General features: G+C 42.5%; 1 protein-coding gene across 2 annotated transcripts; it reads left to right on the top strand.

The window, feature by feature from the left end:
- Positions 1–129,174: 129,174 nt before the first annotated feature.
- Positions 129,175–281,529, top strand: BACH2 (BTB domain and CNC homolog 2; the record flags this gene model as incomplete). 2 transcript variants are annotated; one of them, XM_082669125.1, is made up of 5 exons in its annotated part: positions 129,175–129,238; positions 199,082–199,336; positions 262,343–263,935; positions 275,685–275,891; positions 281,047–281,529. In XM_082669125.1, the coding sequence occupies exons 2-5, from the start codon at positions 199,094–199,096 to the stop codon at positions 281,527–281,529; spliced, it is 2,526 nt and encodes an 841-aa protein (XP_082525251.1). In that variant the 5' UTR covers positions 129,175–129,238; positions 199,082–199,093. The 2 variants fall into 2 exon arrangements, with proteins under 2 accessions (XP_082525251.1, XP_082525250.1); XM_082669124.1 differs by lacking the exon at positions 129,175–129,238 and having other exon boundaries at positions 199,079–199,336.
- Between the last annotated feature and the right edge of the window lie 274 nt (positions 281,530–281,803).

The following is a 281,803-nucleotide window of genomic DNA, read 5'->3' as shown; positions in this document are numbered from 1 at the left end:
TGCATTTATTTAGTGTCCTACTATGCAGCTGTTTTTTGAACCTCCCCAGAATGTAGGTCAACATCACCACGGTTCCTCATATATGTTGGTATTTTGAGAGTTGAGATATCTTGCCATTTTCTTCCCCAGACGTAGGTCTCCTCAGGTTACATGTATGGTTTTAGTAATCGTGGAACTGAGCTCATGAATTCTTTCTGTTAGCACTCACCCCGGAATTATGACGGTAAGCGCGCAGATCACACCTTTACCTGGAATAAACAGAGCGCTCGTGACGGTGCTGGTCATATGGTCTAAAACTGAAGCTGCCCCACTGTTTTCTAGGCAGCCCTGATGATCTGACTGCGTAGTTACAAGGCAGTTTTCATTTATTTTACTCGAAGAGAGAACTGGTAAGTTTTTGTGGTGGTGAATTGTACACATTTTGACTGCGTGATATCCACATTATCGTAATGAGGTTAAGAGTTGTCATTATTTTAAACCTACACACATCCTTGAGTGTTCCTTCTACAACAGAATTTCTCAGTTTCAGCACTGTTGACATTTTAGAGCAGATAATTCTTATTGTGGGGGCCGTTTTGTGCCTGGTGGGATATTTAGCAACATCCCTGGCCTCTACCCACTAGATGCCGGTAGCACCCTCCTCCAGTCGTGACAACCAAAAATGTCTCCATGCACTGCAGGTGTCCCCTGGTGGGTAGAATCACCCCGACTCAGAACCACCTGTCTGTTCGTATTTTGGTTTGGAGGTTCACCCTCTGCCTCCTAGTCTAGGTGCTCAGTTACGTCTGAGATGGACTTAAAGGGTATAAAATAACATTTTTCCTCCTGCCATTTATTCTAAAAGTGGGAACCCCAAGTTAGGTAAAGTTTTCGAAGGCTCAAGCAAGGGTATTTTAGGGAAGAAATTTTCCCACAGGACAACCTGGCGTTTTGTTGCACAGGACAGCCTCTCTCTTGGGCTTCTGGCCTTAGCAGGTGGAACCCTTCAAGGCTGCGCTTTCCCAGGGCTATTCAAGAGCAGATGACTCCACTGGCTGCGCCTGGGGGTGTTGACCTGCGGAGAAGGGGGACTTCTCTTCCTGGACCGAGCAGAGCCCCAGGCCACCAGTTCAGTGGCTCTCGCCAGGCTTACTTCCTTCCTCTCCAGCCCCAGAAAGAGGGGAAGAGGCAGGACCACAGTTCTTTCTTTGGAGCAAAGCAGACATCCTCCCCAATCCCAGTGGCTGTGGTCTCCGAAGCTGGAACTCTCGTTAAGCAAGGAATGTGGAGCTCTCCACAGGCTAAGGCAGCCATAAATTTCCTCTGTTTGTTTTGTGAGGACTAGTGTCGACTGCCGTAATGAGATCAGAGGATCCCCTGGGGACCAGGCCTCCAGGTCAGCGGCTGGAGCCGTTTTCTGTGGCTGTTCTCTTGGCTGCTGTGGGAGGATGAGGCCCCTCTCCAGACCACGGGTGTGATGTGGGGATGTGGTTGCATCCTAGTCTTACTTCTCATCCTCTTTGCCTCTCTCGTGCTACCAAAACGTCAGTGTGAGGTCATCCAGCTCTAGATCGTTGAAGAGTTGACGTCAGGCACATTCCTTTCCTCAGAACCCAGGACAGACTTAGCTAGCTGGGTACAGAGAGTGCAGGGCGGTGACGGCTTCCTTGGGGTAACTTCCTGCGCAGCTGATGCTGGCTGAGGGCACATCTCTCAATGCCTGGCCTGACCCTTAAGCGCTTCTTCACCCAGCATCACTCTGCTAGGAGGAAAAGTCAGGGTGTGAGTCACGACAATACGGCGTATGCTACAAAGAACATATTTCTAGCTCTTGCCTGAATTACAGCCAAATGGCCACAGAGGGGACGGCTGGATATGCCAGAATTGCGTTTAGGGAACCCCCAAACTGGAATTTGTGACAGAACAGTATCCTGAGCTGGTGCAGCCTGGCCCCCGTCCAACCCCCAGCCCCACTCCACCCACCCCCAAAATCCTTAGGTATGTTGGATGAAATAGAAAATAATAAGTGCATCGTGAGCTCGAAGGCAGGAAAGGGAGATAGCAGGTGCCAGAAGACGCTGATGCCACAGACCGGGCCATAGGTTCTAGGGGCTGTGGTGTTTATACTCCCACAGGAGCTGTTGGCCCACAGCAGCAAGATGAATTCCCTGCAGAGTCTCTCTGTGGGGTTCTGAGTGTGAGTGTTTGGGGCACAGGGCTGGGGAGATGGGCATCCGGTGTTCCGTTGTTTGAATGGCTGTGGGCTCCCTAGTTACACTACCTGCAAGGTGTGGGAACTTCAGTTATTTTGACGCTAAACTCATTTGAGAGCACTGAGAGCCCCAGCGCCCTGGCAGAAGCAAACTTTAGGACACAGGGTGCCCTCACAAAGAACAAGCCACACTGTGGAGAAGCTGGTGTTGGAAAGGACGAATGTGAGCCTCAGGGAAGCAGAGGTCAACAGAGAATCCCTGAGATTGCTTTCGACAGGGGCCCATTGTGGCAAATTGAGCTGGAGAATCAATGAATGTTTCTTCCCAGAGGAACAAGGCATCACACCCAGTCTGACTTGCTAAACACATGAGTTTCGCTGTAAGCACTCTGCTCCCAATAAGGCGATTGCCTCTCACTATGACCTATCTATCCTCAAGGTATTATTGAGAATATTTAAATTCCTTAATTAGAAACCTTTTATTGGAGAGATAGCTGGTCCTCTTGAGCTTCTGGAAAGAGATAGCTTCCTAGTGATTTCCATCGTCTTCCTTTTCAGTGGGTCATTCTGAAGTCCCCCGCTGACTAGGCTGTCTGTTGAGTTATTTTAGCTTCTCACCAAATCACAGGAAATGTGTTTGCCTGAATTGTTCAGCAAACCCCCCAAGGGAGAAGGAAGCTGAGATTGTTTGAAGGTCTCTGGGATTCTTTCAGCATAACATCAAAGAAACCTGGGCAAGTCAGTCATGGTTAGTAAACCTTTGTCCTAGAGGAATACAAGTCAGCCGTCTCAATCCAAAGTGGACAAATGGACTGGGGATTTGCCTCCACCTGTGGCCAGACACCAGGTACACTGCTGGCAGTGACATGCACTGTTGGCAAACGTGAGTTGAGGATGCTAAAATTAAGGCATGATTCTTTATTTATTAGTAGGGTGATGAAATTGCTTACGTTTAATTTTTTTCTTCTGAAGCATGCAAAGAGTGCCCAAATAGTACCCTGTTGACCTAAAAGTGATGCCACACTTCTTAAGAGAAAACTCCTCAGTATTTTATTCTTAATTTGAACCTGTTTTTTCATTTAGTCTCAAAATATTCTGGCCAAGTGAGGAGTAGATATAGATATTGTCATTAAAGCATCAGAAGAACATAAAATGAGAAGAAAAGGCTCAGTTGGTGCCCGATTTAAGGAAGATCTTCCTAAATGTTTGTCACCAGCAATTTAGCCTGCTATAACAGAATACCATAGACTGGGAAGCTAAACAGCAGTTTATTTCTCACAGTTCTGGAGGCTGGTAAGTCCAAGATCAAGGTGCCAGCCCATTTGGTTCCTAGTGAGGGCTCTCTTCCAGACAGCTGACTTCCTAATATATCCTCACATGGCGAAGAGAGGGAGAAAGAGAGAGAGAGAGAGAGAGAGAGAATGCATGCACACACGTGAGCTCGCTGGCATCTCTTCTTATAATGGCACTAATCCCATAATGGGGGCTCCATCCTCGTGACCTCATCCAAACCTAATTACCTCCCAGAGGCCCTGCCTCTAAATATCATCACACTGGGAATTAGGCAACATATGAATTTTGGGGGGACACAAACATTCAGTCCATAACAACATTATAATTAAATTTTGCATATATTGAGTGCCTACTGCATGTAAGGCAGTGGGATAAGTGCTGGTTATTTGGGCATAAAACAGACAAAATCTCTTCCCTTGAAATACTTATAATCCAGTAGGGTAATTGAGAGGTGAACACCTACGTACAATTACAAGCAGAATGAGGTGGTGCTGAATGGTGATGGGAAACAGGAAGAGGAGAAGAGCCTCATCTTTTTTAACATCATGCATACAGTACTTTCTTCATGTTTTCATTTAATCCTCAAAATAATCTTAGGAGGTATAAAGAATTTCCCCAGATTTTACAGATGAAGGAATAGAGACTCGGAGAAGGTTAGTGCCAAGAGGCAGCGTTGACATTCACACTGGTGTGGTTCCAGGGAAGCCACAGCAGTACAACCCTAGAGGGTCAGGAGACAGGCTGGGAGCCACCAGCCCTGGAGATTTAAAGGGACAGAGAATCCCCCGACCGACATGAAAGGTGTACAAATAACAGATACAACCTGACCGACCAAATCCAACCCGTACGGGATTTCCAAAGTATTAACCTCAATTGCCAACATTGAAAAAGCATGTGATTTTACGTAATCTCTCAATATTTTTGTCTTTCTTGAATGTCAGCTCTGGGGCCGCGTACCTTGTTCTTACCTTCTTGGAGCTACACCTGAGTGGCAGACTCTCCAGTCTCCCTACCCCGCATTGTCTTCTCTGGCCTATTCCCTCATGTCATTCTTTCTTGACCCCTTAGGCATCTGAATTTGTGTCCTCTGGTTTAAATTGCCACCCAGGCAAGAGAAGTAGGCTGAACCAGGCCCCCTCTTGGGAGCTCTTCTGTACTGTGCCTTTAATTAAGATACTCCTAAATCACTGAAATTGATCTTTCATAGCGTGATAGCGCTAAACTTAGATATCCTGACTTAGGATTTGACTACGTACGGGGAACCCCCAGCATACATGCCAGAAGCGGTCATCTGAACGCAGCTGACACTCTACCCCTTGGCACTGTGCTGCTAGCACTCTGCTACTCCCCTTCTGGCTCTCAAGGCAATTTTTGTGTGTTAACCAGGAGTGTCTCTCTCCTTTGTAATCCTTTCATTTCCTCTTCCTTATCACAGTTTCCTGTTGAAATATAGCTCATAGGCTAGTTAGTATTTCAGAATATTAATTTTCAAATTGCCAGGAAGAAGACTTCTGATGATGCTCGGTGGCCAGATGCTCTCACCCTTCTGGCTAGGGTCATGTGTTTTCTGTGACACGCCGTGAAGACAGGGTGGCCAGCGTTGTCCTGTCTCTTGGGGCAGAACCATGGTATGGCATGTTTGCTGCCTAAAGCTGGGGGTGACAAGGGCACAGAGGTCCTGAAGAACCAGAGCCACGTGTCTGCTGGAACCCTGAGGATGGAGAAGGACTTCAAGAAGTTCCTCAGAGAGCATTGCTCTGGTCCCTCTGCTCCTTATTCAGGAAGAGTGGAAGGAGACAGCCACTTGGGATGTGTGTGCACATTCAGGGTAGGGGACAGGGGTCTGTTTGCTATTTCACCTTTGGATCCTTTAATCCCCGCACCACACCCCTTATTGTGGAAGGGAGGGATTGGACTGTCTGTAATTAAATGGTCTTACATTTTCCAGTTTTGCACGAGGAGATTCCACTTGAAGGTGGTCAGGACTTGGCTTCAGAGACGTGTGAACTACTGCAGCCCATGAAATTTACTCCCCCGAGGTGGAAGGTATTAGGGCTCTTCCTCTCATCTGTTCATGCGGTTTCCCAAGCTCCTAAGTCCTAGATTTTGAGAATTTCTTCTAGACTCTTATCATCTTGCCTGCTCTCCCTTTCTTTCCAAAATCTGTTCATCTTTTTATTCCCTTATTCCTTCCCCACAAGCTCTTGGGTCCTCATGCTGCAGCCCTAAGTTTAGGATGCTGGATTCAGTGGTGGGAGGGAAGGGACTGGAGGCCATTCCACAGGCTGACCTCAGGGTGTGTTATATGTAAAAGCCAGAAGGAACTTGGACACTGTGAGGTATAAACGGCTGGTTCCTGTTGATGTGTTCCCATAGAAGTGCCTGAGCTACCCGGCTTTGAGTTGTATCACAAAAGGCTTCTAGAATGAGCATCTTGGTAGGGGGTGCGGGTGTTGGAGTGGGGAAAAAAGCCCAGTTCATCATATTCCATTGATGGGTAGTAAGTATTAGTTGTATTTTCAAGGGCCAAGAAATAGCGCAGTACACACACACACACACACACACACACACACACAGCCCTTTGACATGTTTAAGCTTCTCTTTAGAGTAAGGAGAAGAGAATAAAGTTGGCTTATGCTGTTCTCACCATATACCTCTCTACTCCATTATCAGTGATCCAGGCGACATACGCTTTTCTCTGTGGTAGGTGGAGACTGGTGGTAAATAAATAGTGGTGAAACAGGTAGGCCCAGGCTTAACTTTACTCCAACTCCCACTTGCTGACACTCGGGCCCTGAGAGTGTATAATCTCAGAGAAGCCATAGGATGCGGCATTGTCATCAGAAGCCTGAGTCTCTGGGTCCCTTCCGCAGTGAGGACCAGCTGGCGAGGGGCACTCGGCCACATCGCTGAATCTGTCTCCAGGGCTCTGTTGGTTCGCCTGCCCTTTGCTTTTCTCCTTTCTTTGTAGCCTTCACCTTTTCTTTTCATTCTCTCTTTGCTCTCTTCTTCTTACACGTCCCCAGTCACCACCTCCCTGCTTACCCACACTTCTTTACCCGCCTGGAAAGACGAATTGCATTTCATTAACCTTTTAGATGCCTCAGCTTGACCTTGGGCTTTATTGAACCAACCCTGTTAGGAGCAACTGAGTGGAAGAAGTCACGCCTTGGTCTCTGGGATGGGCTTTCTCCAGCCACCCTTGAAAGGCATCTGTGCTTTCCTTTCGCTTAGTATCAGGAGAATCCAGCTTCATGAACCATTAAAAAAAAAAACACTGAGGGCTTCCCTGGTGGCGCAGTGGTTGAGAGTCCGCCTGCCGATGCAGGGGACGCGGGTTTGTGCCCCGGTCCGGGAGGATCCCACATGCCGCGGAGCGGCTGGGCCCGTGAGCCATGGCCGCTGAGCCTGCGCGTCCAGAGCCTGTGCTCCGCAACGGGAGAGGCCACAACGGTGAGGGGCCCGCGTACCGCAAAAAAAAAAAAAAAAAAAGAAAAGAAAAAAACACCGAAAAATAGAATAAAGAAGAAAACTCCCTTGATTCCACTATGGTAACTCTGGTATCTTTTCCTCCAAGGCTTTATACTTAAGAGGCAGCCTCATTGTTTAAGCTGTGGATTTTTCTAAGCTTCTTCATAAGCTGAATTGGCTATAAAACAACGAGGTTCTCTGTGTTTCAAAGGAGATCAAAAGAACTTCATGGAATAAGGTCGGTCTTCTCTGTTGCTGTCCAGAAGCAAACTGACCCAATTTCTAATTCTGTCGTCCATTTGCTGAGGTGTTTTGTGTTAATGGTGGTCTTTGAGTGTGTGTATGTGTGTTTTATTGGGGGAGGTTTTTTTTTTGCGGTACGCGGGCCTCTCACTGCTGTGGTCTCTCCCGTTACGGAGCACAGGCTCCGGCCGCGCAGGCTCAGCGGCCATGGCTCACGGGCCCAGCCGCTCCGCGGCATGTGGGATCTTCCCGGACCGGGGCACAAACCCGCGTCCCCTGCATTGGCAGGCGGATTCTCAACCACTGCGCCACCAGGGAAGCCCTGGGGGAGGTTTTTTATTGGTGGTCTTTGAACATATTTTAATTCTGTAGTATCTTTAAGGGAAGTCACTTCCAGCCCAGGGTCTACTGCCTACTATAGCATGACTAAGAAGAATTCTTTTTCCTCTCTGCATCTGGTGTCCTAATTAGGAAAACTACCACTCAGATTGATCTCAGTACTAAATAAGAGTATTAATATAAAAGTGCATTGTACAGTTTCGTGCGCTGCATAGCTGTATTCAGTTTTTTTTTAAGATTTATGATCCTGGACATGAAAAGATTTTCCTCTTTTAAGAAAACCCTGAAGTCAATTTGCAACAATTATCAACATTGTTTTTAAGGTCCTGCATTAAGAGTCATGACATCATCCTAGGCTTTATGAGTGAGAGCAAAGAAAAAAAATCTATTCATAATATTTATTAAGAACTTTCTAGGTGACTAATATTTCCTTTGAAGAGTTTTTATTCTGACTTTGTTATAGAACCAACATACATGAAAATGAGACAGGAACACTTGGTGAGGGTGGGGAACATGAGAGGATCCAAAGTTAGTTGACTGCAAACGATATATAAGCAAGTTCTGAGGGAGTGGGGATGGTGGAATGATTGGAGCTGGGTGGGATTCCCTTGGGGAAATTATGTTCAAGAATCCTTGTCTGTTTGTTATTATTTCCTTGTGCCCACCTTTCCTGTGTTGATACCGCTGTGTCCATTTGAATGGAATTGTGACATCAGGCATCTCTGCCAGGCTTTTGGACAAACTTCCCAGTTAAGTGTTGGGCTGTAGTTTTTAAACAGATCAGATACATATGTCAAAAAAAGGAATTAACATGTATAGAATTCTACTTTAAAACCCAGAAATTCACTAGCATCTGTTTCTGGAAATTCGAAGGTAAAAGTTACATGGAGAATTTTCTTTCAGTCGCTTTAAGGTTGGTTAGAATTAGATGTTGGATTTTCTTGGCTTTGAAACAGTGATTACTCAGGCCTCATGTACAGATGAGGGGGTTTGGATGTAGTTTAGGCTACAGAGTCAGAATTCCAGGGTCTCTCCATGTGGTACATCATTGTTAAAATACGTCATTGCTATGACTGAATGTGGTATTTTCTTTGGAATCTCTGTGTCTCAAATAGCCAGGGAGTGATCTTCCGTTTCCTCTCCCTATCTTCTGATTTATAATAATAGTGTATTCAAAGAATAGTAATGTGTGCGAAGTAGGAGTTTATCTTTCGAAAATGTATATTGCAAAATCACTTTCTTAATGGTGCAAGTTGTTAATATGGAGAATACAGCCTTGGACTTCTGTGCCCTCGACTCAGTTAGCAGACATGCGTCTTGTTCTCTGACAGACCAAGGCTGGCTGCTAAGAGCCAGAGGTGATGGTAGGCTAGTGGGATTCTGAGTACTTCTTCCTTTTTCTATTGAACATTTTCTAGATTGTTAATATAGTTAAAAATAATATATTTTTTAAAGCACTGCGGTTCCGCTTAAACCTCAAATTCCAGTCTTTATGGAAAGGTTCAGATATATAAATCCTTCCTAGATGCAACCTGAAAAAAATAATACAGAAATAAGGTGATTATAAGGCACCTTACATGTTTTGTTCTCCTCTCAAATCCACCCAGAAACATCTTTCAAAGGAAAAGGCTACAAATCCAATTATGTGGTTGAAGATATTTTCTTTCTGTATTTTTTCGTAATATCTGACAAATTAGGAATCCTGGAAGTGAACAATGACTGTTCAATTCTAAAATGTAATTCAAATGAATCAAAAAACCTACCTAAACAACCAATAGTGTGGATAAAAACGTGGACCCTTATTTCCTTAAGGGTCCTTTCCTTATTGAGGAGACGTTGGGTCATCTGCTTCATTAGGCCCACAGTACAGAACTCCTGAATTCTTTTATGGTACACTTCCTCCCAAAAAGCTCTGTGAAAGCTTCTAGCTAGTAAGCCCGGACAGTGGTACAATCAGGCTCTAGCAAATGCTGGTCTGTTCCTTTTTTTTTTGGCCATGCCATGAGGCATGCAAGGTCTTAGGTCCCTGACCAGGGATCGAACCCGTGCCCCCTGCAGTGGAAGCATGGAGACCTAACCATTGGACCACCAGGGAAGTCCCAGCTGGTCTGTTCCTTTATTCTTGTGGGCAGCATGGAAGGCATTTAGGTTTGGCATACATGCTACTCACATGCTAGATCCTTTCCCTTCCTCAGGAGGCCAAAGCCTGCACTAGAAACCCTTACATAACTGACCTCTCTGGCTTACTGGTCACTATATCCTCAGTACTCAGCACCTAGTAAGTACTCAAAAAATAGTTATCGAATGAATGAGTGTTCTTGTCCCTGTGTATCTGTAGTCACTCTGAGCATATAATATCCAGCTTTTCCTCGGACACTGGCGTGCCCAGTATCTGTGGCCTCAAGACTCTTGATTGGACTCTTCTAGACCTGCACTGTCCAGTACAGTAGCCACTAACCGTTACATGTGGCTATTTACATTGAACTTTAATTAAAATTACATAAAATTTAAAATTCAGCCCTCAGTTGCACTAGCCACATTGCAAGCGCTCAGTAGCCACATGTGGCTAGTGGCTGCCATATTGAATAACACAGCCGTGGAGCCTTGCTATCGTGGCAGAAAGTTCCACTGGACATGGGACTGCTCTGGGCCTTCCTGAACGCCGGCTGATGGATATCCTCTTTGTCTTTGCAGTGCAGCTGTCTGCTGCAGGAAGTGAGGTCTGTGGGACCAAGGTGAATCTTTAAGAGCTGCCTTGCATTGTGACATGTCTGATCCCTTGCTGCAGTCCCTACAGCATGAACAAGGTAAGAGGTACTTTGGAGGCTCATCCTTTGTGTCTTTATGGTACCATGATTTATTACCCTGGGTATGGGATAACTTTCTGTGGCGTGAGGAGGTTGCATGTCCTGCCAGAAGCATTCCAGAGGTTGGCAAGCAGTGTTGACAGGCAGGGTCACAGGGACTGGTGGTGGTGTAGTCTTCCAAAGGTGTCAGCTGTGTTTATCAGAGGCCTCTGAGCAGCTGAAATATTGGTTGTTAGTGTAATGGCCCTGGCATGAATATTGGAAGATTGAGGCTCTGGAGCCAAACTACCTGGGTTTAAATATCAGCTCTTACAGATACTAGCTTTGAGGACCTTGGGAAAGTGGCTTAAGTGTTCTGTGCCTCAGTTTCCCCATCTGTAAAATGTTGATGATAATGGTACCCACCTCACAGGGTTGTTATAAGGATGAAGTGAATTAATATGTGTACCAGTGTTTAATATAGTCCATGTCTACATTATGAGCATTTGATCAATGTTTGCTGTTGTTCTTTTTGGTGTTGGGGACACTCTTGTCCCTTAGACATTGTTGCCAGAGAGTCCTGGGTGCATCTGCAACATTTCCACTTTATTCCCCGATTGATTCAGCATGCAGCAGTTGATTACCAGATGGGCACTCTGGGGATAAACGATGAATGGGGCTTAGGTCTTACCTTCAGCAGGTGACAGACGATTTGGGGGCACTGTGGCTAGTGTGAGGCATGTACCAGAAGCTGTGGAAGCACAGAAGGGACACCCAGCTTTGGGGGATCTGGATAGGAGAGTATAGAGGAGGTGACATCTTGAGTTGGATTCTGTACCATACATGATCATTTCTTGGACACAGAAGTAAGGCAGGGCATTCCAGGTAAAGGAAACAACCTATGTAGAGGCACAAAAGCATATGAGAAAGTCTGACGTGTGTAGAGAAGTCCTGGAGCAGGATTTCTCAATCTTGACACTGTTGACGTTTGGACCAAGTGATCCTTTGTAGTGAGAGGCTGTCTTCTGTATTGGAAGTGTTTAGTAGCATCCCTCTCCCCCAACCTCAGTTGTGACAACCAAAAATGTCCCCACACATTGGCCAGTGTCCCTTGAGGGGATGAACATGCCCTGGTTGAGAACACCTGCACTGGGAGAAGATGCCAGATGTGAGCCCAGAGAAGGAGGGAAGGGTTGCATTCTGAGAGCCACTGAAGGATTTAAAACAGGGGAGAGACATTTCCAGAGACTGCAGGAAGAGGTAACCGCAGGTTGTGATGGAGTTGGACAGCGCTTTTAGATGATTTGGTCTTAAAAACGGATTATGGAATTCCTAGCCTTTAGAAAGCCCATGTAACTTGAGATTGTTTTACTAACATCCCCTTTCCGGGGGTAATTTTTCTCATGGCCCTTTGTTTGGCCTTCTCACGGGCACGGCTGCATCAGAAGAAACCAGAAGAAAGTAAGCAATTGTTTTTTGAGAGATTTTCATTTGGCTGAGACAAACCACAGAAGAGGAAAACTTTGCTGACCTTTTCCCCCCTCTGGCTTCAATACTTACCCTCTTTTAAAAATCTATCTATCTCTCTATATTTTTATTGAAGTATAGTTGCTAGACAATATTATGTAAGTTACAGGTGTACGATATAGTAATTCACAACTTTTAAAGGTTATACTCCATTTATAGTTATTATAAAATATTGGCTGTATTCCCCATCTTGTACAATATATCCTTGTAGCTTATTTTATACCTAATAGTTTGTACCTCTTACTCCCCTCCCCCTCCCCCCTTCCTTCTCCCCACTGGTAACTACTAGTTTGTTCTCTATATTTGTGAGTCTGCTTCTTTTTTTGTTATATTTATTAGTTGTATTTTTTAGATTCCACATGTAAGTGAAATCATACAGTATTTGTCTTTCTCTGACTTATTTCACTTAGCATAATGCCCTCCAACAGTCTTTGAGGAGTGAGCTTTTGGAATCCTAGTTGGGCAGGTATTGTTCCCCAAAGTCACAATTGGAGAGCAAGGAGGAGAGGAGATCTATCACGGCAGTTACTGCAAATCTTGGCTTCTATCACTGACAGTTTGGTGTAGTGAAAAGCTAAGACAGCTCTTGGGAAATCTCAGATTGGCAGGCTCAGTATGCTGTTTCAGCCCTGCCCTAAGTTTCTCCGGGGCAACGCAAGACCTGATGTCATGGTTTGGCTCTTGACACACAGCTGGGAACCAGACTCCTTAGAAATTTCAAGTGTGTCTCAGTAGGTGTGTCTGTTGCTTGGGAGGTTATGTTCTGCCCGAGTGACCCAGTGAATGCTCTATTTTATGTTATTTTAATTTAACGTGGTGATTAAGCATGATGTGTAACCTTCATAGCATTTTTCTTATGGTTTTCTTGGCATAAGACAAAAAAAAAAAAAATAGGTCAACCTCTGGGGAGGAAACAGATCTCAGCACAAATAAAACTAGATAGTCATCTCATCAATTAGGATATGTAAGTCAGAACGTTGGAAATATTTTTGTGGGTGTGATTGATTTTCTAAGTAGAAGTGTTCCCAGAAAGCTGGAGACATTTGAATTGTACACTTTCCACTTCCTTGGACATACACGGTAATCACGCTCTTTCCTTCCCAAACTCCACCTAGTTATGGGACACTTTAACCAGGGAGGTGTCCAGATGGGGAGGGGGCTGGAGCATCCTGGGGTCCAGTGTTGTTCCTCTGATGCACCAGGGCAATTCTGACCACAGTTAGGCATTGACAGCTCTCTTTTGGGTCAGTTGGAGACGATACCCTCTAGAAAACACGGGAATGGCCACAGGGCACCAGGAATTGGCAGTTTGTCTACCTATTTTAATGGGATAACCTGTCAGTGAACTGCTGGCAGCCAGGTAGAGCCTTCATTCCTCACATTCTGGAACTTCAGTCTGTGCCTGGATCTGGGAACACACCAAGAAGGGGTGCAGTTCCAGTCCTCAGACAGCCAGCACGCTGTCTGTCTGAGCACAATGCTCATCGTGAACCTGGGGCCCTTTCTGGAGGCTGGTGTACATGGGATATGTCAGGTTGATACCCAACCTGTAGGTTTATACAGAGTGGATACCCTCACGTCTATTCACCTTTTGAATATTGTAAACAGACTTTAGTGGTTGTACATTCTGGGCTTTATGCGCTAGCCTTACACGTTAAAGAAATTGTGGGTGCACAGATTTCCCCAGGGTGCTGTTTCTGCCCGGCTCTATGCAGACTTGAAGACCATCTTTCCAACTTTCACACTCTCCTTGGATCTTTTTCCAAGAGCTGATTTTCCAATCTTTAATATTGATCAAAAACTTTAAAATTAGAATTTAACTTTGAATTTTGTCCAAATTCTTTACCCTTTCTACTTTCTTGGTTATTCTCTTGTTAATAGGTACAAATATTTATTATATATGATATAAATTTTGTTAACAAGAAGGATTGGTGTTTCGTATGTATGTGTGTTATCTATATGTTAACATGCTGTAAAGAGAGGGTTTTAGTGTGTTACTTGGAAAATCATAGCCAAATGGGAGGCAAGTTAAACAGGATGGGATTTGGGGGAGGCAAATTGGGCAGAATGGCGTACGTTCAGTACATGCCACTATATACACAAAAGCACACTTACAGGAACAACATTCTGCTCTTGAAAGCAACCTTGGAATTACAATCCTAAACTCTTTCCCTCATGGCCATCGTTCTCATGAAGGCACATCGCATGCTGTTCTCTGCCTTGAATTTGTGAGAACACTCCATCTGATTGAAAAATAATTGATTTTTCCGTTGTTGCACAGAACGCTCTCCACCCTGCCCCCACAGTGAAAGTGAATCTTCTTGAGAACTGTTTCTTCCTTGTCATGTTCAAATAAAGCCAAATCTGATTGTTACTGCTTTGGACACACGCCATAGCAGCAAATGAAGGAGGGTAGTGTCTTTTATCTCTCTTGGTGGGTGGATGCCACTGTTTTGCTTACTATATGCCCGACAGAATTTTTTCGCTGAATGTTTTCCAGTCTTCAACACCATATCTTACTGTGCCAGGTTTGAGGCAGTTTTACCTTTACACTCAGATCAAAATCTCTACAGTCGACAGAAGAGTAACACTGAAATTTAGTTTCTGCCTTCATTTAGAGTTTTTCTTCCTTTGCAGCTCTTTAATATGAAGCAGGGAAGTCCAGAACTCACCACCGTTGGTTCTCCCACCTAACACCCAGCAGACACATAACTCAACACTAGGTCCTTCAACACATTTGTCATGTACCCACTGCGTACCATGCACCATGCTTGCAATTCACCGGTGAACAAAACAAAGGTCTTTGCCGTCCAAAGCTTCTGTTCTGGCCAAGACGAGGAGTCGTCTCATCCCAGAGTTTAATATTTAAACATACACCTAATGTTAAAACTTTCTCCATTTGAAACTTTTTCTATTTGAAGAGCAAGTTAACAGAGTTACTGGACACAGGATAGGATTTGGTAGATAGTAAACATGTAAGATCTCTCTCTTCCCCTTTCTAGGACACTCTGGGTGGTTTCACCCAATGACCAATCTATATTTAACGAGTCTCCCCATTTTTTTTTCTGAAGGCAAATGGCCAAGTTCCCCTCCTGGCAGATTTCGGAGAAATACCACACCCTTCGAAAACCAGTGACAGGGAAGAAAATACAGATAAAACTTAAATGATCTCGGAATAAGGAGAGCCTTATTAATTTCTAGTGGCAGAAGTGATAAAGGAAGAAAATGTATTTGTTTAAAACCTAAAGATTTCTTTCCATCAGAAGACATTCTGAACTATCCTGAAAGACAAGAGACTAGCCAGGCAATATTTATAACATATATGACAGAGAGTTAACTTAGCTGATGTATGTAAAATTCTTGAAAATTAGTAAGATAAGAGTGATTCCTCTAATAAAAATGAGCAAAGAACAGAAAGATAAAACCAATAAAGGAAGAAATATGATCAGCAAATAACATATAAGAAAATATCCAATCTCAACAGTTATCAAAGAAAGACAAATTAAAATGATGAGATGGCATTTTCTACAGTTGATGAAGATTCATAAAAGTTACTCATCAAAGGTACGAATAGGACTGGCAGGCTCTCTCATTGACGGTTAATGAAAGAACACGTTTCTCAAAGGGACCTAATGTGTATCAAAGCCTCAAATAGACACACACCTATTGACTCAGAAACTCCTATTTCTAGAACTCAGTAAGAATTAACATAGATGTGTATAAAAATGTAGCTGATATTCATCACATATTGTTATAATAGTAATTTTTAAAAAATAATAACCATGGTACATCCATATAATAAAAATGACAGGGAGGGATGGAGTAATATTTGATAATATAGAAAGGTGTTCTCAGTAAATTGTGAAGAAGGCAAGTTACATGATAATATGTACAGTTTGATCATTATTTTGTTTTTTAAAAAAGATACATGGCTACCCACAGGAAAAAGATTGCAGGTACACATCAAAGTATTAAGAGCATTATCTTCTTTTTGCTTGTATGTTCTAAATTTTCTTTAGCAATATGCATTCTTTCATACTAAAAATAGTGTTTTGAAATAAGACGTGAAATTATCTTTAAGATATGAACGTCACTGTATTTTTAAAATATACATGATAAAACAGACTGTGAGATATTGCCCAGAATTCTGGCAATGGTTTTCTCAGAGGACAGGTACATGGTATTCATGTTTCTTATTTAAGAAAATATTTTTCTGTGAGAAGAGACACCTGAGAGCTCTTTCCATTCCCCCACCCATCTGGAGAACACACTGAGGAAAGGCCGGATGAGGACAGAGTGAGAAGGTGACCAAGAAGAGAGCTGTCACCAGGAACCAACCCTACTGGACCTTGATCAGGGACTTCCAGCATCCATAACTGTAGAAAATAAATGTCTGTTGTTTAACAAATTTTTCTGTATATTTTCAACTTTCTTATAGTAAGTGTTTGTGTATATGACTGACAGTCAGAAAAAAGCAAGCATTTTAAAATAAATACTATTTTAGCTGTTTCGCATTTGAGGTACAACTGGGTGGAGATATTTAGTGAGTGGATAAAAAAGAGACAGAGCCATTGGTCAAACAGAGATTTGAATTTGGGAGTCATTCTCTTTGACATATTGCCAGGAAAGAGCATTTTAATGTACTGATGTTTTGGAAGCAGTAGTAAGTAGAGAAATGCTCTAGAAAAAGACATTGCCCTTTAATTCAATGGCTCAAATTTTTTTAAATGGCTGTTACATCCTCTTACTCATTACATCCTCTTATTCAAGATATTGCTGATGTGCCCAAGTTTAGACCAATGGTTTTCAAACTGTGGTTTGGGGACCCCTGGGGGGGTCCGTTCATGGGCCACCTGCAAGATCAAAACTATTTTCATAATAATACTGAGACGTTTTTTGCCCTTTCCACTCTCTCTCAAGTATACAATACAGTTTAGGAGGCTACATGCTATGACGTCATGCTATGATGTCATCCCTCTGACGGCTGTTGGAATGTGTGGTTGTGTCTTCATGTTCCAAAAATGTCTCAGCTTTAATTTTTAATACGGTGAAACATCAATAGAAATAACTGACGTGAACAAAAGCTCTTTAGGGTCTGCAGTAATTTTTAAGCATATCCTCAGATAGGAGTCTAGACTGTGTCTGTGTCCTGTGTTCAGCAGTCGAAGCAGCTGGGCCCTGGGTCCTGAGAAGGAGTGCCCTGGACATTGTAGCACATCTGTGCTGACCTCCCACATCGTTAAGGAAACATTACCCTTATTCCTTATTTTTAAAACTTTATTTTTATAGAATTTGTGTGACTAAATGAAACATGGTTGGCACAAGGCTGGTGTAGCACCTGGGTTACATGTAAGTCAAATTCTGCTGAATGTGGGGTGTTTGGAAATGAGAAAATTAGACCTCCAGTCTCTTCCTTGTGCATCTCACTGGGCAAGTCAGTGAATTTTTAGGATAAAAACGGGAATGCAGTTCCCTTCTAAGAGGTAAGGGAGGGCAAGATTAAGATAATCGTAACCTAGAGGATGGTCAGTTTGGCATGAAATAAGGAGAAGACAAACTTAAAAGAATTAACTGAGTATGTTTATGCTCATTTGTCTTTGAAACGTGTGCATGTATAGAACCTGTGTGTGTAAATGTATGTAAAACACATACCTGCTATTTGAGAATTGCTTCCTGAGTTAACATAGAATTCGTCCTTTATACAGTAGTTACTACTGCAGGAGCGACATCAGTGCTTCTGTTTCATTCCTTCTGCTTTACCAGGAACGCATTTCAGTGGGTCCTCGAGCGTGGGACTTACCTCTGCATCGCAGAACAGCACACAGTGGGGCAGTGGTCAGTGCCTGCCTCTCTGAGAAGGCATCTTCACGGCCTGGGGTGTAAGTTGAGAATCTGAACCCTTCTGTACAGAGAATTTGGCTTTAGAGGAACGATTCTGGGGAGCCAGGAGACCGGGGGCCCCGCTGCAGGATTCACATGGGCATGGCAGTGCCTTGACGTGAGGGGCAGGACTCCGTAGCCTCACTTACCAGCTCCGCATCATGTCGGAAAAGATGAAGGAGAATCCAAACAGGTGGGGGGGGGGGGGAAATTCAGGCTTCTAAACAGAAAGGCTGGACTTTTGGTTTAAGACCATCATGGCCCAGAGCAGGAGAAGGAATATGTTTGACATGACTGTAATCTAATTTCAAGTCTGAGAGGCCGAGCTGTGAATCATGATAAGCTCTTTGAAATATGGCCGCAGCTACTGACCGTAAAACAGTTTTCACGTGGCAGAAAGAGGATGCTCGGTCCCACTTGGTTGTTTTTAGTGGCACTTCACACACATTGTGATTGTCAGTGTGGGAATCTTGGTTATCCTTATTTCTTGAGGGTTTAAAGAGGCGTGCCTAGGATTTTCTTGATTAAAACAAGTTTTCCTTTTTAAATTTTTTTTAATTTTTAACTGACAAACTGCCCTACCAGCCTTCATGTTGAGCTGTAATTAAATGCTGACGGAACTGGCACGGTCTCGTTCTGCAGCACCATGTTGAACTAAGCCCACACCAGCTCACAGCATCATTAGACAGGTCCTTTGGACACATGATGTGGGCGGTGACCTCTTTCTTTGATGCTGGTAGTGGCTGGGTCCCCTTGTAACAAAGAGGCCAGTGGATCCTGGCCTTGTGCATCAGGCAGAGGAATGCGCTGACAGCCTTCTTAAGTCCTCAGCTGTGCCCCTTTCCTCTCAATTAGTCAGTCTTCATGGAGACAATTAAGTTACATCCTATTGAGTTAATCGGTGATTGGAAACATGACTAGTTGCTCAGTTAATCTGTGGCTTGTCCATCTTTAGAATATTAACAGTCCACTCAATTTGCCTGATTTTGTGAACATATCACCTCCACTGGTGCAGTTGCTGTGTATGAGGGGAAATTCATAATAGAGAGATGGCTATCAGTCCCAGCTTATTAATTTGAGTACCTAATGCTTTGAATTGCCTTTTTTCCCTCTCTTTTTGTGATATTGAGGCCTTATAACATGGAGCTGTTTTGCTGGCATTTTTTCCTGCTTCTTGTTATCTTTTATCTCTGTAAAACTAAGCCCAGCATTATTGTTTTCTATAAGATGTTTGCAGAGAATGTTGTGCTTTTGAATATATGTACATCCTTGGCTTTATGTTTTAAAAACCTCCTACTGTTCAATAAAATTAATAAACGTACTAGAGGAGAGATGCCTATTTAGAGCATGTAAAACTACATAATTTGCAGGAATCCCTCAGTAAATGCTCAGAAGACATGTATTTCTCGTCTCTCATAAATGACAATGTTTAGGTTTAAATGAAAACACTGAGATTTGATCAGTCACAGTTTATATGTTCTTCTGGTTTATTTGGTTTTCTTTTTTTTTATGGAATAATTCCATAACGTTTTACCACCCTCAGACTTTAAGAAAGGGATATTATCTTGAGAGGCTAGTCTCAATTAGATATAAATATGAGCAACCATTAAGATAGCCAGCTCTAGCCACAGAGGTAAGGCGTCATAGTGATCAAGGAGCTCCTGTTAATTAGAACAGTAGGAAAACTGCAACAAGTTATCGGGGGAAAAAAACAACAATTAAAACGATGGCTGAAATTAGCAATATCTGCATCTCTTGTTATTTCTTAAATCCAACCCACAAACAATTTGTTGTGACAGCTCTAGGCTGGGATTACGGCATTTTGCAGGAGGTCTGATTATAGCTAAAAATAGACACGTGTGTTGAAGATCCGAAGAAGAATATTAAACAATTGAAATTTTGTGAAAGACTGATGCTGTTTCATTGTAGTAATGTCCCCAAAGGCACATTAGTAATGCTGCTAAATACAGACTTTAATAGACTTTAATAATGTGTACTTCAGAGGCCTGATACACAAAGGAATAATGTATAAAACATTCATTATGGAAAATTGCAACCTTTTTTATTTAATAAGAAATCTGTTGAAACAAAACCGTTGCACTGCCTATGGCATTGTGTTCCTGAGGCTAGCAGGCTGAAGAGTAATTGCTACCTTCTCTTACATTTTTTTCACCTATTCTAATTAAGTTACAATCATATTTACTTATTTGTTGCATGAATGAAAATGAGGATTAGAAAAAGAGGACTTGGCATTGGATGGCCCCTTGTTCACGTGTGGTCCAGCCTCTCACTACCTGTGTAATCTTGGGCAGGTACCTTAATATCAAACTCCACTTCTTCATTTGCAAACTGGGGGTTGTTCTGCTTACCTTACAAGGTCAAGGTAGGAGATGTGAAATGTTGGCAGGGTGAAGGCTCCACGGAATAGGCACTCAATAAATGCTTCCTATCATGATTACTTTCTACATCTGTTTCTCTTTGTATTGCTTATTTCTGTGGGTGACTGGTAGGGGGAGGGGGGAGCAGCTAGGGGGTCGAGAGTAGGAAAAGGCAATAAAAAAGAAGCCTCCGTAAGCAGCTCTGTCGCCAAGCCTTGCATTGGATTTCAATTTGATTTTAATGTGCTGCTGCTGAGAGCCATGTTGCTGAAGAAGAGAGAAGAGTAAGAAGCAGATGCTATTGGAAGAACAGTGGGGCATTTATCTCTTTTAATGAGATAACATCATTAGAGTGACAAAGTGCAGCGAATCGATACAAAATGGACTGGTGCTATCTTCCCAAAGTGCACCGATGGTTACCCTTCACAGCCTTAGAATCTGCTGAATCACGAATTCTGTCTTATCTGTTATTAGAGCCACTGACTTTGATATCACAGAATAGATCCACACCTTCGGGATCTGCCCAGGAGCAGGACAACAGACTAATTGGATAAATGAGAAAAATCCGAGGTGATTTATAGCTGCCCTGTAATCAAGGAACCTCAGAGGAAGGCGGTTGGGCTTTTTTTCCCTTTGACTTCTTTAAATGGCTGCGCCCCCTAGCCTACTCTTCTCGCTCTCATTCTGCTTCTTGGTGTAGTGTCAGGAACACTAATCATGTCAGGCTGTGACACTGACAGCCCTGACATTCACAGCAAAGAGACAAGAAGGAGAGAGAGACCTCGGAGGGGGAAGGTGTGGAAAAGCAACGGGGGAAGGGTTTTTTCTTGCACATAAAATCCATCGCTGCAACATCACCAACGTTCTGGATAGATTATATCCAAGGAAAACTAAGGAAGGAGCAAGATGAATTCTAATGGAGATAAAATTGGTCAGGGGAGATGTTTTGCTACTATTTTTTCCCCTCTTCTTTTAGATTTCAGTATGTAGTCTATATGAGAGTGACTGAGGCTATGATTTCTTCTCACCAAGAAAAAAAAGGCATTGAAAAAATTTCCCTCTTATCAGTTAGGAGTTTGGGATTAACGAATACACACTACCATATATAAAATAGGTAAACAGCAAGGACCTAGTGTGTAGCACAGGGAAGTATACTTAATATCTTGTAATAACCTATAATGGAAAAGAATCTGGAAAAGGAACATATATATGTATATATGTGTGTGTGTGTGTGTGTATAACTGAATCACTTTGCTGTACACTTGAAACTAATACAACATTGTAAATTAACTATACTTCAATACAATTTTTAAAATAAAATTAAAAATACTTTCTCTCTTCCACTATCCCAGTTTTCCTCTTTGAAACAAAGCAAAGTTGAGCACGAATCTCAGCAGGAAATGTGTGCTCTCTAAGATTTTTCATTTTATTGCCAGATTCCCGTCGTTTAATCTGAACAATGACCGCCTCAGGAAAGGAGTCATTGGTGAGGGATGTTTTCTGACCGTGACAGAGCTGACCAGGGGATTCTTTATTCAATGTCATTCTCTGGCCACCTTACCCTTAGCCTCCCCAGCACCTGCCCGCTGAGGAAATGATGGTGCACCTGGCAGTTCGAAGCAGGCTGCCTGTGGCCAGTTCTTCCAAACACCTTTGAGGATTCTCTCTCCCTCGAGCACTTTCTGCATTTGGAATCCTTGTGGCAAGTGGTCTCTGGTCTCCATCTCGGATCAGGCAGGACCTGGAGACCTGCGGCTGCATCTCACACATCTGTCTGGAATCCAGATGCTATGATCTAAATTGAGCTCTGAGCTCAGGCTGAACCATCCTAGCTTTTCTATAAACAGGAGAACCCAGATGCCAGCTCAGCATTTGAGGTATTTTGAATTACAACTCTGTGTCTTAACACAGATATCTGTCCTTTTACTATTTCATCATGCAAGGAAAAAAAGTAAACAAAAAATGGTGTATTGATTCCATGTTAGTTATCCTACCACAAAGGAAGTACATTTTGGGGGTCTATATTTGAGGGCAGAAGGTTTTACATGGTGACATCTCTTCAGATTAATTAAATATAATATGAATTGAGAACTTTGGAAAGAACTGAGACCTCATTTTGCGATATTCTTGTCTTTAGTACCCAAGTAAAATTTTACACACTTGGGCCACTTGGGAGAAATGCTCCTCTGAATTTGCAAAATAATTGTTTTAAGTGAATTGTAGCATAATTTAAACTATGTTTAGCAACATTTACATTGTGGCTTATTTAAAGTTTCTTGAGGAAATTATTGTTCTACTGGCAGAGGAGAGTACATTTGTACCCTGGGGAGGATTTGGGGGAATTACCCCCGAATATCTTCCTGTAAATTCAGATTTTCTTTGAAGTTCCTTTTTATCCTAAACATTTACATGGATGTTACATTGTTCTCTGTGATGTGCCTGTGGGTTTTTTTTTTTTTTAATGTAAAAGAACTTTAAAAATTACTTGCCAGTTCAATTACTTCATTAAGTCTTATATTAGGTCATTTAGCTGTTAATAACAAATAAGCCCTCAATATTCAGTGGTTTGACACAATGAAAGTTGCCTTTCTTGCTGAATTTTGATCCAGTGTAAGTATTTCTGATAGGTGAAGTGCTTTTATTAAGCAGTTATTCAGGAATCCTGCACTCAGCCTCCTGCCGTATTCTGGCCTTACCGTCTGTATTAGGTTTCTAGGCCGCTGTAACAAAGTGCCGCAACCTGGATGCCTTATATAACAGAAAGGCATCTCGCAGTTCTGGAGGCTAGAAATCCAAGATCAAAGTGTCAGCAGTGTTGGTGTCTTCTGAGGCTGTGAGGGAGGGATCTGTGCCAGGGCTCTCTTCTTGGCTTGTCAGTGGCCATCTTCTCCCTGTGACTCTTCACAGCATCTTCCCTCTATTCCTGTCTGTGTCCAAATTTCCCCTTTTTATAAGGACACCAGTCATACTGGGTTCAGGCCCACCCTCTTTCAGTGTGACCTCATCTTAACTAATCACATCTGTAATTATCCTATTTCTAAATAAGGTCATTTTCTGAGAGGCGGGGGGGTTAGGATTTCAACATGTGACTTTCCAGGGGGAGGAGACAGTTCAACCCATAATCCCATCTTTAAGGCTTATGATGATTGCATCTAGCTGGTGGAAGGGGAAGAGAGCATGAAGAAGGAACACTCCTTAATCCCCATAGCCCTGAAAGGAGTCCACATTTTCTCTTCATATTCCAGTGGTAAGAACTAGTTACATGGTTCTTCTGCCTGAGTGTAAGGGACCTAGGAAATGTAGTCCCTGGATGAGTAGTGACTGTGCTAGGTGGCTCCCAGCAGGCATGTGCACAAGAGCTACCCATCTTTCTAGGAAAAAGTGTCACGTGTATGCTGTACTTCCACTGCTCTTGAGAGCGTGCTCGTCAGAGGGCACTGAAAGAGATCCTATCAGAGTTTGAGAATCCCATTCTAGCATGCTTTCCAATGAACACTCCAAGTATTTATATGTAAATGAGGTTGCTTACTATTTTGTTTTCTTAAGAATCTAATATATTCTCAAGGGAATTTTATTTACACTATTAATGGGCACTTTTTCCTCTTACGAAACTAGTGAAATCCCAAATAATGAGGTTTTACTCTTTGCCAGAAGTATAACGTGGTTAGAATGATTTCCTACAGTACAGTAACTTTTTTTTGTTACATGTTCTATTATTACTGAAAAATGATATGCATCCAAGAGGGGAACAGGGTATTGTGAGTGCAGGGGACAATTATATAACCTGCTGTGCTTATCTCAAATGGCTAGACTTTAGTATTTAATTATAAAAGTCTTGTCTCTCCTATCAGGGTAGTCATTATTTCGAAAGTTGAACGTGGGTTTTATAAGTGACTAAGTAATTGCTTTGTATGTTCCTTTGCAATTACGGTAAGAAGTCATGAATTCTCTACATTTAGAACTGCTAAAAATTATTTAGATTTGCCTGTTGAATAGGTTTATCTAAAAAAGGACTTGGGAAGAAATTTCCATTGTGAATTTTTGGCTTCTCAAAGGAATTTGTAAGAAATTTTCCATGAAAAAGGTAGTGATAGTAATTTGAAAAGGATTAAGTAGGTACAGTCTGAGAACTTGGTAGGTAGTGTGGAAACACATGAATACTGAACCATAATATTTAAGATTTTAGTCGTGAAGTCCCATGTCAAGAAACGATTCTCTTTCTGTTTTATTGTTCTGTTATTTTAAAACACGGACGTTATCTAATGATTTAAAACCCATCAGTGCTACTATAGATTTCCCTTTGGTCAAAAAACCTGACAGTGGTATTTCAGGCAAGATAGTCATTTAAACAGTAACCTTTAAATTTTTAGTGGTTTTAGTTTTAATATGTCAAAATAAACTAACACAAATATTTGAATCATTTTAAGAATGAACTAAGTCCTCATTCATTTAGATGTTATGAATTCAGATTTTGGAGTAGGGTCTAGGATGAAGTTTATCCTTTGTAGACATTTGATAAATAATTATTATTTTAACTGTTAAACCAATATTACCTGTCCATATATAGGAGATCCAGTATTTGAATTTGGATTTTATTGATTTCAAAACCCATGCACATTTTCATCCTGTCACATTGCCTGATAGGAGAATATTTGTTGGATTGAATTCAAAATATATTACGTGGATTTGCTAGGCTAAGAGTAAATGCAACATCCCATGATGAATGTTTTAGTTCTTGAAAGAACAAGCCCTTTGCAAATGAACAAACTAATGTAGTGGCTGGAAATTAGTTTCATCTCATCATGAAAGCAAGTCTGTAGAACTTTTACTTGCTAACACTTTAGTAGACTACCACTTCCTAAATAAAGGAGCAGCCTCTGATGCAGAAAATTTCTTAAACATCCATTATGTGACGAACTTAGAGTTCTTTAGAACTCATGTTAGTTTCCTTAAAACTGGTTTCTGATTCAAACTCTCACACTTGCCCCCCTTTTGAATGTGCTTGGGTTATGCAGGCTTTATTGATTGGTTGAGACCAACACAGAAAAGGCAACCTTGAACCATAGGTGGGCCTGGCCTGAGGGCAAGATAAAGAAAACCTGTCTATTTTCTAGTGAAAAGCTCAGCTAGAACCCTAAGATAAAAGAAAGGTGTATTCCTCTAAAAACATTTCACCTTTTCACCTTTTCCAGCAACATGATAAGCCTGACTTCTGTGAAAAGGATGATTTAAGAGTTTTGAGGGGTGATTACATCATTTTCAGTTTTATTCCATTTACTCCATTCGTGGCCTCTGCTATGTGACTGTGGCCAAGTCACATCCTCTGTTTGAAACTTGGGGTCTCCACGTAAAAGATGAAGCCATGGGAGTAGATTAGGAACTGTTAGCCTGGTGTCTTAGCTGAGGTTGGCTTCAGGGGCTGTCTGTAAAATGCTAGGAATTGAGTCCAGTATGTGGTGTGCATATGCATTTTTCTGGAGAGAATGGTCCATAGGTTATGACATCAGATTCTCCAAAGCTTCAGCACACAAAGAAATCAATAGGCCAGATGATCGTAGAAGTCTGTAGAGACTCTAGCTTTCTAGTTTTCTGTAGATTATACTAAGCACAGGCTATCGTGGGCAGGGTAGATGAGAAAATTAATGCATTCTATCTCCTTTCTGCAGTGTGACCTGGAAGGGAAATTTGGAGTGTTTTTATTGTAGACAACTGCTTCTCTCTTCTCTAGGATGAGTGTTCTGTGTGCAGTAAATGTTCAGTAAATGTTTGTGGAGGATGACAAAATTCTGTTATTAGCAGAAGAGCAGAAATAGTCTCTCAGTTTGAAGTGAGTCACTTTTTGGTGATCAATGAACATTTTTTTCAGGCCTGAGAATTTCTTGTAGTTATCTGCAATGGGTGTTCAAAGAATCATTTGAAATAGCACTTAACTTATTTAGACTCTCAGACACTTGGAGAGTTAGTGCCTAAAGGATGTTCAGAGTTAGGAGATCGATTCCCAGCAGTGAGGAAGCAGAGGCCCAGAGGTGCGGTGACGTACAGCAGTGCTCCAGCTTCATTTCTCTGGCTGGTGCACCTACAGTATGGTAAGCATGTTGTCCTGACAGAGAGCCTTCTCGTACATGTCGTGGCTCAGCAGATCAGCCAGCCTGAAGCAAGAGCCCTATTGCTCAGCAGATAAACAGATGAGAGAATCAGGAGAGCACTCTGGCACCTCCCTTCTTTGGGTAAGGAGGAAAAAGAATTAAGCGGCATCCCCTGGCCTGCTGTGCAGTTTGAATCTAATGGAAGTCCGCTCTTGAATATGACTCATGCAGTTCACTGTATTAAAACAACATACTGTTCTCCAGAAAACCCGATTAAAACAAAGTTTGATTAAAACAAACAAACAAAAACACCATCTCTTGACTGCTTGGATATGCCTTTCAAAAAAATCGGGGGTGTTTACTTACGTTATTACTTCTTTCCAAAAATTGTATTTCTTTTTTATCCTGTTGGTGGATTTTAAAAATTGGCTATTGACTCCTTAATATAAATGTCTACATGTGTGTTTTACAACCATTTACTCTCTCAGCTTTTGTTTAAAATGTAAGCATCTTGGCTGTTTTCCTTGGGAACTTTGTAAAAAGAGAATAATCATAGTAGGCCACAGTTATATTATTTGTCTTCAAAGTTGCTATGAACAGTCACTATTAGGATTTACTCTCCAGGTCAAGTCCACAATTCAAAGTCAAGAGCAGGCCAAATGTTCAGAGCTAGACTTTGGAAACTGATTTCATTTTATTTATTTTTTAATGCTAAAGACATACTCAGAGGGCCTCCTTTTGTTGCATTAGTTTTTCATTTTTTAGGACCACCAGTCCTTATTATAGCTATATAACATGAAACTTTCATGATTGTAATCACTTTTCAGAGTTGTTTGAGCTGGATTGGTAGTATGAAGTAACCATACACATTTTTCAGTAGGAACAGAAAAAGTAGTATAAAATATTATTACCTGTATTCTTTGACTTAGTTTCCTAGGATAGGTTTTTATAAATCATCGGTGTCTCTTTTAGTCATGAATGAGTAGACAGTATGGCACGTGGTTTTGTACCATGTATATTTATGTATTTTTGATAGATATAAATAAATTAGCGCCCAGGTACCAAATAATGAACACCCTCAAAATTTGAATTTCAAGGAACAGTGGCAGAAAATATCATCACTTGAAACTGAAACTTTCAGACATCAACAGAAAAATGGCTGAGATTAGCTATGTGTGAAATTCCCAGAAGGTAATCCACACTCAGACAGACCCATGGTTTTTCTACCCATTTTTTGATATCCCATCAACAAAAATCAAAATAAATGTAGATACTTAAACAAGTGAACAAACAGCGTTGCTTGAGGTGGAATAATCTGATATCTGGTGCCTTTTGAGGTGACACAGTATGAAGGACACAACACCTGGAAGGTATTATTGCCAAAAAAGTATAATCAAGCCTCTAGACCTCATTCCAGTTTAAAGGAAGTACAGGGGGATTGAGAAGGAAGTTAAATACCACTGCAGGAAAAGAAGGAAATCAATTTTGTGGAAAATTATAAATGATAACTGTTCTTGACTCCTCCAAAAGTCAATGTCATTTTTTTGGGAAAAAAAAAAGGTGGAACTGGGACTTCCCCTGGTGGTCCAGTGGTTAAGACTCCACGCTTCCACTGCAGGGGCATGGGTTTGATCCCCGGTGGGGGAACTAAGATCCCTCAAGCCACTCGGTTAAGCCAAATACATAAATAAAGGTTCAATTTTAAATTTTAAAAAAAGAAGGTGAAACTATTCTAGATTAAAAGAAACTAAAGAGGGCTTCCCTGGCGGCACAGTGGTTGAGAGTCCGCCTGCCGATGCTGGGGACACGGGTTCGTGCCCCGGTCCGGGAAGATCCCACATGCCGCGGAGCGGCTGGGCCCGTGAGCCATGGCCGCTGAGCCTGCGCGTCCGGAGCCTGTGCTCCACAACGGGAGAGGCCACAACAGTGAGAGGCCCACGTACCGCAAAAAAAAAAAAAAAGAAACTAAAGAACCATAAAGCCAAAAACAGAAAACAAAAAAATGTAGATAATGTTAATTGAGTAATTAACATTAATGTTTAATGTTAATTAAACAACATGTTAGAAATTATAGCGTGTTCACATCCAAAGCAAACAGCCGGCTGCTGGTCCCTGTGTCAGCCACCAATAGGAGTTGGGGAGCTTGAAAATTGTAGAAATGTCCCTGAATATTATAGATCAGTTGGCAGTTATATGTTGCCAGTATATTTCAAGTCCAAAGGCTTAAAAACACCAACCCAGGATGACTTGGGTCTCTTGCCAGCACCTTTTGAACTTAATAATTTCCCAACAGGGAGACCTTTGGCTTCAGCATTGGAGACTGGCCTCTGCTGTCAGCTCTGCTGCTCCATCTGTGTGACCTCAGCTGAGGCCCTTAGCCTCTCCAGGCCACAGCATCCTCAGCTCCAACATGTACACAAAAGATACTTCAGAACATTGTTGTGAGGGTAAAATGAGACCACTCGTGTGAAAGGGCCTAGGACAGAACTTGACCCATGGTAGTAGGTTTTCAGTGAAAGTTGCAATTTAAAAAATAGTAATCATCTGGCAACAGTATTATGCTCTTCTGGGAAATTTATTTCTCAGTGTAAGTCGATAAGTAAAAACTCCAAGTTATCTGTCCATCTAGCTTTTAGGACTTTGGGTGGAACCAGTCATCTCTATGTGAGATACAAACGATTTCTCTTTCGTGCAAAGCTGAGTCCTCAGTGGGCCTGGCCTCCTGGTCACCCATGAGTTGATGGGAGTTAACCACCCCCCCAGAAAAGGCCTCCTCCGCTTCACTCCTGCAAAATGGATGTTAGTCCATGTCAGAGCTTTGTAGATTGGGTTGAAAAGCTAAGTTTTGTTTCTGTTTTTTTAACAGGACCAGAGAGCTAAATACATGCATGTACTGTAGCAAATGATAGAGATGTGAATCCCACTCACAGTATATTTTTTAGATGCTGTTAACTGGGTTTATTTTTACTTTGACAGATACTTCCGTTTAGGGGGTGCTTTCCACAGTCAGAGTCTATTGTGCAATCGAAAATTCGGTAAATTTTGCCTCTAGATTTCCTCCAGATCTCTCAGGTGACCACACCCAAGCCTCAGCATGGCCATGTTTTCAATTAGAGACTTGAGTTATTACTTTAGAAAATGATCTTAGTTTCCCTCAGGAGGTTTTTGCTGGCTGAGTTTGTCATCTTTTTTTATAAGGACATCGTCCTTAATATAGGGGAGGACCAACCATGTATATGCAACAGACTTAAATTAAAAGTGGCGTAACTGTGTCTGTCTATTACTTTAGATCTCACACTTCATTAGCTCCCTAAAGCCAACATGTCCTTAATGGTTACACGTTTGTACCCTGGGTGTCATCCAACCTGGGTTCAAATCCCAGCTCTGCCACAGAAGAGCCTTGAGACCTTGGGCAATCTCCCTAACCTCTTTCTAAACCTATCATCTCTAAAATACTGATGGCAACACCTACCTCCCTGGGCTCCTTTGAGGATTATGTTAGGTCATGCCCATATACACTTAACGCTCATTTGTCTGGTGAGCACTTGGTAAATGTTAGCCCTTGTGATGGCTGTAGGGGAGGGGCAGTGACAGGGTTCTCAAAAGTGACTTCTCTGTTTCAATTTAATAAACTCTTGGGATTTCATATTTGCCTGCCTGTCTACTTCATGATAACCTTGAAAGGAACTGACTTATTTGGGCCAAGTTTGATACACTGTATTTTAAATTTCTAGTACGAATACCAGCTCCAAATACTGCCAGTCATTTGTATCATCTTGCAGCTATTGCACTAAAAAAATAAAAAGCTACTATTTATAGACACCAAGGTACATCTGGAGGGTGACTTCAAATGTTACAGTAACCTTGCTGATATTCAGGGGAATCACTGAGAAGCGCTTTGAGAAGGTCTAGAAAACACTGTGAATGGAAGCTGCTCTCTTGGTTTCAGCTCCAGAGTTATGTGAGTGGTTTGACTTAAGGCTGTTTGGGTTTGGTTTTGTTTCTTAAGTGGAAAAACTCTTTTGTGTCTCTCTTTTATATTAATTCCAGAGGCTGAGTCAGTGGTGAGTCCAGCAGTTGAATTAATATGGAAATCATACTCTAAACTAATCCTTAGGATTACATCCATTATGTAACACTGAAGTGGGCTAGCACAGAGAAAATTATAGTACTGTCTCTCTCTTCACTTGAAATATGGTAGAGGGCCAGTCTTCTCTGTGAAAGTACATGCTGCGTAAAAAAGTGGTTTTTAATAGGGGTTTTAAAAGAGGAGAAAGGATGTATGTTCTTATTCTGTGTCCCTGTCCAGGCATCAGTAACACTGAGGAATTTTCCAAGCTAGCTCCCAGAGTGAACAAGAACCAGGTGCATTTGCATAATCATCATAAAAATTATGTTCTATCTGCATTGTTAACTGAGCCAAACATTACACAGAATTAGACACAGCCTTTGCTCTCCAGGAGTTGAAATGTAAGACGGAAGATACTAATGTGTGTAGATGTTAAGACAAATTTATGTTCACATTTTATAAGCCTCATGGATGCTTCTATTTTGTGCTTTTACAGACTTCCTCAACCCAGGTAACCCATGCACGGGTATCGTGTTATGTTGGTTCATCCATAGGATAATGATTTTCTTAAATTAGAGAACTTGTGTTTTTCTTGACTACAAAACTAATACGGGTTCATTTTAGAAAAATGGGAAAATAAGATACAAAGAAATCAACAAAATAACATGTAATTCCATCACCAGGAGAAAACTATCCAGTGTTATATCATAGTGACATTTTTAATGTATCTTTTGAAATGTATCTATATATTTTACAAAATTGAGATCCAGATATGCAGTTTTGCTTTGTGCTGTTTTCACTTGACATATCTTTGCATGTTTTTGTATTAAGTATTTTTTAAAACTTACTTTTAGTTTTGTTATAAATATTAGGATAATGTAAAAGTTAAGAATCCAGCTTCTGGTCCTCTGAAACAGTCATTTAATGGATAAAAAGTCAAAGGATCATTCTAATTGTTCAACGAGCCCATCCAGACCTGTTTCCGAAACAGAGCTATTGTTCACCTAAAGTGGAAACTCAGCCGGCTCTGCATGTTTCCTCAGGCTGGGTTGCTGTTCCATGTCTATCTTTCCTCACTGACTTATCAGCCTCCATGCACACATGCACATTTGTTTATAGCAGCCTTCCTGATATGCAGCCACGGCGTGGGGTTTGGAAAACTGCCCAGTTACATACCATTCATACCGGCTGACGTTCAGCTTCTGGTAGCAAACTGGGGACTCTGAACTCCTTCCATCCCTGGAGAGCGCAACATAAAGTGCCGCTGACCACAGAGCGAACACAGTCACGAACTCTCTGAGTGTTTATAGTCAGGCACGCCAACGAAAAGAGGCGTCTTGGCCAAAGCATTGTGACAGAATTGGGGTCACTTGTAAAAATCATCAACTCTCTGTGTGCCACCCCCTTAGCTGTACCATAAACAACTGCTTGTATTCATACTCCTTCAAGCTTAAGATGATGTTTCTTGAAGCCCCTTGGAAGCAGGTGGAGTCTGAAGGGGTTTGCAAGGAGTGACAGAAACCAGTCCCCACCTCCTGCAGGATGGATGTGCCCCCTGGAATGGGGCTCACCCCTTGTGTTAGGAAGCATTGCCTCGTCAGCCCTGAAGGCATCCCTTTCTGAAAACTCCCTCTGGTCCTCCCACTTCCCCCCAGGAACCTGCTCTTCTCCATGCCTTGCCTGTTTCTTGTGGAGAATCAGAATAGAAAGCCTCGAGGGGCTAAGTGGTAGGGAGGGAATGCAAAGGGCAGATGAAGGGAAGTTATGCAAAGTGGAAAGATCGCGCTATGTTGGATGAGATTCAGAATCTTTCCATTAGCTCCGCGAACACTTACCTTTTATTTTCTCCAAAAAAGATTTGTTGCTCCTTTACATCAAACAACCTTCCTTATATGCAGGACCCTAAAGAGGAAATATTCACAGTAACAGCATACCAGGAAGGGGGAGCCTTGATAAAGAAAAGATGTTAAAGGGACATTCATTCTATTTACAAATATCTCCAATGAGCATGTTTCAGTGGTTAATCAGAGCTTTCTTGCTTGGCACTTTCTAAAATGATATCATTATCTTGCTTGCTATTTCAGCAGTTCCAGGAATACCTTGCCTGTGGGTCAGGGTACTTGGTTTCCTATAAACAACTCATAAAAGTCTTTTATAATTTCAGAAAGACAGGCAAAAAAAGAAGAAATAGCTACACGAGTTATGCAGACAACAATTAAACTGGCAAGATTTCTCTCTTAACACAGATGCTGAGAGAAGGCATCCTCTGCTACCTCTCAGGGTTAAATGTGGTTTATTTGTTTCCCCTCAAACCTTGCTGAATTTAGTCTCTTAGTAGACTGAGGCACCTTTGGAACTCCCATGGGAGACCAGGAGGTACATGCTTAATTGCTTCATGGATGATGTGAGGTCTTGGAATGAAATCTAGCTGTCACTCATTAACTAGCTTGGCTTATTAAACCTTGACAGCTAACAGAACTCAGCCAAACATTCTTGATTATAGGCAGCTCAAGAGCCCTGGGAGTTGGTCCGGTTGAATTGTACAGCAGAGTGAGTTACCATAGTACATCCGTTTCATCTGTTTGAACTTATCCTTCTGAAATGTCAGGATGACAGAAGACGATTTGCCAAATACTTTCCTGCTTTCACTGATGGCAATAGGAACAAATAAGTGACCATTTTCTCAATTGGGATACTCTTCACTATTATTGACTAGAATTATGAGTTTTTGTTCAAACTTTTTGGCTTGCTTAAATCTATTTATGGTAGACAATAAGGGATACGCATGTTATCAAGTACATTGGAGTTTAACAGATCTTGCTTCTCACAGCAGGGACCTACAGTCGGTCAGCATTTTCAGGCATGGACATGTAAAGAAGACACAAACTCAACAAAGGATGTTCTACCGCAAAATCAGTGTCAACATAAACGTACATCAGGTTGATTGATTTGCTGTTTGCTCCATACCACAGATCAGATAATGTCTCTGAAAGTAAATACGTTCAAAGTGTTATACAACATTAGCCATTCTTATTTCTCTGAATAATCTCACCCTGAGGAGGTAAAGGTAGCTCTGAATTAGTGAAGAGCATTGTATGTGAATACATCCATATGCATACACACACTCCATGCTCTGGGTGTGATTTCACATCTAAAGCCAACATTTGGAAGGGTAGTAGCTTGCCCTGCTGTTGCTGAGTTGGGAAGAGGCAAAAATGAAGCTACACCTGTTTGAGTTGTATCATGTTTCCTGGTAAAGATTTAGTTAGAGATTATTTAAAGCCAAGGAATTCTTAGCCCCGTTTGTAGAAGATGGAATGTTGATTTGCCTGCCTAATGGACCCTATTACTAATTCACCTTGTGAATTCATAAGGTCACAGTCCCATGAAACTGATATTTTGTTGAAGGCCTGTGATGTGCCAAGCAGCACGCTGGCTCCCGGGACAAGGTGAGGGTGAGAAGTGGTACAGAGATAAATAAGGCATCACCATCCCAGGCGTCCCCTGGGACGGTCAGCACCTAAACCCATAGTCAAAGGCAAGGTGAGAACTGCCAGGAGATGCCTGCCCTAAGCGGTGTGGGCATGCAGAGGGTGAAGCAGTTCTGCCCGGAAGAGGTAGGAAAACCTTGATGGAGAAGATGTTGAGCTGCATCTTAAAGAATGCAGAGGAGTCTCCCAGGCAGAGAAAAAGAGGAAGGGGATTCCAGATAGAGGGCGCAGTATGTGACAAGCCTGGAGGAAGGAAGAGAATTGCTTATTTAGAGATTGCCAAGATGTTTCCACTTCTAGTTTACTTGGGGTGGGGGGGAAGGTGTCTTTGATTCAGAGATGAACCGATCAATAAGAATTTCATTGCAGTGGTGATTAAAATTATATGTCTACGAAACAGAGGGCTGCTATCAGCGTCAACCAAAAGGCTGAGCTCTGGCTACACCATCAACCGGGCTGTACTGTTCCAGCCTGAAATGAGAGATTCGAAGGACAATTGGTGGTTTTTATTTTTTTTGTTTTTTTTTGCTTTTTTGCGGTACGTGGTCCTCTCACTGTTGTGGCCTCTCCTGTTGTGGAGCACAGGCTTCGGACACACAGGCTCAGCGGCCATGGCTCACGGGCCCAGCCACTCCGCGGCATGTGGGATCTTCCCGGACCGGGGCACGAACCCGTGTCCCCTGCATCGGCAGGCAGATTCTCAACCACTGCGCCACCAGGGAAGCCCCAATTGGTGGTTTTGAAAAGAGCCCCGGAGGTCCACAAGTAATGGTCTGTAGCCCCATCTTGAAGCTGCCCGTGGCAGTGCTGGTGATCCCCAGCCATGGTGGACCAGAGTAGTCACTCTGCTAGTTATACAGGTCACAAGAGTGGTTCAGAGCCCAGGCCTCATGGCCAGAGAGACTTAGGTACAAGTTTTGTCTCTTCTGCTGTTTACTTACTAGACTTGGGGCAAGTTTCTTTCCTTTCTTTAAAAAAAAAGTTAAGCTTTTATGTATCTGTATAATGCAAGTGATTTTCTATTAGTGCATGAGTGTGATAATAGCACACACACTTTTTTTTTTTTTTTTTTGCGGTATGCGGGCCCCTCACTGCCGTGGCCTCTCCCGTTGCGGAGCACAGGCTCCGGACGCGCAGGCCCAGCGGCCATGGCTCACGGGCCCAGCCGCTCCGCGGCACGCGGGACCCTCCCGGACCGGGGTACGAACCTGCGTCCCCTGCATCGGCAGGCGGACTCTCAACCACTGCGCCACCAGGGAAGCCCGCACACACACTTTTTAGATGACCCCTTTTTTAAAATTTTCCTTTTTGCACCAGATCACTCACTTCCTTATTCCCTCTTCACCACTTTTAACTGCCCAGGTAGTCTTTCCTATTTCTCTGTGTTGATATAATCAGTTACATAAATGCACAATCATACAAACACACACACACACACCAGCACACAAGTGGGAGTGAGGGGTGAGGGTTGTCATTTTGTTTTACAGAAGTAAAAACATATTATATGGAGTATGCTCAAAGAATTAGTACAGCTTTAAGTTAATAACTTCAGGGTTATAATTGCTATACACTTACAAAAGAAACATTTAATTATTTGCATTTATTTTACTTTGTGAATTTTGAATGAAAAATTTTGCTTTTAATTTTTTGTGTGCAGTGGTTTCTGTTACATTGAATTTTAATAAGAAACAGTATTTTAAAATATTAAAAGATGAACCTTTCATGTTGTTTTTGTAAGTATGTAGCATTTATACTTATGAAATTATTAAAGTTTGAAAGTACTACATGACTTTTGGGACTCCTTATTACATTTTTTTACATCCTGCTTTTCTCAAAAAGCCATGTTGAAATCTCTTCTTTCAACTGATAAAGCTCTATTTCACTCTTTTTAGTGGCTGCATATTATGCTATAGTATAATTATAATTTATTCCACCATTACTCTACTGATGGACATTTATCTTGGTCCTGCCCACCCCCCTTTTGGCTGCTATCAACATTGTAGTCATAAACATCTCAGTACATAACCTTGCAAAGAAGTATTGGTATTTCTATGGCATTGGTTCCCAGGAATGGGACTGCAGCCTTGAAGAGTAGTTGTACATCTGACCCTTGAACAACGTGACTTTGAACTGTGTGGGTCCACTTAATACTCAGGTTTTTTTCAGTTGTAAATACTGCAATATTACATAACCTGCAGTTGGTTGAATCCACGGATGGGGAACCACGGATCTGAAGGAACCGCACATACAGAGGACCGACTATAAGTTATTTTTGGGTTTTCAGCTGCATGAAGGGTTGGTACCCCTACCCCCTAAGTTGTTCAAGGGTCCACTGTAATTTTAATTTTAATGGATATTGCTGTGAATGGCTCTAGTAGATTAATGAGAATGCCTTCAGTTTTAGAGTATTTGAAAAGAACATTCATACACATTATCTTTGACCTTCACAGTAACCTTTGAAGTAGGCAAATACTATTATTCCCATTTTACTGATGAGAAAATGGAGGCACAGAGAAGCTAAGTGGTTTCTCATAGTTACCCAGGTGGAAAGTACTTGACTTCAGTCTAGAACCAAGTCTCATCCTCAGGAAGCCCCATACAGTCTTTCCTTACCTACATGTTTGGACTTAATAGATCAGTTAGATGAAAAGCTTCTAAATTGATTGAATTAAGCAAAGGCCACATAACCTTGGGTTACGCCACCAGGAGAGAGCAGTAGTTGAAATACATTTATTTTCCTAAAATTCGCACCGCCAACCTCTTTTTTTTTTTTTAAGAATCAATTTTATTTATTTATTTATTTTTGGCTGTGTTGGGTCTTCATTGCTGCGCGCAGGCTTTCTCTAGTTGCGGTGCATGGCGGCTACTCTTCATCGCGGTGCGCGGGCTTCTCATTGCAGTGGCTTCTCTTGTTGCGGAGCACGGGCTCTAGGCACTGGGCTTCAGTAGTTGTGGCACGTGGGCTCAGTAGTTGTGGCTCGCTGGCTCTAGAACACGGGTTCAGTAGTTGTGGCGCATGGGCTTAGTTGCTCTGCAGCATGTGGGATCCTTCTGGACCAGGGCTCGAACCTGTGTCCCCTTCATTGGCAGGTGGATTCTTAACCACTGTGCCGCCAGGGAAGTCCCCCCAGCCTCTTTTAAGAGCCATATTTTATTTCTTTTGACATTTATAATGTCTTAATTACAGTTAATAAACTTAAAGTTTGGGTTTATTTGTTTGATCATTGAAATCTTTATTAAGGTTTGATGGTTACATTTCATCAATGATCAATTTCCTCTGATATTTAAGAAAAAAAATTAAAAACACACAATAGCGTGTATTCCAAGGGTTGTAAAAGAATGAATATTGTTTCCTTGGTTCCCTGAAAGGACTTCTGTGTTACATATTCTGGGTCTGATTGACTGTTCAAATTCCAGTTTTGCAGATTTACTGACTGTGTGATTTGGGGCAGTTCATGTAGCACTCAAGTTTCCTCACCTGTAAAATGAAGGAGAAAATACCTACTGCCTAAGGCTATTTTAGGGAGTCACAAATGTAGACCATTTAGCACACCATGTAGCTCACAGCAGGGGCTCAGTACACGCACGTGCATGTGTGGTCCCCATGGAGCTAGGCTGACTCTACTTATTAGGAACATGTTACAATCTAGCAATGTCTCCCAGAAATACAAGGGGTGGGATGTATTTTTTAAATAGTTTTCATCTACACCATTGCTGAAATGCCATCAGCTGCTCTGTGTTTTGTGCCCAAAGCAAGTATTCATGCAGCTCCTTAAGTAGAAGTCAAATTATAGGAAGGCTCGGGCTTCCCTGGTAGCGCAGTGGTTGAGAATCTGCCTGCTAATGCAGGGGACACGGGTTCGAGCCCTGGTCTGGGAGGATCCTATGTGCCGCGGAGCAGTTGGGCCCACGAGCCACAACTACTGAGCCTGCGTGACTGGAGCCTGTGCTCCGCAACAAGAGAGGCTGCGACAGTGAGAGGCCCGCGCACCGTGATGAAGAGTGGCCCCCGCTCCCCGCAACTAGAGAAAGCCCTCGCACAGACGAAGACCCAACACAGCCAAAAATAAATAAACAAACAAATGTGGGTTTAAAAAAAAAATTATAGGAAGGCTCATGGCATTTCTAAGTACCATGTTTTTGAGTGACAAGTGTATAAACCACAGTGAATACTTTTGCCCCTGCAAGGGTCTGATTGAGAGGAACAGCAAGAAGAATTTTAGTTTCTCTTCCTCCAAGCGAACATTTTTTTTTTAAGCTGTCTTTTTTGGGAGATGGGAAGGAGTGGTTACTTAAAACCAGTAGTGTGTGTAAATAGGAGTGACAAGTATAGTTAGCATTGACTCGCTACAGCTAATGGACAAGCCCCCATAAACGTGGCTGGGGAGACATCTGTGAACAAACAGATTTTTTTCCCTTCAAAAATGTTAAGAATCTTTCTGTTTCTGGCAGGAACAGCTGTAGAATTCAGCTGTTTGTAACATGATGTCTGAGCGAGGGCTGATGTTTAGATGTGGTATATTAATATCCAAAATGTCATTGTAGATAATAGTAAGGTGGTGAGGTACGTGGAATGAAGCCAGGAAATTCAGTTACAGCTGACATTTCATCCTCTCCGAGGTTTGTGAAAAGGCCACAGCTAACTTTGCATTTCCCCAGGAAGAAGGGTGGAGGTTTGGTTGGTATAACACCCTGCACATTATTTAAACACAATGTTGTTCATTTTCTCCTCTGTGGAGAGTGGTTATAGAAAGTGCATCTGTGGCTGACTTCATGCTGGTGCGCTGCTCCTCTATCTCCAGCCCTTGGGGGAAGGGGGAGGCCAGGTGCCTGCTCTGGGCTGAGAACCACAGTGAACACTTCCCTGACCCTGCCGAAAAGTGGCTTCTGGAATCTTTTCTTCAGAAACAGTTTTTCAGTAAAAGAAGAGCTGTTTCAGGGCCAATAACTGGAAGGACTACCCACATTTTCGATCCACAAGACTTTCTTATCAGCTTTAGAAGAGAGCATGTGATGTGGAATCTGTTAAGTGTGGAATCCTTCCTAGTGAGGAAAGGGAGGCCCAAAGACAGCCTGGGACAGCCCTGAGTCACAGCCGACACGTGGCAGAACCAGAGGTCCTGAGACCTCCTCCATGGCTCTCCATAAACTTCACAGGGCACGAGTTGCGTGAGAGTTCACAGGACGTGTTTTACTTTTGAGTGCATTACATTTCACCAGAGGTGCAAGATGCTGACCTAAGCAATGGAGTTCCAGAGACCCAAGTTCTCATCCGAATTCCACTTACTACCTGGAGGATCCTGGGGGTGTTAATCCCTAGATCTCAGTTTCCTTGTTTGAAAAAAAAAAAAAGGGGGGGCTCATAATAGTTCATTGAGTTGTCATGAGAGTTCAGTGTGATAAATGGGTGAAAAGCTGGTTGCAAGTCCTGGTATACAGTAGATGCTCAATAGATGACAGCTTCTGGGGGGCTAGTGCTGTGCTACACACTGGAGATATAAAGAAAAATGAGATACCATTCCTGCACTCAATAGAGTGCAGTGCAGTTGGGAGGGCAGACAGATTTAAAAAGCAGCACGTGTTCGGTGGATTGATAGCAACGAGGCCCATGAGGAGTGCGAACTGGAGTGCTTTGGGAAGCCTTCAGAATGGAGCTGTTTCACAGATTTTCTGAAGGTTAATAATAATTTTTTTAAATTTTATTGAAGTATAGTTGATTTACAATGTTGTGTTTCATTTCTGCTGTACAGGCTCAGTTATACATATATATTCTTTTTCATATTCTTTTCATAGGATTTATCACAGGATATTGAATATAGTTTCCTGTGCTATACAGTTGGACCTTGTTTATGCATTCTATATGTGATGGTTTGAAGATGAATAATAATTCTGAGACAGGCAAGGATTTTTCAAGAAGCGCGAAGAGCATACAGTATGCTAATGTATGGACCCATGAGATGATATTTTAATATCAGCATGTTAAATGAACATATTACTATTACCATAGAGCTGCAGTTGGTTTACAATGCTGTGATCTGAAGCGTACACACAGAGCAGCCAGAAAGGACAGTAGAAAGGGGGCCGTATTCTGAATGGCTTAGATGCTATTCTGTGTAGGGATGGGTCAATACTGAAAGATTTTAAAGCTGGGAAGTGAGTTGCATGGACGTATATACACTACCAAACGTAAAATAGATAGCTAGTGGGAAGCAGCCGCATAGCACAGGGAGATCAGCTCGGTGCTTTGTGGCCACCTAGAGGGGTGGGATAGGGAGGGGGGAGGGAGAGAGATGCAAGAGGGAAGAGAGATGGGAACTTATGTATATGTAGAACTGATTCACTTTGTTATAAAGCAGAAACTAACATACCATTGTAAAGCAATTATACTCCAATAAAGATGTTTAAAAAAAAAAAGCTGGGAAGTAACATGGTGATGTTTACGTTCTGTAAATATTGCTCTGGGGGCAGGTGGAGGACGAATTGGAGGAGGGGGAAGCATGCAGGCTGTTGGGAGATACTGAGGCTTTGGGTCTGGCTTGGGTGAATGGACCCTGTCAAAACTTAGATATAGAAAAATGAGTTCCTAAATGCCTGTGTTTACCCACTTGAAATAATAGTATAGTACTTTCTTTTCTTTTTTCTTTTTTTTCTTTTTTTTGGCCATGCTGCATGCGGGATTTTAGTTCCCTAACCAGGGATCGAACCCACACCCCCTGCAGTGGAAGCGCGGAGTCTTAACCACCGGACCGCCAGGGAAGTCCCTACGGTACTTTAAAATGCACTTTCTGGGCTTCCCTGGTGGCGCAGTGGTTGAGGGTCCGCCTGCCAATGCAGGGGACACGGGTTTGTGCCCCGGTCCGGGAGGATCCCACACGCTGCCGAGCGGCTGGGCCCGTGAGCCATGGCCGCTGAGCCTGCGCGTCCGGAGCCTGTGCTCCGCAATGGGAGAGGCCACAACAGTGAGAGGCCCGCGTACCGCAAAAAAAGAAAAAGCTCTTTCTGACCAAGTTCACTTGGGTTCACTTACTTCTTTGAATTAGGAAGTATACCACACATATAGAAGGGAATGTATTAGCATGTTGGTACATTTTTAAAGAATAAAATGTAGGAGACATCCACATTTATAACACTTACCTCGAGAATATTATCACTACTGTTGATATCAATATGTACCTTTCTCCTATCACATTCTGCTCTCCCTAGCTACTTTCCTGGATTTGGAGTTAATCACCCTCCTGCTTTTCTTTAGCTTTATCACATATGTATGTATCCCTAAACAATGTACTATATTATTTTAACCTTATGTAAATGAAATCATACAGGTTATTTTGTGACTTGGTCCTGCCAAAACAATATGTTCTGAGATTCATCTGTATTGATGTGTGTAACTTCTTTAGTTCATTCATTTTCATTGCTGTATCGTATTTTATTGTGTTTATTATAAAACAATATTTAGCCATTTCACTGTTGAAGGACCCTACATTTTATCATATATATGGTAACATTATTGGTCTCCTTATTAATAAAAATAATTTATAGATTCTTTAGGTTTTTCTATTTAGATTATTATATCATCTATAAGAAATAATAGCTTTGATTTTTTTCCTTTCTGTTCTATATAATGTTAATTCCCTTTTCTCACTTTATTGAGCTGGCTAGAATCTCCAGAGTTGAACAGAAGTGATAATAAATAGCAGACTTTATCTTTTCATTAACTTTACAGGCAATGATTTAAAGTTTCACCCTTGAGCATGATGTTTGCTAGATGATGCAAGATTATTTTGTGATACCCTTTACCCAACTGAGGAAGTTTCCTTCTGTTCCTTGTTTACTCAGAGTTTTAATCATGAATGGTTTTTATATTTTATTGAATGCTTTTCTGCATCCTTTGAGATGATCATATGTTTTTTTCTTCTTTAATCTGCTAATGTGATAAATAACATTAATTGATATTGAAGTAACTTTGTATTATGGAACTAACTCAAACTTAGGCATGTTTTTTTTTTCTATAAATTACTGTATTTGAACTGCTAATATTTTGTTCAAGATTTTTGCATTTATGTTCACAAATAAAATTGTCCTATGGTCAGTTTTTCCTTGAGGTTATGTAAATTTTGTTTGTATACATTTTGAAGATGTCGTTAGGCATATGTCTTTCTGATGGGTTAAATGTTTCTATTACTATGTCATAACCCTTTTCATCTCTTTGCCTAATATTAATTTTGTATGGGTTTAATTCAGTTAAACCAGATTTCTGGGTATTTGTGTGCAAATACCTTTCTCCAACTTCCTTTTTTTCAAGGACGCAAAAGGTTTTAGACTTGTCTTTTGTAGATCACATAACTAGATTTTGTCTTTCTTATTAGCTGTATTAAGGTATAATTTATATACAATAAAACACAAACATTTTAAGTGTACAGTTTGATGAATTTTGACAAGCGTATAAGGCATGTAACCAACACCACAATAAAGATAGATCATTTCCATCACACCAGAAAGTTCCTCATGCCCTTTTGCTGTCAGTTTCTTTCCTTCACCTCTAGCCCCAAGAAACCACTGATCTGCTTTTTTATCACTGTACTGTGGTCTTCTCTAGAATGTCATATAAATGGGATCATACAGTATGTAGGCTTTATAGTGTTTGACTTCTCCCATTTAGCATAATGCTTTTGAGATTCATGTTGCAAAATTTATCAGTATTTCATTCATTTTCACCTTTGAGTATCATGCTGTTGTATGGGTATACCACAATTTATTTAACCATTTATCACTTGATGGACATTTGTATTGTTTCCAGTTTGGGGCTATTATGAATAAAGCTGCTATGAACATTCACATTCAAGTCTTGGGTGGACATGTTTTCTGTTTTGTTTTGTTTTGATCATCTTTATTGGAGTATAATTGCTTTACAGTGGTGTGTTAGTTTCTGCTGTATAACAAAGTGAGTCAGCTATACGTATACATATATCCCCGTATCCCCTCCCTCTTGCATCTCCCTCCCACCTTCCCTATGCCACTCCTCTAGGTGGTCACAAAGCACGGAGCTGATCCCTGTGCTATGCGGCTGCTTCCCACTAGCTATCTATTTTACATTTGGTAGTGTATATAGGTCCATTCCACTCTCTCACTTCATCCAAGCTTACCTTTCCCCCTCCCCGTGTCCTTAAGTCCATTCTCTACATCTTCGTCTTTATTCCTGTCCGGCCCCTACGTTCTTCAGAACGGTTTTCTTTTATTTTAGATTCCATATATATGTGTTAGCATACGGTATTTGTTTTTCTCTTTATGACTTAACTTCACTCTGTACGACAGACTCTAGGTCCATCCACCTCACTACAAATAACTCAGTTTCATTTCTTTTTATGGCTGAGTAATATTCCATTGTATATATGTGCCACATCTTCTTTATCCATTCATCTGTCAATGGACACTTAGGTTGCTTCCATATCCTGACTATTGTAAATAGTGCTGCAATTAACATTGTGGTACATGAATTTTTTTTTTAACATCTTTATTGGAGTATAATTGCTTTACAATGGTGTGTTAGTTTCTGCTGTATAACAAAGTGAATCAGCTATACACATACATACATCCCCATATCTCCTCCCTCTTGTGACATGACTCTTTTTGAATTATGGTGTTCTCAGGGTGCATGCCCAGTAGTGGGATTGCTGGGTCATATGGTAGCTCTATTTTTAGTTTTTTAAGGAACCTCCATACTGTTCTCCATAGTGGCTGTACCCATTTACATTCCCACCAACAGTGCAAGAGGGTGCCCTTTTCTCCACACCCTCTCCAGCATTTATTGTTTGTAGAGTTTTTGATGATGGCCATTCTGACTGGTGTGATGTGATACCTCATTGTAGTTCTGATTTGCATTTCTCTAATGATTAATGATGTTGAGCATTCTTTCATGTGTTTGTTGGCAATCTGTATATCTTCGTTGGAGAAATGTCTATTTAGGTCTTCTGCCCATTTTTGGATTGGGCTGTTTGTTTTTTTTGATATTGAGCTGCATGAGCTGCTTGTATATTTTGCAGATTAATCCTTTGTCAGTTGCTTCATTTGCAAATATTTTCTCCCATTCTGAGGGTTGTCTTTTGGTCTTGTTTATGGTTTCCTTTGCTGTGCAAAAGCTTTTAGGTTTCATTAGGTCCCATTTGTTTATTTTTGTTTTTATTTCCATTTCTCTAGGAGGTGGGTCAAAAAGGATCTTGCTGTGATTTATGTCATAGAGTGTTCTGCCTATGATTTCCTCTAAGAGTTTTATAATGTTTGGCCTTACACTAGATTTTTAATCCATTTTGAGTTTATTTTTGTATACAGTGTTAGGGAGTGTTCTAACTTCATTCTTTTACATGTAGCTGTCCAGTTTTCCCAGCACCACTTATTGAAGAGGCTGTCTTTTCTCCACTGTATATTATTGCCTCCTTTATCAAACATAAGGTGACCATATGTGTGTGGGTTTATCTCTGGGCTTCCTATCCTGTTCCATTGATCTATATTTCTGTTTTTGTGCCAATACTATACTGTCTTGACTACTGTAGCTTTGTAGTATAGTCTGAAGTCAGGGAGCCTGATTCCTCCAGCTCTGTTTTCCTCTCTCAAGATTGCTTTGGCTATTTGGGGTCTTTTGTATTTCATACAAATTGTGAGATTTTTTGTTCTAGTTCTGTGAAAAATGCCATTGGTAGTTTGGTAGGGATTGCATTGAATCTGTAGATTGCTTTGGGTAGTATAGTGATTTTCACAATGTTGATTCTTCCAATCCAAAAAAATGGTATATCTCTCCATCTATTTGTATCATCTTTAATTTCTTTCATCAGTGTCTTATAGTTTTCTGCATACAGGTCTTTTGTCTCCTTAGGTAGTTTTATTCCTAGGTATTCTTTTTGTTGCAGTGGTAAATGGGATTGTTACTTAATTTCTCTTTTAGAATTTTCATCATTAGTGTATAGGAATGCAAGGGATTTCTGTACATTAATTTTTTATCCTGCTACTTTACCAAATTCATTGATTAGCTCTAGTAGTTTTCTGGTAGTGTCTTTAGGATTCTCTATGTATAGTATCATGTCATCTGCAAACAATGACAGTTTTACTTCTTCTTTTCTGATTTGGATCCTTTTATTTCTTTTTCTTCTCTGATTGCTGTGGCTAAAACTTCCAAAACTATGCTGATTTATAGTGGTGAGAGTGGGCAGCCTTGTCTTGTTCCTGATCTTAGTGGAAATGGTTTCAGTTTTTCACCATTGAGGACAATGTTAGCTGTGGGCTTGTCATATATGGCCTTTATTATGTTGAGGTAAGTTCCCACTATGCCTACTTTCTCGAGGGTTTTTATCATAAATGGGTGCTGAATTGTGTCAAAAGCTTTTTCTGCATCTATTGAGATAATCATATGGTTTTTCCCCTTCAGTTTGTTAATATGGTGTATCACATTCATTGATTTGCATATATTGAAGAATCCTTGCATTCCTGGGATCAACCCCACTTGATCATGGTGTATGATCCTTTTAATGTGCTGTTGGATTCTGTTTGCTAGTATTTTGTTGAGGATTTTTACATCTATGTTCTATGTTCATCAGTGATATTGGCCTGAAGTTTTCTTTTTTTGTGACATCTTTGGTTTTGGTATCAGGATGATGATTGCCTCATAGAATGAGTTCGGGAATGTTCCTCCCTCTGCTATATTTTGGAAGAGTTTGAGAAGATAGGTGTTAGCTCTTCTCTAAATGTATGATAGAATTCACTTGTGAAAACATCTGGTCCTGGACTTTTGTTTGTTGGAAGATTTTTAATCGCAGTTTCAATTTCAGTGCTTGTGATTGGTCTGTTTATATTTTCTATTTCTTCCTGGTTCAGTCTTGGCAGGTTGTGCATTTCTAAGAATTTGTCCATTTCTTCCAGGTTGTCCATTTTATTGGCATATAGTTGCTTGTAGTCATCTCTCATGATCCTTTGTATTTCTGCAGTGTCAGTAGTTACTTCTCCTTTTTTATTTCTAATTCTATTGATTTGAGTCTTTTCCCTTTTTTCTTGATGAGTCTGGCTAATGGTTTATCAATTTAGTTTGTCTTCTCAAGGAACTAGCTTTTAGTTTTATTGATCTTTGCTATTGTTTCCTTCATTTCTTTTTCATCTATTTCTGATCTAATCTTTATGATTTCTTTCCTTCTGCTAACTTTGGGGTTTTTTGGTTCTTCTTTCTCTAATTGCTGTAAGAGAAATTGTTCTAATTTCTGTAATAGGTGTAAGGTTCGGTTGTTTATCTGAAATGTTTCTTGTTCCTTGAGGTTGGATTGTATTGCTATAAATTTCCCTCTTAGAACTGCTTTTGCTGCATCCCATAGGTTTTGGGACGTCATGTTTTCATTGTCATTTTTTTCTAGGTATTTTTTTGATTTCCTCTTTGATTTCTTCAGTGTTCTCTTGGTTATTAGTACTGTATTGTTTAGCCTCCATGTGTTTGTATTTTGTACAGTTTTTTTCCTGTAATTGATATCTAGTCTCGTAGCGTTGTGGTCAGAAAAGTTACTTGATACGATTTCAGTTTTCTTAAATTTACCAAGGCTTGATTTGTGACCCAAGATATGATCTATCCTGGAGAATGTTCCATGAGCACTTGAGAAGAAAGTGTATTCTGTTTATTTTGGATGGAATGTCCTATAAATATCAATTAAGTCCATCTTGTTTAATGTATCACTTAAAGCTTGTGTTTCCTTATTTATTTTCATTTTGGATGATCTGTCCATTGGTGAAAGTGGGGTGTTAAAGTCCCCTACTATGAATGTGTTACTGTCGATTTCCCTTTTTATGGCTGTTAGCATTTGCCTTATGTATTGAGGTGCTCCTATGTTGGGTGCATAAATGTTTACAATTGTTATATCTTCTTGGATCTATCCCTTGATCGTTATGTAGTGTCCTTCCTTGTCTCTTGTAATAATCTTTAAAGTCTATTTTGTCTGATATGAGAATTGCTACTCCAGCTTTCTTTTGATTTCCATTTGCACGGAATATCTTTTTCCATCTCTGCACTTTCAGTCTGTATGTGTCGCTAGGTCTGAAGTGGGTCTCTTGTAGACAGCATATATATGGGTCTTGTTTTTGTATCCATTCAGCCAGTCTGTGTCTTTTGGTTGGAGCATTTAATCCATTTACATTTAAGGTAGTTATTGATATGTATGCTCCTATTACCATTTTCTTAATTGTTTTGGGTTTGTTATCGTAGGTCTTTTCCTTCTCTTGTGTTTCCTGCCTAGAGAAGCTCCTTTAGCATTTTTAGTAAAGCTGGTTTGGTGGTGCTGAATTCTGTTAGCTTTTGCTTGTCTGTAATATTTTAATGTCTCCATTGAATCTGAATGAGATCCTGGCCAGGTAGAGCGATGTTGGTTTTAGGTTTTTCCCTTTCATCACTTTAAATATGTCCTGCTACTCCCTTCTGGCTTGCAGAGTTTCTGCTGAAAGATCAGCTGTTAACCTTATGGGGATTCCCTTGTATGTTATTTGTTGTTTTTTCCCTTGCTGCTTTTAATATTTTTTCTTTGTATTTAACTTTTGATAGTTTGATTAATATGTGTCTTGGCATGTTTCCCCTTGGATTTATCTTGTATGGGACTCTCTGCACTTCCTGGACTTGATTGACTATTTCCTTTCCCATATTAGGAAGTTTTCACCTATAATCTCTTCAAATATTTTCTCAGTCCCTTTCCTTTTCTCTTCTTCTTCTGGGACCCTTATAATTCGAATGTTGTTACGTTTAATGTTGTCCTAGAGGTCTCTGAGACTGTCTTCAATTCTTTTCATTCTTTTTTCTTTATTCTGCTCTGCGGTAGTGATTTCCACTATTTTATCTTCCAGGTCACTTATCCGTTCTTCTGCCTCAGTTATTCTGCTATTGATTCCTTCTAGAGAATTTTAAATTTCATTTATTGTGTTGTTCATCTTTGTCTGTTTGCTCTTTAGTTCTCCTAGGTCCTTGTTAAACGTTTCTTGTATTTTCTCCATTCTATTTCCAAGATTTTGGAGCATCTTTACTATCATTACTCTGAATTCTTTTTCAGGTAGACTGCCTATTTCCTCTTCACTTGTTTGGTCGGGTGGGTTTTTACCTTACTCCTTCATCTGCTATGTATTTCTCTGTCTTCTCATTTTGCTTAACTTACTGTGTTTGGGGTCTCCTTTTTGCAGGAGACCCCAAACACAGTAAGTTTTTGGGGTTCGTAGTTCCCGTTGTTTTCGGTGTCTGCCCCCAGTGGCTAGGGTTGGTTCAGTGGGTTGTGTAGGCTTCCTGGTGGAGGGGACTGCTGCCTGTGTTCTGGTGGATGAGGCTGGAACTTGTCTTTCTGGTGGGCAGGACGATGTCTGGTGGTGTGTTTTGGGCTGTCTGTGAACTTATTATGATTTTAGGCAGCCTCTGTGCTAATGGGTGGGGTTGTGTTCCTGTCTTGCTAGTTGTTTGGTATGAGGTGTCCAGCACTGGAGCTTGCTGGTCGTTAAGTGGAGCTGGGTCTTATCATTGAAATGGAGATCTCTGGGAGAGCTCTAGCCAATTGATATTACGAGGGCCCAGGAGGCCTCTGGTGGGCCAATATCCTGAGCTCGGCTCTCCCACCTCAGAGGCTCAAGCCTGTCACCCGGCTGGAGCAGCAAGAGCCCCTCAGCCCCATGGCTCCAGAGAAAAGGGAGAAAAGAAAAGGAAAGAAAAGAAAAGAAAAGAAAAGGGAGAAAGAAAGAAAGAAAAGAAAATAAATAGTTATTATAATTAATTTTTTTAATTATTAAAATAAAAATATAAAAAAGTAATTAAAAAAAGAAAAGAAGAGAGCAACCAAACCAATAAACAAACCCACCAACGATAACAAGCGCTAAAAACTATACTTAAAAAAAAAAAAACGGACAGACAGAACCCTAGGACAAGTGGTAAAAATAAACCTATACAGACAAAATCACACAAAAAATCATACATATACACACTCACAAAAAGAGAAAAAGGAAAATATATATATATATAAAAGGAAGAGAGCAACCAAATCAATAAACAAATCCACCAACAAACAAATCTACCAATGATAGTAAGCTCTAAGTACTAAACTAAGATAAACATAAGACTAGAAACCAATTAGATGCAGAAAGCAAACCCCAAGTCTACAGTTGCTCCCAGAGTCCACTGCCTCAATTTTGGATGGTTTGTTGTCTATTCAGGTATTCCAGAGATGCAGGGTACATCAAGTTGATTGTGGGGATTTAATCTGCTGCTCCTGAGGCTGCTGGGAGAGATTTCCCTTTCTCTTCTTTGTTCGCACAGCTCCCGGGGTTCAGCTTTGGATGTCGCCCCGCCTCTGCATGTAGGTCACCTGAGGGCGTCTGTTCTTCACTCAGACAGGACGGGGTTAAAGGAGCAGCTGATTCGGGGGCTCTGGCTCACACAGGCCGGGCGGAGGGAGGGGTACGGAATGCGGGGCGAGCCTGCAGCAGCAGAGGCCAGCATCACATTGCAACAGCCTGAGGCGCACCGAGCATTCTCCCAGGGAAGTTGTCCCTGGATCCCGGGACCCTGGCAGTGGTGGGCTGCACAGGCTCCCGGGAGGGGTGTGGATAGTGACCTGTGCTCGCACACAGGCTTCTTGGTGGCGGCAGCAGCCTTAGCATCTCATGCCCGTCTCTGGGGTCTGTGCTGACAGTCACGGCTCGCGCCCGTCTCTGGAACTCGTTTAGGCGGTGCTCTGAGTTCCCTCTCCTAACGCACCCCAAAACAGTGGTCTCATGCCTCTTTGACAGGTCCAGACCTTTTCCCAGACTCCTTCCCGGCTAGCTGTGGCGAACTAGCCCCCTTCAGGCTGTGTTCACGCAGCCAACCCCAGTCCTCTCCCTGGCGTCTGACCTCGAAGCCTGAGCCTCAGCTCCCAGCCCCCACTCGACCCGGCGGGTGAGCAGACAAGCCTCTCGGGCTGGTGAGTGCTGGTCGGCACCAATCCTCCATGCGGGAATCTCTCCGCTTTGCCCTCTGCACCCCTGTTGCTGTGCTCTCCTCTGTGGCTCCGAAGCTTACCCCAACTGCCCACGCCCCGTCTCTGCCAGTGAAGGGGCTTCCTAGTGTGTGGAAACTGTTTCTCCTTCACAGCTCCCTCCCAGAGGTGCTGGTCCCGTGCCTATTTTTTTGTCTCTGTTTTTTCCTTTTTATTTTACCCTACCCAGGTACGTGGGGATTTTCTTGCCTTTTGGGAGGTCTGAAGTCTTCTGCCAGCGTTCAATAGGTGTTCTGTAGGAGTTGTTCCACATGTAGATGTATTTCTGATGTATTTGTGGGGAGGAAGGCTATCTCCACGTCTTACTCCTCCACCATCTTGAAGGTCCTCTCTGTTTTCTGTTTTTTAATTCAATCAGACAGTGCATCTTTTAACCAGAATATGTAGTGAATTTCTATTGTTTACTAGATTGCATTGATTACATTTGCATTTTTAGTCAAACAAAAAATAATAATGCGTTTGTATTCATTTCAATTGTCTCATTTTTGCTTTCTATTTCTCCTACATTTTCTGTGCTTAATTTTTTTCATTATTGCCTACGTCTGGGTTGAATGAGTTTTGCTTTGTTTTTATAGTTCCATGTTTTTTCTTCTACTAGTTTGGCAGTTGTACACACTATTCTCTTTCAGTGCTTACCCTAGAGATGTTAGCATTCTGTTTAACTTAATGAAGTCTCACTCTACATAGTGTCTTCCCTCTTCTCCCAAACAGTTCAGGAATCTTAGAATTCTTTAATTCTGATCATACTTTTTCAACCTAGTATGCCATTGTCGCCCAGCTTTCAGTTTTATCTTAGTTTTTTATATTAGACATTAGTACAGTTTGTATATAGTCAGCATTTTTTTTTTTTTTTTTTGCAGTACGCGGGTCTCTCACTGTTGTGGCCCCTCCCGTTGCGGAGTACATGCTCCGGACGCGCAGGCTCAGTGGCCATGGCTCACGGGCCCAGCCGCTCCGCGGCATGTGGGATCCTCCCAGACCAGGGCACAAACCCATGTCCCCTGCATCGGCAGGCGGACTCTCAACCACTGCACCACCAGGGAAGCCCAGCATTTGTTTTATATAGTCTGTGTTTATTTAAATTTAGACATATGTTTACTGTTTCCTTGGCTCACCATTCCCTTTCATCTCAGATCACTTTGCTTTTTTCTGAAGTATGTCCTTTAGAAGTTCTTTTAATAAATGTTTTTGAAAATAAGCTTTCATATTTTTTTGACTGCAAATACCTTTAGTTGCTCTTACTTGTGAAAGGTACTTTTGCTGAGTATACAGTTCCATGTTTAATATTATTTTCTCTCAATGTTTTAAATATATCTTCCCCAGATTTCTCTTCTTCTCTCGAGAAATCAACTATCAATCTAGTTATCACTTACTTGTAGATAATCTGCTTTTTTCCTCAGGCTGTCCTGAAGGTCTTTTTTTTTTGCAGTACGAGGGCCTCTCACTGTTGTGGACTCTCCCGTTGTGGAGCACAGGCTCCGGACAGGCAGGCTCAGCGGCCATGGCTCACGGGCCCAGCCGCTCCGCGGCATGTGTATCCTCCCAGACTGGGGCACGAACCCGTGTCCCGTGCATTGGCAGGCGGACTCTCAACCACTGCGTCACCAGGGAAGCCCTGAAGGTCTTTTTTGATGATGGTGTTCTGCAGTTTTGCCAGGTTTTATCTGGGTGAAGACTTCTATTTAGCATCCTTGGCGTTCGTTTGGCTTTCTGAATTTTATGATTGATAGTTCTGGAAGATCTCAAGTATAATCACTTCGAATGCTGCCTTTCCCTTCGTTCTCTGTGTTTTCCCTTCATTCTCTGTGTTTTCCCTTCATTCTCTGTGTTTTCCTCCACCCTCCGTAACTTTTCATCTTTCTTTCATATTTTAATGTTTTTTTCACATCTCTGTACGAGATTATGTGTAATTTCTTTATATCTAGCAACCAAATCACTAATTCCCTTTTCAACTGTGTCTACTTTGGTATTGGACTCACCCATTGAATCTCTAATTATAGTTATTTTCATTTTTAGAAGTTATTTTTGGCTCTTTATCAAATCTGCCTAGTCATTTTCCATATCTTATTCTTTTTCCAAATTTTAAGATCCTGTTTTCTTTCCTTAAACACATTAAACATGTCTGTTTTATACTCTGTATCTGATATATATATCAGAATCTCCATCCTCTGAGGGTTTGATTCTGCAGTTTGTTTTTTCTCTCTCTTGTCCTTGGAAGCTTCTTTTTGTGCTTTGAGATTTTTGATTGTGAATTCAATTACTTGGAACAATATGTATGAAAACCCTTTGAAACTCAGATTTAAAGTTCATTATTCTAGAGAGGCCTTGAATTTGTTTCTGGTGTATGTTTGGGGGCACTGCCACCCTGGGACTTTTTTTACCCTAAATGTTTGTGTTTGGGAGAGGATATGTAATTTCTGATCCCAAACAGTGCAAGAGTGGGCTTGGAATTTTCTTAAGAAACTTTTTCTTTTATTCCCTCCTCTCCCATCACTATTGATTATCATTTCTTTCTTCTGTTCCTGGGGAGATTTTTTTAAAATTTACCCACCAAGGATTTGACCTTTCAAGGGTATGGGCTTCAACCCTCACACCCTGTGCATGCATTAGGCTTGTCTCCTGTCCCACAAACACCCTGGGATTAGCTTATGTCTCCAGGGTACATGCCAACTCAGGGATTACTTACCTCCCTGGTTTCTGTCTCCTTGTCATTTCCAACCTTTAACAATTGCTGTTACTTTCTTGCAGTTTAGCCATGAATTTTTAAAAGCGTTTTTAATGCTCACCCCAGCATTTTAAGGTGTTCTACATGGATTTGCCAACTTTGACAATCAGAAGTCCTCTTAACTTGAAAGTTGAAATGTTTCCCAGAAGGGGAGCAATACTAAATTAGTTAGATCCTGAAATCTGTGAATTTTACTGAAATCAAAAGTTGACTTTGATTTTTATTTTCAAAAAAGTAATAGTTGGTTTGTATAAACGTTAATGTTCATTTTTTTAAAATTTCCCTCTGAAATGGAATTATAAAAGATTTTAAGAATCTGTCACTCATTCATTTACCTTTCAGCAAATATTTGTCGAGCTCCTACATTTTGCTGGGCTGTTTTCTGTGCTGGGGCTACGTCAATGATTAAAATAGACAAAAAGCATGCCCCCATTGAGCTTACATTCCAATTGGAGGAGACAGACAATTAACAAGATAAATAGGTAAAGTATATACAGTTGACCCCTGAACAACTCAGGTGTTAAGGGCTCCCCCCACCACAGTTGAAAATCTGTGTACTGCTATCTCTGCCTCGAAAACAAAGGAATTGATAAGTAGCTGACTCAAAGGCAGGAAACTGAAACAGTTTGGATAGAATCAGAACTCAAACCCTAGTTCTTTTGATTCCACATACTGTGCTCGCTAATTAAACACAAACTTTTCCCCACACTTAGTTAATTCAAAGATCTATAAAGTGAAAATATGTACTCTATTTATGGGGGAAAATCTGCGTATAAGTGGACCCACGCAGTTGAAACCCGTGTTGTTCAAAGATCAACTGTAGTATGTTACAGTGTGATAAGTGCTGTAGGGAACAATCAGGCAGGTAAAGGAGGACTCGGAAATGTTATTATTCTTCTTCGTTTTTAAAAGAATATATTAAAGATCGTTAAAGAGGGGCCATTTCAATTAAAGTTTATGCAAGAAGTTGCTTGAAACATTCCACTACTGAAGCATTGTTAATTCTAACTTACATTTGTAAATGTTAAGTTGAAAATGATGTATACATTTGTAGATGTTCCCATATTGGAAAAATAAGTTGTTTTTTATAATTCCTTGGGCACTTCTTGAGTAAGAAAGGAAATGATCAGAAAATATTACCCACAAGAAAACTTCAACACCAAAACTTTTTAAATCCTCAGGTTTTAAAAATAGCTTTAAACTGGAAAATGATCATTTCTACCCATTAACCCCTACAAGGGATAAAACAAACAAAATACTCACCAACAACTAAATACCAAAGGAGGCTAAATATCTGTTTTACTTAACTCACTCTGGTTGGTTCTGAAAGCCCCAGTTGGTGAAGTTATAAAAGGCCATTCATTTCTTTAGTGTGAAAACTGACAAACAGGGCAGAAGTAACCAGAAGGGAACAAAGAGAGCAGTGGAGACCTTTGAAGACAGCAGCGGTGGACACCAGGGTGAGAAGCAGCAGGCATTGTTTGAAAAGAGACCAAGAGCAGAGGACCAGTTGTAGCTCAGTTCCCAAGAGGGCATGACCATGCTCTGCTACAAGCACATCAGCTGAGAGACAGAGTCTATTGTCAAACAATTGTAGTGGCTACCCGCAGGAAGTAGGATGAATGTCTGGGTTAGTGTCCTGACACCAGTAACTTCATCCGTCCTATCTGTGCAAGTAATCAAGGAAGGGTTCAAAATAGTAAGAGTTATCGCAGAACATTATTCAGGACTGAGCTTTCTATCATTAGGGCATCATCTGAGACTTTCAGTTTTTTATTTATTGAAGTATAGTTGATTTACAATGTTGTGTTAGTTTCTGGTGTACAACAAAGTGATTCAGTTATATATGTGTTCTTTTTCATATTCTTTTCCATTATAGTTTATCACAGGATATTGAATATCGTTCTTTGTGCAATACAGTAGGACCTGGTTGTTTATTTTATGTATAGTAATGTGTATCTTGTAATCCCAAACTCCTAATTTATCCCTCCCCCGACCCTTTTCCCCTTTGGTAAACAAAAGTTTGTTTTCTATGTCTGTGAGTCTGCTTCTATTTCATAGATGAGTTTGTTTGTGTCGTATTTTATATTCCACATATAAGTGATATCACATGGTATTTGTCTTTTTCTGACTTACTTCACTTCGTATGATAATCTCTGGGTCCATCCATGTTGCTGCAAATGGCATTATTTCATTCTTTTTTATGGCTGAGTAATATTCCATTGTGTATATGTACCACATCTTCTTTATTCATTCATCTGTTGATGGACATTTAGTAAGACTTTAAATTTTTAGTGTTTATGCTCAGTATAAAATTGAGGACAGCAGAATATCTGTCTTCTTTTAAGAACAAAAAACTTTTCACAGCGAGAAAAGAGCCATCTATGAACCAGGAGGAAGTCCTCACCAGACATCTAATTGGCTGGGGCTTTGAACTTGGACTTATCAGCCTTGAGATCAGTGAGAAATCAATGTTTGTTGTTAAAGCTAAAGGAAAAAAAAACTTTTGAAGACATGTAAATCAGTTTAATGGTTTTTCTCATTGTAAAAAGTAACAGATGTTTATTGGGAAGAGAGTCAGAAAATCTTTTTTTTTCTTTAAATCACCCATACCAGAGAGAAAACAACTTTTTTTTTTTTTTGATGTGGACCATTTTTAAAGTCTTTTTTGAATTTGTTGCAGTATTGCTTCTGTTTTATGTTTTGGTTTTTTGGCCGTGAGGCATGTGGGTTCTTAGCTCCCAGATCAGGGATCAAACACACGCCCCCTGCACTGGAAGGTGAAGTCTTAACCACTGGACCGCAAGGGAAGTCCCAGAAAGCAGCTGTTAATACTGTTAAAGATGTGCAGTTCCCAAGCTGTGTGCCAGGGTGCACTGGGACAGCACAGCAAATTCACGAGGGTGCCACAGGATATTTTCCGTCATCAAGGGAAACACATCTGTCCAACACTGTGTTGAAGGTAGTTCACAGTTTCAAAATTAGATTATACTACATTCCTTCTGATGACATCATACCTTTGCAAAAGTAGGTTTTCAGAGATTGCTGAGTTTTTAATGACAAAAAGTGAAAACCAGCATGGAATAGGAAATGAGGATAGTCGTATCCAATCTGATTCCAAGATTTTAAGTTTTGTTTGACCAACAGGTGCATACATTCTATTAATAAGTTATTAGGAAGTTATTTAAGAAAGAAAAAATAGTTCTTTTCATTTATGTGTGTTTTTTCCGAATAGCTACTAAGTCATTAGCGTATAAACACTGAATTGTTTGGATCTAGCTACTGAACAAATAGCACTGCTAGATATCTGTTTGGGCCTGGAGGCATTGTTAAAAAATTACTGAGACTCTTAAGAGCTTCCAGAATCATTTGGGAACCTCTAATATATGTCCTTCCAGACTTTTTCCTATGTATACCATACATATTTTAGAAACCTTTTTTTTTTCACTTAACAATATCTAGTGGAAATCTTTGCATTTCAGTTAATATGGGTCTATATCATTATTTTCAAAATTTAATGGCATAATAGTTTTCCATTGTTTGACTACATTATTTTATTAACCAATCCCCTAAGGTTAGAAGTTAAACAGAACTTTTGTTTTATCATCAGTGGTGTGGTCAACCCCTTTGCACATCTTCTTTGTTTACATATCCAATGATTTCCTTAGGCTAGGTTCCTAGAAAGGAATTTGCTGGGCAAAGAATATGTACTTTCTTATGCTTTTGATATCCAGAGAGAGAGAGAGAAAGCCCAATTGCCCTTTCAACGAGATTGTGCCAGTTTCTTTCTACCAACAGTTTATAAGAATACCTCAGTTTAAAGAAGTGAAGCATTGGAGAGCTCCTAACCATCGGAACTCAGATTTGTGAATCGTTCAAAGGTGTTCCTCTTCCCCAACTGTTAAATAAACTTAGTGCCAGTGAAAAAGCTGGGTAAGTGCTTCTGGTCCAGAGCTCTTGGGAGCCTCTACAAGCTGAAGTTCCAGCTAAAGTCAGAGGTAGCTGATCGCAACATCCAAGCAGATACCCACTTAGAGAACAGAAAAACCATTTGTCCAGAAACTTCTTTAGCTTTAGGTTCACTAAGTAGTTTTTCAAAACGACACTGTGCTCCCCAGAAAGTCATACTGCACTGCATAGCTCTCACCCTACCTCTGGGCGGGGGAGGGAGGCAAAATGGCCAAAAGAGAAGTTGACGTCAGGAATTTTTTTTTTTTGAGAGGATGGATTTCAGAGTATTTTGAGGGTCACATGGGATGCTTCCTGTTCCGTGGATCATAGCACATATATTTTCATCTACAGCCACATGTGTATCACATTTTGAACTACATTCAGTTTAGACAAATGAGCTAGTATTTTCAATTGTAAGTTACCAAGGAAAAACGTGTATTATGTATGTAGGCTCTGATCATGAGGTACAAAAATATGTGGTACATTTTGGAAGTATTTCTCTTTTAAGTAAACCCTGGAGTCCTTCAGCTTTCTGGGAAACTGTGTTGTATAGAAACACTCATTCCGCAAGCACCATGAATGGCTAAGAGTTTTGTAATTTCACATGATGGTCATGTGTATTACTTTTTTAAAAATAAAGACATTGTCCACCTTTGATCTTGATTTATAAAAGTTTTAAACAATTCAATTTGATAATTTTATAAACTCCTATAAAAATAACATTCTAGGGCTTCCCTGGTGGCACAGTGGTTGAGAGTCCACCTGCCGATGCAGGGGACATGGGTTCATGCCCCGGTCCGGGAAGATCCCACATGCCGTATAGCGGCTGGGCCCGTGAGCCATGGCCGCTGAGCCTGCACGTCCGGAGCCTGTGCTCCACAACGGGAGAGGCCACAACAGTGAGAGGCCCGCGTACCTCAAAAAATAAATAAATAAATAAATAAAATAACATTCTAGATTAAAGCTGTTTGAAAGATTAGTGCTTAGATTGCTGATTCTAAAAAGGTGAGTGGATTCTTTTAGGCATTCACACTTTACTCTTTTCAACTTGAAGTAAAAATTAGTGGGACAAGATGTTAAGTAGGATGATCCTACTTAAAGCAGAAATGTTGATAGAGAAAAATTAAATCTGTATTATAAATACTTATCACTTCATTGCCTTTACCTGATGCCTTCACTACATACCAAAAAGAAGCTATTTCCACTCATATCAGAAAAAGTAAAAAGCCCACTGTGGCATGTTTATCAAACAGTTACAACATGGAGGACCTTTCCCTCTTTGTGTAGATGGCAAATATCTGAACTGTTGGAAGCCTTCATGTGACTCCACTGCCACAAGATATTTCCTTTTAAATCCCCACTGGAGAATTCTCCCAAAGTCTGGTGTGTATGTATGTCAGCTTTAGGGAAGTTGATTGTATTGAGAGAGAGGTGAATTTCTGCATTTGTGACTGGTATGGTTAGGAAAAATAAGCAACTAATTGCTGTTCTGCTTCCAGAGCACTGGACGTGTGTACAGACTTAAGAGCCACATGTCAAAGAGTGTACTGTAATTATGTAAACCTCATCTGTCATTCCCAGAGCAGGCTTCCTTCAAGATAAAAGAATGGGCAACACCAGTGATGTGTGGATAGTTCCTTAACACTCCAGGTTTCTAGTACAGAGTATCATGATCATTCTTTGCTTTCTTGTCCATAGGAAATGAAAATCCGTGTTAAGGGACAGATCTCTGGTCTGTGAATTTTTTGAGATAACCAGAAACATTATTTCTTTTAACCCCACACCATTTTTATCAGATCTTTACCAGTTTAATAAATTATCTGATAGATAAGAGCATTAGTAACTTAAATAAATCCAGTCCTTAACACTCATTCATTCATTCAGCAAACATTTATTGAGCTCCACCGATTCTGGGCTCCAGAGGTGAGCAAGATAGATATGGTCACTGCCCTTAAGAAGTTTGTGATTGAATCAGAAGCTTTTGGGAAAGCCAGTGGCTGAATATCAATGAAGAAGTGCTACAGAGATTCAGGAAATCTTTTGGAGTAGAGTCCCTGGCCTCAGAGAAGCTTCCCCCTAAGGAGCTCTTGGTTGGTCTGAATCTTAAAGGGCGAGTAGAAGTCAGAGTACTACTACTGTGAAATCCGAATAGAGTACATTCGTCTGGCCAGATGCTCCACTTTTTCCAATGCACATTTTCAGGCCTATAACTGACACCCAGATGCTAGTTGGTACCACTGCCCTGTAGTCCACTAACCACTATTGGATATTCATCTGTTACACTTAGCAATAGAAAGGTGAGATTTTAAACATTCTGGTTTTTCTTTTTTTTAAGAATATTGCCAACTGATGATACTAGGGCCATGTTACCTACATGTAACCTGATCGGGTTTTGAGTCAGCCCTTGAATGACTTTTTTTTTTTTTTTTTTTTTTTGTGATACGTGGGCCTCTCACTGTTGTGGCCTCTCCCGTTACGGAGCACAGGCTCCGGACGCGCAGGCTCAGCGGCCATAGCTCACGGGCCCAGCCGCTCCGCGGCATGTGGGATCTTCCCGGACCGGGGCACGAACCCGTGTCCCCTGCATCGGCAGGCGGACTCTCAACCCCTGCGCCACCAGGGAAGCCCTTGAATGACTTTTTAATCAGTTGTGTAACTATGCCTAATCATGATACTTTGTTTATTCACATATGTAAATAAGCACATGTGTACTTTATTGTTTATATTTATTGAAATGAATTCAGAAGTTAGTCATCTGTGATTTGGGGCAGATATGAGTGGTGGTATCAGTTCTCCCATTTGTTAGATTTGGTTAACAGTAGCTGTATTTACCTAACAGATTAAATACTTAATGTTTATGGAATGCTTGTGTTTCATTAGAAATATCATGATTATGGTCGATCATACGATTTGCAAATCATTAGTACCAATCATACATGAATACAGCCGCAGAAAAATCACATTTTCAGACAAATCATGACTCAGATGGCTTTAAGTATTTTGAATCCCAAACTTTCATTACAGGGTTTTTGGGTCACAGCCCCTCAAAAATATCTCTTTTAATTCCTCCCAGTTGAGATCATCCCATCGTCAAAGGGCTGTGTGATAATTTGACCGCTTCTGGTGAAAGCCTGAGAGGAGTAATCCTTCTCTAAGGACCAGTAAGTGGTTTGATTCAGGACTCCAACTTAGATGTTTGCTCCATGGGGATCCTTTGTCTCCAGAAATACCAAGTCTGAAGAACTGTACTCTGGCTAAAAGGTGGCTTTTTTGGAATGCTGCACAGAAGTTTCTAGTGAAGAGGGGGTGTTTGTCTTAGGTATACTGACACTATGCTTTTGAAAAGTCTGCAGTACCAAATTTTCATTTGGTTTATTTTTAGCTTGAGTCTACTCTGCTAGTAAAAATAAAGCTATTTTTGTAAGTGCTGCTTGTAGTACTTTCATCCACATTTTAAAAGAATTCACAGAAGACAGTCCAGAACTATGTGCAATGTGCAGATTGTTGCAGAATCGTGCTTTGAATAAATCTTTTTATGATGGCTGCATTTCAGCTGTACCAAAGGGTTCAGCTCACATGATTCCACCCCCACTACACACACACACACACACACAAAGGGCTCATGGCCCCTTACTTAAAGTACTTAACTTATTTCATTTGTGTATTTGTCCAGCGTGTCTGTGCTGACTGTCCTTTATGCATTGTCTGCAGCCTCACGTGCACACAGACAATGAACAAATCTCTATGATGACAGGTCCCCTTAAGAGACAACGGATTGCTCTTTTAGGGAGTTGTGTGTTTCTATGGCAACTCCCTCTCTAAAAGTTTGAATTTTATCCACATATATTTTGCAGATACCAAAAACAAGCTTATGTTTAATTTAGAGACGCTTTGAGTTTTGAAGAAGAGGAAACTATAGCTCATCAGCAGATGTCAAGAGCACGCACACTTTGTTTGAAAGCTTGTTGAAAAAAATTATGATTCTTTTTGTGCTTGACACTTAACCAAAGGCCAACGTTCCATTCGGATAACCTTTTATTGTCAATTTTTCATGCTTCTTAGGGGTAACAATCACAAAGAGATACGAAATTTGATGAAACTAAAATGGAGCCAAGTAGGCGCCGTGTGTGTTTATTGGGTCTGTCCCTGCCTCTCTCCCCTTCCCAGTTTTGTACATTATAATGTACATTGAATTAAATTTGCTTTCATCATCCATTTCCTTTTCTCCGTGTTGCTACGGTATCTATGGGTTCTCAGTCACCGGCTACATCTGATCTAGAGAAAATAGGTTATGTCCCTCTTTTGAGAGGAGGACCGTCTCCATGGTTCAGTGCTTTGTGTTTGTTAGCAGTTGGGATTCTGGAAGAGACGTGGACTGTTTTCCTGAGTGATAAAAACCTATATAACGACCATTTCCTAATTCTGTAGGATAATTCAGACAACGTAATTTGTGAAGTCTGTGAGTTCTGTGTATACGAGCTTTAGTTTGCCTTTAGTTGTCTTACTTCGCTTTCAGGGTGTTTTGTTTCTTTTTTTATACTGTTGTGTGTTTTCACTCTTTTGCCTTTCTTTCTGAAACACAGATTCAGTTTGTTAAAATCAAATCAGCTCTGTGGCTGGTGGTGTTTGGCTTTTCTGCATGTGCTAATTGTTCTGTGGCTTGTTTTGTTTACTGTTTTTGCAGACCTGATTTGCCATTGTCCTTGCCTTTCATTCTGCTAGACCATGTAGTTGATTTCCCAATGGGGAAAAGACTGCCTTTTCACCGGGTAATTAGTTATCTCATTTCAAAAGGACCCAGCTTCTCTGAGATGACTTTGTCACACTTTAAATATCTGCTTGGGAGGATGAGAGCCCATTTAGCTCCATGCTCATCCATGTGGTAGAAGAAACGCAGAGTTAGGCACCGTGGAAATTCTGAAGTATTTGAAGGGCAGAAGATGGTTAATCAGACCATTTGTATTGAGGGATTATGAGTTAGTTTATAGTGATAAGAAACCAACGTAAGAGATAATATTTTTCAGCCCCATGAGGATGTGGTAGCGCTGTTTATTCCTAAAGCGTATTTGCGTATTTTCATTTGCTGAAAGAGGACTCCCTGGCACTTTACCTTGAATAATTTTCTCATCATGTCTTGCTAAGTAAGCAAGCACACCCCTCAAAAGCACAGAGGTAAATTGAATGCCACAGTCTCGCTGTTGTTACCTCCCTAGGATATGGAAAGAGAGTAGACGCTAGACTCTTCGCTGAAGGTGGGGCATGGAGGTGAGATTGCCCCTCAGCGGGGTCCCTCCGTTCACTGTGCTTCTGGGTCTTCCCACATCCCCAGACCAACCACCCATCTCCATGAACCCCTCTTCAGGCCCCTGATCTTATGCAGCCCTGTCTCAAGGCCACCGTCCTTTGCCTATCTTGGCCTGTTTAATTATTTCCTTCCGTTCTCAATGAGTTACTACCATGTGGCTTCACCTTTCAACCCAGGCTCCAGGTCAGCCCAGGCCGTGCCCCCTTACCCGCTACACCCGGCTCTTTTCCTAGGGGCCACTCTAAGCAAAGCGACCAGAAAATATTCACCTGGAAAGGACAGGGAATGGTCATCTAATATTATCAGAGCATCTGTGCACTAAGGCATTTTAGAGCCCTGTTTCGTATCAAACTTGATGTGAACAAAAGGTCTAAGATTTTAAGTTTTAAAAAATGTACGGGGCTTCCCTGGTGGCGCAGTGGTTGAGAGTCCGCCTGCCGATGCAGGGAACACTGGTTCGTACCCCGGTCCGGGAAGATCCCACATGCCGCGGAGCGGCTGGGCCCGTGAGCCATGGCCGCTGAGCCTGTGTGTCCAGAGCCTGTGCTCCGCAATGGGAGAGGCCACAACAGTGAGAGGCCCGCGTACCGCAAAAAAAAAAAAAAAAAAATGTACGTGTTGGGCTTCCCTGGTGGCGCAGTGGTTGAGAGTCCGCCTACCGATGCAGGGGACACGGGTTCGTGCCCCGGTCCAGGAGGATCCCACATGCCGCGGAACGGCTGGGCCTGTGAGCCATGGCCGCTGAGCCTGTGCGTCCAGAGCCTGTGCTCCGCAACGGGAGAGGCTACAACAGTGAGAGGCCTGCGTACCCTCCCCCCCCAAAAAATGTACGTGTTCATATTTTCTTCTATTGCATACAACTCAGATGGTCTGGCTCCTGGGTTACCTCCTCAGCTTCATCTTGCTCCAGGCTCACCCTCCTGGTCTGTTCTCCATCAGGGGACGGTTCTGAATGTGTCATATTCCAGCCTTCCACCTTGTCACTCCATATGTTCCCTCTGTCTGAAAGGTTTCTCCATCCTTTATCCCCAAAGCTCAGCGTCCCTTCTTCAGGGAGGCTTCACCTCCTCCTTTTCTAACCTAGGTCCCCTGTTATGGTATCTAAGTACCATGGACCTTTCCAACAGAGCACTTATTACAGTTGCAACTTTATCTTTATTTACATGGTTATTTCATTAATGTCTGTCTCCGCCATTATCTCTAAGCTCCTCCAGGGTGGCCAGTCCTTGTCTCCATGACAGCACAGGAGTGGACACATGGTAGGCACTCAGTGACTACTGCTGAGTGACCATCTACACATATCTCTGGGGACTCACCCAGTGGCCAGTGGCCCCTTTTTTTGATAGTATAACCCTGAGTTGGGTGAAGTGTTTACTCTGCTTCCAGCTGCTTTAGAAGGCACCTGGCCCCCGCCCCAGCCCCAGTCCCGGATCCAGGGTAAGGGGGAAAATTTGGAGTTAATCTAAGCAAATCAAAATAGAAAGATGGAAAGAACCTAGAACCTTGATGACGTTGGAGAGCTGCTAAATAAACCAGTCCTGGAACAGCTCCACCCTACCCAGGCAACTCTGCGGTGCAGGATCCTTGTATTTGTTTAGGTCAGTAAAGAGTTTTCTGTATCTGAAAATATCCTGATACAGAATGTCATGAGTGAATGAACCCATGAATAATGAACAGCTTCATCTCACGTCCTCACAAGCCCCTTTGTAATGCAGTTTTCTCTCTCTTCGTTTCTATGAAGTGTTAGGCTGCTATAGTGAAGAAGTCGACCAGTACTGAACCCCAACCAACTCCTCTATGTTTAGAAAGCTGTTTCCTTCCACTAAATGCCCCATACCCTGAACTTGAACTCATGTTCTCCTTCACCTTTCACCTTCTGCCTCCACACTTTGTTCATCACTCTTCAGGGCAAGCTCTTCTCTAAGGAGGGAAAGAGTCAGGTTAAGTCATACCCAGCGATTTCCTGTTTGTGAGCCTTGAAGCTCTTGAAGAGTGCGGACAGGTTTGACGGAACCTGTAGATGTTTTCAGACGCTGAGCTGATTCATCCCCTTTGGTAGTTAATTCTTCCCAGCTACTGTACCAGCTCTTCTCTCTGGATACTGCCCAGTTTCTCTTTGTGTGGGGATGAGGCTCTCAAGATCTGCCCATTCTGTACATGCTGTGTCTTTTCTGGGTTTGGGCAAGTTGCATTTTAGCTACCAGCCCCTGCCCTCCCCCGCTCCCGCCCACCGACACACGCACACACTTCTCCATTGTTATGGAACGTTTCTACACAGGAGAGGAATTCTGTCTGTTTCTTAGCATTTTTGTTGGTGGTGGTAAGGCAGAGCTTTAAATGATCCCTGTAAGTCTGCTGCCTTTCTTGTTCGCAGACCTCCGCCGTAACCTAAGAAATGCAGGGTCTTAAATAAATACCACCTGTAGTGCCTCCTTGATCTCCTAGCGCTGTGGCAACGGAGACGAGACAATCATCCACTTTTGTAAAATGCGTTCCTGGTAATAAACCACGAGAAGTGGACAGCTAGGTAACCAATCTTTCAGAGTATTACTTTTGGCCATGCCATGTGAAAAAAATACTGAATTTGTACTTGCTTTCTTTTTTTTAATTGAAGTATAGTTGATTTACAGTGTTGTGTTAGTTTCAGGTGCACAGCAAAACAATTCAGTTATATATATATATATGCACACACACACACACACATACATACATGGCTATTCTTTTCAGGTTCTTTTCCATTATAGGTTATTACAAGATATGGAATATAGTTCCCTGTGCCATACAATAGGTCCTTGTTGTTTATCTATTTTGTATATTGTACTTGCTTTCTTAAACCAAGATAGGAATGATCCACTTTGGCCCACCACCCTGGGCAAGTAACACACTCTCCAAGATTCAGAAAATAAGCGTAACCACTTCAAAAGGCTGTTATGAGTGCAGAGCAAGGTGTACGGTGAGAGCGTTTCTTATGCCTGGGGAGGTACCATACAAAAGTATTCATATTATAAGGCTATAAAGACAAACCCTTGTGAAATATCTTTTCACACTGCCCAGTACCTACCTCAGTTTCCCTCCCTACCCCCAGAGATGTACAGAAGCAGGTCATCATCGTGGCTTCACGTACAAGGGGAGTTAGTCACCCTGGAACCATTAGCCTTAGTCACCTGCTTCTTCTGATAGCAGAATGTCCCTGCTGACCTCTGAATTTGATTTTTTTAACCTCGGTGATTTATACTGAAAATATAAAAAGGGCAACTGAATTGGCTCTTATGAATTGAGTTAAGTGGTACATAAGGTTCCCAATTCAGGAATATTATATAACATCTTGTATTTTATAAGATAATGAAGTGAAAGGAGGATACGGTTAAGAAATTCTGGTTTATAATTCCATCTGACTTTATATAATACCAGCTATTCATCTCCTTTTTTCTGGGTATTTTTGCCTCCTACTTCCTACCACTGCACTTTGCTTAGCCATCATAACTCTCTTCCAGTAATATCTATTGATCTATCATTGTTCCTTTAATGGAATTATGCATTAAAAAGTGAGACCCAAAGCAACAAAAATTTCTCTACACACAAAAAAAAAGAAAAAAAAATCCTCGTAGTTAGTGATGAGGCAACTTCCTTGTTATCTGAGAAAAAGGCTTTATACAATATTGACAGTTCATCCACGTCTTGTTCTGATTCGGTCAGCCGGCATTTTTGCACACCTGCTGTGTGCCACTCATGGATCTAGATGTGAATAAAACAAACATTCCTGCCCTCTTGGAGCTTATATTCTACTGGGGGAAAACAGAAAATAATCAGTAAACAAATAAACAAATTCTAGTATGTTTGGAGATGATAATTGCTATAAAAAAAAAAAAGAAAAAAGTAAGAGCAGTGTAAGAGTATCAGTTTGGGGACAGGGTGAGGTTGCAGTTTTAAATTAGGTAGTCAAAGCAGACCTCCTGTGTTTTTGGTCTTTTGCTGTTGTAGTTTTTACAGAATGTTGTAATGATTTAATATTGCAAATGAATCATCTGCATGAATTACATACTGCCTGAAATGAAAGCCTTTCAGCTGAAGACTAAATCTGGTTGCTAAATGCTTGAGAAAGCATGGGAAGCTGCACTGGCCCTTGTCTGGAATTCTCAGGTTCTCTGAGTTTAGTGTCCTTTGCCAAAAGCAGTATTTATTTTATATCGTCTTCTAGTGGAGCGTATCTCTGACACCTACTGCCATGTGTTTATAGTTAAACATAACTATCCATCTTTCCTGCAAGACCAAAAGGCTCATCCACAATGTTTTCCTTTAAAAGTTCTAAGAAGGCTCCCCTGGTTGGCTTTCCAGCCTGTAACAATGATGGATTTTGCAACCCGCTCCTGGATCAGACATGTAGGAAAAAAAAAAAAAAAAAAACCCCTAATGTGGATAATTCTCCCCTTTAAACATGTGTTTTGTGTTTTGGTGGTGGTGGTTTGGGGCTGTTGTGTCTTAGGCATGGTGCTTATTATATCCACACAAGTTACAGATCACAGACAACCCCGCCCGGAATGGCACTGTATATATGATCTCCTTGCTCAGAGCTGCTTCTCCCCACGTGACCTGCTGTGTGACCTGAAGCGCAGATGAGCCTCCTTCCATTCCGGAGTTTAATGTATGTGCACCCTCTCCCTTGTGTGGCCTCCCCTTGGCTCCATGCTGCCTTCGTTTGCTCCTGGAGGCAGCTGAGCGTTGGGAGGGGCCGGCATGTGGCTCCTCCATCGTCTGAGTCTCTCCAGGGCAGGACCATGTCAGGATAACACTTGTTTTGCCTCCTGTCCAGTACCAACTAGGACAGTGCTCTTCACAAGGTAAACTGGAGCTCGGGCCATCAGAGTGAATGCATTCTGAGCGTTGGCAGATGTGCTTCCATCCCTCGCCTGTCGTTCCCGGTCACTCACCAGATTCAGAGGGGCTGGTGATGCGTGGAAGCAAGGCTGGAACACTAAGAGAGCGCGTCCTCCAGAGGGGCTGGCGGCTACCCTGGCTCATGGCAAGGTCTGAATCTGCCACTCATATTCGGAATTGTGCAGTGCTTTTCTGTCATCTCCTAGGACAGAGTGACCTTGAGAAGGTCGCATACTCTCTCTGAGCCTCAGTTTCCTCATCTGTGAAAGGGGAAGATTCGTTCCCAAATGACTTCAAGATTGCCTCCACTTCTCATGCTCTCAAGGACACTGTTGACTGCCCTTCTCCTGAAAGCTGGCCTTTTTGACATACTCCACTTCTTCACTCTTTATCCTTCTCTAATTCTCCCCATGCATGCATTTTACTCATGATTCACCTGAAATACTATGTTTGCATTGGTGTCTCTGAGTAGGGAGTTGGACTATTGAGAAAAACATGTTGTAGCCCAAAGTCTCTATTTCAAAAGAGACAAGAGAATGGAATTACATGTTCCATGCTCCACAATGGAGGCTGTACAGGCTCCATTGACCACAATCAAAATAGATACACATCCAAGCAATAGAAAGGTAGTAAGTATGAATTCTCTCATAAAGTGAATCCTAACACAAAAGCAGTTACAGCACTTAAACATACATTGCATAGTCTACTCCCTGAGTTTTTCAAAGTTTGTCATATGAACCTTGATGAGGAAAATGTACTCTAGTGGTTAAGAAAGCATTTTTTTCCTCTAAATCCCATACCGTAGAGGGAGCGTGTTTCATTTTCTCAGTGCCTCGTGCCTGGGAATTTTGAAGTGATAGATTCATGGTCTAATAATGAAGCTCCACAGTAAGAATATCGACATGGGGAGAGATTGGCATAAATACATTAAATCACCTGATTTTAAAGATGAATCCTGTGTCAGATTGCTATTCACATAATTACCACACTCTAAAATTTATCTATATTAGTATTTCTTTTCTAACTGTTACCAGTGTGATAAACTTTCTTCTTTATATATATAGTATAATTTAGTATATATATTTATAGTATAGTATAATTTACTTTATAATATAATTATATGTATACTACATGTATATATTCTAATTTACAATAAATGAGGGTGTAGTATTGAAATAACTTTAAATAATAGGAATCAGATATTCCTACTGCTTATTTATTCAGAATAAGTTACCCAACAAGGTCTTATATAATTTATTTTGAAGAATACATACTTAGAAATAGGATTATTCCTATTTAATTAGAAAAGAATCTTTATCTTAGAGGTAAAATGGTCCAAAGCCACATAACATATGAGAGACTAGAACTAGAAGTCACTTCTTTAGTATATGATTCATGTCCTTAAATTTATGTCCTTATGATTCATGTTATAAATTGATACCAGTCATCTTATGTGAAATGCTGATACTCCAGAAAATTATATTATTATAGATATACATTTCATATACCTGCCTCTCAAAGAAGAGTGGAACTAATTCCTCTGTCTTTTATATAGGGGCATACTTAATAATGTATATATTGATGAGAGTCCATCTTATTTTAAAGATTTTATAAGCTCTCTCATTAATCAACTCTACTGTTTAATTAGATCTGATGCCAGAACACTCTTGTCTAACTTAAATCTCTCATGCTGTAGCTTAAGTCTATTTTCTCTCACTCTCCCTAGGATATTAAAAGCAACTAATCACCATTATCCATAATAATATTCATAAAGTCCTCCATATATTTGAAATGTTAGCACTGTAACTGACAGTAAGCATAACTCCCAAGTATCGGTAAATTTTAAAATAGAGAAGAGGGACCAGCTCGTAATAAGTGTAGATGACATAGTATTATTTCATTTTGATGAATGAACAATACTGTTAACTAATGTGACTTAGACTAAATGAAAAGCATTCATCTATTAACTCATTCACTTAAATGTTTTATTAGGCACCTACTTTATGATATTGTGCTATGTTCAGAAGTACCCAAGAAAAGATAAATCATAGAGTTGACATGATTTCAAGGCAAGGGATTTTTTAAAAGTAGAACTTATTAGGTATATTTCTCAGAAATGTGAAGCTAAAATAATCCAGTCTTAAGAGGATAACTCTGTCCTATCTAATGAGCCTGTGATATCTACAGCCATATCTGGAGGCATGGCTGAAAAAAAAATAGATGAGCATTTCTGTTTATTTTTACAGCCAGCCGCTTATTAAAATCTGTAGTAGGCATCAAACTTCTGCTCTCCGTGGTCAGCCCCTTCATTTCAGTATTAATGTGGAAGAGGTCCCTGTGTCTTCCTGTGCATGTTTGGACACATGTGAGCATCCGTCAGTGTAGGACTACAAGAGGTTTATCACTAGACATAAATTGCAGAGCCAGGCAGCATGAAAATGATGTGCCCGGGAATGCAGAACACGGGGTTACCTTCTGCCGTCTTCTTTTATCATAGACAGCAGAAGCACAAAGGAGAAAGAGATTTATTCTGAAGCCATTTGACGCTGACCAAGCAATTTATAACAGATGAAATGCTGATTTATTGCTGCAAAGAAAATAATGGGTGTTCTTGCTCAAATGCCATTAACAGCTTTATTGTTTCAAGTGCAAATTATATTCAGCAATTTGTTAGTCCCCTTTGGAGGCGAAGTTGAAGTAATTCAGTGTAGGCTTTCAGCAGAAAAAGGACAAAGTAATTAGCAAATTGTAAAAGAATTCATTCACCAAGGTTGGCTGATATTTGAATTCTCTGTCTGAACTGTAAAGACATAGAAAACATTGCATTTACGAAATACAGGGTGATGCAAGTATTTGTTTAAGACAGAAAAGCCATAGGAGGGCTCTACGGAGTGAGGAGTACAGCCTTCTGTAGGCGTTACTGTTGGTGCCTACTACATGGTGACATTGTGCTTGTGCTAGTCATCAAAGGGAGCACAAAACTGAAAAAAAAAAATTGTCCCTGCCCTTGGGGACTTACTGACTGGGCAGGAAGAAGATAATTCAGAATTAATTAAAATATATTACGGAAGAGGATCAGTATTTCAAGAAAGATACACGTGAAGTGGTTCCAATAAGGAAAAGATGACATTCAGAAGGTGAAATCTGAGGTCAGTTTTAACAGCTGCCTAAGATTTCTGTAGCGACAGTTCGGGTTATAAAGCAGTCCCAGACTGAAGGAATGCCAGCAAGTGGAAAGACCTGATGAACGTTGCTAGGCTCTTTGCTACCTAAGTTGTTACAGGGTGACCATACATTCCAGTTTGCTTAGGGTGGTCCCTGGGTCCGTCTGTTGCCTAGTGTAATGCTTAATAGTGCCCTCTTTCACTCTTAAGAGTATCCCAGTAAAATGGTAAATTACACAGTGACCGGGGTGGCCATAAGAATGTCCACTCTGCTTTCCTGCTTTAAGGGAGCACAACTGACTAACATCCCTAGCTGTGGCCCCTCTGGACCCACCACACTTTGGTCCCTCGACCATGCTTCCCGGGGACTGCTCCCAGCCAGGACTGCGCAGAGTTGGAGCACTAAGCATGCCCATTCCAGCAAGACAGGGGGGGTCCTCCACCGAGCAGCTTGGCTCAGGACTCCCCATTGGCATGGTTAAACCTTTCTTGGAACGGTGCTGCACTCTAAGACGCCTTCCATGCAGTTCCCCTCCCTTCTCCTCTCCTGCACAGGGGCCACACTGACATCTCAGTCTGCAAGCTTTCTGTACCTACTCCTGTTCCCCTCTCTTGCATGTCTTATCCCATGTTAGTGTCTGCTCCTCAGCAGACCTGAACTCATGCAGCGGCCCTAGTTATTGATAAGAACTAGCTACTGCATGAGGATAAGATGACAAAGAAGAATTAGGACCATGTTGTAGGTAACTTTGAAAAGCGCTTTGACCTGAATTCAGTGGACTGTGAGGCTTAATTATTAAGTATTTGGTGCGGTGAATGAAAAGAAAGATCACTGAAATAAAGAGATCCATTAGGAAAGTCCAGCAATCATCCAACAAGAGCCTAAATAAGAATAGTGCCTGTGATGACAAACACTGGCATGGCTACAAGAGACACTGCAGAGGCAAGGGCTGTGGGTTCGGAGACAGTGGCAGAGAGAGGAATCAGATTATTTAATCACTCTGTACCTCAGTTTCCTGATCTGTGAAATGGGAACAGTACCAAGCCCTACATCACTCATAGAGTCATATTGAGAATGGAAGGAGGGAATTCCCTGGTGGTCCAGTGGTTAGGACTCCGAGCTTTCACTGCCGAGGGCCCAGGTTCAATCCCTGGTCGGGGAACTAAGATCCCACAAGCCGTGCGGCATGGCCAAAAAAAAAAAAAAAAAAAAAAATGAAATGAGTTAATACATTCAAAAAATTTAGAACAGCGCTGGCACTTAGGAGTTCAGTAAGTGTTCCTGTGTTTGCGCATGGCGCTACGGCAGCACTGTCCCGTAGAACTTTCTGCCGTCGTGGAAATGTTTTCGGTCTGTTCTGACCAGTACAATAGCCACTAACCACGTGCAGCTGTTTTGAGCACACGAAATGTGACTAGTGTGACTGAGGAACTGAATTTTTAACTTCATTCAATTTAAATTTGAATAGTCACGTGTGGTGAGTGGCTACCATTTAGAAGTATTACCTACATCTCAAAGTACTAAGTAACTAATAGTAATTGCGAAATGAGAGTTGACTCTTTTATTCACAAATGCCCGTTGTACTGCTATGACTTACTTGTGAGTAAGCTGGTAGGCTTGGCTGCTGATCGCCGTAGTCACGGATAACCACAGAGAGGGCTGTGATCCTAATCAGACCCCGGTGAGGTGATCAGAGCAGTGAGAAAGGAAAGAGGAAGAGACGGAATGTTTACACTAACCTTGCAATGGGAAAAGCACTGTAGGCTTGAAGGAGAGCGATCGTGTCGTGGTTTCTGCAAGTAGCTAATAGGTTGTTAAGACCTCCCATTAAACGGGATCTGGACTGTCAGCTGTCCCTTTCCCAGGCCAAAAGAGAGGAGGTATTGCACTGCCTGCTATTATGCTTGCCTACAAGTAATAGACCGGATAGCGCTGTTACTATATAAGGTCACAGCTGAGGACTCCTGGTAGTTCAAGGACAGCACTAATTGGAACTCTGAGGGTCATATTAGAAGGAAAGGCGGGGCTTCCCTGGTGGCGCAGTGGTTGAGAATCCGCCTGCCGATGCAGGGGACGCGGGTTCGTGCCCCGGTCCGGGAAGATCCCACATGCCGCGGAGCGGCTGGGCCCGTGAGCCATGGCCGCTGAGCCTGCGCGTCCAGAGCCTGTGCTCCGCAACGGGAGAGGCCACAACAGTGAGAGGCCCGCGTACCGCAAAAAAAAAAGAAGGAAAGGCACACAGATTTCTTGCTATTTGTAAGGGCAGGATAAAAAGACATCGGTGTGCCTCTAGATACAGAAAACAGACTTTGGAAATACCACTCTTTCCCTCCTCCACGTCCCCTTGCCCTGCTTGGGGAGAGCCGGCCTTTCCAGTTCCAGGAATACATCACTGGATGGATGGGGAGTTCGTGCCGGGCTCACTGTGGGCTGCGCCAACGTCGTTGGCTCACCAGCTGAGATCTTTGATGCCATCAAAACCCCAGATGCCTCGGTTGGTAAGTAACCTGTATGAATCGAGGTCTTTCTTTCGCTCAGGGGACAAAACGAAGGAGGCAAATATGTAGCGCGGTAGAAGGAGGAAGGACTTGGAGGCCATCCAGAGAGCAGGTCACAGCTCTTGTTCCTCGCTAGACCCGTGACCAATGCTAGTTATTAACCTCAGTGTCCTTATCTGTAAAATGGGAATGCTGGTATTTTCTGAGTTACTTAGAAGATTACGTGAGTTTACATGAGCCTCTTACATGGAGGTGCTGGAAAAATGTTCATTCTGTGCCCCCTGCCATATCTCTAGTCTCCTAATTTTCCGAAGTTCCCGTTCGTTATTGTTCCAAAACCCAACATCACGTGGAACTCTCAACTCTGTTGAACCCCGACTCCCAAATCGTACATACTCATCATTCCCACGCGCTCAGCCTTGAGGGAGCGACCTTTAGCAGCCTCTCCTCCCTCTTGCTGTGACTGCTGTAACTCCTTTCCTGAGTGTTTCTGAAGTCAGAGCCTTCCTGTTCTAAACCCTTTGGGCTCCTCGTCTATCAAATGAAGAGGGTGACTCGGGGAGCTGAAGGCCCCTCAGCCCCAGCATTTGATAGGTTTCTGGACACAAGACCACCACCTGATTTTATTCCTTTTTAAAAACATTTACTTGTTTTTCTCTTTATCAAAAAATACTACATCTTTAAAAAGATATTTTCAAAAAGAAGCAAGTAAGGGAGAAATTAAAGCACTCATGATATTATCATCCCTGGAAACTCCTGTGTGCGTCCTGACTGTATCTTACAGTCCTGAGTGTGTGTGTGTGTGTGTGTGTGTGAGAGAGAGAGAGAGAGACAAAAACCTAATCATTCCCACTTTTTGGTAACATCCTTCCTAAATATCCTAATTTCTTGAATATTTTTTTCCACGTCATTAAATATTCCTCTACAGCATCACTTCAAATGTCTGTCTAGAATGCCCTGTATGAATGTATTCTGATTTATTCCTGGACATTAAGGTTGTTTCTGCTTTTTTCCCCACTATTATAAACAAGGCAGAACGTTATAGAAAGAGCAGCAAATAGCATCCTCATGCATATAACTTTTCACATATCCTTGAAATGGAATTACCAGATCAAAAGGCTTGCACATTTTTGAGGGTTTTGGTACCATACTGTCAAGTTACCCTGCTGAAAGGATGGATCTATTGTCTCCTCCCATTAGGGCTCATGAGGCTTGGACCACTTGGTTCCTGATGGAACCAGTAGTCCTACTTGGGGAAAAAAAATGAGAGGAAGAGAGAAAGAAAAATAATGCTTTTCCCTCCTCAAGTCACCTATGTTTTTAAACTCTCCTTGAATAGGGCGTCTCCCTGGCTCACGTGGGATTCTTATTTATCACCCACTAGCTTCCTCTGGTTCCTCTAAGTTGCCACCTTTAAATCAATGCGCTGTTCCTTTGAAGCACCGACCCTCTGGGAAAAGGCCTTTCTTTCTTCTTCACCTCCGTCTGGTCAAACTGGAGAATCTCATCGGAGTCTCTTTCTTTCATCTCATCTCATTTTGCAACAATATTTTCCCTTTTCTCTGTTATTGGCCTTTTGCTTTACTGCTTTAATTTGACGTGTAGGTTCTTTGCATTACCATTCTGGATAATTCATGCCAGTCTAGGTTGAATATTCTGTAAAAATGTTTCTGAAATATTGTTTTGTGAAACATGTCTTACAGACTCAAAGGATGAACCGAAGAGAAAAAGCTGAGTGCTTGTGGTAACTACACAACTTGAGTCTTGTGATTCCAAGGGCTCAGGAGGAAACTGTCAGTTCTCTTCTCCAACAGCATAAGGATGAGCACAATTTTTATTTTTTTCTTAAAAAAAAAATCATCTTGGGCTTCCCTGGTGGCGCAGTGGTTGAGAGTCCGCCTGCCGATGCAGGGGACACGGGTTCGTGCCCCAGTCCGGGAAGATCCCACATGCCGTGGAGCGGCTGGGCCCGTGAGCCATGGCTGCTGAGCCTGCGCGTTCGGAGCCTGTGCTCTGCAACGGGAGAGGCCACGGCGGTGGGAGGCCCGCGTACCGCAAAAAAAAAAAAAAAAAAAAAAGATCTTTTTCTAAAAAACAAAAAATGTCTCTCTGGGACATAGGTTGTGGCTTAAGTAGGTTGATCATACCACGTTTCAAAATTTTTTAAAGCTGTGAATACGTAGGTTCCTTAGAAGAAGACTCTGCGGGTGAGCCTTGCAGTTAGAGAACGCACCCGCCTCCTGCCCGGGATCCGGGGCACTGGGGAGCAGCTAGAGAGAGAAACAGCGGCTCTCTTAGTGTGATGTTTCAGCAGCTTGTGGGAAAGCTTATGGTGGAGTGATGTGACAAGCTGTGAACAGCAGATCAGAGAAAAACGTGAGATAATTTAATTGAGGAGCTTGGGAAGAGGACAGCTGAAGAGCAGAGAGCAGGGACGTGGCAGAAAAAGGGCATCCGAGGAAGGGATAAATTAGGAAATAGCGTTCTGAACACAGCATGAAAAGAGTGCTTCCTCATTTCTCTGGCAGTTTGGGTCAATTTCCTACCCTCACATACTTTGCAAAAAATGAAATAATTTATTTTTATTACTGCCCCATTCTTGTTGTGGCAATTTTTAATATCACATATAGCAAGCCACCCATTTCTTCTAACGTCCTCATTTTTCTGGGTTTGGTATTTACTATTTCTGCCATATTCTACCCTTTGGGGAAAAATTCTTTTTTGGTCATTTTCTTTTCTTTTTTTTTTTTCAAAGTAGCAGTAGAAATGTGAGACTGAGGGCAAGCTATGGTGTGTTCTCTTTGACTTATATCTTTTGGTGGCTTTTGAAGGTCTTTATTTCTTCTACTGTCATTGGCTCTGAATTCTGAAATCTTCATTCCCAAACCACTTTTTTGAGCTAATTTTATACGTCATTTCTTATTGTTCACTCTCTGATTCACATTATTTAACATGATCCAGTCTTTTAGTAAATCTCAACACTAATGTCCTTCCTGGGTGCTTAAAAAACAACAAACAGAACTCAAAAATGGTTTACCTGGAAATATTAAGGTATTTGATTATTCACATTGAAATAATTCATCTACTAATTTTTTCAGTTTTCCATTTCTTTCTGTGTTGAGACCAGTTGTCTATTTAAGTATGCCTGGCCATCTAGTTTAGAACGAGGTTTTGCACGTGTTGCCCATCAGCTTTGGATCATGGAGCAGTTAAAGCCATTTTAGACACTTCTGTCTTTATATTTTATCTAGCAAATTTTACACCCTGTCAGTGACAGAATCAGTGCCTCAGTATAAAATCAACTTCAGTCCTTGAGGGAAGATAGTGCTGGAAAACAAGGATTATCATACACACACACACACACACACACACACACACACACACACGCTCACAGTCATACACACACACACTCACAGTCATACACACACACACAGTCATACACACACACACTCACAGTCATACACACACACACTCACAGTCATACACACACACACTCACAGTCATATACACACACTCACAGTCATACACACACACATACACAGTCATACACACACACACACACACACTCACAGTCATACACACACACACACAGAGTCATGACCGGGTCAATACACCATGACTTACAGTTAAACACGGTGTTATTGCATCACTTCTGTGTTTCTGTGGAATCTTCTTTGGTCACACATGGTAATATGAGAATATTGCTTTCAGCATAGCAGAATTTAACCCCAAATTCAGTACCCCTAAATGTATCTTTTTAAAAAAATCCTTCATCTTTCAACTTTTTGGAATTCTCCTTCTGTGCACTTAAGTCTATACATAGATTTTTTTTTCAGTTTCTTTTTTTTAATTTTTATTGGAGTATAGTTGATTTAAAATGTGTCAGTTTCTGCTGCACAGCAAAGTGAATCAGTTTTGCATATACATATATCCCCTCTTTTTTAGATTCTTATCCTATATAGGTCATTGCAGAGTATTGAGAAGAGTTCCCTGTGCTGTACAGTAGCTCCTTATTAGTTACCTATTTTATGTATAGTAGTGTGTATATGTCAGTTCCAATCTCCCAATTTATCCCTCCCCCCACCCACCCCTGGTAACCATAAGTTTGTTTTCTACATCTGTGACTCTATTTCTGTTTTGTAAATAAGTTCATTTGTACCATTTTTTTAGATTCCACGTATAAGCGATATCATATGATATACATAGAATTTAATGTAAAAATGTTAAAGCAAATTTTTGTGTGTTTTTTTTTTTTGCTGTACGCGGGCCTCTCACTGCTGTGGCCCCTCCCGTCGCGGAGCGCAGACTCAGCGGCCATGGCTCACGGGTGCAGCCGCTCCGCGGCATGTGGGATCTTCCCGGACCGGGGCACGAATCCGTGTCGCCTGCATCGGCAGGCGGACTCCCAACCACTGCGCCACCAGGGAAGCCCTAAAGCAAAGTTTTAATGTCAAACTCTTATTTAAGTTTCATTTGTTCCTGATTCCATGATTGAAATTCCACAGTTGAAAATTTGTTGGAAGTCAAAGAGAAAAGGTCACAAAATGGCTCAGCCAGTCACTGAAGAACATTGTCAGTTTCCATCCATTTCTCCCCAGCTGCCTTCTACACACACCCTATTTTCTTGCTTAAGCCTAGGTGTTTTCCCTCTATATGCAAATCCATTCATGTCCTTTTGGAAGATTACATTCTTTTTTCTTGGGGTTATCATTCCTTGTAACTTGGTGGGTCCCAGTTAGTCAAAGGGAGACCTAATGATGAATTCATATATTTCAATATGAATTTGATTTCAAGTCCTGGCGCATCAGTCATATTTAGGAGAATGTCACTCCCTGCACTTCTGAGAGGATATACTTGCAGAAGGAGACCCTCTAGGGACCTTCTGGGAACCTTGTCAGGCATTTCCCATCATTCTGAGGGAGCTTGGATTGTATTTTAAGTGTCTTGCACTTAAAAGTTTTCTGTGTGAACCAGTTTTATAAAAAGCTGACAGCATGCTGCTTTTGTAAACCCCTTTTCTCCCTATCCCTCACATCCTCCTAAGTTTATCTCTAAATGCTTCATATCACCCAAGCACTTAAACAAGATTGCAGACATTTTCATCTAAGCTAGTAGCAGTTAATTACTTATCTTTGTCTGCATTTCAGCACTTAATACTATTTTGACAGGGGTTGCATGCGCTCTGTCTTTCTGGAATTTTTTTAAGTGCTCTTATGAGTAATTTGAGAAATTCCAAGTATAGATTAGATGAGCTGTTCTTTCCTTTGTTGGTTTTTTTAAACATTTAAAGAGGACCCACTGTGTGTCAGGCAGCATGGTCTCATCACTTCCACAAACATTATCTAACTTAATTTCTTCTTCCCTTGGATCTGTACCTAGAATCTCCACTGTAAGAGATTTAAGGTACAGATGGGAGGGGCAGTTTGCAGGAGGAAGGAAGAGAGGTCATGATCCCCGGGTGGTACATCCATTTTTATTGGTGATTCGGTGTGCAGGGGGCATTTGCTTCTTCCATCTTTATGTGTCTGGTTGGTAAAAATCCTGGTTGGTTACTGACAGAAGTGCTTTGTAATCAAGGATGATAGCGCTCTGGGAAGTTTCAACGTGAGTTTGTTTCTGCTTCTTTTACAAAATCTGTGTTTGTTCACCTGCACTGTAGGTGAATGGGAGAGTCAACTGGCCAAATGGAGTGTGTCAGGAAGGATTACTGACTTATTTATGGTTGCGTCTCAAATATTTGTAAGAAATTGGTTTTATTGCTCTCCTCAGTGGGGCTTACTCACCCAGTCAGCGTTTAAATATCTCAGGCCTGTCATTCCAGAACAAGGGTGTTCCCAGAGGTGCTTTCCCTAACTCGAGAAGTTAAACCTGCCCAGTTGCAGCAGGCCTAGCTCGATGTCCCTCTCCTGGCCTGACACCACCTTCCAGTCCTTTGGGGGCAGGCCCTGTTTGCTGTGCCTCACTTAACCTCAGGGGTCATGGTCTTATTTCCACTCCTCTCTTGGCACGAAACTTTCATTGTTCTCTCCTTTCTTCTTCCCTTCCTTTCTCCCTCCCTTCCTTCTTCCTTCCATTCCTCCAGTAAACATTTGTTGAGTGCCTACTGAATACCTAGCGCTGTACAAAGTCCCAGAAATCCAGAGCTAAATAGATAGACCTTTCTTTGTATTGTTCACAGGTGACAAACAGGGGCAAACCATAGGTATCAGTTTTCTTAGGTGAAGGGGAAAATATTATCTTTAGCTGAATCAGCTCCGTATTTCTAGGTAGGGTTGCCCACAAAGTAGTTATTGGGGAGTATGGTCTAGCATGTAGATTTTTCAGAACAACATTCATCCATCAAATATTTGTTAAGTGCTAAGTGTGCTGAGTTCTGTGCCAGACACAAGAAATATAATGCTAGGTGAGACGTGATCCCTTTCTCCAAAGACTCATGTTGTAACCGAGGAGAGAGCTCTATAGAGTGTATGTTAGTGGCATAGCGGACCACCAGGGCACGCTGCGGGGTGAGATTAGGAGCATAGAGCCAGGTGGGGACAGAGGTTTCATTCACGGCCATATTCAGAGTGCCTGAGGCAGTGCCTGACAACCAGTAGACTCTTTGTAAGTGTTTGTTGACCAAACAATGGGTGAGGCCTCAGTCAGGGCCTATTACAGGGGGCGACATTTCAGCTGTTCCAGAAAAGATGAGGAAAACATTGTGTAGCAGAAGGAGCACATTCTAGAGAGAGGGTGAGCAAAGGTGGAAGGTGTGGAGGTGCCTGGGGGGGCTCACAGGAGCCGCAGGGTGCCCCGGAGGGTGGAGTTGGAGAGATGATTCCAGAAAGGGTGAGTGGATTTGAAAGCTTTGGCCATTTTCCTTTTGGTCAGCAAGACAGGGAGACTTCGATGGTTTTTGAGCAGTGAAGTTACGTCAGTTCTGGGTTTAGAAACACCCCCCTGGGGCCTCCTGCCCTGCCCAGGATGTTCTCTTAAGTAGGAAGAAACTGGGGAGAGGAAGCCTGTGGGAGGGTTGAGGAGGGGTCCAGCCATGCAGTTGGCATAGAAAAAAGGGAAGCAAACTTGGGAGGAACTGCAGGCACGGTCCATGTCAAAGAGGGGGCAAGGGTGACTGTGGCTTTTAAAGGACCCCATCTCCCCTGCTAACTAGCTGTACAGACTCCCGCAAGTCCCTTTATCCCCCGGTGCCTCAGTGTCTGCATCTGTAAAACGGGCACCGTTGTATGTACCTGGTAACATTGTTGTGAGAATTAACTGAGAGAATGGTGATCTAAGCACTTAGTATGGTCCCAGCCTGCAGTCATAACCAGCATTTACTGAACTCAGACCAAGGCTTTACATGTACTTACTTAGGCCTCACAAAACCTCATGAAGAACAGAGTGTTATCATCCTTATCCCGCAGAGGAGGAAGCTGAGGCGCAGAGAGGGTAAGTAACTTGCCCAAGGTAGCTTGCCTCGTCATGGACAGAGGTAGGATGTGAAGCCGGCAGGCAGGCTCCAGAGGCTGGACGCTTCAATGCAGGCTTTGCTGCCTCTAGATGTTATCAGTTATTAGTAGCCTTTATTTAACCGTCGCAGTCCTATTCCCCAGCTCCCTGGCTGCCGAGATTTTGTGGGGAAGAGAGATGGGGTGTCCGGTGCCTTATCTTTCTAATCATCGCTTTTCGCATGCCACTGACCTGTCCCTATCCTGTCCCTGACTGGCTCCCTCAGGACTCTTGTCCAGGCACGGAAAGGAATCTGATAAATGAATCTGCTATAAATGTTGGTAGGGGGAGAGATTGGATTGTATTTTAAGTTACCTTTCTAGAAAACACATCTACTTTTTAACTAACTTGCAAGTAGCCGAGTGACCAATTTCAATAGGGAATAGCCAATAGGGAATTGTTTTTGAGCTGAGGTCACACTCTTTGGCTGACTTTATCGCCTGCCTCTGCTCATGCCCCAAGTGTTACTTATAAAAATATCTCTTCTGGGACTTCCCTGGAGGTCCAGTGGTTAAGACTGCATGCTTCCACTGCAGGGGGCGCCGGTTCCATCCCTGGTCGGAGATAAGATCCTGCATGCCGCGCGTCGTGGCCAATAAATAAATAAATAAATAAAATGCCTCTTCTTTGCTTCCTTTTTATTCTTAACACTATTTTTCTACTTATGACAGTCATTGTAGTTCATTGAAGAAACTTTAGAAAATAAAGAGAAGCAAACAGAAAGAAGCTTAAATCTCTCAGAATAATCTCCCTACCCAGCAGTAACCACTGAAGACTTTATAGAAACTGTCATTCTCACCTTTTACTCTCTATATGTACATGAGCTGTATCGGAATATAAGGGGTTTTGTTTGGCCAAGTATTATCCTTTATAAAAGTGGGTGTCATCTTATGTTCAAGTTCATACAAAAAGATAATGGGCATTCTCTCTATAATTTTATTTTGAACAACAAAGTACTATTTGGGCAAAGACTTATCCCGAAATCACCTCAGTCAGTGCCAGTCTTAGGTCTTTGTAGAAGTCACCTGATGGAATTGCTCTAAAAGTAAGTGATGAAATTCAACAGAAATTTAGCCATCCTACCTGAAAGCATGACCTCACAGCCTGGGTTGGATGCCATTAAAAACAAGTCTTTTTAAAGAACACTTTTAAGAGCAATACAATAAGTGGTTATGTAGTGGAAATCACCTACAGATGAAATGATAACACCAGCTTTCTTAATAGGATGCAGATGGGTATTTCTCACTCAGGATCAGATTTTCAGAGACAGCATCACCTACTCAGTCAAAGATTCTCTCTCTGACAATGAGAGGTGTTCGATGATTAGAAAGGAATTCTACCAATGATGGAGACATTGAAGATGAGTGTAAAACATTTGGATAACATTTTTGTATAAAATATGATTCCAAAAATATTTACAAACCAATCTATTATTCTGTTTGTAATACGAATATGAAGTATCATAAGAAGATCATTATTTCATCACATTCCTAAAAGTTTATAAACTCAAGTTAGCAAAACTGTTTTGTTTACTGTTTTTGTATTCTCAATGATAAAATGGGAGATCTTTTTTTTTTTTCAATATTTATTTATTTATTTTGGCTGCACTGGGTCTTAGTTGCGGCACGTGGGGTTGCAGACTTCTTAGTTGTGGCATGCATGTGGGATCTAGTTCCCTGACCAGGGATCGAACCTGGGTCCCCTGCATTAGGAGTGCAGAGTCTTACCCACTGGAACTCCAGGGAAGTCCTGCAGATCTTTTATTTGAGGCTACCTTATATTCAGGTATATATGGTAATGTGTGTACTTCCATTTTTAAACAAAAAAATAGGGTCACATGTTTTGTTTCATAATTATTTTTTATGCTTTATATAATTATGACCTTTTTCCATGACTTAATTTTCTTAACCAGCTCATTTGTAATGGTTACATTAGAATAGCTGGATCAGCATTTATTCAACCAATCTCGTCTTGCTAGATATGGAAGGGGTTTTTCCCATTTATTTACTGGTATAAATAATCTTGATGAATATCTGCATAGATAAGTCTCTAAATATCCATGGCTATTTTTCTGAAGTTAAATTTCTAGAAATAGAATTGCTGGGTCAGGGCCTTGCAAATTTTTAAGGTATTTAATATAAATTGCTGAGTTGCACCCACCAGTAATACTTTTGTTATATCTTAGAGAATTATTCAATTATTGTCCCCTTGTGACAGTGCCTTAATTAATTCTTAGTAACTCTTTAGCAAGATCTTTTTTTTTTTTTGCTGTCCAAAATGTTTGTTTTGTCTCCCTCCTTCCATCCTCATGCTTCATGCCACTGGATTAGTATTAAATACAGATTAGAGGATTTCATGTCTATTTCATTGTCCAAAGCTATTGATTGAAAATGTTTGCTACCCCTGGGCTCAGTGAGGTGTCTCAGGCAGCACCGTGTGATATATTACCTCTTTCCCGTGAATGACGTTAAATCATTAAAAAACGTCACTGAGTCTTATGAGATAGAGGACCCATATGATTTTTCTTAAATTCTGTAGAATACTATTACAGTGCTTTACCATAATGGTGCTCTATTTGTTTCCATTTGCATGTGTTGCTAATCTTTATATTATACAGCTTCAGAAAATAAGGAAGCTTGCGAAAAAGCCTTCATTATATCAGAGAGAGACTGCTAGTTGGCCACCAGGGAGTCTTCTTCTCCTTGCTCACCAGTTCACTGATTCCCTTTTGTAGTTGAGCTGCTGGCCAGAAAACCACATTGCTGCTAGCTAAAAGGCATGTTCCCCAGCCTCCCTGACCATGTGGCTAGGTTATGTCCAATGATACATAAGAAGTGTGTGTTTGAGTTTTAGGAAGTCTTAAAGGGGATGGGCCACACCCTTCTTCACTCCTTCCTCCATCTTCTTCCTTGGAACATAAGTGTGATGGCTGGAGCACCGGCACCATTTTGGGCTTAGAGGAGGAGGACCACATCATAGGACTGATGGAAAGGAAAGCTGGAAAGAGCGTGACTCCTGAAGAATGAGGAACCTCCGTACGGTCCTTTCTGCCCCTGGCTTCTTTTCTATGAAAGAGAAATAAACTTCTCTGTTATTTAAACCCCTGTTTGGGGGGGGTCTCTGTTACCTGGAGTCTGGCTTAATCCTGTCTGAAACAATGATCTTATCAATTTGATGGCCTTCTGTCTTCCTATTCTCTTTCCTATGTTCATTTCCTTTTTCTTGTCTCATTAAAAGGGATTCCTTAGCAGACGTAGAGGCCCTTCACCCATGGGGAAGTACAATGGGTATTGTCCACATGGCAAATAAGGGCGGCATCATAACACTGCATTACACGATCATGTTTCCTGTGTTCATTTACATGTGCAGTTTGAGGCTGGCTGGTTTGTTGAATGTCCCCTCCCTTCCTCCCCTTTTCCCCAAGAAAAGAAGGGAGAGAAGTCCATATGCAGAACTCACCAGAACTCTGCTCTATCAGAAAATAGGGGGGGCGGCGGCCACCTGGATTATGAAGCAGCAGTTTGCTGAAACTGACAGCCCCGAGCTGTGAGCCTGTGTCTTCACGGGACGTGTCACTGTGGCTGTGAACCAGCTGCGAGAAGCATTTGTCTACCTCTGCCCTCACCTTTCTTACTAACATCATCTGTGAGTATTTGTTAGGTTTATGCAGCTGTTTCACCCAACAGCTCAGGGCACACAGTGTTTTACACAGAACATAACTATTATAAAGCTGAATCATGAGAATCGTGGCAAGGAATAAATAAAAGAAGATAGAAAGGGTGGAGAAAAGAGAGAAGATCAGAAAAATTCCAGATTTCAGCCACGGACGTACATTAGCACGGTAAACAGACTTTTTTAAATCTGGTGACGTAGCAAGAAAGGCTTTTGATGCCTCTTTTTCAGTGAAGTCACCTTGAAAGCAAGCAAGGAAGCCAAGTAGGCATATCCTGTTTATGCATCTTCTTAATGGTGTGTGCAGGGGAAGCTGACGGAGCCGATGGAGTGTTCCTTCAAAAATGCAAACCCACTGCTGTTCTGGTGCCTCCTCCTCAAAGTCGGCAGGATTAACTTCACCCCACCCGTCTTCCCACCCTTGCTTTCTTATTACTAGATCATGCAGTGGGTGAATTAATACAGGCATTGAAGTGGGTTACGGGCACCATGTTTATGTCCTGCTTCGGTGTGTGTTTCATTTCCTGATAGCACTGTTGAGGGTTATTATTTAGTAGCAAGGGGTTGGTGGAGCTGGACAGGTGAGCCTAGAAAAGGATTCCTTAGATTAAGCTCCTAGGGAGTGTCCTCTGGTGCGTTTAATGAGTTCATCTCAATTATTCATGTTAGCATGTAGTCTCCAAGAGATGGTAGTGATTTTTCAAGGATTTTTCAAGAGAAAGGCTTAAGTAGATCCTTGGTCTCTACCCATTATTATCCTTGCCTGTATGTCCCTGGTGATTTAAACTGACTTTCACTGCCCAGTTCATGTCTGTGTTTCTCCCACTTGTCTCTCCAATTAAATCTAGAACGAGCCTTTGGTTCTGTAGATGTGTGTCCTGGGCTTCATGGCATCTGTACATGGGCAGTTAGAGCAGAAGTCATAACATCATAGACTGTCAGGCTCAGAGAATCTCAGAAGACATCACCACCTCTTACGTTTCGTAGTCACCTCCCGGAGAGGTGGGATCGTTTGTGCCCATGACACGGAGTAGATTTAAGCCTCAAGCCCCTTGTCCTTCCCACCGTCCCACCTGGCTCTGCAAGACAGTAGCCAAAGCTTATTAGAAGTCTGGGCATCAGGTCCTTCCTGGTTTAGAATTGTCTTGGCATATATCATTCTGATGGGAAAGAACACCAGAGAATTATAGAACCCCACAGGCTTCTCCAAGATAATTCACTTTCAACTGTTCTCAGTAAAAGCCGCATAAAAATGTCCAACAAATCATCGAAAAAAATGAGCTCAAGGAGTAGCGTTTAACCACAAACTGGACTAAAACTCTGTAGGTCCAGAGAGAGAACTATGTAGAAGGTATTTTCAAAAGTGTGACAAGTAGTAAAAATGAGAAGAAAGAGATGAGGTGTCCCGTTTGGTTCCCATTGTCTTTCAGGGAAGGAGCCTAGAAATGGTGTGGATCCTGTTCTCCTGGGCCCACACTTATCTTCAGTTTTCTCAGAATTTGTTCCTTTGAAGTTCAAGCTAGTAGATTTATGACATCTTTAGACAGTTGAAAGCCATCCCGTTTCACTCAGACACACATGCTTCGCCTCAGTCCAGCAGGAACATCTGAATGGTCTGCTTGGGCATTTGCAGAGAGAGAGCTGCTTTACCTCTCTGACAGCACCTAAGTGTGGAGAACACGACCCCTGTGTGATTTACTTCACTCTCTTGGCAGCCGAGGAGGAGTTGAATAAAACGTTAGTGTACGTATTCCTTAGGTCATAGTGTGTCTTGGGTTTGGAACGGCATGTGGCAGCCAGACCAGCCTGGTCCTCTGTCTGTCTGTGGCACGTTGCTCTCCTTGTGGCTTCACTCAAGCAGGCATTGTTTGTGTGTCACGGTCTGGGGTCACAAGATGACTTGGCGTACAAGAACTGCCTCATTTTCAGAAGGGGTCCAGTTACTCTGCAAGTTCCTGTTTAAAATGGGAATCTGGTCTAGGTTTCTGCATATGTGTCAGCTCTGTGCATAAGGCCAAGTCTTTCTCACACGCTAGTTTCCTTATATCCTGTTTCTTTGTAGGACGCTTAAAAAAAATAACATGACTTAGGGCTCATTTTGTTGTAGGGCCTGACAACCTCTTTCTTCTGCTTTTTGCTGCTTCTGTAGAACTAATTTAGTTACTTTTCTTTTTAATCTTCTTAATCTTTAGATTTTTATAATAGAACAGTCCTGGTAATATTAAGTGTCGTTTGCAGTTACTCTGTTCATTACTATCAGCTTTTAATTTTGCCAGCCGTGTCTCCTTTCCTTCCTGTTTACTGTGGCCATCTTCTGTTATCACCTGTGTAGGAGGGAGCGAAAGGGGATGGGGGGGTGTCAGTGAAGGAACATTTACTTCTAGGGTGCCTTCTATGTGTAAGGCATTTTATAGATTGAACGCTTGTCAAAAGAAACATATGAGGTAAGAATTGCCATCCCCATTTTGCAGACGTGGCAGTAGAGGCCAGGAAGAGTTAAATGATTTGCCAAAGGCTTTTCATCTCCTACTGCAAATGATCAGGATTTGAAACCAGGTCTCTCTGACTCCAAAGCCAGGCGTTTCCTGCACGGCCACATTCACGTGACAGTTGCCTATCTTAACAGTCCTATTTATCTATAGGAGAACTGATCCTGAAAGTGTCAAAAATAAAAGAAAAAAAAAAGCATGATACATACCTCTGGAGGTGAAGAAACACAGCTTGAGCAACAGCGACAGCAAAATGTAGTGAGACTTACAGCCTGGGACTGTGTCTGCGGGACTGGCTGATTACAGGAAAGGAGGGCCTTCTTTACAGGTGGTGTCTGTGGAAGAGTAACTAGTCTTAAAGGGATGCAGGAAGCTTGGGCGAAGTGATGAGAGAGAAAAGAGAAGGGGCAGATCACTGGAAAGCAAGCAGCAGCTAAGATGAAAAGTAGGGGTGATCAGCTGGCTGTAGCCAAGACAAGAAGCCCCAGAGGAGGGGGCCACAGGCCCACTGGCAGCAGAATAGGTGGGAGCGCATCATGGCGACTCTGCATCATCAGTGCCCCATCGGCCAAGAGACCTGAGTCAGTGTATAGATGTTTGGTGAATGAGGGAACTGACAGGAGGAGGGTTAATGTAAGAGAATACGAGCCTTCTTAGTAATCTTGATCATAGCATTTCACCCTCTATTTTAAAGGTTGTTTGTGACCAGAATTCTCATCAACATCAAACATTCAGTAGAACTTGGAGGAAAATTGTAGCCTGAGGTCATGGGTGCAGAAGCTGCACCATTTTCTGAACTCCTGGTGCAGATTCTCAAGATCTGATGTGAGAGAGAGATGAGGGGATGGGGAGGGAACAGAGCTTCACTGTGTTGATGATGAACAAGCCAGAGATACTGTTTTGGTTGGCTGTGTTGCGTTGGAAGACAATGACAGCAACAATACGGAAACTTTTTGTACAATGAGAAAACTTCTTTGAAGGAAGGCAGGGCTGCTTCCGTAGCCTTCATTCCTTAATTTCAGTCTCATTTTTACAAAAAGGTGGCCACAGCATACTGCCTGAGAGGTGATGGTATTACAAGGGCATCACTCCGCTGGGAGAGGAGACAAATGATTCAGAAGTAAGGGTGCTGTTAAAATTATTGTACAAGTGTCCATCTCAGGACCTATTTATTCCACATTTCATACTATCTGTTCTGTGTCTGCATCTGTCATATATCCCAACAATTGACTGTTAGAAACCCAAGGCCCCAGATCTTCACATAGCCCTCCTAACTAAGTTGATAGGAAGGAACTGACCCAGCTTTTTCCCTCTCCCTCAAAGGCCTTGACCAGTACTTTGCACAAGGCTTCCATTCAGCCAGAGCACACACTTTCAATTTAGACGTAAACACATCTAGCAACCCCCCTGCGCCGCCGCCTTGCCTTTCAGTTAAGCAGATCTGAGCTCTGTAATATCAGAAGCTTCACTTTGGAGGCCACCATTCTGGAGATGGTTGCCACTCAGATTATCCTCCTGTGCACTGCCTGTCCTGCTGCATAATCATTGCTCTCCCAGCGAAACGTGACCTCGGACCCCCGACCACCTGAACTGTGAGCCCAGCTCCACCGTTCATTCCAGGTAAACTCCTGCCTCCTAGAAGCCCATCCACCAGGAAGGACTCCTGCCTGTCCATCCTTTTGTAACAAAAGAACTACCCTTGGGCTTCCCTGGTGGCGCAGTGGTTGAGAGTCTGCCTGCCGATGCAGGGGACACGGGTTCGTGTCCTGGTCCGGGAAGATCCCACATGCCGCGGAGCGGCTGGGCCCGTGAGCCATGGCCACTGAGCCTGCGCGTCCGGAGCCTGTGCTCCACAACGGGAGAGGCCACAACGGTGAGAGGCCTGTGTACCGCAAAAAAAAAAAAAAAAAAAAGAACTACCCTTGTCTCTCTCCATGCCCAGATTGATACTCTCCCCAAACAGGGCAGTGATGCGCATCATCAGAAAAAAGAAAATTGTATAAAAAATGCAAGTGTTTAAAGCGTTTAGGGAAAAATGCATATTTGTAGAGGAATTCTTTTATTTCCTCCCATCCCTCTACCTTACATACTGAATTGTATCTTAACCCGAGTTGTTTCTAGACTTAACATTGGTGAGGGTGTTTGGCAGTGTTGCAGATTTGCTGACAGCAGAAGTACTTAATTCTGGGTTCACTGAATTCTGTTGTGTCATCCGTCCCGAGCGGGCCAGTTACGTCTCTCCTGAGTTTACTCTTGCATTGCATTTAGATTCCCTTCCTGATTTCCCCTAAGGACATAAATAAAGACAAGTCTTTATGTATTGCAGTGGCCACATTGGTCATGAAGGAGGAGAAGGGCCAAGGACGGGGTAGGCAGAGATGATACAAAGAAGTAGAAAATAGAGTCTTCTGGGAGCCATGAGAAATCCAGCTGAAGAGATAAGAAATTAACGGATTTGCATTTGAATAGCAATACAAGCAATAATATTATAAAAGGGGTCATGAGGAGGTATACTGCTTATCACCAAGTGACTGATCAGGGTTGCACTTTTTCCTGGAGTGGCCAGAGCTGTCATCCTGGAGGGAGCGTGCCTGAACTGGGCCTTGGTGGGTAGCCAGGTAGAAGGGGGCATTTGGGTGGGAAAAGGCATGGATGTGAGCAGGGGAGGAGGTTGGTGCAGAGCCAAAGTGAGAAACAAGGTTGGAGGGGCAGGTTGGTTACCAGGTTGTTGAGAGCCACGAATACAAGCTGAGTCTTGAGTTGCCCCTGGAAGGCCATTGCAATGACTTGCTGGTGGTGCCCCTGACACATGGGTGGGGCAGAAGCAAAGCTCAAGACCAGTCAGGAAGTTCTTATGATGGTGTAGCCACGGGTGGAGGAACCAGAGGAGGGGGAAGGACCTTGCACAAAAATGGTGACGGTAGGAGTAGAAAGATGGAGATAAACTCTAGGCACATATCAAAGAGTAATCAGTGGGACTTTGGTGAATACTGGCTACGAATATTGACGAAGTCAGGACGGAACAAGAGAGAGAGAAATCAGAGAAGACCCAGGGGCTCTAAGTCTGGATTCCTGAAAGAATGGTTGGTGAACATAGGCAGGTAAGATGGGTGGCCTGTATATAATGCAGGCTTGTTCTGGTCCTTCCATTAGATTTGTTGAAAAACCGTGTCGGGGCTGTGACCAGCTTTATTGCATTCTATGAGAACAGTATTCTGCCTTAGGAAGGAAGACATGGACACCAAGTCAGGTTAACCTCCGTAACAGTGCACATACCTGTTCGCCCATCGCTTGTAGCTGGAACCCACAGCCACATGGAGAGGAGCGTGCTTTACCCTCTTTGACTGGGTGAGGTGTCTAGGATGTAGATAACTTCCTCCCTTAACCACTGACCCCTCTATCATATCCATTCTTGCCGCTCCGTCGTAGTAGCACGTTTTCACTTACTTTTTAGTAGCCAGCAGTGTGCCTAGCTGTCAGTCAAGCCTGGATGTGACCGTGTCCGTCATCAGCAAGGGTAACATCCCTGTTGACCTCCTGGGGTGACTGTAATGCCCCCAGAAGCAGTCTCTGAAGCTCTGTTTCCATTTAATTTAGGAAAGCAGTCCCTTTCGTTGGCTGGCATCACACTCATGCCAGCTTCATTTTTTAGTTGCTAGTGAAGGCGGCTTGCTCTGCGTGCGTGGACCTCACATTCTCTTTGGCGTGGCAGCTGGCCCACTGACCTCATCATCTGGGTTCCCTGTTCCTGTAGCGGAACCAGCACCACAAAAGTGAAATGCTGTATTTTCCACAGAGTAACCTACGTGGGATTGTTTGTTTACAGTGACATAATGCTTTACACGTTAGTTCATCCCTCCCAAAGTGGCCACAAATGTGGTGGTTTGGAGGGTGAGCTCATGGGTGGAAAAAGTTTGGAGACTCGCCATACTAAAGGGTGAGATGAATCACCACAGACTGTCCTTTTGGAGTTCACCTATCTATTCAGCAGTATTTGCTGAGATTTGGGCCATTAGAAGCAGAAGGTTTAGTACCCTGATGGCTGCCCCTGGGTCTCAGCAGGTTCATGTCTTTGAACTGCTTTGGGAGAAGCTACTGCATTTTGGAATTGTTATAAAATAAGGAGTCGACTGCACAAATGTGACCCTTTCTTTTGAACCCAGTCTGCAGTGTTCAAAGGCGTGAGTGTAATCACCAAGAAGAAAATGACGCCTCAGGGACTTCCCTGGTGGCACAGCAGTTAAGAATCCGCCTGCCAATGCAGGGGACATGGGTTCGAGCCCTGGTCTGGGAAGATCCCACATGCCACGGAGCAACTAAGCCCGTGCGCCACACCTCCTGAACCCGCATGCCCCAAATACTGAAGCCCACGTGCCCTAGAGCCTGAGTGCTACAACTACTGAGCCCACACACCAGAACTACTGAAGCCCGCACACCTAGAGCCCACGCTCCGCAACAGGAGAAGCCACCACAGTGAGAAACCTGTGCACCGCAACAAAGAGTAGCCCCTGCTTGCCACAGCTAGAGAAAGCCTGCTCGCAACAACAAAGACCCAGTGCAGCTAAAAAAAAAAAAAAAGGAAAGAAAGAAAATGATGCCTCATACTCATCTAGTTCAGCAGCTGACACGTGGGTCTCCAAGCAGCCTGTGAATGTGAAAAGGATCACCTACTCTGAATTCATCTAACATTCATGTCTGTCATCCACGTATCACAGAATCCATCTTCATGTGTTGGCTTTCAGGTTCAACTGGTAAATGCAAGTATAATCAGCTGCTTCTACTCCCTTCTGCCCAGTGGTCATCCTGAGAACCTACTCCTGGATTTTCTCAGGTTGGGCTAGTTGGTATCTACGTGAAGGTCAGTCTTCTGCTCGAAGGGACAGCTCTTCCCATCAAAAGACTCTATTAACAGTAATAATAACATCTAGCAGTATGTGTGTCTGAAAACATTTTTCATGTGTATTACCTTATTCAACATTCACAAACAACTCCATGAACCAGGAAGTATCAGATGAACTCTACAGGTGAGAAAACAAAAGTTCAGAGATTTACCCCAGGTCATAAAGCTAGCCAGCTGGAGGGCCAGGATTCTAACCAGATCTGTCTGCATTCAAATTCCGTGTCCTTACACCTTCGCATTCACATGAGAAAAGCCTTTTGTGTCTGGGGTAGGGCCTCTGGATGTTCCATTGTGGTAAATCACGGTGCTGGATGGAGCTGGTTGTTCACAGTAGACGGTTTACACTGGGATGAAACCACTGGAGGCAAGAGAAGGGCACTGGTTCCAGACTCAGTTGCTGTCAATTCCAATTCTGCCATTTTTGTTAGCTGTTGTAGCCTTAAGCAGGTTACCTAACCTCTCTGAGTCTCGGTATCCACCTTGGGAAATGGGAATAACAGAAGCACACGCTCTCAAGGTTGTACAGGCAGACCACAGAGATATTGTGGGTTCAGTTCCAGACCACGACAACAAAGGGAATAGCACACCATAAAGCAAGTCACACAAATTTTTTGGTTTCCCAGTGCCTATAAGTTATGTTTACACTATAATGTAGCCCGTTAAGTGTGCAATAGCATTATGTCTAATAAAACCATGTATGTACTTTAATTAAAAACTACGCTGTTTCTGAAAAATGCTAACCATCATCTGACAACACAGGGTTGCCACAAACCTTCAATTTGTAAAAAAAAAAAAAGCAATATTTGCCAAGTATAAGAAAGTGAAGTGCAGTAAAACAAGGCGTGCCCGTACTGAATGAGACCACGTACGTACAAGCACACAGCACAATGCCCGGCACAGAGGAGATGCTCTGGCAGTGTTAGTGCTGGGCCAGCATCCACTTCATTGGTGGGACCCGTGCTTCTGACACATGGCTTTCATGGTCAGTTTGACCCTCCTGCTGGCTACAGATTTAAACATCTGAATACTGGGCTGGGCTATTCGGGTAAAGCAGACCTGCTTTATACTAGATTTCCAGGCACCCTGCCATCCCTTCTGTACTCAGTGTTTTAAGACTTCTCACTGCATCTCGTCCACCAGCAGGAATTCCACCAACTCAAGGTGCATTCTAAGAAACCTCCCCCCCAAGACTTAGGGGGATGACTGCCTTATTCCACCAGTCATTTGTGTACTAATATGGACTCTCTCCTCGGCCTTCCTCCTGGCACCAAACGAAAGGGGAGTTTGGTGATGACGAAGAATGAGAGGGAGGGAGAAGAATGGGCCAGGGAGGGGGCGAGGAACAAAACCAGAAGAGCTGTCTGGGCACCTGTGGACTGTGGCTGGAGCAGTAGAGATGGGTGAGCTGGGTGAAAAAAGTCCGTGGGGAGTCAGAGGATTTTCCTGGTTCACAGTTTTGATTTGGGTCAGCTCCATACAAACTTTATTTTCAATAGCTACGTAAATGTAGCCTACCTAAAGACAGCTCCTGCACCGCTCAGTTTTGATGTGAATGGCGACTTCTTAACCCGGGAAGCACGGTTACCGTTGTCCCTCGGTATCCGCAGGGGGTTGGTTCCAGGACTCCCTCAGAGTCCCTTAGAGAAAGTGGCATAGTATTTGCATCTAACCTACGCACTGAGTACTTTAAATCGTCTCTAGATTACTTATAATACCTAGTACAATGTCAGTTCTATGTAAGTGGTTGCCAGCGCATGGCAAATTCAAGTTTTGTGTTTTGTGGAAGTTTCTGGAATTTTTTTTCCAAATATATTCAATCCGCGGTTGGTGGACCCTACAGGTGGTGAACCCGCAGACCCAGAGTGCCTATTGTAGTAGCCTTCATTTTCCAAGGCGTGTGACTCCACAGAGAGGACATTCTGCCGGACCAAAAGAATCTTCCAACACAACACCTTGACCACACAGCACGGCACTGAGCCGAGCCAGGGTCTGTGAAACGTCAGGGAGAGAAGGCCACATATTTGCTATCCCACCCGTCTTCATTTTTTACTCTAATAATCTCAAGTGGCTGGAGCTCATTGAATAACACTGCATTCTTTATGACTTTTGAATGTAAATCATCCAGATACCATGAATGGTATCTCCCCAGCCTCCCCAAAGCCCTAGTAAGTAACGGAGTGTGGTTTTAATTGTATGGTTACCAAAGGGGAAGGGGGGTGGATAACTTAGGAATTTGGGATTAGCAGATACACGCTAACTGTATATAAAAGAGATAAACAACAAGGACTTACTGTATAGCACAGGGAACTGTATTCAATATCTTGCAATAACCTATAATGGAAAAGAATCTGAAAAAGAAAAGATATATATGTGTGTGTATAACTGAATCACTTTGCTGTATACCTGAATCTAACACAACATGGTAAATCAATTATTTGTGTCTTGTGAAACCTGAGTAGGTACAGGAACAGCCCTGGCCTGCTTCTCACCCTGGTACCTGAGGCTGGCCCTAAAGGGACGTGCTCTTGAAGGGAAAACAACCACCATGACCAGTTGTAACTGAGGCTGGGTGAGAGGCTCACCACCCCACTTCCCCTCAAAAGCAGGGTCCACCTTCTTCTCACACCTGAGGCCGTCACCCCTAGAACCGTTCATCCTCACCTGCAGAATGGCATTCAGCGTCTCAGACACAGTTCGTGTTTTCTCTTGGAAGCGGCTTTGGTTGTTGTATGGGCTGGAAAAGAGGGAAAGTGTGTTACTTTTTTTATCTAACAACTTAGAGCTGTGTCAACACGTAAGACAGTCTGTCAAAGCTTTCTGCTTGGTGTTGCCTCTGTGAATTAATTTTGAGCGGCACTTGTGAGCAGTAAACACTTTTGCAGCGTGAACAACTCTTTGTGTGGGAGGAGTTGTCAACAGCTCGCTGCCCCCACTGTCAGCGGGGAAGGGAACAGAAGATGCCTCCCCCCTGGCCAGTCAGGTTGGCTGCGGCTGGAGGAGCAGAAATGTGATCCACACCCACCTTGTGATTTTTCTCTCTTTTGACCAGTAGGCTGTTAGCTATTCAGACTGGAGGACAGCCTTGACGTATGAGTTGAGAATCTGCAGAAGGAAGCCTGGTCTAAACGTTCTGTTCCAGGCAGTGCACGACTTCTGACCCCCCCCCCTTTTTTTTTCATTTGGTTCTTAGCAGGGAACCGGTTTTACCCTCAGTGAGGTGGATGCAGCTCTTCTCTTTCCTCAAAAGTGAGCAGCAGGAGAGCAGCGTTCCTTTTCGGACACAAACTTGCAATTTCTCCTAAACCAGGCATCTGGCCACCTGTTACTATTTTAGAATTGGTTCTAGAATGTATGGGCCACATCACTTTCGCCCCTAAATTGTTCAAAAGAAGATACCACCGTTTAAGAGCAGGACATAAAGCACACAGCACATGTGCCAAACACCGAGAGATACTTCTCAGCTTCTACATTGTATTACTGTGAACTTAAGTATTCTAAGGAACCTTATTCACACAGGTCGAACAGCCACTCACTTCACTCAGGTCAGTACATCCACACACACGCACGCACACACACACACACACACACACACGTATATATATTTATGAAATGTTCATTTTTACTCTTTTGTTTCTCTTTGTTTAAAGATCTTCATTCTTTCTGCTCTTCGCATCCCCTATCCAAATAGTCAAGTCTGCGTCGGGCAGCCCCCAGGCCTCCCCTCCTGCTGCCCTGTCTCTCTGACAGGGGCGCTGGGCTCGCTCTGACCCACGTTTTTGAGATGGGTTCCAGAGTTCCCCATCCCTTTAAAACCTGGAAGACTCTGTTGTGCGTAACACTCTCATTCTAGCAGCTACTGAAATCTATTTCAGGTTGCACAGCCCCGGGGGGTTGTGTGCTTCATATGTTTACATAGGACCTGCTGTAGAAGGTCAGGCTTCGTTTTTTTATCCGAAAATGCCTTTCTTCAGGCTTTAGAGTGGGACCCGCTTGCTCTCACATCCTGAACTGTGTTGACCAAGACCTCCATCAGCCCCCGTTCACATTCCTCAGATTGCAGAGTGGGGTCTGGACGCTTGCTCTCCCCTCCGCTTCCCTGCGTTCCTGCCTCCCCAGAGCCCGGCCCGCTGCTCTTGCGATTAGTGGAAAATGCTCAGTAAACGAAGGTGGCTGATTTGTCTCCTTTCATTCCACAAGTGAAGCTGTGGCCAGCAGAGGGTGGTAGGGGCGAATGAGATGGGTTTTCACCCGTTTGGCATCATCAGGTTGAAAGAGATTTCCGGGGGCCCTGTGAGAAGACTCCTGCCATTTGTAGGGCAAGAGGGTCGACGTATAAGGCACAGAGCCCTCGGTGGACACCTCTGTGACAAAGCAGGCCTGAGGTCACCCAGGGAGCGTGAAGGCTGCGTGTGTCCTGCAGGTGAAGCCTGGTCTGTGCGTCCTGCCCACATCCAGCCATTCACCACCTCTGACCCCCATTTTTTTTCACTTGGTGCTGAGCTAGGAACTTGCACCCAGTGATGTGGATACAACTGTTCTCTTTCTTAAAAAATGACCATTTGGGGAGGAGTGTTCTTTTTCAGAGGCAAACACCCTGTTTCTCCTGCCTGTCCAGGGGGAGGGGGGAAGGTTTGCTCTCCATTCCTGACTGTAAGAGAGATATTCGAGAGAAGTCTATATCATGCCAGCCTCCAAAGGGTTAACTAATGATGTTTTTAAAATGGGAATCATCATGAAATGTATGTAACATAAAAGGCAAATGCAAAATACTTAAGTGACAGGTGGCATCGTTTGAAAAGGATGTGGGAGCTGATCCCAGAACTGCCATCATACACAGCTGCATTAATTTGCCTAATCACTGGATGCTGTACCCAGTGTCTATAAATAAACACACAAGCTAATCTTTTGATTATCCTTTTTCATGGCACGTTTTCTGCTCCCTTCCTTCTTTTTTCTCCTCTTCGTGTCTTTTCATTGTGATTAAACCGTATTTCGCAACTCTATAATTCCGCAGATTCTTCTATAACTGCTATTTTAAATAACCAAAATCACTCTGGCCGGTTCGCAAAGGGAGTAATACAGCTGGCCAATAAATGTATGAAAAGATATTCAGCTTTTTTGATAGTTTTTAGAAAAATTCAGGAAAAAATATCCATGAACTGTCATGTTTAAGTATCAGATAGGCAGAGGTCAAAATTATTATGAGAACTCCTGTGTTGCTGGTGTATGCAGCCTGTGGACTGGTGTAGTATTTGGGGGAAGGCATCTGGCATGACGTATCCAAATGAGAAGTGTGCCCATCATTTGACTTATCAAACACACTTCTAGGGATTTGCCCAAAAATAATATTGGCAAGACAGGAAGATGTATTCTCAAGGATTCTTATATCAGTGCTGTTTGCAGTTGTACAAAAAAAAAAAATGTGAAAATAGAACTCATCAAAAGGGGACAGATGAAATAAATTCTGGTACATAAAGGAATACCATGTATCCATTAAGAAAGATCATATAGGTCTGTATTTATTGCTGAGGACAGAGGGTAACACCTTGATGTGTGAAAAAAACAAGTTACAGAACAAGAAACATAGTATGTTTTAGTTATCTGAAACCAGCGCTTCTCAAATACTTATATGCAAATGCAGATTCCGATTCAGAAGGACTGGATTCTGAATTCTGGAATCTGAGTTTCTGAGCCTTTTAACAATTTCCCCACTGTCGCCAGTGCTGCTGGCCTGTGGACCACACTTGGAGTCACAAGGTTAAACTGTACAGATACATCTGTGTGCCACTAAATGCTGGGAATAAATGCGTGGAAGATTCCACAAGGTGGTGAATCTGGGTGATTTTTACTTTCACCTTTGTGCTTCCCTGTATGGCTTAATACTTTATAATGCATCTCTATTGGCTTTACATAAACAATAGGAGTGATTTTTAAAATAAGAACTAGTCTGTTGCTTCCATGTCCTGGCTATTGTAAATAGTGCTGCAGTGAACACTGAGGTACATGTGGTACAGGTAAACCTATTTGCAGGGCAGGAATGGAGATGCAGATGTAGAGAATGGACGTGTGGACACAGTGGGAGAAGGGGAGGGTGGGATGAATTGGGAGATTAGGTTTGACATAAAAACACTACCATGTGTAAAACAGATGGCTAGTGGGAATTTGCTGCATGGCACAGGGAGCTCAGCTTGGTGCTCTGTGATGACCTAGATGGGCGGGATCGGGGTGGGGGGGGTGATGGGAGGGAGGTCCAAGAGGGAGGGGATATATGTATACATAGGGCTGATTCACGTCATTATACAGCAGAAACTAAGCCAACACTGTAAAGCAATTATACTCCAATTAAAAAAAAAAAACTAGCCTGTTAAAGACATGTCTATTTAAAAGAAGTTGACTTCAGATTTACCTCTCAAACATTTAAGGGAGGGGCAGACCATCTAGGCCAGTCATTCTTAAGAAGGCTGGATTATCAGAATCACATGGGAAACTTTTCAGAAACACAGTTTCTCAAACCTGACCCCCAGAAATTCTGAATGAATCATCCTTAAGTGGAGAAATCAACATTTTTTAAAGTTCTCCAGGTGATTCTGACACAGACCAGGTTTGGCCACTGATCCAGCCTTCAGATTCTCTTTTTTATGATTTTTTTCCCTTTTAATTAATTAATTTATTTGTTTTTATTTTTGGCTGTGTTGGGTCTTCGTTGTTGTGCACGGGCTTTCTCTAGTTGAGGCGAGCAGGGGCTACTCTTCGTTGCGGTGCTCGGGCTTCTCATTGTGGTGGCTTCTCTTGTTGCGGAGCATGGGCTCTAGGCGCGTGGGCTCAGTAGTTGTGGCACGTGGGCTTCAGTAGTTGTGGCTCACGGACTCTAGAGCACAGGCTCAGTAGTTGTGGCACACAGGCTTGGTTGCTCTGCAGCATGTGGGATCTTCCCGGGCTGGGGATCGAACCCGTGTCCCCTGCACTGGCAGGCAGATTCTTAACCACTGTGCCACCAGGGAAGCCTCAGCCTTCAGATTCTTAAACATCAGATCTGGGGCTCAAGCATGCATTTAGAGGAGGTTTCCACCCTCGGTCCTGCTTGCTTCTCCCTTCAGAATCGTGCTTGGGGCGTAGGGGGATGATATTGACACATAGACTTCTATTTCAGGAGCTGTTTCTTGAAGTTTTCCCACCAGTCTCCTGATAGGCTATCTTACTAGCCTTCTGTATTACTTTCCTAGGGCTACTGTAACAAACTGTCACAAACTGGGTGGCTTCAAACAATAGAACTGTATTCTCTCACAGTTCTGAATGCCAGGAGCCCGAAATCAAGGTGTCCCACTTTTGTCCCAAGACCTTGGGGAGAATCCTTCCTTTCCTCATCCAGCTTCTGGGGAACCTCTGGAGGCTGCAAGGCAAGTGACTGCATACCTCCAACCTTGGCCTCCATCTTCACATGGCCTTCTCCTCCGTGTCTTCTCTTGTCTCTTATAAGGACGCTTGTCTTGGATTTAGGGCTCACCCAATGAATCTGGAATGATTTCATCTCAAGACCCTCAACTTAATTCTATCGGCAAAGACCCTTTTTCCAAATAAGGTCACATTCGTAGTTCCAGGAGTTAGGACATGGATGTGTCTTCTTGGGGAGGCCCCAGTTCCACCCACTACGTCTTCTGTGCGGATCAACAGCAGTTTTGAAATTAAGCAAAACATTCAAGGTTTACCACTTTATTTTTCTCTGAGGTTGAGTTTTTGGTTTTATTTCCCTTTTTCAGGTATAGCTATAGGAAGTTCTTCCATGAAAACAATTGAACAGTTGCCGTGGTCAGTGTCTACACTAGCGACGCAGCTGCCTATCTAGCTCAGGGTTGTGTCCTGGTGGTTCCCTTTCTTGTCCAGCAGTCCCCCAGCCATCAAAGGGCCTCGGAGAGCCAGACTCATCCACAGTCTCTCTAAGCACATCCACACTGCTTGCCTGCTCTGTGGTGGAGACATGATCCAGCATTCATCCTGGCATGTGGAAGTTAGAGATATGTTTACTGAGGAATAACCGTAAGTCTGTTGGTTGTTGAACTGGACTTTGAACAGGTTCAGGGCCAGTTTTCCCCACCCACAGGGAGAAAGATAAAAGTAAAGGCTAAAACAAGTCTTAGCTGGACATCCCATCTTACTGCTTTCAAGTGGTCGTTTCCTATAAACGTTTTTTTGGTTGTTATCGTTCTGGTAAAGGAGGATGACCTGTGTTTGATACTGAGACTGAGACAAACCTGTCTTTTTTGGTGTTTCACTAACTTGATTTCTTTGTTCAGTACAAGCTACAACTTTCTCATAGTGGATTTCTCAGTTGAGGAGGAGGTTTCTCAAAAATGCTTTGCCAGTGTCTGGTCATGCACGACCCCTGGGCATCCCCAACGAAGTGCTTTGAGTCACAGTCCCTTTAAGGCCCAGACAGAGATGTGCATTTTGCCCATGATGTGCTACTCCTGGACTTGTGTCATTTCCCAAAATATACAGGAGGAGAACCAGATTAGTAAAAGGAAACCTTGTTCACACATGCGAGAGTTCCGCTGCCCCAGAATCAACCTTTACACTGGAAAGGTCCAGCTTTCGTTACTGGGAGGTTCATGTTCATTGAACCCCAATTAAACCAATTTTACAAATAAGTAGGTGTCCTCACACCAGAAATAGAGATGCAAAAGGCAAAATTAAAATTGCTAACTAAATAAACAACACATGAGTGAATATATTTGACCTTCTTTTCTGTTTGCTCCAGGATACCTGAAATTTATATATATAATTTTTCCATTAAAAAATCATATTTTAAATTAAATAAGCAATGAGTGACCATTGATAAATGTCAGACAATAAAAAAAAAAAGAAAGAGAAAGAGCAAAAAGAAGAAACTCCATGTTCCTAGAGATTTCTGGGGATGGTTGTACAGTCATAGCCCTGTTAGCTAACCTGATTGGGACCACAAGTTTTCTAGTTAGTTGAAAAATCAGTTAAAGGGTGAATCATTTAAACGAAGATACTACATAGCCTAAGGAATGTATTTCACTTAAAGCTACACATGAACAGTTATTTGCCAATCTGATGTGAGCCCAAGGCCTTTTCTTGGAGAGTGGCTCTACTGATTGGAATTCTGTGTCATCTCCCATGCATGTTATTGCAAGATTTTCATGTTCAGTCTCTTTAACGTGGAAGAATTTTTAAAGACACTCGTCATGCAATCTGAGCGCAAAATCATTGTAAAGTTTTACTGTTTCTCCAGTCTTCAAGTTGTCTTACTCATATCTAATTCAGGAGCAGGTTTCCTTCAGCAACTTGCTTCTTTCATTTGATTTCACTAAACTTTCAGAAAAATAACTTTATTTTCACACTCATATTTCATTAGCCAACATGATACTTAAACATATATATTACATATAGGTACTATATCTGTACGTATATATTCCATAATTACAATAACAAGTACAGTGGCATTAACAGTTTAAGCCCGAAGTTCTGAGGAGGGAGCTCAATGCTCCAGGGTGCCGGAGGGCAGCTTTCAGCCTTCATTTGACCACACAGCGTCCGTCAGTATATTTTATAGAGGAGATGGAGAAGTCCAATTAATCCATTCAGTCAGTTAAGGGCCATCTGTTAAGAGACTTTCTACTGGATACATTCTGACTCACTCCAGGAAACTCATAGGTAAAAACCTATTTAAAAAGCAAGTAGTCTTAAAATGGTTTGAAGAGTTCTCTGCCAAATATAGGGACCCACTTAGGGATATTAAGATCTGTACCAGGACTTAAGATATTTGAAGAAGGCTCATAGTTATGCAAATATTTGGCTCCTTCTGAAGGGCCAAGAAATGTATCAATGAAGACATTGTGAAGTAGGCAAGCTTTGTTCGAGAACCTTGAACTGAAGAGAATTGGTTTGCCTAATGGTTTATTCTGATAAGGTAGTATTTTTTTCTTTTAATTTCAAATGTGTACACCATAACAAGTGCTCACAGAGTTTGATCCTTACTGAGGTAGAGAAAGCAGGTGTTTCTATTGTGTTCTGTGGACAAAGAAATAGACCCAGAGGCTGTCTGTTCCATGAAAATGGTAATCATCATGGACTTTCTATTGTGATGCCTGGTTTAAATTCCTTGCTGTCTTTGTGGTCCTCCCCATTTTTAGGTTGCTAGTAAATAAGCCTTATTGAGTGAGCTCTCCAAGGGGCATATCTGTCTTGTCCATTGATATCAGCGATATCTGGAGTAGGTGAATGAATGAATGACACAGGTCACACAGTTAGCAAAAGGTCAAATTATGCTTACAGCAGCATCTTCTGACTCTTCACCCTGTCCTGTTACATCGGAATTTCCTAGTGCTGTGCTGGCTTTTCTGGGTTTTTAATGTTCCCACGACCTGAGCAAGACCCATTTCGCTGGACACAGACAGACTGTAACAAATAATACAAAGCAAGATAAGCAACTACCAATTTTGACCGACGCAGTGTTTCAATAACAGGCAAATCATATATGTTTTCACACACATGTCTGGGAGCTTTAAACTGCGGCTTCACGATTATCTAGAAATGTCCAAGTTAGTAGTTTTCTCTTCAAGGCGAATGAGCATCATATTTTAAGAGATTGTTTTTGCCAGTAACTAAAACGACTAAACATTTGTTATTTAAAACATTTTAACCCACTAAGAATCTTCAGTAAATGTTAATGATATCTTTCTAGCAACTTTTGCAGTTATTGGGTAATATCAAATTCTGAATATTTTCAATAAATAATTGGTTTTCCAGCTGCTGGATAATGTTATAGGGTTTCAGAAGGTTGTTTCTGCAGCTGTTGGTCTATTCTGTGTACTCCAATTTGAGGCTTTATTAGTTTAAATTGATAGCTCAGTAAACATCACAAATCAAGTGATAGGTTGACCTATCATTAAGCATTTCTCTATAGTGTGTATAATATTTTAAATAATGAATTTTGGGCATTATATTAATGTATTTAAGTTTATTTTGGGTGTGTGTGAATTAATCATATGTATGCTCTTCATTAAGTCATCACATTTTAGTTGTTGATTGAAACTAACCTAATTAAGTAAGGGCACTAAGGACTGGGCCCACAGGAGACCCTGGAAGGATCATGACTTAATCACCATCACTAGACGTAGCTACGTGTACATGACAGGTAAAAATTCAAACAGTTCCTACAGCATGTAGATAAAATTTACTAAATGTCATATGCACATAGAGGCTTATAAGTATCACAGAAAGCCTTACATGTAAATAACGTTTTTACACGTCACATGTTTGTACAAAGGGTAGTTAGTGTAAGATAAAAGAAAATAGTTAATTTAGGTAAAATGTTCTGAACATTTGCTATGTACCTGGGACTGGGCTCGAATTTTACTTTATATGTATTATCTCCTTTAATCTTCACAAAAACCCTATTTGGTAAGTACTGTCATCCCCAGTTTATAGTATTGGATTTAGAGGAGTTAAGTAACTTTTTCTGGATACCTTATAGGCAGTAAATGGCAAAGCTTGGAACCAAACCCAGGCCTGCTTAGGACCCGGAGCCCACACGCTCAATCACTGTACTATGCTGCTACCTGTTTGGATACCTGCAAAGAAGAACAAATGATCCATTGTTTGTTCCACTTTTATTTTAGATACTTACAGTGACCCTCTTGCCTTAACATTGTCAGCTTTTCTTAAGAGTACATATTGGTCTTTCCGTGACGAATCAATGAAATGCATATCTTTTGAATTAATGAGAATGTATTAACATTAATGGGTTCATTATAGCTCTTGTGTACTGATCATTGATAATGCCTGTACTAACAGAAGTCAAATACAGATACAATGAAATTATTTATCAAAACTCTTATCAGCTCTGTGGCTCAATCCTTGAAAGGAATAAACTCCCCCACTAGGATTAGGGATGTACTTGGATACAATAACATGGGCTCCTAGAAAGCTGTTTTAATCACTGGAGAGTAATTTTTTTCTAACTTGCAATTCAGGTACTTAAAAGAGTAATTTATTCATGGAATATCATGGCCCTTTCGTCTTATCTGTATTCTTCACGGAGCAGAAAAAGCCAGTCAGTAACAAAGAAAAATCAGCTGTGTGAAGGCACTGCCCCTCTTCCCTTTAAATGATAGTTGCTTCTCCTTCAGATTTCTTGGTTAGCATTATACTCCTGGAAAATGTCCATAGAATGTCTTTGAAAATACTTGAAAAGCTATTAGCCTGAATTTTAATTGTTCTAAGGAACTTTGTCTATTAGACTTAACTATGCTTAAACATAGCCATATAATAAATGAAACTGTAAGAATCATAAAAGAAAACTATTATAGTCAATAATAAACACTGCAGAGTACTTTAATGTATAAATGTAGATGCTTGTAAACATGGGATGGACTAGGAGAAAGTGAAGGTGAAAAAGACTTTAGAAGAAAGGGCCTAAACTTAGGTAACGCAAAGAACAATTGTTTGGTAGACCAATCACAAATAATGAAATTGAAACTGTGATTAAAAGTCTTCCAACAAGCAGCCGCACAGCACAGGGAGATCAGCTCGGTGCTTTGTGACCACCTAGAGGGGTGGGATAGGGAGGGTGGGAGGGAGACGCAAGAGGGAGGAGATACGGAGATATATGTATACGTATACTGATTCACTTTGTTATATAGCAGAAACTAACACAACACTGTAAAGCAATTATACTCCAATAAAGATGTTAAAAAAAAAATCTTCCAACAAACAAAAGTCCAGGTCCAGATGGCTTCACAGGTGAATTCTATCAAACATTTAGAGAAGAGCTAACACTCATCCTTCTCAAACTCTTCCAAAAAATGGTGGAGGAGGGAACACTCCCAAACTCATTCTACGAGGCCACCATCACGCTGATGCCAAAACCAGACAAAGATACTACAAAAAAAGAAAATTACAGACCAATATCACTGATGGGTATAGATGCAAGAATCCTCAACAAAATACTAGCAAACAGAATCCAACAGCACATTAAAAGGATCATACACCATGATCAAGTGGGGTTGATCCCAGGGATGCAAGGATTCTTCAATATATGCAAATCAATCAGTGTGATACACCATATTAACAAATTGAAGAAGAAAAACCATATGATCATCTCAATAGATGCAGGAAAAGCTTTTGACAAAATTCAACACCCATTTATGATAAAAACTCTCCAGAAAGTGGGCATAGAGGGAACCTACCTCAACATAATAAAGGCCATATATGACAGACCCACAGCCAACATCGTTCTCAATGGTGAAAAACTGAAAGCGTTTCCTCTAAGATCAGGAACAAGACAAGGATGTCCACTCTTGCCACTATTATTCAACATAGTTTTGGAAGTCCTAGCCATGGCAGTCAGAGAAGAAAAAGAAATAAAAGGAATATAAATTGGAAAAGAAGAAGTAAAACTGTCACTGTTTGCAGATGACGTGACACTATACACAGATAATCCTAAAGATGACACCAGAAAACTACCAAGGCTAATCAATGAATTTGGTAAAGTTGCAGGATACAAAATAAATGCACAGAAATCTCTTGCATTCCTAGACACTAACAATGAAAGGTCAGAAAGAGAAATTAAGGAAACAATCCCATTCACCATTGCAACCAAAAGAATAAAATACCTAGGAATAAACCTACCTAAGGAGGTAAAAGACCTGTACTCAGAGAAGTAAAACACACTGATGAAAGAAATCAAAGATAACACAAACAGATGGAGAGATATACCATGTTCTTGGATTGGAAGAATCAATATTGTGAAAATGACTACACTACCGAAAGCAATCTACAGATTCAATGCAATCCCTATCAAATTACCAGTGGCATTTTTTACAGAACTAGAACAAAAAATCTTAAAATTTGTATGGAAACACAAAAGACCCCGAATAGCCAAAGCAATCCTGAGGGGAAAAAATGGAGCTGGAGGAATCAAACTCCTTGACTTCAGACTATACTACAGAGCTACAGTAATCAAGACAATATGGTACTGGCACAAAAACAGAAATATAGATCAATGGAACAGGATAGAAAGCCCAGAGATAAACCCACACACCTGTGGTCAACTAATCTATGACAAAGGAGGCAAGGATATACAATGGAGAAAAGACAGTCTCTTCAATAAGTTGTGCTGGGAAAACTGGACAGCTACATGTAAAAGAATGAAATTAGAACACTCCCTAAGACCATACACAAAAATAAACTCTAAATATAAGAGCAGACACTATAAAAGTCTTAGAGGAAAATATAGGAAGAACACTCTTTGACATAAATCACATAAATCACAGCAAGATCTTTTTTGACCCACCTCCTAGAGTAATGGAAATAAAACCAAAAATAAACAAATGGGACCTAATGAAGCTTAAAAGCTTTTGCACAGCAAAGGAAACTATGAACAAGATGAAAAGACAACCCTCAGAATGGGAGAAAATATTTGCAAACAAATCAACGGACAAAGGATTAACCTCCAAAATATATAAACAGCTCATGCAGCTCAATACTAAAAAAACAAACAACCCAATCAAAAAATGGGCAGAAGACCTAAATAGACATTTCTCCAAAGAAGACATACAGATGGCCAAGAGGCACATGAAAAGCTGCTCAAAATCTAATTATTAGAGAAATGCAAATCAAAACTACAAGGAGGTATCACCTCACACCATTTGGAATGGGCATCATCAGAAAATCTACAAACAACAAATGCTGGAGAGGGTGTGGAGAAAAGGGAACCCTCTTGCACTGTTGGTGGGAATGTAAATTGATACAGCCACTATGGAGAACAGTATGGAAGTTCCTTAAAAAACTAAAAATAGAATTACCATATGACCCAGCAATCCCACTACTGGGCATATACCCAGAGAAAACCGTAATTCAAAAAGACACATGCACCCCAATGTTCATTGCAGCAGTATTTACAACAGCCAGGTCATGGAAGCAACCTAAATGCCCATCGACAGATGAATGGATAAAGAAGATGTAGTACATATATACAATGGAATATTACTCAGCCATAAAAAGGAACAAAACTGGGTCATTTGTAGAGACGTGGATGGACCTAGAGACTGTCATACAGAGTGAAGTAAGTCAGAAAGAGAAAAACAAATATCATATGTTAACGCATATATGTGGAATCTAGAAAAATGGTACAGATGAACCGGTTTGCAGGGCAGAAATAGAGACACAGATGTAGAGAACAAGCATATGGACACCAAGGGGGGAAAGCGGGGTGACGGGGGTGGGGAGGTGGGATGAATTGGGAGATTGGGATTGACATGTATATACCAACATGTATAAAATAGACAACCAATAAGAACTTGCTGTATAAAAAAATAAATAAAATACAAAAAAAAAAGAACAATTGTTTGGGACTTCCCTGGCGGTCCAGTGGTTGAGACTTCACCTTCCAGTGCGGGTGGTGCGGGTTCAATCCCTGGTCGTGGAGGTAGGATCCCACATGCCTTGCGGCCAAAAAACTGAAACATAAAACAGAAGCAATACTGTACCAAACTCAATAAAGACTTTTTAAAAAAAGGTCCACATCAAAAAAAAATCTGTAAAAAAAAAAAAGAACAATTGTTTATTTCTGCTTGGTATGAAAAACACAAAATAAGGGAGAAGTGTATGGTGATTCAAAATACAAGTAAAGACTAGAACGCTAAAAGCAAGAATGTTGAAGTGCAAGAATTAGGAAGAATCAAAGAGATTAAAGACAATAGAAAAAGCTAACCACATACACACCCTCTAGAATTACCTCTTTTGTCTTTGGTGGGATTCACACATTAGTCCATTTGTTCATTAATTCCGTAATTATTCTTGAGCACCTCTTGCTAGGGCTCAGAGACGGACAGGAGAGCATAGTTCTTGCCCTCAAGGAACTTACAAAGGAGTTGGGGAGACATTTAAGTGAGTGATCATCACGGGAATGACACAGGCTCTTACTGCAGAAGTGCGAGATGCTGTAAATTACAAAAGAAGCAAACCTAACCGGGACAGGGAGGGTCCAAAAAAGTTCCCAGAGGAAATGCTGTCCAATCTGACACCTGAAGGATGAGTTAGCCAGGTCAGGGGGAGGGGAATGAATGACTATGTGCATCCTGAGGTGACAACACCTGGTGCTTTCAAAGAACTGAATTTCAGGACAGCTGGGACGTAGAGCAGGGTAGGAGCAGTGGCTAAAGGGTCTCTGGCTTAAGGGTCTGCTCTTTCTTAAGCCTCATCCTGAACAACCTTGGAAGCCATATTCGAGCTTCATTCTAAAATCAGTGGGATGCAGGGAAGTGGTATGACGAGGTTTCCATGTTGAAAGATGACTCCCTACATTGTAGAAGATGACCTGGAGAAGAAAAAGATGGGCAGCAAGGAGACCAGTTTAGGGACTGGCGAGAGGCAGTGAGAGCTTGGACTCTTTGTCTTGTTTAACCTGCTGAAATGGAATCAAGATGGCAGATGTTCATAGAGTGATGATGTCTGAGAAGTCAGAGTCTGGACTTGTTGTAACACGTTACTTCTCTTACCTTACTTGTACGTGATTATTTTGCAATATGCAGAGGTCTTTCCTGAGGGGTATCATACCACCCATTGTTACACATACTTGCATCCAGTCAGCAAGTATTAATCACCTGCTGTATTCCAAGTACTGTTCTAGATGGTAGGAATACAGCATAGCACAAGAAACAAGATTCCTTTTTATTTTTTAACATCTTTATTAGAGTATAATTGCTTTACAATGGTGTGTTAGTTTCTGCTTTATGACAAAGTGAATCAGTTATACGTATACATATCTCCTCCACATCTCCTCCCTCTTGCGTCTCCCTCCCACCCTCCCTATCCCACCCCTCTAGGTGGTCACAAAGCACTGAGCTGATCTCCCTGTGCAATGCAGCTGTTTCCCACTAGCTATCTATTTTACATTTGGTAGTGGGTATATGTCCACGCCACTCTCTCACTTCATCCTAGCTTACCCTTCCCTCCTCCCTGTGTCCTCAAGTCCATTCTCTATGTCTGTGTCTTTATTCCTGACAGGCCTCTATGTTCTTCAAAACCTTTTTTTTTTAATTTTTTTTTTTAGATTCTATATATATGTGTGTGTGTGTGTGTGTGTGTGTGTGTTAGCATACGGTATTTGTTTTTCTCTTTCTGACTTACTTCACTCTGTATGACAGACTGTAGGTCCATCCACCTCACTACAAATAACTCAGTTTCGTAAGAAACAAGACTCCTGCTCTAGTGGAGATTGACATTCTGTTTCAGGAATACAAACTATAAACCAGCAATCCTATTCGTCAACAAGGTAATTTCAGAGAGTGACGAGTGCTAGAAAGGTCATAAAATGGAGCAATGTGATCAGGAGGAGGGCAGTTGTAGGGATGTGTGTATAGGAAGGTCAGGTAATGCCTGACATGGGAGAGAAGGCCCTTACCATGCTAAGGGAAGGGCCTTCCAGGCCAAGGCAGAAGAAGATGCAAAAAGCGCTGGAGCAGACAGGACAGGGGTGGTGGAATGGCCCTCAGGCGGAAGTAACTGGAGGAGGGGGAAGAAGAGGAGGACGGGTATGAATGAGAAGAGAGGGCCAAGCAGGGCTTTGCAGGCCTTGGATTCTATTGTAAGAGCAGTGCAAAGTCTAAAGGAAAGGTGTCAAGCAGGAGAGTGATAGTGGGGAGAGTGGTAACAAGAATTCCATTTCAGCCATGTAATATTTGAGATGCATGTTTTGGATATACAGTTCAGATGCTGAGTGGGTAATTGGATATGGAAATCGGGGAGGAGCTCAGGGCAACATATAACAGATTTGGGAACCCTCAGCCTATGGGAAATAGAAGCCATAGACCCGGGAGTGAGTGTAGTTAGAGAAGAGAAAAATTTCAAGGTTGGAGCTCTGGAACACGCTAACGTTTAGAAGGGGAGCCAGCCAAGGAGCTGTGGGGGGAGGGGTCACAGGTGAGGTGAGAAGGCCAGGACAATGTGATGCCATTAAAGCCATGGGAAGAAGTCGTTTCATGGAGGAAGTGGACCACTGAGTCAAGTGATGCTAAAACGTCATGGAAGAGGAAAAGAGAAAGTGAAGCATGGAATGGGGAAGGTAGAATCCTTGGGGACCTTGATAAAAGCAGTTGCTCTGAAAGGACACAAAACCTACTTACAACAGGCTAAGGAGAGAATGAGAAATCTGAAAACAAGCAAGTCTAGACAACTCTTTTGAGGGTCTGCCTTCGAAACCAGGGCAGAGAAAGGGAGTGGTACCTGGAGAAGTTATGGAATCAAGAAGGGATTTTAAGATGGGAGATAGTAAACGTGCTTAGATGCCAGCGGTCCTGGAGAGAGAGACATTGATGTCACAGGAAGAGTAAGGATAAATGCAGGGACAAATTCCTTAAGTGAGAGCACGGGCATAGGATCCAGCACTCAGGAATGGTCATTGAATCCTGGTAGGAGGAGGAAGAGCCTACAGGAAGCCCAAGGATGGGACACATCACCTCTGTGTCCTCAATAAAAAGGTGGACAGTAGAAAACAGCCAAGACTGAAGACATTTCTTGGGGGTCCCTGAGACAAGAAGGGTCTAGGTTCTACATTTGTTTTGGGTTTTTTTCTACTTGTCTGGAGAGATGGTGGACATTCTCCACTGCCCCAGCCTTTGGTTCTCTCCCTCCAGGCTACGGGAAGGGAAGAGCCCACCTGATGACCAGGTTGTGTGTTGCACTGGCCTCCTCTCTCTGATCTCCGGTAGTCAGACTGCCTCCCGAAAGCCAGGGGCAGAGGAGAGATTGGGCAAAGAGTGTGATTTCTTGGTAGTTCATGTTCAGTAAATAAACCATGGAGGTGTAGCCCCCCGTCCACTCATCTGATTGGACACTTGTTGACGTCTCCTTCTTATGCCAATTATAAGAGAAAACAGCTCTGGAGTTGAAATGTCTCCTCTCTCCTTCTGGGGTTCTGGGATCATCTTTGGAAGCAGGTCAGCTTAGTCAGGACTATATTCTATCCCAAGCAAGTGCTGTCTGTCTTCCCAGGAGGATATTTTAAATAGTATTATTGTCACTGATAATGAGTACCAATCATTCCCTTCATTATCTCGGGTTAGTGACACTTGACTAACTCTGTGTCATCTCAAGACATCCCCCAGGTGAGGGGGTGGTTTCAGAAAAAAAGGAAGTGAACTGTGTCTGGTTTCATTATGAAGCTGGGACCTGTATCTGTCCTCACGGCCCATGGGCAGGACACAGCGCAGAGCAGAGATCTTGAAATGTCTTTCATCATTAAACACCCTCTTGTCTTACCTAGTTCTCAGTAGGAGAACTAAAGAAATATGGTAAATATTTATTCCGAGCTTCCTCTCGGAATTGACCAAGCAGAATTCAACGCAGCATACACGCGGAACCAGCTCCTAAAGGGTGTTGTGTATTGAGTTACTTTTCACCCTGACTGCCCACTGCATTGTAAGCCTACTGCAATTTCAGGATTAAAAAAAAAAAATCTCTCGAGTGCAGAGTTCTCTTTCATGTGTTCCTTTGCCGCTGAGCGGATAAACAGAAGAAAGAAGAAAAAACCAGGGGACTCAACCTGAGAGGGCTGACATTTAATAATAGAAATCAGTGTCAAGACCTACAGTTGTATCCAAAAGAAGAAATCACAAATAGGGAATGTGGGAAATAACATGCAATAGCAGTATATGAAAAATCCTCAGAGGAATTACTTTCCACAAGCTCAGTCCCAGTCAGTGAGGTGAAGGCGTTGCCCAAAACATTAACGAAATTGTGATTGCATTGTAGGACTAGGAAGGGGACAGATAGTTCTGTCTGTTCCTCACTGTTAAAATGATGCTGAATTTGGGATTTCATTTTGATGGACATATTGGCAAAGGTGTCGTTGGCTATTGCATGGTATTAAATTTAAATGGTTATTTTTTTTAACTTAGAGCTTTTTTTATTTCAAAAGACAATGGCCCAGGACAAGGGTAGTGAGAAAACTTGAAACCATGTCCTAAGTGACATTTGAAGGAACTGGAAACAATTACCTGGAGAAGAAAAAAATGGGGTGAAAAAAGATGGAGCCGTGACTGTTCCCCTAACACGTGTGTAGGTGTTATCCTTGCTCTGGTTACCCTGGAGGGCAGACCAGTGTTTTTAGGTTGCAGGGAGGCAGGTTCGTCTGAGAGAGAACTCTCTAAATATATATGCAGTGATGTTGTGCATGTAATTGCCCAGAATGGACTTGGCTTTTTAGGAGATAGTACCTTTTTTCTCATTGGAGGTGTTTAATCAGAATCAACCACTTGGTGGTCAAGCCTTTGCAGGTGAGTTGTGCCACCCAACCCTGAAAATGCCTCTCACCCTGCTATAGTGTTGATGGGTGGTTATTTCATGGCGCGTGTAGGTTTGCTTTTCATTAGCCGTCTACTGGATTAAAATAATGAGCTATTCAGGCCAAATAAGAAGAGGTGACCACTGCTCCAGAGAGGTACCTGAGGATAATTTGATGGAATAAATATCTATGAAATATTCTCACGTTTCTGAAACTTTGGCTTCAAAATATGAAAAAGGTCTTTTTCTGGTCCGTCCTTACCTCAAGGAAGAAGGGAGAAATGTATTGATGATAGACGGAGGCCGATGAGCTGCCACCCTGTTTTCTTCTCCCTCTTCTGAAGATTGGGTGCTTTAGCAGGAAGCTTTGGAGAGAGCAGGAGGCCCAAAGTTGACGGAAGTTCATGAAGTGAAAATGTTGGTGCAATCTATGGTCATAATACAGGATAAATCTTCGACTTTGAAGCTTACAGCCCCAAATTTGGAAATTTAAAATCTAAAACTGAGGTCTTTTAAAGCAGATTTTGATGACTAAAATAGGAAACTTGCCCCATCCTTCACTTTTCTTCTCGGTTCAGTTGGTAACAGTAGAATTGCCACCCCCATCAACAGATAAAAGGACTGAAAAACAGGAAGCAACATCAAATAGTTTTAAATTACTTTGGGAAACTCCTGAAAGTGGGTGAAACATGTATGGGCCTTTAAAAATGAATCATATTTATGCATTTGATGTACAGCTACTGAATTCTTTCTCACAGTGCAGCCTAACATTCATTGGTATTTTTCTTTGCCTGGCTACACTTGGTCCTTCCTTGGTGTGTCTAACTGCTGTTGGGTTGGTTCCCACTGGTACCATCAAGTTGATAAACTAGCTGCTGGTAAATGTATGCAAAGTATGGAAAAAAGAAACCACAAGAGATGAAAGAATTGGGTGATTTTTTTTTAAAAATGAAATTTTTCTCAGCCCGTAGCAAGACGCTCATGTGTTTGGCTGCAGAGTAGCTAGATGGGCAGAGAGTTAGCTACCCACTTTGCACACAGTCTCCCCAAAACAACAGTGAAGGAAACCTTTGTTGTGTAAGCACCTTGATATTCTGAAAGCCCCTTACAGGCACCTCCGCTGCCTCACCCAGAGGGTCAGGGTCTGCAGCATCAGAGCGCAGAATCCCCAAGTGCCCGTCTGCAGGCTGCACAGCCCTGATCTTGATGACCCCCCCGGGAGGCCTGGCCCTAACCTTTGTACGGCGTGGGACAAGGGCACAACTGAAACTCACGTGCCATATGTTTAAATATTAAAATGTTGTAAATCAAGCTAACAGACTGGCTGTATGAAATATGTTCTATCCTCTACCATGACTCAGTGACCTTTCAGAAGGCTGGCTTTGAGTTTAGAATTCACAGGCTCCTTGGAGCTCCCGGCTGGAGCATGGTGCTTCAGGGAAAGCCAGCGGACACCCTGCCCTTCTTTGCTGCCCCTTGTCCTCCCACCCCCCAATTCCTCCCACTCTGCAGGGACCTGGATGCATGCACAGGACCCCTCCCCGCCCCAGGCCATGCAGCCAAGGTACAGCCACATCTCCTTAAACAGCTGCCACTTGGCTGTTTAGTCACTGTACAGGTGGAGTAGCCCACTCTAAAGAGGACAGACGGAGGTAAGAGTCCTGCAGTGACGCTGGGAGCTCACTCGGGTGGGAACCTCTGAGACACTGAAGGGGCGGAGGGGGTCATGAGTTCGAGGCAGGGTCAAGGGCAGGGGTTCCTTGGCCTGGCTTTTGGGGTTGTGCTGCCCACGGGGCAGCGCTGTGGAACCTGCTGCGTCTCTGTTCCCTCGTGATGGCAGTAATTTCCCTCCACATGGAGGCGGCTCCCGCCTAGGGCCAGAGCAAGTTGGTGTACCTCCGAGAGGGGCACCGTGCTTCCGGCCGTGGCAGGCACAGGCTCCGTACTGAGGTTTCAGTAAAGATTTTGCCTGAAGTCTTGTGTGTCCAGCTTCTCCTCTGAGCTTTGTTCCTGTTCCCTTCTGCATGCCCCTCCTCTCCACACACACCTAGATCTCTAACTCGGGACCCGGATTTGAAAACTACTCTTGTTAACAGACTCACAGACATAGAGAACAGACTTGTGGTTGCCAGGGGGAGGGGGCCGGGGGAGGGACGGATTGGGAATTTGGGATTAGCAGATGCAAACTATTATATATAGGATGGATAAACAGCAAGGTCCTACTGTAGAGCACAGCGAACTATATTCAATATCCTGTGATAAACCAGAATGGAAAAGAATATGAAAAAGAATGGATATATGTGTATAACTGAATCACTTTGCTGTACAGCAGAAATTAACACAACATTGTAAATCAACTATACTTCAATAAAATAAATTTTTTAAAAAACTGCCTTTGGGGCTTCCCTGGTGGTGCAGTGGTTGGGAGTCCGCCTGCCGATGCAGGGGGCGCGGGTTCGTGCCCCGGTCCGGGAGGATTCCACATGCCGCGGAGCGGCTGGGCCCGTGAGCCATGGCCGCTGAGCCTGCGCGGCCGGAGCCTGTGCTCTGCAACGGGAGAGGCCACAACAGTGAGAGGCCCGCGTACCGCAAAAAAAACAAAAACAAAAGCTGCCTTTGTTTAGAGTCCATCACTCAGCCCCTCCTCTTGCCCTCTCCAGAATAAGTGACTTAAATAAAATTGCAAGGAATCGGAACACTTTGTGGAAATAAAATCACAGGCCCCTTGATACCTGAAGATCGTAAATGTAAATCAAAAGCCCTGCGGGGTGTGTGGTTCCCCCTTTGGCCGCTTTCTCAGTCACTGACCAAAAGCCACTTAACCTCTCCATATCTCCTTGTCTCCGTCTACAACCACAGAATAATAATTAATACCTGTTTCGAACTATTCCAAGAGGTTGTTTTCAGGACAAATTTCTGAGTACATATACGAAGAGCAGTCAAAATATTCCATAACACCCCCTTCCCGTAAACTTCATTTAACTCTCCAAGAGCTTTTTTATATTACCAAGAAACATGATTCGGATTTCCCTGAGTTGACAGAAAAGCGTGAAATCTGTTTCTAACAGATGTTCTCCATGATCCCCCAAATGTAAACATGTTTGCAAGATGATTGTAAGACAACCTGTTTACACAAGGAAGTACTTAAAAAAGCAAACACAAAAGCATCACCCAGAGCAGTCATTGTGATCAAAGTGCCGTCAATTATTAGGGTGTAAAGGGAACTGATGACTCAACTTAGCACCACCGCGGTCTCCAGATTTCAGTTTCGTAACAGAGTTTCTTTTCAGGAATATTCTTCATTTACACACAAATCCGATTTTCTTTCTAAAATGTTTCTCGATTTTTGTCAAACCGAAATAACCAGGATCCCTTCAAAAGGTGATACCCGTATCGTGCTCAGATGAGCGTCGCGCGGATACACTTTGCCACGGAGAACCGGTTCACTCCCTGGGATCTTGGTGCCCAGAAAAAGAAACAAGGTCTTCTGCACAGTGACTCCTGGCTCTCAGCTCCTAAACCTCCCCAATTAGTCAGACACAGCATAGAAACTCTCAGACTGTGTGATGGTAGGAAATAACTTTCTGAATCAATCAAAGTGTGATATTTTGATCCTTTCACATGCCTGGGTATTCTTGGCAAATGCATGCTTAAATCAGTGACTCACAGATCAAGATGCAAAGTAGTTCTCTGACTGCTGGCTGGCTGGAAATCAGTTTTTAAACCTGAAGCAAAATATAGTCTAGTAAAGAATAAAATGATAATTTGTGTCAAGTTTAGCAGTTTTTTGTGAAAACAACCACCACTGTCCCTCAAAGTAATGTACGTTGGGCATCTGTCCTGAAGTGGAAAGGTGTAGATGGAAGTGTCTGTGTGAAAACCCGTAAGAAGCCTCTGCTGATGGGAAGGTTCTTTTGCAAAGGTTCATGCAGAACTCCTTTAGGATGTGGCTTCCTGTAGAAACGAAACTTTAAATTCTGTTACTCTGGGAATGGTGAAGTCAGACCTGGTGGCATCCTTACCTAGTGATGCCCACTTAAATAGACCCCAGAGGATAGGCTGAGGACTTGACTTGTCTTTATAACACCGCTTCTGTGGGAAATAGGTTTATGTTTCACCGTGCATCCTGGAGTCCCAGAAACATATCTCTCCGAATCACTATATGGCTGTCAGCAAGAGCAGGAATGCCACTAAGACTGTGCCCCCAAAGCAGGAGCATCACCCGGTGCCTAGGGAGGAGAGACGAGTAGTGTGGGCTCTTGGTGTTTGCAGTGCAATTTCAGTGCTGGGTTTATGTGCTGCGGTCTACCTGTGCTTTGGAATGCTTTAAAATACTTAAGACTAGCATCCACACACACACACCAAAACGCACAAACAATTATTAGAACTAACAAACAAGTTTAGGATTGTAGGATAAAAGGTTATAGGACAAAAGATCAATGTACAAAAATCGATTTTATTTCTGCACGCTAGCCATGAAACACTCTGAAAATAAAATTAAGAAAACAACTCTATTTACAACAGCATCGAAGAGAATGAAATACTCAAACTTAACAAAAGAAGTGCAAGACTTATACACTGAAAACTACAGAACATTATAGAAAGAAATTAAGAAGACCTTAAATGAAATGGAAAGACAGCCAATGTTCATAGATCAGAAGGCTTGCTATTGTTATGATGGGAATAGCACCAAACTGGTACACATACATATTCAACACAAGCCCTGTCAAAATCCCAGCTAGTTTTTTGTAAAAACTGACAGGCTAAGTTTTAAAAATTTTTATTGGAGTATATTGATTTACAATGTTGTATTAGTTTCAGGTGTACGGCAAAGTGAATCAGTTATACATATACATATATCCACTCTTTCTTTTTTTTAGATTCTTTTCCCATATAGGCCATTACGGAGTATTGAGTAGAGTTTCCTGTGCTATACAGTGGGTTCTTACTAGTTACCTCTTTTGTATATAGTAGTGTGTATATGTCAGTCCCAGTCTCCCAATTTATCCCTCCCCCCTCCTCATCCCCTGGTAACCATAAGTTTGTTTTCTACATCTGTGACTATACTTCTGTTTTGTAAATAAGTTCATTTGTACCCCCTTTTTTTTAGATTCCACATATAAGTGATATCATATGATATTTGTCTTTCTCTGACTTACTTCACTCAGTATAACAATCTCTAGGTCCATCCATGTTGCTACCATTGGCATTATTTTGTTCTTTTTTATGGCTGAGTAATATTGCATTGTATATATGTACCACATCTTCTTTATCCATTCCTCTGTAGATGGACATTTAGGTTGCTTCCATGCTAGCAATCCACTCCTGGGCATATACCCGGAGAAAACCATAATTCAAAAAGATACATGCACCCCAATGTTCATTGCAGCACTATTTACAATAGACAGGGTAATTTTTAAAATTGAAGTATAGTTGATTTACAGTGTTGGGCAGATTAATCCCAGGGGGCAAAGGGATGAAAGGTAGAGGGGTGCTTTTGGAGGGAAAGCAAAGAAATTAAATACAAAATAGAGGTTGTTACGTTTATGGTAAAGAAAGAAAATCAAGTTTAATTTTTTAAATTATGAGTGCACAAAGGGCCAAGAAGGAAAGTGACAGGGATAGAGAGGGGGCAGCAGGATCCATGACAGCAAATCAAAGAGCAGAACCCAAGACCATCTGGGTAAGGCAAGTACGAGAGAGACTGGGGAGAGTTCGAGTATTCCCAGAGCGGCCAGCTGGCTTGGGAGAAGCACAGCCATGTTCACAGCAACTCTGACCAGAAGTCAGGTGGGGATGTTCCTGAAGCTAAAACAAGAAAGGTCATTCCTCATCCAGAGACTAACGTGTCACCAGGGGAAGTCACCCTGGGATGCTCCAGGGACCAGGATCCAGTACAGAAACCCATGCGCAGAGGGAACTCTTGTTGGAGTTCATTTACAGCAGAGGATTTTAACCTGGGGTCCCCCCACGGAGTCTTAGGCTTCAAACGGCCCCTGAACCCTTCCCGTTATGTGGAAAGGCTTCGTGTTTATTTGTGCCTCTTTTTCTGAGGAGAGAGTTATTAGGTTGTTAAAGAGCCTATGATGGAAGAAAGGTTTAAAAAAATTAATTTAGATGTTTCTCTTAAAGTGCCAGGCTCATTTTCTGGCTGTGTGATAGGCTGTGTTGAATGGTCTGGCGCTCCTAGTTTTTGGAATAAAAATGAATTCTTAGCAAATGATCTTAGTGCCTGCAGTGCTGTGTGATTCTGTCCTGGCATTTGATGGAACTTGTTAGGGGATTAGGTAAGACAGGATGTTGGTATATTTGAGGTCATTAAACCAAGAAGGGACGGCGGAAAAAAAAAAAGAAATCTTGGTAAATACGTGGTGGAGTTAAACTAAATGCTGAATAGCTAAGGGACATTCTTTGTGCTTTGTGCCAACACTTTTGAACCCTTAGAAGCAGACCCCAGTGGCAGAGACAGCTCCATCTAGATACAGTGCATTGGTAAATGCCTATGTTTCCAAGAAATACTGTTTTATTTGTCTTTTTAGGGAGGAGGCGTGGAAGGCCTTGATGTCGTGGGTTGTGTAACATTTTTGTAACCGCATACAACTAGTGTAGATCCTAGAGAAGCGACAGAAGCTGCCTTTTCACCTGGTGACCAGCATTCTCACAGTTCTGATTTCAAGACTAGGAGAATAATGAAAAATATGTCATGGGAGACCTCGTGTATGAAAGGTTTCGTTGGGTGAAGTGTAACTCCCAAAAGTTTATTTTCCACTTGTCTTTTCCTTCAAACTTATTTTTTTTTTGGTGTCCTTCAATGTTACTTTGAATTTACGATTCAGAAAATACTCACTTAAGAATGTATTGGAAAAGCCACTCTACTACAATAAAAAAATTTTTTTTAAAGAACATATAAAAAAAATAAAATTTTATTAACAAAAAAATGTATTGGATGGGTAGTGATGATGGTTGCACAAGATGAATGTGCTTAATTCCACTGAACTGTACCCTTAAAGATGCTTAAAATGGTCCGTTTTGTGTTTTGATTATTTTACCACAATAAAAAACTGTATTGGATAATACAGAGGGAAAAACCATTTGTCTTTTGAGATGGGAATTCCAAGTATCTTTATATGTTAAATGTCAAGCCCTTTCCTGCGTACGATATGAATATGTAAGTAACAGGCAAAACTTGTGTGGGTTGAAATGCTCAGTCAAGTGCTGTGTGGTCCCAACTCTGCCGCTCGCTGTGTGACCTGCGACCGTGTGTCCAGAGCCGATGATGAGACCTCAGTAAATGCTGCCTTCTCCTTCTTTCCTTCCTCTCCTCACACCTCGGTTTCCTAATCAGTAACATGAAGAGGTTGGATTCGGTGATCTCCAAGGTCCCTTGCAGTTCGGCTGATCTGTGGTTTCTGAAAAAAAAAAATTGTTTTTTAAGGTCTGCAGAAGAGTATAAAATCCCTATGGACAAATGTAGTCCCCTTGTGTACACACAGCAGCTTCGCCGCTTCTGACTTTCACTCTCCTCCGCTCCCCATTCTTTCTCTTCCTCATCCTGCCAAGAATCTGCCCTGAGCTGCGAAGTGGGCAGAGAAGGGGGAAGGACTGAGGTGGCCCGAGTCAGAGGGCTGGGACGGGGAGCTGGGCGGTGGATGTCAGGCTGGGCTGGGGACTGAACAAGGCTGGAGTCGGCCCGGACGGTGCCACGTGGTTGTCGGCACAGTGGGATTCAGGACCACGGCCCAGGAGCCTCCAAAGGGTATGTGACCACAGCAGGATTAAGCCCAATTGATTTTTATACAAGGCAGATGGTGGCAGGAATAGGAGCCTGTAAATCCAGAGAGAGAAGATGAGTTTGTCATGTAAGGAAGCAAGGGCAGGAAGCAGAGCCTGGGGGAGAAGGAGAGTCTTGTGGGGAGAGGGCGGCTGTGTGGCCAGAGCCCAGTCAGGGTTCGAGCTGGGAGCAGACGACTGTCATAAACCATTGCCATGGGAACGACTCTATGCTGAGTCCTGTGAGTCTCCTAGCGAAGCACCCGACCTGGGATTGTCTTGGGGACCCTCGATTCCCGGGAGGGTGGGGGGGTGGACTGAACACAGAGAGGCCAGTTACCATGGTAGTAGCAGTGGGCCAGGTGAGAAGTGATGCTGATGGCGGCAGAGACGGAGAGGAGTTGACAGATTTGAAATATAGTTTGAAGTTAGAGTCAAAGCACTTGCCGATAGAATAGTTGCTAGAAATGAGGGAAGAGAGGAAAATCAAAGGTTTTGGGCTGGAACAGGTGGGTCAAGGGTAGTGGCTTTTCCTGAGAGGGTGCATCACTCTTCTTAGACACCACGTGCATGTCCTGTCTTCAGGGTCCTCGGCCAGACTTGCAGCCCTCTCCCCTGAGGCGGCGATCAGCTCTGTGTGGACCCCGCCAGCCTTGCGTGGGGCTGACCCAGCGGCACCTTGCCTTGCGCGAGACCCGCCTGGCACCCATACCTGTGCGACCTGTAAGTCAAGGGCCACCTGCTCCTGCAGATGAGGCTGGCAGGCGTGCACAGCTCCCCACACGGCTAGGAATTTGCAGGTTTTGCTAGCTGATAGATGAAGCACAGGCAGAAGCAAAGCTCTCAGATGGGGTGAAAGAGGCAGAGATCCCTCCAAAGCCCAGACCAAGTGTTGAACCTGGGAAGAGTCAAGGCATTATTCTTTTTTCTTTTTTAAAAAATTTTTATTTTATATTGGAGTATAGTGGATTAACAATGTTGTGTTAGTTTCAGCTGTACAGCAAAATGCTTCAGTTATACATATACATGTATCTATTCTTTTTCAAATTCTTTTCCCATTTAGGTTATTACTGAATATTGAGCAGAGTTTCCTGTGCTCTACAGTAGGTCCTTATTGGTTATCTGCTTTAAATATAGTAGTGTGTACATGTCAATCCCAGACTCCCAATTTATCCCTCCCCCCCAACCTTTCCCCTTTGGTAACCGTAAGTTTGTTTTCAATATCTGTAAGTCTGCTTCTGTTCTGTAAAAAGTTCATTTGTATCATTTTTTTTTAGATTCCACATATAAGTGATAGCATATGACATTTGTCTTTGTCTGACTTACTTCACTTAGGAGATTATCATAATCTCCAGGTCCATCCATGTTGCTGGAAATGGCATTATTTCATTCTTTTTAATGGCTGAGTAATATTCCATTGTATATATGTACCACATCTTCTTTATCCATTTCTTTGTCGATGGACATTTAGGTTGCTTCCATGTCTTGGCTATTGTAAACAGCTCTGCAGTGAACATTGTGGTGCATGTATCCTTTCGAACCATGGTTTTCTCTGGATACATGCCCAGGAGTGGGATTGCTGGATCATATGGTAGCTCTATTTTTAGTTTTTTAAGGAACCTCCATACTGTTCTCCATAGTGGCTGCACCAATTTACATTCCCACCAACAGTGTAGGAGGGTTCCCTTTTCTCCACACCCTCTCCAGCATTTATTGTTTGTAGACTTTTTGTTGATGGCCATTCTGACTGGTGTGAGGTGATATCTCATTGTAGCTTTGATTTGCATTTCTCTAATAATTAGCGATGTTGAGCATCTTTTCGTGTGCCTCTTGACCATCTGTATATCTTCTTTGGAAAAATGTCTGTTTAGGTCTTCTGCCCATTTTTGGATTGGGTTGTTAGTTTTTTTGATATTGAGCTGCATGAGCTGTTTGTAAATTTTGGATATTAACCCCATGTCAGTCACATCATTTGCAAATATTTTCTCCCATTCTGTGAGTTGTCTTTTCGTTTTGTTTGTGGTTTCCTTGGTGCCCATCCGAGTTCTCAAGAAACTGCCCTTTACTAATTGACGGGCAGCCCCTACACACACGCCCATCTCCACTCCTGCAGATGAACTTAGTCACTGACTGCCTGATTTCATAGATGGTCTTTGACCTAAGAATGGAAAATATGGTACATGAGCCCTAAATGCCACATCAACATCTGCTTTGGGTATTTTCTATTTGGGCATTGCCAGCGTGGTGCTGCTCATCAAAGACTGGAACCCAGAGTGAGATACCAGATACAGTGTTTTCACTGCTGTGTCTCATGACAGAGGACAGGTATCCTATGCTTATAATTCACCTGGAGAGAATGATCTGGGTCATTTTTAAATAAGATACCTGATAGCATTTTTAAGAAACTGCAATAGAAAAAAAATTTTTAATTCTAATATGCTTCATGAAATATAACCATTTTAGTGCTAACAAGCTAGTCAGCTTTATGCACAAATGATTAAATTGCTAAAGGACCTGCAGCTTTGTCACTTTACTTTGACATTTTACTGGTAGCACATGGAAAAGCGATCATGTTTCCTTTGGGGAGAGGGATGTAGTCTCCCCAAAGTGTAGTGGATGGCAGTGTTGCATAGGATAGGGGTGGCCTTTGGGGTCAGATGGGTGTGGATAAAGATTACATATCATCCCCTCTCATCTCCTCCAATGTGACCTTGGGCAAGGCACGTTGCCTCTCTGAGCCATGGTTCTCTCATCCACCAGGTGTGCTAATAATACCCAAAAATTTCCTAGCACAGTTCCTGGCACATGGAAGTTTTGAGTCAGTGGAAAGTATTATTATTACTATGCATAAATACAGGCCAGTATTCCATTTTTTACCTTATAAAACCTACAGAAACCCCCAAATTATTTCAGGTTGTGTATTTTCTTTTTTATTGAAGTATAGTCGATTTATAATGTTGTGTTAGTTTCAAGTGTACAGCAAAGTGATTCAGCGATATTCTTTTCAGATTCTTTTCCCTTATAGGTTATTACAGAATATGGAGTATAGTTCCCTGTGCTATAGTAGGTCCTGGTTGGTTATCTATTTTATATATAGTAGTGTGTATCTGTTAATCCCAAACTCCTCATTTATCCCTCCCTCCCTTTCCCCTTTGGTAGCAGGTTGTGTGTTTTCAACACTTGTTTCTTTCTTGCTTCTTTTCAGTGTCAATGGCAAGTTGCTCTGATTGCATCATCCTCTTAGGGAGGGGTAGGAATCTGAACGAGCTCTCCACTATATTTTGGGAACGTAAATACCTTGAGTATCAAAGAAGTGAATTTTCTAGCTGGGGTTCTCCAACTAGAGTAACTTGGTCCCAGCATCTGAAATGTGTAAGTGGAAACTTTCAGAAATGTTTTATCTTAATTAATTTTCTCCATCCTTTCTGAAATGACTGCTCCCCAGTTCTTTCTCTGTTGCAGCAAAAAGAAAAGCACATTTCCTCACATCACCTTCCCATGCTAGTAGAACAAAACACAAAAGCCACAAGATCTATGATTCAAAGGTCTTCTGCCTCATACAACTGACTGTTGAAATTCTGTTTGAAATGTAGATTAAAAAAAAAAAAAACCTCATCTCTGTAGTTTCCAAAAAATTAACGTCAATGGACCCTTTTCTTTTTAAAGCCCTTCTGGTCATAAAATGGTGTGTGACTACTCAATTTAGTGCTTCTGAATATGAATAAGGACTCCAAGGCCACTTAGAAGTTAGCATGTTTATTGCTAAAGCTGTCACCAAGTTTTTAGTAATATTTTTATACAGCGTGAGACCAGCAGAACATTTGAGATTTGACCTTTTCCAGCAGATGGTAGTCTCGAAATGCAATTTGTAAGTTTAGAACTAAGTTTTGAACTCTTGTTTTCTGACCACTGTAATTTCTCTTTCTACTCAATCCAGAGGGAAAAATTGATGGAATGTGTGTATGTCTGTGTATATGTACAAGAGTTATTTGTTAACCCTAAAAACCAGTAGTGTGGCTTTGCACAGAGAGACCAGAGTGGCATTTTAAAGCTCAAAAGTCAGATTGGCCCAATGGTGTCATCCAAGTACAACCCCGTTGAGATGCTGAGAAAATCAGGTTATTTTGCTTGGTGATACTTTCACCTCAAGGGAAATAATATAAATACAATGGAGCGAATTAGCTTAAAAACACTGTTTCCCGGCGCGTGATATTCCTGTCCTCTTAAATTTTGGCAAACCTGGATTCAGGTTCAAACAAAAGCATAAAACAATTCTGAATATTCTGTCTTTTCTTATTATCAGTCCAAATCCAAGTAAGGTAGGAAAAGGTGATCAGGACAGGAGAGAATGGACAACAGGATACAGGAAGCAATACTGGAAATCGGAAAACCAATAAACCAAACCACTTTTCTGTTTCTTAGAAATAATGTTGCTGGTATTCGATTTGTGACGTAGATAAAAATACCTCCACCTGTAGTTTCCTGGGGAAAAGCAAAGGGGGCTTTGCTCATCAAATCCCATTCAAGCCACTGTGAAAATCTTAGCTAAGAGTTGGGTTGTAGGGATAAAGAATGCAATCAGCCTTACTTATACACGAAGTGAATAAGTAAGGCTGATGATCTGGAAAACCTGATCATTTCACAGCTAATTGGTCTAAACGTCCCTTGCCCACTGCTTGCAGATGGAGACCCACCTGTATTTTTTATGACTGTTGCTGTAATTAAATACCATTTACTTTTTCTTAGCTTAAGAATGCAGGCCCCACTGACTTTTTCTTTTGAGTAAATTTAAGTTTGTGCAAGAGGGAATTACTTACAGATGATTTCCCTCATCTGGGATATGTTACTTTACTTGTAAGTGAATGAATAGTAACCATTCAGATATCTCTTTTTTAAACTTTCCCCCAGTTTTCCTAACAGTAAATATGAAGAAACGAAAAGCAGTGCTTTCATGCTTAGTGTAGCATTACCATATCTCCTCACCCACCTTTTTCCTAAGCGCAGTCTGGTGAACTACTTCAAGATTTTGTGAGGTCTTCGGAAATCAGTGTAGCTGAGAAACACCATGAAAGCAGAAGTGTCCATGGCAGTCTTATTCACCATTGTTTTGAGATACCTGAATGGTGCCCAGCACCCAGGAGGTCAGTAAATGCTTGTTCAAGGGATGATTATGTATTGTCCTCTGAGCTTCTGGGGTCCAAAATACAGCCAAGAAAACTAGTATGTGAAGCAGCCTACAGCTGCACCGTTCAATAAGGTACCCACTAACCACGTGTGCCTATTTAAATGTACATTAATTTAAATTGATTAAAATTAAAAATTCAGTTCTTCAGTCTCACTAGGAACATTTTAAGTTCTCCATAGCCACATGTGGCTGATAGCTACCATTTTGGACAGCACAAATATTGAATGTTTTCTGCATTACAGGAAGTTGTATTAGACAGCCTGGTAGAGTATCATTAGTAGAAGCAGAAGTTAGTGGCCCCAGTCCTTTTGAAGTGAGATTCCCACGCGACATGATGTGCACTCGTACGACAAAAAGTAACCCTTTTAGATCTCTCCTCCAACACGGTAGGAACTCAGTCAGGAAAGGTGGGTGGCCCACAGAGGTGGCCATCTCTTTGGAACTGGTAGCCCGACAACAGTGGGACTGTTAGCCAGACTGACATTCCAGTGGTCTACACTTATTTGGCTACACTAGTTGTTAGAATTGTGAAATATTTGTACCAGTTACTAAAGAGCTGCTGTTTCAAGCTCTTCCGGGACCTCCTTCCTATGCCCCAGAGGCCCTGGCTATTGGCCTAGGATGCCCCCAACCTCCCCTTAATCCAGCAAAATGAGTTGGTTAATGCATGGCCCATTCACAGGGATGGGAGGCTGCTTAAGGACCCTGCCCCAGCACTGCAGATTGGTTAAGTGCTGACCTTGGCCTCCAGGAGAGACTGCTTCCTAAGAGTTGTTGTTAAAGCTGCCCCGTCACTACCATGGCCAAGTCGCAGATCACAGAACCGTTAGTCTCAAGAAGCCTTTTAAAAGCATCTCACCCAATTCCCTCATTTTACTGAAGAAATCAAGTCCAGAGAGTCACTCAGCTAGTTTGTGGCCATTTCAGATATAAAACTCTCCTAACTCAGTATTTTTTTTTTTTTTATAAAACTCTCCTAACTCAGTATTTTTTTTTTTTTTTTTTTTTGCTCTGTCTTCCTGTTGTCAGTTTCCTTAACTGTGAAATGGGGATTTGTATCTTTATGCCCCACAAAGCTGTTAGTAAAAAGAATAATGATACCCATCATGTTATGTATGTCTTAAGAGTTTGCAAAATCTCTCTTGATTGCATTCACATTTGATCCTCACAGGAACCTGTGAAAGGTGTCGAGCTCAGAGGCAGTGAATGACCTGACCTTGATAGCAAAGCTCCTGTGAGCGGTCGTGGTCTGAGTCTCTTAGGGCTTAGGAAACTATAAACTCTCTTGTAAATGTAAGATAACATAACCACATGGCATTACTAGTTTTTAGCTTGTGGTATTTTGCAGTTCAAGTTTTGGTGACATTGAAAGTGTAATTTTGTTCAAGCAACGCTTTTTTTTTTTTTTTTACTTTGATAATGTGCCAATTGCACAGACTTTGGTTCAGCGTTAAAACAGAAGTGGGCTGCTTTAAAGTATATTTTTTAAATGAGAGAATCCAAATTTGTAATTAGCTTTAAAAATGCGAGTTTTGCAGTTTGAGTCGCTAAAGAGCTTCTGGTAATCATTTCTGTCATTAGGGGTGGTTTATTTTGTTTTTTTATTCCCCCCCTCCTCAAGTAATTAGGCCCTTTGGAAAATACAGAGTATGTTCTTTCTTTGAGGGTGAGTGGTCATTTCCTCTATCACCACCTTATTTTTCACACCCTATAGGCCTGGTGTACTGAAAAAATTAACCATATATCCAATTGTGGCAAAGAAAAATCACTTAGAAGCCATTCCACCCACTTGACACCTAATTATCAGGAGAATGCTATTTTAAGAATAAAGAGAAGCCACAGTGGAGGAAATGGTCCACTTCTTGGTCTTTTGATAGATTTGATAGCAACACCCCTTAGTTTTAGAGAAGATTGTTGAGAAGATAAATTTAACTCACTCCCCAAATAAAAATAATTTTCCCCCTCTCTTTTTCTCTCTGTGAACTGCTGCCATCTTATAGTATATACCAAACTATGCAGAAACTGAGTATCTAGATAAGGGAAAGAGTGGGGTTACTTCATTCCCTATAACAAAAAAATCTCTCTTCGATTTTCTTTTATTAGTGTATGAAAATTGTGACCTTCTCTACATCAACTATCCTGTAAGGTTAAATATGTAAAGGGAAGAGAGAAAGAAAATTTATTAGAAAAAACTATAAATGGAAAGGAACTTGGGCTTGTTAAACCTTGATTTAGCATTACTAATTTGTAGTCACATTTGGGAAGAATGTGTTCATATGTTTGGTTGTTTTTAAAGTATATATTATGTATGTGTCCTCATTCTTCTCCGTGTATACCCTGTTTTGTGTTAGATATAAGACTCTCAACTCTCCATTGTATTCTGAGATACAACCTCCCTCCTGTCCATATAGGACCTTCGAAGTGTTTACGATTATCTAGAATTTTCTTGGATTTTATTTATGCCATTTTCCCTGCTTCATGAAGATACTGTTGGAGGCGCTGACAAAAAAAAAAAAAAAAAGCGTCAGGGTAACATTTGTGATTTATAGCCAAACTTAGAGTCACTGAATCTTAGGATTATCTTGGAGTCGTTCAAGACACTAGGCTTGAAGAGATCTTTGAGATTGCAAACCTTTAATTCCTCCAGACTTACTAGGGTAGAAAGAGGATTGATGAGCAAGCACGTACTTTCGAACTTCAGCGCCACCAGTTTCTGTACCCATGCACTCAGCATTACATGAGATAATGCACGCAGGGCACCCGGCACCAGAGTTGACACATCGTAATAAGCACTCGGGAGGGTTAGCCATTATTATGGGCTTGTCTGATTTGGTCTTCACATCTCTTTCTGCTCTCTGATGGCCATGCTGAGGAGCAGCCTAATGTCCAAAAAATAGGAAAACACCAAATGGAAGGGAAACACAAGGCCTAAGTCTTCCAGAAACAGAATTTATCAGCGCACAAATAAAAATGATGGTTTCTCTTCTCACGATGATGTGCGGATTACTTCCATACTCTCCCTCACCCTTTTCCAAGTGAGGACCCTACGGACAAGGGGCAACTCCTCCCTTGCCCAGATCTGACTCAGTCTGGCCTAATGAGGGCAACTTGATGGTAAACTTACCTTATTCCCGTTTCTCTTTTATGTGAAAACAGTGAGCTCTTCACTGTCTTCTGCGTAAGAAGAACAAAAATACAATCTATGTTTGGTTGTCCCTGATTAGAACTTTGTTAAGATGTGTGATGGGCAAGTGTATTTTTTCTGTGTCTACGATAAAGTAGGTAGTTAAATAAATTAACCAAACACTCATGCTGTGGCAGGAGTGTAAATTGGTACAGCTTTTCTGAAAAGTCATCAAGACCCTTAAAGCTCATTTGACCCCGTAATTCCTTTTCTAGGAATCTACCTAGGAAAATACTCAGAAATTCAAACAATCTGATATTCAGATACGTCTTTCAAAGTGTTATTTGCAATAACAAAAAAAAAAAAGGAAACAATACGTAATTCCAAAAATGAGAGAAATAATGAAATAAACAAAACCCTTTTCTACAGCGTGTAATATTACATAGGCATTGAAAAGCATGTTTCTGAAGAATTTTTAATAATTTGGGAAAATGCTCACATTCATAAAATATTGAATTAAAAAGTAGAAACAAAACTCTGACTGTTTTTGTGTATATGAAAAGAATACTGATCCACAACCCCTTATCCCCAATTCTGAATCCTTTTGGTTCAAAATCACGAAGGTCTCTTGGTGACTTCTTTGGTAGAAAAGTCTGATCTGAACTAATGTGAGGCTCTATTTTATCTGACTAAATAAGAATATGCATCTATTTTGCTGCAGAGATTTTTAATAGGTTTGATTATGGGGTGCTGCTCCAGATTCCGACGGGACATCATGTGATAAATGGTAGTTTAGCATTGTAATACTCTTTAATATCCAAGCAGTTCTGAACTCTGAAGTGTATCTGGCCCAGGAGTTTCATTTAAGGGGTCGTGGACCTATACAACAAAATATCATGAATGATTTATCAGTGTCAAGGTTACAGTTGATGTTTATTTTTTCTTTATTTTTTTCTGTAAATTTTTCAGATGTTCTATAATAAGCATGGATTAATTTATCCTCAGGAAAAAATAAGTACTATTAATTTCTTTAAAAACATGTTAAAGGCATCAGAGAATCATCTCATTTCAATCAGAATTCTCAAATTTATCATTTGCTTCCTGTATCTTCTTGTTAATACAACCATGTGTTTTTTTTTAATATATAAATTTATTTATTTATTTTTGGCAGTGTTGGGTCTTCGTTGATGCGCGGGGGGCTTTCTCTAGTTGTGGTGAGAGGGGCTACTCTTCGTTGTGGTGTGCAGGCTTCTCATCGTGGTGGCTTCTATTGTTGCGGAGCACGGACTCTAGGTGCACGGGCTTCAGTAGTTGCAGTGCGTGAGCTCGGTAGTTGCAGCACTCGGGCTCTAGGGCACGTGGGCTTCAGTAGTTGTGGCACGCGGGCTCAGTAGTTGTGGTGCATGGGCTTAGTTGCTCCACGGCATGTGGGATCTTCCCGGACCAGGGCTCAGACCCGTGTCTCCTGCATTGGCAGGCAGATTCTTAACCACTGCGCCACCAGGGAAGTCCCGCACGTGTGTCTTTTGAATCAAGGTGTTGTGATTTGTTGAAAGAAAACGTTCATGAGATGAAATAGAGAGATAACTGATTGGACATTGACCTATGTCCAAGCTGCCTTGGGGTTCAGGAGAGCACCCGGTGAGGGATGTGCTTCCCCCTGGCATGAGCCCCAGCATTGATACCTGGATTATTTTATCGTATTCTGTTTAGGTGGACCGGTCCAGAGGCGCACAGTAAGTTAGAGGTCATGGAAGCCGGGAAAGGGATGGGGTATAGCGGGATAGCAGGGGAAAGGGGATAACGTTAACATGCAAGGTTTCCTCTGCTAATGGACTGTCTTCTTCCCCAATCAGGTGGACACTCGCTGACCTGTCACAAGGTTGCCCCACAGAGCTTTGGGGTCCATGTCTGAATGGATTGCCGTAGCCTTCTCTTCTCTCCCTTCGCCCAGTTCCCTGCATCCTAAGACTTGAAGCCAGCACGGGACCTGGAAAAATTACATGTAAGTTTTGACTAAGGTTTCTTTCCTCCAACCAAAGAAGGCTAAGAATTTTCTGAGATGATAATAACAAGGTGTCTTGAGAATTATAATTGAGGAAGGGAACGGGATTAGAATCTGCATATTGGTGGTTCTCTAACTCAGTGGATCTTACACATAAGCTTGCTTCAGAGTCACCTGGAGGGCTTGTTAAAGTCCAGCGTGCTGGGCCTCGTGCCCAGACTACCGGATTCAGGAGACGTGGGGTTGGGGCGTAGGTCTGGAAATTGGCTTTTCTAACAAGTTTCCAGGCAATGCTGATGCAGTTGGTCCAGGAACCTCACTTCGAGAATCACTGCTTTAACTCAAGTGTGACTGAAAGGAGGAATGATAAAGGTAGAAAAGTGTATGAAACTTCACTAAATTAAGATACTTGTGCTTTACTTAATACATGGACTCATCTCTCAGAAGAGAGAATGTTAAGGTCTTCTCAGCACTGTCATCTTTGAAAGTCCAGCCAAGTAGATGTCATTATTCTGTGCCAGCTCGACTCCAGAGACGCGAGTACCAGCCACTCTTTGCCCTTGGCTTTCAACAGGGTTGACTAACAGTGCCGTTAACAGGCTAAAATGACAACTACAGTCCTTTTGCAGGTGTCCTCATCATGCTTTTAGATACACTCAAAAGAGAAAATCCTTTTCCCCCTAGACTGGGAAATATATTGCTCCCTTTCAAAGTGAATCATCCCAGTGTGATCCTTCCTCTCATACACTTAAATGTGACTTGTTTTACACATCACATATGGGAAGGAAGGTGCACCTCTAATAAACAATCCAAGCCAGCAAGTCCAGGGTTTTGTGGGGTTTTAAGTTCTTAGGACTGACATATTTGGAAGATCAGCATGTTACTGCGTTAGCTTTGGAACAAGCCGGTCACCTCTCTGCCGAGGACACGAACAATTTATTCCATGTTAATAGAATAAAGTAGAAGAGTTTGGCTCAACAAATGCATACTAGGGTATATGGGAGTGTACATGCAAATGTACAGGTGTGCCTGTGAACCTATATGCATTTTGTATATTTCTAAGCTTTCAATGTAGGAGTTTTACACAACATGTTTTCCTTTGTTTCATTGAGTCAACGTGAGTGTAAAAATAGTCTGAGTGATGCTGTCCAGGAAATGTTTGAGAAATTTCTGGGCATTTTGAATCTGTGGTTAAGCATTGTGATTTATAACATTATACTTCAATGTGGTAAATGTTATCATTCAAAGTAGCACTAAGGGCTTACAGTTCTTTTATTATAACTCTCTGAAGTTGAGAATAATCACCTTTAATAAAACAACTCCCAAGCAGATATGTAATGAAGGAGCATTATCTAGTGCCTAAACGTTAACAGAGCCCCAAATCCCGGAGATAGATTTAAGTGCATGCGTTTAAAATAAAAATCACAACATCAGACAAATAAGACCCAAAAAGCAAGAGGTGATGAAAGAGTTCTAAAAGGAATTAATCCGGAGCTGTCTTCTGAGAGCTGCCCAAAGGACTGGTAACAGGGTTGGTATTAGGGCTGACAGAGTTGTGAGCGATGTAATTACCTATTATCACTCTACCCTTACCAACTGTAACATCTCCTTCAAGCGCTAATTGGCTATTCCGTACAGCATTCTGGGAAGTTTCAGTTTATGAAGCATCTTCACCAAGAAGTAAAAGAAATGGGTTGGTTCGAAGGCTCCTTCATCTCCCCCCTGCTCTCCTGCTTTGGCGTCTGTGAGTGTCCACGTTTACACTGCAGGTTCTCCTGATAGATGACCTTTGATGTCAGTCAGTTTAATAACTACGAGCCAGTACGGGTAGAAGGCTGCTGTGACACCTCAGGCAACTTGGAGCTGCAGACTCCTGCCGGCCCTGGCGCCACCTGCCTGAAGCTCTCCCTGCAGCCTTGGGTGAAACACTCAAGGCACCAAGTGCCTAGCACAGCTCTATAAAAACATCATGCATGTGGAGGCGAGGGGTGTGTGGGACCCCACGGTGCTTTCCCTGCAGTTTTGCAGTCAACCTGAAACTGCACTAAAACATTAAGTTTATTAATTTAAAAAAACCGAATACCAAACGGTATGATGATTCCTCAAAAATTTAAACACAGAATGACCATGTGATCCAGCAGTTCCACTTCTGGGTATAAAAGAAGTGAAAGCAGGGTCTTGAACAGGTGTTTGTACACTCATGTTCATACAGCATTATTCACAATAGCCTAAAGGTGGAAGCAACTCAAGTTTCTATCAGCAGTGAATGAATAAAGAAAATGTGGTATATACATACAATGGAATATTATTCCGTCTTAAAAATATGAAATTCTGACACATGATCCAACATGGATGAAACATGGAGATACCAAGTGAAATAAGCCAGACACAAAATGACAAATATTATATGATCCCACTTATATGAGGTACCTACACTAGTCAAAGTCATAGTCAGAAAGTATTTAGAAGGGTGGTTGCCAGGCGCTGGGAATAAAGGGGAAAGGGAAGTTAGTATTTAATGGGTACAGAGTTTCACTTTGGGAAGATGGAAATTTTCTGGAGATGGATGGTGGTGATAGTTACACAATAATGTGAATGTACTTAATGCAACTGACCTGTACTCTTAAAAATGATTTACATGGTAAATGTTATGTTATGTGTATTTTACCACACACACAAACCGCCCCCCCCCCCGAATACCAGAGCTTACTTTCCTTCTAAGAATACTGGGCAGAATACTAAGTAGTGCTTGACAGGGATGCTGTAGTTTGGGAGGACGGAAGAAGCACAGATTGCTGTGTTCTTCACACCTCCATCAGCCCTGACACTACCCTGGCCCTCTTTGGGCAAATGTAAGGGACCTGCAGAATGTTAGACTTAAGTCTTAGGAATAGGTTTCCTACCGGGACAAGGACATATTTGTCAGAAACCACTAGGGAAATTTGCCATCAGTGATCATCATCTCTTTCAAAATGCCATTTACACACGCAGGAAAGCTGCTTCACTGTGATGGAGGGGACGTGTACCCTCCTGTGCTCCTGTCATGAGGCTGCTGCAGTTCATGTGAATTGTGTCATCATAAATGAGTCCGTGTACTGCGCCCCGGGATGTGTGCCTAGTGGCGGCAGGTGACAGGTCTTAGCAGTGGAGGCGGATGTGGAAGCAGGAACCAGGGGATATAGACTTGCCACAGACTGAAGCCTAGTAGAAAATGGAAACTTGGAAAGAAAATTAGTAGCAAATAGTTCTCCTGCAACAGGGCTTCTAATTATAATGCCTGTTTGACATTCTCCCAATGAAGTACAGTTCATCCCCCATCACCAAATCTCTGTAATGTTGGGCATTATGGTACCCATAAATCACAAAACAATTGTATGAGTGACCTGCAGGCCTGTGAGAAACATGCAGGATTGAACCCACTAAGTCCACTTGGGTCCTATTTGGTGGGGGGGAGGTGGATTTTGCTTCTTATTCTAGGTTTCTAGAAAGCTGGCCTTGCAGAATGATCAGTGAATTCTCACGGGGCTAGTAGCCGTGTTTCCCTCAGGTCTCCTTTACTTTACTACTTTACTATTTTACTTTACTCCTTTCAGGCCTTGCCCTTAGGTCTGACCAGGGATTGTAATTCCTGAAGAGCGGTGCGTAAGGATCCATAGTTTCAAAGAGCTCAAAAACCTCTGTCCTAAATTATCCCACTTCCTTCTTAAGACATCAGAATCACTTAGATGTGTGAACGTGCTTGTGTGTGCATTATATCCATATACGTACATACATACATGCGTGTGTATGCGCTTGGCTCGAGGAAAAGGTATAACCAAAAAAGCGGTGAAATAAAGTCATCAAAGTTGAAGTACGATACATAGAAATCAGTCGCTCATTCCCACCCCCGACTTCCCAGACCTGCTTAGAAATAAACTCTCCATGCTTTTCACTTAGGTGATGGACAACAGGGCGTAGCAGCAAAGGTTTTGGAGTCACTTGCCATAGGGAGCTGCTAAAATATCAAAAAAACTGGAATTAAAGGTTTTTATAGAAAAGAAAATCCAGGTGAGCAAGGTCTAAGAGAGAGGAGAAGTAGGTGCTTATTCATCTTTGACATCACACGTAGCTACTGGCACCCTAAGCGTGAGTTGAAACGACATGGATATAGACTCTGATCAAAACAAATTCGGCCCCAGGAGTTTGGAGACCATGATTTTTGGATGGACACCCTGACACAGATTCCCCGCAACAGTCACCCAGAGGAAAAGACATGAGGTAGAGAAAACCAACCAAGACCGACCCTCGGGGTCTCTCCTGGTCAGCTCTCATGGCCCCAAGAATCAGATGTGCCTGGTTACAGGCACTGACTTCGTATTTAGCGATGGCTCAGCTACCTGGGACCCGAGTAACCAGAACCCTGAATTAACTAGCCTTCATACTTCCTACCCACCCCCTCCCATACCCCACCCTACCGCTCACATCCCACTTCCCTTTTTCAGTGATAAAGATTCAGAAAACAAGGTAGCTTTGGTTTAGTAAAGGTAGAGAATATACCCTGGAGGATATTTGTAGTTGGTGACACTGACCTGCTGAATCACTGCGAATGGTTAAATCCTTTATAATTAGGAAAAGAAACTGCTTTCGAAACGTTTTCAACAAAAAGCATTTTCTGTCTGTCAATTCACCAAAAAACTGAAACAAACCAAAAACTCATCTTGTCTTCAAATAGTCTAATCAACTGAGGTTTTATTTTTCCTATTTTTGTGTCTTAATAATAATCTAAAAATGTTGACTTAGAGTAGAAAAATATAAAGTTCATTTTTATTCTTGAGAAACCATGCAAGTTTTGGCTTTTACCACCTTTCCAGTGCCAGAGTTTAAATCTCAGATATTCTGTTTACATTTATTCTGTTTATTATGTTTGGAAGCGCTCTAAGAGTTGTGATGTTAACGATAAGATTGGTAATAAAATAATTTCATGAACATATATATTTAGTTCTTATTGTCATTGGGGAACCATTGGCATACTTTTGAAGCCATTCTGGTTCTTTTTTTAAAGAATGTACGTGATTATTTATAACATATTGTTTCACAATTGTGTTCTGCTGAAGCCATCATCAAAATTAATTTTCATTCTCTGCATATACACTCATGGTACAGAGAGGGGTGATGTGACCAGCATAGTAATAGACAGGTCCAGATTTCAAAAGGTATTATTCCCTGCGAATCTCCAAATAAACTCAGCCATGCACATGACAGAGCTGGTCACCAAGTGATGTCAGTTGTAGTACGAATAGTTTGTCACCTTATTCTAATTAATTTCCAATCTGTTGCTTTTTCGAAATTATTTGTGTGCTCTTTTTTGGATGTGCCTGTACTAAGGAAATGACAACTCTCTCTCTGAGCCGTAATTTAACCCAAGAGATAGCTACCCTCTTCCAAGGACACCCCCATTAAACTGATCACTGGAGGCCCCTGGCGGGTGAAGCTCTAGTACAGCTGGAGGGTGCCCAGACCATGGTCATGGTGAGGAAGAAAAGTATTGGCAAAGCTCTGTAGTGTAGCGGGATTCTTAAGCGTCCTTGTCATGCTTAACTAGAAGCTATAATCTATTGTTTCTAGCAGATTTTCCCTGTATTTCATGTCGGCTTTGTCACCAGCCCAGATTACTCTACTAGATCCAATGTATTAAGTGTCCTTAGTGACTAGAACGATCAGAATCAGAGAATTGTCTCCTTTTATCGAAACAGAAGTAGCTTTATTTTCCTGATTATAAAAGTAATACATGTTTATTGTACAAAATTTATAAAATAACAGAAGATGATAAAGAAAATAAGTTACCTTTCATCCAGCTACCCAGATACAACCTACCTGTTAACTCCTACTTTTGTGTATTTTTCCAGACTTTTTTCATTTTATCAACTAATTCCCAATTTTCAAGTAGTACTCTGGCCTGCTGACATCCCACAAATTGCTGGAGTTCAGGAATGATGCCTTTGCTATCATTTTCTAGGACAGTGATCGCCTAGTCATTTATTTTTCTCCCTTCAAATTACAGTCATCAACTCTTGTAAGGACAGATACCTCTGTAGACTCACCAGTGTCTTTATGGAGTAAAAATCACTATTAACTGGGGTTTTTTTCATTTCTGTATTCTGTCAATAAAAATGATTTTTGAGTGGCCCTGCGAGATCCTAGTGGGCCTCTGGAATCATAAAAGAAAGATTTAATGAGGACCAAGATGGTTTTAGTGTTAGATCAACTGATTGTGCTCTAGGTATTTAAAAATTCACAGTTGATACACTCTAAGACAATTTGGCAGAAGTGGGGAAAGGTTGGTTACCCAAATTCTCCCCATCCCCCAACCATACTCCAAACAATGTGGACTCCAGTAAAATTCCAATTTGACGTTCAGATATAGCCCTTCTTGTGCTATGAACCAGAGAGTGTTCCTTCAACTCTTCATGCTTTATCCCCCTTCGAAGAAGCTTCTCTTCAGATTCCCCTGGTATGGTGTCCGGGCTGTGGCGTGGGTGGTGCTGCATATCTCTGTGCTTCCCTTTGGAGAGAGCGCAACTTTGGATCGGGATGAATCCTGGCTCTTAGCCAAAGTGAGGAAGGGCTTTGAACACTGAAAGGAAACCCAGATTAAAATTAAGGGGATTGTTAAAGGAGTCATCTGAGAAAAGTTGAAGGAGTGCCACCCACAAACCTTACGTCAGTAGAATAGAAAGTGTTTAGTAAACAGCTGCTAGAAGAGATTTTGTGTTTTAAGAATGATCCGTATTAGGCATTGGGTGTGGCGAGGTCTTAGCATCCTGTGTACGAGACTTAGGTTCTTTAAAAGCAGGTCCTTCTAAGTTCTTCCCTCTGCATCCCTTCTCATCCTTCGTGTCCTTGTATATAATAGGGACACAGTGGTTACTGATTTGAATTAAAATTTCTGTAGCTCTTGAGTGACAGATGAACGAATGTGCTCAGTCCAGGTATCTGTCTTGCCTTGTTCAGACAGTAATCGAAAGATGCTCTGGTAAATGCCTGCAATTGTATCGAATGCCCCGATCGGGTACTGGTGTGGGAAGTGGTCTGCAGCGCTTTGATCCTCCCTTGGAGACGGAGATGCTCATGTGGATAGTGAGAACTCGGTTCCTTGCCTTCAGTTTTGGTTTGACCTCCTTGCTTCCCTGAGTCATGGCGTTCACTCGTGGCGACGGGCCTGTCACAGAAACCTAAGACCGTCCCTTGGACTGTTTGTGACACTGACTCTGAATTTCCCGTGACACGAGCAGCCAGCATTTGTTGCAAGACTTCAAAAACTCACTAAGAAGTTTAGTTGGTTTGCAGTTGACATAGAGATTAACTTTCTCTAACCTAAACCAGTGAAAACTAAAACACTCCTCACCACATAAAAGTTTTGCTTTCGCTGTGTTCAGACCCCTCCCACCCTGTCACAGCACAGTCATTTGGAGTCTAGCGTGGGGAGGTGTGGCTCTGCCTCAGTCGTGGATGACCCACTTTTTCGTAACACTTAATTACCCGTGTTTTTACAACACTAGTCAGAGGTTCTGACGCTAGTGGACTCTGATGCATCTCATCAGCGCTACTCTTCAGGAGGAGGTGTGAGCTCTGCAGGGCGTGTAGCTACCGGGGATGACAGCATTTCCTCTGGTTTCTGGATAATGAGCGAGCATACAGGTAAAGCTGCCTTTCTCAGTGTTGACTCTTTTCGTGTCTTCATTACTTGGTGGAACTGACTTTTAAATATTAATCCTTACCTGCATGTGTTTGCTGCTGCGCTTTGCAGAGGGCTCAGAGGAACATGCATGCGGATGGGTACCCAGGGACCTTAATGACTTAACTTTTCATGAAAAGTCTAAAGAGATGATAATAAAAAACAGACTCTCATCTCTATCCTGTCTATGCCCCCAGAAAACATCCTCTTCCTCAATTTTTTTTTTAATGTGCTCTCAAGGTGGGTGTTTCTCAACAGCAGCGGCTCCGCTTGGCAGGGAGAGCGTGTATGCATTCGTGCTTGGTGAGCTGCAGGCTTGGGGAGTGACTGGATGGCACAGACAGAGATGAAAATGCAGAGAAGGGAAGGGAGACAGCAAGGGGGTGTTGTGCCTTGGAGAGCGTTGGCCCACGGCACCCTGAGAGCAGATTTAGGACAAGCGCTATTGCCCTAACTTTGGCAAAATCATTCTTGACAGCCTGCTCTGTTCTAGAGATGTTGATGTTTCTGATGTCACTTTTGTTCATTAGAGGAACTTTGAAAACACCGAGCTTGTTGCAAAATGAAACGTTGTAGGTATCATCTGCCCGAATTTACAGAAATGTGTTTGGGGTGCGTTTCTTTGCTAGAAGCCGGTTGACAGGCGGCTCACAACAGGGCGGTGGCGGTGCCTGGCGGATCGCACATGCCACTGTGCTGCCTGCTCACCACTGTGGAGTCTTTGAAAATGCCCAGAGATAAGTCAACGTTGTTTTTTTTCCCTGAAAGTCCTGATACAGAAAAAGGATGAAAGTACAAACACTAACTGGAAAAAATGTCACACATTTTAGCTGCTTTGCATCCCTTGTTAGGACGAACCCTGGCTTGGGTTTTTTGTGTGTGTGTGTGTGTGTGTGTGTGTGTGTGTTTCACATTTGTGGACTTGTACGGTAGGTGGAGCAGTGTGGGTGGCCCAGAAAGAGTAGCGGTTAGAATAAGATTTTCCATTTATTGCCCTTTATGCGTGGCTAAAAATAAGATTCATACAAATCAGAATGTGTAGGGCAAGCACAATCACTCTGTTAATTCTGATGACTGGTTTGCCCACATCTTTGCATCTGTCTGGTAAGTGGTGCATTGGGGAAATAAATGTGTCTCCGTTTCAGCAGCAGCAAGGCGGCCAGGTTTGGGCGCTGTGTGTCTACCTGCGATAGTTTATCCGCATTTTCCCCTTCTGAAGGAAGAAAGGCACAACTCATACATAAACAAGGTGTGTCGCAAGAAATAGTGATGGGATCCTTGAATCTTTTGTTGAAGAGTAATTGCCTTGTTTGAAATGCTGTCTTACAGCATCCATCTTCTTGGCTCATTGTTAGAAAGTTGTGTCTTGTCAACTCATAGAACAGCAAGGGAGGGATTTCTTAGCGGTGTTGCGGAGAGATGGGAACCCTTTTGTTCGCGCAGGGACGGGGTGGGGGGTGGACAGCGGCGGGGAAAGGCCTGCTGTGGACACAGACGTCGGAGGGGCAGTTAACCGGGTAAAAACTCCCTTCATCTGACAGCCGAGTCTCCTGCAACCACAGTAAGTGGTAACGTGTCGGTTTGTGGCTACAAGAAACACCAAAGAGAGGTGGTGTTGGTGTTCACAGGGAAATTTGCACCTCCGTGATCCCAACGATGGTGCTGTCCCTGTTCTACTGGCTGAGTGGCTGTGACATTTCCAAAGAACGAGAATGTCTACAAGCGTGCTAAAGCCTTGCAGTTTGATGTCATTTGGGAAATAAGATGAGTCAAGAGAGCAGTCATTCCAGAAGCTTCTGGAAACTGATGACTGCAGATCACATTCCCCACTGGTGTCTCCAACCTCAGCAGATGGTGAGGCAGGGTAGTTAAAGTGAGACAAGAGCTTTGGGAGAAGGAGGACCCAGCCTCAAATATTGGCTTAGCTACCTGTTGACCTTGATCTAGTTACGGAACCTCTCCTAGGCCTGGATGTCTTTCATTAAAAACTGCAGCAGGGGTAGTGCCTACCTCATAGGGTGCTGGTGGGGAGTCAGTAAGATCACGTACGTGAAGCACAAAGCGAGCCTTCAGTGAAAGGCTGATGGTGATGCTTGTTCGTGCTGTTGCGTCGTACAAATGTGGTGGAGAATTTCAGGGCATTTGTGGGGTTCCCCGCTCTGCTCAGAGTACGGATTTTGGAATTAAATGGACACAAGATCAGCCTCTTGTTCATCGTTTCTCAATCAGAAGGCTACAGGTCATTTTGCAAGTAGTGTGGCTCTTCCTCAGCTGCTGATGCTCTCCAGGGGCTCAATTTTTTATTTTGCCATTAAATTAGCACCATGGAAGCCTCTCTTTCCTCTGAAGGTGAGCGCTGTCTTGTGCATAATCAGTTATTTTTACCTTTTCACTGTTTTTTATTTAAACGTGGATATTTCAGTTCTGACATCTGTGCATGTTAATTGTAATACCTGCTGATGTACATCATGAAAGAGAGAGTGCTAATGTTATAATCAAGGAAGGTTTTAAATATTTCAGGTGGGAATGGGCAAAACTTGAGGAGCAATTAGCTTCCATGGTGGTCTAATTCCCTATAGACAATAGCACATCTGTTATCACATCTGATAGATCCTATAGATAACCAGATGCTGACAAGAAGAAAACAATTACTGTTTCTTCTCCTTTTTATTATTTTTTGCAAGTTATTTTGTTTAATGTAATGTACACCTGCCCTTCTAGGAGTCTTTTTCTGCCCACCAAAGTTTTCCATTAAATAAATACATTGTATATTCCATAATAAGGTCATCATCGTAGGTATCACTTTTTTGGTTAACCTTTAGTATTAGATGCTCAGGAGGTCACATCAGACTCTTCAGCCTCCTCCGTGACCTTCCTGGGATGCAGTTTCTTCATTTATCAAATTAATAAAGAAATTATGACTGTACCCTGACTTGGCCTCACTTGGGACCTGGCCAGAAGTGATAAATGAGACCAATAAGCTAAGGAATTAAAACGTGGTGCAGGTATAAAGCAGTGATGGCTTGCTTTTATCAATGGATGTATTTTGCTAGTTTAAAATTTTTTCTCTCCAAATTTTTCTTTTCATGGTCTGTCCTACCACCCCAATCACAGATACAATCTCTGAGTTGTAATGTATATGTTAACAGCATCATTGGATTTTCTGGATCTTTCACGTTAGGACCCATCAGTCTGGTGGGGTGCAGATATTCCTCAGGTTAACTACACCAGTAAAACCTTTCCTTCACTGGAATGGTACCCAGGTTCTTTCAGTGCATCCAGACAGTGCTGTTTTTTCCTTTTTTTTTTTTTTTTTCCTGTTGAAAGAAATGGAAGAATGCTTTTCAGGCAGAGCAAATCATTCTAGGTGACTAACAAGTTCCTAGCATTGCAGATACAGCCTCAGTCCCCTCCATGAACACACTTACTCCCTATTATCTTTGCCTGTCTTATTGCACTTTGCCACAGACTGAAGTTTCTGTAAAAATCATAGGCAAGGGCTTTCCTGGTGGCGCAGTGGTTGGGAGTCCACCTGCCGATGCGGGGGACGCGGGTTCGTGCCCCAGTCCGGGAGGATCCCGCGTGCCGCGGAGCAGCTGGGCCCGTGAGCCGTGGCTGCTGAGCCTGCGCGTCCGGAGCCTGTGCTCCTCAACGGGAGAGGCCACAACAGTGAGAGAGGCCCGTGTACCGCAAAAAAAAAAAAAAAAAAAAACATAGGCAAAAGAAGGTGATAAATTAGGCTCTGACTGTGACTTCCTACCACACCTTCCTAAGGAATGACACAGATTCTGAAATTCATCTCGTTGGTGTACCGCCTACTTCTTCCTGCATAACCGCCAGTTTTAACCTATCCTTCATGTGCAGTTTGAGGGTACTGGCCAGGCTGGGCTCATTATTCCTTTGATTGAATGACGTAAAGCATTTGCAATGGAGATTTACTCTAATGATGTATTTTAAGTGCATGTCCTCATTGCCGGTTTAATGCATTCAGTCATGGAATGCTTTAGAGTTTATTGCTAATGGATGAATCCTCGGGAAAATTGGCATTTTCAATAAGATTGACATCTGGAGTGAGAAATAGAAATCTAATGAGAGCATTTCAGCCGAGGTTTGTAATTAGGGCTGAATGGAGTAAATTTGTCCGCGCACACCCCAGAAGGGTACCGTGGAAGGTGGAATTACACACTCTGCTATGAATGAGGCGTGAAGGCCAATGGATGAGTGTCAGGCCACGACACTGTGCAGTATAAATGATACTGTCACCAAGTGCTGCACCAGGGTATCAAGGGAATTCCACTCCAGTAAATTACATTACTTAGACAGACCTGAAGGCATTGTGTCGGAATGAGAGGAGGGAAGAGAAGGCTGTCAGCGCCAAGCGGAAGGTATTACATCACAGCTGGCTGCAGGGGTGGACGTCACCTGTTTCCATTATACCTGGCGGTTTTATATTCTCCTTTGTTAATTCGTTTTCAGAGGTTACAAATGTGTACATGTGAAAGCACCTCGTGTCTCCTGGGGTATAGGTTTCTGTTGACCACAAGGGAATAAATATAAGTTGACTTGTATAAACGGGTTAGTGCTGGATTCCCTTTCTTGTCATTTGTAGCTGGTGATATTAGATGTTCATTTCTAACCTAGCCCTTGTCTTATTTTCTTTTGGTGACAGTCCTACATACATTATGAGGATGTAATCATCCTTCTCTCTGTGACATTGTTTCTTTTCCAACACCCTGCCTTCATAAGAACATTCGTTTCTCTCATCCTGTCCTAACATTTTTTCCCTCTCATCACCTTCCATCCTGAAGGGGCAACAAATTGATCGGCGCCTAACATTTCATTTCCTGAAAGAATTCCAAGTTAAGAACAGTTGATTCCTAGAGTGCCGTTTGTGGAGAAAAACTGTTTTTTCGCTTCTTCTATTTTCTTTTATCCCCCCCGCAGTGAAGTCAGGCCACCTTTTGGGGGGAAATATTAGGAGGAGAAAATAAGAGCATCAGTTGGACCCCTGCCTCCTTGGCCACTGGAGGTGTTCTGGGCACTTTGTCCACTTTGACCTCCAATGCTAGTTCTTGAAAAAGCCATACCAACTACTCCGGGGTTAGTCACAGCCACTTCTTAACCAGAAAGCAGATGTCCTCTTTGAATGGATAGAGAGTTGAAACTGCAACATTTGGACTTTCTCAAATACCTGTTACACTTTGTCCTTAGTGAAACAAACCTGATAAGCGTCTCTGATCATCTGTTAAGGAGGAGAATGCATGGTATTCTGCAGAATGTCTCTATAAGGCTTCCAAACCGCAGATTTTGAGCAACCGGGGACACAGATAGCAGTGACAATAATATCTTGGATTTGACTTTTTATTCTTCCAAAAGAATACTTGATCCATATCAGGGTACTGTAATTTAGTCTTTATTTTGTAGCCATAGTTACAATCTTATTTTATTCACCCAAACATAAAACTTAGTAAAACCAAGATACTTGGGAAACTACTGTTGAGGGTGGATAGGAGAAACCTTGGTTCACAATAAGGTGGGTGATATTTCGGTATTATGTTAGGTACCATCACCTTAATGACATTTTAAAACATGCTGTTAGTTGATGATTCTAAAGTGATAACTAAGTGTAAGAGGCGTGATGCGAAATGTCTGAGTATCACGTGCCATCCGCAGCATACAAGGACTGTGCTTATAGTCATTGCCTTATTTACCAAAGCGACACAAAAAGTCTGGGGCCCTTAGTTTGTATGTGAAATGAGAGCCCCTCCCTAAATAAATTTACTAGAATTTTTTGCCTTCGTATTCTGTTATTTTGATGGTAGTATGTGCCTTATATCTTATATTTTCATTTCATGCATGACATCGATTGGGAGATCCCATGTGTTTTGCCATTGGCCCTAATAATACACATGTGACATATTTCTTCGTCCCGGCTTCTTGATGTAGCATGCTATCAAGCTACATCTTTTGAGTTTTTCTGAGTTGAACCCTGATGGAAGGTGTTTAACAGCATCTAAAATGGAGCTGGGTTAGATGCTCCTCCAGTCTGTAGAGGTTCCTTTGTTCCTGCCTACCTACCCATGTTTGACTACATTCTCTCGTTTTTTTTTGTTTTTTTTTTTTTAACATTAAAATTGGAAAGGGAGAAAGGGGGAGCTCCTTAGGAGAAATAGGTCTATGGAGAATTGTGAGTATTCATTCAGAAGCTATTCTTAGTTCTGAGAAATATAATGAACTTGAGCTTTGAGTCCTGCTGAATCTCCCATTAACGATGCCACCATCACCACCACCTCTCCTCTTGAATATGCTTTCCCCGAAGACTACTGGTATTTTTCCTCTAACATTCTGAATGGAGTATCTTCCAAGGAAGACTCATCTTGGAAGGCACTGAGTCCTGTTGCCCAGCAGGGCAAGCATCTAAATTTACTGGATGATTCTTAATTGTCCTATGAAATGCTTCTATGTTGCATTACCTAGAAGTCTACGGTGTAGAGGAAACTTTTCCGTAGATCTTGATTTACTTGTCAGGAGTCAGCCCATTAATGTTAGCACTTCACTTACATGATCATTATGGTGTTTCCAACTGAAAACAGCTGCCACACGCTCCGTGTTCCCGAGTTCCCAGTGCTGCAGAAAAAGGGACTTTTGTTCTGACTTGATGAGGGAAAAAATGCAAACAACAACATCAGCCCTACCACCAGAGATCCTATAAAGACACGTTCAAATGAACAATAAAGCTGTTTGTTCACAGATGACATAAGGATATAAGAATTTAAACAATAAGACCTCTTGTGAAGTGTGGCCGAATAGGCACCACAAACGTTGTGAAGTGCTCTATCTCAGGGAAGCCAGTTTTTACACGGGCTTCAAAAAACCCATTAACGTATAAAGCACCTTTTAAAAAAGAAAAGAAAATCACTTGTCTCGCTATAACATTAAAGCAATTTCTGTTCTAAAGAAAGCTAAAATGCATTCATTTAGATAAAGTACATGCACTATAATTTATAAAAAATACAGTACTCTATTAGGGAATATAGTGCCTCTTCCCTCCTCTGCCTGAAATGGGAAATCCATCATTTGGTCAAGACCCTTCTTCCTCTGAATGATATTTATTTCTTTGAATGAAAAAAAAATCCTTTAAATCACTTAGATTCAAGATGAAATTTTAAGGCTTGACAGTACTTCTGTAAATGCTCTGACACTGGTGGAACACGGGGAGGGAATAATCCTGCTTTAAAGGCAATTTTTTATTAAAGTTACTTTTATTTAAACCCTATCCCTTTTTTGCCTTGCACCTGTGAGGAAGGCTTGGTATATTTGTAAACCCCAGCAAGGCAACGGCAGGAAAATGCAGAGATTTCCTTGTCAGCTTGGATCAGGTCTCTGATGATGCCCCCAGATTATTTGTTTTGAAGATTCTGATGCTTAAAGTGTGACCCTCCTACTTCAATAAAGCAAAAAACAATGTTACCTTCCAGGAAAAGTAGGGGGGGGAGAAAAAAACACAATTTAACTGGCCAGAGGTGCTTGTTGAGCTGACTTAGTATTAAACCCTAAAGATTTTCAAGTACTTGCAGACGTATATATGTACAGCATCCTTTCAGAATCCTCCTAATTGAAGAAATGTTTCATCTCTATCTCTGTTGACAGAGAAGATTGCCTACTGATAATTGCTTTGCTTAAGTGTCTGATAATATGCCAGGAATGAGAGCATTCTGTGTTAGGTCATCTTTAATTATGTATGTGCCACCTGTCAGCTCTAAATCAGTACCAGATTAAATCCTCGTGGAGTCAGTTTGGGGAGGGTTGGAGGCAGGCTGGGGTGATCTCTTTTAGAAACAACAAAAATACAGAGTAGTAAACATGGCTTATAACCTGCAGCTTTTTTAAGGAGCCTCGTCTTCATTGTTCTTGGGCAGGAATAAACTCTTGGTACAACTGAAAGACGTTTGAAATCTCGCCCAAGCTACCTCAAGTGGCGATAAATTGCTGCGAGAGAGGATGGTAGTCCCATCTGTTGCATTTCCTTTTCGCTCCCTCTCATCATTGTAAATGAGCCAGGGAAAAGCTCAGAAACATTTTTTATAAGCTGTGTGAGGACAGGAAATATGTTAATGATGTTAGATTTCCTACATTCCAGGGTTGTTTTTTTTTTCTGTAGTTGGTTGGCTTTTTTAGAAGGACAAATGTGGGTTGGAAATAATGCTTGTTACTTTCTGTCAGCTTTTGGTAGTTTTATTCTCACTTTTCAGGGTTGTTTGGGACTTTCTGGTGGGATGTTTAGTGTTCTTTACTGAAGGTTCTGTTCTCTCTTCTATCCTTCGATAGCATGGATTTGTGAAAGGTGTTTCTCTTTGTTCCCCTGTCAGAGGTTACAGGGAAGCCTTGAGATATTGTGCGCTTTTTACAGGGAAGGAGGTTGGATTGACCAAGGGGCTGAAGGCCGAGAAGCGATACACGGAAGGGAACAGCAGGTGTGTGAGTGATCACGTGGTGAGTTTCCCAGTCTCCCCAGCAAAGGTGAGGCTCCTAGCCTGACTGCTCTCCAAACTGAGAAAATTGCCTCTGTAAGAACTTGTGAATAATAACCTTAGAAACAAGAATTTGGAGATCCTGAAATGCCTCATTCCAAACACTACTGGCTAGAGACATTGAAGAGAAAAACAGGTCAGCTGAAAAAGGGGTGAAGACCTCCACCTCTGTGATGTTCTATCTAGCACCATGGTCCAGCTCATGGCTCTGAAGGACCCTTGGCTGCCTTCTGATACTGGAGGAACCAAATTTTTGACAGTAAATTTGATGAGGTACATAGACTCCATGAACAGGGATCGGCAATGAAGAGGCCATCAGAGAGTATGTCTTAAAAGCAGTGGTTGAAGGAACTAAGGAAGGTGAGCCTGGAGAAGATAAAAAGAAGGAGACACACAGTAGCTGTACTTCGATGCATGAAAGACTTGGTTATTCCAGAAAAAGCAGAACCGGAAGGTACAAGAGAAAGCGATTTGGGCTCAGAACAAGAATTTTCTTGCAGCTAGCTCTAGCCCACCATAGAACCAGTGGTCCCATTTGGAACAATTAACCCCCTTCCACCCCCCATCACTAGAATGAGGATCGTTATCTTTTAGGGCCATGCTTGGGAGCTGTTATAGACAAGACTGCAGCACTGCGTGGCAGCACAAACCAGATAACCCTAGTGTTATTTTGAAGGATGAGAGTCCCCATTCCATGCAGAGTCATAGTCAGGATGACCATGCGACATTAGCCCCAATCTCTGTGCGGTTCCTGGTTGGTCTGGTACTCAGCCTTCATCTGCCCACAAGTTACAGGTTGAAAGCGGGGATGGGGTCGGGGGAAGGGAGCTGGCTACTTCCGCCAGGAGTCCATACAGTGAAACAGAAGGAGCCCTGGATCACATCCCAGTTCCCGCGCATCCTGGCCCCTTGCTAGCTGTGTGACTGTGTGAGTGGCTCCCTCAAAGCTTGGAAGCCTCTATTTCTTGCCATGCAAGATGGAAATAATAGTGTTCACTTCACGGAGTTGCCGTGAGGCTTAAGCAATGTGCTGTCCATAGGTGGGTGCTTGCCCAGAGCCCCTGCTCCACCACTGATGACCTCTGACCTCAGGGTTGTCACCGGTACAAGGGACAGAACTGCCTTCCTTGCAGGGTAGTTGTGAGCTGGACGACTGAGTAAAATGTCACATACAAAAATAAAATGCTGCATATAAAAGTCCCCAGCACGCTGCTTGCTACAGAGCGGATGCTGGTCTTGTCAGCTTAATTTCACCCTCTGGACCTGGGGAGACTGGGAGAAGGTGTCCTCTCTCACGCATCTCTGCTGGTCAGGTGCTCTCTGACCTTCCCCAGAGACCTGGCCTGATACTCACCGGTCTCCTGTCACCTTGCCATCTCACCATCGAGCCACCTTCTCTGCTTCTTCTTTTTTCTTCCTCCTCTATTTCCTTCTCTCCTAATCCTCTTATCATCTTTTTCTCCAGCTAACTTCGCTCTGTGCATTCTGGGTAGGATTATTTTGATGAGCACAAGCTCTAAAGTACTATTTTCAGTAATTTTTTGTTACTGAAAACAAGAGGTGTCAGGTAGCTTTGCAGGGGACAGGGGGAGGCCTTTCTCATTTTCTTCTGAATTCGCTTAAATTTATTTTTTTTAATGTTATCATTTTCCCGTTCTCCCCTCCCTTGGGCTTATAGTCGTTAACTTGCCAGACACACAGCAGCTGAGTGTCTCTGTGACGTGGCTGGAGTTGGGAAAGTGTCCTTCACGGGGAACCTTACCCATATATTAACTCAGACAGAGCAAACTGCTGAATAAAGAGCCCCGGCGTGCCACCTTGATCTTCTTGGTCCCATCCTTTCCCATGGAAAGGGGGTTGCTGAAACAGAAAAAGCGACAGGCAGGGGTCGGGGTGAGGGGGTAGTTTCAGCCATTTTACTGACTCAGAAATTGGAACCCTGCTATCCAGATTGAGGCATCTCATCCATCTAACCATCCATCCATCCATCCTTCCATCCATCCATCCATCCCTCCACCCACTAAATATTCAGGAAACAGGTCCTTATCTAAGACCCAGCATAAGGTCCTGGGCAAACATGAGGCGAGCGCTAGAATCCCTGCCCTCAGCCTTCCTCCTGTCTCCTCTGCTATTTGAGCAGGTGGAACAGTGGCTCGTTTCATCTGTATTTCTGTATTCCTGCAGTCCTCACAGGTCTAGTTCAGTAAATGCAGGAGTGACGGTAAAAGCTGTGCGATGGAGGGAGGGAAAGAATGAAGGAAGGAAAATCATCAGAGGAAGAAAGGAAGTCTCTTTGTATTATGTGTAGTGCCAGACATGTAAATTGGTTCACACTCTAAGTGCAGTTTAATGATAGCAACGAGAATCCAGGGAAGCATCGCTGCATATGGAAATTTGAATAAAATTTCCAGGGAAGTGATGCTAATTTCCTCAGCTACGTAGAAGTCAAAATGAAAGCCGTGCATTCTCCGAGTACATCCCCCAGAACACGCATTTCTCCTGATTTTTCTCCCACTAAGCGATGTAGCTTTTTATTTAGCAGAAGGCTGCAACTTTACCCCTCCAGTCATTTCTGGTTTTTCAATCAGAAAACTGAATTCTTTCCCTTCCAAGGAAAGTAAAGAACAATCTATTTCTCCCCCATCGCACCCAGCCACCTTTTACCTGTAGTGTTTCTTTGGGGCCATTGACCTGGTGGGAAGAGGGTGGCTCTTAGTTCTGGGATCAGCCTATGACCCAGCGGCTGCCAAAGGACGTGCCCATTTCCCTGCATCTCAGCGCCGCCGTGGGAGGGACGGGAGGAGACTGCCTGTGTGCACCCCTGGGTTGTCCCGCGACAGTCCCGCAAAGAGAGATTTATACAAAAGCACCTTGAAAATGCAGGTGTTAAATATGTAAAGAATTTTATTGCGAAACAGATGTCAGCTTGATTTTTCACAGGACATTTATGTCTTTCTAAAATCTGAGCACAGCCCCTGAGGTCATTTGCTGTCTGCAATTTTGTCAACTGACAAATTCCATTTCAAAGAAGCTTGCAGTGCCCTAAAAGAGAAGTCAGTTTTTTCCTTTTTTCCAGAAAATTCTCTGGACCTTTGTGTTATTCGCAACTATGCACGTGATATTTTTTTCATCAGCCAGTGCAAAGATACTGGAGCTTTAACCTTCCACTCCCCTGGTTTTCCACACCACCTGGTTTCTGTTTTCAGTGCCCACCATGCTATGCAGCGTCGTGTAGAAGCTCAGTCCCCACCCTCAGAGTTCACCGTCAGGCAGAGGATGTACGACATACACAAATAGCTGTGACATAGGTAGCAGGTAACGGGTGCCAATCTATCTGATAGGTAGAGTCGGGAATAAGGGCATCTCTGGGAGAGGTAAACTAGCCTTTTAAGCAGGATAAAGAGAAAAAGAAAAAGCAAGACAAATTCGAGTGTCCTTAGTACTGTCTTACCATATAATATCTTACGTTTGTCTTATCCCTCTTATTATACATCACAGGACCCTGAGGACAGGAACTCTGTGATTCATCGCTACTATATTTGGTGATGCCTGCTGTGAGCTTACAAATAGTAGGTCTTAGGGAATGGTCACTTGAGCAAATATTTTCTGTATCATCTCATACAAAATTTCAAGCTCAAAATCAATACCCCTATTTTAAAAAAAACCTCAGTAACTTAATTCTGTACATATATATGGCATTTTGGGCCTTTCCAGAATAAGTATTTTTTAACTACTGGGGAAAAAAAGCAAACAAATGCTGACTTCAGGAGGAATTCTAGAACACAGTCAGAATAAGGAAAGTGATTTTGTTTACATTTGAAATATAAACCAAGTGCAGAGAGATTTCCAAAAACTCCCTGCAGCAGGAAAAGTGGCTGCTAGAGGACCTGTTTCCAGGTATAATCGGGTTTCCCTTTTGTCAGGTTTAATTAGATAACAGAAGCTCCTTTTACCCAGCCATCTATACAGTATGGTGATTTAGCCACTAACGTTATACTTATTGGAGATGTCCCCACTCTTTACTAAAATTCATAAGCTCTGTTAGTGCAGAAATATTTGTCAAATCCTTTGACGTATCTCCAGGTACTATAACTATCCTTGGCATGTAGTAGGTGCTTAATAAGTATTGGCCAAATGAATGAATGAATGTGTCAAGTCCTATGGTAAACTCTGGGGCTAGAATGATGAGTAAGGTATAGTCTTTGCCCCAGGAACCCCATCATCTAACAAGGAGGACAAACATATGAAGACAGCAATTATTGTAGACTGTGGAAAAGTAATGACAAAGCTAGGCAAAAAATTATTCTCTGTGATTTGTCTTATCGTTGTTGTTATTACCTTGAAACAAGAAGTATCAAAGAACAGTCAGTTTTTATCACTTGTTCTGTCCGTTTGTTTTACTAACCTTCGTCCTAAATTGTCAGGTTTCCTGGGTGATGGAGGGTCATGATAAGCTCCAAATGCACTCCGTGCTAAAGGTTGCATACAGAATCCAAGTGAACATCAGACTTCCAAGGTCAAATCCAGTGGCCTCGTAAGAACAGACATTGCTGGTTTGCAATTGTTTTTTCCAGAATCCTTGCCAGTCCACTTTCCTTTGCAATCCCTCTTCCTCTCTCTTCCCTCTTACAGGTTAGTGTTCCATAGCTACCTGAAGAATTTCACCTACCACCTAAGTACTGAGAACTTGACTATAGCTTATCTGCAGGCCCAACTTCTCTCCAGTGCTTTATAGCAAACTGCCTACTGGATTTCATATGCCCTCTGTCCAGACCGGAACTCGTTATTTCACCCTCCCATTCCCTCTGACAAGAATAATCCCTTCACTTCCACCCATCAGACAAGTCCATGAGTCATGCTTCCCCTTTGTGCTCTCCATCCAAGGAGTGTCCAGATCCATTAACACAACTTGCAACCTCTCTGATCCAGGCATCTCTTCAGTCCTCATCCACTGACCATCCTATCTGCAGCCTTTCCCCCCTCCTCTCCTCTGTTGTCCACAACGAAGTGATCTTTCTAAAACACAAATGTGAACCCATGCATTCAAAACCCTTCGATGCAGCCTGTAACCTCTTATAACCTCCTGCATGTCTGGCCCCTGGAAATTTCTCTAGTTTCATCTCCTGCCACTCCATCTTTATTTCTAAATCCCCAGGCTTTTACCACATTGCCTGGGTTCAGTGTGTATTTACTGAATGAACCAATAAACCCAGAGCTGAGCACTTACATAGGAAACCTAACAAGTAAAAGCAGAGGCAGGAATCTGTGTGATGTGTCCAAGAGAGGAGACCAGTAGCTCAGAGCTGGGGAGCAGGAGATATAGCTGGACACACACACACACAAGCCACTCTTGCCCTTTGGCCACACTAAACCATTTGTGGTTTCTCTATTACCCTGTGGTTTCACAGCTTCACACCCTTGCCGTTCTCTTGGACCCTCTCCCCATCACCCACCTGTCACACCTGGCAGGCCACCTTCTCTGTGAAGTGGCCTCTAACCTAACCTCCCTCCAGATAGTCTTTCAAGACTGCAAGTGCAGCGGTTTAACTACCACCCTTACACTTATTCTAGTTTTGGTAGGTCCCTTCATTCCTCAGGCTCACTCTTCTCACTGACTCCTGGGCTAGTCTGTTTTCTCACTCCTGGGTTACTAAGTTGTCCTAACTGTGCCTGGAATCCACCCTACCCTCTGCCACCAAACTAATCTTCATAAATATCAACTTAGCCCTTTGCTCCAATAACATTTGGTTTAAACGCTCAGGCCTGACTTTCCGGGTCCTTCACGCTGCCTTCTCACCTGTCCTCCCAGATCCAGAATCATGTGCCCAGCTGTGTCTCTACCTCCCCTGAGTCTAAATCCCTTTAGTTGTGAGGTTTGGTTTTTCCACAGACATGCCCTTCCTTCTCTCCACTCTGGGTTTATTGTTTTGTTCAGTAAGTGTACATCGAGCCTGGCTGTGAGCTGAGCATTGTGCTAGGCTCTTGGAACACAGAAAATAGAAAATAAAGCATCCTCTGCCCTCCGGGGACTCTCAGTCTATGGAAGTAGATAGTCACAAAAGCCAACAGCATAAAAATTCAGTGAAGGAGAGACAGAATTGTTTGGGTAGCTGTCACATTCTACCCATTCATTAAGATCTATCCGAGTCGATTTTTTGTCCAAATTAATATTTCTCTTTTATACACCTTTATTTTGACATTTAATCACATACAGACTCATATTGTTGTATAAGTGTCTCCTGCACATGTGTCCTACTTCCACAGGTGGATTTTAAGTGTCTTGAAACAAGGCCTATGTTGTCTATGTTTTATACCAGCTTTATCAGTTTGAACTTGCTGTGTAACAAAGTACCCCAAACATAGTGGCTTAACAAACATTATTTCTCACAATTTTGTCAGTTGGCTGGGCAGTTCTTCTGGTTTGGACTGGCTTGATAGGGGCTAAATGACCCAGGATAGCAGTAGGCAAACTGCAGCCCATAGGCTTGCCACCTGTTTTTTAAAAGAAGGTTTTATAGGAACACAGCCCTGCTCATGTCGTCTGTAGCTGCTTCCACACTACAACAGAAGAGTTGAGTAGTTGTGACGGAGATCATATGACCCACAGCTTTAAATATTTACTCTCTGGTCCTTTGAGAAAATGTTTGCTGAGCCCTGCTCTAAGACAGCCTCACTTATTTATATGTCCAACAGTTGGCGGGCTGGTTGGTCCAGGGAGGCCTCACCTGGGATGACTCAGCTCTATTCTCTGTGGTCTCTTGTTTTCCAGGAGGCTATCCTGGAATCCTTTATATGGTGGTGTCAGGATTCCAAAAAGTGGCAAGAGAGGGCAAGCCCCAATATGCAAACGTTTCTCAAGTCTCTGGTAGCATCACATTTTTCTGTTGTCCCTTTGGTAAAAGTAAGTCCCAAGACCACACCCAGAGTCTACTGGAGGGACTACCCAGGAGGCTGTATTCAAGAAGGGGATGACTGCAGCCAGTTTGGAAAGCAATCCACCCAACAGCCCATCCTCTCCCAGCCACCATTCCCCTCGCCTCCAGCCCCAGTGCTCAGCACTGAGCATATGGTGGGTCCTCAATACGTGCTTGCAGAATTGAATTAAAAGCACAAATTGACTTTTTGGTGGAAGAGAGTAGGACAAATAGTTATTGTGACCCTCTCATAGGCCCTGGGATTTAGTGATGAACAAAACATACAGTTCCTGTGCTCGGGGAGCAGGTAGCCATATTCAGTTCTGTGTGTCCTTCCTGTCTAGCTGTGAAGTGGACTTCACTCTTAAGATTCCTGCTAAGGATCTTTGGTGTTTAACTATGACTCTTCCATCCATTTGTTATCTCCTTTCTGCCCCCTCTACCTACCCATTATCAGGACTTCTCCAGCCTACACACGGCTTGCTTTAGGATGCCCTGCTTCTAGCCTCTTCCTCCCCCTTCCCTCTGAGCATCAGATCCTCCCAAGACCTCATTTTCATGAGTCTACTCCTTGCTCAAAAGCCTTATCTATCCACCAACTAGAGCTCAGACTCTTTAATGTCCTTAGCAAGCACCTCAACACAGTCCCAAACTCCTCCTTGTCTAGATTCCTTGCCCTTCTGTGAATACACACTGTGTATCCGTATGTCCGTTGCCAAATGTGCCTTTTGAGATGCTACCCATCTGCCAAGGCCAGGCCTAGGTGTCGTCTCCTCCATGCTGTCTTCCGGATTGCTCCTATTGAAAACTATCTCCTCTTCTGCACTCACAGGGTGCCAAGTTTGGAATGTAACTCAAATGATGTACGTCACATAATGTTCGGCATTTGATCCTGCCTCATCCGTCTCGTGCATTGCACCCTCCTTGAGATTAGGGATCAGGTCTTCTGGATTTTCATTTCTTTCTGAATGCCTTGCACAAGGGAGACTTTTAGTGAAAGCTTGTTTTATGAATAAATGAGTAACTGACATTTTACCATTTCCAAACACCTTATCTGCCATATTTCTAAGAGGCCATTGATTTAAATATAATATTTTGTGTACCACCAAGAAAGAAAAAGCGTACCAGAGAAATGCAAATCAAAACCACAATGAGATATCACCTTACACCTGTCAGAATGGCTATCATCAAAAAGACAAATAACAAGTGTTGGCAAAGATATGGAGAAAAGGGAACCCTGTGCACTGCTGGTGGGAATGTAAATTGATGCAGTCACTGTGGAAAACACTATGGAGATTCCTCAGAGAATTAAAAATAAAACTACCATACAATCCAGCAATTCTACTTCTGGCCATTTACCTGAAGAAAACAAAACACTAATTCAAATAAATATATGCATCCCTACCTTCACTGCAGCATTAGTCACAATAGTCAAGGTGTGGAAGCAACCTGAATGTTCATCAATAGATGAATGGATAAAGATACACACACACACACACACACACACACACACACACACACACACGCACACTGGATATTACTCGACCATAAAAAAGAATGAAATAGTGCCATTTGTGACAACATGGATGAACCTAGGGAGTATTATGCTAAAGGAAATAAGTCAGAGAAAGACAAATACTCTATGATCTCTCTTATATGTGGAGTGTAAAACACCAAAGAAGCAAAACAAAACAGAGACGGACTTACAGATGCAGAGAGCAAATAGGTGGTTTGACGGGGGGGCAGTGGTGTAGGCAAAAGAGGTGAAGGGGATTAAGAGATACAAACTTCCAATTATAAAATAAATAAGTCAAGAGGATGTAATATATAGCATAAGGAATATAGTCAGTAATACTGTAATAATGCTGTATAGTGACAGACGTGTGGTGATCATTTAATAATGTCTTTGATTGTTGGATCACTATGTTGTACACCTGAAACTAACATCATATTGTGTGTCAACTATACTTCAACTTTTAAAAAAGGAAGAAAGACCAAAGTATAATAAGCTATCGATTTTAAAGTATATCCTAATTTTTGAAATATCAATATTATTATGTGGGAAGATGTACATCCTAGAATCAGTAAAATACATAATAGTAAATCCAGTTCAGATAGATACAAGTATCCAATTAGATACTTATAAAACACCTAAGTGTGTTGGGCGTTAGAATCTCACATAGCCATGTAAGAAAGGTAGGGTGGGTAGTATTATTCCCATTCTACAGAGGAAAAAGTTAAAGTTCAAAGAGACTGCAATACATATTCAGAGTAAAACAAATACTGTAAACAAGGGAGCCAAGTCTGATGGCCGAGATACAGCTACCTTCCTAAAATCACCTGCGGATATCAAAACCCTTAAGCCAGCTCTAGGTCTCATTATCAACATGTGCCATTTTCTTTCTTTTCAAATTATATGCACGTCAGTTGGCCTTTCCGTTTGTTGCCTTTCCGTTTGTTTTTCCCAGCTGTATTGTCTTGTCATGTTACCCCAGGAACATCCTGTTACTTGACGTAACGTAATGCAATGGTATGTGATATTTCGTGCTGCTTAGCAAAAATTAGAATGATTGTTGGATGCTTAGATTTTCTTCGGTAGTAATTAGCAGGCAGAATCTCTCTCACACCCACCCATAGGAGTTTCTCAACCATCCATTAGCCTCAAAATAGTAGAAGGCTTTCCAAACCCAACACTTCACTTAATTAATTACTTCATCTGACAACCTCCTTTTGGATTTTAGAAGCACTCTCCTGAATTTACATCTAAGAGACAGCATTTTTTATTAGTAAGTTTAAATATTTGCGGCACTTTAGAAGGAGTTGGTATGTGCGGATTTTGACTTACGTAGACATCAAACTGATTTTCCGAATAGGGACGTTAAAAACTCTTTCCTACGTATGTCTGGTTGTATTTTCATTTTACTCAGATTGCTAGGCGAAATAAGGAAAATGCAAGAGGAAGCGTCTCCCCAGATCAGCAGGAACTGGAGAGTGTTCAGGTCTTGGCAGAGTCAATTCAGCCTTTCATCCGTCCAAGGGAGATGTGTTGAAATCCCCGCACTGTTCTCAGGATTACTCAGACTTTGAGTAGCTTGTCGATTTCTTGTCACTGCATTTTTTAAAAAAAAGCAGTTGGAGAGAGGGAAAAAAGTCCAGAAGACTAGCCAAATGATAAAAAATAAGATCTGTGCAAGAAAATTAAAAGAGGTTGTTCAGCTTGGAGAAGAAATAGTGAAGTTAATTTCTACCTTCAGATACATAAGGTGTTTTGTTGTTGTTGTTTTGGTGAAGAAAATAGCAGTTTAGCTATACCTTATGACCACTAAGCACAAAATAAGAGGAAATGGACTTCAATTTGTGTTGGACACGTTACATGGTGACAAAGTTCTAAAAGTGGTTCCCAAGGAATACCACAGTGAAGGAGGTGTCTATTCTAAGACGTTTAGGATTCACTTGCCTAAGTGGATAGGAGACCAAATTAGAAAATCTCTTATGGCCCCTTCAGCACTGTGATTGAGTTAATCTCCTATTTTCATAACTGTGCCAAACAACTTCTGGGTGATGATTATCAGATATGTCCTATAGCTTCTATCACTGGCACATGGGTAAAGTTGAAGATAGGATGCAGCACACCCTCATGAAAAGTTAAGATTACACAGTCCCCAAGTCCTTATAGAATATATATGAGGACTAGACTTTCTGTCCTGTAGGTCATGTGTGTGACTCATGTTCCATGTCACACACATGTTCCACGTCACATCTTAAAAGACGTTTGGGCACTTGGCCTTTTCAAGAATGTTGCTCCTGAAAATACCCCCTTTCTTTTATGTATGATTAGTTTCTCCCTTTGTGCTCAGTCTTTCCCATGGACATATAAAATCTTTAATATTGCCCAATGGGAGGGAAAAAAATTTCTTATGCCACACCCTCTTCTAGCTTCTATCTGACTTTACTGCTCTCTTTCACACAAAATGTCTTGAACTTTTTGTCTAGAGGTGTTATTTCTACTCCCTCATCTGACTCTACTATTCCACCAAAACTGTTCCTATCAAGGACCTCCTAGTTGCCTCATCTTCTTCACCCTCTCAACAGCATCCAACACAGTCAACCATTCCCTTCTTTCTAAAATCCACTGTTCTCTGGACCTGCATGACAGCACGTTTTTCTGGATTTTGTTCTTCCCAGTCACTACTGCTGTCTTCTCCTCTGCTCCGTATCTGAATTGGTGTGTCCTGGGGCACAGTCCTAACTTTCACTGATATCTCATCTGATCCCCAAACTTCATGGTACTAAATCCCCAATTTATATCTCCAGCCCTGATCTCTCCCCTGAATATCAGGCTCATATATCCAGTGATGTACTTGACATATCCACTTGGATGTTTCATAATCATTTCAAACTTACATATCCAAAACAGAACTTAGGCTTCCAGTTTTTTCACGTATTGAGATCTTATGAATTCTCAAACAAAGATTGTCAAAGAAGGAAACAAACCACCATGAGTGAAAATCAGCACAAACAACAAATAATACTTTGATTACCCCTTCCCCACCAAGGACTTTGGATGTTTAAATTATCAGATTAAAAAAACAAAAGGACTGCCTCTATATATTTTAATTATTTATTTATTTACTTATTTGGCTGCATCAGGTCTTAGTTGCGGCACGCGGGATCTTCATTGCGGCATGTGGGATCTTTCGTTGCAGCACACAGGCTTCTCTCTAGTTGTGGCACGCGCCACTCCAGAGCACATGGGCTCAGTAGTTGCATCACGCAGGCTTAGTTGCCCTGCAGCATGTGTGATCCTAGTTCCCTGACTGGGGATTGAACCTGCGTCCCTTGCATTGGAAGGCGGATTCTTAACCACTGGACCACCAGGGAAGTCCCTATTCAAAAATGTTTAAGTTAAAGATACAAAAATTAGCAAGCAGCAATGGGCTATCGAAATCACCAAGCAGTTCTTAAAAAGAAACAAAGAGAACTTTTAAAAATGAAAAAAGTAATTCACTGACAAAAACATAAGTGTACATGCTCATTTGTAATCGATGAATTCATGAACTGGAAAATAGAACTAAAGTAGTTTCATACAATAGAGCACAAATAGATGAGGAGATGGAAATATAAGCAAGAGAGGCTAAGAGTATGGAGGGCAGAATAAGAAGGACTAACGGGCTTCCCTGGTGGCACAATGGTTGAGAGTCCACCTGCCAATGCAGGGGACATGGGTTCGTGCCCTGGTCCGGGAGGATCCCACATGCCGCGGAGCGGCTGGGTCTGTGAGCCATGGCCACTGAGCCTGCGCGTCCGGAGCCTGTGGTCCGCAACGGGAGAGGCCACAAGGGTGAGAGGCCCGCATACCGCAAAAAAAAAAAAAGAAGGACTAACATAAGACAATTAAGATTCACAAAAGGAAAGAATATGCAGGATGGAGATGAGACAGTGGAGAATTTATGGCTTAGAATTTTCCAAATAAGGTGAGAAATATGGATCCACAGATATAGGAAGCAATGTATACTAGGCATACAAGTAAAAAGGCATACATAACTTTTACAATGTAGTAAGACTGAGGATCAGTGAAGACAAAGTTTTACTCATAAAAGGAGAAAACACAGATCACACCTACCAAAGAACAATACTTATACTGACCGCAGACTTCTCAACAGCAATAATTGAAGCTCAGAGACAGTGAAATAATGTTTTCAAGGTTCTGAGAAAATAACTTTCAACCTAAAATTGTGTACTCAGCAAAAGTAACTTTCAGAAACGAGAGTTGAAATACTGTTTCCATAAGAGGAAAACCTACAAGAGTTTACCAGTCGCAGACGTATATTGAAGGAATTTCAAAGATATACCTCAGAAAGAAGGACAGGGATAGCAAAAGAAAAGTCTGAGATACAGGAAGAAATGATAAGCAGAGAAATTGGTTAACATGTAGGTAAGCCTCAGCAAATATTGTTGGTTTGAAATAATAATGTCTAATATAGGGGAAAAGATAAACTAAAATACTGGGTAAAACTCCACATATACAAGAAAGAGCTATCAGAGTTAGCATTATATGGTCCTTTTATTGTTCTGAAGGAGATTACGATATTAATTTTAGATTTCAAGGGTAACTGTTAAAAGAATAGAAATGGTATATAGCTTCCAAGGCAGTTTTTTTAAAAGTCAAGCAAGGATAAAGACAAAAATGAAGCATAGAAAAAGTAGGACAAATAGAAAGCAAAAGTATATCAGCTATCACAGTGTATGTAAACTTTCTGGCTAAAAGACAGATATAGTAAAATTAAGATTCTTTAAAATAATAATAATTCAGCTCTACAGTGTTAGAAAATACACACCTAACATGGAAGGACAAAATAAATGGATGAAAAAATATATTCCAGCAAATGCTACTCAAAAGGAAGCTAGGGTAGCTTTATTGATACCAGTCAAAATAGACTTAAAAAAAAAAAGACTTTAAGACAACGTTATTTGCACAGGGAACTATATTCAGTATCTTGTAATGGCATATAATGAAAAAGAATATATATATGTAACTGAATCACTTTGCTCTATACCAGAAACTAACACAACATGGTAAATCAACTACACTTCAATTTTCAAAAAGTAAAAGAAAGTAAGAAAAGGCAACATTATTAAGGATAGAGAGTTTTAATTCATTGGAAAAGATATAACATTTCTAAAATAGCCTCAAAATTTAAAAAACAAAAATTGATAAAACTGTAGAGAAATTTCTCATGTTTCTCTAAGTTATTGTTCGGTGAAGCAGACAACAAATAATGAGTAAAGGTGTAAAATTTAGGCAGCACAATTAAATAGCTTGACTCATGGACATAAGGACTTTGTACCAAACAATTAGAATACATGTATTCTTCACAAGGAAGAGCTATAAAAATTGACCTCATACTAAGCCACAAAACAAGTCTCACCAAATTTCCAAGGATCACTATAATAATGACCATATTCTCTGATCATAATACAATTAAATTAGAAGTCAGTAACTAAAAGACACCCACACACACACAAAATCCCCCCCTATATTTGGAAATTTTAAAACATTTCTAAATAACTCATTGCTCAAAGATATCATAATGGAAATTTTTGAATACTTAGAATTGAATGATAATGAAAATATTACATATCAAAACTTGTGGGATGCAGTGAGACTTGTACTTAGAGGAAAATTTATAGCCTCAAGTGCTTTTAGCAGAAAAGAAAAAGTAAAATTTAATAAGGTAACTTTGAGAAGGTAGAAAAAAGATAGAGAAAACAAGGGAGGATGAATAAAGATGGGAACAAAAGTTAATTAAATTGAAAATAAAAATACCACATAAGGGATCAACAGAGCCGAAGTTGCTTCTTTGAATGAGATTCATAGTACAGAGTTTTATAAAAACGCAGATAGTAAGTATTTTTGACTCTGTTGGCAATACAGTCTCTATCACTCAACTCTGCCATTGTAGTGAAAGCAGTTACAGATATGGAAATGAGTACTGTGGTTCTGTTTCAATGAAATCTTATTTACAAAAACTGGTGACACAGTTTTGGCCTGCAGATCATAATTTACCAACCACTGGACTAATGTAATGGTATGACAAAGTTTACATTAAAAATAATGACAGGGGCTTCCCTGGTGGCGCAGTAGTTGGGAGTCCGCCTGCCGATGCAGGGGCCACGGGTTCGTGCCCCGGTCCGGGAAGATCCCACATGCCGTGGAGCGGCTGGGCCCGTGAGCCATGGCCACTGAGCCTGCGCATCTGGAGCCTGTGCTCCGCAACGGGAGAGGCCACAACAGTGAGAGGCCCGCGTACCGCAAAAAAAAAAATTAAAAAAATAATAATAATAATGACAAAGTTTGGCAAAGTGGCTGGATATAAGATCAATATACGAAAATTAGTTGCATTTTTATACACTAGTAACACAGAAAAGTAACTTTAAAAAAAGTTATAGTTTACAGTAACAACAAAATTTTTAAGTACCTAAGAATAAATCTAACCAAATTTGTGCAATACTTAAATAAATTTAAACTTTATTGTTTAATCTGCCTTATTCTGAGACCAGTGGTTTTCAAATTTTTGGCCTCAGGACCCCTTTACACTTCTTTTTTTTTTTAATTTTTATTGGAGTATAGTTGATTTACAATGTTGTGTTACTTTCTACTGTACGGCAAAGTAAATCAGTTATACATATACCAACTTTTTATTAAGATTATTTTCCCATATAGGTCATTACAGAGTATTGAGTAGAGTTTCCTGTGCTATACAGTCCCCTTTATTTATACTCTTAAAAATTGCTAAGAACCCCAAAGAGCTTTTGTTTATTTGGGTTTTATCCATATATACTTACCTTATTAAAAATTAAGACTGAACATTTAAAGTATTTATTAGTTAAGTTAAAAATAATAAGCCCACTTACATGTTAACATAAATAACATATCTATGAAAAAAATGAAATCTTTCAAGACGAAAACAATAGTGAGAAGAATGGCATTGCTTTATATTTTTCCAAATCTCTTAAATGTCTGGCATAATAGAAGACACTGCTATAAGACAGTTGGATTCTAATATATGTTTCAGTATTCAGTGTGTTGTTATATGGTGTTTTGGTTAAATTAGATGAAATTACACTTCACACAGACGCATAGTTGGGAAAGGATGGAGCCTTTTCGTAGTCTTTTCAAACAGTTGTGGATACTCTTCTTTGATACTGCATCAAAAGTTGACAAATGGTAACTTCCTAAAGGTTAGTTGCCATGCAGAATCTAAAACCATATCAATGAACTTTTCATACTCCGTTACATTAAAATGCATTGGTCTGCTTTGCATATTGAATGGATCTGTTACCAAAGCATGATTTTTTTAAGTCCATGACTGGTTAGTTGGAAAATATTGATTTACTGAGTTATACAGATCTTCAGAACGGTGACAGATTTCATTTTACAATGTCCAGAAAGTTCACATGTTAAAATGACCACCAATCGCATCAGAAAAATTTTTAAGTTTGGGGAAGCTGTCAAGCTCATAGTAGTAGATACACATTTTCAAAAAATCTGCTTTGTAGAAGCTTGAATTTTATCATTGGCAACAAATTCTGCCAGTTGTTTTCCTTGAAGTAACAGCTTACCTTTTTCGTTTTCAAGAAAATATCAGCCAGATACCTACATCTGAATAACCATTGTTCATCAGGCATTCTTTCAAGTAAAAATGTTGTTCCACGAAAGTTGTCATTCAACTTGCAACTCAGACAACACCACAGGTATTTTTCCTTGAGACAACAATCGTACCTCAGTGTGCAACAAAACTTCTTTATGTATATTTGTCACACAGAATGCTACAATGACGTGTACTCAAATGTTGAGATTTAATATAAATTTAATACAAATAATAATTCTTACTGCTTGATCAAGTACATTCTTAAGTGAAACTAGCGTTTTGTTTTACTGTGCATGTCTGGTGGTGAAGAACTAATACAGTCAGGGCCACTGCCTGTGTCATGCTGAGGCACCAGCAGTTTTACCCACTGTTACATTTGCATCATCAATGCAAATGTCAATGTGTGAAAAAACCAAGTAGCATCTTAGTATTATGAAAACAGTAGTGACTTCATTGACTTTCTGAAACGGTCTCAGGATCCCCAGGGATTCCCGCAGACCACCGTGGAATCAGTTGCCATAGACCTTCATGTGGCTCTCTCCTTCATATCACTCAGACCTCTGTTTAAATGTCATGACCTCAGAGAGCCCTGTTCTACGTGGCCCCCAGTGGCTCCCTAACATATCACCCAATTTTGCTTTTATCATAGCACTTATCACTATTTGATAATGTACTGTTTATTTATTTATGTGTTTAGTATCTGCCTCCCCTGACTGGAATATAAGACCTGAGAATGTAGGGACCTTGTCTGTCATGTTCAATGTAATAACGGTGTCTCCAAGACCTAAAATAGTATTTGGCACGGACGGAGTCGATAGATGTTTGAGGAGTGATTGAATCCCATTGAGACGGGGCACGGGGAGTTGGGATTCTCATCATTTCTCACTCAGATGGCCTCACAGCTGTAAATAGCTCTTTTGCGCTCACTCTGGATCCTGTGGATAATAACAGAAGGAACTTCTGAGTTTTGCAGTTTTTCATGTATTAACTCAGTCCTCACAAGAACCCTGAAAGCTAGGTATTATTTACCACCTTTTACAGAAAAAGCATTTGAAGGTCAACAAGAACTGTTTTAAATATAAACATCTGATAAGCATTAGAGCCAAAACTTGAACTCGTATCCTTCAGCTTCCTCCCAGGTGAAACAGTAGCTCAGTGGATGCCCATTAAGATATACTCATAAGAATCGCTCAGAGGACCAAGGTTTCAAGAAGTGGCTGCTAATGATGAGGCCGTAGTCATTCAGAAAGTGTGTTTGTTAGAGGGAATTTTTTAAATAATTAAAATTGAAACTCTGAAGTTATAACAAATGAGCAGCAAATTTTCAAAATTAACTTCTTTGCACATTTTAGAAATGTTTACCTCAACCTTTAATTCCCAAGAAACCATTGTTTCTTCAGTCTTGGACCCCCAGGTTCATGATCTTTCATAGGAACTGTAGCAACGGCAGATGAGCATGGAGTTCTTGTGTTACGTTCGTACCAAAGATCTTTCCTTTGTCCTGCTTCCTGGCTGGAGCAAATGTACAGTAACACGTGATAACATGCATGTCAGCATGAAGACTTAAGCCTGAACCTAATCTCAGCTATTATATCTTTACTTCCTAGATTATGCCACAGAGAAGCTACGACTGAATATTTAGGGGCCACACAGAAGTCAGCAATGAACATGGAATATGAGTCCAGCCTCCTGTTGTTAGAGAGATGCTCTGTTTGCTTCAGGTTTTATGTGTAATCTTTAATACCAAGGAGAGACTTACCAAGAATCTTTCAAGGGAGCTCCTAGACTAGCCCATTAGATACCAAGAGATACGGAACCTTTGACAATCAATTCCCTAAGATTGTGTTTGCTAGCCCAGAGAGGTATAACTTTTTAAAAATAAAGTGGAGTGCCAGCATTCTATCCAAGTTCTGTTTCAAAGGCTGCTTGTGAGAACTCAGGGCCGCTCACCTGCAGGGGTTAGTGGTGTGAATATAGTAGGCACTGGTGGCAGGGCCTTTCTTTTCCACCCATGTGAAAGTCCACAATTATCTATTAACTTAAGTTCACCCTCAATTAGAATATAAATACTCCTAGGAACATCAGGAGAGGTTATAAGTCAGTTACAACTTTCTGAAAACGAATGTGAGCTCTAAACACACAAAGGCGCTCAGCTTTACCAAGGAAACTGGAGGGTGAGAAGAATAGAAGGGAAGGGAGAAATGATTTGTGAAAATGAGGTGCAAAGTAAGAGATTCTGTCCAGCAGAAGAGCACTGATATCCAGAAGACAGAAGGAGGGAAGGGGGACTTCTCTGGAAGAGGCTTTGCTTGCTTCAGGCATTCCTAGGGTAGACCATAGATGTGCCACTATAGTTCTAGCTGACGCTGGATTCTCACCAGCACTGGGAGAGGAACCTGTCTGTCTATACTGCAGGCCCTTCCCACTACCCCAGCCCCAGTAACTTCCTCAAAGCACCCAAAGAATAAAGATTTGTAAAAACAACAAGACCAGTTTGTTAGGGCCTGGGCTTGGCCTCATGCTAATGACTTGCTTGGTCTTGAGGTCACCCTTCCCTGCATTCTTGTAATTATCGTGCAAAAACCAATCACCTTGTCACCCCCAAAGCACAGTAGGTGAAATATTTGCAAAGTGTACAAAGGGATGTTCTGATGTGTTGTTTTCTTGAGTTTTTTAATCCAAATCCCTAGAGGGATGACTCACTCTTCTTGTGTACATCCCCAGCAGCAGCACAATAGCTGTAGTTTGTGATATAAGATTAACGTAGGTCAGGAAGCCTCTTTCAGACATGTGTCTCCCACTGCCAGCGCATGCCTGCCATGGAGTCACTACTCTAGTGTGTTTAACATAAATTTCTCCTTTCCATACTGTCTACTTATCTTAGGACTGTTTTAGTTTTTGTTCTTTTTTTTTTGCGCAGGCCTCTCACCGTCGTGGCCTCTCCCTCTGCGGAGCACAGGCTCCAGACGCACAGGCTCAGCAGCCGTGGCCCATGGGCCCAGCCGCTCCGCGGCATGTGGGATCTTCCCGGACCGGGGCACGAACCCGCGTCCCCTGCATTGGCAGGCAGATTCCCAACCACTGCTCCACCAGGGAAGTCCTTGGGACTGTTTTTGATCCATGATACGGTTCTTATTAACCTTTTTCTCTTTTTTTGGTCTTCAGTATCTGTTGAGTTCCTGGCAGGGTTTAAGGAGTCTCTAGCTTCTGAAGTAGAAGCAGCAAGCCATAAAAATGTAGGGCGGCTGGAGGGACCTAGAGATTATCATACTAAATGAAGTAAGTCAGACAGAGAAAGACAAATATTACATGATATCGCTTATATGTGGGATCTAAAAAATAATACAGATGAATCTATTTACAAAACAGAAACAGACTCACAGACATGGAAAACAAATTTATGCTTACCAAAAGGGAAAGAGAGGGGGGAGGGGGATAAATTAGGAGTATGGGATTAACAGATACACAGCACTATATATAAAATAGGTAAGCAACAGGAATCTACTGTATAGCACAGGGAACAATGGTCAATATCTTGTAATAACCTATACTGGAAAATAATGTTTTATATAAAAAACATTTCCTGGATTCATGAATGACTGAATCGTCCCATCTTTCCAAAGTTCCACATAACGTGGCTCTTCTTGGAGTCTGTTTCAAGGCACCCAGAAGTCAACACAGTGATTGATGTAGTTTGAGCCGCTAAGTGTAGAGCATATATATATAACTGGATCACTTTGCTGTGATTCACCTGAAACTAACGTACTATTGTATCAATAAATCAACTGTACTCCAATTGATTAAATGTAAAAAATAATTCTAAAAATTAAAAAAAAATGTAAATGTAAGGCTGCCCCCAGGCTGGCAGAATATAGGTGATGGCACAGACCATCTTTGCTTGGAGATGCTAATGGTCAGGGTCATATCTTCATGTTAATATTAAAAGGCTCAGTTACCTGATACCCACATTCTCTTGACTGCCATTAAAAATCATGCCTAAAAAAAAATTTTTTAAAAAGTCATGCCTAAGCTCACTTGTAGCCCTAATTGGGAAGATTCTAGTATTTCTGATCAGTCCATTTCTGAATGTCCATAAAGTAGATCGTTTTTCACAAGGGCATCTCTCCAGGTCAGTGGAGAAAATATTTGAAAGAGCCTATTGAATCTACTCTCCAGCAGCCTCCTCTACAGTACCTTCTCTGTTGATATCATTCATGGGGCCACCCAGTAAAGTCTGGTGTTTCTCTACTTTGCTCCTTAGAAATTTGAAAATAGCTACTATGTCTTCTTATTGGAAGGAGATACACCAGATTCATCTTTGTATACCTAGCATCAGGCTTAAGAAAGAAAACATAGTTAGGGATCTACAAATATTAGTTGACTCTTCCTTGCAAATTTTAGTTGATCTTCCTCTCGCCATTCTCTTAAATAACTTCTACTTTGTCATTTAGAATTCAATTCTGGCATTGTCATTGCTGGGAAGGGTCCCATCTGTGCTTGATGGCATGCTGAAGTACCCCCTGCAACAGCCTTTTGGCATGGTATCTATCTGCCTGGTCATCCACTATATTATATGTTCAAAGGCTTTCCTTTGTCCTGCAAAGTCAGCAATGAACATGGAATATGAGTCCAGCACCTAGCTGAGTGGCTGGCATTGGTTAGACTCACTAACCATTTCCTGGATGAATGAATGACTGAATCTTCCCGTCTTTCCAAAGTTCAAAGTAACTTGGCTCTTCTTTGAGTCCATTTCAAGGCACCCAGAAATCAACACAGTGATTTACGTAGTTTGAGCAGCTAAGAGTAGAGGAGACTGGCTCTCACCAGCAGTTAACAATAATTCTAGAACAAAGCTTTATCTCTTTGGGACCTAGATAGGACACTTGAGAAAGCACAAGATGATGAGATTTTATTTTGGGTCTTTATTTCCTATTTTGAGGATTACACAGAGATACGAAGAATATTTGTGATCACAGTGGGGCAGGGGAGCAGATATAAACAAGGTGTTGATGAGTTTTAAGTGCAAAAAGCCTGGAACAGGATGGAATGAATGGAGATCAAGAAAGTCGAAAGAAGCTGCAGACTTTAAATGCCAGTTTTTAATGCCTCATGATTAGAAAGCAAAATAACAAGAGATAGACAAAACTCTGCATACTTAAAAAGAAATAGTAGAAAGTATGCAAAAGAAATTTTCACAGTGGTTATCTCTTATATCACCATCCTTTTTCGTATTTTCAAATGTGATTATACTCCTATGAGCCTGAGAAGCTGTTGGTTTGGGGTAATATATTTGAAGTAACCGAAAGAGTTTGGTGGACCCACTGACCTGTTTTTGACTTCTGAGAAATACAGCTTCACTATCTCAAATTCTACAAAACTTATCCTGGGTTTATGGCAAAGATGACTGTATCTTAGTTGTGGAAGGTTGCCTGCCTGTTTCTTCAGTAGAGACATGTTGCACATAAAGGGTGTCTACAGATGTTGGATTTGTGATCTTTTCTCCCCTTTCTAATTTGAAATACATTTTGTACATCTGTTAAATCTCTTTTCTTTCCAGAAGGACTCACTCTTATTGATTCTAGCCTGTACCTCATGCTATGACAGGGTGCTCACCCACAGAGGTACTTAGTTCCCAAGCAGCCTGTAGAAGGTTGACACACCTTACCCACCTGCTGAGCAATGGAAACTTGTTCCAGAGAGTTCTATGATCCACTTTGTCCCCAAGTAATTTGGGATACAGGCTGTATTTCCTTGAGAGTGCAAGGAAAAAAATCCGAATTGGCCACCTAGACAGGGAGGAAATTTCACCTGTGCACTCTCATCCCTCTGTGTATTATTTCTTCGTCCAATTTCTGTAGAGTCAGATTAGATGACCCTATTAACAGGTGCCTTCCTGCACACAAACTTACTTAGTCATTCATTCAACCCATATGAGCTTACTCCCTGGGTGATGTCACCCGGTACTGTGGCTTTTAAATACCATCTCCACCCTAACGCCTCTCAATTTTATATCTCTAAAATCAACCCTGCCCTGAATCTCAACCTCTGTGTTCAGCTGCTTCTATAATATCTCCGTAGGGCTGTCTAATAGTGCTGTCCTCATACTTAGCACATCCAAAAGCAACCCTTGTTCTCCACTCACCCGCCACACCTGATCCTCCCCTGAGGTTTCCCATCTCAGTAAATGACACCCCCCATTCATCTGGTCACTTAAGCTGAAATCCTTGAAAGCATCCTTAACTCATTCTCTCACATCCCACATCAATCCACTAGCAAGTCCCATCACCTCTACCTTCCAAATATATGCCAGGTCCAGCCACTTGTCACTGCTTCTCTTGCTCCCTCTCTAGACTGATCCATCATCCTTGCTCACCTCGGTTGCTGCAAGAGCCCCCCAGCATGCTTCCAGTCTGACGGCACAACAACCCACTTCCCACAGAGAAGCCCAAGGCATCTTTTAAAACTAAAAATCAGGGCTTCCCTGGTGGCGCAGTGGTTGGGAGTCCGCCTGCCGATGCAGGGGACACGGGTTCGTGCCCCCGGCCGGGAAGATCCCACATGCCGCGGAGCAGCTGGGCCCGTGAGCCATGGCCGCTGAGCCTGCACGTCCGGAGCCTGTGCTCCGCAACGGGAGAGGCCACAACAGTGAGAGGCCCGTGTACCGCAAAAATAAATAAATAAATAAATAAATAAATAATAAAAATCAGATTCTCTCACCTGCCTGCTTTGGCTTCCCATAGCACTTCGAATAAAACCCAGACTCCTGCCCTGAATGCACACCTTTCACTGCCCTGACTACCTCGGCAGCCTTCCGGCCACATCTTCCAGGCTCTGGGTAGCTGTTTACTCTGTCAGGCAGGATCTTCTCCCAGATACCTGCATAGTTTACTCTCTCACTTCATTTAGAATCTGCTTCAGTGAGACCTTCCGTGACCGCACTGTCTAAAGCAGGACCTCTGTTCTCAGCCTTCGGTTCTCTTGCCTTATTTTTTTCTCTTTAGCACATTTGATCAGGAATCTATTTATCTGTCTGTATACTGCCGTCTCCCCCAATAGAACATAAGCTTCTTGGCAGCACGACTTTGCTGGGCTCCTGGCTGTCTCCTCAGGCACCTAGAACAACGCATGACATCATGTACTGTACGTGGGGGGTGGGGGGGATATACGGTCAGTATTGATTGAACGAGTGAAAACATGTACTGAGTAGCCAGCTCTGTTTCAGGCATTATGCCACGGGAAAGAAAAAAGCATGGTTTCTGCCCTTGAGGGACTTGCTCTGCGTGGCAGACAGACACATGAGCGATTCTGGGTTAGTGATACGACTGGGGAGCTGGGGAAGCTTGAGCAAGAGTCTCTCAACTGTGCCTGCAGGAGTCGGGAAGTAACCGGAGGAACTGACATTTGAGATTATTCTTGAAGGATGAGCAGGTGTTTGCCAGAGAAGAGTGGGAAGGGCACGTGTTGTGTGGACACTGCACATACAACAGTGTAAAGCTACGATAGGACAAAGATCTTGAATATGACCAACTGATGGGAGAGTTGTATGAGATGAGTTTAGATCATGAGCCTCCAGGGAGCAATAATTTATTTCAATCCCAGCCCCCAATTTATCATATTAATAGAACTTTATAAAAACTCATTTGATCATCTTCATAGATGCTGCAAAGATATTGATGTAATTCAACATCCATTTTTCATTTAAAAAACACTTTATAGGGACTTCTCTGGTGGTTCAGTGGATAAGAATCCGCCTGCCAATGCAGGGGACACGGGTTCGAGTCCTGGTCTGGGAAGATCCCACATGCCACGGAGCAACTAAGCCCGTGCGCCACAACTACTGAGCCCACGCTCCACAACTGCTGAAACCCGCACGCCTAGAGCCCGTGCTCTGCAACAAGAGAAGCCAGCGCAATGAGAAGCACATGCGCCACAATGAAGAGTAGCCCCCGCTCGCCGCCACTAGGGAAAGCCCGCTTGCAGCAACAAAGACCCAGCGCAGCCAAAAATAAATAAAATATAAAAAAAACACTTTATAAAATAAGAAATGATGGTATCTCCTTAACATGATAAAATATATGTATCACATCAAAAGTTGAGCATCGTGCTTGAGAAGGAAACACTAGAAGCCATGTCATGTCAGAAAGAATGAAGACAAGGGTGCTTAACATCAGACATTGTCCTGAATGTACTAGCCAATGCAGTACTAGAGAAAGAAATTAAAAACATAGAAAGTCAAAAGGAAGAGGTCAAATTGTATTTGTAATTTGCAGGTGATATGCCTGTATACTTGGATTGTATGCTTGTTTCTACGAATCAACTGGAAAATTGTTACAAACAATAACAGAACTCAGTAAAGGTGGCTGAGTACCAATTTATTATGTAAAAGTGACATTCTTCATATACAAGATCAACAGCTAGTTAGAAGATATAATGGTAGAAAAAAAAGAAAAATCCAAATGTAAATATACACATAAATACATTATGCACATAAACACAAGTATTGAGCTTCACAAAGAATCTGTAAGATATAAATCTTTATTCATATTAATAGGTGAAACTTTTTGAATTCCCCCAAGATGCAGAGGAATAAAAGAAAAGATGTAAATAAGTGGAAAGGCAATCCATGTTCTTGTATAGAAAATCTAAACATCACAGATTTAACACAATCCAAGTAAAAATAACAACAGAACTGTTTGTAACCAAACAAGCTGATGCTGAAGTTCATGTGGGGAAAAAAATGTGTTAAATTAGGAATAGTGTAGAATAAAAAAAAAAAAGAAAACAATGAGAGAAAATTGCTTTTTAGATATTAAAATATATTTATATATTTAAGTTAGGGCATTAATTAGATAGGTCCATGGTGGAATATGGAGTCCAGGAATAATCTCAAATACATATGAAAATTTAGTTTACATTAAAGAAGCCATCTCAGATCAGTGCAGTTAAACTGTACCATCCAATAAATGGTGCTGGGATGACAATAATAGCTGTCTGGAAAAAATGAAGTTTATTGATAGCTAATATTTTATACCAAGATGAATTCTAAATGAATCAAAGACTTACATTAAGAAAAACACCTAGAGGACTTCCCTGGTGGCGCAGTGGTTAAGAATCCATCTGCCAATGCGGGGGACATGGGTTTGATCCCTGGTCTGGGAAGATCCCACATGCCACGGAGCACCTAAGCCCGTGCACCACAACTACTGAGCCTGTGCTCTAGAGCCTGTGAGCCACAAGTACTGAGCCTGCGTGACTGAAGCCCACACACCTAGAGCCTGTGCTCCGCAACAAGAGTAGCCACCACAATGAGAAGCCCACACACCACAACAAAGAGTAGCCCCTGCAAGCCGCAACTAGAGAAAGCCCGTGCGCAGCAACGAAGACCCAACACAGCCAAAAATAAATAAATTTATTAAAAAAAAAAACCTAAAAATACTAAAAGAATTTAGGGGGAAATCGTTTATATTCACAAGTGGACAAAGCCTTTCATTGTATGATATAAAAGCTAAAAGCCATAAAAAGAAAACCATAAAGTTAATCCAATTACATTAAAATGAAAAATTTCTGAGGGGCAAACACCACTGTATACAAAGGCGAACGACAAGTGACAAACCAGGAAAAATATTTTGCAACTCATATAAGAGAAAGGGCAGATTTTTCTAATATGTAAAGAGCCTCTACAAGACACTAAGAAAAAAAGACCATCAATGCAATAGGAAAAAAATAGGTTATTAACAGAGAATTTATGGAACAAGGCATATAAGTAGCTGCTTATAAACATATTAAATATATCCAGCTTTGTTTATAAAAAATGAATGCAAAGTAAAACTATAATGAGATACTATTTTTACCTACCAAATAGGCAGATTTTTTTTTTTTTTTACAGTTTGATAACACAATCTATTAGCAAGACTATGGAGAAAGAGGTACTCTTGCACATTGCTGGCAGGAGTTTAAATTGGTACAATCTAAATGGAGAACAATTTGGCAATATCAAAACTACGAAAGCTGGGACTTCTCTGATGGTCCAGTTGTAAAGAATCCACCTTGCAATGCAGGGGACACGGGTTTGATCCCTGGTCAGGGAACTAAGATCCCACATGCCACGGGGCACCTAAGCCTGCCAGCCACAACTACTGAACTCAGCGCTTCAGCTAGAGCTCACGTGCCACAAACTACAGAGCCCATGCACCCTGGAGCCCACACACCACAACTCGAGAAGAGAAAAGCCCACACGCCACAACTAGAGAGAAGTCCGCACGCCTCAACGAAGAGCCCACGCACCGCAATGAAAGATCTCACATGCCTCAACAACAACAACAACAAAGAGATCCCGCGTGCTGCAACTAAGACCCCACGCAGCCAAAAATAAATAAAATAAATAAATAAATAATAAGTAAAGCTTAAAAAAAGAAAAACTACAAAAGCTTATATCCTTTTAATGCTTATATTCCCATCAGCCATAGGGAAAATATATGGATGTGCAAAATTACAGGGTTACACATTGCAGCCTTGTTTATAATAACACAAGACTGACAGCAAGCCAAATGACTATGAATAGAGAACTGGTTATATACATTATACTGTATTCTTATAGTTGGATTCTATGTAAGCAAAAAGCGAGGATGAGGAAGCTTTTCGTATGGGGTGAAGTCCAAGATATATTTTTAAGTGAAAGAGCAAGGTAACTAATAGTGGTATAATGCGTTAGGTTTTGTGTAAAAAAGGAGAAAGAGTGTATCTATAAGTGTATATATCTTTGCTTAAATAGGCATAAAATTCTTCTAGAAGGATCTACAGTTAACATGAGTTGCCTCTAAGAAATGGAACTGTGTGATTGGGAAACAGGGAAGGGGAGATTTTGAAAACTTGCACTGTATACCATTTGTACCTTTTGAAATTTGAACCAACCAAAACGAACCAAAAATAATTTAATAGCAAATGGGACGAGGCATGAAGGAGACTTCTGGGTGTGGTCATGTTCTTGATCTGGGTGGTGTTTACACGGGTCTGTTCACTTGAAAAAAATTCATTGGCGTGTCCTCTTATGGTTGATACACTTTTCCGCATGTGAATTATGCTTCCGTTTTTAAAAAATTACCGAAAAGGAAAAAAAAATCTTTAGGATTGTATTAGTTTCTGAAGGCTGCTGTAACAAAATAACACAAACTGGTTAGCTTAAAACAACAGAAATTTATTGTCTCGCAGGTCCGGTTGCTAGAAGTTCAAAATCAAGGTGTCTGCAGGGCCATGTTTCCTCTGAAACCTGTAGAGCAGGATCCCCCCTTGCCCCTTCCTAGTTTCTGTTGGTGGCCAGCAATCCTTGACATTCCTTGACTTGTGGAAGCACCACTGTAATCTCTGCCTCCATCTTCACGTGGTGTTCTCTTCTACCTTCCCATGGAGTTCCTTTTATAAAAACACCAGTCATATTAACTTATGGGCCCACCCTACCCCAGTGTGACCTCTCTTAACTATTTACATCTGCAATGACCCTATATTCAAGTAAGGTTACATTTTCAGGTATTGGAGGTTAGGGCATCAACTTTTTTTTTTTTTGAGGGGACACAATCAATCCGTAACAAGAGTTAATGAAGAATTTTTAAAGAGCATTGGAGTTTCTATAAAATATTATCATTCCACTTTAGTGACTGACTTGTGAAGTGTGCCATTGTTGAGCTCTTGCAGAAAGAAGTGCGCGAATGCTTTGTCTGCTAAGGGTGTCTCTCCTTGGCAATCATTCAGCTGCTGAAGGGAAAAAAGAAAAAAGGCCTAATCCACTCACTACCCACAGTTAGGTGAAAAGAAAATAAACAAGGAGATTTGGGGCTCCTTTGGCAGCCTCCTTCCTGGTTTTACAGTTCTATAAAGCGAGGGGCTATATCCTTATAGGTTAGGGCTTGGCACACGGTGACCATCCATCTTCATCATAGAGCAGGAACATCGGTCTGGAGATGGGCATTTTATTTATTTATTTATTTATTTTAACATCTTTATTGGAGTATAATTGCTTTACAGTGGTGTGTTAGTTTCTGCTGTATAACACAGTGAATCAGCTATACATATACATACGTCCCCATATCTCCTCCCTCTTGCGTCTCCCTCCCACCCTCCTATCCCACCCCTCTAGGTGGACACAAAGCGCCGAGCTGATGGAGATGGGCATTTTTAAAAAGACTCCTCCTTTTTCAGATTTACTCCAAGGATCCTACAGAGCCCTCGTGTTTCGCTGGGCATGGGTATGGGTTTTCAAGTTGCCAAATGAGTAACAGACCCGGGGTGTGGTGTGTGGCTTCCCTTTTGGCTGTAAGTCCAAATCGCCCTTCAGATATAATTAATCCCACAGTTCTCACCACCATTGAAGTTATTTTCCAGATTTAACGAAATGATTATTTTGTTGTTCCTGGCTTCTAGTGTGTGTGGCTTGTTGTAAGTGCTCAAGAAGTGTTTGTTGACCGAAAGAAGGAAAACAGAACAACATTTAGCCACTTAACTGTCAAAGGAGGCCTTTAATAGTTTCAAAATTCAACCGTTCTAGGACAGGCAAAATTAGTCTATGTTAGAAAAGCATTAGAGCTGTGGTTGCCTTTGGCAGACGTGGCGGAGGATTAACTGGGACGCGGAATCTTTCTGGGGTGATGATTACGTTCTGGAGCTTGATAAGGTTCAGATTACACAGTTATCTACATTTATCAAAACTCAGTGAGTGTGAAAGGATTTGTACATTTCGTTGTATGTAAATTATACCTCAGAAGAGAAAAACTGTAAACAAATCTTGAACTCCGGCAAATGATATGCCTGTTAAAGTATTTAGGGGAAGGTGTGCCGATGTTTGCAATTTCCTTCGATATGCACTCAGGTGGATTGATAGACGGATAGAGGAATGGGTATAGCTGGGTAGATATGTAATGCAATGAGCATAATAAAATGTTAACTGTCACATCTGGATGTGGGTATATAGGTGTTCAGTGTAAAATTCTTTATACTCTTAACACTCTTCCTCTACCCACCCCCAATCTTATACTTCTCACCCTTGTGGAAATTAACTGTAAAGAAAAGGGCTGAGGGCTTCCCTGGTGGTGCAGGGGTTGGGAGTCCGCCTGCCGATGCAGGGGATACGGGTTCGTGCCCCGGCCCGGGAAGATCCCACATGCCGCGGAGCGGCTGGGCCCGTGAGCCATGGCCACTGAGCCTGTGCGTCCGGAGCCTGTGCTTCGCAACGGGAGAGGCCACAACAGTGAGAGGCCTGCGTACCGTCAAAAAAAAAAAAAAAAAAAAAAAGAAAAGGGCTGAGTTTTGGAACAAAAAAAATTGTCTCCATATTCCTCCCCATGGCCCTCCTTCTCCTCAATTTTCTTTAATACAATACAGTAGAAACCTGGGAGTCAGAAACACGTGGGTTCTCCTGTGTCTGTTCCTGAATGGTTCTGTGGTCTGGAGTAAATCGCTTTGATTTACTCAAGACTTACTAGATTTCCACAATTGTAAAAGGAGCAAATTCAATCAAAGGATCTACAAGTCACTTCTAGCACTAGAATGAAACTTTCCTTTTTTTTTTTTTTTACCGTGTCTCCTTGTAGCATCTTTTGCGGTGGTCGGCTGTAATGAAATCTTGAATCCAGACCCTGGAATACTCTAGAAGGAGGAACTCCCTTTCCCAACAAGACACACAAAAGACTCTGCTAGGAGCTCATTTAAATGATGCTTAAGATTTTAGTCCCAGCGAATTTTCCATCTATTCCTCCGTATGAGCCACACTTGAAATTAGTCGAATATTTAAGGCATTCAGGAGAGGAAAGCCACAATGTCTTACGGTACATCTCTTCCAAAAATATCAGTGAAAGCAGAGAAGAAAGTGATTTTTATGTGTAGATCTGTATGTTTTGTTTACTTGGACTTCTCCCCAGGTGAAAATTTCATTTAAATATTGTGTATGGGAAGAGGCTATCAATTACTAGCCAGGTATTTTCCTCAAAGACTGAAAGCAGAACAGAGTAAGTATTCCGAGTGGGATGTGTCCATTTTCATTCTCAGGGTATAATAGAACTACAAGGCAAGAGCAGTCTGGTGTGTCACGATATATAAACAACCCAGAGAGGATAATTTGATAAACTTTGTATGTCTTCTTGTGCTACTTACTCAACTATATTACCAAAGACAGAGACTCAGCTTTCATTATGTGGGTTCCTTGGCAGGTCTAACTACCTGAGCGGTCATTATACAGACATTTTTTTCATAGTCATGCCAGATGTAAATTATATACCAAATGTAGTTGTCTCCATGTTGTATCTTTTCTATAGCTTATGTTTCTGTGTTTGCATATTTTGGCACATATACCTACGTATTTTCTCTCTTCAGTTAACTATAAACCGAATGAGTAGTGGGACTACTTAAATAATGAAAGAGGCTAATTATCAAGAACTTGACTTTACTAATGTACTCAGGTTGGAGATGTTTTGGTGAGGAGAGCATGGGCAAGCCATCTGACTTGGTCCATTATTACATTTTCAATTATCTTTGGCGCTCAAAGAGAGACATTAATATAGCTGAGGATGACATAGCAAATTACCACAGCTCTCTAACCTTTTAAATTGCTAACACTGTTATAATCTGTAATTATAGAAATCAATGTGAGGATTGTGGCACTGCATAATTATCTTTCCTGATACTTTATTGCTGAATGAATTATTAATCAGAATCAGTCTTGTATAGTATTTGCAGCAACTTTGAAGAATAATGTATAATTAAATTTCATTATTCCTATTTTTGTGCTAATGTTTTATGATGTTGTAATTGATAATTAATTGGCAAAAAATTCACCCAATACTTGGGAGTTTCAGGTGGCTGGAAAATGTTCAGTGTGCTGAGTTCATTAACTAAGTAATGATCGTTCTGTAAAGACCGCAGAGTCTAGTCCAATCTGTATCAAAAATCTTTTGAAATAGTTATATTAATCCTTAAGCGTTTCATGTTTCCTTAAAATAAAGCAATAACTGTGAGCACATACTAATAGATAAGAAACCTTAATAGATTTCAGATCTGGTCGATTTTGAGTAATCAGATATTGATTATGAATATCAGACTAATACTCTAGATTCAGTTGGTATGCTTTTCTATGTATCAATTTCCACTCTAATTAAACAACCAGCAGACTTCGTATAACCACAATTTCAAAAAGAATAGCGCTGTAGCCTAAAAAGCCATTTCCCTCTGTCTTTGAAGAGTAGAACCCACATCTTTATAGACAAAGTCTGGTCTAATCTTTTCCAGTTGTCCAAACTACTAAATGGTTTTCCTCCGCACAGACACAGAGACTTTAAAATCTGAAAGGAGTATGAACTTTTCCTTGACTGGCGTTCTAAGTGAGAATTCCCGGTGTGAGTCTCTTTCGGTATCCTTTGCAACCTAGGTAACCAGCCAAAGCTCAGAATCCAAGAATGTCTTTCACTCAGCCTGAGTTCTATTGAAAAGAAACATCTTTGGGCATTTTATGTGAACTTCTGCTGTGCCATTTTATTTGATTTTTTTAAAAAAGAAGGTGATGCTTTTTCCTGGTTTTCAAGTATCTCCTTTAGAAACATGCAAGTTTTTTTTTTTTAAAACGGGTGAACATCTTTTCAAAGAATTTTGAAGGCATTGTGGTAGGGAACTTTACAATGTGTATGCTATTTTTTTTTAAAGGAATTAATCCCCATCTTTTTTTTTTTAATTAATTAATTAATTTATTTATCTTTGGCTGCATTGGGTCTTCGTTGATGCGTGCAGGCTTTTCTTTAGTTGCGGCGAATGGGGGCTACTCTTCGTTGCGGTGCGCAGGCTTCTCATTGCGGTGGCTTCTCTTGTGGATCATGGGCTCTAGGCGCGCGGGCTTCGGTAGTTGTGGTACACGGGCTTAGCTGCTCGTGGCATGTGGGATCTTCCCGGACCAGGGCTCGAACACGTGTCCTCTGTATTGGCAGGCGGATTCTTAACCACCGCGCCACCAGGGAAGTCCGACAATGCGTATGCTATTTTTTTAATCAATTATTTTCTAAACTGATCAGAAAAGTATCCACTGGGACTTGTTCCTGGGGATTGCTGGGCAAATACATTTCCACCTTCCCAGAAACATCATGAATGGTTTATTATCAGCGTTGAGTGTGTTGGCTCCAGTGTCTTACAATTAATTCCAAATTATAAATTATTAAAGAAGAGTTTGTCATCAGACTGCTATGAGTGGTACTAAGGCGCATTCCTGTAGCATCTGGGAGAAAGTTGCTCAGTGGCCTTTGTCTGATGTTGGAGTGAACATCAGAAACCTTCCTCTCACGGTCTTCTCTCAGTTCCGGGCGCCCCAGAGCCGTGTATGAGCCCAGAGCAGCTGATGCCCAGGCAATGGCCTTCTTAGCTCAGTCATACTCTGAAAACATAGTCCTGGGGATGCAGTTGAGGGTCCTGTGTGCCCATCATCTCTTGAGGGTTTGGAGACCCACGTGCTGCTGAAACGGAGGGCGTAATTGGTCCTCTGTTTGGCAGTTTAAGATTAAAGGCTATGAACTTAGGGAGAAAGAATCAGAGCCATCATGCTTTTACCAGGATAGAAGAGCTAAATTATACTCTGTGGGGACCCATGTTGTACAGAACCAGCAGACAAAGAATGTGTTTCACTGTTAGTGAATAGTTGGGCCCAGAAAGCTTGGAAATAAAACACACTTCAGACCCTTCTGCTGAGAAACTCTACAAATGTTAGCGTTTCCTTTACTGTGTCAGCCTAGCTTTTTCCTATAGCTTCTGTACCTTCCCATTTCTCTTGGTGTGTATCTTGGAGGTTCTACCATTAGTTTCCTCTAACATTGCTCAGAAGGGACGGGGTTCCCTGTGGATAAATAGATCCGCAAGGCGGCCTGGTGGCCCAGAGAAGACAGACAGCTCCAGAGAGCAAAGGAGGATCTGAGAAGAAGCAGGTTTGAAGGTGGCCTTGCCAGAAACAAAAGCAACAGCAAGTGGGGAAGGAGGACGGAGGCGCAGGCAGGAGGTGGGGGGTTGGCTTTAAGTAGGGTGGTCAAGAAGGCCTTCCTGAGAAGGTGCCATCTGAGCAAAGGCTTGAAGGACGCCAGGGAGTGAGGCAACACATTCACATCTCAAAGCAGTCTCCTAGGAGGCAGATCCTATCCTCCTTTTACATACAAGGAGGCCAAGAACTTACGTGAACTGCGCATGCCCTCCAGCTCTAGGAAGTAGCAGGTGGGTCTCCCAGGTTGGTAGGGCTGCCTTGGATCAGCTTCCCTGGGGGGTAAAATGCAGATACCCAGCCTTACTCCACTTACCCTAAATCCATACGACGAAAGAACTGTTGTAATTCCAGGCGATAGGGTGGCAGCTGGGCAAGTCTGAGTTATGGTGGCGGGACTGAAAGTAGGAGATGCCAATGTGAAAAAAGGACAAGCGAGATACACACTACAGTATATATGATAGGTAAACAACAAGGACCTACTGTATAGCACAGGGAACTATATTCAGTATCTTGTAATAGCCTAAGGTGGAAAAGAGCCAGGAAAAGAATAGGTATATATATATATATGTATGTATATGTATAACTGAATCACTTTGCTGTACATCTGAAACATCGTAAATCAATAATTTTTTTAAAAAAAGGACAAGCTGTCATCAGTCTGGGAATGAAAAGTGAATGGAAACCGTTGGCTTGTTGACAGAGAAGAGCTAATTTTATTGATCACGTAGTGCATACTGAATGAGTGAATTAATGAACAAACCAACATGTGAAATGTTTTAATCCTTATGACCCTATAGGGTAGGTGCTCTTTATCTTACCCTTCTTGTAGAAATCAGAAGACTGAGGCACAGAAAAGTTGTGTCTTGCTGAAGGTTTGGCCAGAAATGAGGGGCAGAGTCAGGATTCCAAGCCCGGCAGCCTGGCTGTAGAGGCCGTGTCCTCAACCATTACACGGTCCTGCCTCTATGAACCCTGCTGATACAGTACTTAGTGCCTGCTTACTACACTCCGGGAATTGGTCCAGGCGCTTTACATGTTTGTGCTTTAGGTTACTTACTCCTCATGACAACTGGATTGCAGATGAGGGATCCTCACGGAGAGCTTGAGGTCAGTATGCAGATGCCGGCAGGCTGGCTCCAGAGCCTGGCTGGTCACCGCTACACCCGCTGTCTCTCAAGATGAAGGAAGGTTCTGATTTGTATGAAACATGCAAAAGATAGCAGAGAGAGAAAACAGGGAAAGCCTGTTATAGAAGGCGGACTATTCAAGGCACATCCTTCTAGCAAATATAAGGGGATAGAATCTTCCAGAAACGTTGTTAGATGAGAATCAGTACAAGCCCCCCATCCGCCAGGCTCTTTCTCTTGGCATGAAAGAGAAATATATTAGGGTTAAGTGCCCATCAGAGCAGACAGTCTTGATAGACTGTCTAGAAGTAGTCAGACAGAGGTGAGGATAGTTCCTGATGCAGACAGAGTACTTTATACTTCTCAGACAGCTCTCATATCTACTGCCTGATTTGACCTTCTTGGTCATCATGCAGTGTGAGAGAGGGAAGCCTGCCGTGGTGTCGTGGTTGAAGTTACCAGAAAGCACCAGATCCCACACATTGTCCCATCATTTTCTCACAGGCCGTGGATGGAGATCAAGCAAATTGGGCTTTCCCCAGGTTTAAGCTGGAGAATCTGGCAAACAAAGACACACCTCACTCTTCAAGCAGTTCAGGTTTGCCTCAATGTAAGAGACTCTCAATATGTATAGAATTACACATCTTATATAGTATACAAAGAAATTAATTTTCTTTTCATCATCATAGCTTCCATTTGTGGGGTGTTTACTGTAAAACAAAGACCATCCTAAATACTTTATTGCTTCATCTCATTTAGTCTTCACATAGCCATTTTGCAGATGGAAAAACAAAGGATTACAGAGGCTAATTAACGTACCCAGCTAGGAGGTGGGAGAGCAGGGACTCAAATGGAGGGCCCTCTGTCTAGGGATGGAAGGCGAAATAGGAATCAAGAAAGTACTGAAACAGAGAAAGACAAATACTGTCTGCTATCACTTATATGTGGAATGTACAAAATACAACAACCTGGTGACTGTAACAAAAAAGAAGCAGCCTCACAGATACAGAGAACATACTCGTGGTTAACAGTGGGGAGAGGGAAGGGGCAATATAAGGGTAGGTACAAACTATTAGGTATAAAATAAGCTACAAGGATATATTATACAACACAGGGAATATAGCCAATATTTTATAATACTATGAATGGAGTATAACCTTTAAAAATTATGAATCACTGTATTGTACACCCGTAATCTATATAATACCATACATCAACTATGCTTTAATTTAAAAAAAAGAACTTGGGACTTCCCTGGCAATCCAGTGGTTAAGACTCCACCCTCCCAATGCAGGGGGCACGGGTTCAATCCCTGGTCGGGGAACTAAGATCCCGCATGCTGTGCAGCACAGCCAAAAATAAAAATAAAAATAAAAAATAATAATAAAATTTAAAAAAAGAACTTACCCAAAACAAAAAAGAAAGAAAGAAAAGAAAGTACTGAGAGGTCTGTTCCTGCCTGGTACTTCTGGGTGCTTTGGGGTGATTCCCTGGTACCACCTGGTCATACCCCTTCCTGACCATTTGAAAAGAGGGTATTTTCTCCTCCATGGCAGTGCATATATCACTTTTTACAATCAGTGAGTTAGAAAATAATCTCTTCTTAATATACTTTGCTTTATCTGAAGCATATCCTTCTCATCACCCTGAGAAGTTGCCAAGGACAGGACAGGGACTTGGAAGGCTCCAGGCACATCCTTTTCCCCCATCTCTCTTCATTGACCTCCTGCCTTTTCCCCATCCTCCCAGGAGAGCACTTCACCTGTGTGTTAATATGCCAGCTCCATTTGATCTCCTTGGTGACAGATGGTCCACGTGCTTTTGTTACCTGATGTGGGATTGAACAGACTGCCAAGCAATGGTCTTAGCTTCACGGTTTTAATCATTTTGAAAGGGAAAAACAGGTGCCCAGGCTTCAGTGGAAAATCCACAGACCTTTCCCAGAGCATTTCCCGAAGTGACCCTTGAGCCAGATGACTCCTCTCCCTTGACGCCCTGATTGGACGCTGCCTACGTGGGCGCTGAGTTTTGTTTTAGTTACCAGCTGAACCGTCTTGCAATCTAAACTTCATCCATCCCAGCTTGCAACCCCACAGAGAAGATGATATTTCAGAACAGAATCGTGTTGTCCAGAAGACCCCAGTGCATGAAAGAAGCAAGTTTCCTTTTATTCAGAACCTTTTCTGTGAAAGCTGTATTTCTGCCAAGCCACAGAAACTCACTTCTGTTTTCCTTCCCACCTGTAAGCAGTGCACCCTCAAAGGAGGTGGAACAGCCATTGCTAGAGATCACAGGGATGAACAGCCACATAACTGTAGCTATTCTTTATGTACAGGCCGACCTTTCTGTCAAAAGTGTGTCTGGAGGTGGCCCCTGCCCCCACTCCCCGAGAAGGGGTTAGGTTTGATAATCCAGTCTCTAGCTAGCACCATACTTCCTGATCAGATGAATCTACCTTTGGCAAGTTACACATATTAGCACCTACAAGCAGTAACTAGCCCAGAAAACGATGGCTTTGCTAATATGGCTTCTTCACATCGACACCCAAGCCCAGCATTGTCACTGACCTGGTGAGTAAACTCCTGAAATTAATGACACAGTATCTTTTGAAATGAATTCAAGGAGCAATGTTTTATAACACTTAAATATTCTCTCTCTTTCTCTCTCTCCTCCCTCTCTTTCCCTCTCCCTCTTCTTTCCCCCACCCCCTTAATCAGATTTGAAGTCCACTAATTAACTGTGTTCAGTTTTTGACAGTCTTAGGTTTGACAGTAATGCTAAAGTTGGAATCAGACAGGCTTGCAGGCTCCCCTTTTTTCTGCATTTGACTATCGGTTGTCTTTTCTTAGTCTGTGATTCTCTGCTGTGAGTTTTGACTTGGTTCTTCACTAAGACAGAATAATTTCTGTCAGGTTCTGGGAACTCCCCTCCCACCTGACGGAGAAGTTTTGGGGAGGGGATGCACGCCCCACGTTGAACCGTGCACTGGGTACAGATCTGCAGTGCCTTCTATTAAAACGTAAAACGATCGGTTGAGTCATCCTCCCTCTGGTTTGACTCAGATGCTTTATGGTGCACTTTGCATGTCATTTCTCTGTAACGATTTCCCCATGGAGAAGGGTGTCTGATAGAATCCAGGCAGACTGAAGATTGCTCTGAGTCAAATGGATCTTTTATTCTTTTAGTATTAACCCTTAACTCTCAGTTTCCCGTTCTTGCATTTTCCCTGAAGGAACCTTAATGAAGTAAATAGGTTCCACCACCCTCATTTAGCCTCTTAATCGCTGTTCATAATTCCTTCTCACATTAGCATCATGAAGCTCTAGGGTCATATTTCTCTGGCTGAAAGGGAACAAACACCCGGAGAGAACATTTCACACAGATGCCCTGATAAAGAAAAATGGAGAAAAGAAATGACTTCTCTCTGTCCTCTCACTCCTCATGGGCAAGAAGCAAATGCTAATAGGAAGCAGAGATTGGTGTATGAGAAATGAATATAAACAGAGAACACAGATACAAAGAAGCAGTACCGGAGGCAAACTGCAAGTGACAAGACAGAAGACTTGCCAAGGATGGGAAAGGAACCACCCCAGCAGGATAAGTGGGGGCTTCGGCTACACCCTTAGCTGGGGGGTTACCGCAAAAGAACCAAGACGAGCAGGGGAGATCATGGCAAAGCTGCATATCCAAATCTACCCATCCCTAATTCCACACTTCCTCCCTGTGCACCCTCCTCCCTCCCCCACACGCCCTCCCCATCATCCTCCAACCTCCGCTGACTAATCGTGTATCTTGGACAGCCTGATGTGGCGTCCCTTTCCCCCGTTGATTTCAAAGCATGTAATTCTTTCATCTGCTTTTTGAGATGACAGTGTATGTACTATGTGATTGTTAAATCCAAGCCATAGCATCCCTGGGGCCCCTGAACAGTGTTGGGTCACCTGACGTCACTGGGTGGAGACTCGGACAGGAGGGGGTGATGGACACCCTGCTCGATTCCAGAACCACATATCCAAGACGGCTTCTGAGAACCCATCCTGCACACCAGAGCCCTCTTTGGGAGGAGCGGGGTGGGAAAAGAGCAAGGTGTTGAACTATTGTTCAGTCCCAATGGACACTGTGTTCCACTGATATGAGCCAATTGGCCCTTGATTCATCCTTCCTTTGGGTTGACTTGTTTTTAAGGGGAAAAAGTTCAGATTGTTTTTGGGCAAGTCTTCCTCTCTTCTTCATCTTTACCAAAAGTTAAGTGATGGCATTTCTCCCTTCCAGCCAGCTATGTTATTTTGAGCGTCTCTAACTTCCAAAAAAAAAAAAAAAAGCCTTCTCAAGACTAATTAGAAAAGCTCATGTTTCAAGTTTTTCCTAAAGTTTCTGTACTTTCACAGAACCATCGAAAGTAGAACTAGAAATACCTTGCTGGTCACCTAGTCCATTTCCTCATTTTATAGATAAGGAAGTGGAAGTGCACTGAAGTGATTTGGTTTTCACAGGAGAGAAGATGAAACATGAGATCTCTGAAAAGAGTTTTGTTCAGCAACAGAAGCCTGGGCCCAGATGTCTCACCACCTCCTGAGGGGCCTCGTCCCTATACTCTGCCCATTCTTGCAGATCCTTATTTAAAAGGTCCAACTAGATTTGATTATCTTTAAGGACCAACTAGATTTGATTATCTTTAAGGACCCTACAGACCTTAAATTGTAGGTTGTAAGATGTGGGTGTGTGTTTTCCTTTAAAACCCAAAGTCCACGCCAGGACCTTTGTAATTAAGTCATTGAACTGGAGCCAGGTAACTTGAGTTGTAAATCCTGTCCTAAAATCTTCAATTTGGAGTGAGATGGGATTTTTTACTGATAAAATACAATGCAGAAAAAGAAAAGTGCATAAGCAAATGTATAATTCAATGAAAAGCAAACACACATGTGCCTATCACCAATGTCAAGAGATAGAACTTAGTGACAGCACCCCTGAGACCTCCCCAGTGCCACTTACAAATAACTCCCTCCTCACAGCGAGAACCTCTACTCTGAGTCTTTTCTTTATAGTTTCACCATCTACGTATGTATCTATAGATACTGAAGTTTTGCCCATTTTTGAACTTGATGTACATGGAATCCAATTGTGCTGCCGTTTTGTGCCTTGCTTCTCTGGCTCGGCCCTCGACGTTAGTTTTAGGTCTGTGAGATTCGTCCATGTTGCATGCGGTTCTAATTTGCTTTGTATTCTTCCGTTAAATGAATAGATGAATATACCTCAGTGTATTTATTCATTGTGCTACCAGCCGACATTGCGTGGTTTCCAGCTGGGAGTTGAACAGTGCTGCTGTGAACACTCTTGTCCCAAGTTCTGCTACAGATACGCAGGAGCATCGCTTGTGTGAAACCTCGGAATGGAATTGATGGGTGATAATCTTCAGCTTCATCAGATAATGCTAAACAGTTTCCCAAAGAATATGAACCAACCATCAGTGTATGAGAGTCCCTGATGCTTTGATCTCCACAAACACTTGATATTGCTTAACTTTCCAATTTGGTGGATAAGTAGTAAATTTTTTTTTTTAATTTATTTTTGGCTGTGTTGGGTCTTCGTTGCTGTGTGCAGGCTTTCTCTGGTTGCGGTGAGCAGGGGCTACTCTTCGTTGCGGTGCGCGGGCTTCTCATTGAGGTGACTTCTCTTGTTGTGGAGCACGGGCTCTAGGCACGCCGTCTTCAGTGGTTGCAGCATGTGGGCTCAGTAGTTGTGGCTCACAGGCTCTAGAGCGCAGGCTCAGTAGTTGTGGCGCACGGGCTTAGTTGCTCTGCTGCATGTGGGATCTTCCTTGACCAGGGCTCGAACCCGTGTCCCCTGCATTGGCAGACGGATTCTTAACCACTGCGGCACCAGGGAAGTCCAATAAATCTTTCATTCTTTATTACCTTTAGATTATTACATATCACCTGTTACCAACATTCTAATATTTCTTCTAACTCAGCCTCTGTATCATACTCTGCCTCTCCAAACAGTTTACTTTTAAATATGGAAATGCTAGTCGTTGTCACTAATATTTTATCACTGGATATTTTGGAAGTTTGGATTCTTTTTTATTTGGGTCTGTTTATAAGTCAAACAGCAATATCAACATTAAAAATTATCCAAAAACCTGGGGCCTATTATGACAGTGCCTAATTTTTTTTTTTCAACTGTGCAGTAAAAACCATTGTCACAAACTGTATCGGTAAATTGAACTTCCTCCTGAAAGGTCAAGGAAAATGGAAGTTTATATTGAAGTACAAGAACCACTCAGAGCTATTAAGGATTTGATGATACAATTGTAAATGCTTCCTCCTAACAACAGCCTTAAATTTCAGTTCCTTAGCCACTGACTAGTACACACACAGATGGAGTGTTTGAGTGAATAAAGAACATGGAACGTTTTAGTGCCCCATGTCAGGCCGTCACTTTAGCTACCTAAAGGCATTAGAGGCATTAAGTGACAGGCACCGCAGTTTTCCATTAGAAAATACCAAAATTGGATTGCTTTCCACTTTAAGAAGTTTGAGTCCTGATGCGATTGAAAAGTGTTTCCAAGCCAAAAGTAATAACTTCGTAATTTTAATGACACTGTGCACGCTAAAATTTCCATAGTCTTTTTTTTTTAAATTTATTTACTTATTTATTTATTTTTGGCTGCACTGGGTCTTTGTTGCTGCGTGCGGGCTTTCTCTAGTTGCAGTGAGCGTGGGCTACTCTTTGTTGCGGTGCCCGGGCTTCTCATTGCAGTGGCTTCTCTTGTGGCGGAGCACGGGCTCTAGGTGCGCGGGCTCCAGTAGTTGTGGCATGCGGCTCAGTAGTTGTGGTGCACGGGCTTAGTTGCTCCACGGCATGTAGGATCCTCCCCGACCAGGGTTCGAACCTGTGTCCCCTGCATTGGAAGGCGGATTCTTAACCACTGCGCCACCGGGGAAGTCCCCAAATTTCTATGGTCTTGATAACTTTCTTTTATAAAAAACTAACCCTTATGGTTTCATAGCAAATAACTATTTTTTAAAAAGAGCATGCTTGATAAGAGCAGAAATATACTCAGCAATTACTAAATAGTGTTTGAGTCACAGAAGTGTTTACTTAATGCACTGTTTCTAAGAGAAGTGTGGTTGGAATTTCAAGTGAAATGGTTTATAATTTGGTCTTTTTCATTACCTCCAAGGCGTATTCATTTCTTCTCTTCTGAAACATTCTAGACATGACAGGTTGTCTGGAAAACTTAACATTCTACTTTTTTGTGAATTGCAGCTTTTCAGATTTCCCAGTGTAGATTTTTTTTTCTTTTTTTTGGCTTTTTGATTTATACTTTTGCTTTCAGAACTAAGTGTTAGACATTTTAATTTCTGAATATGACCCAATAATGAACAAAGAGTGAATGAGTGAGTTAATAAGTGAGTCTGTATTCAGTAATACTACATCTTTGACTGATAAGAGTTGTGGTCTGTGTAGCTTTTTGAGGGGATGAGCATACTATGATAAAATGATAGTAATTAACTTTTACTGCCAAACCATATGATAAGATGATTGGGGTATATGTGTGTGTACATGTGCAGCTGGGGTTTTTTTGGCCTACAAAAAGAAGAATGAGATCCAGCCAAAACCCAAATCAGAACCTTTGGAAAGCTTCCTTACAATCTGATTTCAGCTAATGTCTGCACACTTTAACACATTGTCTAATGCTTAGCGTAAAGACTGGCTGTCAGACTCCTCCATGCTATTCTGGGCTGTTACTCACTACAAGGTATTTCATTCTTAGATCCCATGGGTCCTGCTACAGATTTCAGGATTTGCTGCATTGGGAGGTGGGGAATTTTTTTTGATATTAGTAAAGCCAATGAAAAAAGGAAAACTTAATAGGACATAATGCAATGATAGGAGAACCAGAATTCAGGTTGGCATTGGTTAGTCAAAAACAGACAAATTAGAGTTCCTAGAAGAGCACTAATGATAACTGGAGCATGGGAAGGGCTGACTGATTCTCAAAGAAGAAGGAAAACAGTAAGTTCCATTATGCTTGAAGAGGGGCCAACAGGGAGGGGTGTGATAAGCTCCAGTAAGAATGTAAAAGCCAAGAGACACAGAGTGGGGTTGGCATGGCATAGGAAGGATTATCCAGGAATAAGGTAACAAAATCAAGAAAATCCTCAGACAGATTAAAGTCTAACAACTGCTTCATGGGATTGATAGATTATTTTTTCCTTATTGTTATATTCACTAGTTTGTTGTACTGTTTTAGATTCCACATGTAAGTGATATCATACAGTATTTGTCTTTCCCTGACTTATCTCACTTAGCCTAATACCTTGCAAGTCCATCCATGGTACTGCAAATAACAAAATTTCATTCTTTTTACAGCTGAGTAATATTCCATTGTGTGTGTGTGTGTGTGTGTGTATGTGTGTATGTATACACACCGCATCTTCTTTATCCATTCATCTGTTGATGGACATTTAGGTTGCTTCCATGTCTTGGCTATTGTAAATAGTGCTGCTATGAACATTGGATTGCATGTATCTTTTCAAATTAGAGTTTCCTCCGGGAAATGGGATTACTGGATCATACAGTAAGTCTATTTTTAGTTTTTAAGGAACCTCCATACTGTTCGCCATAGTGGCTGCACCAATTTATGTTCCCACCAACAGTGTAGGAGGGTTCCCTTTTCTCTACACCCTCTCCAGTATATATTATTTGTAGACTTTTTGATGATGGCCATTCCGACCAGTGTGAGTTGATACCTCATTGTAGTTTTATTTTGCATTTCTCTAATAATTAGTGATGTTGAGCATCTATTCATGTGCCTGATGGGTATCAGTATGTCTTCTTTGGAGAAATGTCTATTTAGATCTGCCTACTTCATGATTGGGTTGTTTGTTTTTCTGTTATTGAGCTGTATGAGCTGTTTATATATTTTAGGTATTAACCCCTTGTCAGTCACATCACTTGGAAATGTTTTCTCCCATTCTGTAGGTTGTCTTTTCGTTTTTGTCGATGGTATCCTTTGCTGTGCAAAAGCTTTTAAGTCTAATTAGGTCCCATTTGTTTATTTTTGCTTTTATTTCCTTTGCTTTAGGAGTCAGATCCAAAAAAACTATTGCTATGGTTTATGTCAGAGAGTGTTCTGCCTATGTTTTCTTCTAGGAATTTTATGGTTTCCAGTCTTACATTTAGATCCCTAATCCATTTTGAGTTTATTTTTATATATGATGTGAGAAAATGTTCTAATTTAATTCTTTTACATGTAACTGTCCAGTTTTCCCAGAACCACTTATTGAAGAGACTGTCTTTTCTCTATTGTATATTCTTGCCTCCTTTGTCATAGAATAATTGACCATAAGTGTGTGGGTTTGTTTCTGGGCTTTCTATTCTGTTCCATTGATCTATGTGTCTGTTTTTGTGCCAGCATCATACTGTTTTGATTACTGTAGCATTGTAGTATAGTCTGAAGCTAGGGAGCCTGATTCCTCCAGCTCTGTTTTTCATCTCAAGATTGTTTTGGCCATTCAGGGTCTCTTGTGTTTCCATACAAGTTTTAAATTTATTTGTTGTAGTTCTGTGAAAAATGCCCTTTGTATTTTGATAGGGATTGCATTGAATCTGTAGATTGCCTTGCGTAGTATTGTCACTTTAACAATATAAATTCTTCCAATCCTAGAACACAGCATATGTTTCTAGCTGTGCCATCTTCAATTTCTTTCATCAGTGTCTTATAGTTTTCCCAGTATAGGTCTTTTACCTCCTTAGGTAGGTTTATTCCTAGGTATTTATTCTTTTGATGCAATGGTAAATGGGATTGTTTCTTTAATTTCTCTTTCTGATATTTCATTGTTAGTGTATAGAAATGAAACAGATTTCTGTATGTTGTAACTTTACCATATTCATTGATGACCCCTAATAGTTTTCTGATGGCGTCTTTAGGATGTTCTATGTATAGTATCATGCCATCTGCAAACAGTGACAGTTTTGCTTCTTCCTTTCCAATTTGGATTCCTTTTATTCCTTTTTCTTCTCTGATTGCTGTGACTAGGACTTCCAAAACTATGTTGAATAATAAAAGTGGTGAGAGTGGGCATCCTTGTCTTGTTCCTGATCTAAGAGGAAATGCTTTCAGCTTTTTACCGTTGAGTATGACGTAATACGTGGGTTCATCATATATGGCCTTTATTATGTAGGCATGTTCCCTCTATGCCCACTTTCTGGAGAGATTTATCATAAATGGGTACTGAGGGAATGATACATTTTAGATTATACCATTTGATGAACAGATCTAATACGTTTCAAATGTCTTCTAAAACTCTCTGGAAGGTTTAGCCCAAAAAGCAAGTGTCCATGTTCGTGTGACTATCATAGCCTGCTTCATCAACTCAGGGTGCATATATTGCCACATGTCCTTTATTTTCCCAAACCTGCCCCATTAGCGGGATATGGAGTCTTTCCTTGAGCCTCCCAGCTGTCCTAGAGCCAGAAAGAGACCATCTTACTTGTGAACTGGAATCTGAGAATCCACCCACTGCCTTGGCTTCACTACTATTAGTGCCTGGACTATTGTCCAGTGCTGCTGTATAGCAGTCAGCCCCCACTCAGACCTCAGTGGAACTCCACACTGGTTTCCCAGGTGACATATTCTTTTACTTTATACTCCCTTGCTCAGCCATGGTTCCCAGAACAAACCTCTGGGCTAAGATATCCAGGACTGAAGGAGCTAATGGCATCAGTTCCACGTATTGTGCCAAAATGTCCTCCTAGGTTTGGATTCCCCATTTCCTACAGATAACTTCACTTCAAGGGACTTGTGCCCTTCTCTTTACTTAGGGACACCATGGTCTATCCTGACAGATCTTCCTAACTTGAAACCTGTGGGATCAGGGGTTGGGGTCCTGGTTCCTTCTCTTCCAGAAGGCTTTGGTTTCTTCCTGTATATTGTCCACCCCATTCCCTGTAACCAGCTCTACAGAGGCAGTTTTTAAGCCATAGAAAACAGTGAAAAGAGGGCACATAAATGGTCTTTATAAGGTCAAAGAAAGCTAGCTTCTGTCAGCTCAAATGACAGTACCCCATTCTCTGTGATCAAGTAGGTATTTCTTTTATAGACTTAGACTCATACAATTATAGATCTGTTAACAACTTTGCTAGTCTTCTAGTCCAGGCTTCTCATTTTACCAACATGGAAGCAGGTCCAGAGAAAGTTAGGCAATTTATCCAAAATCCACAAAGCCAGTCAGTGCCAGAGCTGGACTGAAAGCCCTAGAGCCCTGGTTCATTCCTCTTTCCACTGCACCTCACTTCACTTCTCTTTTGATTTTCTTTCATTTCATGTTTCACTAAAGGATTTATGGCTTTGTATCCATTATAGCAAGCTCCTCTCGTCTTGATGTAGGTACATTAATATGAATTACTCATAAATGGATTGGAAAAATGAGATGTCTCTTATAAATCTCCTGCTTTTTATGATTTTTTTTTTTTTTTTTTTACATCCTGGAACCTTAATTGTCCCACCCAGTTTTGAGTGCTGTCAGCTATATGCAAGCTATCATGATTCAAAAACAAAACAAAACAAATTTTCACAGACTGAGAAAATTAAATGTGTTAGGAGAAAGAGTAATAATTTGAGAACTAAGAATGGAGAAAATAAATCAGACAGGAGACCCTGTATGGGAGATAAGAAAATCCTGAAAACATTCCATGGAAAAGAAACCAGAATAGAAAAAGATTTGTATTCTTACTAGATAGTAAAGAATTTAACAACAATTAACTAGTCATAAATAGTAGTCATGTAAACTCAATCTTACCCCATGGCTTATGGTCATTATAACTGAATTGTGTCATTTATAACTCTATTTTTATTGCATTAAAAATGATTCCAGTTAATAAGGCTCACAGATATTTTATCTTTCATTAGAATACCAAAGAACTGAAAATTCTTCTTGGCAGATACATTTTTGTAATTAGATATTAAAAACCATCATTTATGGTAGAGCAAAATTTATACTATATGGTAGCAGTGTGATAAATTAGTGTTTGTAAAGTGTATACAGTAACTATAATATGAAGAATAAATCCAAGATTTTTGCTTCCAGCCAAGATGGAGTAACAGGTACTAGATTTATCCTCTCACTTGAAACAACTATAAAAATAGATAAAACATGTGAAACAGTGGTTTTCAAGACTTTGGATACCAAGCAACAAAAGACATTGATCCTCAAGAGAAGGAAAACAAGCTGAGCCCAGCTTACTGTTTTGAGAGTGTTTCCAGGCCATGGCACAGGAAGGAGGAACCAAAGAGGGCCTGGCTGACTCTTGAGTTGTGGAGACAGAGCTGATAGTCTGGAGAGACTATGGTGGCTGGAGTTCAGAATGCAGGGTAGCAGAGAAGGGAGAGCTGAACAGAGAGAAAACTCCAGACATCTGAAGAAGATTCCCCTTCAGTGTCTTGCAGAGTACTCATCAGCACATGTGTGTTAGGAGACTACAAAAAAACGTGGGGGAAGAGCTATCCAAAACAATTAGAAGGAGCAGTACTCAGAGCTCACAGAGGGCCAGGAATAACACCTGTTCCTACCAGCCAGACTAGAAAACCCATAATTCAAGGACATTGGGTAAAATACTTAGAAGTAGTGGGAAATAAGGAGCCCTAGATTAAATGTTGCTGTTCCCACTTAAAAGATCTCAAAGGTGAAACCTGAAGGATTGAACTGTTTCCATATAACTCAACTGAGTCCTAGTACAAAGCTTAATAATATTTATAGGAACACAAAAATATCAAGCATCCAACAAGGTAAAATTCACAGTATCTGGCATCCAATCAAAAATTTCCAGGCATGCACAGAAGCAGGAATAAAGAGAAATATCAATCCATTGAAACTGAACCAGAACTGATACAGATGTTAGAATTAACAGACAGAAATAGTTACTATAACTGTATTCCAAATGTTCAAGAAGTTAGAGGAATGATTGAATATCTTAATTAGAGTCATGAAAGATACAAAAAAGACCCAAATTGAACTTTTAGAGGTGAGAGCCACAATTTGTGTGTTGAAAATTAACTGTGAGAGGAATTAATGGCAGATTAGATATTGCATAACAAAAGATTAGTGAACTTAAAGTCCTAGCAATAGAAACTGTCCAAAATGCAACACAGAGAGAAAAATAAAAAAGACTAGCAAAAATAGAAAATGTACAGAGCATTTGTGAGCTGTGCGACAATTTCAGGTGGTCTAATACATATGTAACTGAGCTCCCCAAAAGAGAAGAGGAGGGGAGACAGGAAAAACATTTGGCAGAAAATATTTGAAGAAATAATGGCTAAAATATTTCCAAATTTGATGAAAACTATAAAACCACCCATTAAGAAGCTCAAGAATCATGAAAAAACTATACCAAGCCACATCATAATCAAATTGCTCAAAACAAGTGATAAAGATAAAATCTGAAAAGTAGCTAGAGCGGGGAAGATGTATTATGTAGGGAGAAACAAAGTAAGGATGAGGCAGATTTTTCATTGGAAACCATGCACATGAAAAGACAGTGCAATGACATCTTTCAAAGTGCGGAAAGGAAAAAAAAAATCTGTCAATGTAGAAACTATAGGCCACAAAAATAACTTCAAAAATGAAGTCAATAGACTTCTTAAGAGAAACAAACACTGAAAGAATTCATTACCAGCTGTTATGGACTGAATGTTTATGTCTGCCCAAAAGTCATATGAAGCCCTAACCCCTAATGTGACGGTATTTGAAGGAGGGGCCTTTGGGAGGCAATTAGGTTTATATGAGATCATGAGGAAGGAGGCCCTGTAGTGAGATCAGTGTCTTCATAAGAAGAGGAAGAGAGACCAGAGCTCTCTCTCTTTACCATGCAGGGGTGCAGTGGCAAGGTAGCCATCTGCAAGCCAGGAATAGAGTCCTCACCAGGGAACCAAATCAGCCAGCACCTTGATCTTGGACTTTCCAGCCTCCAGAACTGTAAAAAAATAAGTTCCTGTTGTTTAAGCCACCCAATCTCTGATATTTTATTATGGCAGCCACAAGCCATATTAAAAGAAGTCTTTCAGGCAGAAGGAACATGTATTATATATATATATATATATATATATATATATATATATATATATATATATATATATATATACATATATATATATATATATAACTTTTTCTCTTATCTGAATCTCTTTAAAAGATAATTGACTGTTTAAACAAAAATAATAACAATGTGGTATGGCATTTATAACATTTGTAGAAGTAAATTATATGGCAACAATAGCACAAAGGCCAGGAAGGGAGAAATGGAAGCATACTATTGTAAGATTCTTATACTCTACATGAAGTAGTATAATATCAATTGAAGGTAGATTGTGATAACTTAAAGAATCATATTATAAATATAAAGCCTGAGGCAACCAGTAAAATACCAAAGAACATGCCAATGAAGGAGATAAGATTGAATTATAAAAATACTCAGTTAATACAAAAGGAGTCAGAGAATGAGGAAAAATGGAACTAAGAATAGATGAGACAAATACAAAACAAGTAGCCAAATGGCAGATTTAAACCCAGCCAAATCAATAATCACATTAAGTGTAAATGGTATAAGTACCAGAATCAAAAGTCAGAGATTGTCATATTGGGTTAAAAAGAAAAAAAGCAGGACCCAACTGTATGCTGCCTACAAGAAACATACTTTAAATATAAAGACACAAATAGGTTAAAAGGATAAGAGGAAAAAAAGGTATACTGTGCTAACCCTAATGAAAAAAGAGCTGGAGTGGCAATATGAATATCAGACAAAGTAGATTTCAAAGCAAAGAATATTTCCAAGAATTAAAAGATCATTTCATAGTGATAGGGGTATAAATACATCAAGAGAAAATTAAAATGCTAATGATGTATGCATTTAATAACAGGATTTCAGTGAATGAAGCAAAAACTGATAGACAAATCTACAATTATAGTCCGAGATTTCAGTGCCCCTTCTCAATACTTTTTTTTTTAACATCTTTATTGGAGTATAACTGCTTTACAATGGTGTGTTAGTTTCCGCTTTGTAACAAAGTGAATCAGCTAAACATATACATATATCCCCATATCTCCTCCCTCTTGTGTCTCCCTCCCACCCTCCCTATCCCACCCCTCTAGGTGGTCACAAAGCACTGAGCTGATCTCCCTGTGCTATGCGGCTGCTTCCCACTAGCTATCTATTTTACATTTGGTAGTACATATAAGTCCATGCCACTCTCTCACTTCGTCCCAGCTTACCCTTCACCCTCCCTGTGTCCTGAAGTACATTCTCAACGTCTGCGTCTTTATTCCTGTCCTGCCCCTAGGTTCTTCATAACCTTTTTTTTTTTTAGATTCTATATATATATATGTGTGTTAGCATATGGTATTTGATAGAACCTATAGACAGAAAAATAGTAAAGATATAGAAGACTTGAAAAACACTTATCATATAACTTGACGTAACTGACATTTCAGAACCCTCCACCCAACAATAGAACATACATTCTTTTCAAGTGCATATGGAATATTTACCAACAGACCATATTCTGGAATATAAAATAAGTCCCCATAAATTAAAAGGATTGAAATCATATAAAGTTTATTCTCTGACCACAATGAAATTAAATCAGAAAACAATATCAGATAGATGTCTAGAAACTCCTTCAAATATTTGGAAACTAAATAATGTTTTTCCAAATAATTTATGTATCAAGGAAGAAATCAAAGTGGAAATTAGAAAGTATTTTGAACTGAATGAAAATAAAAACTCAACATTTCAAAATTTGTGAGACACTGCTAAAATAATATCTAGAGTGAAATGTATAGCATTAAAGCCTTTATTTAATAAAAGAAAAGATGAAAGATCTCAGGTCAATGAGTTCAACTTCCACCTTAGGAAACTGGAAAAAGAAGAGCAAATTAAACCCAAAGTAAGCAGGACTTCCCTGGTGGCACAGTGGTTAAGAATCCTCCTGCCAATGCAGGGGACATGGGTTCGAGCCCTGGTCTGGGAAGATCCCACATGCCACAAGCAACTAAGCCTGTATGCCACAACTAGTGAACCTGTGCTCTAGAGCCCACAAGCCACAACTACTGACCCCGTGCACCACAACTACTGAAGCCCACGTGCCTAGAGCCCATGCTCTGCAACAAGAGAAGCCACCGCAATGAGAAGCCCACACACCACAATGAAGAGTAGGCCCCACTGGCTGCAGCTAGAGAAAGCCCGCGTGCAGCAACAAAGACCCAATGCAGCCAAAAATAAATGAATTTAAAATAATAATAATAATCATAAAATCTCTCACAAATTTGTTGAAAGGCATAAACAAGTTAATAAATGCAAAATGTTCAGTAATGTGAGTGCCCAGCACAAAGTAAGCACAAATAAATATTTGTTAAATAAATTTTTTTAAAAAGGATATAACAATGAGAGCAGAAATAAACATAATAGAAAACAGAACAATAAAATCAATTTAACCAAAAGCTAGTTCTTTAAGAATATAAATAAAATTGATAAACCTCTAGCCAAACTGATCAGGAAAAAAAGAGACATGACACAAATTCCCAATATCTGGAATGTGAGAGGTGACATCAGTACAGATTCTACTAATATTAAAGGAAAGTAAGGAAATACTATGTACAACTTTACGCCAATAAATTTGACAACTGTTTTAAAAACTGAATTTGTAGTTACAGCTCCAGCCCAGAAGACTTCATAGGTAAATTCTACCAAATATTTAAGGAAATAAAGAAACCAGTTCTACTCAAACTCTTCTAGAAAATTGAAAAGGAAGAAATCCTTCCAAACTCATTTTGTGAGACCAACATTACCCTAATACTAAAACCAGTTTTAAAATCTACAAGAAAAGAAAACTACAGACTAATCTCCCTCATGAGCATAGACGTAAAAATTCTTAACAAAATGGTAGCAAACTGAGTCCAGCAATGTATAAAAGGGCAAATATATCATGAACAAGTGGATTTTATCCTAGAAATGCAAGGTTGGTTTAACATTCAAAAATCAATCAATGTTATTTACATTATTGACATACTAAAAAAAAAAAACTATGTGACTATCTCAATAGATGCAGAAAAAGCACTTGGCAAAATTCAACATCCATTCCTGATTTGAAAAACAAATTAAAAAACCTCCCAGAAAAATAGGAATACAAAGAAACCTCCTCAACTAGATAGGGGCTTCTATGAAACACCAAGTTACCATCATAAATAACAGTGAAAAGCTCAATATGTTCCCCATAATTCTGGGAACAAGGGGAGAATGTTTGCTCTTACCATTTATACTCAACATTGTACTGGAGGTTCTAGACAATGGAGTAAGGCAAGAAAAAGACATTGAAATCATCCAGATTGGAAAAGAAGTAAAATGTCTTCATTTACAGACAATATTATCTTCAATATAGAAAATCTGTGGAATCTACCTCCCACCCCACCCAAAATAAAAAAAAGGCTATGGGAACGAATAAGCAAGTTAGGCAAAGTTGCAGGATACAAGATCAATACAAAAATCAGTTATATTTCTATATGCTAGCAATGAAAAATCAGAAATTTAAGTTAAAAACAAAACCATTTATAATTGCATTAAAAATACTTATATCTAGTTATAAATCTGACAAAAGATGTGACCTTGGTTTGCACAAAGATTTTTTAGATATGACACCAAAAGCATGATCCATTAAAGAAAAAATTGCTCAACTGGACTTCCTCAAATGAAGACTTTCTGCTTTTTGAAAAACACTGCTAAGAGAATAAAATGACAAGCTACAGACTTGGAGAAAACAGTTGCAAATCACACATCTGATAAAGGACTTTAATTAAGTATATTAAGGAACTTCCAAAACTCAATAGTAAGGAAAAAAAAAACAGTATAAAACGGGCAAAGAATCTACCTCTCCAGAGAAGATAAATAGATGGCAAATAAGCACATGAAAGATTCTCAGTATCTTCAGTCACTAGAGAAAAGCAAGTTGAAAACACAAAGAGATTCCACAGTGTACCTATTAGAATGGCCAAAATTAGAAAGATTGACCATACCACGTGGTGACAAGGATGGGCAGGAACCGGACTCTCATAACTGCCATTGAAAATGTGAAATGTCACAACTGCTTTAGAAAACAGGGCCATTTCTTTAAAAGTTAGACTTACACATACCAAATGATCCATCCATTCTATATCTAGGTGTTTACACAAGACAAGTGAAAGCATATGTTCATACAGAGATTTATACACTAATCCGTAGCAGCTTCATTTGTAATAACCAAAAACTGGGAAATACCCAAATATCCATCAATAGATGAATGGAGAGGTGCGCGGGAGAGATTGTTAAGGGACATAAAGAGACTTTTGGTGGTGAAGGATATGTTCATTGTCTTACTTGTGATGATGGTTTCACTGTTGCATGTATGTGCCAGAACATATCAAGTTGCACAGTGTAAGTATATGCAGTTTATTGTATGTTAAAACTCTTTAAAAAAATAAACAGTAATAAAGCAAAAAGAAAGTAAGACTCACTATTGGAATTCATACTAGTGTAAATATTACTGGAAAACGGTTGTGTAAGTTAGAATTTTTTTTTAAATATCGGTACATCAATGGACACTTTTTAAAGCAAAGAACGCTTTCGTAAAAGTAATCTTCACTATTGAATGCATCTGTTTTTTTGACTCCTGATGCAATATATTGTGTTTCCTTAAAGAGGATGTACATCCAGTCTGCTGGGATGACAGCAGCACATTTGCACTTCTTTTCAAGAGCCTTTCATGACAACAGTGGCATCATGGTGGCCATGCTTTGTCTTGAAGTGGCGGAGGGCAGTTGCGATAGATAGCTGGCTACATCCACTCCTTCATACACATTCCGTTTAGTTCCCGTGTTAAATTACGTATTGTGATTAGATATTTACTCTGCTTGGCATCTTAGCCAAATTTCAGCCTAGGAACTTACACGTGCTTCATCCAGGCAGCACTGCCAATACTTCAGAATGAGTCATTTCCTCTTAACACAAAGCTCAGTTAATACTTGCACCGCGACTCTGTATGTGTGAAAGTTCGCTTTCAGTCCACTAACAAAATTAAAACTACCAAGTTTTAAAGTAGGTATGCGTTTTGAATGTTTTGGGTGTTCCATTAAAGGACCTGGCTTTGTTTCCGCGTGGTAAAAGGACTCAGTAAGAGGAAAGGAGAGAAGTCAGCCACAGAACACAACCTTCCAGATGTTTTCTGAGCTCACAGTGCTAACTGCGCGTAAGATGCTAATGGACAGTTCTGCTTCTTTCGCCCTGGCTCAGGGCGGTGACTCCCAGGCGCTCAGCATCCTTTCTCACTGTGTCTCTCTGACTTAGGGAGCCATGATGACCCAGGCTTGCTTGCTTTCTTTCAGGGTGTGAACGGCATGTCTGTGGATGAGAAGCCTGACTCCCCCATGTATGTGTATGAGTCCACAGTCCACTGCACCAACATCCTCCTGGGCCTCAATGACCAGCGCAAAAAGGATATTCTCTGTGACGTGACTCTGATCGTGGAGAGGAAGGAGTTCCGGGCCCACCGAGCTGTGCTGGCCGCATGCAGTGAATACTTCTGGCAGGCGCTGGTTGGACAGACGAGAAATGACTTGGTGGTCAGCTTGCCTGAGGAGGTACAGTAGTTTGGTTTGTTCGTGCAGTTGCTAACGGAGGTTTGTTGACTTGGAGACAGTTGGCTGAGGAGGACCTGGAACGTAGGACCTGTGCCACATCCCTGCTTGGGGGCTGATGATCAAGTCGCCCACACGTTAGGTTTGCGGCAGAGCCAGTTTCTATTGGATGCATTTCATGTCTCAGAGGCAAGAATCTGAACCGCACCTGTGCCTCACAGTCCTTTCTAGTTTCTAGTTCACTTACTCTTCGGGTTTTGAGTAGTTTGCCCAAAGTTTAGTACAGTCCTACATGTGGGATCTCAATCATTGGGACTGTTGCTCTGATTTTTCTCTTTCAAATGGTTGAAGGAACACTTGATTTCCCTTGAGAGTAAAAGAATGAAAGTATTCACAGCACCTTCCTTGCCCAGGGGGAAGAGTAAAAGCAGGCAGTCATTTTCACAGTTAATATAGTAAGATTCTAAGAAGTGTAAACTTGCTTTTCTCACCATCGTTGAAAATACCCTACTCAGGTTTCTTAATTACTTCAGGGAATCTAGTCACTTCTGTACTTTGGGGACACTAGTAGCTGGACTTGTTCTGTCCAGAGATGACATACAGTTGGATGGTTTGAGCTGCCAGAACTCAAAGGATGGGCTTCATGCCGACGAACCATTAAATTGGCCACCACTTTGAACTGTCTATACAGTTACTCTTTTTCCATCATCCTGATTCCCCTTCATTTTTGTGGGACTAAGGGTAACACGGAGCAGCTTTAGGCTTTGTGTTCAAGGCCAGAATCATTCCCTGTGCACCAGCACGGTCTACAACACCAGGGCTGCCACTGACAGTTGTGCAGGCTGTGCACTGCACAACTCTCAGGGGTACAACTCATATTCATAGTCTATGTGAAGAGAGACCCAGAGTTGTGCCATGATCCACAGAGCAGCTCTTCACAGCACCCCTAGGAGAAACCAAAGACCGGGTCACCCTGAGGGAGGTGCTAATGGGCACAACTAGCATTAAGTCTCAGGGGTCACAGATCCAGTGTCTCCAGAGGCCTGGCAACTCATATAAATGAGTAAAGCAGGTTGTGTATAAGAAGTAGGACATTGGGGCTTCCCTGGTGGCGCAGTGGTTGAGAGTCTGCCTGCCGATGCAGGGGACACGGGTTCATGCCCTGGTCTGGGAAGATCCCACATGCTGTGGAGCGGCTGGGCCGGTGAGCCATGGCCGCTGAGCCTGAGCGTCTGGAGCCTGTGCTCCGCAACGGGAGAGGCCAAAACACTGAGAGGCCTGCGTACCGCAAAAAAAAAAAAAAAAAAGTAGGATGTGGTGGGGCAAGCAGCTGCTCCACAGAAAGACATTCAAGTTCAACATAAAAAACAAATAGACATACACACTACTGTATATAAAATAAACAACAAGGAAGCTAGGGTAGCTTTATTGATACCAGTCAAAATAGACTTTAAGACAACGTTATTTGCACAGGGAACTAGATTCAATATCTTGTATTGAGCCTATAATGGAAAAAATTCTGAAAAACAATATATATTCATAAATATAACTGAATCACTTTGCTATTCACCTGCAACATTGTAAATCAACTATTCTTCAATTTTAAAAAATCCATCTATACCCCCCCAAAAAAAACAAAAATAGACAGGGGGTCAGAGGGGGCACCAGATCCAGTCCCCTGTTAAGAAATGTCTGCTGTTACCCCTGCAGAGCAGGAAAGTGGCAAAGTGAGGGCTACATAGGCAGTTTCACATGAGTATTCTTTGTTATGTACCCAAGTGAAGGGCTCCATTACTCCTCCTCACACCACTGTCAAGTAGAAAGATCCTAATACTAGAAACAAAAGGACAAATCAGTTGAAGATAATGTAATTGGGGCTGGAGGAGGGAGGGATGCTTATGTACCAAGTGATGTGGGAAGGCCAAGAAATGGCAGCTGTGGTGTGACTGGTGATCCTGAGCTGCATTAATGGGCAGATACTTAACCCGTCATTAGGTGAGAGGATAAATATAAAAGACTATGTTTAAACTGGTTGGCGTTCGTCAAATTTAAGACTCTTCTTCTCTTGAGGGGCAGCAAGTGTGCCTTTGTATTTACTTCAACTCTAGAATTCTCTGAAAATATCTAACAAACTTCCAATTATCCCAAATGGTTTTAGGAAGGGGGTGGAGTTTACAGTTAATTTATTAGCTGTATCTGTTTGAGAGTCACCTCATATATGTTTTCTACTAATTTCCAAAAAAAATAGATTACATTAAAATATATTTACAAATGAAAACCATAATTTATGTAATTTAGTCTCTCTACCATGACTGCGGGCCCCATCTGGAGACGCCCTGGACCTTGTGCTGTAAACCCTGGCCTGCCCCCCAGTTAGCTCTGTGATCCTGATCTAGTCACTTAACCTCTCTGAGCCCCAGTTCTTACCTGTAAAAACCTCTAAAATGCTGAAGCCCTTAAATTATTTATCATAATACAATACCAAGGCAGTAAAACCTAACCTAAACATTTCTTTTTAGGTCAAATCCCTGATAATCACTTATTTCCTTGGCACTGGGCACTCTTTGAAGTAAGAGTGTGTAGATGCCACACAAAAGTCTGCTGTTTGACCTTTTGATTGTTCGTGTTCCAGTTAAGTGAGAGTTTGCTAAGTGTTGATTTTCTTTCTAGTTGTGTAAAATGATTTCTGTTCCTACATCATCTGCATTTCCAAATAATTAAAACATTCTGGTTCTTCATGTACCTGAAACCTTCAGATATAACGAGACACTTTTTTTTTTCCTATGAAACGTGAATTCGTATTGTCAGTAACCCAGCTCGAGTCATCCTGCTGATGGGCGTGCAGGCCAGCCCCCACGTGGCATTTTCCTTTGTGGGTCTGTAATTGTTTCTGAGGCCTCCTTCCAGGAGCCTCTGCCTCTGCTCAGAGGCCCCTCCTGGGGCCCCAGGCGCTGGGCATTGTTTTCTCTCCTTGCTGTGTGCACGCTGAAAGGTCCTTGCAGGCTCTCAGATGCTGTCCCACTTAGCTCAGTGAATGACTTCATAGAATTTGAATTAAGTGGTGAATAAACAAACATCCCAAACACTACCTTGGAAAGTAGCTGCATAGAACTCACTGGCATTTGGTTCATATGATGTAAGAAAAAGCATTTGATTAGCTCCTTGGAAATCTTTAAACTTCATCATAAGCCATCACGAATTCAAATCACCTTCCGGCCCGGTCCCAGCCTTGATCACGCTTGGCTTACCTCTGCGCTCCCTGCCCGGGCAACTGCTGAGCTTCACAGGGGCCGGCATGGCTGAGTCTGAAAGCTCCGTCCGTGGGTTATGTTTCTTTTTTTTTAATATTTATTTATTAATTTGGCTGTGCTGAGTCTTAGTTGCGCGTGCGGGATCTTCGTTGCAGCACACGGGCTCCTCAGTTGCAGCATGCGAACTCTTAGTCGCGGCACGCATGTGGGATCTAGTACCCTGACTAGGGATCGAACCCGGGCCCCCTGCATTGGGAACACGGAGCCTTAGCCACTGGACCCTCAGGAAAGTCCCTGAAAGCTCTGTCTTTGGACTAGGAAACTTCCAGATACAAACCGCTGCCCTTCTCACTCCCCTGCTTTGTCAGTTTAGGCCAAACCCGGCTCCAGCCTGCAGCCGCTGTCCACTTGTGCCGTTCTAGCCCCATGCCCTGACTCCCGGTGGGCAACGCCGTTACCCACAAAGTAGAGCCGACCAGAGTTCCGGTGTAGCCTCTCAGCTGAAAACGGGAGAGACAAAAATAGAGGCCTCCTCCTGGAAGTCAAGGAGTCATGGAGTTGTCTTGCTTTTTTTTTCTTTTCCTAAACTGGCATGACAGATTGTCCCTAGGATTTCTGTGACTTGAGTGTTGGTTCCTCATGGAAAAGCACATCCAGGGATGTGTGTCAGCAAAACGCAGGAGATAAGGCATTGTCCTTGGTACTTCTGTTCGTGATGAAACAGGTCATTTGGTTTGTAATAGCAGGTGTATTCCGTGTTAAGAGATGAAGAGAAAGTGGGTCGTGTACCAAGCGGGGCAAGGCCCTTCTTGCACTGCTCCTTCGGATTCAAGCTGCCTCAATGAACACCTCCTCAGCTATGGTCATAGAGACCACTTAGGCTGGATGCCGGCCATGCTGGAAGTGGCATTGCAAGCATGATGTTAAGGTTATGGTGTGTCAAGTACAGAGGGCAGGAAAGGGGTGCAGCTTTGCCCATCAACCCCATTCTGATGGGCTGCTCGACTCCCACCCAGAATGCTAGGGAAGAGCGGCTGAAAGGAGGTTATTGCCAAGGTCTATTATCAGAAAGTCAAAAGATAACAAGTGTTGGCCAGGATGTGGAGAAAAGGGAACCCTTGTGCACTGTGGTAGGAACGTAAATCAGTAGAGCCACTGTGGAAAACAATATGGAGGTTCCTCAAAACATTAAAAATAGAGCTACCATACGATCCAGCAATCCCGCTTCTGAGTCTATATCCAAAGGAAACAAAATCACTATCTCAAAGAGATGCCTGCACTCCCATATTCATTGCGGCATTATTCACAATTGCCAAGACATGGAAACAACCTGAGTGTCTGTCAGCAGATGAATGGATAAAGAAGCCGTGGTCTGTATATAAACACACACATACATACACACAAGTAAATATTATTCAGCCTTTAAAAAAAGAAGGAAATCCTGCCATTTGCAACACGGATAAACCTGGAGGAAATTATGCTAAAGTCAAATAAACCAGACAGAGAAAGACAGATATTGCATATTCTCACTTATATGTGGCATCTAAGGAAAAAAAGTCAAACTCATAGTAACAGAATTGAATGGTGGTTACCAGAAGCTGGAGGGTAGTGCAAAAGGAGAAAGGTTGATCAAAGGGTACAAACTTTCGGTTATAAGATGAATAAGTTCAGGAGACCTGATTACAGCATGGTGAGTGTAGTTAATAATAACGTATTATGGGAACTTCCCTGGTGGTGCAGTGGTTAAGAATCCGCCTGCCAATGCAGGGGACACGGGTTCGAGTCCTGGTCCGGGAGGATCCCACATGCCGTGGAGCAACTAAGCCTGTGCACCACAACTACTGAGCCTGCGCTCTAGAGCCCGCAAGCCACAACTACTGAGCCCATGCTCCACAGCTACTGAAGCCCGCGCGCCTAGAGCCCATGCTCTGCAACAAGAGAAGCCACCGCAATGAGAAGCCCGCGCACCGCAACAAAGAGCAACCCCCGCTCGCTACAACTAGAGAAAGTCCTGCGCGGCAACGAAGACGCAATGCAGCCAAAAATAAATAAATTTATATTTTAAAAAATAATAATAATGTAATATATACTCGAAATTCTCTAAGAGAGTAGATCTCAAGAGTTCTCACCACACACACAAAGGATAACTATGGGATGTGACGGCTATGCTATTTAGTTTATAATGGTAATAATTTCACAGTGTACACATATGTCAAAATGTCGCATTGTATACCTTAAATACATACAATTTTTATTTGTCATAAATAAAGAAACGAGAGGGGGAGCTTGTTGCCAAGCCTCTGGCACCTTTCTTTGGGCTTGTCTCCCGGGTCCTCTCACTCTATAGAGAAGGGGAAGGGTTCACGCAGGGAATGCTGTAGGGTAGAGGTATGTATGGCCCCTTAGGCAGAACTTATGCTTTCAGAGGTAAAAATATATTTCAGACTTCTGCTCTCTCACTGTCTCTATCTTTTGCTTCCCCTCTATCTTTCTCTTTCTCTCTCTCTCCCAACATTTTGTGACAAACCTTGTTTTTGCAGTGCCAAACAAAAGGGAAAACTGACCCAGAGGGACTTTGGAAACACAGCATTTGTTGTGAAGTCTCCACCACAGGGTATAGTAAAGAATGTTCCTGCCGTAGTACTGCGGAGCACAGAGGCCAGCAAGGAAATTATGGAATCTTCTTGTCTGAAAGTTTTTAGAGGCTATGAAAGCTGTTAATGTCTCTGGAATGGCTTAGGCCCAGTTTTTGAAAGAAGCAATAAGACAGTTGTGACTGTCTTTGGACAGTCCTTTCAGGATGTCATACTACAGAAAGTACTCAACGCTCAGCATTCTGAGCCTGTGTGTGACTCTAGGGGGAGGGAAGGTTTGGTGGGAAGCAGGGGGTGAGGTCTCTGGGAAGTGGCATGACCAGGGATAAGAAGTACAAAGCACTCCCCCACCCCAAAGCACAGAGCCCACCCTTTAGCATCCCCTCATTTATCACCTAGACAAAACTCAGAGGAACAGGTCAATTTTAGGAACTGAGGAACGTCAGCCATGAGAGGCTGGGAAAACCATAATCAGGACCTTGCCACTAACTGCATATGGGGTCTTGAGCAAGCCGGTCGACCTCTTTGAGCTTCTGTTTCTTCATTCATTCAGCAAATATTTATCAAAGGCTGTACCAGGGGGCGCTGTTCTAGGTGCTGGGTGAACGTAGTGAACAAAACAGACCTTACCTTCCAGAGGAGGAGAAGGAGAGACAGAAAATAAATAAATATAACATGGACTTTGTTAGATGCCATTGAGGAAAATAAAACAGGGAAGGGGGTTAAGGAACGTCAGGGTTCAGGTATGGCAGTTTTAACTAGGGTGGTCAAGAAAGGCCTGTTTGGGGGATGACTTTTGTAGAAAGACCTGAAGAAGGTGAGGGAGACAGCCATGGAAAAGGAAGGAAAAGGAAGGAAAAGGCCCTGGGGATGGAGTGGACCTGGCCTGTTTGACACACGGTAGCAGCATGAGCGAAAGGTCGATAGGAGGAAGCACGTCAGAGAATTACTGGGGCAAGGCTGTGCACCTTTTGGATACATTACCTTTCCTTGGAATGAGCTAGGAGGGCATTGGAGGTTTTCCCAGGAGAAGATAATTTTGACTGTGTGAAAATAGATTGAAAGAGGACAGGGGCAGAAGCAGGAAAAACAGTTAAGATGCTGAGGCAACAAACCAGGCATGATCTGATGGCCTGGACCAAGGTGACAGCAGTGCAGTGGTGATCAGTGTCAGATTCTGGTAACATTTTTTTTTAAGTTTGCAAACTTCTGTTTGTTTGTTTGGCTGTGAGGCTTGCGGGATCTTAATTCCCCGACCAGAGGTCGAACCCGGGCCCCCTGCAGTGGCAGCGTCGGGTCCTAACCACTGGACCGCCAGGGAAGTCCCTCTGGTAATATTTTGAAGGTAGAGCTTATGGGATTATCTTATAGATTGGATGTAGGATGGAAGAGAAAGATAAGAGTTAAGGATAACTCCAAGGTTTAGGGCCTAAGCTGTTGGAAGGATGGAGTTGCCGTTATCTGGGATTGGTGAAGAGTGAGGGAAATAGGTTTCAGGTGGTGGAAGTGGGGCAGGATTAGGAGTTCTATTTTGTACATATTAAGTTTGAGAAGCATGTTAGCATCTAAGTAGAGATGTCTACTACACAGTAGGATATACATGGCTAAAATTCATGGGAGAAATCTAGCTTGGAGATAGAAGTTTTAATACCAGAGTATTGGGGATATTGAAAACCCCAAGACCAGATACAAATACCAAGTGAATAAGTGTAGACAGAACAAACAAAAGGAGAGAGAGGTCTTAGGATTGATCCTTGGGTCTTTTCAGAACTAAGGGGTCAGGGAGAAAAAGATGAGGCAGCAGGGTAAACCAAGAAAGAGTAACTATTGAAGTAGAAGGAAAAGCAAAAAAAAGTTTGGTGTGTTGGAAGCCAGGTAAAGAAAGGTGGAGAGAGTAATCAGCAATGTCAAATGATGCTGATAGGCAGCTAAGGTGAAGGCTGAAAATTGACCATTCAGCAATTTGGAAGCCATTCGTGATTTCATTGAGCGCTTTGGGAAAGCAATAGGAGCAAAAACCAATTGGGCTGTGTTCTAGAGAGAAGGGAAAGGGAAGGATTTGAAGAAGCTCATGTAGGCTACATTTTTGAGGCCTTTTGAGTTAAAGGGAGCAAAGAGGTGAGCCAGTAACTGGAGGGAAATAGAGTCAAAAGAGTTTTCCTTTGGGCTTCTTTTCTAAGTAGGAAGAAATTCCAGCACACTTGCCCTCGATGGTAAAGGTGATCAATATTCACTCATATCCAATTTTCCTCTCTTTCCTGCACACACAGGAAGACCACATTTACAATCAGGTTTGCTGGGTAACTAGATCTAACCAATAAAACGTGAGTGGGAGTCATGTGTCACTTCTAGCCCGAGGCAGTTAAAAGTAAGTGTGAGGGGCTTCCCTGGTGGCGCAGTGATTGGGAGTCCGCCTGCCGATGCAGGGGACATGGGTTCGTGCCCCGGTCTGGGAAGATCCCACATGCCATGGAGCGGCTAGGCCCGTGAGCCATGGCCGCTGGGCCTGACGCATCGGGAGCCTGTGTTCCGCAATGGGAGAGGCCGCATCAGTGAGAGGCCCGTGTACCGCAAAAAAAAAAAAAAAAAAAAAAGTGTGAGTTCTTGGTGTTCTTTCACATCCATTGAACTGGTGTCAGAGAACTCCTAGGTGGTGGAACCAAAACCCAGATTCTTTTTTAGAGATTTATGTTTTATTTTATTTTATATCTTACTTTCCAAAAATAAATTTTAAAAAAAACAATCAATTAAAAAAAAACTTAAACACTAATCCAGCTGAAACACAATTAATTCCATTTTTGCCTGTTTCCTTCCAATATTCTCTTTATGTATACACATTTTAAATGGCTGCAGTCATAGAATTGCAAGATTATATATTGCTTTTTATTAGTTAACATCAGAATATCATATAATCTTCCCGTGTCCACTCATATTCCATTCCATGCATAATCTTTGCAATTGCAGTTTTAATAACCAGACTATTCAATTGCATAATCATACCATAATTTACCTTATTCTCTTTGTCGAACATTTATTTTTTAAACATAGCTAGTGAACATATTTTAGCATTTAGGGTTATTTAGTGTTTTTAGCTTCTGTTTTATCCTTTATTTAAGAAATAATGTGGGAAATAGTTTAAGATCATTGAGTTCAAGTGTGAATATCATTATTGCTCTTATATACTTCTGTATTAATATCAAAAGGGTTTGTAGAAACTTACAGTGCCTACATGAATAAAAAAGGAGGAGTCAGTTTATCATACAGCCCAGATTCTTGAGTCACTGTTGGAAGAGAGCCATCTGACTCGCATCAGGCTATGACATGAATGAGGACTTAACCTTTATGTTAGGCCATTAAGACTTGGTGTTTATTTGTTTGCACAGCAAAGCCCATCCTGACTCATACTTGGGCGGATGGGAAAGTTCCAAAAGAGACAGAAAACTTGCTGACATGGCAGACAGAAGGCCGGTCGCTAAAAGAATGCTCTTGAGGACTTGAGAGAGGATAGGATCTCCTGAGCAAGTAGTAGGCCAACTCAACTCAGCAAGGCTCATCCTTCTGGACGTTGATGGAGTTGACCTGGATGATCTCTGGAGACCTAGGCTGTGCTACAGGTTGATGGTCTTGGAATTTTTCTAGGTTCCTGCTGGAGGGAGAGAAGAAAAATCCTGCAGGTCAGAACGAGAGGAGAGATGTTTGGATTGAGAGGTAGGGAAAGACCAGGGAGATGGGAGGCAGATTGGTCTGGAAAGGAGAGAATCATCTGACTTCAGAAGAGGCGTGAGCTCACTTGTCTTCTTTTTGTTTGTAAATCCACCCTGACTTTTCCCATATGGTCTTAGAGTTCATCGGAGATGACAGTTCAAGAGCTGTAGAACCACTGTGCTATTTGATAACCTAGAACATAGACAGATTGTAGAAAATGCAGATCATTGCTCTGTAACGATTTCAGGAGGATCTTGAAAAAAATTATTATTATTTAATGACCTCAATTTCCACATGAGTATGCAGGGAATAACAATACAGGGCACCAGTTTGCCTTTCAGGGCTGCTCTTCAGATTAATGAAATGTGATAAGTTAAACTTCTTGGAAGGATGGTACCACATAAACAGTAGGTGTTATTATTCCCGTGAAAGGAAAGCACAGTCGTCTCTGATGAAATGGCTCTTACCTCAGACTCTTCATTAAAAGCTGTGGTGCAAGTTTCCAAGTTGCATTGGTGAGACATGGTAGCAGATGAAAAAAAAAAAGAAAGCAAAAGAAGTCAAAATATCCCAGGTAACGACTTGCCGGCAAGTAAGAAGTTTTCAAGTCCTAGAATCGTGCTGATGAGTCTGAACTGCCTAAAGGCAGAACTTATTTATAGTAACACAAAGGTGACTTCCAGCCCTGAAATCTGGGCCTCCGCCTCAGATGGGGGCGCAATAAAGCAAAGCCGTGAAAAGGGGAGCTAATACTATTGTGATTCCATCTCTGAAGGCTGCTCAGTGGTGCTGCTACACAGGGAGGGAAATCTGGTGTGAAAATAGCCACAGCAATAGCTGATTTTAAAACTGGAATATATAAGCTATTTCCAAACCTCTTACATTTCTAAATCCTGAGGCCAGTAAGTCCTATTTAAAGAGCTTTATGCAGAGGTGCATCCCTCTTTTGGAATAGTAGAGGAGTTGAGTGGACAAAAACTTAGACCTTTCGAAGAATTATTTTTAAGTGACCTGATTTCAAAGGCAGTTTTAAGGCTTTCTTTCACTTTACCTGTTTCACCCTGTATAGTGTAGGATGACCACAGTAATCAACATTTTTAAATGTATTCATAACAAAGCCTTTGACAGTAAAGTTGTTTGCATTAAATTTTATAAAAGTAGGCACCAGTGTATCTATTCATTTCAAGACCCTTCTCTATATATGAATTAAATGTCCCTTACGCTTCTTAGTTTGCTCTGTTATGGAATCGCTTAGCTATTTCAGTTGAAATCAGCAATAGATTTAAAGACAGAGTTCAGAGCTGTAAAGTTCCTCACTTGATCAGGAATCGTACATATTATTTTTGTCATATTTAATCATGGAACCCAGGCCTTTAACAGGGTCCTTAATTAAACTTTTAATTCATGATGTTAAATAGCACTTGGGAGGGTTTTTTAAAAATTATTTCCACGTCCCATCCAGATTACCAAAAATATAAAAATAAATAAAGGTATGATGGACATAATGGCTGTTAGCCAAGGGTACTGTAGGTCATGCCCACATGAGCTGGCAGCAAGCTATTGTCCAATTAGCATGACTTTATCGATGCAGAGTAATCACTCCGTTCATGACTGAGTCACTAGTGATGGAGTGGTACTTCCCTTGAGCCAGTACTTCTTCGAGTAGGTTTCTTGTTCACTATTACCTGCCCTACTTTGCCAATAAAAGAACAGGACCATTTAGGCTGGAAGCCGAACAGAAGAGAAACAGTGATTATAGATCTCATTTCTCTTTGCTTCCTGAAAACTGAGATTGCAATTACACAGTGAAAGCATGGGGTGTTTTTTAAAATGAGTTACAAGAAAATACAGTTTCCGCACCAAAATACTCAAGAGCTGGAATCCAAGAGTCGGTTTTGATTCTGTCTTTTCTTTGGCAGCTCTCACACTGAGCTCAAATGGGAGGATATCAGTAGAGTTACCTAATCATCGTAATGGATTCGCATTCCATTGAAAAACTTGGAACGTCCCCAAACTGCTTCAGGTTTCAGCTCTATTGTTGGGGTGTCCGTGACATTTCTGGTAGGTGTGCAGTTCTACACAAGCAGACAGCTTTTGAAAGGGGCCCTTCTTCTGGTGAGAGCACCTGGAATCTTGGTTGAACAAGCTGTAAACCAGGAAACTGATTCAGGAATTCCTTAATCAAAGGGATCATATCCAGGCGTTGGGGTGACGTGTGGTTGTCTGTAGGAAAGGCTGTTCTTAGAAGCACAAAGAAAGTAAAATAGTTGTTGGCACTCGTCAGTTAATACCTTTCTGTTTATTTTCTTGTTTGTTTTCTTAATCAAATCACGGGCTAGACAAAGGGTTGGGTTGGTTTTGCTTTCAGGAGTGGGGCAGTTAAACAGCCACACTTTTGGTTTCCTGATATTTCAGAAGTGTTCCTTTTCCCATTAACTTGGTGCACATAGTAAGATGTTTCACTTTGCCCTAGACCCCTCAGATACGTTGACAGTCTCTCTCACTGACAGTGGCGCCTCTTCCGGGCTCGCTGGTGATGCAGTGAGCTGTACTGTCTGAGCTGGACTTCTGTGTGCAGCCTGGCAAAGGCTGTGTGTGAAAAAGTGAGTGCATTCAGCACCCTGGGTGGGATGGAGCCAGGCCTTCCATGTGAGCACATTTTTGGACTGATTGGCAGCAGGGAGAAATACTGGCAGCTGTTCCCAAGCAAGCCAAAAAGTTGGCCCGGGGATGGAAAAAAAAAATGCTGGGATTTAGCCAACGGAAGATTCCTGCGTTTAGAAGAAAATCAAAGGAGGGATACAGAAGGTCACAATGACAAACCTCCAGCTGGTTAAGTCACAACTATTTCATTTTGTCTTCTGCTGTATAAAGGATAGTATTACTTCTCATTGCCACTCATTTTTTCCCGATTCTTTATTTCTGAGTCTTCATTTTTGTTCTCTTGATTTCTTTATTTTTTTAATTCTCTAGATACAAAATCAAATGACAGATTATTCCTCCTAAAAGTAGTGCGTGGGCGATGTTATTTGCAGAGGCAGTATCAACAACCAGAATTGAATAGAACTGTCAGAGAGCAGTAGCCACACGCGTGTGTTCCAAGCCATGCTGAGTGATGCAGGTTGGAGTGGAACCCGACCACATTCTGTGTGAAGATCACCTCAAAGATCTGTCCAGAGAGACCCTCTGACACCTCACAACTTATCTATTATTCTTGTTTTATTAGTTACTAAAAGAGAAGGGTGGGAAAAACGGGAAAGTTCCTAAAAGGCCAGGAAAATGTCTGCTGAAAGATAGGATCCTCAGCGGTCTTGCCATGTAAAGGTGAGCACTCTCGTACCACGGGAGACATTTGCATATTTGATGTCATTCTTCCTTCCAATGAACACCTTAGACTACGTGCGAATATTCTTTCTGCCAAGTAGAGCTGTTGTAGCCCAGGAATTAAATTGTACCCTACAAATAGGAAGGTGGAAAGATTAAAAATGTGGACCACCAAAATTTGGGGGTAAGAGAGATGCAGGATTCTAAGAGAAGACGTTTGAAGCACACCTTTTGTAACTCTGAGGATTTTGGGGGGGCGGTGAGTTAAATCCATCAGATTCGCAAGATACTCACGGAAATGTGATGACCTTTCAAAGCTCTGTTTAACAAAGTCTCTCCATGCCTCCTGTTTGAGGCTGTTACAGTAGATGTCAACCAGATATGCTCACTTGCTAACAGAAGAAATAGTATACTGGCTACGTGGGGGTGGATTTCAGCTCTATTAAAGGAGAATTTGATAACAGTGCAAGATGCTAGACACTGCGGTAGGGTAGAAACAAACACACAATTACCTTCAGAGGAGGGGTGTGTGTGTGTGTTTAAAGGACAAAGGGGTCAAGGGACTTCCCTGGCGGTCCAGTGGTTAGAACTTCGCCTTCCAATGCAGGGGGTGCGGGATCAATCCCTGGTTAGGGAGCTAAGATCCCACATGCCTCACAGACAAAAAACCAAGCAGAAGCAATATTGTAAAACAGAAGCAATATTGTAACAAATTCAATAAAGACTTTAAAAATGGTCCACATCAAAAAAATCTTAAAAAAAAAAAAAAAGGACAAAGGGGTCTAAAGGACAAGATGGCTTAAGTACAGCACTTCATAGAAGCAGAGGAATGGAACACATGACCCTTTTCTAGATCATTTCTTTTGGGGGGTTAACTTAGAAATATAAGACAAAACCATCTCCTCCAACGAGCTTACAAGATAGTTGAAGAATCAAGACAAACCATAGACGTCAAAGGTGTAAACGATTCAAGAGCATTTGCTGTAGATGCCATGTTACGTGTTAGCCGTCGTTTGTGCCGCAGAGCTTCTGATCTGGGGGAGGACAGGATTTTCCTTCCATCTCCTACAATCACCTAAAACTAACACTCACAGGATTGATCAGACTTTCTTAGGGAACAAGTGGGGAGAGAGCCTCCAGGAAAAGACACTGGCACGACAGAGGCCCCAAAAGAAGCAGTCACAGGGCCTTGAGGAGCCAGCTCTGATTAGCACAAAGAGTAGATTTGGGGAAATAATTCAAAATATGGTAAGATTACATGGAGCCTTCCTAGGAAAACATAAGGTTTAGACCAAAGAATTTAATCTTGATGGAGTAAGCAATAGGAATTCACTGAAACGTTGTGAGCCAAAAAGTGACAGGATGAAAAAGAATTTAAGGAATAACTGTCTAGCAATGGAATGTTGGATGGATGGGACAACAAACGACTCCAGACGGAGGGCACAGCCAGGAAGCTCACCCTGCGCCCAGCATGAGCTGATGAAGGTATGTGCCTGGTGAAGAGCTGGGAGATGCCAAAGACCGAGTGTGGGACTCATCAGTGGGAAAAGAGGCCATCCAGCCTTGATATATATCTGTAGTGTTTTATAAGTTCCCAAGGCACCATGAGTGCAAAGCTGAAGATACAGATGTGAGGAACAAAGGCCCATAGGTGGTGGCTGAGACCACCAGGAATTGCCGATCCCTTTCAGAAAAGAGAAGAGAAAAATGGTCGGGGGCTAGATTGAGCTCCTATACTTAAACTCCCATTGCTGGTTCCTCTAAGAATGAAGTCTACTCTGGATGTCTGGTTTTAAGGTTACTTTCATTTATTTGGGAAATATTTAAGCCCCCAAAATTTATCAGACTGAGGATACATATAGAGGTGCTCCCTAAATTACCTTTTAAGGAGTATGCCTTCCAGGTGATATTGTGAGCATCATGCCTTACTTAGCACACATGGATACAAGGACCTTCAAGGAGATACTAAATTTCTGGAGGACAAAGCCTCTAAAAATACCTCAAGGGGGGCTTCCCTGGTGGCACAGTGGTTGAGAGTCCACCTGCCGATGCAGGGGACGCGGGTTCGTGCCCCGGTCCGGGAAGATCCCACATGCCGCGGAGCGGCTGGGCCCGTGAGCCATGGCTGCTGAGCCTGCGCGTCCGGAGCCTGTGCTCCGCGATGGGAGAGACCATAACAGTGAGAGGCCCGCGTACCACAAAAGAAAAAAAAAAATACCTCAAGGGTATTTGTAATCCAGTGCCACATACTTTAAAGTGTCAGGAACAGATTCAGGCAAAGGTGATCACTTCTGGTTAAAACCATTATGATGAATGTTTGCTGGACATTACTATAGTAGCTAAGCAACACACACGGACACAAAGTAACAACACACACACACGCTCTACCCACAAACCCAGGCAGGGGTCAGTCTGAGCGTCACTCCTGGTGAGTCACCTAGGTGTTAGATATCTTCTGATGATATTCATGAAATAGACACTCTCCCCAGTGATGTGTTCCGTGTGTAACTTGACCTCATAAAGCCTTTAGATATAACTTCCAGTTAGAGGAAAACCAATGATTACAAAACCAAGCCTAACAACACCATGAGGGAGCAACGGGGCAAATCCAGAAGGTGGGTTGTTCTTCAGGACAAATGGCCTGATTTCTTCAATAAGTCAGTGTCATAAAAATGGGACTATGCTAAATTAAACAAGAGTTAAGGGATTTAAAAACTAGATGCACTATGTGGTCCTGGAGTGGTTACTCGTTTGGATAACCAGTTAGAAAGGACTTTTGGGGGGAAATTGGAAAAATCCAAATGTGGTCTGGGTATTAGGAGAAATTTTCCTGAAATGGAAAAGTGGTAATAATTGGAAAAGGAAGACTGAGAAACAATAGATCTTGCATGATCTCGGTTTGGTTAAAAAATACAAATTGGGGCTTCCTTGGTGGCGCAGTGGTTGAGAGTCCGCCTGCCAATGCAGGGGACGCGGGTTCGTGCCCCGGTCCGGGAGGATCCCACATGCCGCGGAGCGGCTGGGCCCGTGAGCCATGGCCGCTGAGCCTGCGCGTCCGGAGCCTGTGCTCTGCAACGGGAGAGGCCACAACAGTGAGAGGCCTGTGTACCAAAAAAACAAACAAACAAACAAAAAACAAATTGGAGTGTGTGTGTGTGTGTTTGTGTGGGGTGTGTGTGTATCTAAAGGAGCCAAAGGACCTGTGCTAAAGTGTTAAGAGTGGTGACCTGTGAATGGTGGAAATGTGATGGGTTTTGTTTTGCTTGTCTGCATTTTCCAATTTCCTACCGTGTACATTATTACATTTCTGTAGTAATAAAAAGGTTATTTGGGGGCTTCCCTGGTGGCGCAGTAGTTGAGAGTCCACCTGCCGATGCAGGGGACACGGGTTCGTGCCCTGGTCCGGGAAGATCCCACATGCCGCGGAGCGACTAGGCCCGTGAGCCATGGCCGCTGGGCCTGCGCGTCTGGAGCCTGTGCTCCGCAACGGGAGAGGCCACAACAGTGAGAGGCCCGCGTACCGCAAAAAAAAAAAAAAAAAAAAAAGGTTATTTGAACAGTTCAGTGGATAGAAGTGAAGGAGGGAATGAAGATTGGGTGGAGTGTGGAGCATAATACTGGAAAAAGTACAACTCCGCAGTATGGCATTACACGTGATTTCAAAAACTTCTGTGGCCCCATCGATTTTCTTCCTAGAAGCACCAATGCTGCACCAGTGCTCCCTGGTCCCTTCCTTCCAGCTCCGGGCCCTCCGTTCTCCTAACTAAGAGACTAGGGTCCTTAACTAGGACCAAAGAAACTTGCACTCACAGTCTCATTAGTTAAATGAAAATCAACCCAAAAAGCAATAAAGAGAATAGATTTCTTCTAGTTCCTTCTTATTAAAAGTGTGAGACCTTTTTTCGTATTTAAATTTACCTTGATCATTGAAACCTACAGGTGCTCTTCCTTCCTATATGTTCTCTAGTGTTGCATCTCTGGAAATTACTAGTGTTATTTTCAGTGAAAATAGCTCAGATGTTTTCCAAGACTCTGACCCTCTGCGTCCGCAGATAGAGAAGGAAATTCTCACCATCTAGTCGAATCTTGTACAACTATGAAGGAAGTAGCAGATGTGGGAAGTGCCACTCTTTTCGTGTTACCCTGGTCTACAGGTACTGAAATTGAAGACAAGGAGAGTCCTTTCATGAATATTTTCAAACCTATGTAAATATCTACAAATGCATGCTTTGGAAGTTACTCAATCAGCTTACTTCAGGCTTAGGTTATATACTGAATACCTCCAGATAGCTGCTCTTTCAAGGATGTGTCAGAATGTTCAATAGGAAGGACATGTTTTTGTACTAATCAGTTGGATGATGACATTTTCAAAAACCAAGAGTAAAAGACGCTGCTTCCATCCCCAACTGAGCTTTGTTAAAAAAGGACAATCATAAAGCCCCTGGATCCTGGAAAGCCTGGACCACTGGGGGACCTGCAGGAATGAGGTAGTTTCCCTCCATCATGCCCAAAGTCTGGAAGAAGACAACTGACACGTGTGTGATTAAGATTTCAGAAGAGGGCTTCCCTGGTGGCGCAGTGGTTGAGAGTCTGCCTGCCGATGCAGGGGACACGGGTTCGTGCCCCGGGCCGGGAAGATCCCACATGCCGCGGAGCGGCTGGGCCCGTGAGCCATGGCCGCTGAGCCTGCGCGTCCGGAGCCTGTGCTCTGCAACGGGAGAGGCCACAGCAGTGAGAGGCCCGCGTACCGCAAAAAAAAAAACACGATTTCAGAAGAGTGAGTCAAAATAGAAAGTGATGCTCTAGTGGACCTGCACCTGTAAGTCTCACACTGGTGTTTAAAACAACTTAATGCAGACTGCTTCCCACTCTGTGGTCAACAGAATGCTGGTTCTTCCTTACTTCCTCCTCAGGAGCCTCCAGAAGTATCTTTTTTTTAAAGTTTTTTTACAAGTGATTTTCTCTTAAATCAATCTTTAGCTTCTTTTCATGGGAAATCTATAGTATTTAACTCTTCTAATATCCATGTATTAGTCTGCTCAGGCTGCCATAACAAAATACCACAAAATGGATGGAATAAGCAACAGAAATTTATTTTCTCACAGTTCTAGAGGCTAGAAGTCCAAGACCAAGGTGTCTGCAGGTTTGGTTTCTCCTAAGGCCCCTCTCCCTGGTTTGCTGATGGCCTCCTTCTCGCTGCATCTTCACATGGCCTTTCCTCTGTGCACAGAGAAAGAGAGAGAACACTGGTGTCTTTTCCTCTTCTTATAAGGACACCAGTTCTGTCAGCTCAAGGCCTCACCCTTATGACCACATTTAACCTTAATTACCTCCTTAAAGGCCCTGTCTCCAAATATGGGGAGATGCGGATGAGGATTACAACATACAAATTTGGGGAGACACAATTCAGTCCATAATGACCCACTAAAAAATAATGGGTTTATACAAATAACTGAGCAACATAGGTGCAAAATTATACACATATGTACAACTACACAACTGCTCACTGTGTAACCGTATGGAAGAAAAAAGATCTCCATGGACTGATATGGAGTAATTTCCTAGATATATTTTAGAAGGCAAAAACAAGATGCAGAAGAGTATATACACTAGGTATGGTATGCTTCCTTTTGTTTAAGAAACAAGAGAAAATATGAGTATGTATTTGTAATGCGTATGTATAATTTATAAGTATACACGCACATTTGCATATTTTATTAAAAGAAACACAGAAAAGACAAAAAATTATGAAAAGGTGACCTATGGGAAGTGGGTGAAAACAGAATGAAAAGATTTGAGATGGGAGTGACTTTCTATCATTTTAATTGGTATTGACTTTTGAACCATTTAAATGTTTTTTTTTCATTTAAATGTTTTACATAGTCAAGAAATTAAAATTTAATAAAAAAAGATGAGAAGCAGCAAGCCCTAAAATTTAAAACAAATAGAAAAAAATGAACTCACCGTATATTGAATTGGTTAATTAACCACACAGAATAAAAGAATAAATTAGATTAACTTTTGAACATGGTTCTATGGCTAGACATCCTCTGTGGGATATTCTTCAATACAGCTGGCCTGAACTTTTCAAAAGTGTCGTTGCCATGAAAGACAAAATGATGAGGGACTCTCCTAGGTCAAAGGAAATTAAGTGGGACCAAATACAGTAAGTGATCTTGATTGGCTCCCAGATTTAAAAAAAAAATCTATGAAGGACATCCTTGGAGCAATTTAGAGACTCAATATAGACTGTATATTAGTTTACAACATTATGCCAACATGAGTTTTCTTGGGTAGGAAATTGTTATTTTGGTTATATAGAATGTTCTTGTTCTCAAGATATATATGCTGAAGTATTTAGGAATGAAATTTCATGATTTACTTTCAAGTGGTTTTGGGAAGAAATGTATATATGGAGGGGGTGGGGGTGTTTATCTATAGATAGATAAAGATATAGAGAAGACAGCATACTTTTTTTTTGCTTAAAACACTAGAAGGTATTTATTGGGACAGCTTCAGGCACAGTTTGATCAAGCAGAGCATACAAATTTAGCAAAATTTAACGGTTGATGTATTGAGATTGAAGGTATATGGATGTACATTTCTTTCATCTTTTCTGTAGGTTGGAATTTTCAAGATAAAAAATTGGGAAAAAATAATAGATATGGATTGATTTTGTCATGAAGGTGCTCCGTTCACAAGAAGCATTTACTAAGTACCTACTCTGTGCCAAGCCCTGTTCTAAGTGCTGGGGATGTAGCCGTGAACAAAGACAAAGAATGTTGGAGCTCTCATGGGCCTATATTTTAGTGCAAAAGACAACTAAGAAAACAGATAACTTTAGATTGTGATGAGTGCTAAAAGTAAAATAAAACGAGGTGATGTGATATAGTCATCAAGGGAGAAGCAACATTAGATAGGGTGGCCAGGGAAGGGTTCTCCAAGGAGGAGACTTTGGGGCTGAGACCTGAATGACCAGAAGGAGCCATTTATTCATTGACCAGATTTGCACTGAGCACCAACTGTGTGTGCTCTTCTAGGTACTGGATGTAGCGGGGAACAAAATGCATACACCCTCTGCCTTCCCAGAGCTTACATTCCCATTAGGGGCAACATACAGTAAACAAGAATACGTAAGCTGGTGATCAATGTTATAGGGAAAAATAAAATAGGGAGGGGAGTAGTTAGTGAGGACTGGAGTTGAAATTTTGTTTCGTTTTGGCATTGTAGGTTTTTTTAAATTTTTTTGAAGTATACTTGATTTACAGTGCTTCAGGTATACAGCAGAGTGGTTCAGTTATACGTGTGTGTATGTGTATACATATACACATTCTTTTCCAGATTCTTTTCCATTATAGATTATTACAAGATATTGACTATAGTTCCCTGTGCTATACAATAGGTTCTTGTTGTTTATCTATTTTATATATAGTAGTATGTGTCTGTTAATCTCAAATTCCCAGTTTAACCCTCCCAACCCCTTTCCCCTTTGGTAACCATAAGTTTGTTTTCTATGTCTGTGAGTCTATTTCTGTTTTGTAAATAAGTTCATTTGTATCATTTTTTAGATTCCACCTATAAGTGATATCATATGATGTTTGTCTTTCTCTGACTTACTTCACTTAGTATGATAATCTCTAGGTCCACCCATGTTGCTACAAATGGCATTATTTCATTCATTTGAATGGCTGAGTAATATTCCATTCATCTTCTCTATCTATCTTCTTTATCCATTCATCCATCGATGGACATTTCAGTTGCAAGTTGAAATTTTAGACAGGGCAGTTCGGAAAGGGCTCATGGAGAAGACAACATACAGAGACCGGGTCTAGAGCTGGGGTGTTGGGAGGAGACAGCTAGTGAAGGGCCTGATGGGCCATATTAATGATGTTGGCTTGTACTCAGTGAAAAGGGATCTTCTGGATGGTTCTGGATAGAGCAGTGACATCATCCAACCTATCTTTCTACAAGATGGCTCTGGATGCTGGGTTGAGAGTAGGCTACAAAGGGATGAGGGCAGGAGTAGGGATACCAGCTAAGCGTCTCCTGCAATAATTCAAGCAAGAGGTAGTTTGTAGGAGGGTGGTGGCAGGGGAGAAATGCAAAGGCTTGGAACCTGACTTTATTTTGAGTGCAGAACTGCCAGGACTTCCCACTAGCTGATTGGAAGTAGGATATGAGAAAAAGAAAAGGATCCAAGATGACTGAGGTTTTGGCCCTAAAAACGGGAAGGATGGGAGTTGCCCTGAACTGAGGTGGGAAAGAAAAACTGCCCAAGGAGCAGGTTTGAGAAAGGACGCGAGGGATGGGGTGGGTGGATAGCAGGATCTGGGGGCCGTCAGCAGTCAGGCAGAGGGATAGCAAAAGCTTGAAGATCTACTGAGAGTTTCACCGCAGGCTTGTGCAAGGATAATTAGGAATGCCTTGGGATAAATCTTTTCATAGAAGTTTTTTCATTTACAAATTAACCTTTTGGTAATTTGAGCTCCATCCACTCAGATGAAAAAGTTAACTCCCAGTTTGCACTGTCAGCTGCCTCTAGGAGTCTGGCTCCCACGTGGAGATGCTATAGGAGGTCTCCCTTGTTCTGGGCGTTGGTGAGAAAGGGGGATTTGTGCTGAAGATGTGGCTCTATTCACAGTGACATGTGAGGTGGCGTTGGTGGGAGTGACCCTGCAAGGTTCAGCCGGAGTGTCATAGTGGTTCCCAGACATTTTTTGCCGATGATCCCTTTGACATGCGACTGAATTTCACAGGCTGCCTTTCAGTTTTGAACCCAAATTTCCCTTCCCTCTGTGCCCCTCGCCTGCGTCCGCGAGGGACGCACATTCTAAGCATGTTTCGTTCCTGAAGAGCAGGCTCTGGCAGCTCAGAGACTATTCATTCACATTCCAGTGCCTCTTCTGTGCTCCCTCCAGGATTCCAACAGAGGCTGTGCTTAAAATAATGAGGCTTTATTTATGCAGATTCTTCCCCCCCCCCAGAAAGATGCTGAGAGCTTTTCATGAGAATTCTTGAAGAATTGCTGAGGTTCCGTGGACTTCAGAAAGTGTGCTTGAAATGGGGACTCTGACAGTTAGGGCCCCCAGTAAGGCTTATTGATGGAGAGAATGGACCTTGAACCCACACTGTCGCGAGGACCCTCTCTCTGCAGCTGTAACAACATCCTGCCAACCGCAGTCCAGCCCAAGACAACACTCCGGGGACCTCCCTTTCTAGCCAACACCAGAAAAAGAAGCGGGGTGGACTTGCCCTCTCCCTCTCCTTCTTTATACCTTCTCTTCTTACCTCCCTGTGTTTGTTTAAAAGCCATATCAGTCACAAAAAGCCAAATACTATATGATTCCACTTAAATGAAGTATCTAAAGTAGTCAGATTCATAGAAATGGAAGTAGAATGATGGGTACCAGAATGATGGGTGCTAGGCGGTAAAAGGGAGTGGTTTAATGGTTACAAAATTTCAGATTTTTTTTAATGTTTATTTTATTTATTTATTTGGCTGCACCGGGTCTTAGAGTATCTAGTTCCCTGACCAGGGATCGAACGTCGGGCCCCCTGCATTGGGAGCACGGAGTCTTAACTGCTGCACCACCAGGGAAGTCCTAGAATTTCAGATTTTTAAGAAGAAAAAGTTCTGGAGGTCTGTTTCACAGCAATGTGCATATACTTAACACTGCTGAACTATACCCTTAAAAATGGTTGAGATGGTAGATTTTATGTTACATGTTTTTTACTACAACTTTTTAAAAGCCACATTAACAGCATTACTTCCGTGAAAGGAAAAATATACAAGTTCTAAAAAGTGGAATGCTTTCAGACAGAGAGAACAAGCAGAGGCCATGGGGTAAGGTTTTTATGTTGTAACTGTAGGTGTTTCATCCATCTCCCCATGATTTTTCTGGATACACATATGTGTTGTGTATGTGTTTGTGTGTAAGCACTCCAGCATTTTGTACACTTGTATGGGTCTTCCAGACGTGGGTATTATCATCATTACAGGATAAGAAAAAGGCTTCAGAATCACCCCCCAGGTCACCCAGAGCATCCACTGGTTAGTCCTCTGCTAGGTTTAATATCAAAGTAGTTAGTAGTCTAGTTCGGCTCCACTTGGGGGCAAATTTCTACTCTAGTTTATATTGTTATTACTTTTGGTTCAGAAGTTCCTGAAATTCAGTTTCCTTTGTGCTTCCTACGCACGTGAGCCCCTTTTCTGATCAGTTGTTGAATTGGATAATTCTCTGGGTCCTATGGAGTCTGGCCTCCACTGGCTGCTCTGTCTGTATTAGAAGGTTATTTCTGAATCTTAGGATTCACTTCAATCCTTTTTTGGAAATAAAATACATGACATTATTTGTAATTGTAACTTGCTTTGAAGTTACAGATGTTTCAGAAGAAGAATTCTGAAAGAGCATGATTGTCTTACCATCCGAGGAATTCTTCCTTGCTCCATCTTGTAGAACTGGAGAGGCAGCCTCTGCACCAACATGGCCATCTATGATCAGAGGCCAGTGTCAAGAGAAGGTCCCTCCAATGCCAACTTCACAACATGAGACCCTGTTCAATTGTTCACCTCGACTTTGTGTCTAGAATTTGAGTTAGAATCACTAATTAGATGGTCACAGACCTGGGAGGGCCATCCAAGAAATTCCAACCCAGAGTCAGGTCCTAACCATGAGAACAGGAAACAGATATCTAAACAGGAGCTAGAAGGGTGACCTCCAGGAATCTATGTGGTATCATCATTGCAGGAACATCTCTTTTGCCTTGGCCTCAGGTTGCTGGTACAGAACTATGTACTCTCCTAAGTTGTGACCATTCTTGATAAATTATAGATGCTTCTTGAATATCAACCATGAGTAAATCACAGTACATGTTGCCATGTTTTAGAGGTATCCTTCACCTCATCTCACTTATTTCATTGCCTTTTGTCTTCCACCTCGTCTACTTAGAGTCATTTCTTCTTGTTTCTTTTCTACTCACGTTGAGATTACCTGGTTCAGTCCTAAAACCTGTCCAAGAGATTAGTAAGGAGGAAAGGCTTTGGGCTGTTTTCTCCTGCCATTTTAGAGTGTGCAGAATGGCAGGGTGTGTACAACTTTCGTGATATTTTTTAATGGCTGTTACTGTGTCAAGCCCAGGAAAAATACGAGATGGGGCACGCTGCTGTCCATTCAAACAAAACTGGTTCCATGTGACCGACTACACTTGCTCTCCTGACAGGTCTAAATAGAAAGGGCTTACTTGTTCAGCAGGGGAAATCATGCCTGGAAATAATGCCTGTGTAAATGTCTTGAAACTCAGACTGCTGAGTTTGCATTTGTTTAATTTCTAGGTTCTGCAACTACACAGTTGAATTTTTGTTGAGTAGATACGATGGCCTTTGAAAATGTACATACTTAGGAAATCACTGACTTCTTTATTTTTTTAATACTGCCTTTCATTACATTCTATCAAGGCTGCCTGTGTTCTCTGCAAATTGTTCGTGATCTCAGCAGACTGGTTGGACTAGGTCAGGATTCCAAACTAAAGTAGCTTGAAGCATGTGTCGTTCACAGGCTTATAGGAGACTTGGGGAAGTTTAAGAAAGCTCTGTTTGTTTTGCCAATTCACGGGTCCATATATTTTGCCAGCAGTATCCAGAGTCAATGAAAGTACTATCCACCTTGTCTTTCTTCCTTGTCGATTTTTGTATAAAGTGTTTAAGGAATACTAAGAACCATAACTCCTCTCAATTATTGTGGTAGAAAGTGAGGAATATAAAGGATTGAAAGTTAAAAGATAAGGCATGTTAAGTCATTTAGTCCAATCTCCCATCAACTTTGGAATCCTTTTGTGATAATGACATAGGTAGCTCTCCAGCCTCTGCTGGAACACCTCCAGCAGTGGGGAGCACACCACCGCTTAAGAACCCCTTTCATTTTGTACAACTGTGATTACTAAAAAATTCTTCATTTTTCATCGAAATCTACCTCCCTGAAATTTTCGTCTGTGGTCCTGTTTATGCCCTCTGGAATGGAAGAGAACAAAGCTCATCTCATCTTTCCATGATAGCACATTAACTCTCCAAAGACAACACTTGTGTGGGCCCCATATGTCTCCCTTTCTCTGGGTTGAACATCCCTGGTTCCATCGCCACCTGGGACATGGGTTCAGTGTTCATCATGGTGCTTTTAGCCTGGCCTGTTCTTAACATACAGCACCAGGACTAAATACAAGAGTCTCAGAGCGATCTAAACAGTAAAGAATCTAGGGAAGCTATAACCCCATCTCTGCGTTATACATCTCTTGATATAGCCCAGGTTGTGTTAAGTTTCCTGGCAACTGTGTCACAGTCCTGACACACCTCATTAAGCCAGAACTCTCCCATCCTGTTTTAACAAAGTTGACCTTTTTTAAAAAAGTATAGTTGATTTACAATTTTGTGCAGAGTTGACTTTTTAAATTCCAGTACAGGAATTGACACCTCTTTGTTAAATTGCATCCTTACACATTTACACCATAATATCAGCCCATGGTCATCATTGAGGGACTTGATTCTGTCTCCTAGCGTATCTTACCAGCTTGCCGCCCAAATCTTTTCCAAGTCAGAGACAGAAGTTAAGCATGACAGAGTAAGCAGAAAGCTGGGTCTTATCACCAGACAATTTTCCTCAGGTTGAAGCTGACAGTAATCCACCGCCCAGCCACTGATTGCTTAATTTTACTATCTTCTAGACCCCATTCTTTCATATGACTTAAAGAGTGAGCTAAGAGATGTCAGCTGCCTTGCTGAAATCCTGGGATGCTATTTCTACTGCATTCTCTGAGCAGTGATCCCATCAAAACCAGAAATGAAGTTTTGTTGGCATGACTTGGTCCTAATGAAGCTTGAATCACCTGCCACTTTCCTGTCTACATTCTGAGTGGGTGATGGCTTGTTTGCCAGACCCAGAAAGATCAAGTATACAATTCGTGTGGAATTCCAAGACTTAGTTTTACTCCCTAAGAGCATCAGAACTTTCAGAGGGTAGGTGGGAAGATTTAAAAGTGCCTCATGGAAAAAAAAAGTGGCTCATGCACATCTGGATTGAGTGACAGGGAAAATGTCAGGAAAAAAACAATCCTCCCTTATGTGTATACGTTATAAAAATGAAAAGAGGGCTTCCCTGGTGGCGCAGTGGTTGAGAGTCCGCCTGCCGATGCAGGGGACGCGGGTTCGTGCCCCGGTCCGGGAGGATCCCACGTGCTGCGGAGCGGCTGGGCCCGTGAACCATGGCCGCTGAGCCTGCGCGTCCGGAGCCTGTGCTCTGCAACGGGAGAGGCCACAGCAGTGAGAGGCCCGCGTACCACAAAAAAAAAAAAAGTGTAAGTCACTGTAATTCTTGGGGAAATGCCTGATAAAATAGGGATATGATTTAAAAACAGAAATGGAGGCTGGATATTATTTAAAAAACAAACAAAACATACACTTTGAGTCGCTGAAGCCCATGGTGTTACACATCTCTATTAGAGAGAAAGTGAGATGAACAGAAATATGGTAGAAGGCAACCCCATCAGGCAAGGCTAGGCGTCAATGAGAGGGGTTCCTTAGGAGAAAGATGCCTAAGCCGGTTCCTTGACCGTGGAATGGGCTTGTAAATCCCACAGAATGAAATGCAGATTAAAACCACACACCAAAGTGGACAAAACGGAACCCTCCTGCACTGTTGGTGGGAATACAGATTGGTGCAGCCACTATGGAGAACAGTATGGAGGTTCCTTAAAACACTAAAACTAGAGTTGCTATATGATCCAGCAATCCCACTCCTGGGCATATATCCTGACAAAACTATAATTCAAAAAGATAAATGCACCCCAATGCTCGCAGCAGCTCTGTTCACAATAGCCAAGACATGGAAACAACTTAAATGTCCATCAACAGATGAATGGAGAAAGAAGATGTGGTACATATATACAATGGAATAGTACGCAGCCATTAAAAAGAATGAAATAATGCTGTTTGCAGTAACATGAATGCACGTAGAGATTATCGCACTAAGGGTAGTAAGTCAGAGAAAGACAAATACCACATGATATCACTTATATGTGGAATCTAAAATATGACACAAATGAACTTATCTATGAAATAGAAACAGACTCACAGACATAGAAAACAGACTTGTGGTTGCCAAGAGGGATGAATTGGGAGTTTGCCAGATGCAAATTATTATGTATAGAATGGATAAACAAGGGCGTACAGTATAGCACAGGGAACTATAGTCAATATTCTGTGATAAACCATAACGGAAAAGAATATGAAAAAGAATGGATATATATGGATATATATGGATAACTGAATCACTTTGCCGTACAGCAGAAATTAATGCAACATTATAAATCAACTATACTTCAATAAAATAAATTTTAAAAAATAAAATTGAAAAGACATACACACCAAAAAGAAGCATCATCACAGAGCTCCCCCAATGCACAGCCCCAGCACTAGGAGCCCACCCACCATGCAGGAGGCTTAGTTCAGCTCACCTCCAACATCAGTCTCTCTTCCTGTCTTTCCGTTTTCCAGTTTGAGTCTCCCTCAGATACCCCGTTTGTGAGAAAGGTCTTACAAGTCCTGCTGTAAGAGAAGTGGGGCGTGCAGGCAGCAGCCCAGGACCCTCCATCTTCCAACCCCTGCCCTGTTTTCCTAGAGCTGTGCTTCAGTTCCTCACGCCCCTCCTTTCCAGCATCAGCAATGACTGAATCCTGAAAAACGCTGCTGCGGAGTTATTTTTGGCTCCCTTCCCTCCAGCCCCAGAGTCTGCCGCTCATCGACAACCATTAACAGCTGTTAGAAGGGGCTTTCAAATCCCTGGCTTCTTGCTGAAGTGCTTTAACACCAGTTTTCTATGATCTCAGCCACACTGGAGAGGTGAAAGAAACATGCCAGAAGAGTTACATAAAATGCCCTTCGTTTGGGGAGTCTGGTTTTTCTCCCTTTTCTGCAGGAAAACTAAGCCTCTGACAGAAGCTGTGAAGGCACCGCCCAGCTGAGTCCCTGTACAGGCTGATGAATCCAGATGATCTCATGTGACGGCCCCAGCGGCGGCCCTGGGTCATTCTCAGGGTCGCAAGTCTGTGCATCCTTGGTATGAGAATTTCAGCATCCTGCCCTCACAGAGCTGCAGCCACCCTACTGCAGCATCTGGAGTTCTGGACTAGACACCGGGGAGGTGGCCTGTCACCACGGAAGCTGGAAGCTGCCTCCAGGGCCCCCTGAGGCCACCCGAAAACCCAAACCCAGGAGCCCATGGCTGCCAGTGAGGCTCCCATGTGGCTCCTTCCCTACAAAGGATTGAGTACTCAGTAGATGTTTGGAAAGTTCTGTGCTCCTTGTCGATGTTAATCCATTAATTCACACTGACTCCAGAAAGGATACCGATGATGTTGCTGGTCAGGGATTAATGCTTCATGGCTACCTATACTTTGCCGCTTTTTACCCCTTCACTTTTTAGGGCAGTCACCCCCTACCGCAGGGGAGTGACACATCCTCTGACCCTGTTCCAGACTGGAAAATACGAGAGACCATGTCCAGATGTCTCCCACCTCAGCACTTAGCCAGAATAATTATTCAGCCTCCTAATCCTAGTATTTCCCATCATATGAATATTTGTAGCACAACTTGGAAGTGAAATGATTTTAAGTGATATATGAAGAACTTGTTTTCAGAATCACTGTGTTTATCTTAATATGTATTCGAAAAAGTGTAACTCACATGTTAAACCTGAGATTTCACAGATAGTGTTGCTTAGGAGGAGGTTCTAAGCTAAATTCAATTTGTAAACAAAGTGAGTTGCATTAGAGAATATATTAAAAATTGTGACATTTGGTCATAAGTGTCTGTAGTTTGGGAGACACTCCATAATTCAGTAATTTTTCTGTCCACTAGTCCTGTCTGTTTTGTGCGATCCCTCCCCAAAGAAAGCCACAATGGCAGCTTATTGAGAACACAGGTCATGCCTATTTTCATAAGTTTTGTAATAAAGCATAAGGAAATATAAGGCTTTTTGCATTAAGTACATTTTTAAAATTTATTTATTTATTTGGCTGCACTGGGTCTTAGTTGCGGCACATGGGATCTCCGTTGCGTCGTGAGGGATCTTTAGTTGTGGCATGTGGGAGCTAGTTCCCTGACCAGGGATTGAACCTGGACCCCCTACATTGGGAGCACAGAGTCTTAGCCACTGGACCACCAAGGAAGTCCCACATTAAGTATATTTAGATGAAAATACTTTTTATGTGTGTTTCTTGGTTATCTGATTTGGTTTTTTCTTCCAAAATAGTCTAGCTCTCCTGCTTGGGTCCCTAAGCGTCTATACCACCTCCTCACCTGCTTCTATACACCTCCTCATGGTGAGGGTAGAAAATGATGCTCTCCTTGATGACTACCCTGTGCTGAGAATTTCTTCAGGACTCGCTTAGATGATTTACACTTACCCTAACTCAGTTCTTTGGAACCCACCTCTGCCTCTCTCCCTCCTTCTCTTCTCATGTTTTAACTCAGTGATGTTCTAAAGAAGATCTATTTGTTTGGCTATTGTGGACATCCTCATAACTTAAATATAACTTCCCAAGAATGGATACAGAGGGCGATGGATTTGATATCAATAACCCCGTTTTTTATTGCCAAAATGTAGGGTAGGGAGAAGACATGGCAAGAGATGAGGCAGGACAGGTCATTGGAGCCCAATTATAAAGAGCCTTGAATGCCATGCTTGAAGGGCTTGGGTTTTATTCTACAGGAAGCAGGTTGACAAAATGATTATCGTTAGGAAGATGGATCAGGCAGCAGTACAGCGGAAGGATTCAGGGAGAAAGAGACAATGGCCAGGTTGTTGCAGTGGCCTAAGCAAGAAGTAATGAGGCCGTGAAATTAGGCATGTTTGTTGGAAAAGAAAGAGATAGATGACTTTTAAAGAGCAAAGGGAGGGGCTTCTCTGGTGGCACAGTGGTTAAGAATCTGCTTGCCAATGCAGGGGACACGGGTTGAAGCCCTGGTCCAGGAAGATCCCACGTCATGGAGCAACTAAGCCCGTGTGCCACAACTACTGAGCCTGCGATCTAGAGCCTGTGAGCACAACCTGCCCACCTAGAGCCCGTGCTCCACAACAAGAGAAGCCACCGCAATGAGAAGCCCACACACCACAATGAAGAGTAGCCCCCGCGCACCGCAACTAGAGAAAGCCCGCGTGCAGCAACGAAGACCCAACGCAGCCAATAAATAAATAAATTTATAAAGACCAAAGGGAAACAGAAAAGACCCAAAATTGTATCGTAGTTTTCAATGATACATTCGTCGACTCACTTGTTTATTATCTGTTTCTTTCTCTAGATCAGTGTTGTCCAATAGCATTTTCTATGGTGATGGAAATGTTCTTCTGCATTGACCAGTATGGTAACCGCTAGTTGCATGTGACTATCGAGCACTTGAAACGTAGCTAGAGGAACTAAGGAACTGAATTTTAAATTTTAATTAATTTTAATATAAAGAGTCACACATGGCTTAGTGACCACCATTTGGACAGTGCAGGACAAGAGTCCCAGTTCCAAGCATCATGCCTGCCTTGTTTGTCATTATGTCCCTGGAGCCTAGCACAGTGTCTGGCACATAGTAGGCACTCAATAAATATTTGATGAATGAATGAGAAGAAACCCTATAAAACAGAAGTAAGGATTATGTCCTATTCAAACCAGTAGACTTCTTTATGGGGAATTTTGGCTCCCACTTAAAGAAGAAGGAGGAAGATGGAGATTTCCCATAGACATTGAGGATATTTCCCAAAGGTTTAAACCGAAGCTCCCAGCATGTGCAGGTGAAGCCAAATCATAGGTGAATGTCCAACAGTGGTGGGAACATCCAGGGTCAGGGTCTATTCGGTCCCTGCCTTCTTGGCCTTCATTTCTGGCTCTTACAGTGCACAGCACCCAAGCGTTTTCCTGAAATATGTAAAGGGTAGTAATCAAAATGGAAAAACAAATTTTAGGAGGAATGAGAAAAATAAAATGTGTTAGAGCTGCTTTGTTAGAATGGCTGTAGAGATGGGGGAGGTCACACACGATCTGGAGTGAGGCGCTCAGGACTCGAGTCCCACGACTGTGGGCAGGTTGCTTAAACTCTCCACACCACAGTTTTATAGAAAATGAGAATAAGAATCATCACACTTCACTTCCCAAGCTGTTGGGAGGAAGAAGTGACATAAAAATATATAATGACAATATAGTCCATTAATTTCCATTCAGATGTTTCTTATAATTCACACGCACTGGGCTCATAGCTGAATGTATGTCTGAAAGGCACAGTTATATTAAAATACAATCCTGATACGTGCCTTTCAGAAAAAGAGAAATAAGAAGTCATCAGATTCTAGATGACTGTATTCAAAAAAGGAACTGAACAATCCAAAAAAAAGGACTTTTATCTCTCAATATTAATATTAAAAAAAACTCCAGGAAAGTTGATACCGCAACTTCCTTCTAGTAGCTTATGATTCAATAGTGCTTGTTGCCAGGAAGTTCCTGATCCAGGAACTTGCCCAGGACCACCTCGCATTTCCCTCTGTAGCCCTTCATACCCTTCCCTCATCTTCCCTGCTCTGTACTTTTATCCCCTGCCTTTGGCCCCCTGTCCTAGCAATGAATTTAGGCTCTTTTCTCCATGAACTGATCTCCCCAAACTCACAACTTCGGCAGCACCTGTAGCCTTCTATTAAGAAATATCTCCAGCCACCTGAGTCCCACAGAACCACCGCTTTCCCTCCTGCCCCGCCCCCATCTGCCTTTCTTCACTCTCCGTGATTATAGCAAAAGTTGTTATCATTCCACTTGTACTCACCAACCACAGACATGGAGCTCTGTCTAACCCTGTCAAATCACATCACATTGACTGAGGTGGACCAAATCACATGCTTCCTGTAGGTAACAGCTACTTAGAGGAAAGACTCAAGATTTGGCCCGTGTGTCAGATTCTCAGTGCTGTGCCCCAGATGCAATATTTTTAAAAGAATTCCTGTTGAAAATGGTTATTACACTGCCACTAGAATCATTTTCTCATAGTACGTCATCCCATTTCTTCAAAGACTTTCTCTCTCTGGTCTCTTTTTCATTTTCTCAGTTTAATATACTTATATTAAATAATAATAAGGGGCCATAACAATAAACAATTTAAATAAAATGCTCATCAATTCAGGGAACCTGAACATCAGTTTTCAGTTTTCACCATCATGTTCCCCAATATTCTTCCTCATTGAGAACCTATTCTCTTTCTAATTGGATTTAAAGACAGGAATCACTATAAATCTTACTGGCTTTCATCATATATAAGCTTGAATAATTATTTTCTGTCTTGCATTTGGGTTTTAATCTTTTTTCTTCCCAAAATATTACCATCTAATTGAGCCTAATCAGAATTTATACCATTTGTCATCTTTAAATTTTAATTCTAATTCAGGCATCTCCTTAGGCTTAACACGTAAAGAATAAGGCCCCTCTAACCCCTGTCATTGGTAAAAATACTGAAAATCAGTGGACCTACAGCCAGTCCATAGTATACCTGATTGTATTAACAAAAGGGTAAAATTGTAGATATGCTAAAATTATACAAAAGATACACAGAATGAAAATAATATATTTTAAAATCCTATGATGTAAAGAAAGAAAAGTTACACAGACTTTACAAAAAAAGAGAAAGCAGCAGAAGGTTCAACACCTTGCAGCGGAGGCCAGTGGGGTTCTGCAGATGCGCTGTTAGGTGATTTACCTACCTAAGGTCTGGGTTCTCAGCAAGTGTCCTCAGGGCTGAAAGGCATTAAAGAAAACCCACACCTGGCACTTCTGCTCCCTCTGAAGGGTGGCCACTCAGGCGTGGTACCTGATAGTAAGGGTTAGCCCCAGTGGTCTAGCTCTGTTCCCAGATCTGCCACTGTAAACAGTCTCACCTGGATTCTAATCATAGTCATAAATCAACCTAGTATAAGGGTACTTATAAAGCATTTTTCTATACAGTACTGCATACAGCCAAACTTAGTCCCATCTTCATGTGGAAAGCCAGGTGTGTTTTTCACTTTTCATTTTACCAAGGCTGATACGAGGCAGGAGTCCTCCCTTGAAACGGATTTTTTTTTTCCTAATATGCAAGTTACATAACTGTGAGAAGAATCTTTAGTTCACATTTGCACTACTTGAAACATTTCCATTGTTTCATGCATTGGTCCATGCAAATGCAGGTTGCATTTTTTTAAATTCTCAATCATTATCTTTTTATTTATTTTTGTGTTTTTGGCCACGCAGCACGGTATGCGGGATCTTAGTTCCCCAACCAGGGATTGAACCCGTGCCCCCTGCAGTGGAAGCACGGAGTCCTAACCACTGGACCACCAGGGAATTCCCCAGGTGATTTTTTTTTTTTTTTTTTGTGGTACGTGGGCCTCTCACTGTTGTGGCCTCTCCCGTTGCGGAGCACAGGCTCCGGACGTGCAGGCTCAGCGGCCATGGCTCACGGGCCCAGCCGCTCCGCAGCATGTGGGATCCTCCCGGACCGGTGCACGAACCTATGTCCCCTGCATCGGCAGGCAGACTCTCAACCACTGCGCCACCAGGGAAACCCCCCAGGTGACATTTTTGGTGCCCCAGTGGCTAGGGAACAAAGGCTAGGATAGGCAATTTAGATACATTACATTCCAAAAGTTTGTTGAGAAATTAGTTGTCTGAACTGCTGAGAGTGTCTTTTATCCTGGAAACAGGTTATGAATAGTGGCTACTTTCTTAAATCAGCTCCCAATCTCCTATCTGTATCGCCTTTCATTTTTTGAAATTTATTCAGGGAACAGATGTTTATCATCATGCAAAGCGAGAAGGAAGTTAATTCTGTAGTCTAGGAATAAGCGAAGGGCTATGACATTACAAAGGAGGAATAGATAATTCTAATGAGAGAATAAGAGAAGTTCTCATGGAGGAGAGGAGGTGAGAGTGGGATTTCAGTAGGTGGGGGGGGAAGGCCCTCTCAAGTTGAGTGTCCCTCCATTATATGCCTGTCACAACTTTCTATATCTCTGTCATTGCAACTTGTACACTGCACTGTAATTGAAGTATTGCTTGTCCGTCTCCTCATTTGGACAGTAAGATCCGTATGCAAGATTTCTGAGTGGTGGTAGTGGTGATGTTAGTTTTTTTTTTTTTTTTTGCGGTACGCGGGCCTCTCACTGCTGTGGCCTCTCCCGTTGCGGAGCACAGGCTCCGGACGCGCAGGCTCAGCGGCCATGGCTCAGGGGCCCAGCCGCTCTGCGGCACGTGGGATCCTCCCGGACCGGGGCACAAACCCGTGTCCCCTGCATCGGCAGGCGGACTCTCAGCCACTGCGTCACCAGGGAAGCCCTGGTGATGTTAATTTTGATCTGCACATCCACCATCTAGGACGATGCCAACATGGTAGCCATTTGGTTAACGTCCGTCAAATAAATGAAGGGTCTCCTTTAGGAAAGTTCTAGAGGTGTGAACATGTGTAGTGTATATTAGGTGAGAATGAGAGGAAAGACTTGGAACAGAATCACTGAGAGCCAGAGGCCTGAATGCCAGCAAAGACGATCTCATAGGATTCTAGTTCTGATGCATTTTTTTTTTAAGCCACACCTAACTTCTATTCATACTGTCATTTTTTTTTAATGGGACAATTCTTTGGAGTTCCAGCTAAGGGACCCAGTGCCAAGGATGCAGGAGCTCCCTCTGGGGAGGGATGGAGATCTTAGCACAGCAGTCACTTACCCCTATGGATGGGTATAAACGAACCAGTGGACCTACCCACACCGGACACGCTGGGAGTTCACAATTGGAAAACAAAGGGCAGTTGCTTCTCTGAGCCTTCCTGAGGTCTTGCCTGCCATTCACTTTTAAGTCCAGCTTATTCATAAAGTGAGGGCTGTTTGTAAGTCAGGGACAGCATGTGTTTTATAAAAATGCTTTCAGTATCAGATTCTCTGTCTCTCTACCACTCGCACAAACATACGTGAACATTTTGGCTTTTCTTTGCATTAGCGATTTATGTCTCTCCCTCCTCCCTTTTAAAGTTATAAGTTAATGTTTGTATGTTTATTTCGTATCTTTTAAGGCTAACCCAACCCAGGCAGTAAATTTAGGCTGGAGCAGCAGTCACCCCGGCTGCTGGCAAACAGCCTGGAATCAGGGCCTGGGCAGCCTCCTCTGGCTAACTGCACAGTTCACTCTCTAGGCTTCGGTTTCATCACTATCATTATGAACGAGAAGTCTAGAGTTAATTACAGTGCATGAATGGGAGATATTCCTGGACTTATTTGCATTAATTACTTGCTGGTAGTTCCTCTGCTGAGGTCTCCAACCTTGTTTTTACAGAGCTTTTGGCAGTGTTTCTGCAGTTGGTGTGTGAATTTTTATGATCTGTTGCGTGTTATTCATGCAATTTCCTGCTCTGTAATGGTATCAGTTTTCCAGACACAGAGGAATACAGACTAAAACCCAGGAGCCTGCATTAGCATAAAATGTCCCAGTTCTGTCAGTTTGATTAATTTGTCTCTTTGTCTCCACTCTATATGATAAGTGCTATTAATGGTTGCAGCACTTCATATGTCAAAGTCTTTCTTCCTAATGACTTGAAAATGCGGTTTATTTCCCCTTTTTGTATTATTTTTCTCATTTAGCATTCCACTCAAGTATAGATTTATGCCATGCTCTTTCATTATCTTACTGGTCGCAGCACTGGAGTGATTACATATGGTGTAGAGTATGCGTAAAGATGTGATCCCAGGGGCAGCAGCTGCTGATGCAAGCTGAAAATAGATCCAGCCTACGCTCAGCACTTTTCCCAGAGGCCTTTTATTTATTAGTAGCAGTCTCGGTACAGGACAGCTTGGATCCTCATTTAGCAAGATGACTTTTTGCCTTTTCCAACAGTGCAGTGACTTTGCTCCATTTACTGACACTGCTGTGTAATTTTTTCTTAACTGCCTTGTATCTCAGCAATGACTGAACCTAACATAAATTGTAATATAATCTCGGTATATAATGAACTCAAGAAACGACAGGCTCCATTTGAAGTAATGGAGCTTGACAGATCTAAGGTTTAAATTAAATAATCCTATTTGTAAGACAGCATTTGTACACGGTGCACTGCTTTAAAATGAATTTCTGTTCTTCTCTAGTGTTTCCTACACCGTTTTTAGTATTCTCCTTTTCAAAAGGACTTTTTTCCGGAAAGAAATGCATTGCCAAGCCAACAGCTCTTTCATAAGGAAAGAATAAAATGAAATTTTTTTTTACCCATTTCAATCACTGAACTGGAACCAGCATCATTAGTGATTAGAGATGGGTAGTTATTAATCCAAGCTGGCAAATCCAAATAGCTTAGACTTTCCATCAGCACAGAACATCTGTGATAGAAATATAATAGCGGAATTTAGGATTAAGATAATAGCTAACCTTCTGCGCAGGTTTTAGGTTCAAGTAGGTATTTTTCAGTAAATCTGAAGAGTCCTAATAATGAATATATGAATGCGTTTTCTGAATACACCCAAGAAGAACTATTTTGTAATGTCATTCTTCTCACTGAAAGAGGTATGTTAGACAGGATGAGGAAGTTCGTTGTACATACTAACAGCATCAAGCTAGGCGTTCCTCGCTGCATGATACATTTTTCCAAATTGCAAAAATAAAAAATACCATTTAATAGTTTATAGGCAGACGACCATTGAGAGTATTACTTATTGGCAGGACCTCGTCATCTGATGAGGAAGCCTTAGGAAAAATGAATTTATAGTTAGAGAGCGGACCTCCTCCTGATGAAATAGTAAATGTAGGAGGCAAACTAGTAAATTTGCTTTTTGCTATTTTGTGTGTGATTTTACCTGCTGCAGGACCAAGCAGCCATTAGAGAAGGCAGTTCCCTCTTTTAATTTGTCATTGCCCTGAAATAGTCCCGTGGGTTCTTCTGTTAGGTAACAGAGATTTTATTAATTCCATGATCGAATGAAAGTTGCATGGGGTAAACACATGGTTTCCTGCTGGGTTGGGTTAAAAATTAAAACACTGATTCATGATAAAGAAGTACAGCGCAATAGATTCATTTTAGTGGATACATGACCCATAATGTTGTTGAAAGAGCAGTAATTCAAACCATTCCTTGGAATGGGTTTCCTTATCCCTTGGAAATAAGCAAACCAAGGGGCATTTCAGCTGAGTAAGAGAGGCCTCCTTTATCCTGCTCACATGCACAGTTGCAGGAGAAAGCGTAAGACCACAGCGTTCCATCAGCTGTGATGTCTGTTGTTGCGTCTGTTCTTTCAAGTTCCTTTGGGAGCTTCGACTGCTAATAGGCTGCGTTGCTGTAACTAGGGCAGCCGTCCGCACCCTGCCTTTTAAGATGCCCTCTGTCGGCATAGGTGGAAGGCAAGCAGGAGCTTGCCTGCGGCTACGGTGCCTGCTTTTTCTACTCTTTTTATTTTGTCTTCCTTTCTTTCCCTCCCATCCTGCTTCCCACTCTCATACAAAGAGCACCCAAGCTTGTTCTCCAGGCTCATCCCTAATTCCCTCCATCGTGACACAGTAATGTTACAGCTGATTTCATTCTCTGTCTAGTGGCCTCAGAACAGGGGGTGGTGATCTTGCTTGCTATGGGAAGAGTGATACTCAGACATGACAGAATTAATTAAGGATGGGGTTTAAGTATTAACTCTTAATTTCCTAGTTCTTGTGGTTCTAAATTAGATAAAGTGTTGTTAAAACTGGGAGAGCGTGAGCATTTATGTGTGTGTGTGTCTGTCGCCAAAACTGACAATTCAGTTGTTGGATCAATTGAATTGACCTTGTTTTTCTCGTGAAACACATCGACTGTATTATGACACAAGCAGCCCAAATGAAGAGAAACATTTCACATATCTTGTCGAATATTTCACGGGGACCTCTGAAAGCTGATACTTCCCTGTGCCACCAGATCTGAAATGAGAACAAAAGCACTTCATTTTTGATAAGTGGGACATTGTTTTTTTCTGAACCTTTTTACTTCCAAGATGTCTTATGAAAGTTATCTCAGTTTGGGCTAAGCTTCCCAATAAATGATGGAGAGTCTGAAGGAGGCTCTTGGAGTCAATGATATAGCAAGTGGTTTGTAAACCGAAGACTAAAGGAAGAAATGGGTTACCAAATAGGGACCAAGGAGAGAAAGAAGGAAAAAACCAACTTTATTGAGCTCCTGTTGTGTGCCTAGTGAATGTGACGATAACTTGAGCAAAATAACAAAGATTTTAGTATCAGAGGAACAAAAGAAGAAGTTCAATGGACTTACAGGGTTGGCTTTCTTTTTTTCTTGTTTGTTTTTTTTTTTGCGGTACGCGGGCCTCTCACCGGCCTCTCCCGTTGCGGAGCATAGGCTCCGGATGCACAGGCTCAGCAACCATGGCTCACGGGCCCAGCCGCTTCGTGGCATGTGAGATCCTCCCGGACCGGGGCACAAACCCATGTCCCTTGCATCAGCAGGCGGACTCTCAACCACTGTGCCCCTAGGGAAGCCCTTGGCTTTCTTTTAATGGAACACTATGTTTTGTAGAAGTGTTTGAATAGAAGAAAGAGAAGGAGGAGAGACAGAGAAGGAATAAATGAAGTTGTTCAAGTCTCTTTAAAGAGGTAATAATAAGATGGAAGAATTTCAGCCACTAGGACAGAACTACATCAGCCAATTTTAATACCAAGGTAGCTGCTAGCCAAGTAGAAATGTAATATTCATTTTCATTCCTGTATTCCATTAGCAAAATTTCTGGCTCTTCAGATCCTTTTGAAAATAGAGAAGTCTGCATCTGAAGCTTTGCCTGGTCGAGGGTCTGCCTCACCCAGAAAACATCCTCAGGAGGCCAAACTCAATGGGATTTTTTTCAGTGGATAACTCCAGCCAATTCTGAGTCTGATTTAAAACTCACTGTGTAAACTCCTCCTAGCTCACTACAGCTGTAAGTGTCCTCTATTTTTCATTGCCGACTCTTTCTGTAGAACATACATCCACTCCACTTGCCACACTTCAGATTTCAAGGGGAGGAGAGCTATTTGAAGGCCTACTCTCAAAAATAACTTGTTGAACCTTGTAGAACCTGCTTGAAAAGCTGCCACGAGTATAGATGTGTATGTGCTTATGTTGGTTTTTTTTTTAGCTTTCAACTGTAGATGTTTTAATTGAAGTATATTTGATTTACAATATTGTGTTAGTTTCAGGTGTCCAGCACAGTGATTCAGATATATATATATAGATATATAGATATATGCTCTTTCAGATTCTTTTCCTTCATAGGTTATTATAAAATATTGAGTATAGTTCCCTGTGCTATATAGTAGGTCCTTGTTAGTTATCTGTTTTATATAAAGCAGTATGTGTCTGTTAATCCCAAACTCCTGACTTATCCCTCCCCCACCCTTTTCCCCTTTGGTACCATAAGTTTGTTTTCTATGTTTGTGAGTCTCTTTCTGTTTTGGAAATACGTTCATTTGTATCTTTTTTTTTAAAGATTCCACTATATGTGCTTACTTTTTGAAAATGATCTTTGACCCAAGAAAATTATAGCATTTGTATATATGGGCATGCAGTTATGCAGTGAGTTTTTTTTTTTTTTTTTTGCGGTACGCAGGCCTCTCACTGTTGTGGCCTCTCCCGTTGCGGAGCACAGGCTCCGGACGCACAGGCTCAGCGGCCATGGCTCATGGGCCCAGCCGCTCCGCGGCATGTGGGATCTTCCCGGACCGGGGCACGAACCCGTGTCCCCTGCATCGGCAGGCGGACTCTCAACCACTGCGCCACCAGGGAAGCCCCTGCAGTGAGCTTTTTTAAGGTACTGTTTTAAACAAGCTAGAGCCCATATCCCTCTAGTTTGGGTTATGTCCTGTTCTTCTGAAAGGATACATATGCTTCATTAAGCTAAGATTTATTAGCAAGGCCAGCAGGTGATAATGGGACAGTAATTTTTACATATCAATTTTGACTTGGTGCCCTTACTTCTCAGCAAGGAGAAATACTAAAAGATCTTGCTAGTGCAGCATGATGCATGGGAAGTGAGAAAGTCAAAGGAGTGCTTTTCTTCCATGATATACTGGGAATCATAAAACCTTGGTCTTAAAAGTCATCTGACCCAGCACTAAGGAAAAGGGCTATATTTTCTCTTTGGTACATCCCTTGGGTCTAATCTAGTGATGATGATGATTAAAAATAAGCTTTATTGAGGGCTTCCCTGGTGGCGCAGTGGTTGAGAGTCCGCCTGCCGATGCAGGGGACACGGGTTCGTGCCCCAGTCCGGGAAGATCCCACATGCCGCAGAGCAGCTGGGCCCGTGAGCCATGGCTGCTGAGCCTGCGCGTCCAGAGCCTGTGCTCCGCAACGGGAGAGGCCACAACAATGAGAGGCCCGCATACTGCAAAAAAAAAAAACAAACCTTTATTGAGCATTCACTATGTGCCAGGCACTGCTCCATGCACTTTACATGTTTAACTCATTGTCACTATAGGATTGCTACTGATATTACTCCCATAGGCCAGATGAGGAAACTGAGGCAAGAGAGATTAATTTACTTGCCCGAAGGTCAGCTCCTAAATTAAGGAGCCAAAAATATGAGCCTAGGCAACCTGACTCCAGAGCCCATGTTCTTAACCCTTGGCCTCAGTGATGACAGTAGGAATGCTCATTAAAGATGTAAGTGCTGGGTTTTTAACAGGTGGAAAATAAGGCCTGGGGTCACAAACGTGTCAGCTGTAGGAGTGGAGACAGCAAGTCTCTCCAGCCTTTGTTCAAGGTTTCCCTCTGCCACACAGAAGTCCCTGTGAACCCAGCACTAGAAATTTGCCTTTACACAAGAAATAATGAAAAAGATGCTGAAAAAATCTAAATGTAAAATGAAAGCAAAGAGAAAATACCTGAGATCTGAAATTTTCGTGCTTTTTCTTCACTTTACCCATTGATGACTCCTCAATTCACTCCACTTGATCACATAAAGACCTGAATATCTAGGTCACCTTGGCTTACATAAGGACTTGCCTTTGTCTGCAGCCTCAGTTTTGAAGCACTGAAAGCATAAGACACATCTGAGGACTTCCCTGGTGGTGCAGTGGTTAAGAATCCGCCTGCCAATGCAGGGGACATGGGCTTGAGCCCTGGTCCGGGAAGATCCCACATGCCACGGAGCAGCTAAGCCCGTGCGTCACAACTACTGAGCCTGCGCTCTAGAGCCCACGTGCCACAACTACTGAAGCCCACGTGCCCTAGTGCCTGTGCTCCGCAACAAGAGAAGCCACCACAACGAGGAGTAGCTCCCGCTCACCGCAACTAGAGAAAGCCCGCACGCAGCAACAAAGACCCAACACAGCCAAAAATAAATAAATTAAATAAATTAATTTTAAAAAAAAGACACATCTGAGAAACGAGCTCTGTAGATTTTATAATAACCCAGTGTGGGGAATTCCCTGGCGGTCCAGTGGTTAGGATTCGGCACTTTTACTGCCATGGTCCAGGGTTCAATCCCTGGTTGGGGAACTAAGACATCCTGCAAGACGCGCGGCGCGGCCAAAAAAAAAAAAATAGTGTGGTAGGTAGAGTAATGGTCCCTCAAAGATGTCTACATCTTTTTGTTGTTGTTGTTGTTTGTTGGATTTGGAGGGGGGTTGAGTTTTATTTTATTTTTTTATACAGCAGGTTCTTATTCGTTATCCATTTTATACACATCCGTGTATATATGTCACTCCCAATCTCCCAGTTCATCCCATCACCACCCCACCCTTCCGCCGCTTTCCCCCCTTGGTGTCCATACGTTTGTTCTCTACAAAAGATGTCTACATCTTAATCCCCAAAGCCTGGGATTAAGTTAAGGATTTCGAGATAGGAAGATGATCCTGGATTATCCAGTTGGGTTCAGTGTAATCACAAGAGTTCTTACAAGAGGGAGGCAGGAGGGTCAGAGTCAGAAAGTCCACTTTGCAGTTTGAAGTCCACTCAAGTGATGATGGAAGAAACTGTATGAACCGTGGCCATGGAACTGGTCAGCTGCTCCCCAGTTAACACCAGACTCAGTGGACAGGAGGAAGGTTGCCTTTCTCCATCTGTGACCGTTGCTATTTTCAACAAGCCATCTCGTGTTATGCTAGTTCGTCTCTCTTCCATTCATCTTTATTTAAATTTTTTAAAAAATGGACTCCTCACATTCTGTAAGAACTTTCAGATCTTTCTCATTGCCAGACCAGAATGATTTATTGGGCAAGTTGGCTGTTTTTAAAAGTCCTACATCATGGGCTTCCCTGGTGGCACAGTGGTTGAGAGTCCGCCTGCCGATGCAGGGGACACAGGTTTGTGCCCTGGTCCGGGAGGATCCCACGTGCCGCGGAGCGGCTGGGCCCGTGAGCCATGGCCGCTGAGCCTGTGCGTCTGGAGCCTGTGCTCCGCAACGGGAGAGGCCACAACAGTGAGAGGCCCGCGTACCGCAAAAAAAAAACAAACAAACAAAAAAAACAAATCCTACATCATGCAGTAGCTAAAATAACTGGCATCAATGGTTGTCTTCCCTTAAAGAAAGCTCTAGGCTACAGAATTCTGAGCCTCATCCCCCTCAGTAATTTATGACTCTGAATCCTAAAGTACCTTGGTTGCTCCTGTGAACGTTAATTCCTGCTGAAACCGTCACACAGGGAAATATGAGGCATGTCCCAAATGGCTTCCGACTGGAACCTTACTGTCACTGATGTGGTGTCCAGGTTATGGCTTTGGTTAGTGAGTTAGAAGCACTGTGACCCTCTTTTAATCATTCTCAGTCTTGAATTGGGTCCTCACACACCGCCCGCTCTTCCTCCTTATGGCGTCTCTAATCTGTTCACATCTCTCTTCCACACCCCCCGTCCCCCCATCCCACCATCCTCGCGCCCACCACAGCTGTACTTCTGCCGTCCCTCGCTGTGGGCCGGGTTCTCTCCTGTGTCTTTGCACATTCCTTTTCTTCCAGAGGATCCACCAGTTCCCCCCCCCCCAATAGCTAGCTGATCCTCACCCAGGCTTCAGCCTGGGTGCCACTTCCTCAGAGCCAGACCCCCTTCTGCCAGCACTTGTACCTCACCCATTCCAGCTCTTATCAGCTGCTGACTTGTCTGTCTCATCAGCCTAGAACCTCTCAGACCTGGCACCCTTTCTTCCTTATTCATTATTTGACCCCCCCAGCACCTGAGACTCTATGGAACTATGGGAGGTGGTCAGTATTCATTTGGTAAAGGAATAAGGGGGCCTGTGCCCTACATTGCCAAGGTGGTCACCAGAAGCTTCCCATATCGTGAACCCCTGTGGGGAGACCTGCCTTGTCTCACTGCCTCGTCTTGTGACACAATCCTCAGCTCACACACCTATTCCTGCTAAGACTGTGGTGGAACTGGGACCCACTGGTCTCCACGTGAGGCTGCACGCTGGCCAGATTGACGCAGGTGCTCCCGTATCACTGAGCGGCGAAGGTGAACTAAATCGACCGGGAGATGCCAGCTCTAAAGTGTTATTAACACTATACAAGTAAAAGTGCACCAAATCCCTTAGACTATTTACTCCACTCTTCCTCTTAAAGCTGAAGGAAATTCAGCATGCAGGAGGAAAAGCCTAATCAGAGTGAATCCTCCCTGTGCACAGACTTAGTGATGGGCTAGCAATCAGATTGAGGAGTTGCATAAAGTCATGTTATCGTCCAGGATGAACGAAGAACAAATTAAATGGCCTTTTTTTAGGTTTCTTTCATTATGATCAGCTAAGAATGTTTTCTGTGTGATGAACAAATGACAGGTTCCAAATTCCCTTTTTCCCCCCAAAAGTACACCATTCAGATGCCACGTACGTTTTCTGAGGCAACTGGCTTCCCCTTGTCTCGTTCTCGTTCTCTGACTTGCCCTGCGACCCAAATCTGTACATCTCTTGTGTCCTCGTGCTACCTCTCCTGGTATTCTCTGTTTTTCAGCAAGACCACATTCCTAAACAGTGCTTCCCCCGACACCACCGCCCCGACCCGAAGGTGGGCGCCTGGCGGGGAGAAAGGAGCCATCCCGTGCTTCAGGGCTTGTTGTAAGATCCATGGGGGATTAGAAACAGCTTCGCTTCTTCTCTGTTTGCAGTCCAGCTTGACAAAGCGAAAAAGGGCCATACTGGCGTGGAGAGGAAACGTGGCTGGCATCCTTTTTGAGAAATGAAATGCTCTCCAGGAAAAAAAAAAAAATTATAATAAAAAGCACTTGATAGTACGTTTTTGAAAATATGCCTCCCTAGAGATATACAGATGCATGTAGATGTACCCTATCAGTCAGCAGTGCTAATTACCTAATTATCTGGTCAGGTGCAATAAAAGCCCCTTTGACATTCTTTTCCTTCCAAATGCCAGATAAAGTGTTCTGGTGTCCGCTCTGTGACTGTGGTGAGGGGCAAACTGGATTCTCTTCCCACCAAGAGTAAGGATGTAGAACTGTCTTTGGAGCTGGCTGGGGGCAGTGCTTTGCTTCAGGGGCACAGCTGGGAACAGGGCAGCGCAAGACCCCTTCCCAGAGCTGGCAGGACAGCATGCCCTCAAGGGGGACACTGGACTTCACATGGCCTCCGTGGCTCTCAGTGTCCCCTGGAACTACCTGTGAACTCTGACCCCGCCCAGCTTCTTTTTCTTCTTGCAGTTGCTTCTTAGACATTTCACCATTTTGCTTCGTTACCTTATATTCTTTTTTTCCTGTTTAACTTTCTGAAATATCTTCCCTGCTGTGTCGTTTTTCCTGCTTTAGTATAAAAGTGGATTTTGCTTTTGCTTTTTCTCAGGCTGATCTAGAAGTGTCCCCATGCCGCAGTTGTAAAATCCTGTGAGTCTCACTTAGCATGTGCTAAGGAAGAGACAGTTTTGCTCGTCCGCTTAACTCTCCCAGCCTTCACTTTCAAACCAACTTCCAGCTCCTGCAGCTTCTACGGTGATGGTATACGGGTGCTCTTCTGAAAGCCCAGCTGTTGTGCTCTGTGGCTTTCTAAGCACCATTAGCCTCTCCCAACAGATCGTTTCTGTTTCTACCTTGGCGTCCCTTTTACGAGATCCAGTTGGAGTTTCATTCAAATGGATCGGAGGACACTGGTTTCTCTCAAACAGACAAGGGTGTTAAATCCTAGATTCTTTCCTAGACAGCCATGAGGCTGTTTTTGACATTGGCCAAGGTCAGGGTCACAGTATTTGAGGGTATGGGTTGTGTGCTCTCCTGTCCTCCGCCAGCTCGCATTCAAGCTTAGTGCTATCAGACAGCCCATACCCATGCCTCTTCTCGCACTTTATCTGTTGTACCAGGAGTCTCAACAATGTATCGTTTAACATTTAATTATTCTCTGCAACTATGGGATAGTTGTATTCTCTGGAATACATCCTGAGTTCCTCCAGGGTAAGACTATTTTTTGCTTCTTTCAAATTCACCTCAGCACCCAACACAGCAAATACTTGAGTAAATATTTTTGGATTGATTATTGACTCACATCTTGTTTGTGTGAGACACCTGGGATGTACACAGAAATCCTCATGGCCCCAGCACTGCTCTGTGGTCTAATGATTTCCTATCATTTAGCCTTTTGTGAATACTGTATCATCTAATTGACATGAAAATGTGACCTTTTGTTAATTCTTCTGAAATGTGTAATGCTAATGCCTTCTGAGAAGAAGTAACAAACTCTTCCTGACAACGCAGGAAGACTTGTGAGACTTTATTAGAATACACGCAGGTGGCACATGAAAAGTAGACCTCCAGGAATTTCTCATCAAGACAGGCACAACACATTAGCAGCAACATAGATGGACCTAGAGATTATCATACTAAGCAGAGAAAGTCAGAAAGAGAAAGACAAATACCATATGATATCACTTATATATGGAATCTAAAATATGACACAAATGACCTTATCTACAAAACAGAAACAGACTCACAGACATAAAGAACAGACTTGTGGGTGCCAAGAGGGAGGAAGTGGAGGTGAGGCAGGAGTGGGAGTTTGGGATTAGCAGATGCAAACTATTATATATAGAGTGGATAAACAACAAGGTCCTACTCTCTAGCACAGGGAACAATATTCAGTATCTTATGATAAACCATAATGGAAAAGAATATGAAAAAGAATATATGTATGTATAACTGAATCACTTTTCTGTACAGCAGAACTTAACACAACATTGTAAATAAAATAGAATTGTTTTAAAAGGCACCACATTCAGATAACAATGCAAAACAGCACTCATGTGATTGAATTCACTCATGTGAATGAAGGTCTGGGGGTCTATAGGCAGTAGCTGTTGTCCAGGTGGGTGGGTGGGAGGTGTCCAGTTTAATCGCCACCTCCTTTGCAAGGGTTTCCCCTGGCCTTGCATTCCATACTGATGGACACCCCCTCCCCTGTCCTCCACAGATGTCACAGGTACAGTTGGAATCAGTAAAGCAAAGTGAAGAATGCATCCAGGCAGTGGGCACAACTTGAGCGAATGCTAGAAGGCCAGAGAAAGGCTGGCGGTCTGGCTCAAGAGGATAACTGGAGATGAGACTGAAAGGGGGGTCAGTTGGGGGGCAATCTGGAAGATCAGATGGAAGAGAATTAAGTTTGCTCTGTAGGGACTTCACTGGTGGTCCAGTGGTTAAAACTCCGTGCTTCCAATGCAGGGGGTGCAGATTCGATCCCTGGTTGGGGAACTAAGATACCACATGCCACGTGACCAAAAAAAATAAATAGTTTGCTTTCTAAAGCAGGGCGTTGCTGCTGGAAACACAGTCCATGTCGGGAGCATTTACCCAAAGACTCTCCAGCCTCCCTGGGATTGAGGATCCAGAAAGGTCATCAAGGTGCAGGAGAGAGGAAAGATGGTATCAACAGAGAAGAGAGAGGTCATGAGTGGAGAAGTGGTATTAGTTTTCCCTTTTGCTTTGAGTATCAGTATTTTTACCACAATGATGACTCTACCTAGAGATTCTTAAGCCCTGGGATCCTATGCTTGTTAAAGAAATGACAGTGCTAGTGGTTAAGAATCCTCCTGCCAACGCAGGGGACACGGGTTCGAGCCCTGGTCCGGAAGACCCCACATACCGTAGAGCAACTAAGCCCGTGGCCACAACTGCTGAGCCCACGTTCCACAGCTACTGCAATCCGTGCACCTAGAGCCCATGCTCTGCAAGAAGAGAAGCCACCGGCATAAGAAGCCTGCGCACCGCAACGAAGAGTATAGCCCCCGCTCGTCGCAACTAGAAAAAGCCCGCACGTAGCAACGAAGACCCAACGCAGCCAAAAATAAATAAATTAAATTAAAAAAAGAAAAATAAATAGAAATGACAGTGCTGTCCAGACACCTGCTAGCTTAGGTGAGGTTTTCAAAGCTCCGCTGCTCTGGAAGGCTGCTGATAATCTGCTGTGGAGGGTCCTCCCTGCCAGGAGCCAAGTATTTCCTACTATAATAGTGCGAGGAAACTGGAGGGCTCGTTTTGCATTATGGTTTGTTAGGTTTCTGATTTCCAACTTCGATGACTAAAATTCTGTCAAAATACTGGAACACCCCCAAGTATTGTTCGTGCCTTAACCCGCATCCTTTTTTTTTTTTTTTTTTTTGCGGTACGCGGGCCTCTCACTGTTGTGGCCTCTCCCGTTGCGGAGCACAGGCTCCGCACGCGCAGGCTCAGCAGCCATGGCTCACGGGCCCAGCCGCTCCGCGGCATGTGGGATCTTCCCGGACCGGGGCACGAACCCGTGTCCCCTGCATCGGCAGGCGGACTCTCAACCACTGCGCCACCAGGGAAGCTCCAACTCGCATCCTTAAAGGTATATTCAGAAATACTTTGATTCACCCAAAACAAAACACGTTGTTTTGTTCTTGAGAGTTGGTGTTTGTCAAAAAACAAAAGTTTGTTTTCAGGATGCTTGGTTATCTTTATTAATAGCAGAAAAGGTATTTCCCTAGTTAGGAGCTGTAAGTAAAGAGATCTTTCGTAACAGTTCCAAGCCACATTCAAAATAGGTGGCCCAGAACAGCCTCCAAGGTGCGTTTTTGGATGCACCTGTGACTTATTTCCTTTTCTCACCATTCCCTGAGTTAGCATAAAAAGTGTGTTTCAGCCCCACAGAAACTGGATACAGCCACCCAGTCATTGGTGGAAATTCTGTCTCACCTGCATCAGCAGTGCTACCAGAGATGACACCACTGTCCAAAACAGGCCCCTGCCTTCATGCCCCAGAAGTCTCAAGTCCCAGCACACTGCCCTTCTCAGCAAAGCTTGCTCCCTGTCCCCTTGATGTCATTTGCAAGTCTGGCGCCCTAGTGTCCCAGGGAAGGCTGTGGAAGGCTACAGGGCCAGAGCCCAGCAGATCCAGGCAAAAACGGCAGCCCTGGGCTTCCCTGGTGGCGCAGAGGTTGAGAGTCCACCTGCCGATGCAGGGGACACGGGTTCGTGCCCCGGTCCGGGAAGATCCCACATGCCGCGGAGCGGCTGAGCCCATGAGCCGTGGCCGCTGAGCCTGCGCGTCCGGAGCCTGTGCGGCAGCCCTGGCCACGCTGATGGATGGAATCGGCTTGCTCTTCATTCCCTCCCTTGACGTCGGGAATCACACATAGAAAAGATGAGAAATAGGGGGAAAGGAGAGGAAGTGGCTGAGTGACAAACTTGACTTCGTGCTCCCATCCAGGAGCGTGGGTATTGTGTCCTAACGATTCCTGCAGCCCTGATTTCTACAGAGCTGTGTGTTCCGTCTGCGAGTCCTTTGGCTCCAGGGCAACCGTTGTCCAGCTCACATAGGGAAGCTTTGTGTTGATGGCCGCTGTTTAAGTCCTCACAGAGCACAGATGGTGCCTGCATTGCATCAGCATTGACTCTTCCCCATTGGCAGAGCCCACTGTGGAAACAGGAGAGGGGAGTGGAAATCAGAAGTATACAGTCCCTTTGGCAAAACGTCTGGTTTCCATATATGCATTTACCCCGGCTTACCGTACAGCCTTGGATAACCCAGTCAGCACGCCTTGACTTCTGTTTTAGGGTGGTTAGTAAAGGACTGAGATGAAGGAAACTAATAGACGGTAGAAATACTTCTCTTGCTGTTGGATACCATACCCATAAGGCAAAATCTGTAGCTTTGTTCCTTCTGTGAGCCACAGTAACACCCACTTCCATTGCAAATGGAAAAGCTCTGCTTGAAAAGACGATACACATCTTCTTAGAATTTTTAGTGTTTGTGTCTCAAAAGCCGTTCAAGTGTATTATCTGAATTTCTTCAGCATGTCCCTATTTATTTATTCCTGTTTTGCAAATGAGAGGGGAAATGGCAGCAGAGTTGCCCAAGTTGTCAGGGTCAGATTACTTTCCCCACTAAAGACCAGTGATCCTCCCTTGGTGGCACAGAGTCCTCATGGCGATTGGGGTATTAGTGGAATGTAGACCCACTTGCTGGACTTCCCTGGTGGCACAGTGGTTGAGAATCTGCCTGCCAACGCAGCGGACACGGGTTCAAGCCCTGGTCTGGGAAGATCCCACATGCCGCAGAGCAACTAAGCCTGTGCGCCACAACTACTGAGCCTGCGCTCTAGAGCCTGCAAGCCACAACTAGTGAAGCCCGCGCACCTAGAGCCCGTGCTCCACAGCAAGAGAAGCCACCACAGTGAGAAGCCACCACACCTCAAGAAGATGAGCCCCCGGTCTCTGCAACTAGAGAAAGCCCTCATGCAGCAATGAAGACCCAGTGCAGCCAAAAATAAATTTTAAATAAATAAATAACTAATAAATAAAATAAAAAATAAACCCACTTGCTTCCAGAGGTCAAGAAGAAAATAACATTTTCCATAAGAGATGTGTGATCTGTCAGTTCTTCAGTTTTCATTTCAGATGGAAAATATGACTTTAGTTCTTGAAGGAAAAAAAGATTCCCTAACCAGGCACGACAGATGTCTTCGAATATGTGGTGGATTGTCATGTGAAAGAAGGACTCAAATCCTCTGCTTGCCCCGGCAGGCATTACTAGAGTTAGCTCAATTCAGTTCAACCAATAGTTATTGAGAACCCACAGCGCATAAGTCTCGTGCTTTAAACTGAAAGGGGGGAGGGGGAGGGAAACGAATATCCTGCTCAACTCATGACACCAATTATCACAGAAGCAAGCAGGTTTGACATTGATGTGAAAGTGAGAAGTATTTGGTGAATCATTGGATAAGCCAAGGAGAAGGGGAAGACAGAAGCAATATTTACAGTTTCCAATGTCTGTCTATCAGTGAGTGAAGCAGGAGTAATTAAATTGAATTGGAGATTGTTGCCAGGGTGATACATAGAATTTCTTAGGTAACCCACGTAACCTGGTGAGCAAAAGGGCATCACATTGAGACATGGCTGAGAAGGAATTCCATATTCAAATTAAAAATGTCACCAACTGGGAAGAAAAGCAGGGCAGCACCGTATATCCAGAAGCTCTGTAAGTAAGTCAAGAAACATGAAGGCAGGAGCCTTCAAAAGAGCACTAGGAAGAGATTAGAAAAGAGAGAAACAAAACTGATAGTATAGTAGGAGTTCTTTATGGGTTATAGAGTCAGAGCGATTACCAGCTCCATGTTCCAATTCCCATTTACAAGATTAGGGCAAAGGAGAGGCATGATACGGAACTATATATATATAGCTATATAAATAGCTATCAGAATTCTCTTCAACTAATAGAAAGAATACCTGAGTGATCATTGATGTGCCTTATCAGCAGTTTCACCTTTAAGAGGGTAGAGAGTTTGAGAATAGAATTGCTCTTCTGGTCCTAATACTGACTAACTAAAAGGAACTGACAAGAGTATACATGAGAGAAACCTTAGAAGAGACCATATCATTTTAGAGAACATGACCATCAAAGAGGAGATTTTGCACAGTCCAAAATATTTCAAGACCTTTTTATTGTGATTTTAAAAAGCACAACATGAATTTACCATCTTGACCATTTTTAAGTGTCCTATACTAATGTCCATCAAGCATTCATCTTACTTTAAAAATAGTCACATTGTTATGAAACAGATCTCCAGAACTCATAACCCTGCAAATCGGAAACTCTATAACCCATTAAAGGACCACCTCCCTTCCCCTCTGACCCCGGCCCCTGGTCGCCACCATTCTACTTTCTGTATCTATGAATATGACTACTTTAGGTACCTCATATAAGTGGAATCATGCAGTATTTGTCTTTTTGTGACTGACTTACTTCACTTAGTATAATGACCTCAAGGTTTATCCATATTGTAGCATGTGACAGGATTTCCTTCCTTTTTAAGGCTGCACAGTATTCCATTGTATATATACACCACATTTTGTTTATCCATTCATCCACTAATGGACATGTGGGTTGCTCCCATTTCTTGGCTACTGTAAACAGTGCTGCTGTGAACATGGGTGTGTACAGTACCTCCTGCTTTTGATTCTTTTGGATATATACCCAGAAGTGGGATTGCTGGATCAAATGGTAGTTCTATTTTTAATCTTTTGAGGAATGTTCATACTCTTCTTCCATAGCGATTGCACCATTTTACAGTCCCACCAACTCCGCACAAGGCTTCCAGATTTCTCCACATCTTTGCCAATACTTATTTTCTCCTTTCTTGATAGTAGCCATCCTAGTGGGTATGAGGTGACATCTTATTGTGGTTTTGATTTGTATTTCTCTGATGATTAGTGATGTTGAGCATCTTTCATAAGCTTGTTGGCAATTTATATATCGCCTTTGGAAAAATACCTATTCAAGTCTTTTGCCTTTTTTAAAAATCTGATTATTTGATTATTTTGTTGTTGTTGAGTTATAGGAGTTCTTTATATATTATGGATATTAACCCCTTATTAAATATAGGATTCATAAATATTTTCTCCCATTCCATAAGTTGCATTTTCACTCTGTTGTGTCCTTTGATGCACAAAAGTTTTTAAACTTGACGTAGTCCCATTTGTCTGTATTTGCTTTTGTTGCCTGTGCTTTTGGTGTCATATCCAGGAAATCATTGCCAAATCCAGTGTTATGAAGCTTTTCCCCTGTGTTTTCTTTTAGGAGTTTTCTAGTTTGGGGTTCATGACCATTTGAGAGATTTTTTTAAATAAGAGAAATGTAGAAATTACACATATGCAGGGAAAGATGACTCAGGAGGTCTATGAATGCCCAAAACAAAGTTCAGACGAGGACCGTTTTTGTTTCAACAAAGGAGGGTAATTGTGCCAGCAGTTCTCTGTTTAGCTAAATTTTCTTTTTTTTTTAAATGGTAGAAAAACATGAATGACTATGAAAAGGTATATGGACCCACAAAAACAGTATCAAGAAAACCCAAGCCCCAAATGAGTGGAGACCTTTCAAAGAGGGACAGATAAGGAAAACAAATATATTGTTCTCTGTGGAGCAAGAAGACGAGGAAACCCAACAGCTGCTTCTTGGGGCTGAGCATTTAGTATTGAGGATGACAAAGAGCCCTGAGTTACCTCTGTATTGTATGCCATGGAGAATGTTCATTAGATGGAAAACTGAGAAAAACTTGGAGAAAGAAATGGAAACCCCAGGTAGAAGAAAACGCCTAGGCCCCCAGTCTGGAGGAATTGAAGATCCCAAAGTACAGGAAAAAAAATAGGCATAATGATGGTACAACTTGTTAAGGTCAAAATCTTTGAGAAACTGTGGAGCCCAGCAAAGCATCAATGGCATTATAGTTTTCAAAAAAAGGAAGAAAGTGGATCTTTAAAAGTTTGCCTAGAGGGACTTCCCTGGCGGTCCAGTGGTTAAGACTCCACACTTCCACTGCAGGGGGTGCGAGTTTGATCCCTGGTAGGGGAACTAAGATCCCGCATGCCGCGGGGCACAGCCAAAAAAATGAAAAGGAGAACAGTTTATATAATAAAAAAACAGTTTCTGAATATCTAGACAAGTATACACTCTTGGGCCAAGAAATCAATTTTGCAAGATTAAAATGGACACGTGGCTTGTCAGTAGCATGTGCTAGAAACAAAAAGCTTAGAGATGGTAACTGGTAGCACCATAAGTAACAAGTGGCAATGAAATAAATCATTGCATTCATAGAAAATAGGCTCTAGATGGAGGGAGGTGACCGTTCTGTCCTCTGTTTCAGTGACTAGAGCATTTACTCAGTCCAGGTATCTGCTGGGGACGTCAAACTCAAGATGTTTCGGAGGGGGGCATTGAGGAGGGGAGAGGGGCTCATAACTGGTTAGGTTTCAGGGATGGGAATTTTGGCTTAATAGGAAGAAGCATTAGAAGGTTCTGATGAGGAATTGAACTTCTCAAGACTAGAAGCGTTAAAAAATGCTTTGTGTTTTCTGGTTGAACATCAAACAGTTGCTGGTTGGTTTGAAAGGACTAGAGGGGTCTAGGAGGTAAAACCAAACCTTGACTCAAGAAAATTCTTGTCTACGAAGATCATTGGTTTCCTGAAAGAGGGGAGAGGGTCATTCAGATGGAAAATAGGTAATTTTTTTAAATCGTTTTGAAAATAATTTTCTGTTGGAGGTGGTTTTTCAAATGAAACTGTAAACCTAGATGCAGGTTTTACTACATTACCAGTGAGTGGGTTGCTTTTCACTTTCATTTTACACTGAAAAACGTAAAAAGTTACTACTATCTTATACCTATTTTAAGATCTACAGTTATACTGAAATTGAATTTTTAAAAATTACTCCGTGAGCTTCATTATATAATCTTTCAGAAGAGAGACTTTCTGTTTTCATTGTATGCTTTTAGAGTAAATATGAATACAGTACCTTACATTTGAATCACATAGGACTTTTGCCCATCGCTTACCTGGAAATATAACCATCTGTAGCTGAATGAGAAAATAATGAAGGCCACACATGAAGGAGTGAGATGAGGGGTAAAATCACCCGGGTGAAATGAAGGTTCCACGGGGCCAAGGTGTTGCCAGTTCCCAGGAAAGACGATAATGAATGCTTGCTTCCCCTTCCCTTTTCTCATCAACCTGAGACAACCAAATACCTCAGGGGCAGTTCCAGCTGTTACGTAGCCTCCTGATAATTCTGAGCCAGCTGACACAGGCAGAGGCCACGTGACTTGCCCCCTAAACATCAGCTTTATCAGGCTGCCTTTCTCATTTGGAACAAAGCTTTGGTCCCACATGGCTCCCCGCCAGAAAGGCGTTTCTGCTTTGATGCCTCCCAGATTCCAAGAAATGAAGCTGCTGATTTATCAAATTCCTATGCGATAGAAGAGTTCCCTAGATTTACGAGGTTTTACCAGGCAGGAAAGGGACTTAGCACTTTTAGCTTCATTCTTTGGGAGAAATCTAGACGCTGAATCTGAATCATGTAAATAACGATAGAACCAAATGTGAGATTCACCCTTCTTCCTACCCGGGAAGTACCACATTCAGTTGGCCAGACTTCTTTGGATAGAGCTGTATAAAAGTGAATGTTTTAGAGAGTGCAATAAAACTTGAAATATGAAATATCATTCCTTTTCTGGTTTACTTCAGAGAGACAGCAACTGGTATGAAAGGAGCAGGAGAGTTGAACTCTGCAGTCAGAAGGCTTGAGTTGAAGCCCTGGCTGACCAGACACGTGACTTTGGGACGATCCCTTCACCTTTCTGAGCTTTCTGGGCTTCACCTCATTTGGCTTCGTTGTCTGTAAAATGGATGAGGACTGAGTCAGGGAAACAGAAACCATGACAGGTGTTTCAAATAGAGGGGGTGTAAGACAGCGAATTGGTTACACAGGTGCTGGGAAACTGAAAGAACAGGAAGTGGAAGGAGACTTAACCCAGTGATTAATGATGGACAGAAGCAGCTCTCACTCCCCGGGCTGGAGGGATAAAAGGGACCTCTGAGCATGCAGGAGGGGCTGCACCTGGGGAGAAGACCACCACTTCCAGACACCCCACCAGGGAAGGACAGAGAAAGAGAACAAGAAATGGGAACCACAGCTTCCTTCCTCCTACCTCTGATCTCCCACCAGTGCCCCCTATTGACAGAGTAAATCACCTGACAAAGGAGCCTGGGAAACAAAGTTTAAAAACTCCCAGGCTCGGGGCTTCCCTGGTGGCGCAGTGGTTGAGAGTCCGCCTGCCAATGCAGGGGACACGGGTTGGTGCCCCGGTCCGGGAAGATCCCACATGCCGCGGAGCGGCTGGGCGGCCACTGAGCCTGTGCGTCCGGAGCCTTTGCTCCGCAACGGGAGAGGCCACAACAGTGAGAGGCCCGCGTACCGCAAAAAAAAAAAACACTCCCAGCCTCAGGGGCTTCCCTGGTGGTCCAGTGGGTAAGACTCTGAGCTCCCAGTTCAGGGGACCTGGGTTCGATCCCTGGTCAGGGAACTAGATCCTGCATGCATGCCACAACTAAGAAGTCTGCGTGCTACAACTAAAAGATCCTGCATGCCACGATGAAGATCCCACATGCTGCAACTAAGACCTGGCATAGCCTAAATAAATAAATAAATATTAAATATTTTTAAATTTAATAAATAAAAAAATAAAAACTCCCATCTTCAGCATTAGAAAGGGGAACATTAGGAGAGTAGGTATGACATATAGGAGAGTTGCTGAGAAAGTAAATCCTAGGGGTTCTTATCCCAAGGGGAATTTTTTTCTTTTTACTGTATCTAGATGAGAAGATGGATGTTGGCTGAACCTGTTGTGGTAATCATATGTAAATCAAACCATCATGCTGTACACCTTAAACGTATACAGGAATGTATGTCAATTATTTCTCAATAGAAGTGGGGAGGAAACAAAAGAAGAGTGGGGCATGAGGCTAAGAGACAAAACTGTCCTGTTACATTTGTATTAAACTAGTGCTACTTTAGTTCATAGATAGGCAGAGAAGGATATATAGATAGATTTGGTTCTGATCTAAACAGTTTTTGAATAATTTTTTGTTAAAGTTTTTTAGTTAAAAAAGTTTGTATTAGTTCATGATTTAGGAAAACTACCAGATGTATGTTTCTGCAAACCCTTGTGACAGAAGAAATCATAGCGGCAACCTGGATAATTATAGGATCCTTCCTCAGGAGTTCCTGAATCTGTGAACTGACTCAAGTGTGGGATGATGACTCTATCACAGAGACTCAAGCAGGGCTTTGTCCACTTAACCTACATGATTTTCTTTTTTTCTCACCAACCAAAAAGTACCTTCGTGGCCTGACTGTGTATTTCAGTCCAATATACTCATGATCTTGCCAGTCACCGCTGACCTACACTGCTGATCCCAGTAGCTGTGCCAGCTACTGGGAGTGGAGTAGCTGGAGTTTCACTCAATTGGAGTTCACTGGCTCTACCTAGGATGCCATCAGCCCACTGAGATCAGGGAGCAGAGCCCATTTCAACTGCAGGGCATAGGTAGCAAATGTGTGTTGACAAGGCCAGATTCAAGGGCTTACGACCTATGCAATTGCCTAGGGTCCCCTGCTCAGAAGGACCCTGTCATCATCTTCAAGTTCTGAATCTCCAAGCAAGAGGACCACCTTTCCACTTTACACTGGATCCTGCAAATCATGTAGCCAGTCCTGGTGCTGGGAGTTGTGATTAGAGGCCCAGGAAGGGCCTCACTGAGAAAGTAGCATTTGAGGAAGAGCCTGAAGGAGATGAGGGAGTGAGCCAGGCCCTTCTTTGACTTATTCTAATGAACTTCAACTCAGCCTTCAATACTTGGGGCAAAGGTCACCACTTCCAGGAAGGCTACGCTGACACTCTTAGGAGTTACTACCCCCAGCTTGGTCCTGCCTTAGCACCCTGCAAATACCTGTTACATACTTCGATTACATTGTAGACCTTTGTGTTGAACATCTGTCTCTCTGGTCACCCTCTTAGTTCCTTGGAAAAGGAGACTATATATTATTCATTTTTGTAATAACAGCAATAATAATAGCTGTTACTCAATGCTAGAAGCTATTCCATAGGTTTTACTACAAGGCAGGCACTGTTGGTCTTACAGTTGGAGAAACTGAAGCACAGAAAGATTAAGTAAGAAGCCCAAGTTACCCAGCTGGTACATCATAGAGCTGGAATTGGAATCGAAGAAAGCTGGTGCCCTCAGATGTCACACAGTGCACCAGTGCCCAGTCAGTGCCCAGAACATGGTTGGTGAATGAATGAGTAAACAAAAAATAGTAATGACTGAATGATCACATAGAGAATCTCAGGGACAGATTTACAAAAAAGAGAGGAACTTTGTATTGTGGCTGCAAATTCAAGCCTGCACAGGGGAGAAAAGACACTTAAGTTCATGCTTTTAAGCCACATTCACTAACACAAATTTTTTTTAAACCCACTGCATGAAATTATATACTTGTACATATAATCAACTTGCTTTAGTTTTTGTATTGTTACTTTAGGAATGGAAACAAGTTGTTTGGTCTGGCTGTATCATTGACTAAAACTAGTACCAAAATAACCAGGAGCTTTGTTGAAATAGTGAGGTTAATTTAACAAATACATCCTGAATATAGTATGCTTATAGAGCATGCTGCTTTGGGGAGAAACAAGTGATAATATGGATATTAATTATAGAAAATTAAGATTGGAAGCGATGCCTCATCGCTAAGTCAGTCTTCAGCCTGCAGAATGGGATGCAGTGCACTGTGGAGGTGGAAGGGAGGAGTGAGTTGTCACTGGTGCTGTTTTCCTTATTTGACAAGTGCCTTGCTGTGCAAATACGACCCAAGTCAGTGTTTTCAAAAGCCCTTCGGCATAGCTTTGTTACCTCCTCTCGCCTGCTCCAGCAGTGTAGGAGAGATCCAGCTCCATTAGGACATGATGTTGCTAAAAATAAAAGATTCCGTGTTTTGTAAGGCTGTGATTATGGGACCTCGAGCAGCGTGCCACCCCTCTCCTGGGGCGCAGTCCCCAGATCTCCTGACCCATCACATCAGGCTCGGGTAGATGGGCTCAGTGCTGCAGCCATGAATATACACTGCCAGAACCAGCAGAGAAGACCTTCATCACATGGCTTGAGTAGAAAATGCTGTTCCAAGACTTATAAATATTCCCAAACCCTGTTTTCAGTTTATGCCTGAAGCCCAGATGCCTGATCCCTGTAATAATCTAGAGTGACAAACCTGTTAGAAGTTTCCTTTCACAAGCTCTGTCCAGCAGCACACGGACCACGTCCTGAGGGAGTGAGCTCCCCGGCTCTGCAAACAGCACCCAAGCGTGCCCTCTGCCAGCTGCGTTTTCATCATTTCATCTTCCTTTCTTCCACAGCAGAGAGATGATACATCAGAACCCAAGGGAACAAAGGGTGGAGGGTCATAGTTTCAGTGGGTCAGATTTTCAACCCATGAGTGGCATGTGGACTCACACCACAGTGCACGAGTCTGGTAGTCTGACCTTGTTTCTTTCAGGCCCTAAACCCAAAGGTCAGAGCCACTCGCCTTGTGTGTGCCGAATGCTGGATGAGGTCACCGCCTCCTTGGGAGCAGCCAGAGAGCGAGGCGGGATTACTTCCTGACCTCTCACGGGTCTTAGTCCCCCAGGGCACCCTCCATTCTGCCCAGTACATGAGCCAGTCTCATCTGTAGCACAAGGTATATTGCACATTATGGAACCATAATGTGATAAAAAAACACTCTTCAGAATGATTCAACCAAAAGATTCCATTCAAAATGCAAGACTATTATCCCAGGTGCCCCTAATACTGTATTTTGCATTTGTTTATCATTCCTTTAGGCCATTCCTGACCGGTGATTTTTTAGCCTAGGTATGTCTGCTTCCCTGAGAGCAGTGGAACACAGCTCCATTAATACCAGTGAGCTGGGACTGGCTTGCTATTTCTCATCACTTTATTCCACTGTAACTTGATGATCATTACCTTTTTTTTTTATTATTTTTATTTTTGCTGTGTTGGGTCTTCGTTTCTGTGCAAGGGCTTTCTCTAGTTGTGGCAAGCGGGGGCCACTCTTCATCGCGGTACGCGGGCCTCTCACTATCGCGGCCTCTCTTGTTGCAGAGCACGGGCTCCAGACACGCAGGCTCAGTAGTTGTGGCTCACGGGCCTAGTTGCTCCGCGGCATGTGGTATCCTCCCAGACCAGGGCTCAATCCCGTGTCCCCTGCATCGGCAGGCAGATTCTCAACCACTGCACCACCAGGGAAGCCCCGATCATTACCTTCTTAAATAACATTGTTATGGTCATTAGTTTTGTGGGTGAGTCTCCATCTCCTGCCCCCTCTTATTTTTCCCATTATCAGAGCCTTACTTGTTACAAACAGAAAGTAAATAACCACGCAGGCTTGTGGACCCAGTTTCATAAACATGCAGGTTCACGCCGGTACCTGGATATTTGCTTTCTGAGTACGTGAGCTTAAATGATTCCTCAAAATGGAAAGACAGTGCAAGCTACTCAAGATGGAGGCTAAACCAATATTTACAAAGCCACTGCCTATTTTAACACTGGCCTGCATGTGTGGTGGGCACCCACTTTCTGTTTTGTGTATTTGGAGCTATTGCAACTGGGCTGAAATGCACCAGAGATGGGTTCCTGGAAGGGACAGTAGTGGCAGTTCAGAAGGTACCCGTTGTATCGAAGCAACCCTTGACCCCGATCGGACCCAGTCGGGGGCAATTCAGTACACTCCAGGTGTCCTGCTTACAAGTCCCTGCTTCAAGGGATCCCACAGACTTCAGCAGTCTCCTCTTCTCCTGAACTGGTCAGGATTTCTTAGTTGACAACTGATCATGTCATCTTGCCTTTCCATTGTTGATTTACGTGGTTCCTGAAAATTAACTTATTGTTCGTATCTCCTCTTCAAAGCTAAATTGTAGGTTTCTTGAGCACAAGGCTGAGTCTTGTACTTAACCATTTTCCATAGCACTTAGGTTGAAATCCCAACTCTGTACTTACTAGCTCTAGGACCTTGGACGCACTCCTTCACCTCCTTGCTTCTCAGTTTCCTTGTCTACAAAACACCGGCAATCGTGCCTGCCTTCCAGTGCGTTAGGAGAACCAGCTAGCACGGTGCTGGGTGCTAGCGGGAGCTTGGTGAATAGTAACTGACTCTCTAGACAAAGCCCTGCGCGCAGAAGCTGAGCAAAATTTAGCAGAATTAAATATGATGAAGCATGGTTTAAACTTGCAGGAGGGAAGAGCTATTTATGGACTCTTGAAATTCCATGGTGAGGACACCGTTTTCTCTGACCTGGGATTGAATGACACTTTACGACCCTGTTTTTATTCATGACTCGTTCATGACCATGTGACGATCATTTCAAGCTCATCATGTCTCCTGAGCCCCCAAAGGATCAATGAACTGATTTGGGATGTGGAGACTGTGCTTATTGGCATCCTTGGACCCACTCATACATTTAAGTATTAGCTTGGCCCTGAGCGGAGAAGCTTTCTGCAGCTCCTTGCTGCCATGAGGCAGGTGGTGATGCCCAGGACTGCTCTAGTGATCCTCAAGCGTGTCCCTTAGCTTCTTTAGCAATTTTCTTTAAAAGCAGCCATAGCGGGGGATAGTGGTACAGCTTACTGAGACCGCATCAAAATAAAAAAGAAATGGGGATGAGAGTATGAGGAGGACTGTATAAAAAAAACATAAATAGCATCAAGATGAGTTTCCCCGATTTCCCGTATAACGAGCGCATCTGCCAAAACTCAAGATGTGGGACTTCCCTGGTGGCGCAGTGGTTGAGGGTCTGCCTGCCGATGCAGGGGACACGGGTTCGTGCCCCAGTCCAGGAAGATCGCACATGCTGCGGAGCGGCTGGGCCCGTGAGCCATGGCCGCTGAGCCTGCGCGTCCGGAGCCTGTGCTCCGCAATGGGAGAGGCCACAACAGTGAGAGGCCCGTGTACCGCAAAAAAACAAAAAAACAACAACAAAAACTCAAGATGTGTATTATCCACTCTACAATTGGCAGATTGCCTAGGAGCGGAGCAGAAGGTGCTTACTGATGGAGGGGTCAGCTCTGCCTTGATTCTGCCATTTTCTCTTTGTGGTGGAGCCATGCTACAATGAAGAAATGGGTCCTGTGACATTGTCATCAACCTTCTTTGGTTACTTATCAATATGCACTTCCTTACCTTACACTCCCTTTTATAGGTTCCTGGGAGAAAAGTACATTAAAAAGACATTTGCTGAATCTATTGCCATGTCAGCTTAGTAAAATGAAAGCATAGGTCAAGTGAACTCCCTTTCAATATAGGTGCTAAGGGACGTGACAAATAAGCACCCCTGCCTGCCATTGATTAATTGGTATAGTTTGTTGGTTTACACAGTGCCTTGCTCCAAAAGTAATTTGAGACAGCACTCACCGAGCAGAGTGTGTTGTCACCTTCTGGACACTATAGTTGTATGTTAGGGACACAGTTAGACTTCAGACATATTCAGTAATATACAAGCTTTTATCAGATGTTTAGAGACCCTCCTTAGGTGCAGGGTTACAAAGAGAAGTGAAACAATCCCTCATCTGAAGAAGCTTTGCTGTCTACCGGTAGAAACTGACACAATTAAGTACAATAAAGAGAGATGGCAATGATCGCCCTTGTAGAACTACAATGTGGGTCTTGCAGTCATGGGTTTTCGTTGTGTGTTTTTTTTTTTAAAACCAAACATCTCAGGACTCAGTATCTGATGGAGAATTTTTTTTTGAATTGTATTTAAAGTACTTCAAAAATATTAACAATTAAAATTCCATTCAGCTATGTATCTAAGAAATTTCCCTTACTAGGCATTCCCTTAGAATGCAGTGATATAAAATGAGCACTGCCCTTGGGGAAGGCATATGGGGCCTGAGAGGATGGTGTCATTCGCTCTCTAAGCAGTTTGCAGAGGGCTCCCAGAAGAGTTGATGTCTGCGTTGAATCTTGAACAGCAGATATAGGTCCTCACAAGAGTTTGGGCTCTGCGTGCTGTCCTGAATTCAATCCACGTGGCAGTCAGCTCCAAAGCCTGCGGGTTCGTCTCGCTCTGCACTTATTCCCCTAGCAGATATTTTTTAGTCACTGCTACTGTAGCTTCCAGCAAGGACCCCATGACCTCTGCTTTCATTTGTTTTGTACACATGATTCATGGACCTGCCTCCCCTCCCTTCCCTATAGGGTCAGCAGTGCTTGCAAGAACGTAGAGGATGCGTGGGTTTTGTGTATAGGGTAAGGAAGCCTGCCCTGAACACCGGCAAGTTTAATCCATTTTCATTCGAAAGGACAACTGGCCTTGGGCAACATATTTCTAATGGTCTAAGTCATTCAGCGTGTGTGTGCGTGCAGGCATGCGCGTGTACACAAGCTGTGCATAAATAGCACGTTTCCAATCTGCAGAAAATGTGTAATGGACAAGCGGCACATGACAGTAGGCTCAGCCCCTGAAGATTTACCAGGAAAGAAGACAGCTGCGTGGCAAAGCTGCTGCTTATAATTAGGGAAGGAGTTGCCCATGTCCTGTGCCATTCAACAACTTCAGCCATTTAAATGACAGCCGGCTTGTTTAGCTCTAACCACCCTCCACCCTTTTTAGGGGCCAGGAGTTAATTTCTTTTTGAGAACGCTGCTTTGGACTGTCATCTCTAGTATCATTGTAAGATGGGATATGACGTGACGACTGGAACATCTCAACTAGCAACCATGATGAATGAGCAAAACACAGGAGTTGCTTTCAACGTCTCTTTTTAACTTTGTGAGGGAAAAACTATTTTCAAAACCCCGTGGACTTTCCGGTTTCTAACAGGGCCATATTTCTAGTTCTGCAGTTGACGAGAAAACTATAATGCTTTCTTTGGCTCGAGTGAGCTGTGAGAAGTATCACAGCACTCCTGACGTACAGTGGCTCTCAACAGGATGGATGGGGAGGGAAATTAATAGGCTTCCCATTGTTACCGTGCATTTTTGCCAGGATATTTCATTAGTGTAAACACTGAACCCACTGTCATCTTGTTTAGCCACTTGACCCTGATGATTTTCAATTCTGTGTGTCGTGTTGAGTAGAGCACTGGCATGCACGAGACAGGCCCTAATTACTGGAAGCAGAATCACTGCTGACCCAGGACGAGATTAATTGCTCCTTTGCAGTCTTTATCCTGGGACATTAGCGCTGTCTGGTTATCTTGCTTCAGCTGAGGGATTCGGGACAATAGCAGTGCTGATGGTAACGGTCGGCAATTCCCCTGTTTGTTTTGCAGGTCACGGCCAGGGGTTTTGGGCCGCTGTTGCAGTTCGCCTACACCGCCAAGCTGTTACTCAGCAGAGAAAACATCCGCGAGGTCATTCGCTGTGCCGAGTTCCTGCGCATGCACAACCTGGAGGACTCCTGCTTCAGCTTCCTGCAGACCCAGCTCCTGAACAGCGAGGATGGCCTGTTTGTGTGCCGAAAGGACGGTGCGTGCCAGCGCCCGCACGAGGACCGTGAGAACAGCGCCGGAGAAGAAGAGGAGGAGGAGACGATGGATTCGGAGACGGCCAAGATGGCTTGCCCCAGGGACCAGATGCTTCCAGACCCCATCAGCTTTGAGGCCACTGCCATCCCAGTAGCAGAGAAGGAAGAAGTTTTGCTGCCGGAGTCCGACGTGCCCGCGGACACCAAGGAGAGCGCGGCAAAGGACGCATTAACGCAGTACCCCAGATACAAGAAATACCAGCTTGCATGTACCAAGAATGTCTATAACGCATCATCACACAGTACCTCAGGTTTTGCAAGCACATTCGGTGAAGAGAACTCTGGCAACAGCCTCAAGCCGGGGCTTGCCATGGGGCAGATTAAAAGCGAGCCGCCCAGCGAAGAGAACGAAGAAGAGAGCATCACGCTCTGCCTGTCTGGAGATGAGCCTGACGTCAGAGACAGAGCCGGGGACGTGGAAATGGACCGGAAACAGCCCCGCCCCGCCCCCGCGCCCGCCCCCGCCCCCCCTGCCGGGGCCGCCTGCCTGGAGAGGTCCAGGGGCGCGTCCTCCCCCTCCTGCTTAAGGTCTCTGTTCAGCCTAACAAAAAGTGTGGAGTTGTCCGGCCTGCCCGGTACCTCTCAGCAGCACTTTGCCAGGAGTTCCGCGTGCCCTTTTGACAAGGGGATCACTCAGGGTGACCTTAAAAGTGACTACGCCCCTTTCCCAGGGAATTACGGACAGCCCCACGTGGGCCAGAAGGACGCGTCCAGCTTCACAGTGGGGTCCCCCCTCAAGGGGCCTGGGTTGGAGGCGCTCTGTAAACAGGAAGGAGAGCTGGACCGGAGAAGTGTGATCTTCTCCTCCAGCACTTGTGACCAAGTGAGCACCGCGGCGCACTCGTACTCTGGGGTAAGCGGTTTGGACAAAGACCTCTCCGAGCCGGTGCCAAAGGGCCTGTGGGTGGGGACTGGCCAGTCCCTCCCCAGCTCACAGGCCTACCCTCACGGTGGGCTGATGGCTGAACACTTGCCAGGAAGGATGCGGCCCAACACCAGCTGCCCGGTGCCAATCAAAGTCTGCCCTCGCTCGCCCCCGTTGGAGGCCAGGACTCGGACTTCGAGTTCGTGTTCCTCCTACTCGTACGCCGAAGACGGGAGCGGGGGCTCACCCTGCAGCCTGCCTCTCTGCGAGTTCTCCTCCTCGCCCTGTTCCCAGGGAGCCAGATTCCTGGCCACAGAACATCAGGAACCAGGCCTGATGGGAGATGGAATGTACAACCAAGTCCGACCCCAGATTAAATGTGAGCAGTCTTACGGCACCAACTCCAGCGACGAATCCGGATCGTTCTCCGAAGCAGACAGTGAGTCGTGTCCTGTGCAGGACAGGGGCCAGGAGGTAGGGAACCCGACTAAATTCAAGCATGTGATCCACCCTCAGTCCTTTATCTGGACTCTCCCTGCCCCCCACCACTGCCAGGTTGTTCTTGTTTGTCAAGATTAAAGGTTACAGTAAAGGGACTGTCTCCCTCATCCGCAGAGGCAGGAGGCTTCCAGGCGATTCCAAATTAACCACTTTGTCCTAGAAAGCACTTGAAATTTTATAGAGATTTCAGTACTCAACAAGCAGAGGCAAAGTGCCTAGTGAAAACAGTCAGTCTAATGCCTGAAAGCGTGCGCAGGCGCTCCCGATCCCCGCCCCCCTCTCCTTCCCGTCCGTCTGCTTTGAAAGGATGCCATACCCCTCACCCTCATCCTTGCCCCTGGCCTCTTCAGTGTGAAGGAAAATATAGAATCGCTTTCAAAACTGACTGGTTGAAACTAGAGAGATCCACACTAAACAGGTGCTTTCCCGGCACCTTTAAGTTTCCTTGTCAGATGGGACTCTGGAGCCATCCCTTGTCCATTCATTTCGAAGCAGGTGATGGACAGCTCATCATCTGTCCCAGTCCCAGTGTCACTGAAGAAGCACCCTTGTCAGTCACTCATAGCTGTATAATGTGTCATTTCCCAAGCTCCCCACAGATGGTGAGAGTCATTTTTAGGAACAGTGGGGTTGAGTAGCGGTTTCTGTCCACCCTGAAAGCAAAGTACTTTCTAGATAAAAATTCCCAAAGGCTCCATCTACGTCTTCCCAATGCTGGGAGAGGAAGCAGGAGCAACGCCAGCCACATCGTGAGGAAGACTCACGTGGCCAAGGAGAGAAAGAATAGACGCCCTCAGATGTCCCCCCTTCCCCTGTAACATGAGAGGCCCCCGGAAGGATCTGAGGGTGTCTGTGTCATGCTCTGGCATAGTCTTGCTGATCGACAAGGAACCAACCTGAGACTGCCACCTGTGTCTCAGACCTGCCTCCGGAGCAGGACAGAGCGAGCCCAGTGAGAAGTCCCTCTCGAGGGCTGCTTCTCCGAAAAACACAGGAGGAAATGAAGCGTGGCCCTCATCATGCCAGTGCCCTCCACCCGCATCTGCACTCCCTGGTTATTAGCCTCTAGTGAAGCAGGGATGTTAACCCAACCAGACAGCAGAAATGCCACCCAGGGTGAGGTGGGTTTTCACAGAGCCACGTGCGGTTTATTCAGCCTCTGCGAGGCTGGCGAGAAGCACATGAAGATTTTAGATCGGGCATGTTTTGAAAATAGATTCCAAAACTTCCTGTGCCAACTACAGAAGTGCCCTGTGGTCACTTTTTTCTGGCTAGCCCGGTCCCCGCTCTTCTGTTACTGCCTGGCAAAGATGGAAAAAGAAACATACTGAAAGGATTTAATTTAGCTAAAAGTCATTAAAAAGGAAATTTGAATGGGAAACTATTGCTATTTGAATACACTGTATCCCCTCAGGTTTGGGATGGAGGGTTGGGCTCAGTGCCCCGAGCCAGACTCACATCTGTGTCATCACATCTGTGTCCCTGACCTGAGAGGATTGAGGTTTCGTGAGAACAGTGAAAGGCTGTGCGTTCTCTTTCCTCACTCATTTCTTTCCGTCTGATCACAACATTTAGGAGGTTTTCTTTTTTCCCTGAAATTACTCATAGGCACCCCTGATGCAGAAGCCCAGTCGCTGGGTCCATCGGCATAACGATTTCCCTTGCCAAGGATGTCTCCAGAAAAGGATAAATGCCTTTGAGTCTTTGTTTTCTTTATATCTCTCCCTTAAGAGGAGCCTCACCATTAACTAAAGGGAGTGTGCGTTTATGACATTTGCATGTTTAAGGACCTGTCAGTTTCAGATAAATCTCCTTTTGTCTGTCTAATGTCCCCAAAGAGAACTTAAAGTCACCTCTTGGAACTAAATGCTGCCAACAAGAGCACATGTGTCTTTCCTGTGTTCGGGCCTTATCACTTGTCTACCTTAGACCTTTTCAGTTTTAAATGAATCGATGAAAAGGAAAAATCGGGGCTTCCTTGGCGGTCCAGTGTTTAGGGCTCTGCGCGTCCACGCCAGGGGGCGCAGGTTCGATCCCTGGTTGGGGTGGGTGGGGAGGGGAAAAAAAAGAACAGGAAGAACCATTCAACCTATAAAATAATCATGAACAGGACTAGTCTCCCCTCAAAAAATACCGCTGTTTTCAAAAATATTTTTATTTTCACTTTTAAAAAATAGATCTGTTCTTTGCATTTCTAAACAGTCTCGAAAGAAGAGACGTTTTCCAAATTTCTGTGTCATTTCGGGAATCACATTTAGCCCCTCTCGGTAGTACATTTTGGGTAGGATTGTTATAGTGAAGCTAAGGTTTTTTCCCAATTTGACCTTTTAGTTTTCCTAAAGTAGAGATTAGGTTTTGCAAGAACTGTCTCAGGGACTTAGCATGACTGTTCCTCTTTGAGTTAATACTTTGCTTTGGGGAGTTTCTTTGACCCAGTGGAAGTGTGGTCTCCAGTAATAACACTGAAGGCAAACCCTTCACAAAGTGAATCATAACTGATCCAGAAGCCAACATCTCCTGGGCTGATTCTTCCCCGATCTGCTCTTGTGTAAGGTTCCAGGTGACTTCTCTTCCAAGTGAACCCCAAAGAGATGCCAGAGCCAGAAACCAAAAAAAGAGTTTCCAGGGGACTTCCCTGGCGGTCCAGTGGTTAAGATTCTGCGCTTCCACTGCAGGGGGCTCGGGTTCGATCCCTGGTCAGGGAACTAAGATCCCGCATGCCGTGCGGCATGGCCAAAAAATAAATAAAATTCAAAAAAGAAGAGTTTCCACCTCCAGCCAGCCACCTGTTCAGTACTTCAGACTGACGGGTGCTGGCTTCCTCCCAGTCTCCCTTCCTCTGTAAAGACCCAAAATGTTAGATCAAAAGAAAAGTGTTAACCTACCTTATATTCTGATTTCTAGTTACACCCTCTTAACTCTCCTATCTCGCCAGCATTGACTTCTCATCCTAACTATTCGCCAGCTTTGAGGAAAGTTTAAATAAGCACAATATTGTCCTTTATCAACAATCAGCTTTTTTACGTTCCTTTTTAAAAATAATCAATCACAGCATACCCAGCCCCTAACATACCAAATTTAGCAGGCTTTCTCTGTGCCTACAGCAATATACAAACACACATTTGCATCTCCAGGGGTTTGGGTTTTATTTTAATACCATTTGCCATGTAATTACTAAGCAGCTTGCTTTTTGCACATAGCTGTCTACTGTGTACGTGCCTCTAGGTCAATCGTGTAGGGTTGACACATGCTTCTTTAATATCCCTGGTTCCCATAAATCACAATTGACTCATAAATCACCTATCAACAGACATTCCAGTTTCCAGTTTTTTCCCTCTTACAAACATTGGTGCAATAAACATTCTTGTGAACATGTTTAGTGGTGGTGCTTTTATTTTTGTGGGTTAGAGTCCCATAAATGGGTTAAAGGTTATACTCATTTGTTAAATACTACCTACCTACTTTCCCAAAAGGTTGTAGCAATTCACATATCCTTCAGCAACTTATGAGTGTCCATTGCCCCCTGTTCTTGCCAGTAGGAGTGGTCACCAGTCCTTTTGTTTTTTGCCAATCTGATGGGCAAAACACGACTTCTCGTGAAGTTGATAACTTTCTTGTGTGTATTCGCCATTTTGTATTTCCTTTCCTGGACTTGCCATCTGTCCACTTTTTGGGTATGTTGTTTGACTTTAGTCAGTTTACAGGATCCTTAATCCTTAATATAGGAATATTAATCCTTTCTTATATTAATCCTATATCTTCTCCTTGTCTACTTTTTATAGTGTCTTTTTCCATTTAAAAAAAATTTAAGTTTTATGTAATCGAATTATCAATCTTTTTCTTTATGACTTCTGGGTTTGCTATTTTACTTAAAAAGTCAACTTGGGAATTTTTATTTATTTATTTATTTTTGGCTGCACAGCACGGCATGCGGGATCTTAGTTGCCCAACCAGGGATCAAACCCGTGCCCTCTGCAGTGGAAGCATGAAGTCCTAACCACTAGACCGCCAGGGAAGTCCCCAACTTGGGAATTTTTTTCTTCCAATGATGAAAAAATGGACAGGTCATATTAAGTGAAAAAGGTAACATAAACAGTATATATAACAAGGTCCCAGTTTACTTTGTAAAGAAACATAAATAATAAAAGCAGTATAGAGAATAAGACAAAATGGGAGGCAAAGTTGGCAAGAGGGAATACAGGGAAAGGTTAATTTCTATGTATTTCTGTAATGTTTGAATTCTGTATTCAAACAGATTCTTTATTCTGTATTCTTTATTCTGTATTCTCACACAGATTCTTTTCTTAAGTGAGATATAATTCATATACCATAAAATTCACTCTGTTAAAATGAACAGTTCAGTGGTTTTCAATGATTCACAAAGTTGTATGGCCATCACCAGTGTCTAATCCCAGAATATTTTCATAACCCCCCCAAAAAACATAATATCCAGCAGCAATCACTTCTCATTGCCCTCTTCCCTTTCCCCATGACGTTACTAAACTATCTTCTGTCTCTATAGATTGCCTAGTCTAGACATTTCATTTCAAAGGAATCTTACAATATTGGCCATTTGTGTGTGGCTTCTTTCATTTAGCACGTTTTCAAAGTTCCTCCTTGCCCTTGATGTACCCACCAGGTACATTATCATGTATCAGTTCTTCACTGCTTTTTATTGCTGAGTAATATTCCACTGTGTAGATATACCATTTTTGTTGATCCGTTCATCAGTTGAGGGACATTTAGGTTATTTCCACTTTGGGGCCATTATCAATTATTTGCTATGAGCATTTGTGTACAAGTTTCTTGTAGACATGTGTTTCAGTTCTCTTCGTTATATACCAAGGAGTGGAATTGCTAAATCCTATGATAACTCTATGTTTAGCATTCTGAGGAACTACTAGACTGTTTTCCAAGGTAACTGAACTATTTTACATTCCTACCAACAATGTATGAGGGATCCAATTTCTCTGCATCCTCATCAACATTTGTTACTGTCCATCTTTTTTATTGTAGCCATTCTAGTGGTGTAAAGTGATAGCTCATTGTGGTTTACAGGTTCGTTTTTAAATTTTGAAAATTATAGAAGAGTCATGAGCATTTGCCAAGTAGTAAGCATCTTAGTGACATAGTTTTGTACCACAAGCATTAACTGTAGGTTTTAATAAAGAAGCACTAGGAAGACAGTTTATCTGCATAGTCAAAAGCATTGATTAATTGGACATGCTTTATTTATTTTATTTTTTTGGCTGTGTTGGGTCTTTGTTGCTGCGCGTGGGCTTTCTCTAGTTGCAGTGAGCGGGGGCTACTCTTTTGTTGCAGTGCACGGGCTCAGTAGTTGTGGCGCATGGGCTTAGTTGCTCCGCGGCACGTGGTATCTTCCCAGGCCAGGGCTTGAACCCGTATTCCCTGCATTGGCAGGTGGATTCTTAACCACGGTGCCACCAGGGAAGTCCTGGACTTGCTTGATTAACATGCTTCATGTCAAGAGGGATGAAAGTGTATGAGGGTGATGTGTGTACGTATACGTTAGTGTATGTGTCGGGGCAGGGAGAAATAATGTCCAGCGCAAACACAGAAATGTTTCAGAAGAGCCGTGTCTGACTCTATGTCTTCCACCCAAATGTTGGCTTCCAGACATATGTTGGATGTAAAATGTTTACAGTCGTTTTTGTGGTTTGTTGAATCAGGCATCTTTTTACAAGTAACTGTAGTTGGTCTGCTTAATATTTAGAAAGAAAACCTTGCTGGGCAGCATAGAAGTCAGCCATATTTCTAATTAAAACAATGTTTTCACGTTGTCTAGAAAGACTCTTAGCATCTGCAACTGCAAAGCATATCGTATGACTGAAAGAAGAAACTATGTGACAAAGAAAGATAGGGCTGATAAACAGAAATACTAATACTCCACAACGACTACTAGTACTATTACTAATAATAATGGGACTTCCCTGGTGGTGCAGTGGATAGGACTCCACACTCCCAATGCAGGGGGCCTGGGTTCAATCCCTGGTCAGGGAACTAGATCCCACTTGCATGCCACAACTAAGAGTTTGCATGCCACAACTAAGGAGCCAGCGCAACCAAATAAATAAATAAATATTATAAATAAATAAATAAAAAGAATTCTCCCTTAAAAAATAATAATAATACTTCATAGTCATAAGGCAATTCAAACTTTTCAAAGCACTTTCTCCATCTATTATCCAGTTTTATTCTTCATAGCAATCCTCTCAGCTAAGTAGGGCAGATATTATCTCCCTCTGACTCCCAGATCCTCAAAGAACTTCAGGACAGAGAAGGAAAGACTTGCCTGAGATCACATAGCTAGGTAATTGCAGCATCACAACTAAATTCCAGGTGTCCTGTGTTTGTTTCAGAAACTGGATCATAAGAACAGAGGTTAGACGGACAGTTGTGCAGGAAGTGTGTCTTTGGCAGGGGAGATTTTGTCACTGGCATCTGCCCGGCACAGAGCTGGCCGTCGCCATTCCAACAGCACTAGAATTGTCAGCCCAATGGGCATCTTGCTTTGTCCCCAAGACAACTCACAGGGATCTGAGGGGCTTGTAAGAGCATAAATGTTAAAGGCTTTGGAGAGGTGACTGCACCATCCGGTCCTCAGGGTACTTGCTAAGGGATCCAACTATCTGTAGCTTCTACTCAACATCTAATAGTGAAACCAAGAAAGGAGATAGGAAAGAAGATTGACCACCAAGCTTCCGCTGGGATTTCTAGAGGAAAGAGGTGCTTTTTTTCGCCTTTTTCTACAACACCTGCGTCTCTGTCCTGCTTCACCAATAGCCCCCATCCAGCACACCAAAGACACCAGGTGAGTGAGATGTGTGTTGAGAAGCACGGTGAGGTGAGGTAGCCATTGTGCTGTCTGATTCCAACCCTGTAAAAAGTATACAGAGGAAACAAAGATCACGGGGAAGTCCACCAGAGCAGGAGAGTCATTGTTTGGGTGTGGAAATTTTATTCTCCTCTATTGTCTCATAATTGAATTTTCTGCTAGAAGTTATATATTTCTTGTACAATTTGTAAATGGTATTTTTGTTTTACTGGGAGAGAGGGGATGTGGTTTTGGCGGTAGCAACAGGGTAGTTGTTGGTAGGAGAGAGAAAGGGAGCAGCTGATTTCTGTCTGGTGAGAAGGAAGCACAAGCACCTGGGGTCCAGCCAGCAGCAGCCCCTGCTCGGGCCCCCAAGGAGGAATATTTAGGTTTCTTTCACTGTACAGATGCCACAGCATCTTCCCACCTTTTGTCAGCCCCTGGGGCCAGAGACCCCTCGGCACTGCAGGGACCACTCATTTCAGGGAGCTCCCAGGAGGTCTAATCCCCTCCTCTGGTCACTACTGAGCCAGCCAGGACGGGTACCGGCTGAAAACAGCTTCTGCCCTGTTCCTCCTGCTGTGCCCCAGAGAGAGGAGAGTGAGTACCGTGCTGGGGCCAGGATGACAGCAACAGAGCAGATTAGACAGGCTGAGGCTGCCCGACTCTCGGAGTGAGTCTCCACTGAGAACCCAAGCGGCGGCAAGCACCTGTCTAGAGAGACATCGGCGCCCCGGACCCCTCGGGCCTTTGCCCTTCTAAGCAGCCTGGCCAGCCTTCTGTGTCTCTACGCTGAGCCTCACTCGCATGTGATTGCCGAATGGTGGTGGTGGTGATTGGCTGGACTCCCCATCTTCTCACCTCACTGTTGACAAGGGTCCTGGGAATGAAAACTAAGCTACCTCCGAGAAGTAAAATCCTGGAGGAATCACTGGGTTCTAAGAATTTGCCAGAAGAAAGGCAGGAGGGCCTCAGTCTTCTCAAGGTCCAAGGCCAAGTCACATTAGCTGACTTTTGAGCCCATCTGGGGACTATGTGGGTGCCTGCCAGCCTGGGAAAGGAATGTTCTCCCAGCTCCATAATGGGTCTGCGGCTGCCGTTCATCTCCGGGGAAGATGCCCATCAGCTTGGAACTTACTACCCTGAAATCAACAAATAGGTGTGGTGAGTTTCCCACTGTGCCTTTCCAAGAACAGTCAGGGGCTTCCCTTTGGTAGTTGGGGGTAAGTCCTCCCTAGCTAGAAGGGTAGCAGCACCTTTTCGAAAGAAACAAGAGTAGCTGGGGTTTGGGATTTTTTTTTTTCTTCATGTGGAAGAAAGTGTATAGCTGATGATTTTCCTTTGACCTCTTTGCAAAGCAGCTTGAGTTGCAACAGCTCTGCTGAAATGTTATATGGCCTTTTGCTTCAAGGACTTTGAAACCAGCATTGTTGATTTTTCCTCTTTCCTGTCAACCTCGGGTCCTGTTTCCGTAGTGTTTTATGTTTGCTGTCTGGAGGATTTAAAATACAGTAGCTCTTGGTATAGAAGGCCTTTTGACTTTCCCTGTGGCCAGAGCTATAGGTATATATTCTGTCTGAAAATAAGTAAACACACTGTAGAGCAGAAGCAGAATTGCTTTGTTGTCAGCAGAGGGGGAGACGCCACGAAGCCCGAAGTGCTGTAACCCCTGCTGTGCAAACAAGCCTCCTGCCTGGTGTGGAAACATCCGTGTCCCCAACAGACAGACCTCTGTGTTATTTAGGTACCATCCAGGATCTGAGTGTCTGTTTGTTATCCAAAGGGTATAAAAGGGAAATCAAACATTCTTTCATATCATTATAAGCCCTGTGCAAACACAGCCTGTGGACAAAGCCCTTTCCCGGGTCCATAAACAAGGAGCTGTTTGTCCTGACTGCCCGTCATTAGCGGCCAAAGCAGGGCTGAGCCGAGCATGGTGTCATGTGCACTGTTGCGATTCTGCTCTCTTGGGCCAGAATTTGACAGGTGTCAGGGGACAGAGTTCGCCCTATGGAAGTTCAGTCAGAGCACCCACTGGGATCCTTCAGCAAATGCCACGTCTAACAGGCTCAGAGCTATGAAGTAACCTGACTAAGCCATTGCACCCAGCCGCAGGAAGGCAGATCTTTAGTAGGATTGCCTTTGTGCCTGGGGATTAACGAGCCACAAATGCCAGGATCCAGACTCATGTCTGCCTGCATCTGATGCAACCAAAGCAAAAGCCTGAGCTTACGATAAAATATCTCCCTCTCACTCCCCTGAACAACCCGGACATAACGCTGCAGCTTCTGAATAGTAACGAGGACCTGGTTTCTTCACCCCAAAATATTTTGATCAGTTAAGCCCAGACCTGCCAGTCTGATTCTCTGGTCACTGAAGTTCACTCGAGTCCACTTGTTCCGTCTTCTAGAGCTGTGTTGTCCAGTACAGGAGGCATACGTCACACGTGGCTACTGAGCCCGGGAAACGAGGCTCATCTGAATTGTAATGAACCCCCAAGTGTAAAATACACTTCGGATTTTGAAAATTTGGTAACCCCCAAAAGGTGAAATATCTCAATAATTTTTAATGTTAATTACATGTTGAAAATATTTTAGCTCCATTGAGTTCAATTAAATATATTATTAAAATTAATTTCACCTGTTTCTTTTCACTTCCTTTAACGTGGCTAGTAGAAGATGTAAAAATCACACACGCAGCTCACGTTGTTTGCATTGGACAGCGCTGGCCTGGCTCCTGAAGGAAGTTTAGGTTTATAGTGCCATCTGCTGGTCCACCTAAAGCAGACGCTAGTGTAAGCGGGAGTTCAGCCGTCCGAGCAGGGAAACACTGTCTCTTGGCCAAGCAACATGCAATCTTCCTCTTCCAGAAGCTTCTGAGCAGTACCAGAACTGACCCCTCAAGTCTCTGCCTTGTCAGGAGTCTTTTTTTTACTTTTTTTATTTCATACTGGAGTATAGTTGATTAACAATGTTGTGTTAGTTTCAGGTATACAACAAAGTGATTCAGTTATACATATACATGTATCTATTCTTTTTCAAATTCTTTTCTCAATTAGGTTGTTACAGAATATTGATCAGCATTCCCTGTGCTATACAGTAGGTCCTTGTTAGTTATCCATTTTAAATATAGCAGTATGTAGGGATTTCCCTGGTGGTCCTGTGAGTAAGGCTCTGCGCTCCCAATGCAGAGGGCCTGGGTTCGATCCCTGGTCAGGGAACTAGATCCCACATGCATGCCGCAACTAAGAGACCTGGCACAGCCAAAGTAAATAAAATTCTTTTTAAAAAAAAAAATAAATATATAAATAGAGCAGAGTGTACATGTCAATCCCAAACTCCCTAACTATCCCTCCCCTCCACCCTTCCCCACTGGTAACCATAAGTTCAGTCTCTAAGTCCTCATCAGTAGTCTTGAAGAGGGCGATGGCAGACTGATGGAAGGTGCAGGCCTGTGTTCTCTACCTTGTGGGTGCTGAGGAAGCCCACAAGAACAGCAGTTCTTTTCCTAAGAAAGATTTCAAACTGCCACAGGGTTGTAAAGAAGCATGTGACAGAATATAAGGAGAACATAGATCCATCTCTTAAAAGACTAGTGTCCTCTCTTTGGATGACGCTTACCTGCCTTGATTTGTCAAGAGCTTGAAAGTAGGACTCTTTCTGATAGTATCTGCATCGGTTATCTGTTGCTGCATAACAAATCACCCCAAAACTTCGTGGCTTCAAACAATGATGATCATTTAACATCTGTCACTGTTTCTATGGGTCTGGAATTCAGGAGTGGCCCATCTGAGCACTCCTGGCTCAGAATATCTCATGGGGTTGAAGTCAGATGTTGTCTGGGGCCAATCCCTGAAGGTTTGCCTGGGCCCAGAGGACCCATGTCCAAGGTGGCTCATTCATGTGACTGGTGAGGTGATGCTGGTTGTTGGCTGGAGGCCTCAGTTCTTCTCCACGTGGGGCTCTCCACAGGGCTGCTTGAGTGTCCTTGAGGCTCAGCAGCTGGTGTCCTCCAGAGACCACAATCCAAGAGGCCTAAGGGGAGGCTGCACAGCTTTTATGATATAGCTTCAGAAGTTACACACCATTACTCCCGCTGCACTGTATGGGTCAAGAGGCAGGAACACGCATCCCACCTCTTGACTGAGGAAGGTCAACATCACGTTGTAAAAGAAAATGTGAGAAGGGTTGGCCATTGTATTTTCCAAAAATACAAAGTCCCTAATGGGTGTATAGCACCGTGCAACTAAAAAGCATGCCCCAGTTTTGCAGATGAGGAAATTGAGGCTCAGAGAAGTAAAGTAACCAGCCTGCAGTCTCACGTCTGGCAGGAAGGACTAAAGCCCAGTTCTAACTCCTAGATCATACTGGTATAGCCCCTCCAGGTTCTTTCCCTATGTCTCCCTTATGCTGTTGTAACTACAGATTACACTGACTGTTTCATCTTTCCAGCATCTTCACGGTGTGCAGTGCTCTCTTCATTCAAGTGTTTTAGATGATTCTTCAGTTGATGTCTGTCTACAAATTGTCATTTTACTGAGTTGAGACTCAATGGGAGTAGGTTTCAACTAACTATAGAGCCCTTCTTACAAAAGTGCTGTAGCAATGGCAATGTATACATTTTCCAATATTTTCCATGCTGTTTGCTTCAAAGATCTCAGGAATAATAACCACATTATAATGTGTGTACTCACATTCTGTTTGATTATCTGCATATTACATCTTATTTATTTTTGAACAGGAAAGAATAATCACTGCCTGCTTCAGTCGTTTTCAGAGTAGTTGGTCATTGTAAAAAGGAGGTTTTTCCAATTTTTGATGTTCCACCTGCCAGAATGAAAACAAAAATCCAGCTGCCATAATCATGTTCTGTTATTCTTGGTTCCAGGTCAAACTTCCCTTTCCTGTAGATCAAATCACAGATCTCCCAAGGAATGATTTCCAGATGATGATTAAGATGCACAAGCTAACCTCAGAGCAGTTAGAGTTCATTCACGACGTCCGCCGGCGCAGCAAGAACCGCATCGCGGCCCAGCGCTGCCGCAAGAGGAAGCTGGACTGTATTCAGAACTTAGAATGTGAAATCCGCAAACTGGTGAGTTGACCCGCCCTTTGCTGTCAGCAACCTGGAGTGACCGGGGCTGATGCAAAGTTACAGTAGCGAAGGCCAGAGAGGTAGAGAGAAGGCCACCGTTCAGGGAAGTTCGAGTTGATTTTTAAACGAGTTCTCAACAAAAATAATAGCTTTATATCTGTAATGCGTGTGTCTGTGCAGATGTGTGATTGTTTGTCAGTATTTTATATCTTTTAGCCATTCGTATATTTTTTTAAATTTATTGACGTATAGTTGATTTACAATGTGTTAATTTCTCTGTACAGCAAAGCGACTCAGTTATACATATATATACTCTTTTTCATATTCTTTTCCATTATGGTTTGTCACAGCATATTGAATATAGTTCCCTGTGCTCTACAGTAGGACCTTGTTGTTTATCCATTCTATATATAATAGTTTGCCTCTGCTAATCCCAAACTCCCATTCCTTCCCTCCCCTAGAGGTGCTTCTTTTTTATTTTCCATTCAACATGTGCTGAGAGCTAACATTTACTGCATGCATATGTGGACCAGATATTATTCTAATCTCTTTCTGTAGGTGATCACATGTAATCCTCACATCAACCCTATGATTTAGGTTCTACTTTATCTCCATTTACAAAGGAGGAAACCAGAGTGCAGAGAGGTTAGGTAACTCCCCGCTATGTGGCAGAGCTTGAACGCAAACCCAGCTGCCTGATTCCAAATCTTATTTGCACTGCTTTCTCCCACCTCCCATGGAGGAGTGTCGGTTAGAAGCAGGACACCAGCCTCCCACCAGGGGTCGCTCAGCCACGTGATCTCTTGAAGCCCTTCACAGCCCCAGGATCCTGAATTCTGCCTCAAAGTGGCCGTCACCTCCTCCCTGTGCCTGAGAGTATTTTGTCTCGGGGAATAATCTCCCATCTCCCACGCCTCCCCCTCACAAAGAGCTCTGCACTCCCTTCTCCTTGATAAGCAACCTTAAGCTGCAGGAAGTAAATCCAGGTGGCCTCTGGCTCCTGACTGTACCCTTGAAGGCAATTAACGCAACTTCATTCAGCTCAGCCTTTCTGCCGGCCAAATCCTGGAAACTCATCCCACGTGCCCTGTCTGTGTCAGGCTGAAGAAGAGGGAGCCCATGGACTGTGGTCATGATCTAAGTTTGGGTCCTCAGGCTATACGTGGCGGTCCTTTGCCTCCTGGTAAGCCGTTGTCCTAACGAGAACCTAAGAGCAAAATAAGACATTTGAGAAGCCGAAGTAAATGTTACCTATTATCAAGATAGTCCTGGACCTCGGGGTCTTTTTTTTTTTTCTCGCTTAATTTAATTAACACCAACCAAGCAGGGGAAATGTGCCCATGTTCAGCGGCTGCCATCACCTACAAAATAAAGGCCAAGCTCCTTCGCAAGTTGCACTGTGTTCTCTGTGATTCGGTCTACCCTCCAGCATCACCTTCCTCTCCCTTCTTGGAACTGGACCCCCAATAAAATCAAACTGGATGCACTTCCCCTCAGCCCCATCTCCTGCTGTTTCTACCTCTGTGCTCATGCCTCTGCTATTTCTCCTCTACCTCGGACAGTCCTCGACTGTTTTTTTCTCTGACGACATCCTTTGTTCCTTAAGAGTCAGATTACTTTCACCTCTCCAAAAAGCCCCTTTCCTGAGTCCCTGGTGAAGCTGAGCACCTGTCTTCAGGGCCCTGATCTGACCTCTGGCTTCATACTTACCACATTAGTCTTGCATTATCTGTGTATGTGTCTGTCTCCTTAGCCCTGGCCCTAGACTGTAGGTTCCTCACAACAAGTGAGGAGCCTCTCAGGAAATGTCTGTTGCCCTAAAATGTATTAGAAATTGTGACTGAGTCATGAGATTACAAATTCCTTCTTTCCTTCAAATTTTTCTTTAATGTTGTTTTAACAACAACAAAAATGTTTAATTTAAGCCAACATAAGGAAGCAAGTTATTGCTGCTGATGCGTGTGGGTCTTTGGAAAGCCTGCTGGGCTTAAGTGGGGACCCAAGCAAGGCTGAGCCTGCTGGGTATAAGGTTTCCGGGCCTTAAGCACATGTCTATAGTAAAATTCGGCCCTACACTCTTTTTCAGGTACGAGAATAACTGTTATCATCCATATTTGAGAAGCGCCTGATTTTTTGTAATTAGCACTCTTCCCTGTGTAATTTTGTAATACTGAGCAAATAGGAAAGTCTAAGCCATACCCCTGGCAGATACCTAAAGCCCTTTGCTAATATTGTTCGGTTGAGAAACCAAGAAGGCGTCTCCTATTTCTCCCCCTGCTTTTTTGGAAACCCCTTGAGTAATGTGCTGCATTTCCCTGCTGAACGAGAGTGTCGCGTGCTCATCGATGTGCACCTGTGACTTAGAGCATCCTGTTCTTAACCGAGGCCTTGATTTATACTGCCTTTCCTGCAGAGAACCAAAACCCTGTCACGTGCAGCATTTCATCTTCTTCCCCCTAGAAGGTGGCCCAGGACCTTTCGTAGATCAGTGGACGTGGAGGGGTGGGTGGCTTGGCCAGGAAGATGTGGCAGAATGGAGACCGCGATCCCTCCTGGGGCTGGTGTTGCCTCCCATTTTGCAGACTTGCAGGTCCAGGTAAGGAGGTCCAAGCTGCACAGCCACGAGTGTAAGATTTCTTCTCTTTGCCAGCCCTCCGGATGTGTTTTACTCCACACCCGCCCCCGCTCTGGGGAGTGGCGCCCTTTCCCGGTGGGCGGGGGCAGTCTGGTCCCGCCCCGCGAGGCCCGTCTCCCGCGCCCACTGGCTCCCGCCCACACCCACGCGGTCTCCAGCATGCCACTCACTCTGCTTTTGCAAACTTGCGAAATGTATTCCTCTCGAGTTGCACTTGTACATCTGTTTATTTTTCATTTTTAAAACATGTTTTCTTGATAAATTTATAAATATTTTAGCAGGTGCCCTTTCCCCGTGTAAATCTCTGTCTCCGACACACATGTCCACACTGTCTGCCAGATTGCATTCGTATTTCGGCACGTGCACCTCCCATGTAGGAGACCCACTGGTATGTTTGCTTCTCTCTCTCTCTCTCCCCCTCTCCCCCCTCTTTTTCCCATCGTCTTGCATCCTCTCATCTCTCCTGCGCACCCTTGCAAAGGGTGAGGACTCACTTACTTCACAGCGCTTCAGATGTCCCGTTTCTCCATCCATTTCACTGCGTGCACCTCACGGAGCGTCCTCACACAGCTAGTTATGGGAAAACCTCCATCAGTCTCCTCTGTGGTGGCTAAATTCACCTCTCTGATGGGGTGATGAATTTTAGTAACACAAGAGCTTATGTGGGGTTTCCTCTAAGGAGAATATCTCAGAACCCTGGGCTGGTACTGTAGGGCTCAGCCTTCTCACCTGTCCCTGCTTCCTGTGTCCAGAGAGAACTGGTCTTGGGACTCACTGCACAGTCCCCAGCCATCTGTGCCGTTGTGTTCAGTCCATCAGCTACAGAGGCCAGAGAGCCTACTGATATAGGATTTTTAAAAAAATAAATTTATTTATTTATTTTTATTTTTGGCTGCATTGGGTCTTCGTTGCTGCGCACGGGCTTTCTCTAGTTGCGGCGAGCGGGAGCTACTCTTCGTTGCGGTGCGTGGGCTTCTCGTTGCGGTGGCTTCTCTTGTTGTGGAGCACGGGCTCTAGGCGCGTGGGCTTCAGTGGTTGTGGTGCACGGGCTCTAGAGAACAGGCTCAGTAGTTGCGGTGCACGGGCTTAGTTGCTCCGCAGCAGGTGGGATCTTCCTGGACCAGGGCTCGAACCCGTGTCCTCTGCATTGGCAGGTGGATGGATTCTTAACAACTGCGCCATCAGGGAAGTATAGGATTGAATCATGTGAAACTGCTGATTTTCAATCAACTGGTTGATTTTTTTTTTTTTTTTGCAATTTTCATTGTCTTTTTTTCTAAATAGACTTGCTTTTTTCAGAGAAGTTTTAGGTTCGCAGCAGAATTGAAGGGAAAATACAGAGTTCCCACCTGCCCTCTACCTCTGCACACTCACAGCCTCCCCAGAGTGGTACGTTTGTTACAACTGATGAAGTTATAATGACACATCGTAATCACTCCAAGTCCATAATTTACCTTAGGGTTCACTCTTGGTGTTGTATGTTCTATGGGTTTGGACAAATGTATAATGAATGGCATGTATCCACCATGACAGTGACATAGAGTAGCTTCATCTAAAAATCCTCTGTGCTTCAGCTCTTCATCCCTCCCTCCCCCACCCCACTCCTTAGCAAACACTGATCTTTTTACTATCGCTATGGGTTTGCCCTTTTACAGAATGTCATATAGTTGGAACTGATGGACTGTTTTTTGACCTTCAGAAATCGCAACCTAATGCATTTGGGGGAGATTTTCAACTACAAGGTTTGGGACTGAGAGTTTTCCAGTGGATTCTCTGCAAACCCCAAATTCCAGGAAACTGGAACCTTGATTCTCTGCAGTTTTCTGGTTGGTGGTGATTTTGCTGGTCTCTCGGCTGGGCCTCAGAGAGGCATGAAAAGAAGCTACCACGGGGAAGGTGTCAGGGTCAGTGGCACATCTGGGTGGGCTGCTCAGATGGGAGACTTGGCAGAAGTATGTGTCCAGGCTCTCATCTTTTAAGTTTCTAGATCCTGACCTAGTCATTTATGAGTTACACTATAATGTAGGATGCAAAAGCCAACGCTGGAAAAGCCCTGGAACCTACTGTATAGCACAGGGAACTCTGCTCAATATTCTGTAATAACCTAAATGGGAAAAGAATTTGAAAAAGAATAGAAAAGAAATAATGAAGTGGGCTTGTATGATTCCATTTATATGAAATTCCAGAGAAGGTAGATCTATAGAGATAGAATGCAGGTGAGTGGTTGCCTGAGGCGGGGGGTAAGCATGGGGAGTGACTGCAGTGGAAGTGAAAGAGATTCTTGGGGTGATGGGACTGTTCTAAAATTGTATCATGGGATGGTTACACAACTTTATAAATTGACTACAAATCATTGATTGTTTCATACTTGAAATTAATGAATTTTATGGCATGTAAATTAAACCTCAATAAACCTGTTAAAATTTTTTTAAAAAGAAAAGAAAAGAAAAGCTCCAGAAAACAGGATGCTGGGTCCTCCCATTCAGGCTGGATCAGGCCTTTTCTCTTTCTTCTGTTCAGGTGTGTGAGAAAGAGAAGCTGTTGTCAGAGAGGAATCAGCTGAAAGCATGCATGGGGGAACTGCTGGACAACTTCTCCTGCCTTTCCCAGGAAGTCTGCAGAGATATCCAGAGCCCTGAGCAGATCCAGGCCCTGCATCGGTACTGCCCTGTCCTCAGACCCATGGGTCTCCCCACAGCCTCCGGTATGAACCCCGTGCCCTTGGGCGTGGAGCAGAACCTTGCCGCCCCCCAGTGTGCGGTGGAGGAAAGCGTGCCCTGCTGCTTGGAGCAGGGCACAGCGGCCCCCGGGCCCCCATGGGCGCCCAGCAGCGCCTCAGAGAACTGTACTTCTGCTCGGAGGCTGGAAGGCACTGACCCAGGAACCTTCTCAGACAGAGGACCTCCTCTGGAACCCAGGAGCCAAACGGTGACCGTGGACTTCTGCCAGGAAATGACTGATAAGTGTACAACCGATGAACAGCCCAGGAAAGATTACACCTAGTGACGGCCTGCCTCCTAATTCTCAACCCTCTCCCACCCAGGTGTCCATGGGTCAGCCTGCGGTGCCGTTTGTCTGTCGTCTGGAAGAACCAAGAAGGAATTTGGTGCACACTACAGCAGTCTTAGCAGCAATACTGTTTCCAAGTATTCTCTCCTCCCTTCAAGCAGGAGCGATATATAGTTACCTTCACGATGGTGCTACCCCTTGCTCAGGCAAGGAAAGACGACAGTGCTGATGCTGTCTGTCTGTGGGTTCATTTCAGTCTTAACAGGGA

Source organism: Grampus griseus (genome assembly GCF_964374135.1).
Source record: "Grampus griseus genome assembly, chromosome: 13".
NCBI classification, from domain to species: domain Eukaryota; kingdom Metazoa; phylum Chordata; class Mammalia; order Artiodactyla; family Delphinidae; genus Grampus; species Grampus griseus.
This window is presented reverse-complemented; position numbering and strand designations above follow the sequence as displayed.